Genomic DNA, 288358 nt, shown 5'->3' on the forward strand with positions numbered 1-288358 from the left:
CAATGCCCTGGGTACCTAGTGTACACTGGTACAGGGGCTCACAGGGTGATCCAGTTCCAATTGGTTATGCACCTAAAGGGCATAGTGTCAATTTAGTAGAGAGAACAGCAGGCTGGGGGTCTGATTAGCAGGCCCACAGCCTCAATATGTCAAAAAGCAGTGAAGCAAAAAGCAAACATTTGGGGTGACCATAGGATAGCAGACCCTACTCTCCTACATACACTTTCAAAGTTTAAAGACCATTCTAGGAGGACTTTGAGAGAACCCTTTGGAACTTAAGAGTTTAAAGAGCCACCCCACCCGAGGATACCGTAGTACCCGAGTTACCTATCCCAGAGTAGCCGGGTGCATAGGTCTGAAGTAGGGTCGGAAACTCTTGTGGCTCTCAATGGACGGCTGTGAAGAAGTACTGCTGCCATGAAGGTGAGAAGGGTCTGGAGGAATCCAAGCCTGGATTCTGGAAGGAAGGAACCTGAAAGCAGAGGGGACAGAGTCTGGGTCACTTCAGAGTGACCAGGGGCTCGGGAGACAAATGCCCACCGATGTCTGGTGCTTCAGGTGCGAAGAAGGGATGTTTGACTCTCCAGCCACGAGGACCAGGAGATGTCGAGGATGACCAGGAGCCGAAGGTGAGCTGTCCTACAAAGGATGGACAGATTCGGGGGACCCTCCTGGGGGAGGGGCAGGACAGAGGGATGGCTACACCCATGTCCTTTGTCCAGTTTTGCGCCAGATCAGGAGCCAATGGCTCCCAGAACTGGTTTGAGCTGGACTATGCACAGGGACACCTCCCTGTGACAGGATGCCTATTGTGCTGCCTTCCTCTGCTCGAGCTTGGCTCAGCATCAGGAGGGCAGAAATGTGTCTCTGGTCGGCAGCATTCATTTTGTGCTGTCCGGGTCGAGAAGGCTCACTGTTTAGACCAGTGACCTCACGAAGCTCGCTTCTGAAGGATGGAATCACACCTCCCACACCAGTTAGTGGTGTGGAGGTATGATTCCAAGGTGTTTGATACCAAGCATGATATGTTTCTATGCAGCCGTTTTCGAGATAGCATTTACGGCGAGGTTATAATGCATCTCTACCTATATGTCCGGCTTAGTCACAGACAACCCGGGAGAATGGTCTCCGAAGGCTACAGAAAGGCTCTGCTCATGCAGGTGCACCCTCTCACCTAAAACCCAGCACAATGCCTTTAGGATTGTTAAGGCTTGCTGTCGGGGTGACTTATAAGTTCTGAGTGTAGTGACCATTCGATATAGTGACCCTATATCTAAAGTAAGTGGTGCAAGCACCATCTTACCCAGGCTGCAGTAGCAGTCCTATAGTTCCTTTTTGCATGGCCTCTCATGGGTGGCATAATACATGCTTCAGGTCATGGGAGGCCTCTGGGGTACCTATGCCCTGGGTACCTGGGTACCATATACTAGGGACTTATAAGGGTACCCCAGTATCCAATCTGGAGTGTACCAAAGGACATGTATGTCAATTTAAGGGAGAAAGCAGATAGACTCTGTTCTGATTAGCAAGATCCCAGTCAGACTAGTCAAAAACCAGCAAAACACCAGGCAAAAAGTTGGGGTAACCATGCAGTCATATCCTACCTTCCTACACAGGTGGCAAAAATATATCAAAATGCATAATATTTCAGTCGTAAGCGTATAGCTCAGAGGTCAATCAGAATAAATACCCAATCAGCAAAATAGTCTAAGTCCGGAATGTGCAGCAAATCAAACAGCATCCCTTGAGAAAAGGCATTAGGGTCCCTCATACCCAAAATCATGAGTTTGATAGGAAATTTCACCACAAAAAAGCAATGGAAATCACACAGTCAGCATAAGCATGTTCACACAAAGCACAAAGGCAAGTTATACGGAGTGACATATCAATGATAAGGGAAAACAACACGGTTTATTTCTCAATGCAAAATGGATTTGAGGCCTTCTCAAGGCCTAGTTCGGCCTATACCAAGAAAACACAGTTCTATACCTCACAGCAGGTCCGGACTGGGAACCGAAAGCAGCCCTGGCAATTTTGTTTGACTAGGCCCCCTCTTCCCCCACCCCCCAGGGTGGGGTGGTGGTGCAAGTGTGAAGAACTGTTGCTTTTGTTACTGTGGGCCGATATAGCAACTTCCCTTGCAAAACCGGCCCCCAATGCTGAATAACCAGCCCCCACATCTTTCCACCCTCTCGGTAAAACGCGGATGTACGCTACGGCAGGTCTGGTCCTGCATCACAGCATTATTGTTGTAATTGGAAAATGTTCCTGTTACAAAGCACATATTATTCAAAATTTAAAATGGCACTAACAAGGCCATGAATCTAAGTGCGACCAGCGAGTTCCATTGAGTATTGCATTTTACTGCAGCTCCTTTTCTCATCTGCTTTCCCTGGCCAGGTCCCATGTTTCTTAAGGTAAACTGGGTAAGGTACCACGATTGCTTCTGATATGAGTAATGTTTCAAAATTAGCAATCTGACATATCATTTTCAGTGGGGGTTGAGCAATCTGTGATGACCGTCTTCAGAAATAGATCAAGCAGAGATCTCAATTACCATTAGATCTTAAGGGTCCTAGCCTATGGCATTTAAAGTTGGGATTCCATATCCACACTTGCTCTCTCTTAGCGTTCTTTTATAGCTGACAGTCCAAAGCAAGCTATTTCATACATACCGATTTGATCTCGTTCCATGCTTAAGAGAATTTGTAATTTCCGAGCTAAACAGGATTTTTATCTCCCTAATATGTGTTTACATCTCAACAGGGGCGTAAGGCCTCTTTATTCCAGGCCTATTAAATGCTAAAAAAATTGTCGCTGCAGTGATTTCAAAGAGGAGCCCGTGGCAGATTATTTACACGCCTATGTCACCGTCATCCAATCACTGTAAACCATCTGTGCTTAGAGTTCCAAGGTCATTTCATAATGAGATATAAATAAACTCCTTCTGCTCCCTGGAGAGCCGGCCAGCTTGCCTTGCCGTCATAAGTGAAACCAAGTACCTGGGAACTATGCAGAGAAAGAGCCATTTCGTAAGCTTCCGCAACTCTGGAGGAGAGGTGACTCTCGCTATTAAATAGTGCGCTTGGGTCGTGCGTTCACACCGCGCCATCTTTTCACTGGCATTTCAGAGCGTTGCGAGAATCAGAATGAACGGAATAACAGATGTTTAATTCAAACAGCCTATTTTTAGGGGTACGTTTTCAGAGATGACTGGTACAGACGAGATACATCCCGGAAAGATATATGTAAGTGAATTTCAGTGTTAAGCAGAGAAGTGTACACGACTAACCCGTCGACTTTGGTGAAGGCCTGAGTGAGGACCATGCTAATACTGAGTTACCAGGACATTGGCTAAGATCAACAAGTGGGTAAGAGCCGGAATCCTGAATGCGCTGCAGCATATTTTAAACCCCACTATTCACATGTTGCCGTTTTCCTTGTGTGTGTTTTTTAAGTAAGCCTTTCAGGTGTGCCAGGCATTTTACCATTACTTTTTATGAAAGTGACAAGAAGTAATTATCACCCAGTGAAGCACTCAAATTGTTGGCAGCAACAATGACGGAACATCACTTAAACACTTCAGAACAGCACCTTTAAACAAGCATTGGCAAAGCGAAAAGGTCTGAGCGCGCGCAGGTGCGTGATTTACAATCTCTCATCTGATGGATCTTTTCAAGTTAACTGAGACGCCAAGGGAGTTAGCAATAATAAAACAATTCAATCTTCGTGAAGCCCATTTGGGCACACAATACGGACCAAGAATTGGTGATCGAAGTTAAGAAATGTTATTTCCAGTTAATAGTCAATAAAAAATGTATTCATGTCAGAAAAATATTACAAAGATACAGGATTACAGCTGGCAAGCTGAAATATCGAAACCGGTTCAGTCTCAATAGGATAATATACAAATTATTCACAGCCACAGCAATACAGAAAGTGAGAATTAGATATAGATGTTCCTTTAAGATACTCAGATTCTCTCTCCTAAACATGAAACCTCGAAAACATACCTGCAAACGAAAGAACATGCTGGCCAAGCATAGTACATTTCAAAATCACAAGGCCTTTAGTTAGGTTAACTTTAACTAAAAATGTAATGTGCATTTCAAATACCTGGTTATACTTGTGCACATGTAACTCAAGAAAAAATGCAAATGTGAATAAGAGCATACATGATTACACTTTCAAATATGACTTGCAGAACATATGCAACTGTGACTGAAAGTATAAATGCAAACGTGAATACAGAATACATGTCTTCATGTCAAACTGAACATTTATACACTCTAGTTTCTACAGTAAATACATTTCATTAATACATTTAAATGTTCACGCACGTTAATTTTATTAAGGCACACAGTAGATATGATGTAAAAATATAAATGCAAATTGAGAAATGATGACATGTAAGGGATGGAATCTAAATTGCACTACTCTAATTCCCCTTCTTTTTTTCATGTCCTCATTCACCTCTGACCGCACTAACCGCTTCAAATGTCGGTACACATCGCGCCCTAGAAGCAGGTGTGGAAAAGATATAGAGTATTCCCCCCTGGGGGTACACCTGTGAATTGGAAGGCATTGCCTCGATAAAGGGAAAAGGTCAATCTCCAAATTTCGTCCAATATAAATCGGTGACTGTTTAGATGTGCCAAAATGGAGAAACGGGGACGGGGCCCATCACAGTCTAGCGAGATCCAGAGAGGTATAATCATAGGGCAAAGATTTGTCCATGCTTGGATGAGGAGCCCTATTTGGTTTACCTAGCATCTGAGTCCAGCCATCTTATTGGGAGTTCCAAAGGGCATTCTTTCTCTTTGATTGCCCCCCCCCCCCCTCAAATCAATCTTTGGTGTTGAGATTACTGATTCTAACCAGTCTAAGTGCTGGGGAGGAGAGCATTCCACCCATCTGCAACAGATTTCCCTTCTCGCTAGTAATATCGCATAAAAAAGAAAAGCTCTCGTAGGGCCTATAACTTGATTGGAAATTCCAAAGATAATTATAGAGAGGCTTACCTTGACTTGGGCCTCGAGACGGGCGGAGATAGTATTGCCGACCTTTGTCCAGAAGTCAAGAATTGCCGGACACTCCTGGAACATGTGGATGTCGGAAGCTCTCTCCAGTCCTCACTTCTTCCTTTTTACGGGAGGCCCCGTAAAAAGCTTTTGAGGAGTTAGGTAGACCCTGTGGACAGAAAACAAGTGATTCCTCCTTAACTAAGCTGGCTTAACAGTGAGGAACAGCGTATTCAGTGATACTTGCCAGAGGTCTTCCATGGATACTCCAGGGAGGCAGGCACCCCATAGTTTGTCAGCCAGTTTGAAGTCTCTGTCAATTGTTTCTTCAATTTTCCAATACCACCTGGAAACTTATTTTTTCCCAGGAGGTTTTGCTACCAAGTGTTCTTCTAAAGAGTTACCTGCACCTAATGAAAGCTTCTTCTGGGCCCAGCTTTTCAGCTGGATATATTTGAACCTGGAAATCTCTACCTCCAGAGTGGCCTGTAATGTTGACCAAGGTTGGATTGTGCCCTCCTGAGCAAGGTCTTCCCATACGCTGATCCCAGCATCCCCTATTGCCTGCGCTAGTTTGTCTTTTAGACAATCCGGTGTTGCGGGGAAGTCCCAGAGCGGGGGCGATACTGGAATAGTAGCTAAGTCCCGTCACTCTTCTGATACATGCCTATATTATGGCAGCATCCTATAGTACCTTTAATCTCACTTTTTTTTTTTACTTAGGGTCCCCATATTTAAACATGAAGCCCTATTTGCCCAATTTAGCCCCCTTCAACATAGCTGAAAAACTTGACCCTACACCAGAAGTATCAGGTGATTTTAACAGTATTCTGGAGTGAGTCAGTTGGAATGCCCATGCGTAATACTGTAGGTCTGGAAGGGATAGCCAGCCTTTCTCCCTCATGCGTCTCAACCTCTTCCAAGCAATTCTGGTTCATTTATACGCCAAAATAAAGAAATGTATGGCCTGTAGGAGTTTATCGATAAGGGGCTTATCAATATGTAGAGGGATAGCATTGAAAAAGAAGGTGAGTTTTGGTAGTATTTTCATCTTAATCAGGTTTACCCTCCCAAAATTGACAGTGAAAGCTGACCCCTACTCTTTATAAGCCAAAAGCACTATTTTGTGACATTAGACATGTTAACGGCAACAATTTTGTCTATCTCCTGTACTATTTTCACCTCCAAATATCTCATCTCTTTTGTGGTTTGGTGTTGAGTTGCCTCTTAATTCCATGTCATAACCTCTGTCTTTTCTGCGTTACCTCATACCCTGACACCTTCCCAAAATGTCCTGCTTGTTTTAAAACAGCTAGGAGGGTGGCAGCAAGATCTGATGAGAAAACCAATATATCTTCAGCATATAGGGCTATTGGAATGTTAGCCTCCGCTATGAGCTTCTGAGCGAATGGCTCAATGTAGAGGTTAAAGAGAATGGGGGATCGGGGACAACCCTGATCAGTACCCGGGGTAATTTCTGAAGATTTAGTTAAGTTGCCATTAACCAACATTTTTGCTATGGGGCTTTGATAGATCAACTCGATGGCTCTTCGGAAATTCATATAGACGTTGTAGAGCTAAGCTCTTGCAGTATCTTAAGGGCTCCCCAGCGCAAATAACTATCTTGCAAGAGGCCCATCTGATAAAAAACGAATGTAAAGCAATCTTAAAAATGTGAACTGGGTTAGTAAAGAAGCAAGCTAGGGCACATATAATTGATTCAATAGCGGACACCTGTGAAAGATGGGTTATTGCTCAAATATTACTCTCGGGAAATATCATTACCCTAGTAGGATATTATGGCCCAAACTGTGATGGCTTGGCACCTTTAAAATCAGTTTTTGTGAACTTACCAGATTATCCAGATCCTGTAATAATGGTAGGTGATTTTAATATTTTACTGAATCCCAAGTTAGATAAATCTCCAAATAGCAGAGCAGCGGTGACATCTAACTCACGCGCATTTCTACATTTAATGATGAAGCAGATGGGGTTGAGTGATATATGGAGAGACAGATCTGGCCTTCAGATGGGAGCATCCTACTATAACGGGAAATACCGTCATAAATCTAGAATAGACTATGTCCTAGTTAGCTTGAGTCTTAGGGAAAAAATCCAGGATATTGGGTACCTGACGGCTCATCTGTCAGACCACTCAGGAGTGTACCTAGACTTAAAAAGTAGGAGGGTTGAAAGAGTTTGGACTCTTGACCGGACACTTCTTCAGGGTGCTGAATAATAGAATTACATATCTCTTGAGCGAAAACAATTCTTAAGCCTTAACGTTGGGACCGGCTCTACCCCAGTAGTCTGGGATACCTTGAAGGCGTATCTGAGGGGGAAAACCTCTGGCAGATTATGCTTTAGAAATAGGAGTTACAGGGAGGAGGTTGCAAAAATAGAAACTGATATGAAGAGCGTCGAGGTGGATATGTGGCGTACTAAGGAAGAGGAGAAGAGGAAGGGGTACAGGGATAAATTGAAGGAATTGAAAGAACAGCTCGTCTCCATCTTACAAATGAGACTAGCCAAGAAATGGGAAGCGCATAAGATGACCCAATTTGAGTGTGGGGAAGGGGCAGGGAGATTGCTAGCCTGGAAAGCTAAAACAGATAAGACACGTAATGTGATCAGAGAAATTGAAGATGAAGTGAGTAAGGTCAAATTGACTACTGACGTAGAAATAAAGGGTTTCTTCTATGATTTTTTCCAAAAATTATACTCGGAAGATAGTATGGTGAACAAACATCAAATCAAGGAATGGCTGTGCCAGAATATGAATAAACCTCTGGGAGCATCGAACCAGTACATCTTGGAGCAGGAAATATCACAGGAAGAGGTTAAGGAAGTTATATTTTCAAGCAAGGGAGGGAAGGCGGCAGGCCCAGATGGACTGCCAAACGAGTTGTATAAAAACCTAGGCGAGGTTCTAATTCCAGCTATGACTTTTCTCTTCAATGATACCTTAGGTAAATGGGTAAAAATACCTGACTCCTGGGGCGAGGCTACAATTAGCTTAATATTAAAGCGAGGGAAAAACCCAGCCAAATGCGAGTCATACAGACCTATATCTCTGCTCAACGCAGACTATAAAATCTCCACTATAATCTTAGCGGACAGGTTGGGCAGAGTAGCAGGGGATATGCTACACTTCGACCAGTAGGGTTTTGTTAAAGGTAGAAGCTTGTATGAACTCACTCACATACGGTCTCATTGGGGCGATAGACCTAGGCTCAACATACTTGCTTCCTCTGGCAGTGATGACTCTGGACGCCACAAAGGCTTTTGATAGAGTTAACTGGGTGTATCTGACGGCTGTGCTGGAAAAATACATCGGTACGAATTTCTGCAAAGCTATCCAAGTTGATCTATCAAAACCCCACAGCAAAAATGTTGGTTAATGGCAACTTAACTAATTCCTCTTCTGCTGGCAATGTTAGCCATCACAATAACACACATATGAACCCTGCTCTGGTTATCAATATGGAAAAACCCTGAGTCTGCCCTAAGAAGAGGCATAAATAAAACTGAACTGTCTCTCCCTGAATAAAGGTTGGCAAATCACCTGGATTAGTTATATATGGGGCGTTTATAATCATATAGGGATGGTATCTTTTTTCCAGGCTCCCTCGACCTGCATTTCACTAAGCAAAAGGAGTGTGACAGAGGCTTTTTTCCAGCTCGAGGAGTCACAGCAGCACAGCAGTCTCCAGACATGTCCAACCGTCATAAGATATTCGGACTTACACGCCACCGATAACATCACTAATTATTTATGGACTGCTCTCAGCAGATGGGAATGTTCACTTTTACTTCGTTTTAGATTAGGCACTGTTATGTACCTGTTATGCTTTCCCCTGGGCTATACACAGCATCATGATTCTATATCTTGCCCGTGTGACGATGTTTCTAATCAGACTATGCTCCATTTTATCTTTTTCTGAAAATTTTACTCACAATATTCCAAGTTGTTTTAATTCCCATTTTAAAGAAGTATTGTTACAGCCTAAGTCAACACAGACCCGCTCCCAGATTCTTATTTATTTTACATAATGATGAAGTGTCTTTTAATGTGGGTGCATTAAAGGCTGCCACGCAGTCACGAACGTCAATGCACTGATGAAATATGTTGTTACAATTTGGTACTGTATGAGATATTTTATCCTTCTAGCTGAGGCATTTTATATATTGGTTAAATCTTAATTTAAAATGCTACTATGTAAAATGTTTTTATCATTTTATCATGTTCTGTTCGTGAATAACTTTTATGGCTGCCACAATGTTGCCAAATTAAGTTTTGAATTGAAGTGAAATCATCTCAAAACTTTTAAGTTTTTATCAACTTCCATCTAGTATTTTCCAGATGTTTCATGTCATCCTAAAATCTAAACTGACTTTCCTCCATTTCCACATCCTTTCTCTTTTTCTTTATTCCCCTCCTCTCTGGTACTTATCTTTTTGCTTTCATGTACTTGTATCTCTTAAAGATTTCAGAGATATTGCAGAAAGGGCAATTATCACAAGGGATCTCAAAATGGAATCAAGTATTCCACTCCCAAGGTTTCCAAACCATTTGCTTACTGCAGCAAATCCATTGACAATTGCTTCCCAAGTACCTCTAGCTTCTAACTCCTTCAAATTGGTTTTCAGATCCGTAATGTTCTTAATGTATTTATTTAAGTTCTCACTCTTGTCAGGAATATAGGTACAGCATTGCTGGACCTTTAACATCTTGCAGACTCTGGCTTCTTTCGCTAGAAGGATGTCTAACACAAGACGGTTCTGCGAAACCATGGATCTCATAGCTATCATTTCAGTATCTACAGCCAAAAAAGAACTTGTAGTACTAGTGGCCAATCTACCCATTATGGTGGACAACTTTCTAATCTTGAAATCATTCACGATTATACCTACAGATGGAATTGTTGCCCCAAAAATGTCTCCCACAACTTCAGCACCAGCACTACCTCGTTTAGTATTAGTTTTTGTTTGCCACACAAAGGATCATTCAAATGTTCCACATGAAAAATCTTTGAGAAAACTACACCTAAATAACATGTATCATACCATCCCATGGGCATTTTCAGAATGCATGCTCCCTACAAACAAAATAAACTCCAGGAATAACAGGATCGTGTCCTTCCAAGAACAGAAGCCAAACTCCTACATGCTCAAATATATGATTACAATCACTTTTACCCATGAACTTAGTGTTAAGAGTCAATTTATTTACTCACACAGAAGAAGAGGGGTAGGAGGATTTTGTCCTGCTTCGACCTCTTTCAACAACTATGTAACCACAACATAGAAGAGGGACTGTATATACGAATTGCTGTAAGTCAAAAGAGGGGGGGAAACACTCAAGTGTGTTAAAACTGCCCTCACACACAGCGAACTGTCATGCTTTATCATAGGACTGATAACACACCTCCGCGCAGACCAACGCTGGAGGTGGAGCAAGAGGGAGGGGGAAGACAATACAACAAATAAGTGATAATAAAGTGGGATCACAAGTGAAAAAAGGTGCAGGGATAATGATAAAATCTGGCCACGGGGGTCCATTTACCAATTTTAATGCTGGGTACCCTGTCCAGAGTAAAAGTGGTCACATCAGGACCAGTGGATGGTGATATGGAGAACTTATAATGAGTTAACAAGCCCTCCACTCTGCAAAAACTGTCAACATGCCAGCAAACTCTAATACCCCGGCTTTCATCAGGACTCACTATGAAATTATCCAAAGGTACTAACCCTACTTCCTCTAATCCAGGGGTGGAGGGAAGAAAACCTTTTCTGAGAGTACTTTCCCCTACATCCATCTGTTGGCACACAACCCATCTGTGGCACAATTCTTCAGTCACCAATCTAAATCCGGGATTAAACAAATGCTGTCTAAACAACATGACCATGGCATGCCTCCCAATATGAGCGGGTCAATGGAATTGTCTTGCCATTGGGGACAACACTCTGTCTAGTTACACTGGTCTGCCATCCACATAAACCCATATATAATTATCTTTCTTCACACATCCTGCTCGGATCCCACCCTGCTGTTCTGCCTCTGACACTTCCTCCTGCAATCTCTTCACATCCTCCCAAGTATCAGTTGTTGACAGTTGGTCTCACCTTTCGACTCATTCATGTATTCACCATTGAATGTTCGTGACTCATGAGCACAGTATCCGGCAACCTTATCAGAGTAACGGTTGCCTACTGTCACATAATCATCACCACTGCGTTGAGCGGGAAACTTCACAACTGCAAATTTATCAGGCAGCTGTAGAGTTTCTCATGACATGTTCCTGATTGCGGATCGGGGATCCAGATGGTGTCATAAATTCTCTTTGAAACCATCACTGTCTGAAATCATGAACAACACCAAAACCATACTGACTATCTGTAACTGCAGTCACTCTCAGCTGTTCAAAGACACAGCAAGACCTAGTAAGAGCTATCAATTCAGCCACTTGTGCAGAGAACACCCCTCAAAACATGGAGGCTTCGACTACCCCTGAGACTATGCAGACTGCATATACACCTCTAAAATTTCATTTGTTGTCTCATAAATATGACCCATCCATAAACAGTATGTGATCAGACTCCACCAGTGGTTCATCTCGTATAGCTGATCTTGGCTTGTTGCATAGTTCAGTGACATCAAAACAATCATGCACAACCTCACCCTCATCGTTTTCATTGTCCGGGAGAGGCACTAAGGTGGCAGGATTCAAGGTAGCACATCTCCTAAGGGTAACATTTTCCTCAGAAAGCATAATTTTTTCATATTTTGTCAAGTAACTGTTGGTTAAGTACTGTGTGCAGGTATGTGTCAACAAAATTTCAACTGAGTGGGGAACAAGAACAGTTAGGGTATGTCCCATCACAATACTTTCACACCGTTCTATGCTGATACCAACTGCTGCCACAGCTTTAAGGCACCCAGGCAGCCCTGTGGCTACAGGGTCAAGAGTAGAAGAAAAGTAATCCTCCGGTTGTCTCGCATTTCCGTGCATTTGTGTAAGCACTGAGAGGGCAGCCCTCCGTCTCACTTCAGAAAAGAGTTGAACCTTTATTGTAATCATGCATTCCCAGTGCCGGGGTACAACAGACTGTCTCTCAGCTGTAGGAAGGCAATCAAGCATTTATTATCCCATGCTATCGGATCAGGCACATCCTTGTGAGTCAGCCTCTTTAAAGGGTTGGCCACTAGGAAAATGGCTGGTATTCATTGGTGACAGTAGCCCACCATTCCCAAAAACTTCCTGACTTCAATCTGGGTGGTTGGCGGATTCATTTTAAGAATCCTCAAGATACTTTCTTGCAACACCTTCCTCGCTCCGTTCTCAATGCGATGTCCTAGATACAAGACTTCTTTCTGGCAATACTGGAACTTACTCGGGGACACTTTATGTCCATGCTCAGTTAAGTCGTTCAGCAATGCAATGATGTCTCGTTTGCAAGCTTCTTCATTATTTGACGCCACTAACATGTTGTCAATATAATGAATTAGGACAGAATTACAGTGCATGATCACAGCCTCAAGATTCTTTTTGAGGATCTAATTAAAAATTGAGGGGCTGTCTGTAATACCCTTGCTGGACTCAGCACCATACCAAAACACAGGTTTTGGAACCGGAAAGCAAATAGGTACTGGCTGTCCTCATGCAAAGGTATAGAAAAGAAGGCCTGATACAAATTGATGACAGTGAACCACTCAGCATCACATGGAATTTGAAACAAAATCAGAGCTGGACCATGGGACAACAGGGAACAACAATGCTGTTAATCATTCTAAGGTCCTGCACAATGCAGTACTTACTGCTAGATTTCTCATAATGAATGAATTACATGGACTCCCCCTTATCTCCTTCAAAATGCCTTGCTGTATCATTAACGCAATCACCAGAGTAATCCTGGCCATTATTTCAGGTGTCAGATTATACTGTGGGGTCTTGGGTAGTCAACATTGGGTTTTACTTTTATGCGAACAGGCTCAACTCCCTTTATGAGACCAATATCTTTTCCTGAACAGTCCCATACCTCAGGCTTTATCGTATCCTTAAGGTACGGTGGTAGGTCCTCATTTGTCATTACGGGATACAACCCAACTTCTGGCCACTGACTAATCAGTTTAAAGCCTACATTTTTATCATGGGTCAGACATTCTACTCCTTTCAAAGTACAATAGATAGTACAGTTTAATTTGCACAATAAGTCACGCCCGAGTAAGCTCACAGGACTTGAATCACACACCACAAACTGGTCAAAGGACCATATTTTAACAGGTACTTCTTCTGTTATGGGGTTTGCAATTTGCTTATTTGCGACTCCTACAACTTAGATTCTTTTTCCTGAGAGGGGTAGGTTAGGAACTTTCACTGTTCTAACAGTGGAGTGGGTAGCAGCAGTATCGATCAAGAATGGTACAGGGTGTTACTGGGGTGTGGGACAGATGTGAGGTCACCGTGATATGCATATATGCACCACCTCGAATGCAGTCCTTTACCTTGGCTAAGGTGGTGAATATTCTCCAAGAGACATCCTCATCTCTCCATGTGATGGGGAGACTTTAATGATGAAAGGCACACATCACTTGATCATTCTGAGACTCATGGAGGGTCTACGCACACTACTCTGTTGGCACGTTTTGCTAGCACACTAGGACTAACTGATTTATGACGCTACCAACATCCACATGATAGACAATATTTATAGTATTCAGGGGCCATAAAGTGTACTCCAGACTGGACAATGTATTTGTGCCCACGGTTGAGATGGGCGAGATAGGACAGGCCGACTACTTAGCAAGGGGCTTCTTAGATCACTACCCGCTCCTGTTACAATTGGGAACAAGGTCCGGTGGTCCAAATACAGGGTGGCAGCTTAATTCCTGGCACTTGATGGATGGAGAGGTTCTAAGAGGTCTTCAGGTCATTACAGAAATTTTCTTCATGGAAAATAAAGGCACAGTCTCCTCTGGGGTTATATTGTGGGAGGCCTATAAAACATTGTTCCACGACAAGGCTCAAAATTGAATAGCCCAGAAATAAAGGGGGTTGAGAAATTGGACCGATTAGCACATCAAATCCTTCACTTGAGGGGTAATCCATTGACATGTAGGACTCCTTGGTCACCCGACAGATAGAAGCCCTGCAACGAGACTATAGCGGCCTAGCACAGGACAACACCAGAAAGCAGAGACTGGCGACTCTACACCGACTATATGAAGTCGGAGACAAGGCTGGGAAACTTGCCTCGCTTAGCAAGAAAGAGATGGAGGCTAGATGGGTGCGGGGTCTTACTGATGACTTACAACACAAAGGGACAAATTACCAAGGTGTTTGTGGATTACTACAGAGCTTTTACGAGGCACGTACACTTAGCAGCTTCTCAGATATAGACCATTATCTGGCAGTCATTCAGACCCCAGTGCTTGGGGAAGAGGTGGTATAGGGGTTAGGAGAAGACCTAACATTAACAGAAGTGCAGGAAGCACTCGCTAAGCTACAACAGGGTAAACCTCCGGGCCCGAATGGCATACCCGTCAAATTATATAAACGCTGTATAGATCTACTGGGTCCCCACTTATTAAGCCTTTACCAAGATACATACAAAGACCGTACCCTTTTCCTAGACCTCCGGTCAGCCACGATGGTTATACATAAAGACGACAAACCCAAAGACAGATGCAACTTCAATCATCCCATTTCCTTATAAAAACACCGAATTTAAAATATTAGCTACAATTCTAGCAGCACGCCTATCAAAGTGAATCACATCCCTTATCCTCAGTGACCAGTCCGGGTTCATGCTGGGTCGTGGTACCCGGTTGAATCTCCGCAGAACACATAACTGGCTAATGGAGGTTAAAGAATGTGTAGCCCCACATGTTTACCTGACGTTAGATGCAGACAAAGCATTTGAAGCAGTGCATTGGCCATTCCTGGACTGTATATTACTTACATTTGGATTTGGGCCAAAATTTCAGAAATGGGTAGCACTAATATATAATACACCGATAGTAGTGGTAAAGGCGAATGGCACAATGTTTTCGGGCTTCCCCGTTGGATGTGGGAGTAGGCAGGGGTGCCTCCTATCCCCCCTCCTTTTTCCGCTCACTGTGGAATCGTTGGCATGTGCTATTCGAAAGCATTCAGGGCATACAGGGTTTTAGAATTATTCACAATGATGACATGGAGGAGAAGATTTCCATCTATGCAGTCGATATTCTCTTGTATGTGAGGGAACTTATGACAACTATACTCTTGCACACCTTAGAAAAATACAGGAGGCACTCAGGATATAAGATTAATTGGAAGAAGCCCACAATGTTGCCCTGGATTGATGCAAAACTGGCCTCGCCTACCCGGGGATTTAAAGAGGGCTACTGAGGGTTTTGACTATCTTGGTGCCTTTCTAAGGAGGTGTGTCAGCACTGCAATATTAGAAAGATAATATCCAACTTTAAAGAAGATGCAGAGAGATGGAAAGACCTCCCCCTCTCCTAATTGGTATGGGCAGCCATTTTTAAAAATGATTACTCTGCCCCAGCTCCTGTGCAATCTCCAAAACACATACCACCCACTCCATAAGAGAGTGTTTAATGACATTGTTAGAGGATTGAGATTCATAGATATGGCAGTGTGGACCCCCCAGGATAGTGCCAAAGACACTACATTGCAATCCCTACAATGAGGGATAGTATTGCCTGACATTGAGGCTTATTACTGGGCCACACATTTAATCCCTCTGAACGAATTGGTACATGCAGCGATAGATTATTCCACATATAGGTTAAAGAGGACGACACTGGAACCCCACATTCACCTGCATTATCTTTATGAGTGTAAAGGTACTCAAGTCGACTTCCAATGACGCAGGTCACCCTGGAAGTATGGGAACAGGTGACAAAATCAATAGGATGGGTCCGCAGAGTCACTAAAGCAATGCCACTATGGAAATGGACGTGGCTCATAGAATTTGTGCTGAATACATGCTCCACAGGCCCCAATTCATCAAGTATGCGCAATTGCGCCATGTGTGGTTAGCAGAAGGAATAGCGTGTGCTGAGCTACCAGAATATGCACCGTTTGAGGGGAGATTATTGCAGGAGAAGCTAATGAGCAAAGCTGTGTCCCTCACATATAAGACACTAAATAATAATAGGCCTGATAATCTTGGTAGAGTTTGGGAGAAGTGGGAGAGTGATACAGGGGACATGGAAGATATTGATTGGAAGGACACCCAAATGCACCACAGGGAGATAGATATTAAAGCTCGACTACGCCTCATTCAATATAAAATCTTGCTTCGAGCGTATTAGGATAGGGATAAACTGCACATGATGGGGAGGGCAGAGACTCTGACATGTGTTTAATGTTGGAATGCCAGTGGAGACACTCTGCATTCATTTTGGGGATGCCCTGTCATACAGGCCTACTGAAAGGTAATCATTGAGGAGCTTAGAGCGATCCTAGATGTGTCTCTCCCGGCACACCCCAAGTTTGTCCTTCTGGGTGTCCCAAATGATGCAGATGCTACTAGATCCAAACTACTCTTTAGTGCTCTGGGCCTAGTTCGGGCTAAGCGTGACGTGGCCAGAAGATGGGGGGCAACCAAGGTTCGCACAATCCCGGAATGGAGAAAGGAGATGGACCTCTATATGGCTGCAGAGAAGGTCACTTATAAAAGCAGGGGCTGCCCTTGGAAATGTCGAAAGGTCTAGGGTTGTTGGATGAGCTATTATGGGTTTAACCTACTGGAAGATACTCAAGAAACCCTATAGATGCAGGTGTGGGCACAACCATATCCTCGGAACATAATGGTCAATCAAGATTAGTATGGATCATTGTCGATGTACTTATGATGGTGTATTGAAATGGGAAGCACTGTGCCTTTTAATTGTCTTACTGACTATGTGGAATCACTAGTGCTGCTATAACAATGTATTTTGAGAATGACCTCTATGCGACGATTGTTACGGTTGTGATGACAGTGTGTTTGTTATATAAACTAAAAATAACAGAATATATTTGACAAACAAAAAGAATGAAATGGGGTGGCAATTCACCTTGTCTTCTACAAATGGACCACTCTGGTCTATCTCCACGACTACGCCAAGTACGCAATCTTCCTTCTCCCACAGGCACCATCATTGTGACTGATCAGAGCCGTAGCTCTCAAGAGTCTCAAACATAGGAAATTGCTGAAACGCATTCAGATTTTGGACGGAATTCTGATTAAAATTTGGGACTTGATTTGGATTAAATCAGGGACCATTTGCATTTTTGCTGCAGCTTCAGGGCTTGTGGAATCTGCATCACTGGAGCTTGGCACACATTAGAATTTTGCATTCTCGTCTCTGTACATTCTTTGACTGTACGGGGTTATTACTCTGGGGCTGTGTAAACCCTGAATTCTGAACCTGGTTCTCATGCATCACTCTCTTGGTATTAAGACAACATTCCCACTTCCAATGCCCTAACTTATTGCAATAGTGACAAGGATTCGATCTCTTCAAAGTTGCCACATCGATCCCAGTACTCGGATCAATTGGCACACCATGACCTCTACCTTGTTGCGGGAACCCATTTCCACTTTGCATCATAGGAGCTTCCTACTAATATACTCCATGCATAATAGGCATGCACTGATTATTTGGGCTCTTGAGTCGTCCTGTCAATTTTGACCCAATCAATGTCTTTAGCTGGTATTTTTCCTTTCAAAAAGATCATCACCTGTTAATACTTTTTCATCAGCCGTGATATGGCATGTGAAATCGGCATTCTCTGGGATTCCTTCTCTAGCCACTCTATAGCCACTTTACATTCTGCGAACAAAATCATTCGGTACCAGAGTGTAGAAAAAGGTGTTCAAATCCATCCAAAAGACTAGTGAAATCTTCACAAATACCTCAACCTGTGTATACCATTCCACTGGCTTTTCTCTCAACGTGGGGAAATCATTGGTGAATGACGTAACATCACTCCTACTCCAAGGCACATGGACATAACCTCCACCAGGCATTTCCCGCAATGAAAATTTTGAAGTGCCCACTCCATCCACTAAAGACAGAGATAGCTCTCCTTTTTTTTTCTTTTGATTTCTCTTCTTCACCCATCTGCCTTCCCACTTATCTAGCTCACTCCATTTTTGGATGCAACTAATTAATTCCTGAATTTGCGTTTTCATTCCTGGTGTACACATACGGCAAATGTCAGTCTCATCAAAATATACACAATCAACTTTTCTGCAATTCCAAGGTTCGGCTTAAATCTACATCATCAAGTTTGCGCCAGTTCATACAATTTATCATGAGCTTGTCATGTTCATTTAGTGACATTTTTACACATATGTACAAGTTTGTTCTCTTGTTAGGTATCTAATCGGGAAAGGTCAAGGGTTCCGAACATCATTTCATCCAGTTCTATCTTTAGTTTGACCACATTCACTGCATTTTCTTCACTTTCTCTTGGGGACTCATTTAGGAACCTAATAAAACCATCTAGTTTTCAGGAGTTATTACCATTCTGTACTACAGAGGTAATAGATGCTATCCTTTCTCTGGGATTACTATTGTTAACACTCTGAGGTGAATTCCAAATAGACAACTCAGAAGTTTGCGATCTTTGTTTGGACTCTCCTATAGGATCAAATCTTGTTTGATTCATGGTTGATGCTGTAGTGGCAACATAAGGGGTATTTATCTGAGTTGGGACCAACAAAGTACTTCCTATTCCTGGGACCAAAGGAGCATTGGGGTATGGGATTGGTGGCGTTAACATGGGCACTGATTTTCGAACTCTCTCCCATCAGGCTCTGACTCGTATTCACTCCTGTATTTACTGGTGCAGTAGCTACTCCAGACTATCCACCTTTTACTGCACCATTCATTTTTTCAGGTTGGGACACATTATATGCCGGTGGATGTTTTAATGACAACATATCTAGGAAATCATCACTAGAATCACTATCACTATGTTTCCCTACGCTCACTAGGTTTCCTGTCTTATCTTCCTTCTTCTTCTCCTTCTTTTCTTTCTTTTCTGGGGTTCTTCACTTGTCAATGCTGGGTATAGTCTAGTTACCTCTATTATATCAGTTCTCCATCATTGTTGTTCTGCATCCCATCTAGTATCGGCACAGCTACACACTGCCTTTCGGACTTTTCCCTGATATATTTCCCTTTGCATAACATGAGCTGCACGCTCCCAAGCATTAGGTGCTTCAAGCTGTGCGAGCCTAGAAGGTGGCTTCATTTCGTACAATACCCTTTTCAAACTTTCAATGATTCTCAAATGAAATGTGCCTTGGTATGGAAACATCAATGCTCCTTCTTTTTTAGCGACTGTATGCCATTGACTCAGCCAAATACATGTCGGAAGGCCCACATGTATGGCCATATAATGACCTTGTGTGTCATTGGTGGTGCCTTTTCCTCCTTTTGAACAGGTATTCTCACATATCCCCTAATCAGATTTCTTATAGCCTCATAGAATTTCATTTTCAAAAAATGTTAACAATCAAAAATAAAACGTTGTTTCAAACAGAAAAGAATTTCTTTTTTACCACAATTCTCGTCCGATGTTAACAACCGATAACAGCATGGCACTCTATGAAGTATCAACCAATAACAATGCTGCACTAACGCCAACGGTTCAATCTCAGCGCTGCACACTGTGACATTTTTCTCACTCCTCACTGCGACTCACCCTCATTTACAGTTTTTCACGAGTGTTGAAATACAAGCACAGTAAAAATGCAAAGCAAATTCAACAACTTTGTCTGCTCCACTAAATAATCAATAGTATTTAATCACACAAGAAATGGTCCGGAGCGACATTTTCCATCCTACTCTGATTCACACTCGAGTGAAACCTTGACCAGCGGGAAATCACCCAGATTAGTGTAGCTTCACCCCTGTGCAAAAGGATCCACCACATCAACCATACCTTACTTTTGAACAAAGGTATATGTCCCTATCTGAATTGTGCAATGATGACGTCTCATGACTAGCACCACTAACTTAAGCAGACAATTACAACACTGTGCTTTCTACAGTGATAACTTCTTACCATCCCGGGACATTAAGCTACGTCGAGCCTAATAACCACTTCAACTCCTTTGCATTAAGTGCTTCCACATCTGCACAACAACTTGAAAAAACACCGCATCACACCACACAATATCAGCAAAACACCGCAAGCTAGACATAAGCAATTGCAATGCACAACCCTATAAATACTCACTCCTCTGCTGTTACAACCTCATTCCTGGAATTGCTGGAATACCTCTGCTCCTCCAAATCGGGACATGGGCTTTGGGATCAAGACTGGTCTTGGGCAAATCTAGTGCTCTCACATAAATACAGTATCTCCCTCTATCTCAATAATAAACCATCTGACATGTTACCATCTGAGAGCGTGCAGGTGCATGATTTACAACTTCTCATCTGATAGATATTTTTAAATTGACTGAGACGCCAAAGGAATTAGCAAAAATAAAACAATTTATCCTTCATGAAGTCCATTATGGACCAAGGTTCTGTGATTGAAGTTGAGAAATTTTATTTTCAATTAATAGTCAATCCAATATATATGCATGTCAGAAGAATATATATTAAGAAGATACAGGATTACAGCTGGCAAGCAGAAAAATCAAAATTGGTTCAGTCTCAACAGGATAAGATACATATTAATCACAGTCACACCAATACAGAAACTGAGAATTAGAAATAGGTGTTACTTGAAGAAACTCTGATTCTCTCTCCTAAACATGAATACGTTCTAAAGTTAATCTAATCAAGATTCTAAGTTTATAATAAGGATGGTTCGTAGAATAGGGTCTCAAGGAAATTCAGAACTGCAAAAAGGTGTCCGCATAGTGAAGACTCCAGTAGAAGTCTTCCAGAATTGGGATAAGTGTTTAGCATGAGGCATGACATCCACGAATAAAGGAAGCAGAGAGGTCTGTACCCCTCAAAGTCGAAGGGAATCTGCTCTTTTCTAACAGTGTGAATACTAATTAAAAGTTCAACTAAAATCATGTCTTCCCACACCACCAGTTACCTATCATTTCACCATTGGTTTGTGCATTTGCAACATTACCAAGCTTTTCCATCCCACAGATCTTGGACAGTCACTGCAACCTTGAGCACTCCTCGTTCCTGATACGTGATGAATAGGAGGCTTCACCTGCTCATTAGGTCTTCACAATTCTTGCCAAGATTTCTCGTCTCAGGCCTTAGTATCAAGAAACTAATATAGACACCAATACCTCTTTCTCTAGTTAATGAAACCTTGAGAATGCACCTGAAAAAGAAAGAACACGCTGACCAAGCAAAGTACATTTCAAAATCACAAGGCCTTTAGTCAGGCTAACTTTTACTAAACATTTAATGTGCATTTCAAATACATGGTTATACTTGTGCACATGTAACTCAAGAACAAATGTAAACGTGAATAAAAGCATACTTGATTACACTTTCAAATATGAATTTCAGAATATATGCAACTGAGACTGAAAGTATAAATGCAAACGTGAATACAGAATACATGTCATCATGTTAAACTGAACATTAGTGTACATTTATAAAATTCTAGTTTCTACAGTAAATGCATTTCAATAATACGTTTAAATGTTCACACACGTTAATATTATTAAGGCATACAGTAGATTTAGTGTCAAAATATAAATGCAAATTGTGCAGTGATGACGTGTAAGGGATGGAGTCTAAATTGCGCTACTCCAGGTCTCACCCTTGGGACCTATTGGCTTTGCCAATTGTTTTTAGCCAAGCTGCACAGCATACCAGCTGCTCTGTAGCTTTGGTACAGAATACAAAAATAAAACTTAATGGTGGATGGTGGGTGGAAGCAACATGGAGGGCGTGGGTGGACAGGAAACAATGCGATGGGCATGGATGGGGTGGCGGAAGCAACACAGAGGGGCAGGTCGGTGCAGAAGCAACATGGGGGCATGAGTGGGGACAGAAACAACATGGAGGGTGCAGATAGGAAAAAAGCAAACAGGTGCGAGAAATCAACATAGAGTGCAGTGGGGGGGAGGGAAGTTGATGAGGGAGAACAGCTAGAAAGCACATGCACTCTTGTGGAGTGCTTATCCAAAACGAAAAATGTAGTGCTTGGAAAGCGAGCAGTGGAAGGGCACAAGTGGATGGTCCAAGCTCCAAGGGAGAGACAAACACAAGAACAGGAAGGAAAGCCTACAGAAGCTGACAAATAGGAAGCAAGCAAATAGAGTGACAATAAAGAAAACTAATGGTAAGTAATGGGCGGACACTAAGTCCACTGATAAGCTAACAATACGTCTCTCAACAGACCTTCCACATGCGGTCTACTAGACAAGACTTAAAAAAAGAGACAGCAAACAAATCACCATCAAACTGGGTGCCCAAATTGCAAGAGAATAATAAATATCAGTTTCTTTCAAAGATAATATACAAAAATGAAATAAACTAATAACAATAAAAACACATTGAAAAAACTTTGTTACTGAAGAGAAATGACTATTTTTAAGGAGAAGTGAGCAATAGGGCTATTCACAAACTGCACTTTGTTTTATATAATGTATTATATAATAGAACTACTCACGTACTACAAAATGCTAGTCATATATATACATAGCTTTATTCGGAGCCATGATTGAACGTCCATAAAAGCATTCACACACTTAAAAGCCATAGGCTTCAAATTCATATAACTACATTTCTAAAAAGGGTTAAAAACACTTCCATCATAAAAAACTTCTACTTAAAAAAAAATAATCATTATTATCAATCAAATTCATATATAAAAAGCTATGGTCACAGAGAAGACGGCCACTATGCGGAGTTCAATTATACAATCCTAAGTGCATTTACCCAACATTCTTCATTTCCTGCTTCTCATAGTTATTAATCCCGGGTACCTTATTGATCATGGTTCTTGGTATATGTTCCAATTGATATGCTCTATCTGGCATCAATAATCAGCTTCTTTCTAGCATAAAACACTGCCCAGAGGAAAGATGACATGCTGCAGCAAATCTCTAGTGATGGCAATGACTGTAAATACAGATAAGCTGGGCGGCATTGTTTGAAGTGTAGGTGCCTTATAATTGGAAGAATATACAGTTTCCTATACTTAGAATACAATTTACACAATAAAACCACATGCATCGTATTCTGGGGCAGTCTGCCATCACAGGGGCAATGTACCAAGTCTTGTGACCAGTCATTCATTTTGGGAAAGGTACACGTTCTATGAAAAATATCCAGCCTCAGGCGTGTGAGCACAAACCTGTGATATGTGGTTAAACCAGTTTTAAGGTATGGCTGCATATTAAAAGTGATCAATATCATTTGACTCTGTTGGACGGTAGGTTTTAGGATTTCAGTCGTCAGGCTAAGTTTTTCCAAGTGCGCCACTGCCTCTGTTTTCAAAGTTTTTCTACTTATGGAAACTAGTGTCTCTGGATTATAGAAATACTCTGGATGGGCCAGATCACCAAAAAACTTCTGGACATACGCCAACCATGGGATAGATTTATACGCACTTAATTTCAAATAGTCATTGATTATCGCTTGGTTGAAATCAGTGTGGTCTGACGTCCATATTTTATGCCACAGAAGAATTAGTTGTAATTTAATTAAATCACTGAGAAGTGGGGCTCCAAGTTCAGAATGTATTACATAAGATAAGGTGCTTTTTGGAGTAACTAAAATCTATCTAAAAAAGTTGTTTTCCATTACTTACAATCCCTTGCATCTCTTGTGCCCCCATATACTCGCCCCGTAAAGTGCGATATTAGTGCATTTTGCCTTATATATTTTCAGCATCATTTCAGGGGGTTAATTCCTAATCTACTTGCAAAGCCTCTAATCTCCCAGCATGCCCTACTAAACAATATATTTCTATTTTCAATTGCATTATTGCATGACCCATCCTTATCGAATAATACTCCAAGATAAGAGAAGGTATTTGCAGTCTCAATCTTTTTCCCATTTATCAATACATTTTTACATTTTACATTATTCTTTCCACACTTCATGATGAAGGTTTTTGATTGATTAACTTGAAATCCCAGATCACTCATATATTTAACAAAGTTTGAAAGCAGCGTCTGTAGCGCCCGAGGGGTGCGTGCCATTAGCACTGTGTCGTCGGCGTAGAGGAGGGCCGGGACTGGTCGTGAACCTATTTGGGGTAAATCTTTAGTAGTGACCACACGCTCCTCCCCCACGCTATTTTTTTAAAGTGTGAATAGGAAGGGGGCCAAGACACACCCCTGTCTTACCCCTCTCTCCACGTCGAAGGCCCTGGTGCACTCTCCTCCATCCCTGTACCTTATCTTGGCTCTGCATCCTGTATATAACTCCCTTAAAAACTGATGATTGATCCATCTACTCCCATTTCTTCCAGCTTTACCCACAGCCTTACATGTATCACACAGTCAAACATCGATGAAAGATCAACAAAAGCTAGGTATAAAAACCCCTTCTTAATTCTTACATATATCCCAATGAGCATATTCAAATTGAGACATTGCTCAATTGTACCAACCCCAGATCTAAACCCATATTGCATATCTGTAAGATTCCCCTCACCTTCCGCCCAGTTCTCCAATCTCTCTAGGATTATCCGTCCTGCTATTTTTACCAGGGAGTCAATCAAGGAGATCGGCCTGTAGCATGCCGGGTCCTGGCGGTCCCCTTTTTTATAAATCGGTACTATGAGTGACTCCCCCCAGGACACGAGGAAGCCTACTAGGCAAGAAGGACTCAGCACCTGCGTGATTAAGGGTCCCCAGAGATCTACATTATCCTTGTATAGATCACCGGGATTGAGTCTGGCCCTGGTGCTTTCCTACTCTTACTAGAATGGATTGCTCTAGTTACTTCCTCGTAGGAGAAGGGGGAAATAGTAGAAGTTAGGGGCTGTATTTCCTTATCCTTTGTCGTCAGTCCCTGTGTCACGAGACACCTGTGCACAAGGACTCGCTGTTATCCCCCGATATTGACGCTATGGTGCTTTGTGCGCAGGACCCGTACGGCCCCTTCAATTCTTCATGGAGAGAAGCTGAGCCGGGTCTGGATTTGTGATGTCACACGCAAGCCACCAATTACAGGAGAACACTTTCGAGGAAAAGGAGGAAGTGCCGGTTCTCAGCGCGAATGCCGGCGGAGAAGAAAACGGAGACAAGCCGGAGAGAGTAGAGAAGGAAGAAGCTGCCCCCGAAGATTGTATTGCTGCCTCGAATGTCCGGGGAGGAAGAACGCCAGGAGGCCAATGAGGACACTGGAGTGTGGCTGGAGCAGGTACGTCGCCGGATACGCGGGTTTTCAAAATCACTGGGTGGGAACGGGTTAAGCTTTGAGGGTGGTCACCACTGTCTGTACTTCACGGGGTTCTGGTGTTCGGTGCTCCCTCACGCTCCCTTCGCCTTCAACTCAGGACGTTGAACCACCCCACTGATACGTGGTTTGTTTTTCTTTGTTTTCCTGGTTTGCCATCTCGTGGAAGAGGCGGCACCTGTCAAGACTTCCCCAAGACAGTGGAGAGCTCGGAGTCCTGTGTGCTACGAACACTTTATTATTTGCCTTTTGTTATCCAAAAATAAAACGAACATCACGTTTACTCGGAACAGTCTCCTGCCTACTCATTAGGGGACCCCATCATACACCCCAGGGATACGTACCCCTGGGTCCGGTGACACCCTGATTTGAGGCTTTATTTCATCAGGTGCTGAGTAGATTCTAGCAAAGTGCTCAACCCATTCTTCCTCTAGACTTTTGTATATACTTTTGTATATAAGGACTTTATCTGCCTTATCAAATTTTAGTAGGAAATTTGGCAGACGCCCCCCGGTCAAATTGCTAAATATTTATAAAGCAAAATGCGTAACTGTTGCCTCCTATGGAGCTGGTATATGGGGGTATGCTGATGTGGGCCCCATTCAGGTAGCCGAAAACATATTTTTGCGATTCCTGTTGATGGTCCCAAACAGTACCTCCTCCTTCATATGCCTCACAGAACTAGGGTTGCAATAGCTAGAAGATATTATAAAAATTCAACCTGTTCTGTTGTGGCATAGGGTATGGACCACAGAGGAAACGCAGTTTAATCGTTGGATTTTAACGGATTGCATGGGCCTGGACGGGGTGAAGCAAGTTAGGTGGCTGTCATACGTGAAATCCTTTTTATATAATTTAGGCCACCAAGAATTTTATGACAATCCTTGTACTATGAATATGATATCCAGGAAAGACCTTAAAAATCATTGTCTGAATTTATTGAGCGAAAGGAGATTATGTATGGAAATGAACAAAATTACGGTGCAAGCACATAATCTCACACTAACAACATTCAGAATGCAGCCGTATTTATGTTTGATATCAAATGATTATGATAGATTTTTATTAATGCGTTTTCGCCTGGGTATTCTGCACAGATCATTAAGCTTTCCCGAGACAAACGACTGGTCAAGAGAGCTAGGTAAATGCCCGTGTGATGATGTATCGGTACAATCAACTATACATGTGGTATTGTTTTGCAAATTTTACTCTAAACAGAGAAAATTATGGATTGTTTCTGTCTTAAAAGTATATGGTATGAAGCAATGTCGCCCAGCGTTTGTGGCTCTACAACAGCTAGAGACAGAATTTGTAATAGCTTCTGTAACTGTCTTTTTAAAAAATATTTTTAATTGCAGAAAATCAATTATGATGTGAACACATGAACAATGAAATAAGGATTATGTACCCTGTCCACTACCTTATCTGCAAACATTATGAACTGCTTTTTAAATTTAAAATGTTATTATGTTTTTATGTACTTTTATGGCTATTGTTGTAACCGAATAAAGTGTTGTTGAATATTGCCATATATACTATGAGCGAAATGTAGTCACAAACCTACATACAGGGACCTCCACCTCTGTAGGTCACTCTATGCGAAGCTCACTGCGTTAGCTGCGGGTGTCTCCGCAAACATGGGTATGTTTTATCACTAAACATGGAATGAACCCGGGGTAGTAGCAGAAAAATGGGGAACTTTACTTTCAATTTGAGGGAATTAGCAAGAAACATGCAAATACAAACATCCACCAACAAAAGAGTAAGCTCAGCACTATTCACATACTGCACTTCTAAAATTACTATAGTCAAAAGGACCCAACATAGTTGTAAATGTACTCCAGGCTAGCATTGGAGTAAGCCCAGCACCATACAGGGACACTCACAGATACTGTAACACTCTCCCATAGAAAATAACGGCAGCAGTGACTTAATATAACACCCCATAGATGTTAAAATTAATATATAATTTATTTAATTCATATTTACATTTTTGTTTAAAGTTAAACAAACTTTTATACCTTTAACCCGTTCCGTGCTCGGTGCAGCGCACGACCGTTAGCCGATGCAGCCCCGCCCACCCTTTAGAACGCCTTTACTTCCGCTGTAGTAAACGAGTTAAAAAAACAAAATTAGTCAAACAAATATGTTTCAAGAAAATGTAATAAATAGTAACCACAATTAAAAGTTATACTCAGGGTGGGATTCTTTTAACAATTATAAAAATTACAATAATTATAAATGTAATTAGTGTATATGTCTTATCTATTCATTAAGCATTAATTTGATAAGTTTATCTGTTGTCATATTTAATGTTTGAAGTTATAGGTTAATAATTAATATTTTTAATTACCAATTTTTTTTAACTTAAAATATTTCTAATATTTTTAATAGTTATTAATCTTTATTATTTTTCCCTACCCTTTACCATTGGGGGATCTCTGCCCTGGTAGCAGAGACCTTTGCCTACTTGTGAAAAGTTACTAGAAGTCATTTGCACTCATAAATCCTGCTCCAGCAGGCTCCACCCACAGTTTTGAGGGGTAGAGGACATGCAAGTCTTCACCTTGCAAGAGTTTTACACTCAGAAATGTGAATAGTAAAAAAAGTGTAAAGTTACTATTAGCTACATTTACACATGAGCAGTTGTGCATGTGAAAAGGTACCTTCGTTAATAGGGCTCAATGTGCATATGCTTTTTGCAGTCAAAGTGAAGAGCTTAAGTGGGCTTGATCCATTGTCCCACTCTGTAAGCTGCTCTGGGCCAAAGCTAGGGTGGTAAGAAATGCCACAACAGTCATGATTCTAGGCGTATTTGTTTCTCTTGTAGCTTCTGACAGTTTAGCAATCTGTGTGTGTTCAGACCTCTCTGATCCACTAGATGAATCATCAGCCTCACTCAATTTTTAGGTCAGCAGTGTGGGGGACCAGAAAAATTACTGACTGCTTGTGGAGGGATGGAGATTGCCTTAAAAATAGAGGGTTGAGTAGATAAGCAGGGGCAGCTAGCAAGATCTGGAAATATTTTCACAATATTATGAGGGCAACCTAATTTCCCTGTTCGCATTGAACTCAAGTCCAAATTGCATTTATCTGTAATCACTCTTTTGTTTTCAATTACTTTCCATATCTTGTTTTTCAATTAATTTACAGAAGTTGGTGTCTTTTTCCATAAAGTTTTTTTTATTAAGTATCTAATTCCATCACACTTAAAACAGACCCAGCTAACGCGTTTTATCCCTTAAGGACTTAATTGGGGCAATTTAATTTATCCTCCTTCTCAAAATACTTCTTTTCCTTTCATTCCCTGTTCAAATGTCTGGGCTCCTTTCAAGCTGCCTTTTGGCGTGTGTGTCCAAATCCTATCAGATCGATCGGATAGGACTAGAACACACACGCCTTTATAAGTGCTTAGCCATGCAGCACATTATCCTGGGCAGGGCAGAAGGCGTAAACCTGAGCATTGGCTCTGCGAATGGACCCTGGCCAGGTGCTCAGACCCTTCTCTGGATGAGGCCCATGGGAGACAGGGCACCAGTCAACAGAAGCAGGAAGAGGATGGCAAACAGGAGCAGAAGGAACATCACCTCAATCCAGGACCAGAGCAGCCGGGTGATGACGAACAGCACAGCGATGCCCAGGACAGCCGCAATGCACCTGGGCTTTGGAACTGGGGTCCCAGACATAGCATGTGGGAGCCATAGTGAGGAGGGAGCTTCAGAGCTGACTGTGACACCGTGAGGAGAGGGCACTGATGGATAGATAGGGGTGAGAGCTGCACAAAATAGATAGACAGTGAGACAGAGAGGGATAGATAGTTTATGCAGGAAGTTCTGAATGAACTCCAGACAGAGAAGCAGAAAGAGTGTGGGGGAAAGAGAGTAAGAAGGGGAGAGCAGGCAACAGACCCATAAAGATGGAGTACCTGTGTACGCAGAAGACACCCCAAGAGGAGGAGGAGAACGTGGGAATGAGGGATGGAAACTCAAAAAGGCATGGGAAAGAACCTGTGCTAGAAGACCTGAAGTCAGTCACATGAGAGAGGTGGGAAGAGTGTGTGAAAGAGCAAGTGAGAGGGGTTAGAGAGAGTATGAGAGAGAGAGAGACTGGTTGTTATTCCCAAAGAAACCTTATTAACCTTAAAGTAAGGCAGGTGTTCAGAAAGGCAATGATCACCCACCAGATGACGGCGGGGCACTGAGGATGTGTACCCAACTGAGAGAGGTGTGTGAGGGGACAGAGGGAGCAAGGAAAGAGATGGGATATGCACATTTTCCAGTTTCCGAGTATAAGTGAGAGCCTCACTGAGATGAGTGGGAGGGGCACCTAGAGAGGAGGGGAGAGAGGTGGATGTGTGAGCAGGCAGTACAGAGAGGAGATAGGGACTGTGAGAGAGGGATGAGTAAACAACTAGAGCCCCTTCTACCAGCACTGAAAAAAGAAGCCTCGCACTGGAGACCCGCTGCACAACAGGGCTGTGGTTGAAGAAGTGACCGGTAGACGTGTAATGTGACACAGCATGGTGGAATCAAGTGGGACGTGAAGAAGGGAGAGGGGTGGGGAGGAAGTGCATTCATGTGATGCAAAACCAGAGCTCTGTTAGGCTGTGGGAAGAAGAAGCGATATGTGAATGAGATGACCTGGTGGCTGCACCACGGGCTCTCCCTTTCCCAAACACTAAACAAAGCCCCGTGCCTCTGCCAGCAGCCCCAGCACGTCAGCCCCATGGTGCCCTCTGATGTGTCATCAGTTTTCAGCTGCTGTGGATGCAGCTCAAGCACCGCAATAGAAAAACAAGCAGGTACATGCAGAAAATAAGAGAGGAGTGCAGTCCCCAAAGCTGCCTTCTTAACAATGGGGAGTGGGAGGGGCTGCAATGCTTATGCGCTGGACGGGAACAGTATTGGTATGAACATTTTCATAAAATGGGGTTGAGTTAACTCTGCTGCGACTGAAGCGTTGGAAAGCACTTACCTTTTAGTCAGAACATCCTGTACAGCCTCACGGGGAGCGATGAAGATGGGTGGGGGTGCTTGAGGGGTTGTGGAACGCCAGAGGGGCTGCTCTGGCACCAGTCCTAAACAAAGCCCCATGCCTCTGCCGGCAGCCCCAGCACACACCGGCCCTACTGTGTCCTCTGATATGATAAGGAAACAAGCGGGTACGTGCAGAAAATAAGAAAGGGGCAGAGCATCTCGAAGCTGCCGCCACTCTTAACAAGGGGGGGTGGGAGGGACTACAATGCCTCATGCACTCAACGGGAACAGTATTGCTAAGAAAATTTTGATAAACAGTAGCGGAATGACTAAAAACATGAGCGCTTGTGTTACAGCCAGAAATCAACTAAAAATATTGTGTGCCGACCTTAACACAAATGCCCAGAAGAGAAATAAGACATGTGAAAGGGCCAGTCGCCATGGATGGGAACAAAAACACAAAAGGCGGGACAATTGGGACGTATTCACCACCGAAAAGACCCTGATTCTAAAAGACACAAAAAGACACAAATGAAAAGCGAGGGGCATGATGAATGCCCATTTATTAGATACAGAATGTCTCGAAGAGACAACGCATGGGCTGCCTAGGCAAGACCTAAAAAGATAGCACTGCATCATTTTGTAGGTGCGCGCATGACTGGTGCACTCACCTACAAAATGAAACGGTGCTCGTGTCAAACCGTTTTTTTTGTTTTAATTTTAGTCATGCTGCACAACATCTGGGAACTATTTGGACTCCATCACTGATTGTCAATTTAATCTCCCGGAGGCACGCATGATTACTCCTTTCCGGGCTGTGTGAGTTCCAGCCCCTCCACAACCGCCTGACCATGCCTTGCTATCTCCCGGCTTGTTGTTTGTTCATGGCTCTTTATATTGCCTATGGCAAATACTTTAAGAGTGATCGTTGTTTGTTTTTTGAAGAATGTTATTTACCTGAGTTGGGTAAAGAATAGTGAAGATGCAAAACAAACATGCAGCAAAAATCAACTTACCCTGCACAGGCTGAGGCCTTCCAGCCGGCTATGTTGATTTTGTTGATTCCCCAGAGAAACCAGTGGAATGAATCCAAGCATCCAACACAGAAAGACAGCCTTGTCAAGTGATAGAATGAGATTATCTGTAGCGTCTAGCGCATACTTCTATTTCTGTTTGGATGCATCCAATCCATCACTGTCCTGATCTGTGAAATGCTTTTGCATTTGGTCTGGTACGCTGATCACTGTAAGTTTCACTATTTCTCACAAAGCATTAAAATATCTAACCAGGTTGCAGATGGCATAAGCCACGTGTAGTGCAAGGGTGCCAGAAGAAAACACTTTTCAGCTCATGGAATCAAGATTCTTTGACTTTATTGAGACACACCATATGGAAGGCATCCAGGTTAAGCTTCAAGAATGGCATTAGGGCCACTAGACATTCCAGTGATAGATGAGAGGGAAAAAAAGAAGTTGGAGTCACTTAGAGCAGGCTTATAGTTTCTGGCTATATGTCTGTAGACTACTGGCACTAAAAGGTTTCTCCCAAATAGCCAGGGTAGTATTCTAGAGACCCTCACATAATGGAAGTGAAGACACCACTACTGAGAAGGAGGGTTGTACTATATTTTTCCAAAATATCAGATTTCACCTCCAAAGATGGCAGAGTCAAATCTAATTAGCTGCTTTTCGGATGGTAGTTGCAAATGAAGAAAAATTGTCTGAAGCAGGGTCAGAGAGATATGAGATGTCCCCTCCTGACAAGTCACTTTCAATTTTAAGCCCCGATACAAAATAGTAGGGGTAGCAGGGCATTATCATCCTCCGAATCATCCTCCTCTTGAGGTCATGGTCCTTATCAGGAGTTGCGAGGTCATAGGAATCACAGCCAAACGTTTCCTCCATCTGCATGGGGTACTCTGCTGAGAGAATGTTATTGATTGTAGCCTTACATTTCTCTCTTGCTGTATGAATGATTTCCTCCAATGTTGATGGCTTTGAGAGTAGTGCTGTCATCAGCCCCAGGGGTGGCATCTGTGTTGGTGCTGAAAGAAATTCTGACTGACCAAGGGAATGCATCTTGCAAGACATCAACTTCTTCCAAGGTGTCAGAGCCCTTGAAGGCATGATATCAGTAGGGCATCAGGGTTGGAGCCGCAGGAGTTGCCAAGAGCAAATGAACGGCTCCCCTTTGGAGGAGGTGGGGGGTGGTAGCCCATAGAGTACCGGAGCCATCCTGAACAGATTCAACATAGCCTGCCGGGAGGCCTCAACCTGAGCAGGGTAAGCTGATGTGTTTAAAGTATTTTAGTGGTATTTTAAATGTACCATACTTCTAAAACTGGACAAACACATCAATTATATAAATAGTCAAAACCTAGGGGTACTCATGAATCAACAATCTTGTGCCAGTGAATATACATAATAGTACACACATCTTGTGATGCAAAAAAATAAAACAACTCTCCCGTTGTAAATGATTTCTGAAACATTTTATAGAAATAGAAAAAAAAGTAAGAATAACAGCATGGAAAAATGGAAGATAAAGAAGGCGAAGAATAACGATAGAATAAGAAAAATCTTGACATCCAAATATCAATGTGAAGTGAGAGAAGAAAGTCAGATCCATATATTTTGAGTGTACCCAAACCATTTTGTGGTGTACGGTAGACATCCAACGTTATTAGTGGGGAATATATTAAATAAGGAAAGGGAATCAAGGAGGTTTAATATTTTTTATGTCGATACATCTAGTTTATCCCATAAATAGGCAATCTCTTCTGCGCCCGTCCTGGTCCGGACAGGGCAAAGGGCCAGAGACCCTGGTCCTCATCCACAGGGGTGTCTAAGCTACTCCCTGATGCAGCTGAAAGAACTCAACATGATTATTTGTGTTCCTCTGTCAGATCTGACAGCATTGTCGCCTACATGTAAAGTCTGCTTTTATGCACCTACGTGCTCAACAGGTTCTAAGGCCGTTATTAAAAACAGCAAACAAAAAATAAAAGAGCAATGAAAAATAAAGAGGCAGTAAAATTACAAATATAGAGAGAAAAGAAAAAAAACATAACATTTCAAATCATCTGCACAACATATCCCTGTAGTACAGGTATCACTCTAATATAAAGAAAGGGGACAGTGGGGAGAAAATAATAATGAGTAGCAGGACCTTCAGGGTAAATACAAGGAAAGTACATTATCCCAGGAAATGTATAAAGATACATAGTAGAAATACAAGCTATTCACCATCCACACATGAGCCTTGAGGAGCAGGAGAGGCTACCATATGCTCGCCAACATCTGAGGTTGAGGGTGATAAATAGTCTCTGAGTGGTTGACATACTGTTGTCAAAGCTCCTACAGTAAGGCCACACGCTCTCATTACTGCTCGCACCAAACTATTTTAACCTCGTATATTTTAAAAAGTTGAGAGGACTGTCAATGCCTTTTAGACTGTTTTGCACTTTTGCCTAAGTTTGCACAACTGCCCTTACCTCTTCTGGCTTCCCCAGTACACCGTGACTTTACGCTGATTATTTGCGAAGGTAAGTCTTTGCTTTACTCACTTCCAAGCACACGCTTCCGGCAAGGGTCAGCGCTCTAGTTCCCAGCAGCACCTATTTAGGTGGATGCTGGAGCGGGCGCTCAGCGGATCAGACATACCGCTGTCATAGCTCCCACAGTAAGGCCACACACTCTCATTACTGCTTGCACCAAAATATTTTAACCTTGTATATTTTAAAAAGTTGATAGGACTGTTTATGCTTTTTAACCTTTCAGACTGTTTTGCACTTTTGCCAAAGTTTGCACAACTGCCCTTACCTCTTCTGGCTTCCCTGGTCTGCCGCGGCTTCACGCCGATTGTTTGCGGAGGAAAGTCTTTGCTTTACTCACTTCTGGCACACGCTTCTGGCAAGGGTCAGCGCTCTAGTTCCCAGCAGCACCTATTTAGGTAGATGCAGGAGCGGGCGCACAGCGGATCAGACATACCGCTGTCATAGCTGCCACAGTAAGGCCACACGCTCTCATTACTGCTCGCACCAAACTATTTTAGCCTCGTATATTTTAAAAAGTTGATAGGACTGGTTATGCTTTTTAACCTTTCAGACTGTTTTGCACTTTTGCCAAAGTTTGCACAACTGCCCTTACCTCTTCTGGCTTCCCTGGTCTGCCGCGGCTTCACGCCGATTGTTTGCGGAGGAAAGTCTTTGCTTTACTCACTTCTGGCACACGCTTCTGGCAAGGGTCAGCGCTCTAGTTCCCAGCAGCACCTATTTAGGTAGATGCAGGAGCGGGCGCACAGCGGATCAGACATACCGCTGTCATAGCTGCCACAGTAAGGCCACACGCTCTCATTACTGCTCGCACCAAACTATTTTAGCCTCGTATATTTTAAAAAGTTGATAGGACTGTTTATGCTTTTTATCCTTTTATACTGTTTTGCACTTTTGCTTAGGTTTGCACAACTGCCCTTACCTCTTCTGGCTTCCCCGGTCAGCCGCGGCTTCACGCCGATTGTTTGCAGAGGGAAGTCTTTACTTTACTCACTTCTGGGGACACGCTTCCGGCAAGGGTCAGCCCTCTAGTTCCCAGCAGCACCTATTAGGTGGATGCTGGAGTGGACGTGCGCAGCAGGCACGACGCTGCCGCGCCAAAGGCGAGCCTAAGGCAAGCCCGTCTGCGCCCGTCCGCGCCTGGACCGGGCCTATGGCCAGAGATTCTGGTCCTTTTCCAAGAGAAAAAAACCCCAATTCCAATACACCAGTGGAGTCCCCCGGTACACCATACATGCACTAAACTTAATATCTATGAAATAACAACGTTAAAAAACACCTAATATGCATGTTGCAAGGTAACAATCCCTATGGTTCCACTCAGGATGAAAGGTGACACCACTAAGCCCTCTGAGTCCTTTATGACACACAGTGAGCTTCAACTTGCCCTTATCAATGCAAGATCATTAGCAGAGGCAACCAATACCTATTTTAATATAGCAGTGCCTCAAGTGTTTGAAATCTTTAAACTTGATAGATCACTAAAAAGAGGTGGAGGTCTGGCTTTAATCCACCGCAGTGAGTTAAGTACTCATAGCTCAGTGGTCCCCTCCTCAGAATGTGTGAAGCCTTTCTTCTTAAAGTTACACCTCTTAAGCAAGAAACGTTGAGAGGAATACTAATCTATTGTCCACCTGGTCCTAAAAACTAATTTCTAACTAGCTTTCTTTCACTGTTAGAAATAGGTCTCCAATCCAAATATTTTACCATTTTAGGAGATGTAAACTTTCATCTACAATCTATGATAGATAAAGACACTTCAGACCTTCTTGAAATGACATCAGAACTAGGACTTAAACAATTGATATAATATCCTACACATTCAGCAGATCACACGCAGGATGGCCTCTTTACTAATAATCCTGCCATCTCTAATCCCTCTACACTTCCCCATGTGTGGTCGGATCATCGCGCAGTATTATTCAGCCATAAGCTATCTCCATCTAAAACTGCGATCATACCAGACACTAAGTTACTTAGTAGACCTTGGCATAAAATGTATCCTATAGCATTAGCAACTCAGCTGACACAAAACCAACCTGACCTTGAAGTGGAAGTCGATTCCTCGGCCATAAACTACACCACATGGCTTGAATCTAATCTTGCTAAATTAGCCCCCACCACCTCAGTGAAAAAATATAGAGGGACACCATCGTCTCCTTGGTTTTCGGATGCCTTAAGATTAGAAAAACAAGCATGTAGGAGGCAAGAAAGGAAATGGCGCAAAAACTATGACAAACTCAAAAAGCATTGTTATACAGCTATTCTTGCAAACTATAAAAAGAAGCTCATCAAAGCGAAAAGTCAGTATTACAGGCAACAAATTGAAAATGCTGCCAACTGTAGTAAAGAACTGTTTCAGGTCATAAATAAACTTACCTCAGTCACAAAAAACAACCCTTCTAGTCATAACCAAAATTTCTGTAACTTGCTTGCTCAGACATTCAAAGATAAGGTTAATCAAATTTTTGATCTTTTTGACAAAAATAAGGTTAATACCAATTATAAAGAAGGAAACAACCTGTGAGACGTTGCTTTTAGAATTCACTCCAACATCCATAACCCAAATAGCTACGCTTCTCTCTGCTACTAAATTTGGATCTCCACATGACCCTTGCCCCCCTAAGAGTCTACAAATCACAAGTCAGTACATCAGCCCCTACTTGTCATTAGTATTTAACGAAATGCTGATGCAAGGATCATTTCCTAGCATTTGGAAACAGACCTGCATCCTCCCCCTTATTAAAAAGCCAAATCTGGACACTAGCGATCCTGTTATCTACTGTCATATATCAAGGCTTCCACTTTCAGCAAAAATCATAGAGAAAATAATAAATGTGGAACTCTCTAACTTTATTTCAGAAAATCAGCTCTAAGACCATAGTCAGTTTGGTTTCAGAGCAAATCATAGCACCGAGACCACTTTGATAAAAATTACAGAAGAAATACGCATGAGATTAGACAGCGGAGGGTCAGCGGCTCCTATTTTGCTGGACCTGTCCGCAGCGTTCGATACGGTGGACCATGGCTTATTGGTCCACTGTTTGAACACTATAGAGATAAGAGGAAAGGCCCTTACTCTTCTAGCATCCTTTTTATCAGGGAGATCCTAAATGGTTCATTTAGGTCAGTTTAAGTCCTCACCATTTACCCTGCCTTGTGGGGTTCCTCAGGGCTCTTCGTTAAGCCCTACGCTTTTTAATATTTATGTCTCTGAACTCGCCCCACTGATTAGAATTTTCAACCTGAACCCAACATCCTACGCTGACGACACCCAGCTGGTGATTTTGGCGGTAGATAAGGATGTTAATTATTCTCTAAAACTACATGACTGCATTATAGCCCTTAGAAGCTGGATGATCAGGTACTGTTTGAAACTGAATTCAAGCAAACCAGAGGTGGTAGTGTTTGGTACCCTCTCTCCACCTTGGTCTCCTGCCTGGTGGCCAGATAACCTGGGTCCACCTCCTATACCAGTAACAAAAGCCAAGAACCCTGGCTTTGTCATGGATGAGAAACTTAACTTTAAGACCCAGGTGTCTAAGGTGGTGTCCTCCTCTTTTCTCACCATCAAAACTCTTAGAAAAATCCTCCCCTTTATTCCTAGAAACACCAGAAAAATTGTTGTGTCCTCGCTGCTTTTGTCCTATCTGGACTATTGTAAAGGCCTATATATGAATGTTCAGGCCAGATTACTTAGAAAGCTGCAGGCGGTACAGAATTATGCCGCCAGATTGATCCTGGAAGTTCCCAAATATCAATCAATAGCAACTGGCATCCAAGAGCTTCACTGTCTCAGTTTGCCAACAAGTCAAATTTAAAGAACTCAGCATTGCTCTCAAGGTTCTGCACAGAGAAGGTCCAACATTTCCCCGGAATATTTTCAGTTGGCACTCTCCAAATAGATCTCTTCTATCATCCAATGCAAGCTTGGTGACCACTGTTAGAATTAGAAAGGCGAGCTGGGGTGGTAGGAGTTTCAGTCACAGTACAACCAAGCTGTGGAACTCTCTTCCTCTATACCTTAGGACCATACCCACCCTCCTCGCTTTCAGAAAACAACTCAAGACTTGGCTTTTTAGAAATTAGCTTTACCTCAGCGTAGTATATTTATGATCCTGAAAGCACCAAGACACCTACGGTTATATGCACGCTATATAAGTTATATAACATAACATATCATAACATAACATTATATAACATATATCCTTAGGTCGTGATGTGGGGTGATAGAGAGAGGTATACACTCCACTCATAACATCACAGAAAGTTAAGTATCGTATCCATGCTGCCTGAGTAAGGTAAGAAACATTGCACCAATGCAAAGCGACTTGCTTCTTGGCAAACAACAATGCAACAGCAGTAAAACGATGAACATTTTTCAGTATGGGCTTAACATACCCCAATAAGGTATTGAGAGGCTCTGTATTGCACCTGCTACTCAAATGATTATACCGATACTATGCACTGACAATGGTTGTACACCTGATGTGTTTGTGTTAAAACCCATAAATTAGGTTAACAAAAAAACAACAAAAAACAGACCCCAATAAAGCCAATAATGGGGTTGAAGTGAGTGTCTGCCCCGTCATATGGGCTAATGTGGAATGAACTGTCTCCAAGAATTGAAACATAGGACAGCAGTTCAAGCCAAGTGGCCAAAATCAGCATATTCTGCCTAACATCTAGGGCAGTGATGTGATTGGTTGGGTCAAGTTTAGTGAGAAACCTGGGCGCGGCATTTGACCGATGCAGGCATTTAAAATTCAATAGTTTATGGTAATGGTTATTGGAAATCAACCCAGTTTGTTCACAACAGTAGTACCACATCTTGTCAGGTAGAGGTAACCCCAAATCTCTCTCCTATGCAGCCCTCGCTCTCTCCACCCCTATAGGCTTTAATCGCATGGAAGCATGATATAGGCAGGGCAGTAGATGGACATTATCGGGGGCTGTGATGATCATACTGAGTGGGGAGTCACTTGGCTCCACAGGGAATGACGGAAGGTTACTACGTAGAGTGCAATGGAGTCGGTGCAAACCAAACCTATCCATAGGCGTTTTCCTTCATTGAGGAGGATATTGTGGGTAATTTGAAATGTGGTTGGGGGTCATTGGCCGGATGGCCTTGCCCGCACCTGCCCCGGTGCCACGCCCAGAGTCCAGACCCCCATAAGTCCCAGGCTGCGGCAATCAGCCCCAGCGAGTGCAACCACGTTCCCTACGATATCATCACTGCACACCCAGGCTAGATAGCAAAACATGGAGTGGCATACTTGGCCTAATCCATGACACACTTGAACACTAATGGCCCAAATGACCTTGATTACATTCCTCACCTGGAACATATAAAGGGCTTAACGACCACAGGAAAACACAGCTTACCCACTCGTACTAACTTAGGCACAAGAAAGACATCTCTTTCGTGCAAGAAACACATCCCAAGAACACTTCAGATTCCAAATTGCATAATAGGCACTGGGGGGAAGTGTACTCTTCGGCATACTCTTATTACGCCAGAGGCGTAGCTGTATTGATACGCCATGGCCTCGGCTGGACCATTTCTCATGCCATCATTGACCCCAAAGGTAGATACGTCATTATGGACGGAATATTGGAACAACTCCAATTACCCTGGTGGTGATCCATGGGCCCAGTGTTGGCGACTCCAGATTCTTCAACACTATCTGGTCGAAGAACACCTTGATGGGATGTGACACAATAATATGGGGCGGTGACTTCAACACCATATTAGCCGACATACTTGACCACTCGGGCTCCTCCCGCCGTCTGCACCCCAGGGTCGAGTCAGAAAGTGACATCCATCACTCAGGAACAGGGGTCAATAGATATCTGGAGGAAATGGCACCAATAGGCAAAGGAGGGCAGTTGCATTTCGCCACATCACAATGCCTGGTCCAGACTGGACTTCTGGTTGGTGTCCGGAGATGTGGCGGCATGGACCATAGATACCCGACACTTGTCACGAAAACTATCCGACCAGGCTCCTGTCATCCTCAGGTGGTCAATACCCCAAGCAGTCCTCCGGCATTTAGCTGGCGACCACCCCCAAATGCCCTACTAAACATGTCCTTTAGGGAAGAGATCCGCAATGAGATACTTTAGTTTTCTCACTTAACAAGGGTTCAGCATCATCCACCCTGGTGCTCTGGAAAGCCTTTAAAGCTGTGATTAGAGGATCATGCTGTCAGGATTCCTTCCCGGTTACGCGCTAGCTGTACCGCTAGCGCGAACCAGGAAGTAAAGAACTAAAAAACTACAGATCCCGGCATGCTCCGCGATTCACGCCCCACGTGACCGCGAGGCAACGTCGGGAATAGCGTAAAGGTCCGGGAAGAGGACGCTGCCGATGATTCAGGTTGTTTGCGGACATCAGCCTTCACCTGAGGACTGCATGACAAGGCGGTAAGAGTGCTGTAAAGCACGTTCCATGTACCGCTTTCCCCGAGTTCTTGAAGCCACGAGAGTGGGGGCTTCACTTCCTTGTTAGGCCCTCCTCCTCTGTTGGAAGAGTCCTGGGCTGGGCTCGTGCAGAGGAGGCATTAAGCACCCTCAACAAGGGACCTTGCCACGGGTTGTTGTGTTTGGGGAACGAGACCAGTACGCGACGGTCTTTTGGATGTGAAACCCTGCTCATGGTCATTTTGATGAACTATTGCGATACAATCCTACGTCTTGTCTGTCGGCAGCAATCAGGCAGGTTTGGCAGTGCCCGGACAGACAATTCGTTTAAAGTACCTCATTGCCAGAGTTGTGGAGCAGGACGCCTGATTGGTGAACCCCTTCCCTGACACTCAGGCCGCTATTTTATGCATCACAGGGGTTGTATTGGTGCCAAGTCTTTTAAGGTGCATGTTCTTCTGCCACAGGGCATTGAGGAGTATCAATGTTCTGGGCTGCTTACTTATCCTATAGACTGTGAATGCACTGCTACCCTTCAGGATACTCAGCAATTTGGTTGTCCTGTATTTGTTCCTTTTTTCTTTATCCAGAAGAGAGAGAGAGAGCATAGGGCGAAGCCCGCAGTATTCGCCTAAAGCCATACCAGCCTATCCCTGTGGTACGTGTTGCATGGGTTTCTGTGAAGTGGACGATCCACTGAGGGGTTTGGGGAACAGGGTGTCACTCAATGTATTTGTTCTTCTTTGTCATCCCTAGTGCCAGGCAGATGAATACACAAACGCCCTACTCTCTTCTGGTGTTCATGGTTCTGGTTATTTTCCTTTACAGGTAGGGGGAGGCGAATTGCTCTAGAGTCATTTTACAATCGCATCTGTTTTGAATCTGGGCAGGGAGGTTGTGAAACGCCTACTGATATTATTTTCCTGTGTCATTTCCAAGTCTCCCTCCCTGCTGTACCTACCCTTTCCTTCCCCCGCTTGATAACTCCAACAGTCTGTGAGTATTACATTCTGGACTTGGTGTTATCGGGAGGTGGGCCCCATAGAGCATCGACACCACTCCGAGGATTTGGGAAGGAAGTGCCTGACACATGCATAGCCAAGCAGGCAGGGGTGCTGAAGTCGACAGACCTTATCACAGTTAGAATAAGACATCTGAGACACCAAACTGATATACTGTCACACTGGTAGGTTCGAACACTTAGCCACCCTCCGAGGGAAAATCACAGAGTATGAGGAGGAAGCTCACAGGGAAACTGGGGGCATGGCGAGGCTACTGACCAAGATGGCCATGTAGCACTGAAGCTCCACCATTTGTCGCAACATCCTGATGCCATCCGCACAAGCTAAGCGCTCATCCAGTCATTAAAGCAGCAGACCTGCATGATGGAGGCCCCCCGCACGAACTGTGGCAATCCGATGGCTGGAGAGGCCATGGGGACCCGGCACGGAGGAAACGACGCTCGTCGGCCATTTGGGCCTGCCCAGATTATTCCCAGATCGAGATTCGAGAGCGCTCTCCGGCAACATCGGGAGATCTTCCTCACAATCTGCAGAGACTGAAAGGCAGACTGCTGGGATCGAGAGAGGCCTTCGGCGGAATCCCGAAAACACTGTCACCTGGTCCCGGACCTGCAGGTAAGCCGGCCTGCATGCTCCCGGAGGCCCTGCAGCCACAGGGGCCGTGGGTGAGCCTGGGAGCCAGTCGTGCGACTAGCAGGTCCATTCTGCGCAGACTGGGAGTGGGCCTGAGCGTAAGTCCAGGCGCGTGGGTGTGGCGCAAGTGGAAGGCTGCGGACCCAGAGAGCATGGGGCCTAATTTGCATCAGACTCACACGCTACTCCTGACGGTGTGTGTACGGCCCCATGCACGCTGCAGGCTCCCTTAAACATCCACCATTCTAACTCCCGATTCAATTGAACAACGTGTCTGTGGGTGGGACCGCGCTGTTTCTGGACTAGACAGAGTGAGGCTGCCCCAGGGAAAACCACAACCCGTAAAATCGCCTAGAGGTGAATATAGCCCGGGGACACAATAGCAGCGCACCCCCAGCCAGCGCAGCGAGAGCTAAGGCCTCCACATACACCAACAGTGGTGTGCTCCAAGTCATGGTACGGAAGGACCCTAAGCAAAAGGTCCCTCAACTCACCAATCAAACCGGAGCATTGACAGAGCCCAACACAGGCATGGCAGAGGGTGGTTCAGAGACAGCCCGACCGGAAAGCAGGCCCCCTGGCCCCCATAACCCGATGCTGGAATTGAGAGCTGGCTTCAAGGCGCTAGATGGGCACTTTGACAATCTTGAGAAGCGCCTGGACTCTGTGGGGGTCAAGCTGGACGAGCATGAGAAGCGCTTGAACACAGTGGAAGGCAGGGTATCTGACCTGGAAGACGTGGTGGCACAGTCTGTGATGCGCCTGGAGCGACTAGAGAGAATCCTTAAAAATATCGCCATGAAGAATGAGGATTTGGAGACGCGAAGTAGGCGAAACAACGTGCAAATCCTTGGGGTTCCTGAGACCACCAACACTGGCCGTATGCACACATTTGTGGAAATGCTCTTCTCGGAACTATTCGGCAGAGAGCCCTTTACCTCCTCATTTTTAGTAGAGCGGGTGCACCGCATGGTTGGTCCTCGCCCTGTCCCTGGTGCCCTGTCAAGGCCAATATTGACTTGTCTATTAAACTTTTGAGATAGAGACATGGAGCTGCGGCTAGCACGGGAGCAAGACGCCCTGACCTGGCAGGGTGCCACCATTACGCTGCTTCTGGATTTCACGGCTGTGGTACAGGAGGCATGAAGGAAGTTCACCGGCGTGAAAGCAACACTCCGGAATATCGGGCTGAAATATGGAATGATCTATCCGGCTCGTTTAAGAGTGGACATGGAAGGGAAGACTAAAATATTTGACACCCCCTCAGAAGTCCAGGAGTTTTGCCGCAGATACAAGGAAACCGGCAGATCCCAGCAGAAATTCCCACATGGAGCACCCCCCCCCAGCGGGTTGGCAGCCAGTGTGGAACTGTTCTCATCAGAATGAAGTGACACTACGGCCCACCTTTTTGGTCGGTACTGGGTCTGTCGTGGCGTTTTAACAACGCAGAACACTGATATGGTGGTAACAATATCCTTTTTTGGGATCCATTCAAAGTTGGGAGGGACAGCGTGGCGTTGCCCACTCTCAGTGTGTATCAAGTTAGTTTTGACTTTAGCACCTTGACTTTAGCACCTTGAGTGTATGATGTTTGTTTTAACTCCTTTGTACGTATGGGGAAATCCACATTGCACTCTACAAATTAAGCAACAAGGGGTTTCCCTGCATGTTGGGGAGCAGGGATGGGAGGGGGGGTTATGTCTGTTTATACTGTTTAACACTATTTTCCGGATCGATACTCAATGTGGCAATTGAATGGTCTTCACAACTGTTGTAGCAGTCCGCGCTCCACGGCCAGGGCATGGCTGCTGGGGGTAAATTGTCCACTTTCTCTGATTTAATACTGTGCACCGGGAACTTTAAGGGCTTAAACAACCCCAGAAAGGGCAAGCAAGTTATTATTATTATTATTATTAGTCTTTATTTCGACCAAATTGATCATAAAAGACACAAATATTTACAACATCACATAGATAAAATCCATTTTTCATTGGGGACTATAATAGTACATATTAAAAAAACATATTAAAAAAAACCAGCGAGTATCCACTAAATAGCTGTCCAATATAAACCCCTATTAAAAATATTTTAAAAGCACAGACTAAAAAGAAACATTTCTTGGAGTGGACAGTACCAGCAAGCCCCTGTGCAGATATACAGATATAAAACATTTATAAATATATATAAACCATATTTAACAGTACCAAAAAAAAAACTAAGCAGAAGACAGAGCATTCGAAATCACTGTCGCAGTCTGCTTTTTTTCGAACTGTTGCCTTATTCTCCAAGCCCATCCCAGAAACTTCGCTATGGCTATTACAATTGCCTCTTGGGTACTGGACTTTAATATTCTTAACGCAACCACACTTGACCTAGTACCAAGGTTCAAACAAACTGGTTTGAGCCATTTTCTCCGAGGAGAACAGTATGCCTGGCACACAAAAAGTATATGGGAGATCGTTTCATCCATACTTTGACAAAATAAACATTTACTATCTTGAGACGGGTGCCATGATTTAGTAAAGACTTTGGTAGGCAATGATCCAACCCTAAACTGGAAATAGCATTTTCTATCCAGTGGCTTAACTATAGTGTCCCAGAATTCTTCATAAAGAGGATCCAGTTTATGATCCAATAAGGCACTGGTCAACGATTTAGACCCGTAATGATTCGAAATTCATAGACCAGTACGCATCCATGAATTCTTTTTTGGAAGGAAATATATTGTGAGCTGGATCATCCCATAGATGCCTCATGACCATATCCACCAGGGATCTTTTAACCTGCTGTAACCAACTGATCTTATGGGACATATCGTTTCCTCTTATGTCCATAAGGGCTGAGGCATAATGGGCTAGTTCCGGAGTAGACCAGAGCCTTCTCCAGTAAGCCAATGGTTTGAACCTTGCGACCTCTGTTAGCTGATGACACCCCATGTCAAAATATAGAGGAACAAGAGGGGTGCTCTGGGGGAGACCAACCAGACCTCTCAAAAAACGTTTTTGAGCCTGAGCTAATAGGAAGAAATTTTCGAACCCCCATAGTTCTGCCCCATATAAAATAGACGCCATAACTTTAGCGTGGTAGATCTTAAGTGCGGGACCAACGGGCTTAGCTTGAGATAGCCTGTGTTCTTTCAAAATCACCCTGCTATTTGTGAATGTTTAAGCGCCATTACTTCTATTTATAAATTTTATCAATAACAAAAACAGGGTTGGGGCCAGCACACATCCTTGTCGTACCCCTTTAGAGATTGGAAATTTGTTTGTAGTATTCCCTTGGCCACCCCATCGGACCTGCGCATAGGTTGATTCATGCAATTTAATCACCAGCTGCAAAAGCTCAGATGGAATTCCTAGGTCTCTCAATACAGACCAAAGCTTACTCCTTGGTACAGTATCAAAAGCTGCTTTGAGATCTACGAAAGTAGCGGAGATTGTTCCACCCGCCAGCAGTACAACACGCCAGTAGATTAATACAAAATAAAAGACTTGGTCTATCGTGCTTACGTAAGCCCTAAAACCAGCTTGGAAGGGGTATAGTATGTTATTCTCCGCAATCCATGATTGTATTCTATTCAGAACCAATCTGGCCATGATCTTTTGCGTAGAATCAATCAGGCTGATAGGCCTATAATTGTTGGGGCTCGAACGATCCCCCTTCTTGTAAATGGGGAGGATTTCCGCCCCACGCCAGGAGTCAGGTATAGATGTTCTGTTAGCAATTGCATTTACAAGAAACAATATGTACCTAAACCAATTTTCTTTATCGGACAAGAATAAATCCACTGGGACACAGTCAGGACCTGGTGCCCTACCTATAGGAGCCGAGGTCACAGCTATTTCGACTTCCCTTAGAGCATTTCCTTGGCCTCCTTGTCCCCATTTAATAAGCTGCTAGAATGATTGAGGGTTTTTCCTTTGCTTGCTAGCAGAAGATCCTTCCATCTTTGTTCATCCCAGGCCCTTTTTGCAGATTGTTGTGTAGATTTATACTGCTTACGGGCTAATCTTATCAAATTTATATCTTTTGATTTTATAGCCCAGGACAGCTGTTTGTATGCTATCCTGCATGTCTTATTGCACCAATGTACAATATCTTTGGGGTTTCATAAGGTTTAGTTAAAAAAACTCCTGATATTTTCAAACAAGGACTCATGTAAATTTATAATATTTTGATTAATTTCGTCCTGATTTGAATATTGTTCAAGGAGATCTAATGTCTTTTTCACCTCAGCATTCATACTTGCGATGGAACTTTCATTTTCAATTACCCGAGACCACTTAACCCTCCTCATATCGTTACTAATTACAACATTAGCGGTCTCAGTTATCTCTATTGGAGACGAGGGTCCTACTTGGACTAAGCCTTTAACGTCTAGCAGTAATGGGTTATGATCTCTTTCGACCCTAGTACTAATCTTCATATCTACTACTGAAGACCAATACTCTACGTTGATAAAAATATAATCTATACGGCTACTTCTCAGACCGTTATTGTAAGTGTGGGATCCTGAGCGGTCTGATGGAGTATGGCCATTTACTGCTCGCACACCCCTCTCCAAACTAAGGTCTTTCAACTTGAGGGCTGCCTCGGTCCATTTTTTGATTGGTGAAATTTCCAGTTGGGGGATACCCCATTGAGCGTCTTCATCTGTGCTTAGTTGGCTATCCATGTGGTCTAATGGCTCAAAAGTAGTATTAAAATCACCAGCAATAATTATATTGTACCCTTCACCTTTGCTGACTAAAAAACTGTTAAGATCTGTAATAGTCTTTGAGGACCTGCCACCTACCAAACCCCGAGCATAGACGTTAACTATAAGTGTTTTGGGTGGATTTTTAGTACAAATGAGTAGCGCCAAAATATCCATATTGTCGGTCAAAAGTTCTGTTATCTTAAAAGCGGTGGACTGCCTTACCCAAATTATTAGGCCTCCAGAGGGCCTTCCCTTATGTCCGCCCACTGCAGCTTTGTGGAAAGTTAGGTAGCCATGGTGGAAGACCGGCGCCATCGCCCAAGTCTCCTGAAACGCTACAATATCCAGTCGGATGATTTAATCTTACTGGTCAACCCTGCTATATTCCACGATGCTAATCTCAGTAGGGATGGATCGCAGTTCTCCAAATTATTGCCTGAGCTAGCCATAGATGGTACACTTATTGCAGGAATGGCTAAGACTGGAGAGTGCTTTACTTTAGGGTTTAGATTTCCCAATTTAGTATGGTCTGCTCTCAGTGTTCTCAAATAAGTCAATGGCAAATCATCTTCAGAATCCACCCCTGTTGAACCAGTACCAGAGGGACGGCCCGTACAAGAGCTTACAATACCGTTCCTAGTGCTGGCCATCAGGGATCCTCCCTGTAAATTCGTACCAATTAATGGTCAGTCAATATTTTGTAGGGATGAATCCCAGTTTAGCATTCTTTCAAGGGTATTGAATGGTAAATGATTAGCAAAATCTGGAGGGTTCAATTTCAATCTAATATTTGTATGGATAAGATGTGAAGTTCTCAGCTCAAAAATCAACAAGTTCTCTACCAGCAATGGAGAGACGAGAGTAAGGCACACGTAATCGGTGTCTCCATCCTTTGAACAATATCTTATAGCAGAGGATATATCCTCCCTAATTAGTGATCTGCACTTACGAACATGTCGTAGCCACTGAATACTCTTGTTAATCAGGGACTGTTTGGGAGGCATTTAAGGCCTACATTCGGAGGATTTGAATCTCCAAGCATGCCGAAGTATTAAGGGACCTCAGACACACACAAGCGAACATTGAACAGCAGTTGAAGGTGCTCGATCAAGATCAGGCCGACGGAGATGTTCAGGTTTCGCAAGGTCGACGACTAATATTATTCACTGAGTTTAGAGAGACTGCAGAGCGAGAGGCTCACTCCCTAAGTAAGTATGCAACTGCACTCTGATATGGGGAAGGGGAGAGAACAAGCTGTACATTAGTGAGGCTTCTGAAGCCCCCCACGGGGCAATTATACATTGCCTGTCTTCACTCCAAACAGGGGAAAGTACTAACTGGCACCCTGGAAATTTGCGACAAACTCCTAGATTACTATACAAATTTGTACACGTCACGCACAACACACAGCGACGAGGATCACAAGGCATACTTTGAGGAAATTGTGTTGGTATGTTGGAGAAAGCAATGCAACAATTCTTAGCTGAGCCTTTTTCCAAAGAGGAGATAATCAGTGCCATCGATGCTGTGAACGGGTCCACAGCCCCAGGACTCAATGGCTTCACAGGAAATTTGTACAAGGCATATGAAGAGACGTTAGTGTCTTAACTTTTAGAGGTTTAGAATGAGGCCTGTGAGCTACGAGTACTCCCCCCCCACACTGCGAGAGGCTGTGATAGTCTTACTACCCAAGCCCGGGAAAGACCCACACCTTTGTGGGTCGTATAGACCATTATCCTTGTTAAATCTTGACTACAAGATCTTGGCCAAAATGCTAGCATTACGACTGGAATTATTGCTGGGCAAAATTATATCACCGGCGCAGTCGGGGTTTGTCCCGCTCAGATCAACAGCCTTAAATCTTCGGACGCTGTTCGCAGTCATACATAGGATAGCCCCGGATGTTCCAGCGGCGGCCGTACTGCTTAATGCAGAGAAGGCCTTCTACTCCTTAGAATGGTCTTTCTTTCTCGCGGTTATGCGCCGGATGGGCATACCGAAGGGATTTCTCAACCAAGTTGCATTGCTATACACTTCACCAACAGCGAGACTCAGGATTAATGGCACTCTCTCTTCCCAATTCTACCTCTCCTGAGCACCAGGCAAGGCTGCCCGCTGTCGCCATTGCTTTTCATTATAGCACTTGACCCCCTGATCCACCATTTCCAGGAAAGACACCTACACAGAGGTCTCCAATTTAATACAGGACCTCTACTCATTTCACTCCATACGGACAACACCATACTGTATGTCCGCCACCTGCAGGTGAATCTGGAGCCTGTTATCGGAGAAGTGATTTGCTTCGGGGGATTCTCGGGTTTAAACATCAATTAGGAAAAATCGGAAATCTTCCTGCTGACACCTGGTACTGTTCGATGGGAATGTGAATTCCCCTTGCGTGGTGTGATGGAACCACCAGGTATTTGGGAATACAAATCCACAAGGAAATTGACCAAATTATTTTACGTAACTACGGCCCGGTGCTCTACACATTGGAAAAATAGGTAGAAAGCTGGATCAAACTTCCCCTCTCCCTAGCCGGCAGGGTAGCCATTATCAAAATGGCAGTGCTCTCCAAATTGTTGTATTTGTTTCAGAATATTCCCATCCCGCTCCCGAACAGCTTTCTCTGTAAGATTAGATCCCATTTGATTAGACTGGTATGGGTGGTGGTGGAGTCAGGGTAAGTTGGGATACACTGACCCTGCCGTGCGAGAGGGGTGGACTGGGAGTCCCAAATTTCCAAGTGTATTATTTAGTAGCGCAGTGTAGCTTTGCGCACTCCTGGAATCAACCTGATGCAAGACTACCTTACTCTAAGCCAGAGGCGGGTCTGGTCCTACCTTCCCCACTTAGAACTATATTGCCAAAGGGAATCCCTAGAGACCCCCTTGACATACAAACGGTGTCAACCACTAGTTGGGCATGGAGAAAACTAGCATGAGTGACCAGAAGCCACACATTATACTCCTCGGCCATACCAGTAGATAACAATCCATGGTTACCCATCACTGAAGAAAAGTTAGTGAGACGCACACTTAGCAAATATTCTCTAGACATGATGGGGGACCTATTCCCAGGGAGACATGTTTTATCCAGCACAGAAGAGGATAGGTTCCGTGAGGCACTCTTCATGGATCACTTCGTACTTAATAGACTCCGCAGTGCACTAAGAGCTAGGGTAACTGAATTTTCTCTAGAACCAGAGTGTTTTGCACTATTGACCCTGCTAATCACACATAAAGAGGGAGGTCAGCTCATTTCTAAATTATACACAGCCTTGATGACACTAGTTCCCAGTAGGGATACCAAAATACGTGAGGCTTGGGAACCGGATCTAGGCCATCCCAAGGAGGATGAACATTGGATTTTCTGTTGCACCCAAATTAAAGATGTTTCCCTAAACAGCAAACACAAATTATTGCACTTTACATTTTTACGGAGAGTGTATATGTCCCCGGCCAAGCTTAATTCCATAGATCCACCGCGACCCCACACATGCCCGGAATGTGGCACACAACAGTCAGACTTTGCCCACATGACTTGGAATTGTGCAAAAATAGGGGAATATTGGAGGAAAGTTTACACTGTACTGGCACGAATGATAACACTTGACATCAGCCCCTTGCTAGAAGTAGCCCTACTGGGATATGTATGCAATTTTCCAAAACAGGTGCGCAGGTTTGTCACGATTGCCCTCTTATTAGCCAAGACAGAAATTGAGCTGCGCTGGGGCAATAAGATCGTCCCAACAACTAAAGCCTGGCTTAATAGTCTTATTTATTGTAATGCACATAGTTTTATTTGCGACTACATTGCCTCTGACATCGAGGCCCAAGGATATCTGGAGACCATTAAAGAACTATTTATTGGCAGCGGAAGCAGCGCCCACATCACAGGCCCCTGCAGGGATTGTCCCCACCCGGGTGAGATTAACCTCAAGTTGACATAAATGCTTATTGTTCAGATGAATATATATAACATTAATATGTGAAATGTCAAACTGTAAAGTTGCGGGCAGCCCAAAATGGTCAGTGATTGGGACTCAACGGAGAATATAGACCTCGGCCCATTGGTATGATAAGATTGATGCACTTGTACAGCCACAACAGGTACTTGTTACATATGTTTGTTTACTGCAAAATGGAAAATGGTAAATAAAGTTTTTTTTAAATGCACACAGGGAAACTTCTTTTTGAGGCAAATATGCCTGAGCTAGACGCTATGGCAAGGGAGATCACCCTGGTAGAACCCTGGCCACAATACTTAGACACTTACGGGCTTCATTATATATCACTGAGCTCCTAGATGAAAATTCTAGTCCTGTGAGAGGAGAATGAGCCACACTTGTTCTCCTTGCAGACTTTTATGCCACTCTTTATACCTCCACCAACGACAACTTGAAAGCAGGTCTGCTTGAATATTTGGACTCGATTGAAGCTGTTGTGGCTGGAGGAGGCACATCGTACTTACCTTGACGAGCCTTTTACCACTGAAGATATTATTCAGACCATACACAGCATGCCAGGTGACAAAGCCCCGAGACTGATGGGCTGACAGTTTCCTTCTACAAAACATATGGAGCAGAGCTAGCACCCCACCTTCTCGCAGTATACCAAGAATCATTGGATGTGGGGACTTTATTCCCATTCATGCGACAAGCTGAAATAATATCACTTCTAAAGCCGGGCAAGTCTGTGCATCTTCGAGACTCGTACTGCACACTGTCCCTCATAAACATAGATAATAAAATGTTCTTGCTACTAGGCTTCAACCTCTCCTCTCACTCATCACCAGACCAGACTAATCGGGGTTCATTCCGGGACGCTCCACGGCACACAACTTACGCACTTTCTTTGCAACACTTCATATCCTAGATCCTAAAGTACCGGCACTCGCTGCCTTCCTTAATGCCACAAAGGCATTAGGTTGGCCAAACTTTTTCACCATCCTATCCAGAATGGGCTTTAGGACAAAAATTATGAAATTAATCCGCTTACTCTGCACAAACCCCACTGCAAGGCTGAAAACAAACAACCTAATCTCGGATCCATTTCCAATTACCCATGGCACTTAACAGGGCTGCCCTCTTTCCCCTCTCTTCTTCGCCATAGCTATGGAACCTCTGGCAGTAAGATTGCGCTAGCACCATACAATTTAAGGATTGGGAGTCACATCTAGAGGACTGATTGTCTTACTTTACGCAGACGACATTACCCTTTACATACACAAGCCAGAGGAAAACCTCAAAACTGTGTTGAGGGAAATCACACAGTTTGGAGGACTATCCGGAGTGAACATAAATTGGTCCAAATACGTCCTTTTTCCTCTATCCGATGCCACACTCCCCTTTGTACTATAATATTCCTTAACTTGGGCTACAGGCCTGATCAAATACCTGGGAATTTGGCTCAGCCGCGATATGCATGAACTCTGGAGCATGAATTACAGCCGCGCTGTAGAGTGGCTCGAAGGGAAGATCTCGACCTGGTCTAGGCTGCTGTTGTCATTAGCCTGTAGAATTGCCATAGCGGAAGTCCGAAGCTACTACGATAATAGGGCAGAGTCAGAGTATGCCAGCTAATTCTATGATGCTTGCCCGCCCAGATCAGTCATGTGAACATGCTATGCAAAGTATCACAGAAGCTTTTCATTAACACTATCGGGATGTTGAGGAAGAAGTATAAAAAACAGAGAAGAACTACTATTTTGATTATGGATATTCTTCCTGCTACCGACAGGGGTAGCCGAATCCAGAGTTCGATGTGGGTAGAGAGCTGATCGATTGAGGCAAACAACCTCTGAACTGTCTCTATGTAGGTAGATGCCAAGGTATTTAGGAGAGCTCGAGTATCATTGCAGGGGAAATTCGATAGTGCAAGGAGCAGTCGCATCCGTAATGGGGAAAATCTTAGGTTTACTCCAGTTGCTGGAGAGGCCAGAGAAAATTCCAAAGCAAATCACTTCGTGAATCAATGGGGAGGGATCCGTTTCAGGGTCCCGGATGAACAATAATATGTCATTAAGATGCCAGTAAAGGGCCTCATTGAAAACGCAATCCGCATTCCAAATGGCGCTCCTGAAAGTGTTGAACTAGGGGATCCATAGCGATAACGAACAGTAGAGGTTAGAGGGGCATCAATTTCAGGTCCCCCGAGTCAATGTGAATTGGTCCGTCAGACCACCATTTAGTTTGAGACGTGCTAGTGGGGTTGTATAGAGTAATTTTACCAAGTCCTGAAAACCCTTGGGGATGCCTAGCTTCAGCAGTGTAGCATATAGAAAGAGTCACTCTACAGAATCAAACGCTTTCTCTGCGTCCAGCAATAGAGCGGCAGCCAAGATCTCATAGGAAATCTGATTAAGAACAGCACACACCTTGCGGAGATTCACTGATGTTGACCGATTCGGGATGAAGCCCGATTGCCAAGGAGATATTATGCTATCCATTAACTAGGAGAGGCGAGTAGCAATAACTTTTGCTAATATTTTGTTATCATGATTAAGTATTGACAGGGGACTACAGGAGGCGCAATGCTGTGGGGGCTTGCCTGGTTTAAGCAGGATTGTTATTTAATCGCTTCACACATCGTGGGAGGAAGAACGCCCTGTTTAAGAGATTCAGCATGGACCTCAAGTAAATGTGGGACCAATATAGGTTTGTAAGGCTTATAAAAGTCGCCCAGTAAGCCAACTGAGCTCCACTTAGGCATCAATGGCCTGTGATATTTCTTCACAGGAAATGAGAGCTGCCAAAAATTGCTGATGACTCCTCTCTAGCCAAACCATCGCTACCTCTGACAGATATTCTGCCATTACATCGGCTGTGGCAGTACCACAAGATGTGTATAAACGTTTGCAACATGAAATAAATTAAGTGAGGATGATAGCATTATCGGTGACCATAGAGCCATCATCATGTTGTATAGTAGTAATATATGTGGCTTGACAAACAGGGTGAAGCAGTCTGGCCAATGTGCGCCTCGGCCTCTCCCCCTCTCCATAAACACGCCCCTGGCATATTTACCCGAATACAACACTTCACTGGCAGACAAGTCACGAAATTCTTGCAGGAGGAGAGATAGTGTATGGAGTGACGTGGGGGACACAGACGTCATGGTATGCAAATCAATATCCCACAGCTTCCCCTTAACTCCAGCCAACTCATGTCTGATGGAACTGAGCTTACTCGTATGTTTAGATAAGCAGACTCCTCTAATATATGCCTTGAAGGCCTCCCATAATGTTGAGTGTTTTGAAACCAATCCCGTATTCAGGGTAACATTTTCAATAATTGCATTGCGGATCTCAGCACGGAATGCGTCATCATATAATGCGTTAATTGGAAATCGCCACAAAGCAGTAGATGGGACAGAGTAGGGGACTCACAGAGAATCCATCACTGGGGAGTGGTCAGACAGTGTTTGTGGATGGTGGATAACAACTGTAAGCCACAAGAGAACGTGTATAGACTTTGCCATGTGGGTGTCGGGATCTCCAGGCATCCGTTAGATGGACGGAATCCAGGCGATTGCAAATAACATGTAGGGCCCATGGCTTGGCTACATGAGAGGAGCCAGTGAGTGGAGTCAAGAAGAGGAAAAGGAACCAGATTAAAATCCCCATCCATAAGGACATGTTCACCATGCAGACGGGTCACATGAGTGGAAAGTTTGTGAATGAAATCGGAGTGTCCACATTCGGGGCATAAACATTGACCAACAAAAAGGATCTAGCTGCAATCATACCAGATACCAAGAGATAGCATCCCTCGGGGTCAGCAATTGTCCCCCACACAACAAAGCGGACACTTTTATGGACTCAGATACAAACCCGCCTGGAATAGGAGCTGTAGCTAGCAAAGAAACGATTAACTCCCTAAGCAGACGCATAAGGATTCGTAGAACTTGGTGTACAGTGTATCTCCTGGAGAAAGGCCAGCTGAACGCCATGCCTGGTCAAATAGGAAAGTGTCAGCATCCCATTCTGAGGATTATTCAACCCCCTGATGTTCCATGTCATGCACGCAAGGGCCAGATATACGACGGCCTAAATAGCACCTCGCAAATTGCGAGTCTTTTGCGACTCGTAATTTTCGAGGCGCTATTTAGGATGTACAACAGATAGTAACACACTGTTAGCAATTCCCAATGGGGTCGCAAATAGAGACGCTCATGAATATTAATGAGCCTCTCGCAATTTGCGACCCCATTGGGAATGGCAGGCCCTCCCAGGTATGCTCAGCTCAGCAAACCACCATTTCTGGGACTGCTTTTAAATAAAGCAGTTTTTTTTCCAAATGCAGCCCGTTTTCGTTAAAGTAAAACGGGATGCATTTTATTCCCTGTGACCACTGCCTGCCCTTAAAAAATATTTTCCCCCGCGTTTGCAAAGGGGAAGGCATCCCCTGGGCACCGCTTCCCTTTTGTGACCCCATTACCACCCACTTGAAGAGGGTGGTAATTTGCAAGTGTTTTTTGCGCCCGCAATTGCGGACGCAAAACATCTGTACATAGGGTTGTGCACGCTATTAGGAAAGGAACGCCCCTTCCTAATAGCAAGTCACAAATCCCTATTTTGCGAGTCACAAAAAATTGCGAGTCGCAAAATAGGGTTTGTACATACCCCATGCTGTTTTTGCATGCGCAAACGGGTTTGCAAACCCGTTTGCGCATACAAAAACCATTGTACTTCTGGCCCATAGTCCCTACACACTTAATCAGCGGGCCCAGACATAGTATAGTGTGCGCTGGACTGGATATATCTGTAAAAGTTAACCCATGCCATGGTATACATAATAACATAGCCTTTGTTAGAAAAAATTGAAAATTATACTGCATAACAACGAAACAACACACCACCACCCCCACCCACACTGAAGGGACAAACAAGAAACCCCGGTGACACCCATAAATACCCAGATTTTTTTTAAAAGGAAAGAGAAAGAGAACAGCAAAACAAATCCAGCGGATGGCAACGCTCATAAGGAGGAATGCTGTGGTATGATAATAATATGAAACAAACAAAAATATATCAGTCTGTCAGGAGATTAAGAAAGGACCTAAAATGAAAAGATTGTACATAGTGCCTTACTACCACACATGAGGGGGGGAGAAAAAGTTGTAGCCAGCAATTTTATAAAGTCTACATGCTTTCAGGATGATGAAGTAGGATGCAGGACCTTGGACTGCAGCTCCTGTGAGCGGGCAGAGTGATGGTCATCTGCTGTCTTAGACCCAAGTCCCTGTTGCTTGCAGAAAAGGGTGGCATAGGCTGGTAAATCAAAAATATGTTGTCGACCATCGAGGTGAATTCGCAGGCGAGCAGGGTATGACACTGCATAGCGTATATTGCATTTCTGAAGCATGCGTTTGATATCAGTATATTTACGGCGCTCCTCCTGCACAAGTGGTGTAAAGTCAAGGTATAATGACACAGTCATACCTTGAAAATGTAACGGACCTTTCTCACTGGCAAGGCGAAGAGCAATATATCAGTCTCAGTAGAGGAGGAGCCTGGCTCACAAGGTGTTCTCCCGGTACCAGCCAGGGTACGAAAAACGTATGTGCCCTCTCAACCGCAAATGTAGCTGTGAAGGAGTCCCTCCACTAGAAGAGTCTCAACAACAGTATCCATGCGTCAGGTGTTGGTGGTCTCAGCAACCCCCGCAATACAAATGTTATTCTGGTGGGATCGTGCCTCCAAATCTTCAGTCTTGGCGACCATCAACTTGAGAGTCTGCTCCATCTTCTGAACACATTTATTTACTGAAGTGACGCCATCTTCAATGTCGGAGATTCCCTGCTCGACTGCGTCTAATCTGGTTTCATGACTTTCCATACACTCATGCATACAATCAAGTGGCATGGAGAGAGCGTCAAAGCAAGAGTCTATAGCATTGGAACCTGATTTAAGCTCAGTCATTGTTGCAGCAGTTCCTTCAAGGGGAGTAGCACAGGGTGTGGAGGAACCAGGCACCGCTCTCACAATGGCACAGGAGAAGGCAGATTACGATGCACACAGGATTGCTCACCACACAATGAGTCAAGGGCGCACTTATAGGGAGAAAAGAAAGGAGCCGACCCCCAATCGGGCAAATGGAGGGTAGGTATGGTAAGGAAGACAGGGCACACATGAATGATCCCACGTGGAAGGACCCCAAACAACAGTCACAGTCAGGTATTAGCCTCACCAGGGTCCAGGCAGCCGGTACAACTTGCAGTGGATCTTGGGCGACAAGCCACCAGAAAGAGAACAAGGCTGCTGCCTCAGGCGGTGTCTTACGTGCACTGAAAGGGTCTGCATCAGTGCATGCGGGGCCCATGGAATGACTGATGAAGACAGGGCAATTCAACACAAGCCTTCAATCCAGTCATCAGGCTCCAGCCACTTGGGTAGTATCTATAATAGGGCCAAGTGCCCAAATGTAGTCCACCTGGGTAGAAAGTGGGGAGGGCCAGGAGGATGTACATCAGGGTAGCTCCCCGTTGGCCTCTGAGGGGTTGCCAAGCTGGGCTGCAGCAAAGGCTATAATTTAGGCCCCGGCTCACCCCACTCGGAGGTCGCCACATCTCTCTCCTGGGCTGGAGCAGCTCACCAGAGTAGGCAGGGAGTAAAAGAAAGCCAGGCCCAACAGCAGAGGAGGACAGCAGCGTCCAATGGAGTTTCTCTCGGTATGGAACTGGCCTAACAGGCAGAAGGGTCACCCCACCATCAGGCTCGCCCGCGGCCCTTATCCCTGCGGAGCCTACGAGGGCTGCGTCAGGTTTCAACTGCCAGGCGAGTGTCAATTGATCCCGCAGGCCATCTTAGTGTCATCTTGCGAGCGTGGTGGAAGCTCCCCACTCAGACCGGCAATGTCACTGAGGTACGGGGTGAGTAGGGCACCAGCACATGTTGACAGGCGGCGTGATCGCGGAAGGTCTGCCAGTGCTCCAGAGTTGAGCGGCCATCTTGGTCCGTGGCTCGGTCACGACCCCCCATTCTTTAGCATGGCATAAAATACACTCCTTTTCATTTATAGAGGAAAAACAACCTGACATGGCATTTTTTAGAGAAACCTGGCTGCAAGAAAGTTCGATGCCAGATGTGGTGCAGGTGGTTTCTTGAGGGTAAAATATTGTAAGAAAAGACCGCGAGAGAAAAATAGGTGGTGGGACTGCCATTGTTTTTAAGTCTTACGTACAATGTTTATTATCAATATAAGAAGTCCTTGATTGTAATAGAATGATTCTTCATTGAATATCCTGTCTCTTTCACACTCTCTGGTGCTTTGTTTCATCAGCCCCTAGGATCCCCGGTACAATTTCTAGAAAAGTTACCGGAGATGATTGGAATTCAAGCTCTTTAAAGAGTCTATTTTATTCTCCTATGGTGACTTGAACATTTATTTAGCTAATTTAAATTGCATTAAAACATACACTTTATTTTATGATCTGAAGGATCTGCAGCTGACTCAGTTGGTAAAGTCCTACAAACATGAGAAAGGTCATCTTTTGGACCCAGTATCCTCAAATCTTCCAAATGTGATTGCCAACCAGATATTTTCAGTGATCTGGTCTGACCACCTCTGTATCCCTATCTCACTTTCTGTCATTCCCCATTCTAGTAAACTAATGAAAGTAAATAGGTAGAAAGACTTTGGTCCACATTGGATAGGGAAGAATTTGAGCATGAGTTCTTAAACACCAGGCCTAACCTTGAGGTCAATATGGTATAGTTGAATAGCAAGTTGTACGCCTGGATTACCTCAGGTTTAACCAGACAGTACCTTTAAGGAAAGTAATTGTTAACACAAATAAAAAGACAGCACCTTGGTTTAACACTCAGTTAAAAGAATTAAAGAAAATTTGTAAAAGACTAGAAAGAAATTTGAGGAAATTTTATGAAGTGAGTGCTAAAAAGGTCTACAGCAAAGCTATTAATCATTATCATTACATTATAAAAACCTACTCAGGCCGACTACTTTGCACAAAGAATTGGATGCGCAGCTAATTCGGCCAAGGGGGTGTTCTCTATAGTAAAAGCTATGATGAACCCCTCAGACTTGAATCCTGTGGTAGCAGTGTGGGAAATAAGTGCAAATGGCCTAGCGAGCTTCTTTTCACATGAAATCTCCACCATCTATGCATCATTTCATCGTCAAGAAGCTGGGTCTCATTAGGAGATCCCTGCCACCTAGGGACCTAATTTATAAACCTCCACTCTCTTCCTTCTCAGGCGTACAAGATGAGAATGTGCTTGAATTAATGACCAAGGTAAATTCTAGATCCCCTTTGGACCTTGTCCCTCCTTGCATTCTTCAAAAGACAACAGGGATCATTCTTCCTGTCAGAGAAATCTTAAACCACCCGTTGGTTAGTAGTCAGGTCCCAAATTATTGGAAGCATGTGGCAAGAGCCATGGTCTACTGACATCATAGATCTTGACGGTTACTCAACATATCATTTATCTGTCAACAAACAACAAAAGGGCAGACCCACAGGGTGCTTGACCACTTGGATAAGAGCATCATTGGTAGCAAATGCTCAAATAAACCCATCCCATAATGAACAAGAATATATAAATCATCGATTTAAGAAGCAAGGTGTGGTCACTTGAGATTATGTAAGTTTATTTTCATCCAGGTGAATGGGTTCTGGCCAAGTCCAATGTCCTGCTCTTCAGAGATCAGCTCTTGGCGAACAGATTGGAAGAGGTGCCAAAGTTGCAATCCGAAAGCATGCACGCAGGACTCACTTGCACTAAAAACAATTGTAAATTGGTATGTGGCGACATTAACTAAAAAATGCAGCCTCTAATGCTGGATCAGTGGATAATTGGCAAAGATAGCACATGGAATATCCTCTTACCATCCAAAGAGCAATGCATGAGCACAAAGAAGGGTGAATTTATCTTGGAAGCTCTAGTCAAGGGAGGCATGCGCCCACTGAACCGCCGTACACCATCAGACAACCATCCAAAACCCACTTTTAGAGCTGGTCATAGGCAAAGTACCATTGATTATATGGCGATAAATATCAATGCATGGCACTTTGTCGATGACATGAGAGTTAATGGTAGGATTAAAAGTGATCATGACCCACTACTCTTGATCATAGAGCATCCAAATTGGACCCTACCTGTACCTATTTCAAACAAACATGCAATTGCCGAAATGTTGTCCTGAAATCAAACAGGAAGAATATTGTCGACATCAACAACAAATGCGAGATAAAGATTTATTTACACTACTAGCCATAAATGGATGACCCTGCAAACTTCGATCTCAATTCCAGATATGGAAGAGGGAGAACAACAGCTGGAAACATTCGAAGAACTGCTGGCTCTTATATTGGGAACTGTGATTTGTTGATTTTGTGTATTAATACGTTGTTTTATTCATTCATGTATATGAAAGATACGGTGCCTGTGTGTAAAAAGAGAAGATGAAAGAAAAAAATGAGAAATTAACTATATAATATAGACACACAGGATTAAAGTACTATTTGGTGTCCTTGTATTGATTTGATCAATAGCAATTGATTTTTATTTGCTGTTTCACAATGGGTATAGTGCAACCTGATCTGTGCTGATGCTCTGTGCCCAGTAGCCCTGGTCGAATTACAAACTGGGGTAGCTCATTTCCACTTGTTGCCTTGTTGCCACTTGTTGCCTGCCTGCCACCGGATCTATTCCCGGTCCCACGAGGGGGGAAAACTACAACACCCAGCTGCCTTAGCGGCACTCTTGCCACCAACGAACATGCCAGGAGGCGCTCAAATAGAGGTCAGGGCTCCCGCAACGCGGGAGCTCATTTCCACTTGTTGCCACTTGTTGCCTGCCTGCCACCGGATCTATTCCCGGTCACACGAGGGGGGAAAACTTCAACACCCAGCTGCCTTAGCGGCGCTCTTGCCGCCAACGAACATGCCAGGAGGTGCTCAGATAGAGACCAGGGCTCCCGCAGCGCGGGAGCTCATTTCCACTTGTTGCCTGCCTGCCACCGGATCTATTCCCGGTCCTGCAGGGGGGAAAACTACAACACCCAGCTGCCTTAGCTGCGAGTTCTCCGCCAACATCAATGAACGTGCCAGGAGGCGCTCAAATAGAGGCCAGGGCTCCCACAGCGTGGGATGGCGCAGGCGCGCCCGAGCAAAGCCCAGGCCAAGGACAGGCCCATCTGCGCCCATCCGCAGTAGGACGAAGCTGGGCTGGGCCACCCCCCTTTGATTTTCTGAAGGACTCTATCAAAGATATTGGTAAGGAGAATCAACTTTTTGCCTTGTAACCATTTGTGAGCTCACCTTCGCTGGAGAATGGGCAAGAGGAAACTACCGCCCTTTGTAGGGAGGTGGCATACAAACTGTCAGGCTCTTCCTTCCGGAATCCTCGGGATGGTGTCGATGCTCTATAGGGGCCCACCTCTCGATAACACCAAGTCCGGACTGGAATACTCACGGACTGTTGGAGTGATCAAGCGGGGGGAAGGAAAGGGTAGGGACAGCAGGAAGGGAGACCTGAAAAGACACGAAACAAGAACACTATCAGTAGGCGTTTTGCAACCACCCAACCCTGCTGTAACCGACTTCTAGTGACACACTCCAAACAACGTTTCTCCCCCCGTACCTGTAATGGAAAATACCCCAGGCCTTGACCATCAGAAGAGAGCAGAGCGTATGATATTCGTTTGCCTGACACTATGGAAAACAAAGAGGTACTTTTATGTTGAGGAAAGACAGTCGGTTTTGTAGCCCCCCAACCCCTCAATGTATCACTCTCTGCAGAGACTTTATACCACACGTACCACAGCAGGTGCAGGTATGACGTTAAACGAATAGGGAGAACCTCTCTTGATACTCGCTCTCTCTTCTGGATAAGGGAAAGAAAAAGGTGACAGGCACAGAATAACCACTTTTGCTGCTTATCCTGCCTGTAATATTAATGTCACAGTCTTTGGAAATCAACATGAACAGCCGTGAACACTGATGCTCCTCAATGATCTTAGGCTCACCACACGCACATTTGGTTCGATAGTTAAACCCCCCGGGCCCTCCAGGGAAATCAGGCCGAGAGTCACGGAGGGGCAACCAGGCAGGCGTCCGCCTCTCCACACTATGCGAGTAAACAAACGAGCGTTTAATATCATGCTCAATTCGCCTGCTTACGGTCGCGCTGCACACGTTGTTGTACCTCTCAAAGGTTCATTAGAGAATCACACAATGTCATAGGTTTTCTCGTCTGACATACACCCAACTGTTTGGAAACCCGGTTCCCCCTGAACGAGCCCTGCTCCTGGCTCTCTGTCAGGTGTATGCGCCTTAGGATACGGAAGCGGAGCCCCGCTTCTCGTTTTCTCACGGGTCTGGATACACAACCTTCAATCCCTGAAACGTACCACAACGGCACTCTTACCGCCTCAAATACCGGGATCTCTGGAAACACTGGAATCGTTGACGACAGCTTACGACTGCGGTCTCTGGAATCATTGGCAGCGCCCTCTTCCCGGGCCGCTGCCTTTACGCGTCTTCCGACGTCGTCTCGCGGTCACGTGAGACGTGACTCGCGGAGGACGCCGGGACTTCTAGTTTTGCTCCGTTTACTTCCGGGTTCGCGCTAGCGTTGCTGCCAGCGTGCAACCGGGAAGAAGTCGTGACAGAACATCCCTCCTTCGGAATGCGCTGGAAGACCGAGGGTTTGTCAGGGTGCTGGCGATGGAACCGTGCAGTTAACCGTGGGGCGTGCACCGCTCGGGACGGCTCCCACGTGTTCTCCTCGGGACCATACCCTTTCCAGGCAATCAAATACCACAGCTGTCCCCGTACCCTCTTGGCATCCAAGATTGATTTCACTTCGTACTCTTGCTCTTGGCGCACCAAAATGGGGTCCGGTAGGGGTCGTACGGGGCAGTGTGAGGGCTTCAATAGGGAAACATGGAACACAGAATGGATCCGGAAATGGGCTGGCAACAGTAGTTTCACCGCCACAGGGTTGACGCAGGGTTGACGTGTCTAACCACCCGGTAGGGACCAATATATTATGGGTTAAATACACTGTACCTCCGAAAGCGGATGTATTTGGTTGATAGCCACACCCTATCCCCCTTATTGTATCGCGGACTCGTTCTTCTGTGTTTGTCGGCTTGTGCCTTATACACCCTCTTTGCTTTCAGCAAATTGGAACGAGTCGCAAGAAGTATCTTGCAGATGCGAGCTAGTCTCACCCCTACTTCAGGTATTTTGTGCCTCTTGCTGGGTAGTAGGAAGGGGTGGAATCTAGGATGAAAGCCATAGTTGCTGAGGAAAGGAGAGTGTTTTGTGGAGGAATGTGTGGTGTTGTTGTATGCTATTTGTGCCGCCCATAACCACTCCACCCAGGCTTCTGTGTTGTTTCGTACATAACATCTCAGGTATTGTTTGAGGGTTTGATTAAGCCTTTCAGTCTGCCCGTCTGTCTGAGGGTGGTAGCTGGTGGAAAGGGAGGAGGATATGTGTAGCTCGGAACACCAGGTTTTCCAAAAAAGGGCGGTGAACTGGGCCCCCCTGTCTGACACTATAACCTTGGGAAGGCCGTGTAGTCTGACTATGTGTGTCAGCAAGATGCGGGCCAATTTTCCAGCAGAGGGTACTTGCTTGCAAGCGATAAAGTGTCCCATCTTGGTAAGGGAATCCACGACCACGACAATCCGGTGTTGCCTTGGTCCCATGGTAACCCGACTATAAAATCAACGAAGAAACAGTCCCACGGTACTTCGGGCGTAGGCAATGGCTGTAACAACCCTTGAGGTCGTTGGTGATTCGTTTTCATCTGAGCGCAGATGGTGCATTCTCGGACCCACTGCAGAATATCGGGACGGACGGTGGGCCACCAGCAGTGTCTCAATACCTTCTCCAAGGTTTTGCGTCCACCGGCGTGTCCAGTGCAAGGAATGTTATGGCACCAAGAGAACACCAACTTACGGAGTTGTAGGGAAGGAATCAGTAGCTGTGCGCCTTTCATGGGGAGTCCTTGTTTCACTCGCCATTCGGGGTGATACTTAAGCCAAGTTCTCCAGAGGGAGGTCTGTATTCCTTTGCGTATTTTCTGCAGGAAACTGTCCGTCTGTACCACGCAGAGCACCTGGCTTGATTCGATGATGGGTTTCTCAGGAAGCGAAGCGGGGAGCTCTTGTGTATCTTGTCGTGATAAGGCCTCCGCCTTTTTATTATCCGCGCCTGGCCGAAAGGTGACAATGAAGTGGAACTCCGCAAAAAACAAGGACCACCGGAGTTGACGAGGCGTGAGATGCCGCGCAGCTCTCATGTATTGAAGGTTCCTGTGGTCAGAATACACTGTCACCTGGTGGACCGCCCCCATCAACCAGTGCCTCCATTCCAAAAAGGCGTCTCGTATCGCCAGCAGTTCCTTTTCGGCAATGGTGTAGTTTTGTTCAGCTGTGTTTAGTTTTCGGGACATGTAGGCTATTGGATGTAAGTACCCAGTAGTTTCGTGCCTTTGTGACAATACTGCCCCCACAGCCACGTCAGAGGCGTCTGCTTCCACTATGAACGGCAACCGGGGATTGGCGTGGATCAGCACGGGTGCCGATGAAAATGCTTCTTTTAAGCGATCAAACGCTTCTTGCGTTTTCGAGGTCCAGAGAAACGGGGTGTTCTTTCGTGTTAAGCGAGTCAAAGGTGCCACAAGGTCGGAGAAATGATGTATGAACCTCCTATAGAAGTTGGCAAAACCCAACAGGCTTTGTATTTCCTTGACGGTTGCCGTACGAGGCCATTCGATGATCGCTCGAATCTTCCTTTCCGCCATAAGTTGTCCTGAGGGTGAAAGCATGACCCCTAAGAATTCAACCGAGGTGATGTGGAATTCACACTTGGTGATTTTACAGAACAACGAATGGTGTTTGAGAGCCTGTAGCACCTGCCTTACATGGACGACGTGTTCTTCCTCCGTAGATGAATATATCAAAATGTCGTCTATATATACTACGACAAAACGATCTAGAAATTCCCTGAGAACTTCGTTGAGGAAGAACTGGAACACCGCCGGGGCATTGCAGAGACCGAAGGGCATCACAAGATATTCGAAAAGGCCATACCGCGTTTTAAAGGCGGTTTTCCATTCGTCTCCGTGGCGCATTCGTACGAGGTGATATGCCCCTCTGAGGTCCAACTTCGTGTAGATGCCGGCAGCTCTCACCTGCTCCAACAACACGGGAATCAACGGGAGCGGGTAACGATTTTTTACGGTGATCGCGTTCAAGGCTCGATAATCAATACAACAACGCAGATCACCGTTGGCCTTGGGAATGAAAAAAAGAGGTGATGCAGCCGGGGACCTGGAGGGGCGTATGAAACCCAGTGCAAGGTGGGTGTCTAGATAACTGCGGAGGTATGCATTTTCAGGCAGTGTAAGAGCGTACAACCGCCCGCTAGGAACCACCGCTCTGGGGACCAGGTCGATCCTGCAATCATATTCTCTATGCGGCGGGAGTACCGCCGCTTGCGTATCGCTGAACACACCGCAATATTGTTCGTAGCATGCCGGTAACTCCACGTTCTTTTCCACAGCTGTAACGATATGATGTTGTCCGGCTAGTGTTTCAGAGGGTCTTTGTAAGGGGTGTTGGCAATGGCCCCGACAGTAGGGAGAATTGAAATACAAAGACTTCGTGGATCAATTTATGGTCGGTTCGTGCTTCTGTAACCAGGGGAGGCCCAGGATGACCCCGTATTGTGGAGCCTGAATAATGTTAAACGAGAGCCATTCATGATGGGATCCCTCCACCGTAACCACATACTCAGTTGTGCTGTATCGGATGGGTCCTGCATCGAGCTCCTTGCCATCCACTGCATATACCGGTTCGGGTTCGGGTTCGGGTTTGCTCACCAGGCATAACCCTAATCGGTGAGCTTCGTCTCGGTCCATAAAACATCCCGTGGCGCCAGAGTCCACCATGGCCTTGGTTTCCCTTTGTTCTTGACTGACACACACGCTTATGGGCAAAAAAAAGTGTTCGGCTTCAGATACGGCAAAGACGTTTACTGAAGGGATAAAACACAAGCTTGAGGCTATCCCTTCTAGTTTCCTCAAGCGGTGCGGTTTTCCGTCCCCTGTTCCGCTGTGGCTGCTGCTACTTGGCTGACCCGTGGGCCGTTGTACTTGGGTTTCACAGGGCAGTCGCGAAGGAAGTGCCCCTTTTTCCTGCAATATAAGCACAACCCTTGCTTGCGTCGGTAATCCCTCTCGCTCAGCGTTAACGACGCCCTTACCGCCCCAATCTCCATAGGTTCGGGTTTTCCAGGGGCCTTTTCCGGGGTGAATCCTCGATCCGTTAGGGGTCTTTCTCTTCTTCGGTGATCTCCCTTTCTTTCCCCTAGTCGATGGTCTAAACGCAAGGTGAGTTCCACTAACGCAGCACAAGTACTGGGTTGGGGATCGATTTGAGCGAGGACGTCTTTTAATTAGTCGGTGAGACCTTGGTAAAAGATAGCTGACTGTTTGGCTTCGGGCCAGTCTGTTTCTGCTATCAGCCTACGGAAATTGTTCAGGTAGGTAACCAGATCCGAGGTGCCTTGTCTTAACTCTAGAAGGTCTCTATCCGCGGAGAAGGTCTCTGCTCTTCTATCGAATGTCTTCTCGAACTGGACCCTGAATTCCTCCCAGTCATAAAGCAAGGGGTCGTCCCTACGGACTATGGGAACCGCCCACTGCGCTGCCTCACCCCCTAGATAGGAAATTAGGAAAGCCACCCGCGCCTGGTTGGAAGTGAACATTTTTGGTTTACATGTGAAATGCAAAAGTACTTGAGTCATAAAGACTTGTACCTTTTTTACGTCCCCATGAAACCGCTCTGGGGGGGCTAAAGGTATTTGCGATGGTACTTCCACAACCACCGGTGTCGGGTGTGTGGTCCCGGCATCAAATGGATTCCTCTGCATTCTATCTAGTCTATGCTGCAACGCAGCCGTTTCTTGACGTGAGGCCGCGAGCTCGGTTTGGACTAACACAAGAGCAGCCATCACGTCTTCTAGTGTGGCCATTTCTAGCTTTGACACCACCAGGAGGATATGCTATTCGTGGGCCAATGATTCTGTCAGGCTCTTCCTTCCGGAATCCTCGGGATGGTGTCAATGCTCTATAGGGGCCCACCTCTCGATAACACCAAGTCCGGACTGGAATACTCACGGACTGTTGGAGTGATCAAGCAGGGGGAAGGAAAGGGTAGGGACAGCAGGGAGGGAGACCTGAAAAGACACGGAACAAGAACACTATCAGTAGGCGTTTTGCAACCACCCAACCCTGCTGTAACCGACTTCTAGTGACACACTCCAAACAACGTTTCTCCCCCCGTACCTGTAAAGGAAAATACCCCGGGCCTTGACCATCAGAAGAGAGCAGAGCGTATGATATTCGTTTGCCTGACACTATGGAAGACAAAGAGGTACTTTTATGTTGAGGAAAGACAGTCGGTTTTGTAGCCCCCCAACACCTCAATGTATCACTCTCTGCAGAGACTTTATACCACACGTACCACAGCAGGTGCAGGTATGACGTTAAACGAATAGGGAGAACCTCTCTTGATACTCGCTCTCTCTTCTGGATAAGGGAAAGAAAAAGGTGACAGGCACAGAATAACCACTTTTGCTGCTTATCCTGCCTGTAATATTAATGTCACAGTCTTTGGAAATCAACATGAACAGCCGTGAACACTGATGCTCCTCAATGCTCTTAGGCTCACCACACGCACATTTGGTTCGATAGTTAAACCCCCCGGGCCCTCCAGGGAAATCAGGCCGAGAGTCACGGAGGGGCAACCAGGTAGGCGTCCGCCTCTCCACACTATGCGAGTAAACAAACGAGCGTGTAATGTCTTGCTCAATTCGCCTGCTTACGGTCGCGCTGCACACGTTGTTGTACCTCTCAAAGGTTCATTAGAGAATCACACAATGTCACAGGTTTTCTCGTCTGACATACACCCAACTGTTTGGAAACCCGGTTCCCCCTGAACGAGCCCTGCTCCTGGCTCTCCGTCAGGTGTATGCGCCTTACGATACGGAAGCGGAGCCCCGGTTCTCGTTTTCTCACGGGTCTGGATACACAACCTTGAATCCCTGAAACGTGCCACAACGGCACTCTTACCGCCTCAAATACCGGGATCTCTGGATCTCTGGAAACACTGGAATCGTTGACGACAGCTTACGACTGCGGTCTCCGGAATCATTGGCAGCGCCCTCTTCCCGGGCCGCTGCCTTTACGCGTCTTCCGACGTCGTCTCGCGGTCACGTGAGGCGTGACTCGCGGAGGACCCCGGGACTTGTAGTTTTGCTCCGTATACTTCCGGGTTCGCGCTAGCGTTGCTGCCAGCGCGCAACCGGGAAGAAGTCGTGACACAAGCAATGCACCCTTTACTAAGTACTTAAAAACTGCTGTGGGGATGATTGATAGCGAGATTGTCCTTGTTGAGGAACAACTGGTAGCTACTAAAAACCGCACTAGACGCTGTACTGAAGGAATCTGTACCAGAGGGCGGGTGTGACCCCTTAACTCTTGTGTGCAATGGAAAAGATAAGGTTTTAGAGGCAGAGTTATCTAGTAATAATGCAACTAATAAGGACACAGTTCCGAGTACTATCTAACAACACAGACTTAGTCTCACCACCAGCAAAAAAAGCAAAACAATTACCCCAAGTGAAGAATGGCCTCAAGTAAATTATCAGGTAGTGAAGCCTAAATTAAAGCAAAAGGCAAAAAATGGAGGGATAAAATGTCGGGGCGTCAAAGGGGGAGAGCAACTTAACAGATAACGTACAAAGGTCACAACATTTTGAAATACTATTTAAAAAGTTACATTCTAAACTGGACAGCATCGAACAATGATTAATGTCAGAAATAAAATTAGTTCAAAAAGACGTGACCTTTCTAACAGACTTGGTTTCGGGAATAATATCTTCAATAAATGCCAATAAGTCTATTACGATCGATAACCCACCAATAAGGCCAAAGGAAGATTCTGATACCCCTATAGCCGTTGGTGAATTTAAACGAAGAATGACTTCCTCCATGCCACCTTCAAGGGATTGCACAAATTTACAAACTTCCCTAGATCAAAGGCCTGTTAAGGAACATAAAGTCCCTTCTCTAAGACCAGTAGAAACCAACAAGGCTGATTAAATCGAGGAGGACTATGCAACCTGGTAACAATACAGAGGAGCCATTACATCTCCCCCCCCCCCCCCCAGGTGACGCCATATGTTATTGTTCTTAAAAATGTGCTTAGATTGGCAGATAAAAACTATGAATCATATGAGACATTACAAAATCAAGTGATACATTGAATCGCTGTAAAAACTAACTTTGATATTGATGTATTACAACAAAATATAATAATGTTAAGGAGAGTGAACCGGGTGGGTAGCTCCAGGAAACAATGCCCAGGAGACTGTGTAGTGGTGAATTTCCGCAGCAGGGAGTTGGTAGGGAACCTGATGGAGGTATTCCTAAATAACCCCACAGCGACAAATCTTAACAAGAATGATTACATAACTGCTGTTCCTCTAGGTTTTTTTTATAGGCCAAGCTATAGAAATGTAAACACTTTCAACATGTATAAATCTATTCCAATTGTTCCCACCTATACTAGGTTTGAATTACCGAGAAGATGTAGTGCGATCGATAGACTCAGGGAGGATGCGGGCAGATTATCTGATAGAACCGTGGGGAGTATTTCTACTGCTAATAAGTTAGATGGGGGATCCCTGCAACAACCCCTAGGGAGGCCAAACGCGAACCACTGGTTAACAATAAGGACAACAGCTTCAACAGCTTTACCAGAATTGATGGAAGCCGTATTAAGTACACAAACCCACGATTCTTTAAATATTATGTCCTGGAATGTGGCAGAAACTAAAAACAAGATACATAATGAAGAATGGCTAAAAACGATAGAGGGGTGTGCATTAATCATGCTTCAGGAAACTTGGAATAGTGAGACCTTTTTTATTAATGGTTTTCAGACAATTTGTACTAATGCTAGCCCCTCTAGAATGGGGAGAGCAAAAGGAGGTCTAGCAACTTTAATTGCCATTACCTCGCCTTTAATATTAAGGAAAGTTAATATCACGTCACAGTATTATCAGCTGTTACACCTATATTCGGAGGGGAAACAGACTATAGTTCTGATACATTTTTATAATAATACTTTTAATAGCACAAGATCCAAGATTATCAAGGCATCAGAAGAAGACCTGGACCATTTTATAAAGGAAGTGGGAGGGGAGTACATACTCAAATGGGCGGGAGATTTTAACTGTGAAATTTGCGATACTGTAGCAGGAGAACAATGTCGATACTGTGATTGTTTTAGTGACCGAATTTCCCACTTTTCACACGATTCTTATGGAGAAGCAATTAATAACACTATTTACAAGTATAACCTAGCAGTCATGGAACCAGATAACTCAGATGGAGAGACAGCTATACATACCTATGTAGGGGTGAGGTCATCCTCGAATATTGACCATTTCATTGTATGAGCAAAATGCAAGGGTCTAGTGGAAAAACTCTTAATTTGTGCAAACCTGTTCAGTGACCATCATCCACTAACCCTGTCTCTGATGCTTAGCCTGACCCAACAAGTCAGGGGTAAGGCAGCCGACACAGATATAAAGCCACAAGGAAACAATGGAGTTTCCATTAAATGGTCAGGTGTAAACCCAACAACTTTATGGATAACCTGAAAGGGGAAAAACAAACTGATATTAACATTTGTATGGATAATTCCTCTATAGATTCAGCAATTATAAATGCTTTTTGTAATATTATAACTGAAATAGTGGGAGACTTTACATATAAAAAGAGGAAAACTGTCCGTGATCATAACCCTAGATGATTTAACCGGGAATGCTCAGGGCTAAATAGGGAATTAAAAACAGCCCTTAAAGCAAAAACAAGGGATAGTGTTAGAATTAGCACCCTGAGGAAAGACTATAAAAAATTCTGAATAAAAGGAAAAGTGACATTCGTGAGGATGCTTGGGATAGTTTAGTGCAGGCTACAGAGACAAGAGATGCAGCCTTATTCTGGAAGACAATCGAATATCCTTTTTTTAAAAGAAATCACAACAGTGAAAATCGAAAACGCTGTACCTCCGTAAGATTGGATTACGCATTTTGAGCGTATTTTTAATCCAGAAGCTGTTAAAGTCACCAAATCTAAAAATAGTAATTTTATACTAGTTGAACCCGTAAAATCTCTACCAATTGCGCCAGATGAAATTAAATCCGCCCTTCAAAAAAGCGCTAATGGGAAAGCCACTGGTCCGGATGGGGTACCCATTGACTTTTTAAATGTAATATTGATTTTTGGACCCCTATCTTATAAAACGTTTTTAATGCTGCTTTAGGAGGGGTGATGCTTGCATCCTAGGCAGAAAGTATTATCGTACCCATCTTTAAAAAAGAGGACAAAGGGAAGGCGAATTGCTACCGTCCCATATCCCTTCTTGATTCAACCTCCAAATTGATGGGTAGAATCCTGCTGGGGAGGTTAGAACACTGGGCCAATGAGAATAACGTTCTCTCAGAAGCCCAGTATGGCTTTAGAAGGGGTATTGGAATAGTGGAATAGAGTCTAAATTTGGAGCTATTAATAGGGAAATATACCCTAGCTAAGGAAGGGGTTTTACATCTTTGTTTCGTAGATCTCACTAGTGCATTTGATCTTGTTAACGATGCCAAATTATGGCAAACCTTGAAAGAGCTAGGAGCACCAACTGATATCATTATATATTTATCCCAGATTTACACTCTTTAACCTCCAGAGTACGGTTTGGAACGATGGGTGAATGTACCCAGGACTTTAGGGTTACACGGGGAATACGACAAGGATGCGTATTGGCGCCCCTCCATTTTTCTTTATACATTAACAATGTGGAACGTTTTTAGAAAAGCAAATTGTAGATGTCCAAAAAGTTGGAACACGCCGCACCCCAGTAGTTCTCTACGCAGACGATGCCGTCCTATTATCAAGGACAGCGAATGGACTACAATGTCTAATATAAAAATTGGCACTGTACATGTCAGAAAAAGATCTTCAGTTGAATCTCACTAAAACATTTATGTCATGAGGGAGCAATGAGCTGAAGCATAGACAACATCATGTGGGTGCAGCAGTTATAAGTAGAGTCCCAACTTTTTCATATTTGGGTCTACTTTTTAATGGAAAAGGTACCTGGAACACACATATTGAATCTTGTAATTTGAAATTTTTAAGAATTATTGAGGGTATTTTTAGATTTTCCACTAAAATGGAAAATAAACCAGTAAGGGAAATCCTTGCTCTGTATAGAAGTAAGTGTGTTACGGGCGCCTGTTATGGGGCAGCCATATGGGGGAGGGCAAACATCGCGTCCTTAGAAATTCAAGAAAAACATTTTTAAAAAGAGTGTTGGCAGTTCCAAATTCCACAGCCAATTACATAGTGCACAAAGAATATTCTGTATTGTATCTAAGTGATCTCATACGTACAGCAGGACTTTCTTTTTGGTGAGGGATATGGGTGAAAGAAGAGGCCAAATCTACTAAGGATCTAATCATGAATTGCTTGGACCTCGACCACAGTAGAAAAATCCCCTGGCTAGAGCATATCCATAACCTGCTAACAAGTTGTAAGATAGACCTTGATAGAATGAATCCTGCGCTTATTCAGGATTAGAGTAAAAGTGATCTGAAGCTAAGATATACTACTGCCAGGGAATATGAAAGAGTGGTTGATGCAAGACAAAAACAAAGTGTTATTACCTATTGTGAATTCCCTCCTGTGATGGGCACACAAACATATTTAACTTTGGTAAGAGACACTCAGCATAGATTTTATTTAACAAGGCTTAGACTTGGTATACTACATTATATAACAACATTCCTCAGCATGGAAAAGTGGTCTCATAATCTTCCAAACGGATAGTGTGATGGAAAGACCCCTCAGTCCACGTTGCATTTTATACTTTTTTGTAGTTTTTATATTGATATCCGGAAAACAGTTTTAAAACCACTTTTCTTAACCAATTTGCTTTTTCATTATAAACATGCTTTTAACTTTTTATGCAGCCTGGATAATATAAAAACTACGAATTCTGTTATTCATTTTATACAAAGGGTAATCAGGAAAAGAAAGGATTTGTCACATTTGGATGCATTAACATATGAAAAATCTGATGACTGCATTTAGCTATGTCATTAATATGTTATTCAGATATAAATTAGCGCTTTGATTTTAAGTACTTTTCATCATACACCTTATTTTATGTAAACCCATTGCACTTTATGTGATATTTACCCTTTTTCTCTCATATATGAAATCATTTTTCACATTATGTATCTGTATGCATATAGGCTATTTTTGCACCCAAAAGCATTGTAAAATTGAATATTTTATAATGATGTATAGAATGATATGAAATATTGGTACTTTTTAAATCTGCATGGATTTGAAAAAAAAATTAATATGAATATTGTTATATAGCAAAGAACAAATGCACAATTGTACTTCCTGTTTAGTATGCTTTTATGGTTCTACATTTTACACCGAATAAAGGTGATTTGAATTGAATTACAAACTGAACACTGGCATTATGCGTGGCGTTTTTCATATCCATTAGATCTCTTTTTAATAAGGATATATAAACGCCTCTGCTGAGGCATGTCAAAATAAATTGAACTTATTTTTGTGAGTTTCTAAAATAGCAGATCTTCCTAAACCCTTTGTTGATTCGTGTCTGCTTCCCAGTGCATCTTTTAGCACCACTACCATTCCTTCTTCTTCGTGGCCCTCCCTCCCAGATCTAGAATCCTGAAGCCGGGACTGCGTTGCGGCCCTACGTACTGATTGGTACGAGTGGACAGAAGCATTTTAGGGAAAATAGAAAAACAGTTACCTCTCATTCATTGGTAATGCCTTGCAGGGGAATGTGAAAGAGATAAGTAAAATCGAAAGTCCAGCGTACACTGATTGAAACGCATTTATATAAAATAGTAATGCTTGGGCTGAACGGATTATCACGGAAAAGGAAGCATTACTCTGACCAGGGTGAACTGAAAATAACATGTTCGCCCCCACCATCTGACTGTTCCACGACCGTATCTGTTAAAAAGCAAGTGCTAAAAACAAAGTAAATTACATGGAATTGATGTTATCCTGTTTAATGTAACCTATGAACCCATTTTCAAATTGTAAATTTTTTCAACATAGGGCGAATTAAACTCTTTAAGAAATACACATTAAAGGCATTCAACATTGTTTTAGACAAATTGTGCTTTAACATTGCCATTGTGGTGTTTCTTTCTCTGCAGGAAAACTTCCCGGAGAATAGACTAGCTGTGCCAATGACTATAAAGTACTGCCAAAAGACAGAATAACATTTTAGCTTCATCAAGTATTGGAAAAGTAATAAACTCCAGCGCCTGCGAATATCTCATGCAAGTTACTCTAGCGCCCTCTTGTGGCTAAGAGAATTAACTGACAGATTGCTCCAATTTACTTTACTGTCGCATGAAAGACATGAACCAAAAACACAAAATTAATGAGGTATCTTTTTAAGGGACACGAGTTTGTAGGCATTAATAGCATAACAGAACAATTTAACGACAAGATTACACTGCGTTAGTCATGAAAAGTGTTGCAGCGCTGCGACGAGACAGCTATTCAACACTTCTCACTACGCCCTTCTTGCGACAGCAGGGATTTGCTGTATTCACTGGACAACGCTCCATGATGCAAGTTGACAGAATCCTGACGTATCTGTCTGCGCTAAAGTCACACATTGCTGCAGTAGTGTCACAACCATGACGTAACTCCAGCAATGCAAGGGGCCAGCCTATCCCTGTGGCACTGCGTTACCCTAACGCCTCCCATTAGGCAGGTGGAAGGTACTGACGCAGTGCCGTTCATGAGGGGTGCCCAAATGTCGTCGCTGTTGGAGATCCATCAGTGGTGGTTGCGTGCTGCGTTGTCATCATTTGGAAGCATTGGTGGAGTGTTGGTGCAGAGGGAGTTGACAAGATGTTCTTTGGTGGCCTTGATCCAGCTGCGAGGAGGTGCGATGATGGCGGTGGCGTCCGGTGGGCAAGGTGAAGACGTGATGTTACCAATGATAGTTGGTCCAGGAGAGTCCGGTGTTGTGGCTGTAGTTGAAGTTCCCGCTGGCGGAGATGACGTGCTCGACCGTGTGTCCTGCTATGTGGCTTGTTGAGGTGAGTTGCTGCTTGTGTCTGATGTAGGGGATCTTCCCCAGAAGGGGGTGGTGTGCTGGTCACTGGGGTGGTGCAGGTGGAACTTGAGTTCACAGAATAGGATGTCGTTGGTGGATGGGAGACCCTGGGCTGCAATGAGGTCTACAATGGTATTGGAGAATAGGGGACCATGGCCCGGGAACCCTGCACATGAGGGTGCCAGCGAGGATGTGCTTGGGCTTGGTCTAGATCTGGAATTTGAGGTGGTCCATGGTCACCCTTGGATCATTAGAGTGCGTGGTCAGTCGGAGTGTGCTTCTTTAGGTGATGGCAATGCCTCCTCCTTGATGGTCTGGGTGCTCCTTGTTGGTGATAATGCAGCCGTCAGTGATGGCGATGGCGATGTCCGGTCCGGAGCAGAGGTTGGTCCTGGCAGGCGAGGTGGCGTCCAGGGTTGATGGTGAGGAGGGTGCTGGTGTCGTAGCGGTGGAGTGTCCAAGAGGAAGGCTCCTTGGTGCTGAGCGCGGTCCAGGGGCAGACAGACGCAAACGGCGTAGTCTATGTGTTGCCTTTGGCATGGGAGATGACCATTACAACGCAGGCAGTACAACCTTAACAACGCAACTCCGACAACGCAGGTGCCTTTACATCGCATTTGATTACAACGCATTGTGAGGTCAGTAATGGGGTCATTTAGGGTTTTTCGGGTGGTATGGGTTTCGGATGTAAAATATGAAAATTGGTGTATGTTTTGGGGTAAAATATGGAAATTAGGGTGTGCATTGGGGTAAAATATGTCAATTGCGGTGTGTTTTGGGATAAAATATAGAAATTGGGGTGTGAATTTGGGTCAGATTTTATTTTTGGGTGTGTTATGGGGGTAAAAAAAAGAATTCTAGGGTTCACAGTTGGGTTTGGGGTGAAAAGGTTAGTTTTGGGTTGCACTCACTGAAGTGGGAATAGTGATATTAATGTCTCCGCTATGCAACACCTACTCTACTGTTGCAATGTGCCTTGTATTAGTATGCATTGGAATGGAATGCGATGTTATGGCAGTGGAGTGGTACGTCCGCTGTGCATGGGCGCACAGAGGTCGCCATTGAGAAGTGTTGGGGTGGCCAGACAGCTGTGAGGTGGTAAACGCTGGAAAGAACACTGGATGGGACGTGGACGCGGGGATGTGGGTGTGAGCGGGTGTTGTAAATATTTTAATAAGGGAAGTCTTACCTCGAAGCCGGGTCCCATGTCTTCGTTGCTCCTGCTCTCCTGCGTCTGCTTCCAGGAACAGGAAGTAGGCAGCCAGGCTCCCTCCCCTGGGCCAATCAGAACGCTTCGATGCAGTGGTGGGATTAGTAATTGGCAACGAGACAAGACATGCAGCCAGGGGATGGAGGGGTGGACCTGTTCTCCATGCAAGCTGTAATGCAGCCTGCATTACAAACAGGGAAGTGCGCATAACTACTTTGGGCGGCCTGAGTGGGCCGACCAAACAGTCACTGCGCACTTGAGTGAGCATGCCAATCCGCCCATGCCTTGCCCCGTGCTTGAAGCAGTCCTACCCACCCTCCCACCAGCAAAGGAAACCTAGCACGGTTACATCAGTAAGTTATCATCATGTGAGGATTTTTCCTCTTCTGCACTACTTGAAAGCAGTGGGGCGATGCTCTACCACCACAGCGGATTAGCCGCCACAGGGGGTGCGTCATCTACGTGTGCTGGGCCTAGGCGACTCGACCCCCAGGCATCCTGCGCTACGCGTCCCACCTTCTCCTTACCTGGACATTGAAACCGTGGCGCAATCCGCTGCACTCTCTCCAAATCTGTGACTAAGCCAGCAGGAGCCTCAGCCAGGTGGGATTTCACTAGCCTGAGTACAGCAGTCGCCGCCAAGTCCACTGGTGAACCCCCCGATGCTGTTGATGCAGCAGGGCCCCCTTAGGCGTGAAGTTGCATGCTCTGGCCACACAAATTCGGCGCAGCTCAGGGGCCTAACCCTCCACAGCGTCCGGCCAGCCCAACATCATCCAGCCTGTGATGCAAGGAGGCGGCACCCACCATTGGTAATCCCCTCCGTGCAACCCGGTGTAGTGGTGGATCGTAGAATGCAATGCAGACCTCCCTACATTGGAGTGCAGGAGCGCCTCTACTAGTAACAGCTCCAAGTAGTGCAAGGCGGTCTTCTTACGCAGGTCAGCAACTTGTCTCCATGCGACCTGCCAGACTTCACCACCAGGTACGGGCGATCATCGCGCCTCAATGTCTACCACCATGGCTCATCTACTCCACAGCTCCTTCGCATCCCACTCCAGGTGCAGGTCCAGCGAGGCATCCAGGCTCTAGACGCAGGTCCAGCGAGGCATCCAGGGTTCAGACGCAGGTCTCTCATCCTGCTCACCCTGGATGTTGGGTGGCTTGCAGGGGTTGTTGACGTGTGCTGCAATTGGCCCAGGCTGCTCCATTCAGCATTTTTGGGGTTGTTATGCCTATATTCTATTGAATGTTGACAGATAGGCTATTTTTTGCATTAGAGGCAAAAAGAACTCACGTTGGGCTGACTAACGTGAGTTTTTTGCCGCTAATGGGCCTATCGGGAGTTTTCGCCCCCTAACGCTGGATTTCCTATCGCCTTGATGTTAGCGGCAATTATCACTGCCGTTCCCTGATACTATTGCCATGTAGCGACGGCTTGTTAATATGCCGTTAACATGGCGATAGTTTTCAGGGTTAGGCGGCGATAAAAAACTGACACTAACTGGCGCTTGCTATAGGTATTGCGTCCTTGAGAATATCCCCTTAGGTATCCTTAGCACTAGTTTTTGGGGATCAGGACTTACTTTTCATCATCAGACTTTGACCCACAGAAAGCGGTGTAGAGAGGACAAAAAATAGAGATAGAAGGAGGAAGAGAAAGATAGGAAAATAGTGACATAGGTAGATTGTATCAGGGATGAAAAAGAAACCATCCAGAATGAGAAAAAGAGACAGGAGTTGTAGGATGTCAGAAATAAGAAGTATGAAGTTGAATTTCTAAACTAGGCAAACTTAGTAATTGACAACCCCAGCATTTGGTATTGGCGGGCACCAAAAGAACTTTAGGCTAGTGTACTTTTTAAAATAAAACTACTTAACTACTGGGTGCAGGTGACTGACAACGAGAAGCAAGTTCCTTTTACCTGCTAGAGGTGACTGTTGTTTTTCTTGTAAAATTATTTGAGTGCCCTATACCAGGGGTCTTTCGAATCCCATGAGTGAGTGCTGTGTGGCCGAATGGTTGTATGGGTAATGCCCTGTTTGTGGACACATCTCATTCAGCAATAGATGGAGGATCCATGCAACAAGTTTAAAGTTGTATCAGTTTCTATTGTCTTAGAGAGTCACATGGGCCTGTACCTCCGACAACTTCTAAAGCTTCACGTCTGTCTAGTTTCTCAGGTGCAATCCACATTCAAAACAGGCACCTGCCCAGGAACAGGATGCGGCTAAAGCCGGTTTGGCTACCTGTGCACTTCAATCAACTTACCTGCTCAGCACCAGTTCAATTCTCCTTCGCCTGTCTGGAATATGGCTAATCTCGTTCTTCCTCTTTCATTGCCCATTCCTTCCAGTGTACCAAGACAGGCCAAATATCTACTGATAACCCCCCTTCCATTAGCTGGAAGGGGACTTTGGACCTGAAGACAGTCTACTTTATGACTAGTCCATGCTTCACGTCAGTGCTGTGATCTTGCTTCGTGCCTCACACACAGTGGTCTTCCAGAATTCCCGAGCTGGCCTGAAGTGTTCACCTCCACTTCATTCTGAAGCTCTACAGAGCACAAGCTGCAGGTACTGCACTCTGTATTGTCACTCTCCTTAAGGCTCGACTGAAGCTTAGGAAACAAGGAGGAGGCCTTTCTGCTCTGTGCTGCTCTGATGATAAGTAGCTGCCGGGCAAGAAGTGTTGCGCTGATTTCGAGGACAAACACAAGGCCCAGCTGGAGGCCTGTGTCTAGGATAACTCAACAACCAGCCTGTCAGGGAACTAGAAACATCTGCAGGCCAGCACATCTTGATCAAACCTGACAGACACCAAGAACAATATTTTCATCCCAAGGGAATGCCAGAGATATGCCTTCCATTTACATGTATGGTAGTAGGGTAGGGTGACCACCTGGCATGGAAGCAAATTCAGGATGGGGCTGTAAAAAATTCAGGACCGAGGGTCAAAATGTAGGACAAAAGTAGGCTGCGGCCATAACCCACTGGTTTATTCAATGCCTTTATTTACTATTTTTTATATTACACTATGTATTCACTGTGCTGTGGATAAGATTGCCTCTAGGTATGCTACATTCAGATGGTGCATTATGTCCTTCTTCAACAGTAAATTGATGCTCTTGAGCACAGTGTCAAGGCAGGGTATAACTCCAACCAGCCGCAGCCCGTGGAGGGAGTTCCATGGGGCGCTGATTTCGAGGACAAACACAAGGCCCAGCTGGAGGCCTGTGTCTAGGATAACTCAACAACCAGCCTGTCAGGGAACTAGAAACATCTGCAGGCCAGCACATCTTGATCAAACCTGACAGACACCAAGAACAATATTTTCATCCCAAGGGAATGCCAGAGATATGCCTTCCATTTACATGTATGGTAGTAGGGTAGGGTGACCACCTGGCATGGAAGCAAATTCAGGATGGGGCTGTAAAAAATTCAGGACCGAGGGTCAAAATGTAGGACAAAAGTAGGCTGCGGCCATAACCCACTGGTTTATTCAATGCCTTTATTTACTATTTTTTATATTACACTATGTATTCACTGTGCTGTGGATAAGATTGCCTCTAGGTATGCTACATTCAGATGGTGCATTATGTCCTTCTTCAACAGTAAATTGATGCTCTTGAGCACAGTGTCAAGGCAGGGTATAACTCCAACCAGCCGCAGCCCGTGGAGGGAGTTCCATGGGGCGCTGATTTCGAGGACAAACACAAGGCCCAGCTGGAGGCCTGTGTCTAGGATAACTCAACAACCAGCCTGTCAGGGAACTAGAAACATCTGCAGGCCAGCACATCTTGATCAAACCTGACAGACACCAAGAACAATATTTTCATCCCAAGGGAATGCCAGAGATATGCCTTCCATTTACATGTATGGTAGTAGGGTAGGGTGACCACCTGGCATGGAAGCAAATTCAGGATGGGGCTGTAAAAAATTCAGGACCGAGGGTCAAAATGTAGGACAAAAGTAGGCTGCGGCCATAACCCACTGGTTTATTCAATGCCTTTATTTACTATTTTTTATATTACACTATGTATTCACTGTGCTGTGGATAAGATTGCCTCTAGGTATGCTACATTCAGATGGTGCATTATGTCCTTCTTCAACAGTAAATTGATGCTCTTGAGCACAGTGTCAAGGCAGGGTATAACTCCAACCAGCCGCAGCCCGTGGAGGGAGTTCCATGGGGCGCTGATTTCGAGGACAAACACAAGGCCCAGCTGGAGGCCTGTGTCTAGGATAACTCAACAACCAGCCTGTCAGGGAACTAGAAACATCTGCAGGCCAGCACATCTTGATCAAACCTGACAGACACCAAGAACAATATTTTCATCCCAAGGGAATGCCAGAGATATGCCTTCCATTTACATGTATGGTAGTAGGGTAGGGTGACCACCTGGCATGGAAGCAAATTCAGGATGGGGCTGTAAAAAATTCAGGACCGAGGGTCAAAATGTAGGACAAAAGTAGGCTGCGGCCATAACCCACTGGTTTATTCAATGCCTTTATTTACTATTTTTTATATTACACTATGTATTCACTGTACTGTGGATAAGATTGCCTCTAGGTATGCTACATTCAGATGGTGCATTATGTCCTTCTTCAACAGTAAATTGATGCTCTTGAGCATAGTGTCAAGGCAGGGTATAACTCCAACCAGCCGCAGCCCGTGGAGGGAGTTCCATGGGGCGCTGATTTCGAGGACAAACACAAGGCCCAGTTGGAGGCCTGTGTCTAGGATAACTCAACAACCAGCCTGTCAGGGAACTAGAAACATCTGCAGGCCAGCACATCTTGATCAAACCTGACAGACACCAAGAACAATATTTTCATCCCAAGGGAATGCCAGAGATAAGCCTTCCATTTACATGTATGGTAGTAGGGTAGGGTGACCACCTGGCATGGAAGCAAATTCAGGATGGGGCTGTAAAAAATTCAGGACCGAGGGTCAAAATGTAGGACAAAAGTAGGCTGCGGCCATAACCCACTGGTTTATTCAATGCCTTTATTTACTATTTTTTATATTACACTATGTATTCACTGTACTGTGGATAAGATTGCCTCTAGGTATGCTACATTCAGATGGTGCATTATGTCCTTCAACAGTAAATTGATGCTCTTGAGCACAGTGTCAAGGCAGGGTATAACTCCAACCAGCCGCAGCCCGTGGAGGGAGTTCCATGGGGCGGTAAGGCGGGGCGGGGCAGGGTGGGGGGGTTCGGATAATTGCAGGTAAGTAAACAATTAAATAAATCAAACGAATTTCGTAGCGCGCGCTGCATCGCATTTTGCGATGCAGCGCGCGTTACGAAATTCGTTTTATTTATTTAATTGTTTACTTACCTGCAATTATCCATATTCCGGTTTTTAGAACCCCCCCACCCTGGATCTCCCCCGCCCCCCCCTTACCGCCCCACAGAACTCCCTCCACGGGCCGCGGCTGACTCCAACCCATATATACTTATATTTTCCTGGAGAGAAAGCAACATCAACATTTTGATGATGTTTCTAAACATTTCAATACACGTGGCAAACAGCTTAGGAAACATTAAGGCAATCTTAAACAAGTTGAAAAAAACAAATCTGGCTCACTTGGCTCTCCTCTAAACGTCAAGCCTAAAAAGAAGAATGAGGCAGATCAGATGGCATGGGTGACAGTCTCATACCAAATGTCAGCATGTGAGATACCTACAACTTGTCTGTAGTCTCCCAGAACCAAAAAAGCCTGACTACTGCATTAGAGTGTGTGTCAGGGACTCCATATTTATCTCAGAACTGGGAGACGACCCGCAGGCAGAGAATTAAAGAGCAGGATGACGTCAAGATCAGATGGGACATCCACAGCAACAGATTGAAAGGGTCATTGCTAAGAATCAAACAAATACGAAAGAGAAAAACAAGCCGGGGCGATTCCTAAAATCATATAGACCCTCCAAAGAGTACAGGAAAGTTTTACGTACCTGGAGAGTAGTCTCAGCAAAGAGGCCAGAAATAGAAAATACACTGTCAAGTGGTTCAATAAGCAACACCCTCCCACCCTGGTAAAAACTGCTGGTGTGAAAGTCCATATGTAGTGCTTGTGGAGGGCAGGTTGGGGCCGGACCCCTTAAAATGTTGGGCTCTGGGCAGTTGGTCACACTGGCCATGTCTTAAAATGGCTCTGTTGTCGAGCCAAGCCAGAACCAGTGGTCTGGCTCATCCCTAAGTGCAAAAGAGCATACAGAACCTTCAAAATATTTGGAATACAAATTACACTATAAACAAAATATAAGAACATGATAAAGGCTTTAAAATGTAGAATGCGTTTCTTTAACACATGGAATTGTTTCAATTTAGTATATTAGATCACAACATTGTATTGACATTTAGAGGCCGATTACGATGTCAGTTAGGGTTGCCACCGACTGACACCGTCGACGTTTTGGGACTGACCAACTTCTGGTCGGCAGTTCTGACGGCCTGATTACGATGCGACCGAACACTGTGCAGTCGCATGCTCCCATGTCTCTATGGGAGCTTGTGGTACGGCTGTAAACCAGCCGTAACACATGCTCCCGTAAAGAAATGGGGGAGTGTGTAAAACCCTGCACCTTGTGGCAGGCACCCCATGGTGTCTGCCACACAGTTCAGAGATTTAGAGGGGGGCACCCTAGGTACCTCCTCAGCCACCAACCGTAGGCCTTTGGGCAAGGGGCCCTGCTAGGGGACCCCAAAGTCGCTTTCTGACAGCCTTTCCATGTCGGAAAGGCCAGCCTGGAATGGCTGTCGGAAAACGTCATCATAATCCCAATGACAGAAACTCTGTCCATCGGGGATTATGGTGCGGTTCCTACCGGCCAGAAGACTACAAGATCCAGTTGTAACCGCATCTGAATGACCGGCTGTTTACACTCAGACCGCCGACATCGTAATTCAGCGGTCAGACCGCAAACCAACCATGTCGGTTGGAAAGCCTCCGACCGCGGTCGGACAACTTCAGACTAACGGTCGGAGTCTTTCTGACTGACATCGTAATCAACCCCTTAATTGAATTGGATGATTCTAGACCTGAACTTTAAAACATTTATTAACCCTCCCTCCACACAAAGCCATGAGAGAACAAAGCGTACAAAATTACCATGTGTCCCTTATGACATGGCCAAAATTATTTTTATGGATAGAGGAACATTAATACAAGTGATGTTCTTACACAGGAATCATCTTGAACTGAATTACTTGAAAGTGCTCTCAAATGCCACTATTAGGTAAACTAGATGCATGAAGTAACTTGATTTGACTTAAATCACACAATTTAGGCATATGGGTAAGCCAGGATTTGAACTCGGGTTTCCTGGTCACACATATTGCAATTAATCAACTGACTAGATCACTTTTTTTCACAATCCACTTTAGCACCAGAGGACAGTGTTTCTGTACAATTTTGTCAGATGAATAGTACACTGTGTTAAGTAAATATAGATCACTGGTTAATTTGACACAATGTCAAAAAAAGTAAATAGTAAGGTGAAGAACTGTGAGACAACATGTGCTAACATCACTGGCTTACACAGTGGTCGAAGGGCATTAATAAAAATATGGTTACTGTGATTCTGAGTGGAATGGGGATGTGGTCAGTAAGCGTGGAGCAGAATCAAAGGAGTAGCTAAAAATAACAAAATATTCTGTGACTATTTTTTGATTTTCACCATCAGGTAACTGCATATAAAATAATGCGCACCTTAAAAGAAACATCAATGCAATAAAAAGAAACTGTGGGAAATACACTATAAGATAGGCTGCCCCCAAATGTGGATATAAATATAGGTTAAAAACAAGAGAGTGTTTTCAAAGTGTAGATTTCAGTAATATGGACATTGTACCTAATGCAAACAATTTTACAACTGTCCATTAATAGCATGCATTCCCCAAATCTGCATGGACTACCCCTACAATACCTTCCAAAAATAATAAGTCGTTGTCTTCAGAAAGCTTAAAGTGTCTCCATCAATTAACGCCACCTTCATTGGTTCCTAAGCAGCCTTTACATTACCAGATTAACCAACTGCACAGAGCTACATTTCTTTTCAGGTAGCTGGCACCCTGGCGAGAAGGCTTGAATCGTGATTATGTGTCTACCCCTCCCTCGGGATCACAACACAGGAGACCTTCCACTTCAGATGATGCATTTAAACTGGAACATAGGTCTTTTAGCACAAAGGATAAAATTACAGACAAATGCCATCCGTTGAAACCTCCATCACGCACAACGGACATTAGGGTTAATTCACGGATAGTAAGTAAAAATTACAGACGGGCAGTTACCCTATAGTAGGGTAGTTACCTCAACCAAAACTCAAAAAAAAATACCAAACACCCACCTTCTATGGTCCACAAGAAGTATCCAACTGGTAACGCCCTAAACCAGCACTAAAAGCAGAGGTGACAAGTGCCAATTTGTTGTAGTGGCACTTAATTACTGGAATGCTCTGTCTCTCATATTGTTCATACACACATTTAATGTATGCTCAGACGTGAGTCCCTTGCTCTCCATGCCACTGGAATCAGGCTATCCTGGCTGATGAGGGCTGAAAGCCCGAAACCGGTCCTAGGATGCTTGTTTCCAGTCCAGGGAGGACCTGGATTGGCAGTTCGGGCTGGACTGTTCCCATGGGGCACAGGGTCAAGACTGATTTGCATATGGCTGGGTTCAAACTGGAATGGCATGGTGAGCAAAAAAACGATGGATTTAGGCCCAGATCTCTGTACTGGGGTGAATGTATGACATTGTTCTGCATTCTGTCCATCAATTGTTATTTTTGCATACACACATTTAAAACATTAGCTCATACCTCAAACACTGGCATTCCCACACAAGCAATGCCATCCTACAGCCGCAATTTGGGGATAGGGCTCCTATCCACTGCTTTTTATCTGTGACTAAAGTTGGCAAACTCTGAACCCACAGATACTGCTGTGCCAGGAGTTTATTAACCATGCATTCCTATACATATGAAATGCTGCTTCTCAGTATATTTGTAACGGCTGTACTATCTTTAAGAGGGCTGTCCAAGGCTTGGGACACAACAGGCTAGGCCTCCTAGTGTTCTAATGATGTGTACACTCAGAATCACATGTTTAAGCTGTTTTTCCCAGATGTTCAGCACTATGTAAAACATTGTTTCTTTGTACAGATTATATTCTCCAAGTGCCTGCTTGCTCAGAAAGCCTTCACCCAATATACTCCTAAATCCTGCATGGAAAACTGCCTGATTCATCTCCTTTCTTCAGAGTTTCCCTCTTCTTACCTTCCATTCTCTCTATCGACCTTCTATTTCTGAGACTAGCTCCTGTCAGTTTCATGACTGCCTGCCCCAATCCTTCCTATTGAAAATTCTGCAATTGGCTGATACCTCATTTCATAGATTACAAACTCTTATTAAACCTCTCTAAAACGCTATCCCTGTATTCTAACATCGCCTAAACTTACATACTCACTTAAACAAAAAAAACGCATCTCCACCGGCCTATCTAGCTCACCAACCCTTCACCTGAAACCACATAGCCCCCACTAATGACTACACCTACCTGGTATTAATATGTCACAAATTAACTGGAGTAAATGCATTCAATTTGGCTAGAGAGCACATGAATAAACGCAATATCAAACAATAACTACTGGATTAACCACTAGCCTTGGGCTCCAGAGTAGTGTGCTGCTTGCTGTAAAGCCCTTCAACACCTCATCAGGGGTAGTAAGTGCTTTATAAATTCAATTGCAATTACATTTACAAATATTCTCATCAGATTCTCTTTGTACAACATCATTCTTCCTGCTTTTCCTTTGGGGCACAAGGGCCAATCACTGTAACCTCAAGCCCCAAACTCTATCCTTGCTGGCAGCTATCTGAAGCAACTAAAAAACAATGAAGTTATGCAGTATGTGCTATACAGCTCAAATCAAGGGGGGGAGGGAAAGGAAAGTTGAAGTCCATTCGGTTTCCATGGAGTTATATCAATATCAAGAGGGAGAGTGAACCACTTGTACCTGTGTAACCAGGGTCATTAGGTTTGCGAATGTTCCTTAAAAAACCCTCATATACGTACACAAATTATGGGCGGTATATCTTGGTTCTCCACCTGTCAGTGACGTGGCAGCATCATCATTGGGTTTTTAGCATAGGTATGCTGACCTCCTGTATTCATTATTCCACACAGGTAACAATGCATTATACCAGAGCTTGTCTGACTTGAGTCTACTCCCTTCTTCTTTAAGTGTAGCTTTGCCAATAACTCAATAACTGATTAGTAGTACAATGCTATGAGCAGCTAACATCTTGGGATTCTTAATAATGTTTATATACGTAATGAAGAAAATAAGACGAATGCATTCTTTTTCTTTTTGATTACAGGTACAGGTACTATTGACCTGACCTGCATGTACTAAATGGGTAAGTCCATAAATCACTTACCGTAGTTGCCTCAACGTGCATCTATCCCCTTTTTTAGTCCTGAAGAAAGCCCCTAGATCCTACTGGACAATGAGGCTGAAACATTTCGACCACTGATGAACCTAAGAGTGCATAAGATTGGTAACTTGATCTATACACGCACCAGCACTGTTTTTACGTTTTTTCACACCTCCATACCGTAAAGAGTCATCCTAAATGGTGGTGTAGAGAATTTTAACCCACCTCACATGAGCACTGCACCCACTTTTTTCATTCCTGGGCACTACTGTAATACCAGTTGATCTTCCTCCAGGTGGAGGTCAGCATACCTATGCTAAAAACCTATTGACCCTGGTTACACAGGTACAAGTTGTTCATTCTTCCTCTTGATATTGATGTATGTGCTATACAAACAAAAAAGTAGAAATAAAATGGAAAGCAGAGCTTGACAGTCTGAATCTAGGGAAGTCGTCCCAACTCGATGGTCACTGGTATAAATGGTGAACAATCACAATAGTTTATTTGAGCCCCCTTTGAAGGAATACATTAGGCTAAATGTGTACCTCCATTCAAAGACTCCACTGGTGAACATGTGTGTGTGTAAACGCCCAAGTCTGAAGGAACTAGGAATTTAGATAGCAGTGTGGAGGGCTATGAGATCTTGAACGGCAAAGCCATGCTTGAGCATTGGAAAAGAAGAGGCAACCTGCATAACAAGCTCTCTTGTGGATGTTAGGATGCTGAGAGTGGCTCAGAAAATGTCACACAAATTTCGAGGCGGTGATTTTAAGGTTTATAACCTGCAGAGAGACTCAGGACCAACAGATAACCTAAAGTAGGAAAGGGCATTGCTTAAATGTGAAATTTCAAGGTACTCGACCTTTAAACGTCAAACCACCTCATTGACCGCAACTAGAAAGACACGTGCCCCTGGAGACAAAGTTACCGACCTGAAGGGCTTTTCGAAAGTATAAGTCCACCAGGCCCAGGAGAGCTACTCTCGGCAAGAGAGGACCATTCTCTTGGGCGGTCCTGCTAAGCTGCTGATTATCTTTTCCCCAAAAGACTTAAGTTGAGTTGCAGGACTAAAACATGTGTCAGTCTCGCACAAACTACACTTTGGGCTCTTCCCAGGCACTGAAGGGAACATTTTATTCTGAGCCGTGATCAAATACAGAGCATCCACGCGTTGAAAAGGTCACACGCTGGAACTTCACAACCCTAAAGCAGCTGTAGCTCAAGCTGAAATACCTCTCATAATGCTGGTCACTTACATCAATCCTTGTGGGCTGGGTCCATTTATTTCTCGCCGCTTCTACTAACTGCACAGTGTTGGGGCTCAGGGCCTGGTGCCAAATCCTAAGAGAGATTGACTTCCAACCTCCCTAAACAGATCCTTTGCTATCTTCCTGGAAGACTCAATGTTGACCCCATAAATATGACCAAGGATCACTGTTATTTGAACATACATAAAATAAAAGTGCTGGCAATGGAGTGCTTTGTCCGAAATCAACATCTGTGAGATAAATATATATATATAAATTGGCTCACGGATAAGTCTGAGCAAATTAAGCAAGTCTTCTTCCATTATTACTCCACCTTCTAACAGGGTGATAAGGTTGGTGAGGCAGAGGGGGTCACAGAGCAAACAATAAGAGGACTTCCTGACAGGCTTGAATTTGCCCCCTTTGACATCTGAAGTTAATAAACACAATTTTAAATAAGGGTACTAGAGGTAATAGGACAGTTTGGCAGTGGCAAGGCTTCGGGGGAAGATGGTCTGGGCCTGGAGTTATACAAGGCTTTTTCAGCAGTCCTCTCAAGACCTGCTCAAGGTACCCTGTTTAATTGTTTCCTGGTAGGAAGGTGAGTACCAGACTCTTTCTTTAGAGGGGTTTTGATCAACATTCCTAACAAAGAGAAACACTTTATTAAATACAGATTATAAGCAGGGCCGGACAGGCCATAGCGGGCACTGGGCGTTTCCCCAGTGGGACGCCAGGGTGGGGGCCGGTTTTGGGCCCCTGGGGGGCCGTTTTTGTTTCCGGGGGCCAGCTATATCGCCCCCTATAACAAGATCGGCCAAAGCTGGCCCTAGAAAACAGCTCGGCTGCACCCACAGGGGGGCCGGCCAAGTTTGCCAGGGCCAGTTTCGGTTGCCAGTTCTGCCCTGATTGTAAGCTATATACTAAAGATTTAGCTAATTGGATCATTATTGTGGGCCCAAGCTCTGATCTCTTCGGATCACACAAGGTTTTTAAGAGGTCAAAACCAGTCCACAAATACTTTAGGGCTGGTTTAACTAATCTTCTGTGATCAGACTCTGTCCCTGCGGCTATAATCCTATTGGACGCAGAAAAATCATTTGACCTCATGAGCTGGAACAGTCTATTCTATACTAAGGGTGTGTTCAGAGTACCATCTCATCTCATGAGGGGAATACAAGCCCTCAGGGTGTGAGGGCTCAATTGGTTATCAACAATGCAGAGGCAGGGGAAATAGTGTTGGAGGAGGGCACCCGGAAATGGTGTCCCCTCTCCCCACTATTATTCTTTTTTTTTTTATAGAGCCACTGTATGGAATGTGTGTATATATATATATATATATATTTTTTTTTTTTACAAAGTTTTATATAGCGCGAACATGACTGAAGGTATCTATCTGGAATCAGAGTGCTTTACATGGCACCAGTTGCGTTATATGAGGACACATTCATTTTCTTTTTTTTATTGTTAGGCACGGGGAGATTAAGTGATTTGCCCAGGATCACAGGATGTTCAGCTTCATTGCTGAGACTCAAACCCAGTTCCCCTGATTTGAGGTCCACCGCCCGTTAGGCCAACTCCTCTCCCCAGAATGTATGATGGTACTATGCATACTGATACCATGCGTGCCATTACAATGCGGGTATTACTAATCTAGTACCCCTACAACGACCTACCATTACAACGCATTCTTTTACCACGCATATGCCTTTACCACGCATGCCATTACAAGCAAAGGTATGGATGGTAAAGACATACACTTGGTAAAAGTGTCTAAGGTAAGTTACACTACCTTGCTCTAACCTAAACCCTAAATCAGTACCCCTGCACAACTCCCGAGCCCCAATCCTTTCCCGGCCCTAAACTCTAAATCACTACCACTGCACGTCCCTCCCCCGACCCCCAGTCCTTTCCCTACCCTAAACCCTAAAACACTACGCCTGCATGACCCTCCCCCAACCCCAGTCCTCTCCCTACCCTGAAACACTATGCCGGTAAGTACCTCCCCTGACCCCCACTCCTCTCCCTACCTTAAAACACTACCCTGCACGACCCCCGACCCTACCCTAACCCTAAAACACTAACCCTGCACGACCCTCCCTGACCCTTTCACTACCCTAAACCCTACATCACTATCCCTGCATGACCCCTAATCCTTTCTCTACCCTAAATCACTACCTCTGCACCACCCCTGAGCCCCAATCCTCTCCCTACCCTAAACCCTAAAACACTACCCCTGAACAACCCTCCCCGACCCCCAGTCCTCTCCCTACCTTAAAACACTACTCTGCACGACCCCCAGGACCCTACCCTAAACCATAAAACACTACCCCTGCACAACCATCCCCCTGACACCCAATCCGTTCCCTATCCTAAACCCTAAAACACTACCCCTGCACGACCCTTCCCCAACCCCCAGTCCTCTCCCTACCTTAAAACACTACCCTGCATAACCCTCCCGAAGCTAACCTAAATCCTAAAACACTACCTCTGCACGACCCGACCCCCCAGTCCTCTCCCTACCCTAAAACACTACCCCTACATGACCCGACCCCCAGTCCTCTCCCTACCCTAAAACACTACCCTGCATGAACCCACGACCCTCTTTTACCCTAAAATAGTAACCCGCACTCCAGGACCAATCCCCCGTACCTGTCTCTCCTCGTGGTTCCTCTCTCTCCTCGTGGTTCCTTGTTCCTGCCGTCTGTCATTGTGAGGAAGTGGAAGAACCTCTGTTTCCTCACAACAACGTAGACCGGCTATATTTATTTACAATGTACGTACTTTTACTATACATACCTTTACAACGAAATTCATTGCAAAGGCATGCATGGTAAAAGCACATGCCTTGTAAAAAAAAACTGTAGCTTGTAAAAAAATCTGTAGCAAGGACTACACGTTGTTACAACGCATGTGTAGTGTTGCCAAAGGTTTGGGCGAGCCCACTACTTCTGACGGCCCAGGGGGAAGCGACCGCGACCCCATGTGCGTCACGCAAATGGTAGGAGCTGGCGTATGCCACAGGAGCGTGGAGATAGTTAATAAAAAACCCGGGGCTCTGGTCGTAGTTCAGTTTATCTGACTACCACACTAATAGTGAGTTTGTGTGGTTGTTTCAGCAGACAAGGTAGGCCTGGGTCACCAACACCACAATGGTGACGTGGTGGTCACGACCCCCACCGTGTGCCCCTCCACCCTTGTCTAAAGCAGCTCCAGTGTGTCCCCACTCACCGCCACCACGGCTACTGCACCTCCGCTGCCTCGCTTCTGCTTCCCTGCCGGTGCGTGAGTGTATGCGGCCCTCAGCCAGCCCGCTACCGGAACAGCAATGGCCACGAACCTGCTGGGCGGAGTCACTGCAGCCACAGACATCGCCAGCTGCCAGCTGCCTCTCGCTCTGGTGCTCCACAGGGACGGCGCACCTCTCCCGTCAGCCACAATGTGCTTAGCTAAAGCTGCACCACCTCTCCGACGCACCCGCGTGCAGCACGGCGCCCGACAGCTCCAGCGCCACGTGCAGCCTCTGCCTCCTGCAAGGGCTCCCTGGGCATCAACAAGTGTACCGCACGCCCCCAGGAAGGGAGCAGAAGACTCCACCAGGCCACAGTGCCAGCATCCCAGAGATACTGCCTCAAGCTGGTAGGACTCAAAGTGAGCCACCTACCCAGCACAATTCAGCCGCACCCACCTGGAAAAAGGAAAAAAAACAATTTAATTAAAGGAAAAAATTAAACATTGCACAACCAAATGAAAAAAATACAGCGCTCATCACACGAGGTCCAGCCAGAACTCCCTTAGGGGCCCCCACAGCTGCTGCTGTCCCTGCTGCACACCAAGGAAAGTTCCACAGCCCCTTACAGCCTCTCCCACCATCAGCGCCTCAATATCACTGTGCTCCAGTGGGTTACCAACCACTCTCGCCCTCATGGCTTCGATCCCGCCACTGGAGCACTTCACCATCACTGGGCCACCGCCCATTCAGGCGTCACGGTGGAAGGCGTGGGTAAAAAGACTTGAGACCTATTTTGAAGCCCCCATAATCCCAGCGGAACGCAGACACCCCATGTTTCTTCATATGAGAGGAGCCGACATCCACAAACATTCCAGGACAGTGCGGGAGGCAGGTCCCACGTGAAATTACGCCACCATGCCGGATGCCATCAAAGCGACTTCGAGTCATACACCAACCCGGACTAATATTGGTTCCTCCTCTGCCAAGCAGCTCAGCAGCTGCCAGAAGAGTCGGTGGACGTCTTCTATGGACGGCTGGGAGGGCTAGCCAGCATGTGTACACTCCCGGACGAAGATGATGAAGTCCAGGCCCAGTTCATCCAAGGGTGCGCCTCTTCCAAATTACGCGAGCCTATCCTTCAAGAACACATATGCCCATGCAAGACATCCTAATGCTTGAACGGTTCAAAGAACTATCCAAGGCCCGAGCGGCCCCCATGCCTCAGCCCCCATCAAAAAAGAGCCAGTCAATATCATACAGACCGAGCAGCGAGGAGATAAGCTAAAGTCCACCAAAACACCTCCCAGACACAGCAAGGAAGGCCCACAGAACCGCATGTGCAGGGTGGTGCGGAGGCCCATACCCCCACAACAGAACCTGTTCCACGAGCGGCAAGACGTGCAGTGCATGTGGTAAAAAGAATAATTTCTCCAAAGTATGCCGCTCCTCACAAAGATGAAGATCCAGGGTCCCACAGAAGTTGGTACACGCGGCGGAACAACACCAGGACGAGTCGTTGGGGAGCAACATGGATGAAGATGAAACAGCCACCGTCCATGTGGTAAGAACACTTGACACGTTCAAAGCTGCCCAGCAGGCGATTCCAATGTTCAAAATAAGAGTACAAGATCACCCAATCAGCACGCTCATAGACACAGGAGCTACCATTTACCTCATGGCCGAAAACATCAATAATTGCCTGCCTAACCCGCCAGCACTTCGGAGCCCCAGTGTGCAAGTCTACGCATTTGGCAACCACTCACCATTACGAATGCGTGGCGTATTTCAAGCGGCTCTCTCTCATGATGCCACCGGTCAACGCGCAAAAGTCTACATTTCGCATGAAGGGTCAGGGTTCCTACTCAGCTTCCGCACCGCCCAGGATCTCAACCTAATACATTTCACATTCGACGTGCACATCCATGACCTTGACCGCCTGCTACAGGATTCTGCACCATTGTTCAATGGCATTGGGTGTCTAAAAGGACCTGTCATCCGGTTGCATATCGACAAGTCAGTTGCCCCAATGGCCCTCAGGCACAGATGGATCGCTTTTCATCTCCGGCTCAAAGTGGAAGCTGAATTTCGACTCCTTGAAGAAGCTGGCATCATCGAACGGGTACAAGGACTGACACCATGGGTGTCCCCCATTATGGTGGCAAAGAAACCCAAACAGCCTGACGCAGTGTGCATCTGTGTGGACATGAGAATCCCAAACCTAGCCATCAAGTGGGAACGCCACCTCACACCAACAGTAGACGACACCATGGGCAAGTTAGCAGGCTCGAAATGGCTCTCCAAAAGGGATCTTTGGACTGGCTACCACCAGATACCGTTGCAATGGAGTCCAGCCCCATTACCACCTTTTCGACTCACGCTGGGCTGTGGAGGTACACAAAATTCAACTTTGGCGTATCCAGTGCAGCCGAAGTTTTCCAGAACATTGTTAAGAACGTCCTCCATGGCCTGCAAGGGGTACTCAATGTGAGCGACGACATCCTGGTCCAAGCCCCCACTCTAGAAGAGCTTTTCATGTGCCTCCAGGCTGCCTTCTCACTTCTCAAAGAGAAAGGACTCACGCTACACCAGGAAAAGTGTGACTTCCTACGGACAGATATCAGTTTCTTCGGGTACCGCTTCTCCGACAAGGGCATCGGTCCTGACCCTGACCATGTCTATGAGATTCAAGAAGCTCCTGCCCCAGCGTCAGTGTCCGGAGTTCGCAGTTTCCTGGGCATGGTAACCTTCTGCTTTCGGTTTATCAAGAACTTTGTAGATCTCACCTGCACGCTCAGAGACCTGACCAAGCCTGTTAGGAAACCACTCACCTGAAAACCAGGTTGTTCCTTTGGGGAGACAAGATGCTGGCTCCCTATACCCTGAGACCCTACCTCCACCAAAGCGATTAAAAACACTTTGCACGAAGGAAGAATCCCAGGGGAAAGGGGAAAGGGGAATTGGATAAAAAAAAAAAAGAGAGATGAGAAACACAGTGATTTCTGATTTGTTTCACTTCTGATAACCTGACAAGCTTCTTCTTCCTTCAGCACTGTCTGGCACTATTAGTAGTGCTGTATGTTTATCTAAACAACAAATGATATACAACTATTCACTTAAATGTTCTAATTGCTATCATATTAAACAACACAATTGTTTATTTTCATCCAATGTCTATTATTTTTGTATACCTTTTGAAAACAGTCTACGACCCTTATTGACTGTTTCTGCTTTTCCATAAATTGCTGGGGTTATTCTTTAAATTGAATTTCTTAATTAACTCATGCACTGAAGAAAGAACCAAGACAATTAGCTTTAACACTAACAACCAGTTTGTTCAAATATACTAGCTATCACATGATTAAATATAGTGTGCTTACTGTCTTTAACCAATGTCCTGACTTAAATTAAATTTCTTTATCAAACACGACATGCGTTATATGCCAAAAGAATAGTTCTGATCCGTGGTTTAATGTTAATTGACAAAAGTTCTCTTGCGCATAAGATTAAAGTTAAAAGTACCTGATTCTATGTCAGGACCGGAGGCTCCGATTATGCTTCTCAATCTTTACTAGAAGCTCACAGCAGCCAATGAAAAACAGAGATAAAAGCATGTGACAACCATAGAGTCTCTTCTATATAAGGTCCCTGTCAGCACATAGAGTCCTCTTTCTTTGCTGCTCCGCAGCCAGTTAAGTACACTTAAATTTTCTCTTGATGAATGTATTGTTGCAGAGTTGCCTTATTGCTGGCGTCTATTGTTTACATCGCGCTGTCTTATGCGCTTGAATGCGACCTAGGCGTTTATAGCTTTCTATGAGGTTGTCGCTAGGTGATTTCTGTTGGTTGCGCTGCGAGCGCCTACCGGCATACCTGTATCGGTGTAACCGTTACCTTGTTTGCGTGTTACCTTGTTGCGTGTTTGCGTGTGTTGAGAGGGGTTTTCCCTCGCGCCGCCGGTACCAGTGGAGCGGGACGTTGAGGAGCGGAGATGCGCATCGGCTTGAAGCGCAGTCCCCTTTCACTTTTTACGAGCCTCGGCCAGCGCGCATGAGCGGCGGCCATCTTTGTCCGATATCGTATTTGGACTTGAATTGAACACCGGAGCAGCGTTTTTACATGCTTCTGACCCGAGTGTATGCCATTTGTGCAGGGAAAAGGCTTGTTTTTGCTCCTCAGACGCCCCTGATGTATATATATTCTGTGGGGCTGTACAATTGAGCATAGGCTTTGCCTAGAGTGGGTTTTTTGCAAGCCCTCCCTCCCTCCACATTCTAAAACTTTCACTGAGATTCACCTGTGGGTGACTGCTTAGGGCTTGCCTGGGGTTACCACTCCCCCTGACCTCCTTTTAGAATATCTCATTTAATTGTGGGCTGGACAAAGTCACACACGCTCCTCCAGGGTCAGTAAGTGCACTTTGTGCTGATATCATGTCTGAGTATTATGAGGAGGATTACTACTATTATGAGGAGGAACCCTCTGGGTCGATGGAGTATGACCTCGTTGAGGCACTGGACGCGGGTGTCCAACAGTCAGTAAACTCGGCTTTGGTGAGGGCGATTGCGCCCCTAAAATGCCACCTTTGCTCTTATGCAGAACAACAAGGTTGGCTGCCAGCGTCAGGCTCCCGTGCTAAATCTGGGGGTAAAGGAAGAGCGAATCCGCACGCTGCGGATTTCGCTAAATTGGCCAAGTCAATGGCGGACCAAGAACGCTCCGCTTCTAATACAGAAGCTACGATTACTGAAATATCCCAAGAGGATGATGGTCATGATACCTCCCCAGATCCTACTTCTGACGAAGAAGAAGCCCCTCGACCTGCCAAGAAAACACGGAAAGAAAAGCATGCCGACCCGTCCACGTCACCTAAGGTTCTCAATTTCGAGCCGGCGGACATTATCCATCCTAACTCTACATCCTGGCTTCCATCACAAGAAGTGGCGGACTATGTCCAGTCCCACTTACGCCAAGCATTTGACATGGACGTGCGGTCTCGGCTGAGGTCAGAATGTCCTAGGCCGGACCTGGCGGACAAGGTGGCGGCTACACCGGAGGTGGACCCGTCAATGGTAACGTATTTGAAAAAATATTCTAAAGATCCCAAGAAAGGCTTGGCTAGGTCCTGGCGGTCCTGCCAGGATAAGCTGCTGTACGTTATAGGTCCCCTGACAAAGATTCTCGAGATTGGCTTTCGGGCCAAAGAGTCGGCCCTCTTAATTAATCCGGATGAGCTGATTGGCTGGGCCCAACGGGCGGTGTGCCAACTGGGCAATGCTAATTGTGCGCTGTCGACTGAGCGGCGCCGGTCCATCCTCCTGAAACTAGATCCCAGGTTGGCCGAATTGGCCACATCGGAATCAGGCCCACTGGCCCAGGGCCTTCTGTTTGGTCAACCTTTTCTTAAAGAATTAACGAAGTTCGTGGCCACTTTCAGTGGGCTGGACAAGGCCCAAGGTTCTTTGAAATGGGCTTTCCACCCGGTTTTCGGCAGGGCCGGACGCTTTCGTGGGCGCTCGTTCGGCCGGGGCTACAATCAAGGCGCCCAGCGTGGCCAACAAAGAGGAGGTTACCAGGAGGACTCTGCCAATACCTCCAATTTCTACCCCTCTCGCCGTTCAAGAAACAGATTCCGCAAAGGTGGCAGATTTGGAGGAAACTCCAACAACCAGCATGATGCCGCAAACTCAGGTGAGCCTGGTTCCTTTTTCAGAAGTGACATTGGGGAGCAGAGTGGCATTTTTTCTAGATAAATGGCGCGAAATTTCGCAAGATGCATGGGTGTTGCAGACTGTACAGGGGTACAGGTTAGAGATGTACAGCTCCCCTTCGCAAGAGTTCCGCCCACTCCCGCTGTCTTTTCCCCAACAAGATCGAACTTTCATCATGGAAGAAATCAACTCCTTTTTACAGAAAGGCGCAATTGCGCCTTCCGTGATACACCCTCATGGCTTTCTGAGCGATGTCTTTCTAGTAGAAAAGAAAGGGGGCGGCTAAAGGTTAGTGCTGAACCTCAAAGAGTTCAACTCGTGGATTGTTTACAGGCATTTCAAGATGGAAGGCATCCATCTACTACGCGATCTCCTCCAGAAAGGAGATTGGATGGTCCGGTGGGACCTCAAAGACGCATATCTATCCATCCCCATTATTCCCCCCCACAGGAGGTTTCTTCAGTTTATCTGGGAGACAGTATGTTACGAGAACAAGGTCCTTCCATTCGGTCTCTCGTCAGCACCATGGTGCTTCACGAAGCTTCTGAGACCGGTAGTGGAGTCTCTCAGGGCTCGAGGAGTCCGCCTCATAATATATCTGGACGACATAATAATTTTGGCGTCCTCTCCTCAGACAGTCCAAACACACCTCAACTGGGCGATACATCTACTGCAGAGTTTGGGGTTCATCGTCAACCCGCAAAAGTCGATGTTAGTTCCCTCGCAATCCATCGAATTTCTAGGGTTCTTGATAAATTCTCTAACATGTCAGCTCTTGCTGCCAATGACAAAGATCAGGTCGATCAAGAAAGAATTGCGAGCTGTCCTTCACAAGCAAACAATATCCCTGAGATCGTTAGCCCGCGTTGTGGGATTGCTGTCTTCTTCCATCCAGGCAATCTTCCCGGGTCCCCTTCACTATCGGGCACTCCAGCGGCTCAAGATCCGCCATCTCCGGAAAGGTCTCGGTTACTCAGAACAGATTCCTCTCTCAAAAGAGGCGAGGCTGGAGATGGAATGGTGGTTAAACCACATGGAGGCCTGGAACGGCCGAGCGTTATTCGGAGTGGCACCGGATGTGATAATCGAATCGGATGCCAGCCGATGGGGTTGGGGAGCCCGTTGCGACACATTGACCACGGGAGGTCGCTGGTCTTCGGAGGAATTACGCTTACATATCAATTGCCTGGAACTATTGGCCGGTTCCTTTGCGATCCGATGCCTTTCGCCACAGAAGGCAGATTGTTGTATCCTCCTCCGGATGGACAACATATCGGCAGTTCGTTATGTCAACAAGTTGGGTGGTACCAAGTCGAGAATGCTGGGGGAGATCGCCAAAGATTTTTGGCACTTCTGTCTGCAGAACAGAATTTCGGTGGTTGCAGAATACCTCCCCGGCTCCAGCAACCAGGTGGCAGATTGGAACTCCCGCCACCTGCAAGACTCCAGCGATTGGAGGTTGTTACCCACGGTGTTGCGGCGCCTGACCCAGCTTTGGGGTCCTTGCCTGATAGACTTATTTGCATCTCGACTGAACAAGCAAGTTCCCCAATTCTTCAGTTGGAGGCCGGATCCGGAGGCGATAGCCACGGATGCATTCCTGCAGGAATGGCCGAAAACTCTCTGCTATGCATTTCCCCCGTTTCTCATGATTCCCAGAGTTCTGGCGCAGGCCAGAACTTTTCGCGCGGAACTCATATTGATCACCCCTTTATGGAGGGCTTAAGCATGGTTTCCGGTATTGTTATCCATGAGTTGTGCGATCCCGATTCTTCTTCCCCGGTTACAGAACCTATTGCTGGACCCTCTTCAAAATCCTCATCCCTTGGTGACATCGGGCCAGCTCCCTCTCGTTGCTTGGCGGGTTTCAGGGACAGATGGAGTGTCCCGGGCCTTTCAGGCGAAGCTAACAACTTCATCAAGGAAGCCTGGTCGGCCAACACCCATTAAAGATATTCCTCATCTTGGAGGAGATGGTGTGATTGGTGCGCTCAATGGGACGTGGATCCCGCTAAGGCACATGTCTCTTTAGTGGTCAATTTCTTAGCCTCCATGGCTTCCTCCGGTTTAGCGTACAGGACGGTCAAAAACTTCTGGTCCGCGATATCGGCAGGACATTTACCTTTGGAAGGTAAACCCATAGGAGAACACCCTCTGGTATGTAAGTTGCTTAGAGGGGTCAGGATGGTGAAGCCTCCTTGCCCAAAATATTCTCATCTCTGGGATGTCTCTATTGTCCTTAAATTTCTTGAGGCCTGGCCTTCCAACAGATTCTTATCTCGGAAGCAACTTTCGGCCAAGTTAACTATGCTCCTATGTCTGGTTTCTTGCAAATGGGTGGCTGACGTACGGGCGCTAGATTTGGCAGGGCGTAGATTTACCCCGGAAGGTGTGCATTTCATTTTATCCAGGAGAACCAAGTGTAACACCACTTCAGTCACGTACCCGAGTTTTCCTAATAATCCTAAACTGTGCGTGGTGCAATGTATTAAAGATTACAAGGTAAGTACTGAAGAATTTCGTACTAATATGCAAGGACAGTTGCTTATTGCTCTGCAGAAACCATTTCGCCCAGTGACTCCAGCTACTTTGTCTAGATGGATGCGTTGGCTCATGGGCGAAGCGGGAATTGACATCTCCAAATTTGGAGCGCATTCTGCACGCGGAGCCATGGCTTCGAAAGGATATTCGACAGGTGTCAGCCTGGCAGATATCATGAATACAGCTGACTGGTCTAATGAAAGCACTTTTAAAACGTTCTACTATAAACCTATTGCGAATGTTGCGTCAATGGTGGTGGCTCAGCTTTGAACAAGCATAATCGGAGCCTCCGGTCCTGACATAGAATTAAAAATTTGCGAACATTCGTGACAAGAATTTTCAATTCTATTAAGGACTATGGAGGCGAGGATTATCCCACCCAGAAGTACACATTGTTTGATGTAATGCTTTTCATTCATCATGTTTTTCACATGGTATGTTATGATGCTTATATTTCATCATGTTATGTTGTTGCTTATGCTATGGATTTGCATTTCTCTGTGTAATGTTCCCCCCCTGTTTTCTCATGCTGTAACGCTGCTTTACCAGGCAATCTGGGACAGCTTTTACGGGGTGTTTCCTTTCCTTTCTTTCAGGTACTGACAGCAAGTAAACTGGTTTATGGTTTATCGGTGATTGGATGAGTACAGTTCACAGTTTGCCTGGACCGGGATCCAGTGAGAGGTTCGGCCCCGTTGGGCTTGCAGTTCATTGGTTGGAGAAGGCCCTGGCTATCGGTGATCCTCGAGAGCAGCTCGTGCATGGACTTAACTACTGTTACAAAGAAAGAGGACTCTATGTGCTGACAGGGACCTTATATAGAAGAGACTCTATGGTTGTCACATGGTTTTATCTCTGTTTTTCATTGGCTGCTGTGAGCTTCTAGTAAAGATTGAGAAGCATAATCCTCGCCTCCGTAGTCCTTAATAGAATTGAAAATTCTTGTCACGAATGTTCGCAAATTTTTAATTGTTCTTGAGACTGCATCAGCAAGACGCGAACGCAGTAAAAATACCTTGGTTTAACTTTGTCCTTTTTATATTTCCTTACAGCTCTCAAGGGAAACCGGAAGTAATGCGGGACTCCGGAAGGTTGTCCAGGCAACCGAATTCAGAGAATGCAGGAACATCTAGACGTCTGGGCAAGGAAGGCGAAGCCAGGAACTGAAGCCGGTGAAGACAGAAGCCGAAGACCTTCACGTGCAGAAATGCAGGTAAGAGGAAGAAACAACGAGGCCAAGCGCTTCTGTTGTTGAAGCAATTCTATTTATAGTTCTGGGATGGGTGGGGTTCTACATGTGCAGATTGTGCATGAATCATCGCTAATCGGTATGACTCATTGCTAACTGGCAACGTGTATCACATGGAAAAAACAGTTTGCAGCACACAAGGGGAAAAGTTTGAATATTCCACTTCCAAGTTGTGCCCATAAACAATTTGTATATTTGTACATAATGTCTACAGTTGTTTAACATTACCCAGTCTTTCGAACATAGAATAAATACAATAAAACAAGACAAGAATGTCACTATGTCCCTATTCAAACTTGTATGTGCATGAACATAAACCTGCCCCATTGTACCCTAATGGTTCAAGCATTGGTCAGAATTGCGCAATTCCAAACAAAGGCAACCAGCCCGTGGGGACCCAAGCAAGAAAACTATTTTTGACGGACCAAGGCTGCTATATCTGCAGATACCACCCTGGTATACTTTGATGCCCAGAGAGAGTTGCAACTCATAGTAGATGCCAACCCCACGGGCCTGGGCGCAGTCTTAGCTCAGCAGCAGGAATGTGGTGAATGGGCCCCAGTGGCTTACGCTAGCCGCACGCTCACACCAACAGTGTAGCGGTACTCGCAAATAGAGCGTGAAGCAATGTCGATCCTAAAGGGCTGTTGCTACTTCTATATTTACTTATATGGACACCCGTTCACCGTCATCACAGATCACAAGCCTCTGGTCCCACTATTCCACGACCTCCCCAAGGATTTAGAAGTGTGTCTTGCAACTGCAGGAGTTCCAATTCATGGTTGAATGCCGACCTGGCACCCGAAACCCTGTCGATTTCCTGTCCAGGCATGCCCGGCCAGTCACGCTGCCTGAAGCCGCTGAAGCTGTTGCCACCGAAGACTACGTAAGGCTGATCTTTGAAAGATCCAGGCCCCTTCCAATCTCTTTGAAGGATGTCATTGCAGCCACACAGCGCGACAACTGTTTACAGATCAATATTCGAACGGTCACCTCAGGAGATTGGCAAGAGCTGCAAAGTCCAACACCACCCCGCACAGAGGACTCCCAGTCGATCCTAAAAGCTCTGTACCAAGTACGCCACGAACTGTCAGTGACCGACAAAGGCTGTCTCCTTAGGGGCCCGCGTCTAGTGCTGCCGGAAGACCTGGCGAAAAAAGCTGCGCTCCTTGCGCATGGAGCCCACCAAGGAATCGTCAAATCCAAGAGCCGACTCCGGAGTAAAGTCTGGTTTCCAGGCCGAGACCAGAAGGTAGAAATGGTTGTGTGCAGTTGTCCTGTCTGCCTAGCCACTGGCCCACCAGACCGGCCAGCGCCAATCATCACCGAAGCAGCACCAATGTCCAGTGGAAGTGAGTGAGCGCTGATTTCGGCAGCATTTCCGGAGGAAGGCAGATGCTAGTCGTGGTGGATGACTACTCGTGCTACCCAGAGGTAGAACTAGTTCCAACGACCTCTGCCATGAAATTGAGCCATAACATAGAAAAACTCATTGCAACTCATGGGCAGTTTGAAGACATTTGTACCGACAATGGACCCCCATTCAACAGCTCTGAGTTAGAGGACTACCTAGCCTCCCACAACATCAAGCACTGCTGGATCACCCCTCGCTGGCCGCAAGCCAATGTAGAAGTAGAACACCTAATGAGAACCCTCAACAAAATAATACAGATTGCAGTAGCAGAGAAACGCAACCTGGAGCAGGCATTGTACCAGTTTTGAGGGAGTGCCGGCTCACGCCTCACTGCAACACCGGCATCGCCCCGAGCAAGCTGTGTTTCGGCAGATTGGTGACTGACACCATCCCACATCACCCAGTGTGGGAAGAAGCACCCAGCCCTCCAAACCAGTCGGACGCTCGGAGAATCCGCACCAATGAAGACGGTTCCAGGAAAAGACGTGCTAGAGATCGCCTTCTCCTTGTGGGTTACCAAGTACTAGTACAAGACCGCCACCCTGGAGGAAAGGTCAGGCTGCCGTTTGAACTGGATCCCTGGGTAGTCGTAGAAGTCAAAGGCACAAAAGTGACAGCGACGAGAGGTCTGGAAAAAGTGACACGGAACGTTTCCCAATACAAGAGAGTCTCAGAGGGCAGCATAGAGGAGTTTCCCGTGGTATGCCGGCCAGGAGGTACCGCTGTGACCAGCCCCCAAAACACCCTCCAGAGAAGGGGCCTATCAGCGGATTCGGACAGTCCCTCTGATGACTTAAGCAAAACAACACCTTTCGGAGCCACCCAAGATTTCGAGCCCATACTCCCAACTCCCAGCTACGAGAATTCTGGGGCCAAGGAACTAGAGCCATGGGGAGTGACTCCATCCATGACCCCAGTGAGGATAAGCCAAGGACGCTATGGTCTGCGGGCACATCTGAAACCGTCCCAGAGATATAGAGACTTTGTGTCCGACTGACTGGAAGCGGCTGGCGAACCTGCAACTGTGAACCAGAACCAAGATACCGGAAGGTCAAGTAAGAGTATGATGTAACCGTTGTGTCTGAAACAAGACTGCCATGTATGCATCAAAGTTTTGTTAAGTTTCTGTTCTCCCCGTTGGGTTGTTTGTTTTGGCATTTCCTGGTAAAGGAGGAATGTAGCCCACTATTTGTGACGGCGCACAGGCGCATCGGGAAGCGGCTGCGACCTCCATGGGTGTCACCCAAGTGGTAGGAGCTGGCATACGCCATGGAAGCGTAGAGATAGTTAATAAAAAGCCCGGAGCTTCAGGCGTAGTTCAGTATATCTGGCTACCACACTAATAGTGAGTCTGTGTGGTTATTTCAGCAGACGAGGCAGTGCTGGGTCACCAACACCACAGCATGCGTGGTAACCCTTGCATTGTAAGAGCATGCAGGGTAACAGCCGCAAAGCAATGGCTGTTACCCACCCAAGCCCTGCGTCAAAGTAGACGTGTCCTATAATTAGGCTATACGCAGGCAATGTGGTGTTGTATTTAACCCCCACATTAGATATAAATATGGTCTTACAAATAAATTATGGTTTTCACTGCTTTGTATGAGGAGGCCAAGACAGAATGCTTGCTTTTCAATGTCTCCCCAGAAGTTCTCCTTCTGTTCTGAAAGGAGCTATAGATTGGTCGCAAAGAGATACAGAGGGATAGCTTGTAAGTGAGGCGTTGTGTTCCTCCTTGTCGAATCAGACTGTATGACAGAAAAAGATATTTTCTTGAACTTTTTTGTCACTTGAAAAATAGACATCTGACTGCGATGGGGATTTTTTTTTTTTTTTTAACTCTAGAGGAATATAGTCCCCCAGAGTTGAGTCCCTCTAAAATAGGCCTATTATTCTTTTCTCTCTTACAAGACTTTTAAGTTGGGGCTAAGCAAGGCATTCTCGGAAATCTTAATAAGATTAGGCAAGAGCATGCTCCCTCCTTTGTATGTGGAATGTTCTAGCGGGGGTGTGCTACTCCTCAAACGTTTTCTGTTTTGCACTGATAGGACCGGATTATTGCCTACCTGGTTATCTCCAAGAATCCTCTCAGGTCGCCAGGATCTTTTTATCTGCTAAATAGTGCAGAGCGGAGAAAATTGAAATCTCAATACATAATTAACAAAATCAAATCTCATTCAGGAAGGACCACTGAATCTAAAATGTATATGATTTTATTGAAACCAAAAATAACTGCACATACAGACACCTTAGCACAAGGTGAAGAAGATAAATGGGCACTAAAACAAACGCAAGTCTACGTAAGAGTCTCATACGACTCAAAACAAAAAGAATAACAAGCTCTAGAAGCATAAGAAATGCAATAGTAAGACCAATGTCTACATTAGGAATCATTATTCTAGAAGAAAATCAGTTAGTCTTTCCCTACTCTATCTCTAAGGTGACATCCCTACTTAGCATTTCCCTTCCCCAGGCAAGAGAATAAAAAGGTGGCAGAAGTGAAGACTTCCTAAGAAGTACATTCACTTAGTCAGAGCTCGTTCTAAGATGCTCCTTCTAGCTTCCCATCTGAACCTCAACTGCTCAACCCACTGGGCACTGTCCCTAATACAAAATCCCAAAACCGTAAAACACGCCCTTCGGCACACCTCTTCAGCCAGGTCTTCTTCCAGTACTTTTCCAATGCAACTTGTAATTCATCCAACGACGGTTAGCTTGACCTTGGGTGCCAGGCACCTTCCCTGCTGAAAGTATCATTTGCACATTCCAATGTACTCCCCTGTTGGCTTCTCGTACCAGCCTAACTCCTAAAACAAAGACCTAGTCTCACTAACAAGCTAAATGTCCTGTAACCCAAAGCCTTTACCAAGGGAAATCATTTTTGGTCTACAACGTTTAGCTAACATAAGAAAATTAACGAGCCTTTCTCTTTCAACGTATATGCGATCAGGCCTTTACACTGTTAAACACATTACTAAATCACACTCTAAGCATTAGTTCATTACTCTTTATGCGTAAATAAGCAAATTTGCACGTGCAACTTTAACATGGCACACGTTTAAACTAACACATTGCATTACGTGAAAATCAAACATTATGCATTTACTAAAATACATTTACAATCATCTACAGCATTACTTGTCATGAAAGCATGGTTACATTTCTAATCACACCTATGTTAAACGATTCTAGTAATACATTTCTATGACACACTTAACCTACATCGATTAATATGTGGGTGCTGACTAACGGTGAATATGATGCACCCCTACGAATTTCAGAATAACGTGACGCTCTATCAGTTCCCCCCTTTGGTGACAAATGTCATCACACCATCACACAATCACATAATTAATTCCCTTGGAGAAAGAACCGACCTAAACAGTACTTGTTGCCATCCTCCCCTGTCGGAACCTCTCCATATTCTTGATATTCTGATATTGACTGTCCTGCAGTCTGGCCATTCGCATTTCACTCGCTCTGAGAGCTCTTTCAATTCTGTTTCCTCTGTACCACTTGTAAGCTCTGAGACCCCACAAGCAGATTACACAAACCACAACAATAATGAGGGGTTTTAGCACAAACCCAAGGAACCCTTTTCCCAAATTCGCAAACCATCTTCCCACACGACTAAATCCTTTACCAACCTTTTCCCACACACCTTCTTCAGTCAAATCTTCAATCTCTTGATGAATCGTGGTAATGTTGTCTATATATGTCTCCAGATCCTTGCTATTGTCTGGAATATACGTACAACATTCCTGAACTTTCAATAATTTACAGACTCCGCCCTCTTTTGCCAACAATACGTCTAAAGCAAGGCGATTCTGCAAAACCATTGTCCTTATCGACAACATCTCTCCACCCACCAATATCAAAGACCTTGCTGTATTCATCGACAACTCCTCAACCACAGTTGCCAACCATCTTATCTTCACATCATTCAGAACCACACCCAAACTCGGTATCATTGCTCCAAAAATATCACCAATCACTGCTCCCGCACTCACAGCTCTCTTTACTTTAGAATGATGTCCAGTCTCCAAAAGCTCCAAATCTTCTGCATGATAGATTTTCAGAAAAATAATGGCCAAATAACATGTACCATACCAATTCGCAGGCAACCTCACATAGGCATTCCTTCCACACACATAATAAACGGTTGGAATCACTTGCACCTAGCCTTGCAAAAAGTTCGTAGCTGAATCTTCCATTGTAAAGATATGATCACACGTACTTTGTTCTACCGAAACTTTTTCATAGTAGGTCTGAGGACGTCTCACACACAGCTTCCCCTTTTGCACCTGGTCCAATGCTATGGGTCCATAACTCCCCTTAGATCTGTGTAATCTCTCCTCATCGATCCAATCTACTGGACTATCTCCTGTATTTCGTGTCTGGGTTAGTTTTCTATATCTATCTTCTACTTGACCGTCAAACTTCTTCTCTGTATCTGATAATGAACATGTCAAATGATGTCGGTGAGCATAAGCCGTATCCAGTTCCAAAGACGGTATGAAATACTTCCGAAGTCTGTCCTCTGACTTGTAATAATCGTATTTATTCAAATGCTTGTAAGCTGGAACTTCAGGAAGTGCTGCATCGTAATTGGAAAAGAAATACTCAAACTGACCTCTTTCGTAGAAAATACTAAGCAACAAACTACAAGAAATACCATATGTTACTGGAAGGTGATGGTATCTAATACCCTCATCTACAGAAGAAGGTAACTGCATGCACACATAGCAGTTTTTCGCATCCACATATTCGTACAACAGCTTTGCATACGCATTAAGCTTAAAATCACTTCTAGATATATCTATGTGAAATCTGCGGCTCTCTTCGATTAGTAAAGCTCTTTTAGCTCCTATAGTGACCTCCTTTTGGCTAGAAGTGGTAGGTGTAGGTGTTCCCTGTACCTCCCCCTCCTGCTCATGTGAAACGAGATATGAGGCTACAACTATTACAACTATAGAAACTATCACCAACCCTATAAGTGCACCTATCACTAATTTAGCCCTACGGTGAGTATTTCCAGCATCTGCCATCTTTCAAAGTTCTCAAAGTTCTCAGCTTGACAGCAACAATTAAGAGTCTCTTTCTCCTCCAGATATCACTTGTCAACCAGTTCAAACGACACTTCAAAAGCTGGAAATCCCCTTGCAACTTTCAGTTCCTTATTTACACTTCCCTAGCCCTCTTTTGTCGTCTTTGACGGAAAGTCCCTAAATGTATTCTTCTTCCACTCGGGCCTAGGTTATCTTCCTTAGACTTTTATGTACAACAAAGTTCATCTTCAGTCCAAAAGAAGATCAGCTCCCAAGATTTCTAAAACACGTTGCATAAGTTCAAGACGAAGCACCACTAATTCTTGATGCGGTGGTACAAAACCAAACATTGGGAGAACCAGCGTCTACAGAATCAATTCACGAATCTTGCTCAGAAGTGGTGGCTTCGGAATATTGAGAGTCAGTATTCCTTCGATTTCCACCCCTGGAACCAATAACAGCACGTCTATTTTCAGATTCGGAGAATCGCTGACCAGCGTCAAGGACCTCCGCCTCCCCGTGCTCAATACACCTGGCATCAGTCACCGAGTATGTCCACTCTGGTGAGGCGTGCTTTTGACATGGCACTCTTGTTCTCCTGGATCTTCTCAGACTAGCTCGAGCCTCCTCTTCGTCACTTTGCTCAGATTCAGACGTTTCAGAAACTGGGGCAAGATCTCTTTCAGGTGCCAATCTCAAGTTCAGCCGTCTCTGACTCACGGGCCAAACTCTTTCTGCTTCTGTGGCACTTCTGCTCTTCCTTCGGGTTCCTTATGCACTACTTCCTTCTTCAGCAGAATTTGACTCTACTCCACACACAGCAACACTCTCTTCGTCTGAGTCAAATTCGGGGCTTCGATTTGCACAACCCCTTTTAGCTCGATCTAGTGCACAACCAACTGCATCAGCAACCCTCACAGCTTGACTTGCCCTCTCAGATGGCCCTGCCACCTCAGCTGGATTTTCATTTATGAGAGGGGCTGTATCTTCCAAGGGTGCTGGAACTCTGCAGGTATGGGAGGCATGCACCCAGTTCGGCAGTCCCCCACACTTCACTGCCGTGACCAGTATTAGCTTGTACGGACTACGCCAACGAACATCCAGGCAACTCTTCCTCACGTGTTTACGCACAAGCACCCAGTCTCCCGGGCACAAGTCGTGGCACAGGTCACTTGCGGCTGGGACAGTTGCTGCTTGCACCTGCTGGGACACAGAACGCACTACGTCAGCCAGTCCCTTACAGTAGTCGAGAATCAAGTCATCTGTGATGTTAATCAAAGCAGTAGCAGGTATCGCTGGTAATCGCATTGCCCTCCCCATCAGGATCTCGTGTGGTGGCAACCCCGTTCTCCTATCTGGAACACTACGAAGGCTCATAAGGACCAAGGGCAGTGCGTCAGGCCATTTCAGGGATGTCGAAGAACACACTTTCGCCATCCGCGCTTTCAAAGTCCCATTAACTTGTTCCACAATCCTAGAAGCCTCTGGTCGATAACTGCAATACAATCTCTGATCCACATTCAAGGCAGCACAGAGCAATTTCATGATCTCACTATGGCAGTGTGTCCCTCTGTCCCACTCCAAAGAGGTCGGAAAACCGAACCTAGGGATAAGTTCCCTCAACAACAGCTTGGCTACAGTGAGTGTGTCGCACCTACGTGTTGGGTAAGCCTCCACCCACCTTGAAAAGACACATACCACAACTAAGATGTACCTCAATCCATTACACTTCGGCATCTCAATAAAGTCCATCTGCATCCTATTGAAAGGCCCTCCTGACCTCCCAATGTGACTCAAAGTTACAGCAGTTCTCTTTCCTGCATTCATCTGCTGACATGTAACACATATCTGACATACAGCTTCAGCAACTGCACGAAACTTCGGATTGTACCATGTCTGTCTGAACACTCGCACCATCGCATCTCTGCCAAGATGTACTGCACCATGTATCAATCTTGCCATTGGGTTCAACAGACATTCGGGTAACACAGCTTGTCCATCACTTGAAACCCACACATCCACATCTCCCTTCTCACATCCTGCTCGTATCCAGCTATCTCGTTCTTGATCAGTAACCTCATCCTGCAATCGCTTTAGCTCCTCCCATGTATCAGCCATGGCTAACATCATGCTGAGATCGGTTCTTTCTTGGCTTTCTCCAGTGTACCCTCCAGCAAATATGCACCCTTGTTCGGCACAAAACCGGGCAACCTCATCAGCGTAGTTATTTCCTAGAGACACAAAATCACTCCCTTTGGAGTGGGCAGAACATTTGACAACTGCAATCTCTTTCGGACATTGTAATGCTTCCAACAGCTGTCTCACATATTCCCCATTTCTGATTGGTGAACCTGAAGATGTCATGAAACCTCTCTGTGACCATAACTGTCCGAAGTCATGAACAACACCAAACCTATACTGACTGTTGGTATAAATCGTTATCTGAATCTGATCAGCAGGCAAACAGGCATGGGTCAAAGCAATGATTTCAGCTACCTGTGCGATGTTGTGTTCAAATAATTATTCCAAGGGCCACACTTACCATTGACCCGCAATATCCATTAAATAAGGAGCAGTTGGCAGCGTGGAAGGTTCAAACGTTTATTATCATCATAGATCTCTATATAGAGGAGCCTCGTCGATCCTCACCCATCAGGTGCACCGAGGAAGACTGCTGGCTCCTTGACAGTAACACACTTTTATACATTATCAGCACAGCATACAAAACCTTATATGTGGAAAAGTACCAGTTAGTCCCGGCGCCCCTAATGAGCTCATGCCTATTTCTAGTTTCGGTTACACATACAAAGGGTTACTATCTTTACAGAGAAGGTCGGAAGGGTGACTCCCTTCTCGTCCCAGGTCTAGAGGAATTCGCTTGATACTCCCTTTTAGCAGATGGGACCTTGCTTCTCAGCAACTCTGTCTGTCTCCTAACTATTACCGTGAAAAGGGAAGGCAGATGGTGTGTAAGAGGACCACGTGACTCCTAAGAGCAAGAGCCGCAATCCAAGATGGGGGCAGTTTGGTTCTCGGCCCTTTTGTCATGCTAAACGTAACGGGGGTTTCGATCCTTCCAATGCACCATGGCTAAGTATACCGTCATTAGATATACTGCGCTAATCATACCATAATGACCTGAATACCTCAGAACGGCCCTTTTAGTGCAGTATAACTAATAACGAAGTCAGTCTTCGAAAATACCCTCATCAATCTGCATTAAATCATGCGTCTCCTTCTGATTCCGCTGAGCATCGATCCTGGTTTGGTTGGACGTGGGCTTAGGGATGGATCGGCGAACCTGAGTAGCACAATATGCACAACAGGCCGGCCCGCATTGTAGACAAATGCAACAGGTCAAAAGGAATCCTACCACCCCCAAGAGAATCATAAATAACTTCCATCCCCAGGCGGTCACCAAATCCCAGAACCACCCGGACAAGGACCAAGTACCAGTGTCAGTATGAATTTCAGAGGCTAGTCGATGCAGTTTCTGGATAGCTAGATGGACGGAAGGGGCGGAGTCAGGTATATATATACACAACAGGAACTGCCGATAACCCTACAGGCTCCACCACGATCAGCTAGGATAACGTCTAAAACAAGACGATTTTGAAGGGTCACGAGCCGGGTCGCCTGGAGCTCTACTGTGATATTAGTTAATATCCCTGCAGTGGTATTAATTACCCCTTCCACCACTCTGGATAACCTCCTAACTTCCTTACTATTGAGGATGGGTCCCCATATGGGCAACGCCCCTTTTATAATATCAACAAAATGTTGTGCTGGAGTGTCAGTTTGATCAGTGGCGTCATTACGGGCGACTTCAGCTGTTAGGCTCCGCCGATTTAAGGAATGAGACTTATGATAATCAGAAGGAGCTATGTACACCGGTGGGTAAAGGAAAGACAAGTAACACCTACCCATCCACCCTCTGGGTAACCAGGTGTAGGCGTTTTCACCGCACACAAAATAAACATTGGGAGGGGTGAGTGTAGGGGGGCTACTGTATGTCTGCAATCTATAAGTGTAATTACATCTGCTATATCCTACGAACAAATGCCCCATCCCCTGCACACAGAAAGAGGAGGATGTATTCAACACCGGGACCGGAATGATTTTTTCATTTGAGACATTTCGCTCTTGGAAGTATTTGAAATATTCAGTAAAGTTAAAAGTCATGAAATCCAGTATTTCATCCCTCAGCCAGGTATCATTTTCATGATCAGTATATACATTCATGCAGGCGGTGGGGTCAAGGGTACCATCCGTTCCCTCAGCATTAGGGGTGATACCTTGGTGTGTCTCTATATATGCTAAAATCAAGGCGTAATCCTTCTCTGAGAATCGACGTTCATCTATAGTGTAGTGTTCGTACAACATGGATAACATCTTAAACCAAGCTTCACAACTGCCTAAGTAAGACAAAGGCACTGATATAAACAAATCTTGCTTATGCATCACTGAAGGGAGAAGCCCACAAACCCAACAATCAGTAGCGTTTGTGGAACTATGAGTCTGGTGCAGCATTTCGATAAAAGCATTATGTACATATGTCTGTCGATGTCTTTCTTTATGAGGAGCAAAAGTCTGGAAATGATGTTCCTTAGGGGCAGGAGTAGACATTATCAGGGTGTGCACAGGATGACGAAACTCTAAATATATGAACAAACCTAAGCATAGTACAAATGATACCATCAGTATAAAAATGAAAACAACTTTAACACGCAAGCTCCATGAAGAGAACATTGGCAAATGCAGGGGAACAGCACGGGGTACTATGGGACGCCCGTCCTCAGGGACAAAACGAGCAAAAGGGTACATTTTTCCTCACTAAAAGTCCAATATAATCTCGGGCAAAAAGGGTCTACAAGCAGGCCGACCTGCCGGAGGGTGCTTCTTTCCTGTGTCCGTTTAGAGCCTCACAGGCAGACTCCTATTGTTCAGAAAAAACAAAAAAGAAGAAGGTAAAACTTCTCGCGTGGGAGTCACACTTGACGCAACTCGTGTTGAAAAGAGACCTCCACCTGGGCCCCTCCGTTTGTCTGATCAATGTCTCTATCTTCGTTCTGAACAGAGCTTTACTCAAAGTTCCATGCTCTCAACGAGTTCAGTCCAGTGTTCTGACAATCCTCAGGTCTCTGCGGCTGCCTCCAGCTGCACTTGCCGGGGCTAGACCTGGGATTTGTCTATTTCCGGGGCCGCAAGTGATATCGATCCCGACCAGGAGTTTCAGGATTCGTGAACAAGGTGGGCACAGTGGGGTCAGATGAGGAGCTAGGCTCCCGACCAGATGCTTCACTTTGGACGATTGGGTGGCGACAAAGGGGTTTCAACGCCCTCAGCACTCTCCCCTTGCCTGTCAACCTCTCTGTGGGTGTCCGGGGAAAGTGACTCTTCCGTGCTGGGCTCACCTTGAGTCGGCTGACCTTCCTCCTGGTCCAATTGCTCCCTTGGCAATGGGAGGGGAACTCGCTTAAGATGGGAGATATGGATCCAGTGCTGCTTCCCTTCGACTTTCACCGCTGTTCGCGTGGCCAGGAGCACCTGGTATGGCCGGGACCAGCGCGGATCCAAACTCGATTTCCGTTGGTAGTTTCGGACCAGGACCCACTGTCCTGGTTCTACGCCGTGTCCAGGACCCTCCGGCAGGGGCTGCAGTGCGGCAGATATCTGTTGATGAATGGAACGAAGATCTTTAGTCAGAGCATACAAATAATCAGTCAACATAGGATATTCAATGTCCCTGAAGGATTTGGGCCGGGGTACTCCCCATACGTTGGCAGGTCTGCCGAAAATGAATTCGTAAGGGGAGATACCGCTCCGTGAATGGGGAGTAGTTCTTACAGACAACAGGGCCAGGGGGAGGAGATCGGGCCATTTTAATCCCGTCGTGTCCTGAAGCTTAGCCAATCGTAGTTTTAAGATTCCATTATATTTTTCAACTAGACCCGCTGACTGGGGGTGTCTAGCTGCATGAAACTTCTGCCGGATGGACAGGCCCTTGCATACATACTTAAGTAAGTTAGCATTAAAATGGGTCCCATTGTCACTCCAAATTACCCGTGGCAACCCATATCGAGGAAAGAACTCTTTTACTAGGGCTTTCGCAGTTGCCAAGGCAGTGTTCTCTTTCGTGGGGTACGCCTCTACCCATTTGCTAAAGGTACAAATCACCACCAGCACGTATTTCAGATTGTTAACTCGCTCTAGCTGTATGTAATCCATTTGGAGTACTTCGAAAGGCAAGGTGGGTGGTGCAAAACTCCCTGCTAGGACGGGGATACTAACCCCAGGATTATGCTGGAGACAAATTATACAATGCTGGACCAAGTTCCTAGCTGTCTTGGGGATATTGACATTATACCAAACAGAATCCAATATGGCACAGATGGCCTGAACTCCTACATGCGAAGGTCCGTGTGCCATAGTTACCACCGCATTCACAAAGGCGTTCGGCAGCAACCATCTACACCTCTCTGACAGATCGGTCCAACACCCATTCTCATCAAGCCTCCCCACTTGCTCCTGCCAGTATGTCAGTTCTTCCGGGGTCACCTCTTTCTGCAGTTCTTTCACGCTATCTATGGTGTTATTAAAAACCTCTGCTTCTATCATTCTTGTCACTACAAGCATGGAAGTGGTGTCAGACCGGGCCGTTTCCTTCGCGATCTGGTCTGCAAAGAAATTTCCCCTCCCCACGTCATCAGTGATAACTTTGTGCGCACTACATTTGACTATAGCCAGGGTCTTGGGCAATGTTAATGCGGCTAGTAACCGTTCAACTAGTGGCCCATTCTTTATTCTCTCACCATGGGATGTCAAGAATCCTCTCTCCGCCCACAACCTCCCAAAGCTGTGCGCTACACCGAACGCGTACTGGCTGTCGGTGTAGACGTTCAGCCTGATGCCTTTTCCTAGTTCGCAAGCCCTGAATAATGCAACCAATTTGGCTGCCTGGGCTGACCGGTATGGTATCTTCGCCGCCTCAACTACCGTTTGTAGAGTAGTGATCGCATAGGCCGCAGCTGTCTTACCATCCGGTAATCTGAAGCATGACCCATCTAGATACAATTCCCCTTGGGCATCAGATAGTGGGGTGTCAGTTAGGTCTATCCGACCCTTGGTTTCTTCTTCAGTTCGAAAGATACAATCATGCATGTCTTGTCCACCGCCCTCCGAAGGGAGGGGTAACAACGTGGCAGGATTCAAATAAACACATCTTTTGATCGTTATGTGGGGTGCAAACAGGGTCAATTCGTACCCTGTAAGACGCGCACTAGTTAAGTGCTGCGTCTGTGTCCTGTTTAACAATACGTCCACAGCATGAGGCACCATCACTGTCAGATCCGTATTCAGGACTAGCCCTTCCGATTGTCTGATAGCTATGGCAACTGCCGCTACAGCCCTCAGGCAACTGGGAAGTGCTCTGGCGACGTTGTCCAAAACCGCCGAGAAATATGCACAAGGCCTTTGCTTACCACCAAAGTCTTGTGTCAACACTGAAAGAGAACAACCGTCCACCTCATGCACGTAGAGCACAAAAGGTTTCCGGTAGTCAGGGGTACCAAGCACGGGAGCAGAGCAAAGAGCAGTTTTCAGAGCGGAAAAAGCGGTTTGGCATTCATCAGTCCAAGGTAAAGGTTCATGCACATCCTTCGTAGTTAGATACAGGAAAGGTTTAGTCAAGAGAGAATAGTTAGCAATCCATTGGCGACAGTAGGAGGTTATGCCAAGCAAAGCGCGGACATCACGGTGCGTGCGAGGAACAGGCATGTTCAATACAGTTAACCGTCTACCCTCCTTCGACAGGAGATGACCGAGATAGGTCACCTCCGGTCGACAATATTGAAATTTAGAGAGCGACACCTTGTTACCGTGAGTGGCCAGATGTCGTAGCAGGGTAACCGTGGCATCACGGCAACCCTGTTCTGTATCAGAAGCCACAAGGAGGTCATCAACATACTGCAAGAGGACATTACCTGGGGGCAGTTGCAAAGAGTCCAATACCCTCTTCAGGGCTTGGCTATAAATGCTAGGACTTTCGGTGTACCCCTGGGGAGCGCGACAGAATCTAAAACTGCGGCCTCCTAATGAGAAATCGAACAAATGTCTACTATCTGGATGAATGGGAATACTAAAGAACGCATTCTTTAAATCAATCACCGAGAAAAATGTGGCAGTGGGAGGAATCATCGTTAAGATAGAATTAATGTCCGGCACCACAGGATACTGGGGTACCACAATTTTATTGATTTCTCGTAGGTCAATCACAAATCGATAGGTATTAGCATAATCAGGGGACTGGGGTACAGGGGCTCGTTTAAGAATCGGGAGAATCGGACTGTTGCAGGTATTGGACGCCGTTTCTTCCACCACCCCTGTTTTAATCAGGTCGGAAATAATGGCCAGTAAGGCACGTTCACCTTCGGGGGCTATTTTGTATTGCGGAATCCTTGGCAATTGAGCATTCTGTTTTAAAGTGATGGACACCGGTGGAATTGGTAAGTACCCCACATCAGTGTCCCCCAGGGCCCAAAGGTCCCTCGGGAGCGTCGCAAGCTCAGGGGGTAAGGAGTCAGTTTTTGCAAAACATTGGATGGAGGGGACGGAGGGATTCCTAATGGTTAGGTAAACTCCATCGGGGGAGCAAAAGATGCGTGCATGTAATCTTTTTAGTATATCCATACCCAGAAGATTTTCCCCACACTGGGAGGTGAGGAGGAAAGGTGATTCAATCGTTACTGGTCCCACAGTAAGGGAAAGTGGTTTTGAAATGGGGCTTACCACCGGAGTTCCAGAGAACCCCACGGACACATTAGTCTGGCCAGACAGAGCAGCCCCCGGGACCAAGGCACGTGAAACAGAACTGTTCATAGCCCCTGTGTCAACCAAAAACTTACCTGATGCCTCCAGCAATTGCGCATGGACATAAGGTCCAGCCTGATCTATCGGGATTGACACATGCCCCTTACTCTGCCCTTGGCTATCCTATGCTTGAGTGTACCCAATGTCTCCCTCCGTCACACGTCCGTCATGGTAGTATTGTTTACCCTGACTCTGATCGAAATAATTCTGACTGTTCTCACCTCGTACCGCCTGTTCTTGTCTCGTGTATCCACCTCGATGTCCACTTACTCTACCCCGTCCCCGTCCCCTAGAAGCAGCGTTCTGCTCATGCAATAACGGGCATTGAGCTCTCCAATGCCCCTCCTCCTTGCAGAAAGCACATTGATTTATGCCGAGATCCGTTCGCCCAGTCGGGTGCACGGGCCCCGCCCCTCTCGTAACGAAATTCTGTACCCCTCTCCCCCTTCCCCTGCCCCTCTCCACCTGCTGTAACAATACTCGTGTTTTCAGATCCTTTGACTTTCTTTCTGTCTTATCCTTGCTCTCATTTTCCCGATGTTCATAATACTGGGCCATGCTTAATATCGTGGAAGGCGTGGTGGTCGTCCAGGTACTCTCGGCTGCCTGTAGCCGAGCCGATACCTCGGGTAGCAAATTTGTTACAAATCGATTAACAAATAAACGTACACCCCCCTCCGTAGCCAGGTCCTGCCCGCTGAAATCAATGAATACTCCCTCAAACCTTGTGAAGAAATCAGATACACTCTCATCCTTCTTTTGTTTACAGGCCGTCAGCTTGTCCCAATCTACCTTTCTGGGCGGGATCAATGAATGCATATATGTTATTATTCTTTCAGGTAGAGCCAATATCTCAGGTCGGGGCTTACTCCCCGGCTTGCGATCTCTATCCCAGTTTCTCAGTTGGTCCCATGTCCCACCAAACTCCGTGACATGGTCCTGGTCATGTACCTGGCGCCAAATATCCACCGGTACTAGTAGGGCGAAGAATAGTTCAATATCCGCCAACGTCATCACTGCTGACGAGGCGGCTTCGGGCAGTTCTTTATAATAGGCAGTGGGGTTTTTCCTAGGATCGGGCAACTGGCTTTTCAAGGATAATACCTCACTCCGCTTCCAAGGGGTATAGACCCATTGTTCCTGGAACCGGGCATCTATTCCCGGACGGGTAATGACACCGTGGTCATCCACCACTGCGGCAACTTCCGGATGGAAGATAGGGTGCACCTCCCGCATAGGGAATTGGGAGGATCCAGCGGGAAGGGCGGACTGCAAACGAGTTCTATAAGAGACCAAAGTCTGCACCTTCCCATACATGTCTTCAGGTGTCAATCGGGATTTGTGAATCTGATCAAGAATATCATACAATATGGCCGGAGCCTTCCCTTCCTGGTGTACCTGTTCCCATACAGAGATGAGACGGTTAGCCATATGTTCCAGGGCATGCTGTTGCATTACCGGTTCGTAGTCCCTCATGGTACTCCAGATATCAGCAAGGGTATAAATAGAATGTCGCATCCACTGGGATGCTTGTGTGGCAATAGCTGCCCTTTCTTCTGTTCCCAAGGCAGAACGAGTGAACAACCTCCTCCCCTCCGCTAGACTGGTCGGATGTACCGGAGTAGTCACAGCTGCTACTGGTGTTATGCTAGCGGAGGAGGAGGGTAGAACAGAAGGGGAAGACATTGACCCCGTCGGTAGCTGAGGGGTCCCGGCTGCAGCTGTCGAAAATAAATTAGGTAACAGGGCTATAACGTCGGACACAGATGCCGACAACTGGGAGAGGTTTGGCAGGGAGGGAGAGGTAGTAGTGGCCGGGGGAGCCGAGGCCGAGGCCCCCAGGGACGTATCTGGGGTCGGGGCTGAGGCCCTTGACACCTCGGGTATAGTCTCTGGGGCACATAAGGGGGCGGTGGCCTGGTGTCCAGCAGATCCTCTATTTCATCTTCCGCATTTGGGCGGGTCACATAACTTTTATCAACTTTTAGTCTGAAATCGCGATTCATGCAATCCAATCCTTTCTCTACTCTTTCTCGGTCATAGGCCATAGCCTTCTGAGTAACATTCTGTCCTGCCTTGGCTCTAGCTACTTTCTCTTCCCTTATTCGCCGTTGTTTGGCCTCCTTCTGCCATGCAATTAGAGCATCGAACATGGCTTGCCTACTTCGCCTAGAAAACAATTGTTCCTGCAGGAACGCAATTTTCTTTTCATCAAACGAACCAGTCTTGGGCCACCGTAATTCTTCATTACCCTTGGTATACTTATGCCACAGAGTGCAAAACAATAAAGGAGAGATTCCATGCTTGACATACATAAAATGGCTCGGACTGCCTTCCGGTGGGGCGGGTTGGCTCTCAGCTAACCTGGAGTCACTTGTGCGGCAGCAGCAGCCAAAACAATTCAATTTACGGAAACAGGACATCTTGGTTAGTTTTTAGACATGTACACATAAACAACAATCGGACACAACATACAATCAATATCAGAGAACCAAGCCCGTCGACTCTGGTTCACGGTCCAGGCTTCAGACTGCACGCGGGGATTCCGGTCACCCTCCTGGCTCACCACTATGACCAACCCCCCCCCCCAAACAAGGACTTGCCTCGCCGGGAGTATGGCCTGTGGCTACCCAGTCCAGGTCGCAGGTCCTTCCACGTGCAATCCGCCTATATTCCTCCAGCGCGCTATTTCTAATCAAACCAATATCATCTGTACGTACTTCGAGTCAAATCACTGTAATGCGAACCTAATTAAACAAGACACCACTCCCCGGTGCGTGTCTTCGAGTCAACGAACCGCTGTCCAGCGCGAGCTTCAAACAAATGCAACCAGTGTTCAAGTCAAGACAAATGCATCGTTCTCAACGAATGCTTTCAAATCGATCAAATAGCACACCGTCCTCGACGCGTGCTTCAAAAAAAAACATAATGCACCGTTTACAACGCGTGCGTCAAATCAAATCAATCTATACTCACCGGGTGCACCCAGATACGAATGTTCATTCTCCGCTGCCAACTCCTCCTGACCAACTTAGTCCATTTTCTGGGTTAAGCCCGTAGGACCCCGTTGAAGGGTGACTAGCAGCAGGGGACGTACCGAAAAGTCGCGCAGGGTGGGAGAAATCCTCAGGCTCCTTCTCCCGTCGACCGGTCAGGACGCCCCCAATCCCACCACCCGAATACGGGGGGGGGGGGGGGGTTGACCCTGTCACGGGGTCCCTTCGTGGTCGCCAACTGTTGAGTTCAAATAATTATTCCAAGGGCCACACTTACCATTGACCCGCAATATCCATTAAATAAGGAGCAGTTGGCAACGTGGAAGGTTCAAACGTTTATTATCATCATAGATCTCTATATAGAGGAGCCTCGTCGATCCTCACCCATCAGGTGCACCGAGGAAGACTGCTGGCTCCTTGACAGTAACACACTTTTATACATTATCAGCACAGCATACAAAACCTTATATGTGGAAAAGTACCAGTTAGTCCCGGCGCCCCTAATGAGCTCATGCCTATTTCTAGTTTCGGTTACACATACAAAGGGTTACTATCTTTACAGAGAAGGTCGGAAGGGTGACTCCCTTCTCGTCCCAGGTCTAGAGGAATTCGCTTGATACTCCCTTTTAGCAGATGTGACCTTGCTTCTCAGGAACTCTGTCTGTCTCCTAATTATTACCGTGAAAAGGGAAGGCAGATGGTGTGTAAGAGGACCACGTGACTCCTAAGAGCAAGAGCCGCAATCCAAGATGGGGGCAGTTTGGTTCTCGGCCCTTTTGTCATGCTAAACGTAACTGGGGTTTCGATCCTTCCAATGCACCATGGCTAAGTATACCGTCATTAGATATACTGCGCTAATCATAACATAATGACCTGAATACCTCAGCGGAGTGTACTCCCTCTAAACAAGCAGCTTCAACCACTCCTGTGATGGTACATACAGCAAACGCTGCTCTCAATCGACCAACATCGTCTCTTAGACAGGAACCGTCCACAAAGAAAATTTCATCAGGGTCAGGAAGCGGTTCATCAACAATGTCTGGTCTCGGTTTGGTGCATAGTTCAGTCACATCGAGACAATCGTGATCCTCACAATCGTCACCATCTGCATTTGGAATAGGCATCAATGTTGCCGGATTTAAAACAGAACACCTCTTCAACGTTACATTTCCTGCAGCAAGTATAACTTGCTCATAACGTGTCAACCTGTTGTTCGTGAGGTGCTGTGTTTTAGTCCTTGTCATCAACAGTTCAACAGAATGTGGCACATAAAGTAGATGTCCCATTACAATACTCTTGCATCTTTCAATACTAACACTTGTTGCAGCAACGGATTTAAGACATCCAGGCAACGCAGAAGCTACTGGATCTAAAGTAGCTGAAAAGTAGGCAACTGGTCTACGGACACCTCCATGATTCTGAGTCAGGACTGACAATGCACACCCTTCTCTCTCGCAACAGAACAATGTGAATTCCTTGTTATAATCGGGCATCCCCACAGCTGGAGCGCGACACAGGGCTTCTCTCAGTCTTAAAAATGACATCAAACAGTCATTGTCCCATGGTACCGGATCACTCACATCCTTGTGCCTCAGCCGTTGCAAAGGCTTCGCTTCAAAGGAGAAGTTGGGAATCCATTGGCGACAATAGCCAACCATCCCCAGGAACATTCTGACTTCTTTCTGAGTGGTGGGCACAGGCATCTTCATAATAGCCTCAATACGATCTTGTGACACCTTTCCCCCGCCTTTCTCAATTCTGTGACCCAAATACTGCACTTTACTCAGACAGAACTGCAATTTATTCGGGGACACCTTGTGTCCATTCTCTGCCAAATGATTCAATAAAGCGTGGTATCAATTCTGCAAGCGTTTTCAGTTTCTAAAGCAACGGGCAAATCGTCAATGTATTGTACCAGAACAGAGTTCTGCGGCAACACAAGACTTTCAAGATTCTTCTTCAGGATATGATTAAAGATCGATGGACTCTCTGTGTACCCCTGTGGAATACCATACCATGTTAACACATGGTTCTCCAGCCGGAAAGCAAAAAGAAATTGGCTTTCCTCATGGAGCGGTATCGAGAAGAATGCTTGACACAGATCAATCACTGAAAACCACTCAGCTTCACATGGGATTTGAAACAGGATCACAGATGGATTCGGTACCACCGGACAACATGGAACAACTATCTCATTGATTTTTCGCAGATCTAGCACAATCCTGGATTTCCCACTCGGTTTCTGTAGTCCCATGATAGGTGAATTGCATGGGCTACCCATGATCTCTTTCAGAATCCCTTGCTTGATCATAGACTCAAAAACAGGTTTGATCCCTGCAATCGTCTCAGGTGATAAATTGTACTGGGGTGTCCTAGGGAATTTTACATTCGGCTTGACCTGAATCTTCACTGGCTCTACACCTTTGACCAATCCGATCTCTTCTCCACTGAGGTCCCACACATCAATTGACACAGAATCCCTGAAGTCAAGTTGAAGCTCCTCCACTGTCAGTGCTGGGTACATTTCTATACACACGCGCTGATTTGCAACCTTAAAGGTCGCATCATCATCCTTTGTTTGCACTTCAACTCCCTTTGGTGTGCAATAGATGGTGCAATTCAGCTTGCACAACAGATCTCTTCCTAACAGGCAAACTGGACTTGAGTCACACACCACAAACTGGTGTCGATCTCTGAATGTTCCTATTCTCACAGGAATTGGCTTTGTCAATGGGCTAGTCAATTTCTTGTTTGCTACGCCAACAACTTGGATCGATTGTCCCGAGAGGGGTAGGTTAGGGACTACTGCTGATCTTACAGTAGACCGGGTAGCACCAGTGTCAACCAAAAAGGTGGTAGGGTGACCATCAATATCTGCCTCTACAAATGGTCCACTCTGCTCTACCTCCTAAGACTGCTCAAAGCGTGCAGTCTTCCTCCCCTCTCAGGCACCGTCATGCCAACGGGTCTGGACCGAACTCCTCACTTTCTTCGAACAAGGGCATCTGTTCATACGTTCGAACCCCTTGATGAACATTTTGGACCCTAGGTGGCTGAGGAACTTGCTCCTGCGGACTATTAGTCCCCCCTTTCACCATCCTTGGTCTAGTCACTGTGGGAACTATTTCAGGTACAGGTACCTGAACTATCTCTACTTCTTGCTGCACCTGATTAATTGGATTCAAGGGACACTCGCGTTTCCAGTGTCCAACCTGGTGACAAAGATGACACGCAGTGGTCTTTTTCAATGTCGCCACATCCATCCCTGTCTTGGGATCAACTGACTTTGGTCTTCCCTGACCTTGGACATTCTGATTTCTTCCTTGATTATTTGCCTGCTTCCTTCCTAACGTCCCTCCACTAGGCTGTCCCTGAGCCGTTTGCATCTGAACAAGCATCAATTTGTCCTTCAACTTCCTGTGCTTCGATTCTATCTCATCACTACAGTACCTGGCATACCGCAAAATCTCATCCACCGGCTTATTCTGCCAACCAATCAAATGCTGCTGTATCATGAGACTAACATCTGGCCTCAATCCCAACACAAACTTTGAAACAAACTGTCCCATGTCCTTTGTATCCAATACATCTAATCCACTGTACTGTTTAAAGGCCTGCAAGAGCCTTTCATAAAACTCATGCACTGTCTCCTTTGGCTCCTGCACTGTCCGATCTATTTTGACCCAATCAATATCCTGAGGTGAAATGTTTGACTTTAGCAATGTAATCACTTGTTCGAACTTCTTCATGACTATGGGTGACGGACCATTTGAAACAGGATCCCTGTCAGGCTCTGAAGTTGGCCATTCAACAGCGATCTTACATGCCGACCATAAATCGCTCGGAACCACAATGTCAAACAGCGTCTTCAAATCAATCCACAACACCTTCGAGATCTTGACAACCGATCAACCTGCTTGTACCACTCGACAGGCTTTTCCCGCAAGCGGGGAAAATTGTTTGTAAATGCAGCCAAATCACCCCTACTCCAAGGCACATGCACATATCCTCCATTCTGTACCTCTCGTAAAGGGAAATTTCCTACATCTATCATCCCCCCACCTGGAGGTGGCGTCTCTCCTATTGTCCTTTTAGAACTCTTCTTCTTAGACCACCTTTCTTCCCATTTGTCAAGCATGATCCATGCATGCATTGCTATAATCAAATCTTTGATATGGGTCCTTAATCCCATGACCCTCTTCTCTTCCAATTCTTAGTCACTATACTGCAATCTATGGCTCCCCTGCAATGATTTCGTTTTAGACAGGTCTACGTCATACTTTTTAGCCAATTCTGACAATTTCCCATGCACAGTCCTTTCCTTGCGAGTCACATCCTTCGCTACAAAAAGTAACTCATCTTGCTCTTACATGTATGTCCTTTCAAGAGGCAAATTTCCACTTATTATTTCATCTACTTCTGCTTTCAACCTTACAATATCTAGCATTCTCCCTTTCAAGGCTCCCTTCAGTACTTCTCGACATACTGCCCCATTCCGTTCATTATACTCGCATTCCTGCTCTTGAGGTCTAATCCCTTCTGCCATACTCCTAGAAACGGAACGATTTCCTAAATTGCCTTGCTCACTTTCTACAGTTCTCTCACTCTGATTTTGATTCCTCACCGGCGGTACCCACATCTGCAAATCTGATCTTGCCTCGACCAAGGACCTCGGTCTCACTGACCTCGCATCCACCTGTCCCCTAGAGGAGTCTGCTGTAGCTGGTAATGGCGTACTCCATTCGATAGGTTTTGGAGTCTGCTCCATCCCGCTCACTATTCCATTTCCCTCTACCACACTCCCCGATCCTACAGCTGACTGTACTGAACTCCCAATCTTCTCTTGATCTGGGTCGTAAACTGAAACAATAGGTCCAATGGTAACTGGTACCTTTAGAGCATCTGGTAACCTCACACCTCTCCCAACCTCTGTGTTTACTACGGGCTGATTTTTCGTGCCCTCAGTTCCTGTCGTGATTTTCACTTCTACTCTCACCTCTGACTGAGTTTGTAATCCACTAGTCCCTTCTGCTTGAGCCGACTTCCCTTCATAGGAATCTGGATTGTACGGAGGTGGTCTCTCAGACAGTAACCTCTCTACTAGATTGTCATCTGTATCACTATCGTCGTCATCTGCACTCTTTGACTTAGCACTGTCTGTCTTCTCCAGTAACGGGTACAACCTGTCTCCCTCTATCGTTTGTACTCTCCACCTCTTCTCTTGTGCATCCCACCTCGCATCCTGGAATGCCTTAATTGACTTCTTCACCCTTTCTTGACTTCGGTCTCTTTGCCTGTTATGTGCTGCTCTAATCCATGCGTGCAATGCCTCAAACTGAGTTGGTCTCCGGAAAGGTCACAACAAGGACATTACAGATTTCAACTGATACAACACTTCCAACCTGAAGGAGCCATATCGCGGGAAAGCCAATTCTTCCTCGCCGTGGGTCATTTTATGCCAATTTTCAAGCCAAATTATAGTATGCAACCCCACATTTCTTGCCATTTAATGCGCCGGAGTATCTGTAGTGGGTTGGCCCCACGTGTGCAGGATGTACAAGTAGACGCTGTAGACGTGGCCAGGTAGGAGTAGATGAAGTTTATTGAGATCTTAGGTGTAGAAGTAGTAAACCCAGAACAGGCTCCACAATAGGCCCCAACATAGGCCCCAGCATTAGCCCCACCAGGAGCAGCCTCCTAGCTGCTCAGCCCATCTTCCCAACTGTCTCAGTCCCACACAGTATCTAAGCATTCCACCCACACTAACATTCTACGCGGAACACTGACACTGGCTGAGCAGCTAGGTACAGAATGAAGGGAACATAATAACATGACCTGAGGATACTACACATCCTCTTCCTTTACACTGAAAATTAATAAAACCTAAAATAAACCCAAACTACTAATAAGCAAACAAATAAATACAGAAATGTACACAAGATATGAATAGTCCATAAACCCAGGAATGCATGTAGAAATACATCACGAGAGGGAAAACAGACACACTAAAGAAAAAGGAAAGATGCAAGCATAGATCAACACACTAACACCATCCCCTTCCCTTAATACTGAACAAAGAAAATTTTTAGAAGTGAAATAAGAGCTCACATACGACAAATGAATATGATATGATACCCAGAGTAGAATCCTACGGGTATAAATGTCTATGGGTAGAACAACACCCAAGAAAGTACTTCTCAAGCGAGAAAACTGTGACGACAACTCAAAACGCCACCCCTCATGTAAGGGACACTATGGGACTAAAACCCACGTGTTTGGGACTAACACCCAAATGCAAATAATACGTCACATGGGACTGAAACCCACTGACACGTGAAGCATGTAAAACCGACACGCAGCACAGTGTGGCATCAAAAGATGACTACACACACAGAAGACAGCGAAAACGTAAATGAAAGGACTGATACCAAACATACACGTAAAGGTGGGACTAAAACCCCCTTTAAACTTAGTAAATAGGACTGGTACCACTACTAATGACATAGGTGGGACTCTAACCCCCTATAAAAAAGTAAATGGGACTGACACCCAAACTCAAAGGTGGGACTAAAATCCCCTTTAAAAAATGGGGCTAAAACCCATTCCCATATAAATTTCTGTGAACGTGGGGTGATGGGACTAAAAACCCACTCCCATCCCTAGACCTTAGGCAGGCAGGGATAAAACATTTTATATAAAGGTCATGGGACTAAAAACCCACCCCTATCCCTTAGACAGGGATATAATTTTTGTAACCAGAAACTGCGTAAATTAGAGACATGGGACTAGTACCCACTCCCATGCCAACAAAACAAGATGTTGTACATAGCGATTAAACAACGTTGGCATACAACAAATCATAAGACATCGTAGAAAGACATAAACATTTTTGCGATAAATTAACACTCTTATGAAACATTCTTTTTTTTTTTTGCATTAAATTCTTCGACTTATGAAAAAAAAAACATTTTGCGTGAAATCTCTAAAACAATGTACCACAAACTTGTATTTCAAAAGTCAATGGTGTGCCTGTCACCGCGACAGGCGTTTCAAAAAAAACAATTTGAGCACTTCAAATAAATGTAGAGGCACACGCATTTTTGAAACTGAAATACACTGTTTTTTTTTTTTAAATCACTCGTGCTCCGATAAGACTTCCAAGTATGAATTTCCCATTAGAATCCTCGAAACTTCAAAGAGCAAAGCAGAAACCAAAAGAGCATAAAAACTCTGTCGTTGACAAGGAGGAAGTAACGAAAAGTACCTGGAGCAACTGGTATTCAGAAGACAGCTCCGACGTATCTATGAAAACAGGAGTGCGACGCTGCTGCTAAAATAAAACTTTACTGAAGCTGAACAACACGAATGGCAAAGCGGGCACAGACCTTGTAGACACGCCAATTCCAAAATGGCAGCACGCTGTTACGCTGGTGCCGGATGGCTTACGGTGAATGTGTGCACCTCATGATGCAGCATAATCATACATCGTCGTGAAATGGAAGCGGCACGTCACGGCTGGCACAGAGGTACGTCTCATCGCGCACAGACAAAGACACGCGCATCATTTTTAAATCAAAGTACAGCGGTTGAACTGCCCATAGTCACAATGCCATCCCAGTGCAAATCAATTATAAATTTAAATACTCACAAAAAGTCTCACATTAGTCAGCGTAGATGAATAACCATCGGATATACACCTGTAAAGGTTTGATACTCCCAAGAGAATAAAGTTGAAGGCTACTTTTCCAATATCTGTGAAAATGTCCTTTTATACGGCACAATAAAAAAAAACATAATCCACTTGAAATTTCCTCTGCAGTTTCCTCTGCAGGGCTTGCTTCTTCAGACAGTCGACAATTGTTGCCACTGTAGTTGAATCTCGTGGCACAAGTGACATAGGCTCAGCGCTATCACGAGGGAGCAAAAATCCAACATCATATGTAGAGCAGAGTCTAAAACATTTCACTTGTTGAAAAATACCGGCAGTCACCAATTACCTTGTTTACTTGGCAACCTTGAATTTGCTTGTTACACCATGTAGTTTTTTGATAAGTAGGTTCTTCTGACAAACGTAGACAGGTTTGATGTTGAATTTCTGGTTGTTGAAGACACTGATATGAGATGACAGCACGCCTGGGATTGGGCTGTCCGGTGTATTGGACACTGGTGGGGCAGGCATGCGTGCTTGACAGCTTCTTTGGCTTTAAACGCGTCGCTAAACAGGTTTCTTTTCTTTTCTTTAAATTTCTTGATGCTTGTTTCTCTTTTTCCATTTCTCTTGACATAGGTTCTTTTCTACACGTTCTCTTGGTCCACTCCTCTTTCTTGGTTGGCTTCAAGTTACCTTTTGCGTGAGGTCTTCTCCAGATCGTCGCCATAAATGTAGTGGGTTGGCCCCACGTGTGCAGGATGTACAAGTAGACGCTGTAGACGTGGCCAGGTAGGAGTAGATGAAGTTTATTGAGATCTTAGGTGTAGAAGTAGTAAACCCAGAACAGGCTCCACAATAGGCCCCAACATAGGCCCCAGCATTAGCCCCACCAGGAGCAGCCTCCTAGCTGCTCAGCCCATCTTCCCAACTGTCTCAGTCCCACACAGTATCTAAGCATTCCACCCACACTTACATTCTACGCGGAACACTGACACTGGCTGAGCAGCTAGGTACAGAATGAAGGGAACATAATAACATGACCTGAGGATACTACAGTATCCTTGGGAGGGGCTTCTTCACCGCCTCAAGTAACCACATGTTTGTCACCTCTACATAATTCTCGGAAAACCTTAAAACATTTAATGATGAACAATTTTCGATCGCACACAATGTTTCCGTTCACTTCCTGATATCAAATCCACCAATAGCAGCGCGACTCACACCAACCGACCCATCGCAGCGCGACACCTTCTGACGTCACTTTTCCTCCGCTCCCAGCAGTTTCCCTCCTTCACAATTCACGTCTCACCCTTGCATTCGTCCCATTCACACGCTGAAATAACCGTTTGTCCCAAACAAGTTACTTCTCTGACTGTCCGTCCACAGTCTCTCGAAGTTGAATGAATGAATGAATGAGTATTTATTGCTGGTTACTTAAAACCATAACATAAAACTTTAGCATAAAACAGAAAATATCAGCTAATAAAAGAAGACAATAGTTAAAAGTCCATGGGCATCAGGCAGGCTTGCAGTTGACTGAGGCTCCAAGTGGTGGAGTCGTCAGCAGGGTTCGAGTCTGTTGCATGAATTTGCCAAACGAGGCCATATCTTTTACTGTGTTCAATGTGTACAATTTATGAATCGCCTCCTTGGCTGTGCGGGTACCCAGTTGTAATAAAATTGGCTGTAGATAGAAACTGCGGGCTGTGCGCAAGGCGGGGCAGCAAAATAGGAGGTGAGCCAGTGACTCGTGTTTGTAATCGCAGAGCCGGCAGCCCTTGCTCATCAATGTTCTCAGTTTGGTGTTATATATTTCTTGAAGTGGCAGAGGATGTAATCTGGATGCTAAGATCCTGAGTAGGGCTGCTCTGCCCACGGCCTGCGTAAGGTGAGGTTTAGAGTTGAACCCTTTTTGTGGCAAGGTTTGGCTTTCGTGCAGGCCTTTTTTATCCAATTGATCCAGATCTAAGGCGCGAGAGTGAATACGAACTTGTTTTTTGAGTGTGCACTTGATGGCGGAGTACTTAATGATCTTGGGGTTCCAGGACTCCAGGGCGAGTTTAAGCTGGTCTGCTCCAGCTGCGAGTGCAGTTGACCATGGGTTCCCAGGTACACAGAAAATGTGTTTTAAAACCGCCTTCATAGATTTCTCTTGGGCCGCTGTTGTGAGAAAATAGTATTTACACAGAAAGGCCAGCTCTTCCAGTAGTTGGTGGTTCAAAGAGAATTCTAAGCGCACTAATGTGTTGCGGGTGCACGCAGGTAGATGGAACAGCCTTTTGTGGGCACTACAATGTATTTTTTCCAGTTCTTTCGATAGTTTTCCGGGAAATGCTAGTTGGGCGTAGGTTAGGGCGGGCATTAGTTTTGCACGTAAAACTCTCCGGATGGCCGTCGTGGTTGGGCTGTGCAAGGTGGCTTGTAGTTTGCAAAGAGCATAAATAATGCATTTCCCTTTCGTTTGGATTTTGTGCAATTGAGCAGATGGCCGCCCTGATTCTGTGAGCCAGACGCCCAAGTAGTTATATTTTTGTGCACTTTCCAATGTCAACTGGCCGAGGCTCCATCTAGCTAATTTCTTTTTTGGATAATGGCCGAAGATGACAACTTTGGATTTAGTTTGGTTGGCCACCAGCTTGTGGGCCACGTTGTAGGTTGCCAAAGCCGACAGGGCTTTTTGTAGACCTATTTTGGTATGATCTAGGAGTACCAAGTCGTCAGCGTATTGAATAAGCTGTATCTTTGTGTCCCCGATCCTTGGCGTAGCCAGTGCTGCTCCTGTCAAGGCTTGGCCCATATCAGCGGTATACAGGTTGAACAAGAGCGGAGCAAGCACGCACCCTTGTTTTAGACCCCGATCTGTATTTATTTTCTCTGTTGCTGCGGTGTTGGAGAGTTTAATTCTGACCCAAGTTTTAGAGTATAATGATTGTATTGCTTTCAGCAACCCGGGGTTGATGTTCCAAAGTGTCAGCTTCTTCCAAAGGATTGATCGGTCTACACCATCAAACGCAGCTGAGTAATCAATGAAGCAGGCGAAGAGAGGGAGACTTTTACGGTTGACTGCTTGGTGGACCAGATAAGAAAGGGCTATTATATTATCAATCGTCGATGCTCCTGATCTGAAACCGGTTTGAAAGAATGGTAGAAGGCCTTCGGAACTTGCCCAGTGGGTTAACTCTGCTAAGATGGAGCTGGCGTAGGCCTTGCCCTCGATGTCCAGGAGAGCAATCATGCGATAGTTGTTCGGGTTGGATTTGGGGCCTTTTTTATGAATCGGATGAAGGAGTGACCCTCTCCAGGAGTCTGGCACATCCCCCAGGAGGCGGCATTCTGCATAGAGGAACGTCAGAGTCTCGGACCAGAATTCTATATTTGCCCTGAACAGGGATCCGGGCAGGCCGTTAGGACCCGGAGCTCCGTTGTGTCTGATTTTTTTTAGAATTCTGGTAACTAAAGCGGTCTCAAGGTCGTCTTTTAATTTGGCAGAGAAGTCTGATTCGCCAGTCCCAGCGTGGTCGTGATTTGGGTTGGGGCTATGTTGGTCGTCTTGATATAATGTCTCTACGTGTCTGACCCAGGAACCTGCTTCAAGTGAGTTTTCTCTGTGGTTATGACCTTGGGCCAGGGTGTTTAAATAGGTCCAGAATTCTTGGGTTTTACAGGGTCTTAACAATTCAAAAATCTTCAGCCATTGGGCATCTGAGTGATCACGCTTAGCCGCCCACACCGTTTTTGAGTGATTTTTTGCGGCTGTTTTTAATCGCATTTTATCTTGATCAGAGCCGGTTTTTCTGTATGTTCTGCGTAGGGCATTTAATGATCGGGCGCTTTCTTTGATAGCCATATTGGTTCCTAGTTTATGGGGTACATATGATCGTGCACGGCCTGCTGGTTTGTCGCGAAGCACAAGGGCTAGGTCCGGAGCTAATCTGTCCCATTCTTTTATAACGCCCCCACAGTTGGGACTTAATGGCCAGCCTTCCCATGCTTGTTTCCAGGCCTCGAACTTGGTTGCCGGCACGGGCCCCCATTTGATTCGTCTCGGAAGATTGTACAGCTCTTCACCAGTGGAAGCCCCGAGGCAGTTCGTCCTAGGACGGGGTTCCGTTGTAAGGTTCAGGGTGATTGTTAGGGCGGCATGGTCGCTTTCATTGCGTGGGTGAACTGTATAATTTGACAGTAAGGGTTGAAGATGTTCACTTAAAATGATGTAGTCAATCGTTGTTTGATTGTTGAAAGTGGGGGCTACGGCTGCCATTGGATGAGTTTTTAAATAGACCACGTGAGCGGTAGCCAAGTTATAAGATTTAATTAAAGCATTGAAGGCGTTTGCTGCCCCAGGGAGATGCCTTTGGGTGGCCCCTATGTTGTGAGTATTAAAATCCCCAAGGATGATGGAGTCCAGTAAGGGGTAATGCAAAAGTAAGGCTTCTAACTGGCTTGTCAGCAGTGACCTGGAGTCCGTGGCCCCCTGCCCATGGGGGTTATAATAAACACTGATTAAGAGGATGGAGAGGGGACCTTTGGTCGTATGGAGCCCTTTCAGAATGCCAGCCAAGAATAAATGGGAAGTAAAAGGTGTTTCAGTAAATTCAATGCATAGCGAGTGCTTGATGTAAATCGTGATCCCTCCTGAGGGTCTTCCGAATAGGTTGGCTTTTATAGCTGGTTTACAAAATTCGGCGTACCCCCTTAGGGATATGGGTTTAACTACCCAAGTTTCTTGGGTGCAGATTATATCGGCTCCTTCAAGGAAATCCACTGCCGCTTGATTTTGTACTAATTTGGTTATCCCTGCGACATTCCAAGACATGATGTTTAAACTGCTGGTGGTTGATGGTCGTGTGGAATGTTTTATGGGAGGGCGTCTATTAGGTGCTGGGGTTTAAAGTGTGCGGCAACCAGGACCAATCTTGGCTGATGATTCCCGTTACACTGCATATGCGTTTGCCCTGACCCAAGTTGGTTGTGATTGTAATTGGGGTTTCATTGGCGGGGTTGGAGGTCGTCCCCCCTTTGGATCCAAGAAGGACGGAGGCTACTTGCAGAGCTGGTTTCCGTGCAGCGCTCATACACTCCAGCCGTCCAGTATTCCCCTCTGAAGAGACCAGACGAGTCTCCGAGCTGCAGGTTTTCAGTATCGATGGATATTTTTCTAGCAGTTGAGGCTTTATTTTTATGCCCCAACTATCCAGTAGCGTATGATGGTTTTTCATAATCTCTGCCGGAATTGGGCTAGTGAAGGTTAGCTCAGTGGTTTCGTTGGTCTCGTTAGGGCCTCGGGGTAGAAAAGATACGCTCTCAATGTCTGTTGTATTTATCTTTTCCAAACCGGGGATGTTTGCGCAGAGTTTTAAAAGATTACTGCGATTGAGGGTATCCCATTTGCCTTGTGAGGCATACTCTGGATATAACAAAATTTTTTGTTCTTGTTGTTTTATATGAGGCTGGGTCAGGGTCCCAGTTGCCAGTGTTGGGATAGTGGCCGGTATAAAGGAAGTAATTGGGCAGGCTGTCATGCCCTCGGTAGATCGTCCCCAGTGGGGCGTAACTGTTATTGTCCCGGCGGCAAGCCCTGGTGTTAACCTAGGTGGAACTGAGCTTATTTCCGTGGTGATAGCTTGATCGATTTTAGTTGGCGATAGTTGTGGTTGTCTGTTCATGCTTAAGATTGGTTGGTTTCTATGCAGAGGGTTCTTCTGCTCTGCTAAACAATCTCTAGAGGAACCCTGGATTGCTTCATTCGCCTGAACGGTATGTAGTGCTGTCAAGATCTGTTGAGGACCCGGGCCCAAAGGGACAGCCCAGCAAGGGGCAGAAGAAGCCGCTGGGCCCAGAATAGGATCGGAGGTAATCGTGCCAAGAGCGTCGTGACGTGCTGAATTTGTTGCTATTATAGTAGTTGCGGTTTGCAACATAGCCCACAGTCTCTCGAAGTTGTCGACCTCAACTGGTAACTGTCTGTCCGCGAAACGACCAGACAATCACCTCTCTGATAGGTTTCAAGCGCTCAAATTCCACATACAACAACCCACGACCAGCGTCGGTTACTCATGCACTCATACATTCGCACCCCCTATCTCGGTCCGGGTAATCGATGAAGTCTCGCAATCCCCTTTCGGTGGTCAACAAAATCTACCGCGAGTGTCTTCTACACCACAATCACTTAAGCTACTCGTCGAGCCTAAGATTTTCCCGGGTTGCGCGCGCTCACAGCCTGATCTCACAATCACTCAACACTCACTCCAACTCCGTAAGACATCACACAATCAAATCAACATCGCAATCTACAAACATCTCACCCTAATCATACTCACTCCTCCACGAACTGCTGCTTTCCGCAGCACCGCTACTCTCCATCAATCTCCATGAACTGCTGTCGTCCGCTGCTCGCCATCGGATGAGTCACCATCACTTGACTTCTATGGGCCTCTAGAATCTCTTATCTTAATCTAGATCTCTCCTCACTATCAGAGTTAACCATCCTACTCTGCTACCAACTGATAGGACCGGATTCTTGCCTACCTGGTTATCTCCAAGAATCCTCTCAGGTCGCCAGGATCTTTTTATCTGCTAAATAGTGTAGAGGGGAGAAAATTCAAATCTCAATACATAATTAACAAAATCAAATTTCATTCAGGAAGGACCACTGGCTCCGAATCTAAAATGTATACGATTTTATTACAACCAAAAATAACTGCACATACAGACACCTTAGCACAAGGTGAAGAAGATAAATGGGCACTAAAACAAACGCAAGTCTATGTAAGAGTCTCATACGACTCAAAACAAAAAGAATAACAAGCTCTAGAAGCATAAGAAATGCAATAGTCAGACCAATGTCTACATTAGGAATCATTAGTAAGCCTGGGCGTTGAAGTTTAGGCAACTTCGCGATTCGCGTAGAGCGCGAAGTTGCAGATTGCTACGCAATCTACCGCGTAGCGTAGTAGTTTTGCTTCCTTGCACGCTCAATATTCATTCTCGCGTGCGCGGTAACGTCTTACCGTGATCCTGCGTTCGCCAACTCGCTTTTCTGTCCGTTCGCGTGCGCCACGAGATTTGTAATATGGCTGCCCAAGCCCACGGGAGTGTGCGAATGCGAACATGTTATTCGGGCGCGCGAGCTGACTTGGTAAGATCGCGATCCCGAACATGCTAAAACTACAATCTGGTGAAGAATATCTCTCGAGCTTCATAAAACCTTCTCTAAAATGATCATTTTGCTCAGAAAAGCTCCTCAGATTGTGATTTTGCTGTAGTCTTTTGTGTAAGGAGTCCTTTAATTTTTTTAACTCTTTTTTTCAAGAGGAAGGAAGTGCCCTTGAGTCTCCAACTTCCTGTTCCTGTCCAGCAGGCTCCTCCCAGTGCTTTGTCCATGTGCTGTTCACTTTCATTTGGATTTGGAGCTGGAAGGATCACTTTTTGTATCTGTCTGCTGCATCATACCATTGGATTGGATTTATTTGAGGACTTTTTGATTTGAGATTTAATTTACTACAAGTAAGTTGGAGAATTGGTGTGTTTGTTTCATTAGGGCTTGTTTGTACCTACAGTTTTCTGGGATTTTAATTGTTTTTAAAAATTATTGTGTGGGTGGCCTGTACTTTCAATAGGGGCCTAGTTGTTTTTCTCTGCAATTTCAGCCAGTAGGGTACCCATGGGTCCATGTTTCGTGGTGTCTGTTGAATTTCAACATCATGTAGGGCATGGATGGCATAGGATTGAAATGCTAAATGTGGCTGTGGTGTATTTCACTGTTTGTGTGTGTGTGTGTGTGTGAAATACCTTTGTTGAATGTGTGTGCTTGATGTGTAACTTCTTTCCAATCCTTTCGTAGCCCTGTTGATTTTCATTTTTGTATTAAAGCTGTGTTGTTTAGCAGGCCTCCTTTGTCCGGTCATATATAGGCCTGCTTCACTTCATTGTTTTCCATGGCCTGTTGTGACCGTGAGTAGCCATGTGGCTTGTGGCAATTTTGTGGTGGTAGTTTAGTAGTGTGTGCTTCTTTTTCCATAAAGGACTGCATTTCTTTTCTTTGTTCCCCTTGGCTTATGCTTGTTGTTGTTGTGTCCTGGCCATGTGTGTGGCGGCCATTTTGTGAAGGCAGGCATTGTGCTTTTGCCATAGGCTTACATTGTCTGCCTTCCTTTTCTTGTTGTTGTGGGTGTGTAGCGGCCATTTTGTGGAGCCATTCAAGCAGTGTGCTTGCTTTTGCCATTCTGTTCCAAGCTTGTGGCCTAGTCTGCCAGTAGGCCCAGAGGTAGTCATCCTCAAATCTTTGGTGCATTAAAATGACAGTTTGTGTTGTCTGTTGAATTTTTTTTTACACCATCGATGGCTTTGGATTGAATTACAAAAGGTGTTTTTTGGGGTGGAATAGCAGTTTTTGGGTGTGTGTTAAATAAATAGGGCTTTTCAGCCAGCAGGTAACCCTAGGGATTCTGCTCGCTTACTTTCGGTAACTCTGCACAGCGCAACAACACGGACTTACAGTTTTTGTCATTCTCGCGCTCTCAATATGCGTGTTCGCGCACGCGATAAAGACTTTTTGTACACTTCGCGATCCCGAACACGCAGCATTTGCAATCTGGCAAACAATATCTCGCTAGCAACATAAATCCTTCTCGAAAACGCTGATTTTGTGCATTTTGCTCAAAAAACTCCTCAGGTTGTCATTCTGCTGTAGTTTTGGAGCACGGAGTCACTTTTATTTTAAAAAAAATATTTTTAGGAGAGGAAGTAAGTTTCACAGAGACTACAACTTCCTGTTCCTGTCCTTTGTAATCACTTTTTTGTTATTATTGTGGTGTGTGGCCTGAGCATGTGTGTGGCGGCCATTTTGTGAAGGCAGGCATTGTGCTTTTGCCATAGGCTTACATTGTCTGTCTTACATTTCTTGTTGTTGTGAGTGTGTAGCGACCATTTTGTGGAGCCATCCAAGCAGTGTGCTTGCTTTTGCCATTCTGTTCCAAGCTTGTGGCCTAGTCTGCCAGTAGGCCCAGAGGTAGTCATCCTCAAATCTTTGGTGCATTTAAATTATAGTTTGTGTTGTCTGTTGAATTTTTTTTTACACCACGGATGGCTTTGGATTGAATTACAAAAGGTGTTTTTTGGGGTGGAATAGCAGTTTTTGGGTGTGTGTTAAATAAATAGGGCTTTTCAGCCAGCAGGTAACCCTAGGGATTCTGCTCGCTTACTTTCGGTAACTCTGCACATCACAACAACACGGACTTACAGTTTTTGTCATTCTCGCGCTCTCAATATGCGTGTTCGCGCACGCGATAAAGACTTTTTGTACACTTCGCGATCCCGAACACGCAGCATTTGCAATCTGGCAAACAATATCTCGCGAGCAACATAAATCCTTCTCGAAAACGCTGATTTTGTGCATTTTGCTCAAAAAACTCCTCAGGTTGTCATTCTGCTGTAGTTTTGGAGCACGGAGTCACATTTATTTAAAAAAATATATATTTTTAGGAGAGGAAGTAAGTTTCACAGAGACTACAACTTCCTGTTCCTGTCCTTTGTAATCACTTTTTTGTTATTATTGTGGTGTGTGGCCTGAGCATGTGTGTGGCGGCCATTTTGTGAAGGCAGGCATTGTGCTTTTGCCATAGGCTTACATTGTCTGTCTTACATTTCTTGTTGTTGTGAGTGTGTAGCGACCATTTTGTGGAGCCATCCAAGCAGTGTGCTTGCTTTTGCCATTCTGTTCCAAGCTTGTGGCCTAGTCTGCCAGTAGGCCCAGAGGTAGTCATCCTCCAATCTTTGGTGCATTTAAATTACAGTTTGTGTTGTCTGTTGAATTTTTTTTACACCATGGATCGCTTTGGATTGAATTGCAAAAGGTGTTTTTTGGGGTGGAATAGCAGTTTTTGGGTGTGTGTTAAATAAATAGGGCTTTTCAGCCAGCAGGTAACCCTAGGGATTCAGCTCGCGTACTTTCGGTAACTCTGCACAGCGCGACAACGCGGACTTACAGTTTTTGTCATTCTCGCGCTCTCAATATCCGTGTTCGCGCACGCGATAAAGACTTTTTGTACAGTTCGCGATCCCGAAGCATTTGCAATCTGGCAAACAATATCTCGCGAGCAACATAAATCCTTCTCGAAAATGCTGATTTTGTGCATTTTGCTCAAAAAAACTCCTCAGGTTGTCATTCTGCTGTAGTTTTGGAGCACGGAGTCACTTTTATTTAAAAAAAAATATTTTTAGGAGAGGAAGTAAGTTCCACAGAGACTACAACTTCCTGTTCCTGTCCTGTGTAATCACTTTTTTGTTATTATTGTGGTGGGTGGCCTGAGCATGTGTGTGGCGGCCATTTTGTGGAGGCAGGCATTGTGCTTTTGCAATAGGCCTGCATTGTTTGTCTTGTATTCCTGACCTTTTCTTGTTTTTGTGGGACCAGCCACTGTGCTTTTTCCATAGGCCTCCAAGCTTGTGGCCTAGTCGGACAGTAGGCCCAGGGGTACTACTCATCAATCATCACGGGTGCATGGAAGTTAAACAACTGTTTTTGTGTTGTGCGTTAAATTTCAACATCATTTATGGCTTTGGATTGAATTGTAAAATGTGGGCTTTACTTTTTTTCGGGGGTATATTTCACTTTTTGGGTGTTGTAAATAAATGCCTTTAGTTTTTATGTGTATATGTTTGTTGTTGTTGCTCTCTAATGCTGCATCCATCCCATAAGATGCACACATTTTTATTTAGGGCAAACAGGCTACACTACATTTATGTTTTGTTCTTTGCTATTCTTCTTCCTGAGTGTACACAGTACAAGTACACCAGGAGCCCTGGCCTTGTCAGTCTCATAAATGGCTATACTGTTGTTGTTCACTGACTTCATAAAATTTTATAATTGTGACCACCCACCAGACACTAAGAAGTTATATATTATATTATTGATCTTTTGACTGATGTTCTTCTTGCTTTTTTGCTTTTAGGTGCACAAAAGACGGAGGAGGTGTGTCATCATCATCGACCGTTGTGGTGCCAGACCGACGTCCTGCTGCTGTACACGACGTGACGTGTGAGTGACCTGACCAGGCATCTCTGCAACTTGTGCAACTGAGTGCTGTTTTGACACCTGAAGAAGATGACCCCAAAGAAAGTTGCCATGGAGAAGAAGTAACAGAAGAAGAAGGAAGTGTCACTTAAGTCTGGTGTGCCTCCCAAAACCTTTTTTGGGACACCAAAAATGACGCCTGCAGCAGCGGTGTCCGGGGGCCAAGCTGGGGGCAGCACCTCCGCATCAGTGGGCCCAACCCACCAACCCAGGCCCAAGCAGATGAGTGTGGAAGAGGTAGCCAGCCTTATGGTGGAAAGCAGTGATGCTGAGCCTGAACTAAACTTATCACTATCTCAAAGTAGTACACAATCAACGCAGGAGGGTACACAGCAGATAAGTGGCCAACAGCCGCAACCACCGCCCGCAATAGTAGCTGTAGTTCCTCCCGAAGTAGGGGCAGTTCAGGAAATTGAGCGTCATGCAGAGGAAGAAGAGGAAGCCACACCTTCAGAAGTTCCATTGTCTTCCAAATCCCCAGCAAGGAAAAGGAGGGTTAGTACATCAAGTTCTTTGCCAAGCCCCCCTTCTGATGATCTAGATGCCACTTGGAAGCCACAAACTGAGTCTGAGAGGGAGACACGTCACAAGAGCAGGCATGGGAAAAGGAAGGTTCCAGAAAGCCTTACACTTATGGAGGTTGATTTAGAAGAGCAGGATGATGATGATGATGATGAGCCAGTCATCACGAACATCACTCCCGGGCCTGAGTAGATAGAGACCAACATTTTCACACTATCCAAAATGGCTGCGAGGGATGTAGCACGCATACCTCCAACACAGGTAACACCAACACGACCTCCAGCTTCCATATTTACATTAGCAAAGGGCCGGCAGCGTCCTACATCCAGCACAAGCACCACCTCAGCAGAAGTAGGTAGTAGTACTGCACAGAGTCAAATTCAACACACACCCTCCAGTTCATCCGGCATTGGAAGTGGCACCTCCAGCAGGAGACAAAAGTTAAGCTCCCCAGTGTGGGACTTCTTTACGGTTAGCGGAAAGGAGGAGAACATTGCTATATGCTCCGTTTGTCATACCTCTGTTAGTCGTGGTAAGCTAGTTACAAACTTTGGTACCGGAGGCCAAATGACCCATCTGAAAAAACACCACGCATTCCAGTGGGAGGAGCACCTTAGTCGCATAAAAACTGGAACCATTGCTGTTGGGGATAAACGAGTAGAAAGTCCACTTACGGTGGAACAGGAAGAAGAGGGAGACATTCTCTGTGGTAGTGGTACACAAATGAGCCCTGTCCCCAGGACTGCAGTGGTAACGCCCACATCCTCAGCCACATCTTAGTGGCACAAGAGTAAGAGTCAGCCTGAGACTCCAAGGAGTACTGCTTTAAAAAAAGTGCGATGTTGAGCACAGGAAGGAATACCACGCAGCCTACCATTCTTAGCATGGTTACTAGGCCGGAGGTGCAGTACGAACGCAACCACCCAATAGCACGTTTGTACAATGCGAAGCTGGCTAAAATGTTAGCACTGGACATTCTCCCTTTTTCTTTTGTTGAAGGGGTGGGTTTTCTTGAATTTGTGACCACCATCTGCCCAACATGGAAGGTTCCCAACCGCTACTATTTCGCAAGAGTTGCTGTTCCAGCACTACATCACGACGTGCTGGAATTGCTTGGAAAAGCCTTAAAACAGAGTGCTGTTCAGAGTATCCACCTGACAACAGACATGTGGACCAGTTGCCAAGCCACTGATTACATGTGCATCACTGCACACTGGGTCTCTTTTTCGGGTGTTAAAGATAAGATATCTGATGGTGTTGTTGACACCGCTGAGATTTTTAAAGACACTCGCAAACATGCAACTGTAGCCATGTTTGCTATGGAGAAATCTCATACTGCTACAAACATTTTGGATGAGTTTAACAGCAAGGTGTTTGAGTGGCTGTGACCAAGAGGGCTTACCATTGGTTTTGTTGCCACGGACAATGGCAGTAATGTAGTTAGGGCCATGAAAGATGGTGGCTATTTCAGGGTCCCGTGTTTGGCACACTGCATTAACATTGTTGTTCAAGACTTTCTGAAAAATTAACCCCTTCGGTGCTCATGACGGAACGGTTCCGTCATGAGCCACGGTTGAGCTGTGCTCATGACGGAACCGTTCCGTCATGACCACGCCCGCGCAAGATTCCGTCAGCACAGCGGCGGAATCTGCGCAGCATGGAAGGGGTTAAAGCAAAGTCGGCAGCTTACTGACCACCTGCAGAAGAATATGCACACATTTCAACCATTCTTTTAAAGCCCGAGGCAGCTGAGGGTCATTCAACGTGAGCATGAAATGCCAGTCAAAGCACTCATCCAGGAGGTGCCAACACGTTGGAACTCAACTTATTACATGCTTGAGCGTCTGTTTGAGCAGTACATACCACTCAATGCTTATGTCATGAAAAGGTCAGGAGATCCTACTGTGAAAGGCATGACCATTGAGATGGCCCAATGGGACCTCGTTAAATGCCTGACAGATGCTACTTCCTTTTGAGGTCTTCACACGTGAAGTCAGCAGGGACGACTGTACTATGGGCCAAGCTATCCCATTGTTGTACATGCTAGAGCAAGAGCTGAAGGAGGTGTCAGAAATGTACGCAGGTGTGGATGACAAAGTAGACACATATTATTTGGCGGACACCTTAGCCGCTCGCGTATCTGACAATACAAGGATTCAAAATAACATTGTGTCACATCGACTGTTGGAAGGCGGACCCCGAGGAGTCGGTGAGACCACCAAGGGGGGCCCTCGCACTGCACGAAGTAGCCGAGCGCTGCCGAGAAGCCTCCTGAGAGGTCCTTCTCCTATCACGTACTAGCACAGTAACACCACCACACCGGACTCAAGGAGGTTGTCTCAAGACAAGCAATTCTTTATCATCAATAAAAGGTTACGAGTTCAATATTTACATGAAGGGATCGAGGGATCCACCAGAAGTCTCAATGTCTCTTTGGAAGGGTAGAGGTAGCGGGACAGTCTTTGGCAGGAATGTGGTACGAGGGTACCTGGGGCCCAGTTCTTATCCTCAAGCTGGAGGACCTCCGCTCTTGGAGGGGTCGAGCCGCGACGGCGTCAGCAGGGCTCTGGCGTACAGTTCGTGGAGAGCCGCGATTCAATCAGCAGGGCTCTCAAGATGGTTTCTGCTCAGCTCGAGCCGCGACGTCGTCAGCAGGGCTCCGAGGAAGGTTTCAGCGAGGTTGGGCCGCGACAGCGTCTGCAGGGCTCCGATGTTCCAGGTGGTTCAGAAAGGGTTCACAAGAGGAAGCCGCGACGCAGTCAGCAGGGCTCGTGATGTTTCCGACAAGAGTTCTTCTCCGTAGGGTCAGCCGCGATTCGATCAGCAGGGCTCTCGACTCCGGGATACAACTGCCGAGCTGTGGTGGGGTCGCCCCAGATATAGGTCTGGAGCCCTTTGATGTCCGGACCTATGCGCCCGAGGGGGCGGAGTGGCCGGGTGGAGGTGGCCAGACGCCCAGCAGGAGAGGCGCCAGGCCCAAGGGAGTTGCAGGGCGATCACACCTCGAGAGGGGAGGACAGTTGGGGGTCCCATCGATACCGTCCTCCGCCGGGGGCGATGAATGGTTCCTGCGGCACCCCCTGGCCAGTCCGTGGTGCCTCGAGGTCGGGGCTTCGCTGGGGTCGAGGCCGGGTTGAGCGGGGTCGCGCCGGCTGGTGCACGGGGTGACGTGGATGCCAACAAGATGGCGGAGCCATGAGGAGCATGCGACCATGTGCAGTTCCGGGTGAAGGGCCTTGGTGCAGTTCAGACGGGTGGCCCGTGAAGGCCGGGGCGGGGAACGGCCACAATCCAGGGGGTTAAGGACCACGCCACGAGGCCGGGTCCAACATCGACATTACATTACTGCCGCAATTTTGGATCCACGTTACAAATTATTGCTGAGCAGCAATGAAGTAATTCCTTTTTCAGAAGTGGATGTTGCCAAGTACAAAACTTTGATAGCTGATGAAGCCACTGACTTTGAAAATGAACGGATCTTAATTAGAGGCCCGCCACCCCAGGGCAGAAAAAGTGCTATAGAGCACCCAGAGTCAAGTTCTACTTCAGAGGCCGAGAGCAGTGCGTTTGCCTCCCAGCAGTCAACAACACTGCCAGCAATAACATCAACAGCACCGACAGGATCATCAGCCACATTTAAAAAAATGGCAGGTGATTGGTTTCTACGGAAAGGGTTTTGTACGTCCATGACTGATGCAAAGGCAGAAGAGGCCAAGCAAATCGGAGCACCCCTGAACATTGAGCGGATGGTTCAGGCCTATCTAGATGACACAACAGAGGTCTTCATGGAGGAAAGCTCATTGGTGTATTGGTATGGGAAAAGAAGCCAATGGCCAGTGCTCAGCAGGCTGGCGATAAAGTATGTGGCTTGCCCTGTTGCAAGTGTCTCTTCAGAGCGTGTTTTCAGTGCTGCTGATGCCATTGTTACTGTGAAAAAAACCAGTCTCTCGCCCAAAAGCGTGGAGAGGTTAACCATGATCAAAATGAATCAGCACTTTATACCACCGGAGTACAAAATACGTGAATCACAGTAGTGGGTTGTTACATGACGTACTTCTGTCCGAACCACCAGAGTTTGAGGACGAGCTCCTCTTCCCTGACAACTAGGCTTTCAAATTGTTCTCCCTTCCTTTATTTGTGTGTGACTGTGTATATGTTTTTCTGGTTCAAAATCTAATCACAACAAATCCATCAACAGTCTCCTCTTTTTATTTCCCTAGTGGAGTTGCACGGCTGTGCATAACTGTCCACTCCACTCCTCAGAGTCCTGCTCCATCTTCCTTACTCTCCCTAAATACATTTCAAGCAAGCCAGACATTGGATGTAGATGGAGAATAGTACAATACATGGTGCCTCTAACAGTCCCTCCATAAGAAGTGAAACGTGACTCCAGCTATATTCCGTTTTGTTTCCAAGCCGAAAGAAACTCATCACTGACTGTCAGAAGGCTAGGCAGGCATCAGACCTGACAGCCAAAGAGAACAGCAAGACAGGTAATGAGTGATTATTGTGAATGATGGCATGCATTGCATTGGATGCTTGCTGACTACGAGTGAATGTGCATGTCGAACTATACTAGTTTATCTACAAAGTAAAAGTGACTCAGGTCAGGTGACAATCAATATTTCCTTGTTGTTTAATAACCACATTGTACTCCTACCACTGCAGGTGCCGCCCAATATCCGTTGCAATTTTGTAATATGGAATATATTATAAACTTAATCAGTCACTACAGACTGAGTTGGTGTTGGAGAACACGTACCACACGGTCATGATGCTGCTGAGCATACTATATTTGCACACAGTCAGTCAGTTGGATCGGAGATAATTGATGAAATAACTGCATTTCATGGACTGCCTTAAGGTAAACAGCTTCAACAAGAACCACAGCAGACCTAGGCTACATGTCCGTGTAGTGGTGTGGACTGGAGTAGAGTGTAGTGGTATGAGGGACAGTAGTGCATTGATTTAGTCCCTTCATTTTGAAAATGCGAGGTTGCTGCATTGCTAATGCCCTTTGTCTGGCTCGGTCAAAAGTTAAGGTAAATGGGGGTAGGGTGCCTGGCCTGTGCCGCGGTTGGCCTGTTCTGTGGCTGTGCAGTGTGCTGGCTCCTGTCCCGTTGTTGTTGTAGCTTAATGCTGTAGAGTAGACACTATGTATCCTATCTAAGCTGCCTCAGTCTGAAAGTGTTCTCTCAAGAGTCTTGTCTTCTCTTCTTGCACTCTTTTTTTTAATTCAGTTATTTTTTAATACCCCTTTTGTTTTTCCATCTACACTTACAGGCCAGCCTTTAACCTGAGCTATAGTGGGAGAAACAACTCACACTTACCTTACCAAGCCGCATCAGGCAGGCAGTGGTACCCAAGATTGATGTGCGGAGTGTCCATGGAAGGGAGGACCAAGAGGAATGACGAGAATGATGCAACTCCACATTTGGACCAGGATAATACAGTAACTTTAGTATCATTCATCATTCGTCTTTAAATGTATTTGATTCCTTTTTTCTCTTCAATCATTACGACTGTGTGTTGTGGTTTGTTTGGTAATTGAACCCTACAACTATTTTTTCATTTCCTTTGCTAGCTTGAAAAATAAAAGTAAGCCCGGTACAGCATGTAATTTGGTTCAGTCTGAGGGCGGCAGACAGGCAAGGCAAATTTCCTGTTAATAATTTCTGCCCTGTACTGTCTAATTGTGTAGTAGTAGTTAGTAAGTACAACTCATTATCATTAACCATCAAGTTCTCTTCCTCGGCATGCATGCATTTCCTTATTCTCACTTTATACTTTGATTTCTTTGATAATGGATCATGGTCGTCTTACAAGATTGTGTTTTACTTTTGTTGTGTCCATGCATACTGTGTGTTTTTCTTTCTCAAACCTTTCCCAAAACCCCCCTTCCCATCCATTCATCAATCCCTAACCCTCTTCCCCTGGGCTGTGTGATTTATATTGAGGTGTGATGTGACTACATTAAATGTACACCAACAATTGATCACACGCTTGCTGGGGCAGATGTGGTGAAAGCAACACCAATTGTATTTTAACTAAGGCAGGGCAATCATCTTCTGCTTGCCCACCCATGCTGTAGTTTTCTTTGTTCTACTACTCCTCCCACAGTCTCTCAGTCAAGTGACTTTCTCTTTCTTTTTTCAAATGCTATTGCCAGTGTCTACTACTACCACCACAATAATGGCATCTTCTCCATTCATTTGGGAAAACAACCATGCAGCCATCAGTGTGCCGAACTTCATCATCATCAATCAAAGGTAAGATATGTTTGGTGGGAGGTATAATGGACTAGGAGGAGAGACTGACAGTACTAGTATGACAGTTAAAAATAACTCAGTGAGGGGTACCGCATCTATCTGTTTGTGTGTTACAAAATCGGCAGATCTTTTAAATCAAACACTGGCTGCGGGCATGCAGCAGCAAGGAAAGAAAGTAACAAACCATGTAACTAACATTGAATTCGGAAAACAGTAACCCACCACAAAACATTAACATCGTATGTTTAAGTAAATAATATAAAATTTAATATACCGTAACAAAAATAAACTATCCCACTCTGACATAACCCACCCCCCTCTCTAACCCCAACCAATGTCCAAAACGAAAGTCCAAGTCCCAATATCCGAAAGTGAAACCCCAACACCCAAAAACTCACCCACCAACAAAAGGAATTAAAAAAGGGGCAAATGACAAGGTCCTCTATAGTCGGCGGGCCTCAGGTGTTTATCCACCAGGATTTTTACCCGCTCCTCTAGGTTCTCCTCCAAGCGGGCCATCCGGCGGATCAGCTGGCGGCGAAATGCCCTGAAGTTACATGCAGGGTGGGGGGCAGCAGTGGTAGAGATGGATGCGCGGCAGCGGGCGGCTGCCGGACCACGGCGCCGTAAAACTGGAGGTAGGGCCTGACTGGGGCCCAGGGCATTGGAGGAGGCTGCAGCTGCAGCCGCCTCCTCCTCCTCCGCCTGAGCCACCAGCCGGCGATATTCATCGCAAATGGCCTCCAGTTTACAGCGCCGGGCCCTGGTGGCCACCTCCTTCCTCGATGGTTTTGGTGTGGAAGAAGTATCTATATCAAGAAAGAAAAAGAACATGTGGTAACCAATACTCCTAGCAAAACAGAAACACTAAAATCATTCAACACATAGTGTCACAGTATCACTAGCAAGCACAGTAAATAACATTTGTGATTTGCTGATAAGTATCTATACTCCTACTTCCTCGGACTCTAACATTTATGGGAGTTTCCGACATTATACTCGTACTGTGTACTCCGGTACACCAGTCGTGTTGTTGTTATCTCTAGTTTAGCACAATTACATAACCTTGTTGTAGCCGGCATGCCAGTTCAGTCAGCTAAGCTTGCACCCAAGAGAAACAGATATGAGTCACATGATGCAGACTCAAGTTAGTTTTATTTACTACTACTGTCTGCAGGTGGGGAAGCTCATAATTTTGTAAGAGGGCCGGTGGCACTGGCCATACTCTGTCTGTTACATGAGGGCAAATGATCAATTTCACTTACACCCTGCCCTGGGTACTACAAAAAGGATGATTATTTATCTGATCCAATGATAATTGCTTATATTTATATTATAGATGGAAATACGACATCAGGTCAATAGCAGTCGGTGGTGGGAGTGCTGCCGGGCGGTGACCGGGGAAGGTGCAGGGTGGGGGTAGTAAACTATGGATTACGGACAATCACAGGTAATTAAACAATACATATAAAAAAAAAAAAATTGCATCGCATTCGGAGGTGCAGTGCGCACAACGAAAATCATTTTATGTTGATTACCTGTATTTGGCTGTAATACATAGTTTACTTGCCACCCACCCTGCCCCTCCCCATGTCACCGCTCGCCAGCACTCCCACCCCCAACCGCTACTGCATAGGCTACTTTGCTTTCATTGATTGTGTAACCATAATCAACAGATAGTCCACCCTTTGCAGGCTGGCTGACCCAATCGAAAACACATTAACATAGGTAGGGAGTGGTCCCCTGAGTCGGAGGAAGGCGCTTCGGCTTGATAATATACAATATATATATATATATATATATATATATATATATATATAGATATATATCAACTCCTCCTTTCGCAACACCAGCCGGTGTTGCTACAAGACACGGACACAAATGCGCTGGTACAGGTATTTAGCTCAGTTTATTTCCACGCAAACTTCAATCCGGTTCTGACGCGTTTCGACCGACACAGCGGTCTTGATCACATGGTTTACACGAACAAAACGTAGTGCTTTTAAATCAAATGTGAGACACCTTACTAATAGACATAAACAAAATACTTGGCGTATAGGCATAGAAAAAATACTATCGCTTTGTTAAGATTCTCTCACATATGCACATAACAGGATAAATCCTGTACTCTATTACAGACGACATTTTCCAGAAATGTAATATTACAATGAATACATCCATATACAATGAAAACAGACAAAATCAGATTGTTGCTCAAATGCGCAAAATTAGTTGGTACAATAAGATAAATGAGGAGATCGACATATGAAAAACTACAATTACCAATGATGTGCAAAATACGCAATATATGTGCAAAATACGCTAAATGGAAGTATATGTGCAAATACAGCAAGATGTGCAAATCCGCAAACGAAAATGTGCAAATCTGGCAATATGTATATTTGAATGTGCAAATACAGCTCGATATACACAACCCCCATATAATGTGGAAAATATGCGAAGCATACATTGTAAACCAACTTATTGTCCTAAATACATTGTACATGGCACAATTATAAAATAAGTCTGGAAAGAAAGAAACAAAAACCCTATACTCTTATATATGTGGTCTACTAGAGTCACAAAAAAGATGGCACACTGACAATATGAACAAAGCACGACTAAAAAACACATAATGTGTAACTATATGAAGGCCACCAGGAAGCAGATAGATAAAATACCCAAAGTGTATACTCATGAAACTAAACTCAAGTGCACGGGAAAGATATGAAATGTCAAAGTAGCTATTCTCACATCTTCATGACTATAGAGAATTCATAATGATGTAACTATGCACACAAATATTGGTAGACCAGAGGAAAACAGAAAGAGGACCCATATGTACACATTATACTGATGAACCCACTAATATGTAGTACTCAAGAACTCTCATAAAAAATGGTGCAGATCTTCCCCATTGTTAAGACCTCCTGGTATGCGGGTATCTAACTCCAGTATGTATTTACATTCCAATTGCTTAAGGATTTTTTCACGGTTGCCCCCTTTCTTTTGCTTAGGTACCGAATCTATGACAAAGTAGCTCAGACAGCTCAGATTGTTGTTATGACAGGCTTTAAAATGTCTGGCTACCGGGTACGCAGGATCGGAGTTTACTATAGCCCGTAAGTGCTGCAGGATTCTAATGTGTGCTTGTAGCTTTGTACTGCCGACATATTGAAGTTTGCATGTACATTGCAGTATATAAACCACATGATCAGTTCGACAGGTATAATGACCCTTCAAATGTTTGGGCTTGTCGCTGAAAGGTGTCATATAGTGGTAGGTGTTGGTTCCAAACTTACAAGCTCTGCACGAGGAGCATTTAAAAAATCCTTTAGTGGGAGTAAGCCAGGTCCCACCTGATGATACTTCCGGACTACTGGAGACCAGCTCGTCCCTCATATATATATTGTGCTCCAGCTGAATTCTTCAGTAACGAAAAATAGAGACAGCAACCACGGACTCTTGAGATTAAATGCGCTTGTTTATTTAGCAACAGATGGCCACTCTACGCGTTTCGGGAAAAAATCCCTTGTTCACGAGTGTGGTAGTTAAAGATAAATGTTGTTTAAATAAAGTCATGTGATTACAAAAAAAACATACATAAACATAGAGATCGGACTACACATTTGAGAGTTACTTCACTCTCGTTTTCATAGAACAAAACTGATCAGCTATCTTAAAATGGTTCGAGTGCAGGGTAAACATAGTTTGTTCAGCATCTCACACTGTTTCCAATGCGACTATAAATGTAAATATGGCGAAACAGAAGCATTTCCTTCGCTAAAAATTCTCAACTCATGATTATAATTTCAAGATTATATTATCGATCACAATATATGTGAGAGTCCCGGTCACCCAATAGGTTTGTGGAACCCAGAATAGCGCTAACTGTTGAACCCCAGTGGGTCAACAACGAAACAAAGCATTTCATTTGCTATAAATCTTACTCGTTTGGTTACCAATCAAAATATCTCTCAATCTTCGGTGTTGATAAACATCATATTTGCCTAAAAGGCTCACGAATGCTAACACAAGTGCTTACTATTCAACCCAAGTGGGTCAACACAGTGTTCTAATCCTGAACTTAATAATAAACGACAATACTATTCATGTTACTATATCTTCTTAGATGGAAACAGTCTACAGATACTTTGGCTTAATTGCGTTTCTTCAATGCTGAATCGGATCTCTATGGAGACAAAAAGAAAAATCATTACCTTACAATTGTGTTCTTACATTACAACATACATAATACCACAAAAATAGACACTTTCAGAAATTCATACAAAATTTTAAAATTGTCCTATAGCATTAAGACAGAATGAAAGAAACAACAGTGACCTTCTCTCTACAATTTCCCAACTCAACTGAGATGATGCAATACGTGTAAAAACATGTCAGGGATGGTGCACTTTCCTATCCCAGATGGACTTCCATTTCCTCATCACAATTGTGCCCATTGGGAACTAAGGTCTTGTACTATATAATCAGTGTTGACTCTAGGCGTCTAAGATCTTGCACTCTGTTCCCACCTCTTTCGTTGAGTCTCACTGAATCAAGTACACAAAAGTTGAGCAATTAATTGTTTTGCCCATGTTGGCTTTGAAAGTGTCTTGCCATGGGATACTGCTTGTCACCATTCTTGATTGCACGTAAGTGCTCTAATACCCTTTTCTTTGCTTTATGGATCGTGCTTCCAATATATGCTTTTCTACATGGACAGAAAAGGGCATATACTGCAAATTCAGTATTGCAAGATGTATGTTTTGTGATTTTAAAGGGTTTACACTCTGCTGACAAACTGCATTCTTTCATATGGCGACTGTTTCTACATGCCTTACAGTTACGGCACGGATAAAACCCTTGGATCCCAAGACTTCTCACCTCTACTGGTTCTACTGCTCTACAAAGAGTATCCCTGAGAGGTCTGGCCTTTCGAAAAGTAATCTGGGGAAATGGTCCTATGTTACTAGTGAGATCTTTGTCAGTATGTAACACCGGCCAAAATTTGGTGATACTTCTCCTTACCTCGTGTGCCTGTTTACTGTAGGTAGTAATAAATCTGATTTTAGGATCATCTGCGATCTCATGTTTTTCTTTTTCTATCAGTAATGAGGCTCTCGTTCTCTCCGTAACTTTGGCTCTTGCTTTATTGATCACTGTTTTAGAATAGCCTCTCTCAAGGAATCTCTGTATCATAATGCCTTCCTCCTTTTCGAAGCTCTCAACCGTGCTGCAATTACGTTTAGCACGGAGGAGTTCTCCTAGGAGAATGCTGTTGATCAGAGATTGTGGGTGACAACTCTTGGCATGAAGTACACTGTTCCCTGCCGTGATTTTTCTAAAAAGAGAACTCTCTAATTTGTTGTTGTGTACAGTTAATGTTAAGTCAAGGAATTCCAACTCTGTGTTTGACCATTGACTGGTAAATTGTAGATTGAAGTCATTAGTGTTAAGAACTTCAACAAAATCTTTAGCCTCTCCTTCATTTCCCTTCCAAATACAGAAAATGTCGTCGATGTAACGAACCCAAAGTGCCACTTTGTCATTGAAAAATTCTGATTTCCTCACAACAAGTTCCTCCCAGTACCCCAGATAGAGACCCGCAAAGCATGGAGCAAAGCAGGTCCCCATCGAAGTACCGAGGGTCTGCCTGTAAATTTTGTTATCAAAAATAAAAAAAATTGTTTGAGACAAGTAGACATAATCTCAATGATCATTTCAGTGTGACAAAAATATGAGACTGATCTCTCATTAAGGAAAAACCTGCACGCCTGGAGCCCCAGTTCGTGCGGTATGCATGTATACAGGCTCATCACGTCCAGAGACAGCAATGAGAAATCATCTTGCCATGTAAAGTTATCCAATCATTTCAAAAAATCCCCCGTATCTTTGACGTACGAGGGAAGTGTTTTAACAAACGGCTGGAGAAAAAAATCTACGTATCTGGATGCATTCTCCATGCAACTTCCTCTGGATGAAACAATTGGCCTCCCAGGGGGATTTTGCATGTTTTTATGAACCTTAGGGAGTAGATATAACGCCGGGAGTTTGGGATATTTACAAAGAAGAAAGTAATATTCTCCTTGGTCTAGGAGTTCTTTCTCTCTCCATTCCAAGAGACGTTTGTGAAATGCTTTGACTGAATTCTCATACTCCATTCTATTACTTCTCTCATAGCTGTCCTTATCAGCCAATTGTCTAATCCCTTCATCAATGTACTTTTGTTTAGATAGTATCATTACATTTCCTCCCTTATCAGATTTTTTAATGACAATCGTGTTGTCTTTTTTAAGATTCTCAATCGCCATCATTTGCTCTTTGGAGATGTTTCTCCACCCACAATGTTTCTTTTTGGATAACTTAGATAATTCCTGAATGACTCCCTTCTCAAAAACATTGATCGCCTCATTCTTAATTTGTGGTAAGAAGATCGACTTTGGCTTGAAACTAGTTTTAGCACTCAGATTTAAAGGAACATTGTTGTACATTAAACTTGCAAAGGGATCAACATCAGTCTGACTTTCATCTGCCAACACTTGCATCGTATGTAAAGTTTCAACATCAGACATAGTGGTTAAGCTAGGGAACTCACTCTCTCCTTCTTTGTTGCCTGTGATCTTAGTGGCATACCATTTTTTATGCGTAATTTACGCGTAAAATAAAACAAATCAATCCTGCTCTGTGTGTAATTAAAATCATTAACGGGACAGAAAGTTAATCCTAATGATAATATATCTACCTCCGTTGAGCTCAATGTCCTTTCAGACAGATTGATGACTGTTTTTTCTTTCATTACTTCTTCTTGATCTGTCCCCTTGTTCTGCTTCACACTGGGCTTTCGAATTCTGTCGTTGCTGTTGCGTTTGGCTTTCTTCCGCCTCTGCTTCCTCTTCCATGACCGCGAAACTCAAATTGTTTGTTGATTGGATTTCTCCCTTTGGCCATTAGGCTGAACTCCGTTAAAATGCTGTTTTTTACTGAGGTATTGTCTGATACCCTTGAGGATCCACTTCCACTAATTGAGCTTTCTTCGGTTAACTCATCATTGCTTGATTGATCAATGAGAGCATTTCTTAAACCTAGTTGACTTTTTTCATTTTTTTCATTTGATGCTGTTTTTGGACGAAGATGATCATATTTCTTCCCAAAGGTTAATATTTGACCTTTTCGATAATCCACTAAATCGCGTTGGAATTTGCGCTGTTTTTTGATCTTTATGTCTTTTTCGATTTTTTCGAGACCTTTATCAATCTTCTCCATTTCTTTGTCAAATTCTTCCTGCTCACATAAGGTCTTTAGTTGTTGTATCGTATCCTCGATAATTACACTCTGCTTTTCCACATCTTTATTTGCAAATTTCACCAGCATTTTTAGCATGTTGACTGAGCATTGATGATTATTATCAGCCATTTCACTGACAAGTTCGGGATCGGGGTCATTGAATGTAGGTGTTATGAAGATACGCAACCCTCTTGGTATTCTACCAACTTCCACATATTTTTGCAGTGTAGTTGCCTCCCACCACTTATTCTGTTCAATTTTGGATGATTTCCAAAGTCTGTCCCATAGAATCTTTTTATTGTTAGGTGCCGCGTTTCCATCGTCGTTCTCAACTCTCGCTTCAGGTGTTTCATTCAGGACACATTCCTCAAACATTCTGCTTGCTGCTTCCGAACGTTTGCCATTACGTGTCAAAGCCATTTTTTGCTGCATTAACTATTACGATACTGTAGGTATTGCTGCATTTAATCGCGTAAGCGTGTTTCTGTCTCACCACACTCACGTTTGCCATTTGCTGAACATAGTTATAATAAAGACTGTGAGCGGTACCTGTAGTGGACGGCTGCCAACCTCCGGGGAGTGAATATCCTCGTATTTTGTCAGGAAAAACTCTCCTATGGACAGACGTCTCCCGCACAGCAACTTCAGCGGGCAGGGGTGTTGAAAAACTCAATCCTTAACTTCGGTGCTCACCGCTACCGAAAATCGCCTTTTCCCTGCCTCTTGCAATGGCGGTCCGTGGAGAGGAAGCGAACCTCTCAACAATTGGGCTCCAGCTGAATTCTTCAGTAACGAAAAATAGAGACAGCAACCACGGACTCTTGAGATTAAATGTGCTTGTTTATTTAGCAACAGATGGCCACTCTACGCGTTTCGGGAAAAAATCCCTTGTTCACGAGTGTGGTAGTTAAAGATAAATGTTGTTTAAATAAAGTCATGTGATTACAAAAAAAACATACATAAACATAGAGATCGGACTACACATTTGAGAGTTACTTCACTCAGCCATCTTAAAATGGTTCGAGTGCAGGGTAAACATAGTTTGTTCAGCATCTCACACTGTTTCCAATGTGACTATAAATGTAAATATGGCGAAACAGAAGCATTTCCTTCGCTAAAAATTCTCAACTCATGATTATAATTTCAAGATTGTATTATCGATCACAATATATGTGAGAGTCCCGGTCACCCAATAGGTTCGTGGAACCCAGAATAGCGCTAACTGTTGAACCCCAGTGGGTCAACAACGAAACAAAGCATTTCATTTGCTATAAATCTTACTCGTTATGTTAAGGATTGATATATATGTGTATATATATATATATATATATATATATATATATATATATATATATATACACATATATTATCTACTGGCGGTCGCCAGTAGATAGTTATAGTTACAACCTAGTTTCCATAGGAAATCTCAAAATTCTATTTTGAATAACTTTGGCGCCGGTTGACGAATCCTCGCGAAATTTTCAAAACAAATGGGGTGCTCCGTTCAGCTCCTACCCTGAAAGTCTCGAGGTGATTCGTCAAGCGGGGGCTGAGAAAAAGGGGGGGTCCCAAAACGCGTTTTCCCCATGCATTTTTCCATAGGACCTTTAGTCGCAGCTACAGCCCGAACGGCTGAACAGAATTACGTGAAATTTGGCAGAGAGGTAGCCATAAGGTCAAGGAAGTGCCTTTTGCAGGTCTGGTGTAAATCAGTTCAGTATTTCCTGAGAAAATAGCATTTAAAGGCATATCAATATCTATACGCGTGCACTGTGCGCGCACTGTGCGCGCACCCTGCCGTGCGCGAGCGCAATTCTGATTGGTTGTTAGATGTCGGTAAACATTCGAATCGGTCGAAACCAGGAAGTGTCGGCCGCCATTTTGTCTCTCACAGTCTGCGGGGGTGAAAAAAAAAGGTGGAGAACATGAAAAGGGGGCAGAGTGGACAGTTCCTGACCCCCTAGCCTTGGTCAGGGGGTCACAGAAGGACCCCCAAGGGAGAAAAAAACTTTTTTACGACACGCGCACGGCACGCGCACGGCACGCACTGCGAACTGTGGGTGCTCGGTGCGCGAAGCGCACCGAGCGCCCACAGCACGCGCACAAAGCGCGCACGGTGAAAAACCTGAAAAAAAATAATTAATAAATACATAACTTAGCATTTAAAAAAACGTACAAATTCACTGAAAAAACCATAGGTTTCACACACGTTATAGTTACGAATTAGCATTTAAAAAACCTTGCTAATTCACTTCAACTATAACTCACGCGACCGCAATCCTCTGCTGATGACTTCAGATATTACATCACTGATGACATATGTGTCTTTATGAAAAATAAATATTTGTAAGATATGTATAGCTAAAGATTAATGGAAGAAGACATGGGTAAATAAGTGTCTAAATACAGTGATGTAATATCTGACGTCATCAGCAGAGGATTGCGGTCGCGTGAGTTATAGTTGCCTGCACTAACTATAACGGGGGACTTTCATTGGTTTTTTACGAGTGAAATGTCCAGCTAACTATAACATGTGTGAAATCTATGGTTTTTTAAGTGAATATATATACATATATATCTACATCTATATATATATATATATATATATATATATATATACAAAACCAAAGTGTCCCCACTAAGGAAGTCACACTTGAAGGGGTTGACAGCACCACCACCCCTGGTCGTGGCAGTGAGCAAAGTTCTCAGCTTCCAACTTGCACAAAGAACCAGACGCGTTTCAAGCCGTAGCCCTTCTTCGGTGGCATGCAAGAAAAGGGAACAGAGGCATCTAAGCATTTTTGGAGCGTTTTATTAAGTTACTCAGTCCCGCCCCAATGGGCGTATGCAGGCTTGGCATTATGGGTGTTGTAGTCCGTATGCCTGCTCCTGACGTTCCATCTACCCAAGTGGGTCTCGATGCCTCGGCAGTACTCGACCCAGTGGTCATATACTTTTAAAATTTAAATCCAGATGGATGAAAGTTGCAGAACAGTGCTGGCCGCTCACTCTGTAACATCCAAAGGCGAGGCATGACCAGGGGTGGTAGTGCTGTCAACCCCTTCAAGTGTGACTTCCTTAGTGGGGACACTTTGGTTTTGTTTGTATAGCGGCTTGTCCAGCCGCAAGGAAGTCCCGCCGCTTAATCAGCGGATCTGTGTGCTTGCAACCGCCAGCACTCTCGGAGTGGAGGGGGCCTCGCCTTTGGATGTTACAGAGTGAGCGGCCAGCACTGTTCTGCAACTTTCATCCATCTGGATTTCAATTTTAAAAGTATATGACCACTGGGTCGAGTACTGCCGAGGCATCGAGACCCACTTGGGTAGATGGAACGTCAGGAGCAGGCATACGGACTACAACACCCATAATGCCAAGCCTGCATACGCCCATTGGGGTGGGACTGAGTAACTTAATAAAACGCTCCAAAAATGCTTAGATGCCTCGGTTCCCTTTTCTTGCATGCCACCGAAGAAGGGCTACGGCTTGAAATGCGTCTGGTTCTTTGTGCAAGTTGGAAGCTGAGAACTTTGCTCACTGCCACGACCAGGGGTGGTAGTGCTGTCAACCCCTTCAAGTGTGACTTCCTTAGTGGGGACACTTTGGTTTTGTTTGTATAGCGGCTTGTCCAGCCGCAAGGAAGTCCCGCTGCTTAATCAGCGGATCTGTGTGCTTGCAACCGCCAGCACTCTCGGGGTGGAGGGGGCCTCGCCTTTGGATGTTACAGAGTGAGCGGCCAGCACTGTTCTGCAACTTTCATCCATCTGGATTTAAATTTTAAAAGTATATGACCACTGGGTCGAGTACTGCCGAGGCATCGAGACCCACTTGGGTAGATGGAACGTCAGGAGCAGGCATACGGACTACAACACCCATAATGCCAAGCCTGCATACGCCCATTGGGGCGGGACTGAGTAACTTAATAAAGCGCTCCAAAAATGCTTAGATGCCTCTGTTCCCTTTTCTTGCATGCCACCGAAGAAGGGCTACGGCTTGAAACGCGTCTGGTTCTTTGTGCAAGTTGGAAGCTGAGAACTTTGCTCACTGCCACGACCAGGGGTGGTAGTGCTGTCAACCCCTTCAAGTGTGACTTCCTTAGTGGGGACACTTTGGTTTTGTTTGTATAGCGGCTTGTCCAGCCGCAAGGAAGTCCCGCCGCTTAATCAGCGGATCTGTGTGCTTGCAACCGCCAGCACTCTCGGAGTGGAGGGGGCCTCGCCTTTGGATGTTACAGAGTGAGCGGCCAGCACTGTTCTGCAACTTTCATCCATCTGGATTTAAATTTTAAAAGTATATGACCACTGGGTCGAGTACTGCCGAGGCATCGAGACCCACTTGGGTAGATGGAACGTCAGGAGCAGGCATACGGACTACAACACCCATAATGCCAAGCCTGCATACGCCCATTGGGGCGGGACTGAGTAACTTAATAAAACGCTCCAAAAATGCTTAGATGCCTCTGTTCCCTTTTCTTGCATGCCACCGAAGAAGGGCTACGGCTTGAAACGCGTCTGGTTCTTTGTGCAAGTTGGAAGCTGAGAACTTTGCTCACTGCCACGACCAGGGGTGGTAGTGCTGTCAACCCCTTCAAGTGTGACTTCCTTAGTGGGGACACTTTGGTTTTGTTTGTATAGCGGCTTGTCCAGCCGCAAGGAAGTCCCGCCGCTTAATCAGCGGATCTGTGTGCTTGCAACCGCCAGCACTCTCGGAGTGGAGGGGGCCTCGCCTTTGGATGTTACAGAGTGAGCGGCCAGCACTGTTCTGCAACTTTCATCCATCTGGATTTAAATTTTAAAAGTATATGACCACTGGGTCGAGTACTGCCGAGGCATCGAGACCCACTTGGGTATATGGAACGTCAGGAGCAGGCATACGGACTACAACACCCATAATGCCAAGCCTGCATACGCCCATTGGGGCGGGACTGAGTAACTTAATAAAGCGCTCCAAAAATGCTTAGATGCCTCTGTTCCCTTTTCTTGCATGCCACCGAAGAAGGGCTACGGCTTGAAACGCGTCTGGTTCTTTGTGCAAGTTGGAAGCTGAGAACTTTGCTCACTGCCACGACCAGGGGTGGTAGTGCTGTCAACCCCTTCAAGTGTGACTTCCTTAGTGGGGACACTTTGGTTTTGTTTGTATAGCGACTTGTCCAGCCGTAGGGAAGTCCCGCCGCTTAATCAGCGGATCTGTGTGCTTGCAACCACCAGCACTCTCGGAGTGGAAGGGGCCTCGCCTTTGGATGTTACAGAGTGAGCGGCCAGCACTGTTCTGCAACTTTCATCCATCTGGATTTAAATTTTAAAAGTATATGACCACTGGGTCGAGTACTGCCGAGGCATCGAGACCCACTTGGGTAGATGGAACGTCAGGAGCAGGCATACGGACTACAACACCCATAATGCCAAGCCTGCATACGCCCATTGGGGCGGGACTGAGTAACTTAATAAAACGCTCCAAAAATGCTTAGATGCCTCTGTTCCCTTTTCTTGCATGCCACCGAAGAAGGGCTACGGCTTGAAACTCGTCTGGTTCTTTGTGCAAGTTGGAAGCTGAGAACTTTGCTCACTGCCACGACCAGGGGTGGTAGTGCTGTCAACCCCTTCAAGTGTGACTTCCTTAGTGGGGACACTTTGGTTTTGTTTGTATAGCGGCTTGTCCAGCCGCAAGGAAGTCCCGCCGCTTAATCAGCGGATCTCTGTGCTTGCAACCGCCAGCACTCTCGGAGTGGAGGGGGCCTCGCCTTTGGATGTTACAGAGTGAGCGGCCAGCACTGTTCTGCAACTTTCATCCATCTGGATTTAAATTTTAAAAGTATATGACCACTGGGTCGAGTACTGCTGAGGCATCGAGACCCACTTGGGTAGATGGAACGTCAGGAGCAGGCATACGGACTACAACACCCATAATGCCAAGCCTGCATACGCCCATTGGGGCGGGACTGAGTAACTTAATAAAACGCTCCAAAAATGCTTAGATGCCTCTGTTCCCTTTTCTTGCATGCCACCGAAGAAGGGCTACGGCTTGAAACGCGTCTGGTTCTTTGTGCAAGTTGGAAGCTGAGAACTTTGCTCACTGCCACGACCAGGGGTGGTAGTGCTGTCAACCCCTTCAAGTGTGACTTCCTTAGTAGGGGACACTTTGGTTTTGTTTGTATAGCGGCTTGTCCAGCCACAAGGAAGTCCCGCCGCTTAATCAGCGGATCTGTGTGCTTGCAACCGCCAGCACTCTCGGAGTGGAGGGGGCCTCGCCTTTGGATGTTACAGAGTGAGCGGCCAGCACTGTTCTGCAACTTTAATCCATCTGGATTTAAATTTTAAAAGTATATGACCACTGGGTCGAGTACTGCCGAGGCATCGAGACCCACTTGGGTAGATGGAACGTCAGGAGCAGGCATACGGACTACAACACCCATAATGCCAAGCCTGCATACGCCCATTGGGGTGGGACTGAGTAACCTAATAAAACGCTCCAAAAATGCTTAGATGCCTCTGTTCCCTTTTCTTGCATGCCACCAAAGAAGGGCTACGGCTTGAAACGCGTCTGGTTCTTTGTGCAAGTTGGAAGCTGAGAACTTTGCTCACTGCCACGACCAGGGGTGGTAGTGCTGTCAACCCCTTCAAGTGTGACTTCCTTAGTGGGGACACTTTGGTTTTGTGTATATATATATATATATATTCACTGAAAAAACCATAGGTTTCACACACGTTATAGTTAGGAATTAGCATTTAAAAAACCTTGCAAATTCACTTAAAAAACCATAGGTTTCACACAAGTTATAGTTAGCTGTACATTTCACTCGTAAAAAACCAATGAAATTCCACGTTATAGTTAGATCAGGTAACTATAACTTGCGCGCCCACAATAAACTGCTGATGACGTCACATATTACATCACTTATGACATGGTCAGTGACATCACTCATGACATCAATGATGACATCTGAAATGACACATTGTGCATTGCGGTCGCGCAAGTTATAGTTACCTGCTCTAACTATAACGTGGAATTTCATTGGTTTTTTACGAGTGAAATGTACAGCTAACTATAACTTGTGTGAAACCTATTATTTTTTTAAGTGAATTTGCAAGGTTGTTTAAATGCTAATTCCTAACTATAACGTGTGTGAAACCTATGGTTTTTTCAGTGAATTTGTACGGTTTTTTAAATGCTACGTTATGTATTTATTTTTAATTTTTGCGCTTATCGTACGCGCACTCCGCGATTTTTAAAAAAAATTATTAAATTCAGTTTTCATACTTTTTGGTCCTTCGTGAACCCCCTGACGAACGCTAGGGGGTCTGCAACTCTCTTCGTTGCCCCCTTTTCATGTTATCAACCTTTGTTTTTCAGTGCGAGAGACAGAAAATGGCGGCCGATACTTTCTGATTTCGACCGATTCGAATGTTTACAGTCATGTAACCACCAATCAGAATTGAGCTCGCGCACGGCACCGTACGCGTACGGTAAGCTTACTGTAAGCGCACGGAGCGCGCTTACAGATATATATATTGATTTAAATGCTATTTTCTCAGGACCTACTGAACAGATTTACACCAGACCTGCAAAAGGCACATCCCTGACCTGAGGACTACCTCTCTGCCCAATTTCAAGTAATTCTGTTCAGCCGTTCGGGCTGTAGCTCGGACTAAAGGTCCTATGGGAAAATGCATGGGGAAAACGCGTTTTGGGACCCCCCTTTTTTCTCAGCCCCCGCTTGACGAATCCCCACGAGACTTTCAGGGTAGGAGCGGAGCGTAGCGCCCCATTAGTTTTATATGTATTACCTACTGGCAGTCGCCAGTAGGTGGTTATAGTTAGGACCTAGTTTCCATAGGAAATCCGCAACATTCTATTTAGAATAACGTTGGCGCCGATTGACGAATCTTCGCGAAATTTTCCAAACTTTTGGCCAGCTCCAGTCTGCTCCTATCCTGAACATTTTACGGTGATTCCTCAAGCGGGGGCCGAGAAAAAGGGGTCCTGAACGGAATTACACCAAATTTGGCAAAGAGGTAGTCCTCAGTTCAGACTTGTGCCTTTTGCTTAAATGGTGAAAATCCGTTCAGTAGTTCCTGAGAAAATTAGAGTTAAAAAGATAGATATATCTGGGTGGAGCCTAACCACACATCTCATCGTGAGATCTGATTGGCTGTCAGTACTTCATCCAAGAAGTGTTGGCAGCCATCTTGGGACCAATATACATGATAGCACCTCATTAAAAAGTATTGCAGTTAATAGAAGGTTTAAAGACTTTAGTTACATTATAAATCATTTGTTGATGGTACCATACTCATTTTAGGAATTGTGGTATGTTCTAAGGTTATTTTACCATGGGAAAGAGCCTTCTGCTGGGATATCATGAATCATGTTTGAGAGAACTATTTTCTCATGCTTTTCCCACAGAGGTTTGGAAGGTGATCTATAAGCTAAACAGGGCATATTTTCTGTAAATTCACATTATCTTTCTCAGTCATGTGAGAATGAAGTCTGACATTCTCAGTAAAACCTGTACATCCAACAAGGGAAGAGACTGTCAGTTGATTCCTTTGTGTTCTACTGCAGCTTCCCAGAGTGTTCTAAAGAACAACTAGAGCGCTAACAGTCCTACTTATGACAAACGCATTGCACACCTGAAGCCATCTTGATTGGAATAAAGTGGTAACTCTTAAAACATTTAATTTAAAAAGGAACAAAATGAGGGGGTTCATTTTGCCATAGAAAGTATGATTAGTGCTGCAGAAAGAAAAATTAGGGCACATTTTGAGTGACTTCTCAAATCCTCTTCTATTGCATTAAAAAATTCTGACATGCAGACTGAAACATGCACTTTCAATACCAGCAGCAGACTTCCCTGGTGAGCAGTAGCTTTACTACAGTGATCTAATAAGCAACTAGAGTGCTAACATTCTGAATTTATGGCAAATGTGTGACACATCTGAATGCCTTCTTGATGGAATCAAAGTAAAAAACAGAAAGTATTTCCTACTGAGGAGACTGCAGTAAATGAGGAAATTAGGAAACTTCATAACAAATAAGTCTCCCAAAATGGCCACCAGAGATAAAAGAGCCCAAATGTAGCCCAAATATCACCCAGATGTAGCCCAAGTATAGCCCAATGACAGAATGTCCCAGAGTGTTCTTAAGAACAACTAGAGCGCTTACTGTCTTACTTATGACAAAAGTATGGCACACCTGAAGCCATCTTTATTGGAATAAAGTGGTAACACTTAAAACATTTAATTTACAAAGGAACAAAATGAGGAGGTTAATTTTGCCATAGAAATTATGATTAGTGCTGAAGAAAGAAAAATTAGGGCACATTTTGAGTGACTTCTCAAATCCTCTTCTATTTCATAAACATTTCTGACATACAGACTGAAACATGCACTTTTAATACCAGCAGCAGAGTTCCGTGGTGAGCAGTGGCTTTACTACAGTGATCTAATGAGCAACTAGAGTGCTAACATTCAGAATTTATGGCAAATGTGTGACATATCTGAATACCTTCTTGATGGAATCAAAGTAAAAAACCTGAAAGCATTTCCTACTGAGGAGACTGCAGTAAATGAGGAAATTAGGAAACTTCATAACAAATAGATATCCCAAGATGGCCACCAGAGACAAAAGTGCCCAAATGCAGCACAAATATCACCCAGATGTAGCCCACATGTAGCCCAATGACAGAAGTGTGCAAAATACTTATTTTTTGTGTATTTGCAGTTTTATATGGTGCAGACTTGTCAGGTATTGGAGTGCTTTACATGAGCATTGGTTACATCACACAAGATCAAATTCATTTTGGTTGTAGACATGGGGAGATTAAGTGATTTGACCAGAATCACAGAATGTTGAGCTGAAGCAGAAACTCCAACCTGGTTACCCAGTTGCAAAGTCTGCAGCTCTGGAAGTAACACCACATCCTCTCCCCTAGGTGCAACATTTAATCAAGTGGTCAACTGGATAAAAAAACATAAAGATCACAAATAATTTAAACGTTCTTTGTCGCTATTTGAAAACTCAGAAAATATGTCCTCATTTTAGATTTTTAGAGCACTAACCATAATTTTGATGCAAATAAGACCCTCTCATATATGTAATCACTAAAGGAAATGCTCTAGGTATTACAGTTTGGATTGGGGAACAACCTTTACAACGCAACTTTTACAACGCATAATCTATTACAACGCATGACATTACAACGCATGACACTACAACGCATTTTTAAAAACTACCTTTACAACGCATTCCATTACAACGCATACTACCATTACAACGCATACCATTACAACGCATAATATTACACTACACTATCCAACACTTACCCTACTGTTGCACCCCCTGGAGTTAGAATAGTAATTTTTACCCCTATACTATCCAACACTTACCCTACTGTTGCACCCCCTGGAGTTAGAATAGTAATTTTTACCCCTATACTATCCAACACTTACCCTACTGTTGCACCCCCTGGAGTTAGAATAGTAATTTTTACCCCTATACTATCCAACACTTACCCCACTGTTACACCCCCTGGAGTTAGAATAGTAATTTTTACCCCTATACTATCCAACACTTACCCTACTGTTGCACCCCCTGGAGTTAGAATAGTAATTTTTACCCCTATACTATCCAACACTTACCCTACTGTTGCACCCCCTGGAGTTAGAATAGTAATTTTTACCCCTATACTATCCAACACTTACCCCACTGTTGCACCCCCTGGAGTTAGAATAGTAATTTTAACCCCTATACTATCCAACACTTACCCTACTGTTGCACCCCCTGGAGTTAGAATAGTAATTTTTACCCCTATACTATCCAACACTTACCCTACTGTTGCACCCCCTGGAGTTAGAATAGTAATTTTTACCCCTATACTATCCAACACTTATCCTACTGTTGCACCCCCTGGAGTTAGAATAGTAATTTTTACCCCTATACTATCCAACACTTACCCTACTGTTGCACCCCTTGGAGTTAGAAAAGTAACTTTTACCCCTATACTATCTAATACTTACCTTAAATGCAATTTCATATTATGCGTTGTAATGGTATGCGTTGTAAAGGTAGTATGCGTTGTAATGGAAATGCGTTGTAAAGGTTGTTTTTAAAAATGCGTTGTAGTGTCATGCGTTGTAATGTCATGCGTTGTAATGGATTATGCGTTGTAAAAAATGCGTTGTAAGTGCATGCGTTGTAAAAGTGTGCGTTGTAACGACATACATCCGTTTGGATTACATCAAGATGACGTCAGGCGTTCCACACTTTTGTAATAAATATAGAATGTTAGCAATCTAGTTGTTCATTGGGATACTGTTTTAGAGGCAGCGGTCAGGGGCACGGACTCTGAAAATTGAAGGCAGGTAGGAGAGTGCAGAGGCAACGATTTGACCACACTGGGCAGGCAGGAAGGGCAGTGGCAGCACAACAGACTATGGAGGGCAGTGGAAAGGGGGGCAGGGGCAATAAACCAACAATACAGGACTGGCAAGAGAGGCTGTGGCAATATAATAGACCATTGTGGGCAGAAGGAAGAGGCAGTGGTAGTACAACCATACATGCCAACAGACCCGTTTCAGCCAGGAAACGTCCAATGTTTTTAAGCTCAAATGGGCTTTATTTGATCTGTCTCCTGTCTACAATCTCCTCTTTTTCAATGTAACTCAAAGGGGAAAATCAATACCCCAGTTTTTTTTCAAAATCTCCCTCTTACCAAGTTCAAAATGGTCACAAGAATGGTACATTGGATCATGGTAGGCAGGAGGAATTGGGGTAAGGACATGGACTTGGATAACAGAGGACAGGAGGGACAAGGAGAGGTGCACCACACTGACCCTACAGGGCAGGCATCAGGGTTTGCAGCAGCACAATACACCACACAGGGCATGCGGGGCGGGAGTGCAGCACAACAATCCATAGAAAGCAATAGGGAGGGGACAGGACCATGTACATGGACAACAGAGAACAGAGAGGAAAGGGGCAATGGTAGCTAGCTGACCATAATGAACAGACAGGAGAGAAAGCTGCAGCATAACAGACCATAAAGGGCAGGAGGGACGGATCAGGGGCATTACAATGGAACAGACAAGCCAGGAGGGAGGGAATAGGGGTCTGCACATGGAAACAGAGGGCTGGGGGCAAGGGGGCAGGGCAGGAGCAGCAAGTTGACCATGGAGGTCAGGCAGGACGGGCACTAGAAACAAGACACACCATGGAGAGCAACAATGAGACTATGATGGCATACACACAGACCATGGAGGGGGCAGCTAGCTGACCACACAGGAAAGGTAGGAGGGGCCATGGCAGCACAGAAGACCGTGCATGGCAAGCGGGAGGGTTAGTGGCAGCACAATGGCTATGATAGGCAAGAAGGAGGGTGCAGGGGCAGGCACAAAGGACCATGGAGGATAGAAGGGAGGGTCAGGACCTGGGCACAGACAAGAGAGTTCAGAGGAAGGGGCCTCACAACAGACCGCGCGGGGCAGGCAGGAGGAGCAGTTGCAGCACAACAGACCAGGGAGGGCAGAAGGGTGTGGCAGTAAAATGGACCATGGAGGACAGGAGGAAGGGGATAGGGGCATGGCATGTGGACAGGCAGGGTGGAGGTGGCAGGGACAGGTTACAGTCATCTGACAATGCTAGGCAGGTGGGAGGGGAGTGGCAGCTCAACAGAACACTCAGAGTAGATAGGAGTGGCAGGTCCATGGAAAATGGTGGGCAAAAAGGATGAAGCACGGGCATGCACAAAGACATCGGAGGGCAGGGTGAAGGAGAATAGGGGACGCAAGCTAAGCACAGAGGCTAAGCAGGAGGTCAATGATGGGCCATAGAATTGGGCAATGGAGGGCAGGAGGAGTGGACTGGTACATCATGCTAAATGGAGGGCAGTGGCAGCACATCAGACCATGCATGGCAGGAGGGAGGAGGCTAGTCCATGGATTCAGACATCAGAGGATAGGGAGGAGATGGATGGGGCAGCAAGCTAACTGTTCAGAGAAGGTGGGTATTAGGAACTTTATTGTTTTTAAAATGTGTATCTGTGCGAACTACTTAAAATATGAACAAGTATGCAGCATAATCTCACTTTTCTTCAGGAAGAAGAGGACGTTTGTGACTGTGACTCCGGGCTCACTTGGCAGAAACACCCCCTGACCCTCCACCCCCATCGCAAAATGTAATGCCCGTGAAAAGGGTAGGTAGACGCAGTGTTATATAGAACATAGTCCTGAGAGCACGATTGAAAAGGAAAACTAGATATAGTATATGGTATAAACTATGCACCAAAAAGTGTGATATAAGATGAACCGGGGCGTGAAATATAATATGCAATACATTGTGCACAATGACAGATTCATTGGAGAGCACGAGATAGCACAGGCACTAGCGCGTGCTATGCGATATGCGCCTTGGAGTGTAATGTGCACAGGGCAGTGTTGTGTAACCTAACTAGTCTCTAAAGTTGTAATATAAAATATGTGCTGGGGAGTGTAACGTTGCATATGCACTGTGACAAAGATATGGATCCCAGATTGTAATATGTATGGCATAGTGCTGTGCATTATAAAATAGGTATCGAGGAAGGCAAGTTAGATGGGGCAATATAACCCGTGCGAAGGTAAGTGTGGCATGACATATTCACGGGTGGTGTTACAGTGCACATGGGCTAGAGAGTGTCATAGCATACGCACTAGCTGGTGGAATACAACACAGAGGTGTGTGGCACTCGGCGGGCACTGGTGGGTGTAACACAGCATTGGGCTCAGCCAGGAGCACGCTGTGACTCTCAAGTGAGGTTCGTCTCCTTTCCAGAGAATAAAATAAAAAGTATTACACATCCGGCGGTGGATGTGTGTTTTATTAACCGTGAGGGGGGTTTCTTGCATAGTTTGGTCGAATGTTTGTCGAATCCCCTTTGAATGGCTTGGTGTGCGTGTGTATTAAATGTGCCCGTCAATAGCTACCCATGTTTGTTAAAATAAACAACAAGGGTGTCTACTTGGAGAGTACCCACCGGCGAGGGCGCCGGGATTAGGCACGGTAGGCCGTCAGACACGTCAGAGCTTCACTAGCGGTGTAAATACATTCCACGTGGATTCATTTTATGCATAGTCGCCTTTTAATGAATATCACGCGAATCGTCATGGTGATAGGTACATACGGTTTGTCCAGCATGTCCTAGGTGTTTCTATAAATATATATATTTTTTTAAATAATAAAAAACAAAGGCCGGCCCCGGGGGATGGGGTGCCCGGGCCATAAGTGGCCTGAGGAGGGGGGCAATGCAGCCCCCCTCCTAAAGAATAACAACAACAAAAATGCCATGACCCGGGGGTTGGGGTCCCTGGGGCCGATTAACGCCTTGGGAGGGCCAAATTAATTTTTTTCAACAAAAAAACTTAGGGTGCAGGCCCTGGGGGATGGGGTCCCCAGGGCCAATAAATTAGAAAAAGAAGGGGGGCCACACAGCCCTCCTTCTTAAAAAAATAAAACAAATAAAAGACCGGCATCGCGCTGCAAACGCGCCCCCTGGCCAGTTGTAAGTTGGGGAATTAATTCCCCTTCAATACTGAGGGTCCCTGAGGGCCAACTAGCCCAACAGGTATCACCAGTATGCGCCAGGGAGCTGCGCTGCAGACAGTTGTTCTGAGGCCATGCCCCTTTTTACACCTCTATGCAACGCAGCTCTGTGGTGCTTACTGGAGGTACCTAGTGGGCTAGTTTGACTTTAGGGACCCTTAGGATTCAAGGGGACATAATCTCTCAACTTAGAACGGCCACAGGGCATGTTTACACAATGCTTCTTTCTGCATTTCTTTTTTTCTTTCTGTGCGTTTTTTCTTCTTTCTTCACATGTCCTATCTCTGTAGGCATAGTTAGAAATTAGCATTTAAAAAACCTTTGAAATTCACTGAAAAAACCCTAGGTTTCAGGCACGTTATAGTTAGGAATTAGCGTTTAAAAAACCTTAGAAATTCACTGAAAAAACCATAGGTTTCAGGGGCGTTATAGTTAGCTGGACTTTTCACTCGTACAACACCATTGAAATTCCCCCGTTATAGTTAGTTCAGCTAACTATAACTCATGCGCCCGCAATGCACTGCTGATGACATTACATATTACATCACTCATGACATGGTCAGTGACATCACTCATGACATCACTGATGACATCTCAAATGAAATCACTGATGACATCATCCTTGTGATAGAGTGGCAGACCTCCTCTCCCCCTAATATAACATTTGATACACACATTCAAAAATAGAAACTAAAATTTTCAAAACAATGGACATACCAATATCAGTTACAACAACCTATTCAGTAATTCTAAGATCCACATACACATCCACTCATTCACTAACAGTCCTATACAGTCACTCATACATGTACTCACTCATCATATGTATTCATACACCTATACATCCTGTTACACAACGCCACTCATCCATAGAGTTACTCACACACATAGTCACTCATGCTAATAAAGAATCAAACATCCATTTACTTGCATATACAGTTATACACACACCACCACACTTACTTCTACAGAAACGTACACATACTTAGTCTTTTAAACAATCACTTATAGAAACACATACTTATTCATACAGGAACTGTTTCAATCTCTCACTCTCTCATATACTCACTTATATACACCAATAGTCACATATACTAGTTTAGAACATATGTAGTTACTCATAAAGACACTATTGAGACAGTCATTCACTCACTAACACACCCATGCACACACTCATCCACCCATACAGTCCGGCACACATGCTGTCTTCAACACATACAAACAGTGAGTCACTCATTCATGCACCTATGCACTACGTAATACCCCCACCGAACCATACAGACACTCAGTCGCGCTGTGCCCATGACAAGTCCAGCTCGTCATGAGGCATTCCCTGGGGAATCCCTCTGGAGGGATTCCCTTTTAGTGAAAATAGCCTCGGGAGCTGGGGAAGAGCTTCCCCAGCTCCCGAGGCCCCCCCCCCCCCTGCTTTCAGTGTAATGACGATCGGCGCGCACGTCGCGCCGACGTCATTGCACTGAAAGTGAAACTGAAATGAGCCAAGAGGCTCATTTCTGTTTCTCTTTCTACGTGCTCAGGGGGCTATCTCAGCCCCCTGAGCACGTAGAAAGATGAGAGAGGTATCGTTTGAAAGGGGAGAATCTCCCATTTCCAATGGTACCCCTCCCCAGTGGATCCCTGCTTGGTGATCGCCACAGGAGGGCGATCCCCAAGCAGGGATCCACCCACTAGACACCAGGGAGGGGGGAGCGGCCCCTTGGGCAAGGGCCTTTGCTCCCCCCCAAATAATTTTGGCCACATTTAGTCTTTTTGCCCCCCCTGGGGGGCAGATGGGGGCAGTAGCCCCCAATCTGCTCCCCCCGGGGGGGCAAAAAGCCCACTAGACACCAGGGAATTAAAAAAAAAAAAATAGGGGTGGGCACCCCCTATTTTCACCCCCCAATTATCACAGTCTTTCTGCCCCCCCGGGGGGCAGATGGGGCATTGGCCCCTAATCTGCCCCTTCGGGGGGGGCAGAAAGCCCACTATACACCAGGGATTTCTTTTCATTTTTTTTTAGGGTGGGGGCTGCCCGAAACGGGCACGCCAATGCCCCCACCCACCCGCCACCATTACAGTCTTTCTGCCCCCCCTGGAGGGCAGATGGGGCATTGGCCCCCAATCTGCCCCCCCCGGGGGGGGCAAAAAGACCACCCACCCCACCCCCCAATTATTACAGTCTTTCTGCCCCCCCGGGGGGCAGATGGGGCATTGACCCCTAATCTGCCCCTTCGGGGGGGGGGGGCAGAAAGCCCACTAAACACCAGGGATTTTTTTTGCGCAATTGTTTTTAGGGTGTGGGCTGCCCGAAACGGGCACGCCAATGCCCCCACCCTCCCCCCCACAAAAATGACAGTCTTTCTGCCCCCCAGGAGGCAGATGGGAGCTGTAGCCCCCAATTTGGCCCCCCTGGGGGCGCAGAATGCCCACTAGAAACCATGTTTTTTTTGTTTTATTAGTGTAGGGGTAGGGGCTCCCCAAAATGGGCATGACAATACCCCACCCCACCCCCAGAGAAATGCCAGTCTTTCTGCCCCCCCCCCCGGGAGGGCTGATGGTGGCAGTGGCCCCTGATCTGCCCCCTGGGGGGCAGAAAGCCCACTAGGCGCCAGCGAGTACACAGGCTTTTTTATGCGTGGGGGTGGGGGCTGCCCAAAATGGTCATACCAATGCCCACACCCCCACAAAAAATAGCCACAGTGTTTCTGCCCCTTTAGGGGCATATCAGGATGAAACCCCCTTCCCCGATTCCCCCCCAGGGCGGCAGAAAGCCCACTGGGCTCCGAATTGTTTTTAGTAATGTGCATACCTGTGGATTTTGGACCCTAGCGCAGTTGGCACGTAGGCAAACCTAGCAAACCTGTACATTTTTTTAAACTAGACACCGAGGGGAATCCTGGATGGGGTGACTTCACTGGCTCTCACCAGGTTCTGTTACCCAGAATCCATTGCAAACCTAAAAATGTGTCCAAAATAACACATTTTCCTCGCATTTCTCTGGTGGAAAGTTCTGGAATCTGCGTGGGTCCACAAAATTCCACCCACCCTGTGTTCCCCAAAGTCTTCAGAGAAAAATGGTACCTCACTTGCGTGGGTAGGCCTAGTGCCCGCGTCAGGCAAGGGCCCAAAACCTATTGAGGAGACATCAAAAATTACCTATCACAAAACAACCTGGTTTTGCAAAGGAGGTCCCATGAGTTTTTGGCCCCGGGCTTGGCGGCCATCTAGGGGAACCTACTAAACCCACACATTTCTGAAAACTAGACATCCGGGGGATTCCAGGGAGGTATGGCTTGCATGGATCCCCCAACGTTTCCTTACCCAGAATGCCCTGCAAACCTCAAATTTAGCTGAAAAAATCACATTTTTCACACATTTTTGTGTGGGAAAGTTGTGGCATCACCGGGCTGACACAAATTTCCTACCACCCAGCGTTCCCCCGGGTCTCCCGATAAAAACGGAGCCTCACTTGTGTGGGAGGCCCAAGTACCCACGACAGGCAAGGGTCCAAAACGTAGTACGCCTCAACAGGCAAGGGTCCTAAACGTAGTGCACCTCACTACGTTTTGGGCCCTTGCCCGTGGCGGGTCCTTAGGCCTCCCACACAATTGAGGCTCCGTTTTTATTGGGAGACCGCGTGTACTAAGGTAGTACATGTATGGGTACGCACTAGTAGTACACGTATGGTGCATGCACTAGTAGTACAGTGCGTACACGTACGTGTATGCACTAGTAGTACACGTACCCATACGTGTACTACCTTAGTACACGTACCTATACGCACTAGTAGTACACGTACGGGTACGTGTACTACTAGTGCGTACACATACGTGTACTAAGGTAGTACACGTACGGGTACGCACTTGTAGTACACGTACGGTGCATGCACTAGTAGTACAGTGCGTACACGTACGTGTATGCACTAGTAGTACACGTACGGGTACGTGTACTACTAGTGCGTCCACGTACGTGTACGCACTAGTAGTACACGTACCTGTCAAACGCACTGTACAACTGGTGCCATAGGGGTACGTGTGAAAAGCACCGTACACCCGCTATCATCGCGTGTGCACGCTTCGTTTCACCATTGTACTTGTGCCATAGGGGTATGTGTGAAACGCACCGTACACCCGCTATCATCGCGTGTGTACGCTTCGTTTCACCATTGCACTTGTGCCATAGGAGTACGTGTGAAACGCACCGTACACCCGCTATCATCGCGTGTGTACACTTCGTTTCACCATTGTACTTGTGCCATAGGGGTACGTGTGAAACGCACCGTACCTGTGTGTGGATTTAAAAATTACATAGGGGACACATAAGGGACAAGTATTAGGCCCTAAATGCATGCTAGTTGTCATGAAGACAGAGTTTTCAGTTGGAAAGTGTCGATCATGTGTCCTGGAACAGTCAGTTGGCCACAAAATACAATGTTGCAAAGTGGTTGTTGACTTGACATGATGCTCAAAATTTGAACGATGCGAATGCTGTCATTGGTGTATGTTTAAAGTCATTGGTGTATGTTTAAAGGGATTGGAGTAAACGTAGGATGCTAATGAGTCTGACCAATCACTATGTACTCCTCTAAATGAATGCCCCTCAGCAAGACAGATATAAGGCAGCCAGAACCCATGAGAGGGCACTTGCCTGCACAACTTTCCAGTCGACAACATTGCTGCTGTCTCTGCTTCCTCTGGACCATGTCGCGTACTGTGGAGAGGGCACAGCCATTCACCCAGGAGGAGAATCAGGCCTTGATGGACGCCCTCCTCCCACAGTACCCCAAGCTGTATGGGAGACCAGGGGAGCAGGTGAGTGCTGAGTCCACTACCTTTGCCTAGGCACCTGTTGTGTGACTGTCAATATTGTGTCCAGGTGGGACAGACATGCCATGTTGTTTAGAGTGGGTCCCAGGGTGGGGGACAAGCTGATGTCTCTCATGCAGAGCCTGATGTAGTTCCTGTGTGCACTCCTAACTTGCATTGTGCTTACTGTGACTTTCACTGCTTAGTGCATGACACATTCAGCCTGTGAAATCCTTGGTGGCTTTTTTTCCTATTGTCCTGAGGTGATTCAGTGCTCCCCCCGGTGTGACAGGTGACTGTACCCACAGATGTGTATGAGTTGAGTGGACCTGTGTTGAGAGTGTCCAAATGATGTGTACGACCTCATGGACATTGATGTGTGTCAATCTTTCTTGACATGTGGGTGAGTGTCTATGTGAAGTGTTGCGCCACACCTGCATGGAGGTGGCAACATATCTACCCATCTGATGTGACAAGTAAGCCGTGCTGTGTGTCTGACTTGCATAGCTAGCATGACACCTGTGACACCCCACTGGCAAGTGGCACATGTGCAGAGTGAGGGTTGTATCTGCTGTTGTCAGTGACAGGCGAGTGATCTGTGCTTGGGTGTGTCTGTCTAGTATGCTGAGGGTGCGTCAGTGGAGTGGGACATGTGACTGCTTGGCACGTGCTGGCCATCAGCCTGCTGTTGCATGTGCTGCACAGTGTGTGGCATGATCAGTGAGTGTGTCGTAACCCTCATGCCAACCGGTTGACTTTCAATGCCATGTAGTGCATTGGGGCTTGCACACAGGCCAATTTCTTATTGTGTATTATGTAATTCCTGTCTGCATCCTATGCCCTGTTCAACATTTCTAAGAGGTTCAAATGTGTGTCTCGGGGACATGGAGCAGGTATATTGATGGTGTGTCACTTTGTCATCCTGACAGGTAACTGCCTACGAGAAGGGGGTGATTTGGAACCATATCGTCAGGGCCGTGAGATCTGAGTGGGAGCGTCGTCGCCAGCTGCCACAGGTCCGCAAGAGGTGGCAGGACATGCGGTGCCAGGAGGGGGTAGGTACATGGCTGTTTGTCGTGTTATCTGTCGCATGCTTTTGTAAGTGCTCTGTAGCCTGGATACACTCCCAGAGTTGATATGTGCAGTGCATTTTCTGTTCCCCCCAATGTCACCTGTTGCTCTTTTTCATCCCTTCCCCTCCTTGACATGTGTCCCCTGGTCTGTGTGTATTCACATTTGCACATGGTCATCTAGGGTGCCAGTAAATCTAAGTGCACATTGCTTTCTGTATCATGTGGGAGGACGGTCTGTGACTTGTGTTGGTACCTTGCCTGTGCCATGACCTGTTCACTATGTTGGGGGTCCATAGTTGTTGTCACTAATGCTGATTCTCCACATAGGACTGTGAGCTTTCAACTGGACACCCTTGCAGCATGCATGACCAATGTTGTGGCCTCAGACATGATGTGCATGAGTGTGAGATATGCATAGTGCCATGACGGTTGAACATGGTACAGTCAGCTCATTCCAGGACCACGGAGCAGTGTGCCCACTACAGTCCCCTGAGACACCCTGGCCTCCTAATCATGTGTGTCATCCAACACTGTGCACTTTCTCTGTGTGTTCTGCATAGGTCTGCCTCTGTGGCATTGTTCCCTGGCCTAGTTTGTATTTTGCTAATGTGTGCTACCTGTGTCCACTGGACAGGGATACACCATTTTGCTTGTGCATACTCACACTGGGCAGTGCCTGTGTGGCAATTCACAACATTCTGTTGATGGTTTTTTAGAACAAATATGTGTTTGCAGCCCCACGAGGTGATGTTGTGTAAATGAAGCTATTTTTCAAGCACAGTTGTTGTAACCCAGAATAAGAGGTGTCAGTTATTGATCAGTATCAATCACATTGACTCAGGTATTTGGGGGGGGGGGGTGCAGGAGAGGCATACATGTGCAACCCTGATTTTTCATTGCCAGGTCTGACTTGTGTGTGAGAATTGCCTGTACAAAAATACACTGTGCAGTGCCCCTGTGATGGTGGCCAGTGCTCAATGTTCGTGATTTGCAGCCTGTGCCATTTTTTTAAAAACATGAATCCTGATCATACTTTTTTTGCAACTGTGTGTGGTTCTGATGTAACGCATTTTGGACTTTGTGTGCTGACATCTGTGTGTACATTCTGGCTTGCCATGAGGGTGTCCCCACAGTACAGCTGGGCTTTTTTACCCCCAATTGCAGGCCCATTAGCTTATGCATTGTCCTGGGTGTGGACATGTGTGCCACTCCAGATGACAGGCATTAGGTCATATGTGTAGCCAACTGTGTAATCAGGTGACGGATGGCCTGGTGACAACTGACATAATTAAAGTTGTTACTCTTACAAAATTGTACCTTGGCACTCACAGCACTTGTCAACAGTTGTTCACGTTTTAAATGTGGAAATTGGAGGATTTGTGTTAAGTACACTGATGTGCCTGCATGAAAAAAGTCTACCAAGGAAGCGCACACCAAACGACATTTCAACATTCATGGAACCCACTGGCACCTATTCAAAGAAGCCACTGTTCAAATTAAATGGTGTTACAGATTCTCCATATATATGTTCCCACAGTGGTCTTGATTTTGCGAGACTCCTTTGTTGTTGGTGATACAAACTAAGGAGTCTCAAGACATCAAGACCTCCGTGGGCCCATGTATATGTACTTTCTGCAACACCATTTATTTCTAACAGTGGCTTCTCAGAGAGGTGCCAGCTTCTTCAATGACACTGTACATGTACTTTTGTGTGCACTTCCTTGTGCGACATATTGCATGCAGCCACATGAGTGTTCTTTTCACGAAATGGCCAATTGGCACATTCAAAACATGTAGATTGTGTAAAGTATTGTGAGTCCCAAGGTACCAACATTTGTTCGTTTTGTCTTCCAAAGGACTTACAGGTCTCTGAGTGTGGTGACACCTTGAGTATTGAGGTGTGTTAGTTTACCTTGAGTGCATCACTACTGTTTCTTTCAGGTAAACAAGAGGTGTCATTACTTCATTGTATTGCTGTGCTCACCGGTTCACAGACACTAGCGTCTCAGTGTATTTCTCATTCAAGTTGTGGCCTTTTGTGTATGTATTTTCCAGGTGTCAAAGTGGCATGGTGGGTCTAACAACTAGGCAGTACAGGGCTTACATATGTGCGGAGTAATCTAGCTGTTACTCATGATGCATTTCCTGATATGCACTGTGACCAATTGTTCTTGTGCTCATGTGTCAGATGTATACAGGTGACTGATGCATTTTGGTTTCTTCTCCTTGCCCACAGCATCATCATCCGCAAGCGAGGGAGACACCTGCATGGACCTTGAGGAGGGACCCAGCGACAGTGCCGCCAGTGCTGTGGAGTCAGCAGGAGCCAGTGGCACGGAGGGCGAGGGGAGTCAGTCGGAGGACCTGTCTGGATGCGAGAGCATCTACGACACCGACGGGTCGGAGGCTGAACTCCCTGAGGAGGCAAAGGATGCACCAACAACTGGCAGCATCCCACCATCTGTACCCGCCTCCTCCATTGACATCTCCGCCCTCCCAGTTGCCCCGTCCCTTCTGTCCGTGCAGGGTCCCACTGTGTCTCCTTCGGACCAGGCACTGCACCCCTGCCCCTGTCAACCCTGCTGCCCTCAGTGAAGAGTCTGTGGACACACTGCGCCAGTTGCAGGTCGGTCAGGCATCAGTGCTGCATGTCCTCCATGGACACACTAAACTGCTCACACAGTTGGTGTCGTTCGTGGAGGGCATGTCATCAATGATGCCTGAGCAACGCAGGATTCTGCGGTCCATGGACTCTTCACTGACGGAAGCAGTTTCTCTCCTGCGGTGCTCGGTCCCCCCCTACCCAGGACCCATCCACACTGCCCTCTCCCATGCCTGCCCAATGCACACACAGACAGTCACGGTCACGCACCCCAACAGACACATCCAGCACACCCCCAAGTAAGGCACAGCGCAGACCTCTTGGCACGCACACTCAGGGGAAGTAGGCACACCCACAGGGTCTGGGGGCAAATGACAGACACGCAGCCACAGTCAGAGTCCGCAGTCCTCACAACCCAGTCCCTCCAAAACCACTCCCCTTAGCTCCCCTGCCAAACTGTCACCCAAAGAGCTCTACATGGGTGAGCTGGCCCTCACCCCCACTGTGACACGACCCCGCAAGCGGGCAAGGAAGTCCCCTGGCAGGGGAGTTGAGTCAACCCCCATGTCCACCCCCTCCCCCAAGATCACTGCACCCCATCCCTCGGCCACCCCCCCTCCGTTGGCCCTGGGGTATCTTCAGGTGCAGGGGTTACTCTGGACGCCCTGGCAGCAGTGTGCAGCGCTGAGCTCACCTCCACCTTTGGCGCTGCCCCACCCCCTGTGGTGGAGACGTCCAGCCCTGCACCCACCACACCTACCCAACCCCCTCCTGTCCCTGCGGTGCCTGGTCCTGCCACAGATGATCCCCCCCCCTGGTCGACAAACCTTAAGGTTACTTTGTGCAGGCAAGGTAGGGGTGGACACGGTCCCCTACGTCCACCCTTGGACTATAACAAAGGACTGGCCATTGGTCTTTGTACATAGTGTCTTCTTAATTTATAATTTGTGTGTGCTGAATAAAGCCTTTTCTTTTACTTTCAACACTATTGCATTTCAGGTACTTGATGTTGGTGATGAGGCTCCTGGAGTTGTTGTTCTGGTAATGTGTTAGGGTTCTGAGAAATGTTTTTGTATGATGGTCATGAGGTGGACCATGGTATCTGTGTGCCATCACAATGTCTCTGCAAAGAATCATTGGTAGTGTGTGTTCCTTTTCTTTGGAGACATTGTCCCAAGGAGTGTTCCTTCCACTGTGGCACCTGACATCTTCCCTGCAAACAGTTGCACAATTGTTGTGCTGACCTGTGTCAACATTTCCTTTGTTGGTGACGGATCCCTTCAACAATGGCCATGCCTGCTCACTAATGTCTCCTGCTGAATCATCTGTGCCATCCTTGCTAGTCACTGTACTTGTGTTTTGGGTATGTAGGAATGCCTTCAGGGACAAATTGTCCCTTTTCAGCACTATGCATGTGTGTAATCACGGCCTACCACACAAATGGTACTTGTTATGCAGCGTATTTGGGCACCTGACTCACAATTGTGGGCATTGTATCTGGTGGAATTGAACCCTATTCCTTCCATGAGAGACAACATCTTGGTGGCTAGACCAGCACCTGGACATTCCTATCAGTCCTGGGATGTGCGTGACAGTGTGTGTTCCCTTTGGCTATCTTAGTTTTGTATGCAGTTACATGACTATACAGTCTGTTGGCATGAAATCAGGGTGTGTATTGTGCTGCATCCGCCATGGGTGGGTATGCATGTGTTATATGTCCTCACACCCACATGTGGTGTGTCATGCAGTGTGTGAAAGACATCCATCCTCCTGGGAGTGGGACATTGCTGGGAGTCCTCTGCACCCACCCCTCATATGTCTGGACGCTGCTGGTAGTGATATGCACCCACCCCGCATATGTCTGTCCACTGCTGGGAGTTCTCTGCACCCACCCCTCATATGTCTGTCCACTGCTGGTAGTGATATGCACCCACCCCTCATATGTCTGGACGCTGCTGGTAGTGATATGCACCCACCCCGCATGTGTCTGTCCACTGCTGGGAGTCCTCTGCACCCACCCCTCATATGTCTGTCCACTGCTGGTAGTGATATGCACCCACCCCTCATATGTCTGGACGCTGCTGGGAGTCATATGCACCCCCCTCATATGTCTGTCCACTGCTGGGAGTCCTCTGCCCCCACCCCTCATATGTCTGTCCACTGCTGGTAGTGATATGCACCCACCCCTCATATGTCTGGATGCTACTGGTAGTTATATGCACCCACCCCGGATATGTCTGTCCCCTGCTGGGAGTCTCTCTGCACCCACCCCTCATATGTCTGTCCACTGCTGGTAGTGATATGCACCCACCCCTCATATGTCTGGACGCTGCTGGGAGTCATATGCACCCACCGGGGAACAACCTTTACAACGCAACTTTTACAACGCACTACCATTACAACGCATTTTTTACAACGCATAATCCATTACAACGCATGACATTACAACGCATGACACTACAACGCATTTTTAAAAACTACCTTTACAACGCATTCCATTACAACGCATACTACCATTACAACGCATACCATTACAACGCATAATATTACACTATACTATCCAACACTTACCCTACTGATGCACCCCCTGGAGTTAGAATAGTAATTTTTACCCCTATACTATCCAACACTTACCCTACTGATGCACCCCCTGGAGTTAGAATAGTAATTTTTACCCCTATACTATCCAACACTTACCCTACTGATGCACCCCCTGGAGTTAGAATAGTAATTTTTACCCCTATACTATCCAACACTTACCCTACTGATGCACCCCCTGGAGTTAGAATAGTAATTTTTACCCCTATACTATCCAACACTTACCCTACTGATGCACCCCCTGGAGTTAGAATAGTAATTTTTACCCCTATACTATCCAACACTTACCCTACTGATGCACCCCCTGGAGTTAGAATAGTAATTTTTACCCCTATACTATCCAACACTTACCCTACTGTTGCACCCCCTGGAGTTAGAATAGTAATTTTTACCCCTATACTATCCAACACTTACCCTACTGATGCACCCCCTGGAGTTAGAATAGTAATTTTTACCCCTATACCATCCAACACTTACCCTACTGTTGCACCCCCTGGAGTTAGAATAGTAATTTTTACCCCTATACCATCCAACACTTACCCTACTGTTGCACCCCCTGGAGTTAGAATAGTAATTTTTACCCCTATACTATCTAATACTTACCTTAAATGTAATTTAATATTATGCGTTGTAATGGTATGCGTTGTAAAGGTAGTATGCGTTGTAATGGTAATGCGTTGTAAAGGTATTTTTTAAAAATGCGTTGTAGTGTCATGCGTTGTAATGTCATGCGTTGTAATGGATTATGCGTTGTAAAAAATGCGTTGTAAGTGCATGCGTTGTAAAAGTGTGCGTTGTAACGTCATACATCCGCACCCACCCCTCATATGTCTGTCCACTGCTGGGAGCGATATGCACCCACCCCTCATATGTCTGGACGCTGCTGGTAGTGATATGCACCCACCACGCTAATGTCTGTCCACTGCTGGGAATCCTCTGCACCCACCCCTCATATGTCTGTCCACTGCTGGTAGTGATATGCACCTACCCCTCATATGTCTGTCCACTGCTGGTAGTGATATGCACCCACCCCTCATATGTCTGGATGCTGCTGGGAGTCATATGCACCCACCCACGCACCCCCTTGGTGCTGTACATTGCTGGCCTGGACCTACACACACACCAATATGAAGGTAACATGCTGGGCCAGTCGTCTAGGCCCACATTCCTGGCGTGTGTACGCATCCTATCCCAAATTTACTGCTGCCGTAACGGGGTACGTGTGGTACGCACCGTACCCACGCATTCATGCGTGGGTACGGTCCGTACCTGAGTTGTAATGGTGCCGTAGGGGTACGTGTGGTACGCACTGTACCCAGGGTAGGGTCCGTACCTGAGTTGTCATGGTGCCGTAGGGGTACGTGTGGTACGCACCGTACCCACGCATTCATGCGTGGGTACTGTCCGTACCTGAGTTGTCATGGTGCCGTAGGGGTACGTGTGGTACGCACCGTACACGTTCACTTCCATTGTTGCGGTGCGCAGGGGTTGCTGGACACGCCCCCCAAAGTGACCAGACCCTGGTGGTAATGTATGGCCTCCATATTATAGGTTTGGGTTTGAGTATGGGGTATGTTTCGTGCCCCACACCACCCCCCCTGGCCCCTGGGTGTTGTTCTCACCTTCTGCGGCATGTGCGTCGGGTGCGGTGCACCAGGTCGTAGGCTAAGAGGACCGGGATGACACGTATGATGGGGTTCATGGCGTGTACATAGCGTACCGGGGCTCTGTTGCATAGCGGTTCGTGTCGAACTCTGCTTTTCCGGCTGTGTTTGACTCCCGTAAAAAAAGAGCCGTAGGAGTGACGAAGGGACAAATCGTACTTGCTGGGCCGGAAACTGCTGCCTGAATACGTCCTGACGTCGCGTACAAGCTGTTCCGGATCAGAATCGTAGGTATTTTTTCCACGTACGGTCTTTTGTACGATTCATACGGAAATAGGCTTTCTGTACGAATCGTACTTCCTAGGTTGTAGGGACAGTTAACCGGGTGCGAGTCGTACGGAGAAAACGCTCCGTACGACGATTCGTAGGGTCTTTTTACAGGATCAGAATCTGCCCCTATATGTTCACTAGAGGCGATCGAGTGCCTTTTGTCAGCATAGTAAACGTAAAGTCTGATGCTCTCTTTTGATGCTAAACCATTTCATGTTGTCTCCAGCAAAGGACACTTGGTGACTGTCCAACATCCTGGAAAGTCCATTATGCAAGATTCCTTGCATTTCCAACATGTGGCTCATCACTCGTCAGGCACTGATGTCAATGTAGAGACTGAATCTGGAAGGACAAGTGAAGACCCCCTGACTGCTGGTGTTTCTACATCACCAACACTGGTCATGGACACTTTTACTGCCTGTCCTACGTTTCCATTGACACGGTGAAAACAAAATTCGACCCCACATCAACCATGGAAAGTTCAATTGCTGTGGATCAAGATCTAGAAATATAAGGAAACTCAACCCTCACTTTGGACAGAATGCAGCACTTTAACCTCCTTTGTCTGATGGAAGTGATTATATTGCTTTATGTACAACAGCAAGGGAGGCTCAACTTGATTTCTTCATATGGTATCCTCCGAGTTAGGGGAGGAGGGGTCTCTCTGGTTCAGATCTTTTCCCTCCTCCCCACAACAGAATGGTTTGTCCGCGCACCTTCCTGATGTGGTTAGAATGTTGGTGTACGCCAGGGTTCTATGCGAGGCTCCTGCGTGAGTCTGACGAGTACACTGGCGGTAACAGCTGTGGCTGAGGCGCTATCATGTTCATTTAATAAAACCCATCTTCCTCCTACCTTCGTCTCCTGTGGTCTACCAACACTTTGCTAATGCCAGCTAAAACTTTGAGGTGTCTTCACTCAAACCAGGGGGTGAAAACAAAGTTAGACCCCACATCAACCATGTAAAGTTCAATTGTTGTTGATCAAGATCTAGAAATTTAAAGGAACTCAAGCCTCCCTTTGGACAAAATGCAGCACTTGATGCAGCGCGGATATTATAAATAACACCGAAACACACATCCACTCAGTTTTCTGGATCAGTGATAAGTAAATAAGCTGAAAGACAAAAGGGGGTACCTTGTTAATATTTTTACCTAAATAATAACTATATACATTGATTCTGGAATTGTCGGTTCTAAACGTCAAGGTACTCCGCTATTTAGGTTAATGGACCAACTAGTAGGAATCAGTTGATGGCGATTAAGTCCAGCTCAATCACAATTAAAACCCTTTTTAACAATTATTGATCATAACTTTAATTCTAATAACCACAGACTCAGTTTGAGTTAGAATGACATTTTATCTAGATTCATTGAATAATTTGAATAATTAAAGTTTTATTAGACAAATATTCTAGACATTATTTTCATAAGCATTTAAGTAAAGATTAGAATAGAAATGGAAAATACTCATTACCCTTGGCCTTAGGGCGATGATGAGAATGGTTCACCAGAACATAAACCGAAGATCACAGGATAGGTTCCCAATACTGACTCATCAACAACAATGGAGCCAAGGGGGTCACAAGGCAGGTCGCCCCCCACTCATAACCTTATAAACAACAAGACCTGCCTAAAACAAAAGTATTTTGGCTTTTATAAGCACAGTGAGCAACTCCTGATCAAGAACCCTGGCACTTGCACAAACTGTTGCATTTTGGACCGTCTCCGCGGCACTATTTGCCAATCGCCAAAGGGGTCTAGTGTCACTGGCTCTAAAAGTTCCTAAATATTTAGGTGTGTTTAAGAAAGTGTTTCCCTAGTGATCTATTTCCCCAATGGTAAGTGTGGGAAAGAAAAAGGAAAGGAAGGAAGAAAAAGCAAACTCAAACCCAACAGAACCATCAAGTGTGGTGCCTGTTCCAATGCCTCAAAGGGAGGAGTCCACTTACAATTGGGGAAATAGATCACTAGGGAAACACTTTCTTAAACACACCTAAATATTTAGGAACTTTTAGAGCCAGTGACACTAGACCCCTTTGGCGATTGGCAAATAGTGCCGCGGAGACGGTCCAAAATGCAACAGTTTGTGCAAGTGCCAGGGTTCTTGATCAGGAGTTGCTCACTGTGCTCCCAATACTGACTGACTGTCCCTCTAACCTCCTCGGACGTATTCCCTCCCAGGATAGAATCCCGCGACGGTCTCGTTCCTTTTCCCCATCAAAGTTCAAATTTGTCAAAGGCTTTTCAGCATCAGAAGAAAAAATCTTCTCAACAGACAGCGTGTCGTGTTTAATAGATTAATGTAGAATAACGAGTGACACATGTCATTGTAAGCACAACTCTTTTATACCCTTTCACTAACTTGCTACACCCAAAATTGAAAAATTTTTAGGGGCTACATTCATTCTGATTGGTCCATTGGAGGGGTGGTAATGGTCACCTCATTGTCCTCCTTGCCTGGACCGGTTCTGCAAATAATCCATTCATACAAAATTCTCATGATTCATCAAGTCCAAATGTTCTTTAACTTTGTTAATATATTTGCAACATTATTCGATAGTTATGAATTGGTTCATCTCCTGGAGTTCAAGTCTCCCAACCGTTCCCAGGCATTCACGGAGACATTTTGGCACAACTCTTGTCTTAGGTTAGACTAGCCTTGACATCTCTCACTCTGGGCATAGGCCACACACTTGTGACTGGAACTTCCACTCTGCTCATGCGCGGGGGCCATCTTTATTCTGCGCACGCAATCACGTCTCTCGACAGCGGCCATTTTCCCAGCGAGGCCTAGCAGGCCCGAACGGAACTAATATGAAAACAACATAGCAGAAATTAGGCATAGAAAATAAGCCCTTCTGTTTACCACCCACCATTCTAATGACCTGTGTTAGGTTTTACCTAGCATAAACAACATTTAAAGCCATTTTACTTACCATCTGCATTCTTTGCCACAATATAATTTACTACAAACTAAATACATGCAATTTACTTCTACTTTCTACACTAATCACAAACCTATGTTAATTTAATTCCACATTTGTAAATAAATTAGATTTTTGCAATGCCAGTTAGTTTCCTGTGTGTAGTGTCTAATTAAAGGTGCATTTATTGATTTAATTCATGCATTCAAACAGTTAGTGTTTTTAAAGTTATGAGGTCATTAGCTTCGAAGGGGGTACAAAGAATTTTGTATTTTCCCCTGCTCCATCAATTCCCCCCTACAAATGTATCTGAAATCACGTTTCTTGTCCTTTTTCATTTGTTAGCTCAAACAATTGTATTCTTCACATTCTGTCTCTTAGACTTGTTGTACACTTTTTCTTTAAATTCTTCTAATTCAATCTCTCCCATTTCTCGTTCTCTTTGTTTATTTTTCTCATTTTGCCTTTTTATCTTATTTTCTCTTTTTCTTTTTCTAATACATACACATGCTAATCTCAACATCAATGTCATTAATATTACTATTGTCACTGGTATTAATATTTTCCCAACTAATGAACTACCTATTTCTGCAAACCATTTCTTTACTGAGGAAAAACTCTTATCAATCTTCTCCCAAACACCATCAACCTCCAGTGGAGTAACTTTTTCATGCAATTTAGTAATATTCTTTAAATACCTTTGTATATTCTGACTTTTATCTGGAATTTAAGTGTAACAATGTTGTACCTTCAGCATTCCACAGACTCCTCCTTCTTTTGCCAAAAGAATATCAAGGGCAAGTCGATTTTGCTTCACCATAGCTCTCATGGCAACCATCTCGCTATTTACCATCAAGAACCCTCCAGCAGTGTTCGTTGATGACCGATCTACATTGTTGACAATTTCCAAATCTTATATGCATTAAAAGATATACCGACTGCTGGTATCAATACCCCAAAAATGTCACCTTCTTCTAAGTGTTAGTGGTTTACTTATCTCGTGAGTTCCTTTAGTTCCCCTATCTACATAAAATATCTTTGGAAAGACCAGGCCTAGATAACATGTTCAGTACCAATGGTCCGGCAACTTATAATAAGCTTTGTTCCCACAAATAAAATGGATCCCTGGGAATACTGGATCTTTTCGTCCTTTGAATCACCATCCCCCTATAATTCTGTATGTATCTCGGCATTCACTAGCACCCACGAAATAGTTGTCATATATAGTGTTATCTCTACGAATGCACAATTTCCCTGTTGAGGCAAATCTAACCCTATTGCTACATTAGTTTCACTCTTATCATAACTTCCTTCCTCAAAACCCAGAGGTGGTGTTTTCATCTTTTCTCCTGTTACTTTTCTTTGAAACTTAACTCTTCTATCCTCTACCATGTCCTAAAATACTTTTTTTTCTTTCCTTAATCTACAAGTAAGGTTATGTGTAAATGCGAATTCTAATGTTAATTCTTTTGTTTCTAAGAAAAATTCTCTCAAATCTTTACCAGGCTTCACTTTGTTTAGTTCAGCAACTACAGAAACGTTAGCAAAAACAGCATCCATATCAGTATAATAATATTCTAATTTGCCTGTCTTATAAAATAAACTAGCCAACACACTGCAAGTTATTCCATACGTCAAAGGAAGGTGATGATATGTTACACCCTCTGTCACAGACGCAGGTAACTGCATGCAGACATAACAATCTCTAACGTCCATTGTCTCTACATATTCATATAAAAGCTTTGTAAAAACATTCTTAGAAAAATCATTTATTGACCTGTCTCTTTGAAACTCAGTATTATCTATCAGTGTTGCAGTATCCTTTGTGTTATGTGCCTTATCACTATTTGTTTTATTGTTCATCCCAGAAGTATTCTCTGCAGTTAATCTAAATGGAATAATTATTGCTAAAATGAACCAAATAAGCATCAGTAAACCTGTACAGTAAAAACACATTCTACACCATCTATGTAGAAAACTACACCTAGATCTTCTATTTTCATTCTCTGCCATGGTAAACTATAATCTAAGATATGTACAGAAAAATGTATCTCTCCACACTAAAAAATATGGCCTTCGAACGAACTGCCCTTGGCGTACTGTTTGGTTCTTCAAATTTTCTTTAATTTCATCAGTTTGTCTTTATTCTGGCTTCTTCAGTCTTTTCTTCGATGTCAGGCAGTGCTATGTAAGTCCATTCAGGTGATTTGTATTTCAAATTTGGTCTTTTTACTCTTTTCGGTCTCTGCAATTGTCCTTTATTCAAATTTATTTGATTTCTTTGACTCGTTATTTCATTCACCTGTTCTTCCTTGCCTTTGTTTAAATTTATTATTTTATATCTCAGTCTTTTACATTCGTTGGGCCAATTGTCTCCTTTTCTTGGCCTTTTTAGTCCAATCTCTGTTTCTTCTCGTTTCACTTTCCAAGCTCTCTTTCTTGGTCCTCTCTTTTGTCTTATTTCTTCTTCACTCTCTTCCGATTCTGTTTCAGATCTTACTTCATCTTCTTTAACTTTGAACATTATGATCTCTAATTCGCCATCTGATTTTACATTTTCTTCTGTTGTTTCAATTACTTCTGAAGGGATTTTCTCAAAACTTGTACTTGGTTGTTCGACATCACTGAGAATTATTTATGTCTCTCCTGTTTCAATATCAATGGTCTGTCTTTCAAAGTCCTCTGTTTGCTTTTCAATGTCCTCTGTTTGTTTTTCATCAACTTCAGATTGTTCTGCTTCAGATGTCGAACTGGTGTCTGATATTTCCAAATGTCGACTTACAGGTCGATCTTCAGGATCTGGAACTCTGACTGCTTCAGTTTCTGTTTCAGATGCCGAACTTGTGTCTGATATTTCCAGATGTCGACTTACAGCTCGATCTTCAGGATCTGGAACTTTGATTGTATGACTGGCATGAAACCAATTTTTCACACCTGCACACTTTACTGCTGTGGTAGTCACCAAGATCACCTGACGTGGTTTATCCCAGCGAGGAACCAGGCAATTCCTTCTTCAGTGGATTTCTATGCGAACCCAATCTCCCGGACTCAGATCATGAGCTGGGTTTCTCTCAAGAGTGCTCACATCCGGTCCAACCTGATGAAACGCAGAATGCACCACATCAGCCAATCCTTTGCAATAGTCCAGAATAAGATCATCAGTTATAGTCAGCAGTTTGTTGACAGGTACGAATGCTTGTCTCATTACTCGTCCCATTATTATTTCATGAGGACTCAAACCTGTTTTTCTGTCTGGTACGCTCCTCATGCTCATGAGCACAAGAGGTAGGGCATCTGGCCATTTGAGTCCTGTGGCTAAACACATTTTCCCTAGCCTATTCTTGAGTGTGCCATTTGCTTGCTCAACCACCCCAGAAGACTCTGGTCTGTAGGCACAATGCAGCTTTTGTTGAATGTCTAATGCTTCACATATCAGCTGGATAATCTAATTTTAGAAATGACTTCCTCTATCTGTTTCTATCGTTACTGGAAAACCATATCTAGGAAGGAATTCTTTCAGCAGGAGTTTTGCTACAGTAACTCCATCATTCCTTCTTGTCGGATATGCTTCCACCCAACGAGAAAACAAACAGACAACCACCAAGACATACCTTAGTCTGTTGCTCGGGGGCATTTCAATGAAATCTAGTTGCATTCTGGTAAAAAGACCACCTTCTTGTCCTATTGTTCCAAAACTCACTACTGTTTTCCTTCCAGGATTTAACTGTTGACGTATAAGACATCTTTGACAAAGGCTTTCAGCTATAACCCTAAATTTTGGGTTGTACCAAGTCTGTTTAAAAAGTCTGATCATTGCATATTTGAATCTCTACCTATGTGTGCCTGTCCATGGTACATCTGTGCCATGTTAGAGATCATGCTATCAGGCATAACTGATCTTTCGTTCCTGTAAACCCAGACTCCATCTTCCTCTATTGGGGGCTGATTCACAGAACTAACTTAAGACAAAATCCTAAACTTACTACTTTTGGTATTCACAGAAGTTAGGATTTTGTCTTAAGTTTAAGACAAACTTAAGACAGACTTAAGACAGACTTAAGACAGACTTAAGACAGACTTAAGACAGACTTAAGACAGACTTAAGACAGACTTGAGACAAATTTAAGACAAAATCCTAACTTCTGTGAATACCAAAGGTAGTAAGATTAGGATTTTGTCTTAAGTTAGTTCTGTGAATCGGGCCCTTCGTCTACAGCCTGATTTTATCCATATATCTTTTTCCTCATCACTTGTTTCTTCCTGCAATTATCTCACTTCGTCCCACGTTTCACCTGTGTTAGTAAACATCAAAGGACATGAAACATGTTCTTGTTCCCTTCTCCGATTCATTGAGGTCATATGTCTGGCACAATATTGAGCTATTTCATCAGCAAATTTATTTCCCTCTGTAATGTAGTCATCACCATTCTTGTGTGCAGCACACTTGACTACTGCAATCTGTTTAGGCAGCTGTATCGCCTCAAGCAACATTTTCACAAACTCATCATTCCTAATTGGAGATTCTGAAGAAGTCATGAATCCCCTATGGGACCAGATCTGTCCAAAATCATGTACCACTCCGAAGCCATACTGGCTGTCCGTGATCACAGTGATTCGGAAATTTCTTCCCAGTTTACAAGCTCGAATCAGAGGAATCAGCTCAGCAACTTGGGCTGAACGTATTCCTCTTCAATAAGATGCTTCCATTATGTCTGCCACCAAATATACAGCATACGCAGCACTTAAAATTCCTTCTTTTGTTCTCAAGCATGATCCATCCACAAACATCACATAATCTGATTCTTCTAGAGGTTCATCTCTGATGTCATGGCGGGGCTTTGTGCAGAATTCAAGTATATCCAAGCAATTGTGATCAACGTCATCTTTGACCTCCACATTTATTGCATCAGGCAATAAAGTGGAAGGATTAACACTTATGCATCTCACAATCGTTACATTGTCTGCACCCAGAATCACCTTCTCATATCTGGTTAATCGACTGTGTGTCATGAATTGGGTCTTTGTTCTGGTGAGAAGGATTTCAACTGAATGTGGGACATACACCTTTAAGAGATATCCCATCACAATGCCTTCACTCTGTTCCAGACTCACACAAGTGGCTGCTACTGCTTTTAGACATCCAGGCAATGCTTTTGCTACTGGGTCCAAAACAGATGAAAAATATACTATCGGCCGTCTCATTCTTCCATGCCTTTGTACTAGTACTGAAAGTGCACATCTGTCTCTTTCACTACAGTACAACTCATATTCTTTCTCATAATCTGGCATTCCCAATGCTGGGGCTTCACACAACCTGTTTCTCAGTTGCTCGAAAGCTTCCATCTCTTCCTCATTCAACACAATTGGATCTTTTACATCACTTTTTGTTAATCGCTGTAAAGGTTTTGCAATCAATGAAAATCCATTTATCCACTGTTGGCAGTAACCAACCATTCAGAGAAACATTCTCACCTCTCTCTGTGTCATTCCTTTGATAATCCTGATTTTTTCTGTTGTTACTTTTCTCATCCCTTTTTCAATCTTTTGACCTAAATACTGTACTTCTTGTTGACAGAACTGCAGTTTAGATGGGGACACCTTATGTTCTCCTTCTGCCAAATGATTCAATAATGCAATTGTGTCAGTAATACATGCCTCTTTGGTTCTTGATGCCACCAATAGGTCATCAATATATTGGACCATAACAGATTTCCCAGGCATTTTCAAACTTTCAAGAGATTTCTTCAAAAATCTGAAAAATGGAAGGACTTTTAGTATACCCTTGAGGAATTCGGCACCATGCCAAAATACACTCGCCAAACCGGAAGGCAAATAATGGTTGGCTATCAGGGTGTAATGGAATTGAGAAAAATGCATGGCACAAATCAATAACTGTGTACCATTCTGCATCATGAGGAATTTGATACAGTATTACAGCAGGGTTTGGTACAATTGGACAACAGGGAACAACAATTTTATTCACCTTTCTCAGATCCTGTACTATCCTATAGGTTCCATTAGGCTTTTTCAATCCCATTATAGGCGAATTACATGGGCTACTCATTATTTCTCTCTGAATCCCTTGTTCAATCATCTTATCAATCACTGGTGTTATTCCTGCAATAATTTCTGGCGTTAATTTGTACTGTGGAGTATTCAGGTAAATTGCTTCTTCTTTTACAGTAATTTTTACAGGATCAATTCTTTTCATTAGACCTATATCTTCACCCGTAAAATCCCATACATCAGTCCTCACTGTTCCTTTCAGTTCAGTAGGGATTTTCTCTGCATCAAACACAGGAAATGTATCACACTTTTCTGGTTCAAGTGCTGTCTTAGTCACTTTATACAGAACATCATCATCTGATGTCTGGAAAGCAAAACCATCTGGGGTACAGTAGATGGTGCAGTTCATTTTACAAAGGATATCACGTCCATGCAAATTTACAGGACTGCAATCGCACACTACAAAATGGTGCATATCTTTAAAGGGACCAATTTCCACCTCTACTGGTTTAGTAAGAGGGGCTTTAATTTGTCTGTTGGAGACACCTACGACTTGGATGAATTCTCCTGAGAGAGAAAGGTTTGGAATTTCAACTGATCTTACAGTAGAACGGGTAGCACCAGTGTCCACAAGGAAAGTAACATTTACACCATTCACCTTTCCATCCACAAATGGACCTGATTGATCTACCTCTAGAGTTGCACCAAGCACGCACTCCTCTTCCTCTCCTAGGCACTGTCATAAGCTTTCATCTGATTCATTTCCATCCGGTCGTAGCCAATACTGTGAAACAGCAGATGCGCGTGGCAATTTCGTTACCTGCTCTCCATCGTAGAATCCTGTCTCTGCACTGTATCTTTGAAGATTTACACTCTTTGGGAGAGGTGGCTGCGGCACCTGACTCTGTTGAGTAACTACCTTTTGCTGTAGCGGTTGTTATTACCCCTCCTCCTTCTGAACCTGTGGATTTAATGATTTATTCTCGGTATTAACTTTTGGAGGTAATTTACACTTGTTTTTCCAATGGCCTAATTTTCCGCAATTATGACATGGCCATTTCTTTTTAGCTTCTTCTATATTCATCTGGCCTTTTCCTTTACCAATATTTGGTTTCATTTTTGTCTGTCCTGCGTCATTAATCTGGTTAATTATCTGGGCTTCTTGCTGTTCTGCAACCTTCACCTGTGCCCACATTGCCTTTTCTTTAAGCTTACGTTGTCTGGCCTCAATGTCATCACTACAATATATTGCATACATTAGTACCTCATCCACTGTACTAGACTTCCAACACAACATGTGCTGTTTAATCATTTCACTTATCTCAGGTCTCAGACCATACACAAATCGATATACAAAGTGACTCATGTCTTTTTCACTCAAACTCTCATATCCACTATACTGTTTAAAAACTAGAAGCAACCTTTCATAATAAGCGTGCACAGACTCCTTAGGTTCCTGAGTTGTTCTATCGATCTTCACCCAATCTGTTTCTCTTGGAGGAATCTTATTTTTCAGAAATGTGATTACTTGCTCATATTTTCTCATTACTTCTGGACCTGGAGCTCCTGTTTTTGCGTCTCTAGGATATTCTTCCTTTGGCCAATCAATAGTGATTTTACATTCTGTCCATAAATCAGCAGGTAAAACAATCTCAAACAATCCATCCAAATCTTCCCACAATACCTTTGAAACCTTTACAAACCTTTCCACTTGTCTATACCATTCTACAGGCTTTTCTCTTAATCTTGGAAAATCATTTGTGAATGACAATATATCCTGTCTGGACCATGGGACATGTACATAACCTCCTCCTGGAATTTCTCTCATTGGACATTCCACTACTATTGATTATTTTTCATTTACTGGGAAAGCCAATGTACCTTCTTTTCTCCTTATCCACCTACTTCTCCATCTGTCTACATCTCCCCATCTTCTCAGTAACACAATTAGTTCTTTTATCTGTGGTAATCGTCCTGAAGTGTTCAGATTTTCTATATCTTTCTCAATAAAATCTACTCTGTAAGGTTTCTGTAATCCTCTAACTTTCGCAAAATCTATTCCCAATTCATTTGCTGTTTCTTCCAATTTTTCATGCAAATTCTCAGCTCTCCAAGTAATACTTTTACTCATAAACATTAATTCATCGTCTTTATATGTTTTTAACCGATCTGTACCAATAGTCCCTAGAATCAATTCTTCCATGTCTATTTTTATTTTAACTACATCCAAAGGTTGTGGTTCTGTATCTCTCTTCTGTAAATTCCTGACCCATTCATTTAATTCTTCCGCAGTTGAACCACAGGGGTCGTATTTAAATCTACTCTATTCACACTTTTCTCTGATGTTTCAGTTGCTGACTCAGCTCCCATAGGGATTTTATTTATTGGACTCTGATTTATAGTCAAATCCATAGGTGGAGTTAATCTGACTGAATCTTTTGTCTCCCGAATTTCAGGATAAATCTTTTCTCATACTTTTTGCATACTGGAATGTTCATCTATCTTTTGATGTTCAAATACTGGTATCACTGGACCTATAGTTACTGGCACAGTTACAGTTTCTACATTCTTTGTCAATTCTTTTATCTTTTCAGCCAATTCTTTTGTCGTTCTTGCTAGTTCAGATGCATTATGATTATCAGGTTCTACAGTCTGTGGTATTTTCTGTCTATTAAATGGACTATTTATTTCAGAACATTGTTCTAGATTTTGGTTCACCACTGTTTCCATTGGCGGTGCATTCGGTGTCACTACCGCAGAAGCCTGTTGATATGGAGGGGGTCTTTTATTCAATATGTCCTCCAGCAACTCATCATCAGTATCTCTGGCTCCATATCTACACCTTTCTGGTACTGTATGCTTCTTTTTTTGTACACTTTTTCCCTGTTCCCTCCTTAATTGTTCTAGCAGGAAACATACCATCCGTCATATTAGCGTACTGCCATCGTCTCTTTCTATCTTCATGACTCAAACCCATACTCTTTCATGAACATAACTATCATCCCTTGTTCCTCTGTGCCTGTCTATTTCATACATCTCATCCTCCCCTTCACCTAGGACTTTAAACTGAGTCGGTCTAGGTCTCGGTTCAAGTTTCATCATTTTGTTTCTCAAATTTTGTAGTATAGCTGTGCTAAACGAACCAATTTCTGGAAACGCCAATACTCCATCATTTTGAGTATATTTTGCCCAATTTTCCAGCCAAATACAAGTATGATAATCATATTTTGCCATCATGTAAGATGCTGGTGTTTTCGGTGGAGGAAGCACTTCTCCCTCTCTCATTACAATCATTTTATCCATTTAAAAAAGGTTCTCGAATTTCGTAAACCATGAAGGTTTCTCGATCTCTCGTCCATCATAATAAGCCATTTTTCACAATTATGTGCCGAAGCGAACTTCACACAACTCTCCTTTAATCTGCTTAACTATTCTGTCCTATCCCAGCGCGAATCACACTAACACACCAATCAGAAAGCCTTACGTCACTCTCACACTGACCTATTCCAGCACGAATCACACTAATGCACCAATCAGAAAGCTCCTCGTACTTCCGTGACTGACCAATCCCAGCGCAACTCACACTAACGTACCAATCAGAAAGCTCTTCGTACTTCCACAACTGACCAATTCCAGCGCGGTTCTTTGCTGACGTCAGCCTTACTCCTGCTTCTGCTGACCCCTCCTTTACAAAAATTATCGGCACTGTTTTATAACTCGCTGATTTGACAAAATTGGTTAATTACGACATAAACATGTTTCCATTGTCCATTTCTCTAAACAAAAGATAGTTTATTCAAACATTCAAGAATACTGTTTCATTAGATAAGTGTAGCACTTCCCTCTACCTTACCATTCTCTCAAGCAAGAGGTAAACCTGTTTCTCTGGGGATAAAACACATGTGGAGACTATACTGCTCCTGAGAATTAAGGCCAGAGTTTCACAAGAAAACCTGTTGCTATTCCACTCAAAGTAATTCACACATGAATTTCTCAAACATAACACAGTCCTGTGCTATCACCAAATTGAAATCAGACAATGCACAATTCCATGTGACTTCTCTTGTCACAAAAATCCACTTCCTACTTCCCGGAAGCTTCAAAATTCCGACTTCATATAACGTAACACAAACTCAACATGGAGTGTTAAACATAGAAAATTAATAACCGATAATCAATAATCCCCTAAACTGACCTATAGAAACCATAACTCTGCTACCAAGAAAACTGATGCAGTGATTATAAAACTTTCCTTATGACACCAACCCAGAAAAACCCTTACACCACTCGTTCATCAGTGGGGCCCATAACACCGAAACACACATCCACTCAGTTTTCTGGATCAGTGATAAGTAAACAAGCTGCAAGGCATACGGGGTACCTTCTTAATATTTTTACCTAAATAATAACTATATACATTATATAAATTTGATTCTGGAATTGTCGGTTCTAAACATCAAGGTACTCCGCTATTTAGGTTGATGGACCAACTAGTAGGAATCAGTTGATGGCGATTAAGTCCAGCTCAATCACAATTAAAACCCTTTTTAACAATTATTGATCATAACTTTAATTCTAATAACCACAGACTCAGTTTGAATTAGAATGAAATTTTATCTAGATTCATGGAATAATTTGAATAATTAAAGTTTTAATAGACAAATATTCTAGACATTATTTTCATAAGCATTTAAGTAAAGATTAGAATAGAAATGGAAAATACTCATTACCCTTGGCCTTAGGGCGATGACGAGAATGGTTCACCAGAACATGAACCGAAGATCACAGGATAGGTTCCCAATACTGACTGACTGTCCCTCTAACCTCCTCGGACATATTCCCTCCCAGGATAGAATCTCGCGACGGTCTCGTTCCTTTTCCCCATCAATGTTCAAAGTTCAAATTTGTCAAAGCCTTTTCAGCATCAGAAGAAAAAATCGTCTCAACAGACAGTGTGTCGTGTTGAATAGATCAATGTAGAATAACAAGTGACACACGTAATTGTAAGCACAACTCTTTTAAACCATTTCACTAACTTCCTATACCCAAAATTGAAACCTTTTTAGGGGCTACATTCATTCTGATTGGTCCATTGGAGGGGTAGTGATGGTCACCTCATTGTCCTCCTTGCCTGACCCGGTTCTGCAAATAATCCATTCATACAAAATTCTCATGTTTCATCAAGGCCAAATGTTCTTTAATTTTGTTAATATATTTGCAACAATATTCGATAGTTATGAATTGGTTAATCTCCTGGAGTTTAAGTCTCCCATCCGTTCCCAGGCATTCACGCAGACGTTTTGGCACAACTCTTGTCTTAGGTCAGACTGGCCTTGACATCTCTCACTCCGGGCATAGTCCACACACTCGTGACTGGAACTTCCACTCTGCTCATGCGTGGGGGGGCCATATTTATTCTGCGCACGCAATCACGTCTCTCGACAGCGGCCATTTTCCCAGCGAGGTCTAGCAGGCCTGAACGGAAGTAATATGAAAACAACATAGCAAAAATTAGGCATAGAAAATAAATAAGCCCTTCAGTTTACCACCCACCATTCTAATGACCCGTGTTAGGTGTTACCTAGCATAAGCAACATTTATAGCCATTTTACTTACCATCTTCATTCTTTGCCAAGATATAATTTACTACAAACGAAATACATGCAATTTACTTCTACTTTCTACACTAATCACAAACCTATGTTAATTTAATTCCACATTTGTAAATAAATTAGATTTTTGCAATGCCAGTTAGTTTCCAGCGTGTAGGGTCTAATTAAAGGTGCATTTATTGAATAATTCATGCATTCAAACGGTTAGTGTTTTTAAAGTTATGAGGTCATTAACTTAGAAGGGGGTACAAAAATGTTTGTATTTTCCCCTGCTCCATCACACTTCAACCTACTTTGCCTGATGGAAGTGATGATATTGCTTCAGGTACAACGGCAAGGGAGGCTCCACCGGATTCCTTCACTTCACTCATCTCTGTAAATATTTGTTATCAAACACTTTAAATCAACTACTGCCTTCAAGAAAGTACTTATTGAACAGCTCACATCTGAGAAAGTGGACTTTTCCGCTTTTAAGCCCCAAGCACCGGAGCCACGTCCCATACAATCAACTTATGGCCCTGCGGTGCTATCCAGTGGTCCAACAACATTAGACGGGAGGGTAGATAGGGCCAGTCCATTGTGGCCTTAACCCCTTCCCTCCCATCTCCGGTCATCTTCCTGGGAATAGGTCAGGGAACTTCACTGAGCCGCAAAAGGAACCAAATGAGTTAATTGATAACTCTCTCATGAACCTCTCTTTCAACCTTGCGGATGGGCATGGACCTCGCCCTTCCTCGACTAAGGGCAGGGGAGGTTGACAGTCAGGGAGAATCTAGAGAGGCTAGACTCTCCTTTTGTCTGATCCACAATCAACTTCTGGCCACCTGCCTTTGTCTCCAGTAATCAATCCTCTAAACGGTGAAGCAACACAATTTTCTAACCATTGGCAGATTACATTTTCATGGTCAGGTACAGCAGTCCAGGGAGGGACAACTGAACTCTTGCTGCTCAATATGCTCTCCCTAATGCAAACAACATTCCAAGGTATGCTGACGACCCTGGTCTGGACCACCTCACAAAAAGCCAAACAGATTGCCTTGTTAGAAAGTATAAAGGTGGACACTTCTGCAAAAGAGCCCAAAAACGCTGCAGAGGGCCCAGACTTTTCTGTTGGAGTTACTGTCTGTCCTCAGCACCCTGAGTCCGATTTAGAAGTCTAGAATGTTATTGTTTCTCGTTTTCCTTCACTAGTTTTTAAAACCAGAGACAGTTATGCAAGGAAAAGGGTCTATACCGACAGAGTATCGCAGTAAGGCGAAGGCCTAATTGTAAATCTAAAACTGTGCAGCCAAGTCGTTGTAAAAAGTCAGAACTGAGTTCATTGAAGTGATGTCCCAGTTCCTCAAAGTTGAGTGGTGAACCCAGAAGTCTTTTAAAATCAAATAAAGAACGTAATCTTGATCCAAAAACAAGTAAGAAGAAAATAGAAATACCTACTACAAAAATATCAGGATCCGTGCTTTGCTTCTAGATTCTTTGGTAGGACAACATTTATCTGTAAAAAGCTGCAAACTCAGAAAAATGATTCAAATAAATCATTAAATTGGAAACAACTTCTTCCAAACAAAGCATGCGAATCACTGACACATTCTACTTCAAAACTTTAAAAAAGAGAGGAAAGAAAAATAAAGCTCTGCCCCTTAACCGTTCGCACCTTCTTGAAATTTTCTAACTTGTACCCAAGTCTAAAAGTCCTATCCTCAACCGATTTGCTCGTGGTGGGCTTTTTATGTTCGAACGAATCAAAGTGACTTGAGTTAAATTTCAATCCCAAACTTTCCCCACGCCTTATTCAAGAAGCAGAGCAGGAACTCCGCGCCGAAGGTGCTGAAATTCTTGCTGCCTTGGTTAGAAGAGGTCAAAAACCAAAGGAAATGATGGACGGAGTGTTGAACATTGCAAGCACTCACCCCCAGTCAAATGATCTGGGTTTAATCTATCACCGTTCTTTAGCCCACTCTGCCACCCCAATTCAGACATGGCCATATACAAATCAGTCTGACCCTATGCCTCATGGGAACAGTCCAGTCCGAACTGCCAAGCCATGTCTTCCCTGGACCGGAAACAAGCTTCCTAGGACCGGTTTCTGGCATTTCAGCCGTCTTCAGCCAGGATTGCTTGAATCCAGTGGCAAAGTGAGCAAGGGACTCACGTCTGAGCATACCCTGCCAACTTATGGCGAACAAAGCAAAAACCAAAGGAAATGATGGAGGGTATGCTCAGACGTGAGTCCCTTGCTCACTTTGCCACTGGATTCAAGCAAGCCTGGCTGAAGATGGCTGAAAGGCCAGAAACCGGTCCTAGGAAGCTTGTTTCCGGTCCAGGGAAGGCATGGCTTGGCAGTTCGGGCTGGACTGTTCCCATAAGGCACAGGGTCAGACTGATTTGCATATGGCCATGTCTGAACTGGGGTGGCAGAGTGGGCTAAAGAACGGTGATGGATCAAACCCAGATCTGTTGACTGGGTGTGAGTGTTTGATTGGTTCTGATGCTCCGCCCATCACCACCCCCTTTTGTACCGCTTTGTTCGCCATAAGTTGGCAGGGTATGCTCAGACGTGATTCCCTTGCTCACTTTGCCACTGGATTCAAGCAAGCCTGGCTGAAGACGGCTGAAAGGCCACAAACCGGTCCTAGGAAGCTTATTTCCGGGCCAGGGAAGGCATGGCTTGGCAGTTCGGGCTGGACTGTTCCCATGAGGCACAGGGTCAGACTGATTTGCATATGGCCATGTCTGAACTGGGGTGGCAGAGTGGGCTAAAGAACGGTGATGGATCAAACCCAGATCTGTTGACTGGGTGTGAGTGTTTGATTGGTTTTGATGCTCCGTCCATCACCACCCCCTTTTGTACCGCTTGGTTAGAAGAGGTGGCACATTTGTCCCAAACATGGGTTCTGACTCGGCACAGAGAGTTGTTGGCTAATTGTTAATTGAGTGGAACTTTCCCATGTGTCTTTCACTAGTTCTAATCACAGCAAACGTCGTAAGCAAGGAGTCTGCGACCCCATGTGTACGGTCATTACAGTATCGATTCCTAATGATCTATTCCAGTGGTTCCCAAACTGGGGTCTGGGGACCCCCAGGGGTCCGTGACACATTCCCAGGGGGTCCGCAGGGAGCAGTTTTAAAAGCACTGCAAAGTTCCTTGCATAATCAGTAGTTTTTGGGCAGCAATAAAAGTGTCAAGATAACTCAGGTGATTAATGAATTTGCTGGAGAGAGATGGGGGTTTTGCCCAGTGGCAGCTTTGACGCATATTAGGAAGCCCAGATGGTTAACATGCCTGCTGCAAAGAATGTCTACCATGCATAAAAAAAATTTAAAAAACAGTATTTTGTTTTGTGCATAGCTCAGTGCGTTCCTGCTTTTGCCACAGAGACTCTTTTGTTATTGTGCAGTTCGTAAGTTCACTGCCATCAAAGAGCTGCATGCAAACTGCATGGTACAAATTAGTAAGTTATGCTTTTTCCCAGTCTTTCATTATCCCGATGCTGCTAAAAAGGTTGGTTTGGGGAGAAATAAATCCTTATTATCAAAGTCAATGCTAACCCCTGTGTTATTTTCTGAATCCTGAGTTTGTGCTTCTCCAGACCAAGCACTCTTACAAAATGCCTACCAGTATGGATGACTTGTGAATCCTACACCTTGTTGTACCCTTTGCCTTATGTAACATTTTCTATTCACTGATTTACACATGCATGATTAATTGTCTCTGTATGTGTGTGATGGAAAGTGCTCTGACACCCTACAGTGGTATGAGATGTGCTATAAAACAAATTAAATACATGTGACAGTGGGGCTATGGAGAGATGAGAGGCACTGTTGGAGGGCAGAAGTGAGGGAATCATTGAAGATTGTCAATCATTAAAGATTGACAAAAGATTGTTGTATCCTGGTGCATAGTAAGGTCATTATTTACTATGCTTTGAAAGCTAAAACAATTCAATATATAATGACAAATGTGTTGTAAAAACACAATTTTACCCCAAATTTTCTTGGTGGAGAGGCCCCCAAAACCTCCTTTGTACGGGTCAGGCTCACTCGCTGTGCACTGTGCGGGGACAGGTCTGACAACATTTGCCAGAGCAGCTTTAAGATTCCAGTCCAGCCTAGGCAGGAGTAGGAGCCTTGGGATGCAAAATAAAACCAAACAATGTAAAGGTAGTTGCGAGACGCAGCACCAAACTTCCTACTAGGATTTTTCGTTTTTTGCAAATATTTTTAATATAAAAAATACTAAAATCTTTAGTAATTCAAGTCTAGTCTTTGTTTGATGTGCACACATGTGCAGGTTTTTTTTCTTCAAATTACAGTTTTAATATTTGACATTTAAATCATACAAATTGCCTGGGGGTCCCCGGCTTCTAGTAGTGACTCAATGGGGGTCCTCGGGAGTGAAAAGTTTGGGAACCACTGATCTATTCAACCACAAATCTTTAGGCTCATCATCTTTGCTTCCCTCACAACAAAGTACCTCAAGAACCCTAAGCACCTCGTGTTTTACGAGAAACAGTTTACAGGTCACACAGCAGCCTGTTTTAACCAAGTTCCTTGTATGGAACATTCATGGTTAGAAGAACTTTTTAAATCATTTCAATTTCATAGATCGAAAGACCGAAACTATTTGATATTCATTCTTCATGAATCTTAGTTACAGGAGAGTCTACATTGTAATGTTTTTCTTAGTTGTGCAAAATCTGCTTACTCTAATGTGCATGGTTGCCCATTAGGGACCTGCTCATTTTAGTTTCCATCCAATAAGGAAAGGATGTGGCAACTGTTAACACCACAGGTGATTGGATGCTGGCTTGGTGCATTGATCTTCTATCTCCTTAAAGCTTTCTTAGTTCCTTGGTCTGTATTAATGGTTATATTTCCCCAAATGCCCCTGCATTAGCAGGAAACTTAAGCAAGCTCCATAATGACTTGCACAACTTGTGAGTTAATTTTCCATCCTCTTGTTTTATAATTGCAGGCGATTTTAATGTTAAAATGTCCTTACATTCTCTAGACAAATTGCATGATGTTTTATTGAACTTGTACCAAATCCCGTTTGTAGCATCTGGAGAAGGCAAAACAACTGGATGAGCATGACCGGTAATGGAAATTTTCCTTAGAGGTCAATTGTAGGAAGAAGATGTCATTCCCTTCAACCTAAGTCCGAGTCACAATCACAAACGTAGAGTTACAATCTCAGTTGGAAATCTGCAAGATGTAAAGCTCAATAGTTTGCTCCAATTGAAGATGCTCTGAGTAATTTAAAATTATATAGTATTTTTTTTTAAGTGTTGTGCCGGCTGAAGGCCCGTTTCACACCATGTCCCACTAAAAACTGGTAAACAGAAAGGCATTGATCAGGCTCGTTTGAATCTGAATGCTGGCTGGTGAGGGAGGCGCTCAATGAGATGCGCCATATCTCAATAAAACATGATAGTGGCAAATTAAATCATGAGTTGACAGTGCTGAAAAAGTACTACACCTTGATAATGGCAAAGAAGCGCCAGTATTATGACCAACTAAGGGAGCTAATGAATTTTGCATTTACGCTAGGGAAGTCCAAATCCTTTTGGTGACTGAGTAATTCAGAATAACAGTCTCCCCATGCACTTTAGAGGCTCAGGCTAGAGAGTCACAATGAGTGTAGCTACATTTTTGAATACATACATGTTCACCTGAGTTAAGAAACCCCATGATAGGAGTTAAATTAACGGCATCCTTTCTGTTGACAACAACTCAAGATGTCGAGGTTGTTGCAGGCATAATAGACAAAATGAAACTATCCCTTGCAGGTGCGCGCGATACTCTGATGGCTGTAATTTTTAAGGCCAACTCCACATGGTGGAAATTTCTTTCTCAGTCCATTTCTTAAATGGGCTTCAATACAGGTCAAATCCCAGGTTCCTAGAGAGGAGCTATGATGGAAATTGGGTTATTAGTTGTGCGGCCAGCACAAGTAATAGTTCCTCAATTATCCTCAGTGGGAACCAAACACCCCATCATTTCAATTGACTCTCACAGGGTAGCGAGGCGGAGCAGTCTAAGTCCTACTCAAGGGAGGTGGTTTGGGCTAGTAATCACCAATCCCTGGCATGCAATAATTACATTCAATAAATGATTGAACAGTCAGTACTTTCTCTTTAGAAAAAGTAGAAGTATATTTATCATGCACAGACTGCTAAAAACTACACAATCATTTACAAATATACATTGGCAGATGGAATATACCATAGATGACATTGTGTATCAGGTGAGTTTCAACAGTCATTGGATAATATCTATACATGAGAGCACTTACAAATGCAAGTAAAAGTAGGGAAGGTGAGGATTTTGCCCCCTCTCAACTTAGGGTGATGACACACAAAATGAACCGAGGCGCAAGAACACGTTGTGCTGAACAATTTGATGTTGGTCTCATCGTCCTAAGACCTCCAAAAGTGAAGATATGGATTTGATTTGAGGATTTATGAAGTGCACACCTGCCCATAGGCGTCTAGGCGCTAAATACCAGGAAGTACAGCAAGGTTGCCAATGAGACTGAGTGTGAAAGGTTAGTTGATGAAGAGCCAGGTTTTTAGTGCTTTCCTGAAAGCTAGAAGTGTTGGGCTCTTTTTTATACCTGCTGGGAGCATGTTCCAGGTTTTAACAGTCCCTACCAGGAGACTTCTTCCACCCCAACGGGCTTTCTTAAACCTGGGTGATTGTAGAGGTTTGCAGTGAGCAGATCTTAGATTTCTAGGCGGCATGTACCAATTCAGTTGGTTCTTCAGATAGTGAGGACCAGACCCGTGCAGTGCCTTAAACGCTAGGCATTTGGATTTGAATGTGACCCTCTTGTCCACTGGGAGTCAGTGCAAGGATCTCAACTTGGTCGAGACTGGCTGAAATTTCGAGATATCCAGCAACAGTCTGGCTGCCACATTTTAAAGACGTTGCAGCTTTTTAAAGTGCTGAGTTTGGATGCCTACATACAGCGCATTACCGTAGACCAATCTGGACAAGGCCAGTGCTGTCACCAGGATTTTTAAGGTGTTCGGTGGAATGAAGGGGCGAACTTTCCTGATAATCTTTAGGATGAAGAAAATTGATGAGGTGAAGGAGCTAATCTGGTTTTTGAAGGTCAGTTTATCATCAAAGATAAAGCCTAGAATTTTTGCCTTGTGCACAGGGACTGGAAGGTCTCCCAGACTGGATGGCCACCATCTAGGTGACCAAAGTGAGGTTTCTGTGTCCAACAGGAGAGCCTACTTCTTTCCACCATTCAACTTCAGGCAGTTCGAACTCATCCACTGATTGACCTGGGTCATGCAGAGATTGAAACGATCCGCTGTCTCCTTAATGTTGCAGGATACTGACACTACTAGCTGGGCATCATCAGCGTAGGAGACCACTGAGAAGCCAAATTGCCTGATGATTTTAGCCAGAGGGGAAATGTATAGATTAAACATATGGGGCTCCAGGCCGAGCCCTGCGGCACCCCACAAGGGAGCGTAAACTGTTTGGATAAGAAGGCTCCAGCTTCTGCTGATTGAACCCTATCGGAAAGGAAGGAGAACAGCAGTTTAAGAGCTGTACCTCTGATACCTAATTCTGACAGCCTGTTGACTAAGATTACATGGCTCACTGTGTCAAAGGCCGTCGAAAGATCTAGTACAATTAAGGCGGCCGTCCACCCTGCGTCCAAAATTGATCTCAGTTCTTCAGAAGCCATAACCAGAGCTATCTCTGTGCTATGCCCCTCCATGGAAGCACATTATCTGCCGCGAAGTAGCGAGTTATTCGCTCCGTGTAACCGCTGTCCAAGCTGATTCTGCTTTGACCGTCTCGTTGACCCGTACGCCTTGACGCTGTGCACCTCGTACCTCCGGCTGGGAGGAATTTGTTTCCCCTTCGTCTTCTTTGAGGACAAAAAACCCCCGTTTGTTCGGATTTCCCGGCGACGATACCTCCCCACGCCTGCATCTGTATTTGCATTTGGACCGTTGCTTAGACCGATTACGGAAGCACCAATATCCCAGGCGCTTTCTAATTACTGGAACCCTGTTCATCTTTTGAGAACCTCTACTGCTGCTGAGAGCCATTTTTTGAGAGGTGTGTTCGTCCCACCTCACATGCCCTCCCTCGCCCTGATGAAGGTGTTGCCCCCATCTGGTCGTGACACCGAAACGCGCGTTGGCGTTTGTAAGCCCATTGGGCTCTCGAGATCGTATTTACCGGTGTTCTTTAGCCTATTGGGCTGCTGAAATTACCTCTAAGGAATTTGAATTACAGAATTTCCCTTCAATTACCCATTGTTTTTATTTTATGTGTACTGATATGACTCGAGGTTTGATGTTGCTGTTGAATGTGTAGTAGTATGACTGTGTTGTTTTGAGGGAGTGTGTGGGATGATTATCTGTTTTATATGTGAAACTTGCTAGGTTCCTCACTTTCAACCTTATCGGGTGTAATTTATCAATACGTCTAAAGTAAAAAAAATTGTGTGTGTATATCCATGTATAATTTCAAGTAAATCAATTCAAAAAAACAAAAAAATAAAAAATGATTTAATAAATTCTGTGACACACTTTTTCGGAGTTGCCCCTTGTCCTGGTTTGCCTTTTGGTCTTGAGCATCTATCCTTTTGGACCCTGCACTGGGCCTTGTTTTATCATATAGCTGTTGGCAGGTTACTTTCCTTCGTATAGGTTCCTATGCCCCTCCTGGAAACCATATTGTGATGGGTCCAGAAGTTCAGTGGAGGAGATAAATGTTGTAAGTTGCGTGTTTGGTATTTTCTCCAGCACCTTTGCTGGGAAGGGTAATCTTGAGATGGCTCTTTAGCTGCTGGGGTCGGCTGGATCGAGATCCGGCTTCTTCAGGAGTGGCAGAATTGACGCTATTTTCCAGGCATCAGGAAAGATGCCTGAGCAAATGATCTCTGAAAATGACCCTCAGTTGTTCACTGACAATATCAGAAACAAGGTGCAGTATTTTCGGAGGGCAAGGATCTAGTGGAGCCACAGATTTGGAAGTCTTAACCACCTGGATGATCTGCTCGATGGGAGGTGAGGAAAAGGAATTCAGCAGGTTTGATGGAGAGGGTGCTGGGTCTGCTGGAGGCTTCTCGATTATGGTATTGCCATAATCCCTAAGTGCTTTGTACACTGCCTCCACTTTGTCCCTAAAAAAAAACTGTGCCAATAAGTTACAGAACTCAGCGCTACTTTCCATCCTAGGGGGCTCCGGTAGTTTAGCTAGGCTTTTACCTGTTGAAAACAGCTCCTTACTTGAGTTCTTTGCCTGTAAAATTTTAGTTGTAAAGTATTTGCTTTTTTCTTCCAAAATCAATTTCTTATAGTCGGCTAAAGATTGCGCATATTGTGTTTTATCTATTGGGTCATAGGTCATTCTCCACCGCCTCTCATTTCTTCTACAGATTTGTTTCTGGGTTCTTAGTTTGTCGGAGAAACAGGGTTCTGAGGGTTTTTCCACCTATTGGAAAAGGTCTTTATTGGGGCAAGTGGGTCCAGTGCGTCTTTAATCCAGAATGAGAACCTGTGAGCAGCAGTGTTAGCATCTGTGGTGAGGTCTAGCTGTGTTCTCGAGAGGGACGCTTGTAAGGAGGGGCATCAATGATTCTCCAGTCCAGCCCTTTGACTGTGACACAAGGACTGTAAGGTCTTGTGGAGTGCTGATTGATACTCACGGAGAGCATATGGGAACAATGCTTTTCAAATAAATTACCCTGCAAAGCATTAACGGGCAAGTCTCCGAGATGCAATGAATATCATAGTATCAGCTCTCCTGCTGAGACGGGGAGAGCCGCAGTGATGTTTTCATTGCTGATATCCAAGTTTGGCACCTCATGCCGCACTTTTCCTTTTAATCCTGGCCCATGATGTATCTCTGCAAAATAATTGTTGTCCAGAGATTTTCATTTTTGATTTGTGTTTTTGGATCATTTAGGAAGTAGTTTAGCTTGGGTATACATTGCTGATCGGGTCAAATTTTTCTGGATTACATTTTTGAAAATGGCGGATATGTTGCAGTGATGTAATATTTCAGGAACCACAAGACCTATATACTTCATGTTGGTGTCAAAACATAGGTTTAGGGGTCAAGTAGTTCTATAGAGACACAAAATAACTCCTCAGAGCAAGCTTCCACCAATTTCCAAAATGACGGCTATAATAGAGGAAGAAGAGACATATTGTGAGAGGCTGGCCTGGTATATAATGTGCACTTATGTAAGTGCACCCTGCACCAATCCAGACAACACTTATTTTGATGTAGGAGGTCTTAGATAACCTTAAAAAGCTCTCTAAGTGGTAGCTGTGGAGAGCAGCCTACAGGCTTACTCCAGAAGGCGTGTAAAGCAGCCTGTTTTACCAGAACACAATCTTATATGTATAGATTAAGTGAGAAAGATTATTATATAATACTCTCTAACACTCTCTAACACATAAACATATCTCTTACCCAGAGATATGCACAATGCACACAATACTTTACATAGAAATAAAGTAAATAGCATGAAATACACAGTCGACCCGGGGTGGGGGACCAAACCAGATAATAAGAACGTGGTATAAGAACCACGACTCGGGTCAAGACAATGTAGAGAGGATGTAGAAGTGCTGGGGACCCAAGGAACCACCCAAGGTAAGTGACTAGGAACCCCCACGGAGAGCAGGTGCAGTGTGGGAACACGACCACGTGCTCCGTACAAATCAACTTGTAAGTCACGGTTGGAGTTTTAAAGATTAAGGACCCTTCCCAGTGGACCCTGAAGAAACCAGGTGGAAGACAGAAGGTTGGAGACCCACCCCACCCGTGGATACAATGGTAGTTGCAGAAGAGTTGATGAGGACCTTGACTCTACAGCTTTGAGGACCAACCGACGTTGAAGAAGACCAGAAGCTGTGCACGAGCTGTCCCACCTCGGATGTTGAGTGCTGAGGAGTCAGTGTCGGTCGGGAGCACCAACAAGCCATGCAGAAGTCCAAGAAGGTGCAATGTCAGGACCAGCAAGTTCCAGGGGACTCACCTCAAGCAGGGGAGTAAGGGAAGGCCCGAGCAATCAGTGGAGCCCAAAAGAAATAAAGATGACCCTCAACAGGACCCACAGGCCGGAGGCACTGGTGCCACAAGAGGACCTTGAGCACCTCACCAAAAGATGCAGGCCACGATGCAAGCAATGTGGTGTGGACAAGGATTTTGGTCACTGGAGATGCTTGAGGTTGGGGCTACTTGGAGCCAGAAGATCTTGATGAAAGGAAGCCAACAAACCTTGGCAACGGCAAGTTGAGGCGGTGCACAAGGGTTTGGTTCCTGCAGCTCCCACAAGGGATACTGACCTCAAACTTGGTGAGAGGGCAGACCTCGAGAGCTGTGGGGAACCACCACCTGTGTTGTTGAACCTTTCGGAGTTCGTTGGAGCTCAAGATCAGCAGACCGGTCAGCTTGGATGTGGTGCCGGTGAATGCAGGGAAGGGACTCCTTCACTTCAAGGGAGATTCCTTCAAGTGTCTTGGATGCCCACAGGTTCCTGTATGGTGCACAGGCACAGACGATGCAGCAGACAGACAGGGGGATGAAGTCGAGCCCAAACAAAGTCCAGCGTAGTCCGGAGTGCCCAGACGGTAGAAGTTGAAGTGGTTTCTGAATTGAATCGTGTCCCACGATCAAGCTAGAGACCCTCCTACAGGTAAGCCCTTAAGTACCCTAAGGATAGGGTTGGGATGATTCAGGGGACCCTCCCAGTGGCTGGGTCTGGACAATGAGGAGGTGACTCTCATGTCCTTAGTCCAGTTTCGCACCAGAGCAGTAGCGAACGGCTCCCAGAGCTGGTTTGAACTGGACTATGCATGGGAACACCAAATGTGTCCCTCATGCAGACTGAGTGGCGCTGGCAAGCGCACCCACCCTGCCCCAATACACTAAATCCTGTCTAGGAGGTGTTCACACCTCCCTAAGACAGGTTTCCTATTGTTTTGCCTTCCCCTGCTCGAGCTTGGCTCAGCAGCAGGAGGGCAGAGTTGCAGGAGGGCAGAATTGTGTCACCCTTAACAATTGGAAATTCAGTGTTCACTGAAGCATCTGCAATGTTTTGGCGAGTTAACATCTCCAAGTTCATCTTGTTCGATGTTGATGACCAGAATTTATCAAGTTGCACAGGTATAGGTGTCAAACGTCTGCTGCAGGCAAGGGCAATTGTTCCACTTGTAGACATTTGACTGATTCTCTCACATTCTTTGACAGATAATTCAAGATATATCTCAAAGACATATAGTCCACAACAACAGTAGTTTTCAATGAGGACACCTTTTCAAATTGAAATTCTTCAGATGAAAGTTTTTTTTTTTAGCTCCTGTAAGAGTTAGTGCTTGACTGGTTTAGTTGCAGCATCGCCATCAAATAATGTGTTTGTTGGAAGAAGATCATGCAGCAGAACGTCCTTGATAAATTCACCCCTTTCTTTTGCTACATCCATCTCTCTATGAGCTTGCGAAAGTTGTTTTTTTGTAACCTGTTGTGTGGTGGTTGGTTGGACAAAATTCTTACTAAGGCAATTAAAGTGTGGAAGTTTAGCTTTATGAATATATCAACCAGCTTTTTCTCTTTCAATACAAATTTCTCCTGTTTCAGTTCTGCATATCGTTTCGATCCATGTTCCAGGACATGTAGTACACGTGTCTTTATATTGTTATCCACATACTGTTTGGTCACAAAGTTGTGTAGTCGCACAGGCTCAGTCATTTCAAAGGGGTTTTCTTGCTGCTGCATGAAGTGTAGAAAGCTTTCAATGTGTGTATTAAAATGTTCCCCTCTCTTTCCCACATGTTCGTGGTGAGGAACAGTTTCACGATGGTCCATTAATTTTGAATTTGTCATCTCTCTGCAAACATTGCAAATAGAAAGGACTTTATAGCTGCCATTGAGCAACATATTCACTTTTCCATGTCTGACCAACAAATTCCTTGGAGCTTTTCTGTGATCTGTGGATCGTCTGTTCCACTTTCATATCTGGAGCCACAGCATTGAACCCTCCTTCTCTGTCTTTCACCACAAAATGTCTTTTGATTAATTTTCTGTAGAAGTATGTTTTTTCCACCTCTAGCTTCTACACTCTTTCCAAATACCAGGACCCATATCTTAGGAAGTTTATGCAATCAATTTTGTGAAACACAGTAATCAGTAACCTCACAGTCTTCATGTGCAGCTCCCAATCACCTTCCCAATCAGCATGTAGCAAGTTTTTCACTAGAGCTATGATGTGTAAAACATTTCCTCAGTGTTTGCAAAGTTCTGATTTTTCTTAACATTCTTTGACAAACCCTACACACTTGGTTGTCCGGTTTTTAGATTTTTAACTGAGTGTATTGAACATTGCATGGCTTTGCATTATGTCTTTTGAATGAACTGCACCCTGTGGATTGTTCACTTCTGAGATAAGATATACAAAACCTAATTTTTCATTCTTGCTCCAGAAAGCATTCCAACGCAATGTTTCTATAGCCTCAGATATGATGAGCATACTTTGTAACGAAAGAACATAATGAGTTCAGCTCAACACTAAGGGGATAGTTTTGCCTCCAAAGTTTCAGCCTCAATAAGTGCATTGTCTATGCCACAACCACAGAGATAACTTCCTGCATACTTCAACACAGCTGTTGTCATGTGGAAAATGCCCATCAGTGGATAAAGATCATCAAATTCTACTGGATTGCCCATAAAAATGGCAGATACAATATGGACAACACCTCTATAGCAGAAAATTGGCAGGATAGACTGCTCTTTAAGCTTAGCACAAACATTTTGGAAATTCTTTAGAGCTGTGTAACAGTTGCGTAGTTTGTGCCTGGAGATGGTATTATACATTAAAAAAAATCTTTTTCAGTGGGGTAGTGTTCTGTGAGATCAGAGCATGAAGTCCAGCCCATGGAGGAACTTTGTTTTCTTCATCCTTCACTCCGCACCAAATAAGCGATATGATAAATTCAGCTAAATCAGCTTTGCAGACAACAGCATCAGGTAGAAGAAGATCCATGTCCTCAGACTCTTTAACAGTGTTACTTTGCTGATATTAAACAATGATGTAAAAAATGTTAAGACAACATCAGGCAGTCTTGTTGACTCCCATGATTTGGGGAGCTCGGGGGCATCGCAAAATTTGTCATTAAGTCCAAAATAAAAATCTTTCAGGGCATTTCTTTAAATGGTTCCTGCAGATTTTACTGCATCCTGTGATCTTATTTTGGCAGCAAGAACTTCAGGAGTGAAATCAGCTGAGAATACCATAAGTGGCTCATTCTTTTTGTTAGACTGACAAAAACGAATTCTGTCATTGTACATTCCCACCAGAAAAATATTTATTTCATTATTATGGATCAATACAGTTTCATTAATATTGACCATTATTCTTTGATCTCACTTAGTGTGAACCCATAGCCAGCACTCAAGAGTGGCTTTAAAACGTAATTTGCTTTTTCAAAGAGTACAAACTTAAATGAAGGGTGGCGGTTACGTTGCTGCTGGGAGCTCATTGTACATTCGTATTTTCGAACATATGCACGCACGCAGTTCGGGTGGGCATAAAAATCTGTTGCAAATACATTCACCTCACTGTTTAGATCAGCTACTCGGCTGAAAACATCATCTTGGAAGAAACTGGCTGAAGATAAAAACATGTTTGCCCTTTGAGACTCACATACTCTGTTCTTTCGTCAATCCCTTTGGCCCTTGTTCAGGCTAAACCACAGATAACATGTTGAAGATCCTCTGCTTTCTTATCAGTTGTGGCATTTTTTCCAGGCTTTTTTTCCATTGTATATGACTTGTAGCACTTGTTGCTACAATGAAAAAATATTTGATCCTCTTCAGACATCAGTTTCAATCTTTTGTGTAGTTCTTCTTGATGTATTTCTGCAGCATCTCAAACTCTTTTCTGTCAACTAAAGTTGGTGTTAGCTTTTCTTTTGGATTAATTTGGCATATGACATATTTTTCTTTGTTGAAGGAATCCTAAGAATTTACAGTTAGCAACACTGTCAGGAGGGTAATGATCCTCTGCTACCAGTTGCTTCTCTCATGTTTATGAATTTAAATCAATAGAAAATCTGACACAAAAACAAAATAAATAAAATTACCAATATGATGCCTCAACCACATCATGATAGTGACGCCATTTTTGAAAATGGCAGAAGGGTTGTTCTGAGTCATTTTCTATCTCTATAAGACTACTTGACCTCTTGATAACAAAATGAAACATATAGGTTTCATGGTTCCTAAAATATCACTTGAATACATCCGCCTTTTTTTAAAATGTCGTCCAGAAAAATCTGGTCTGGATTAGCAATGTCTACCCAAGCTAAATTACTTTTCTAATGATACAAAAACACAAATCAAAAATGAAAAGTTCTGTACAACAATTTTTTTATGGAGGTATATCAAGGGGCCAGGACTTTTTCAGATGGGGGTGCCCTGTCCTACTCAGGCACCCCAGAGTGGTAGCCATTGGAGGGCAACGGGGGAGCCCACCATGGCTGCCCTTGCTGGCTCACTGCACGGCCAGTACTCCTGCATGCGTCTACAGGAGCAGGCAGGAGACTTTGTGGAGTGTGGTTGCGGCCCCCTCCCTCTGTATACCGGGACCCAAGGATTGAGATTCTGGGCCCCTCCTGCCTACTCCCAGGAGAAGTGCGATGGCGATCCCCCATAAGTAAAACATACATGTCAACTCTCCTGATTCAGACGGGAGACTACCGATTTCAAGGCTAGTCTAACGCCTCCAGATTCCTTCATTCAAAAACCTGATTTCTCGGCAGGCTTCAGGTGATAGGGACTTGTCTTGTGTGACTCAGTATGTGCACTGCCGGTAACCTGCTCCTTTGTCACACTCTCTCTGCCTGCTATAACGCTTTAGCTGTGCTTCTAACAGGCAAGGGAAATAAATGTATATTTGCATATGCAATATCCGATCATGCAGCATTATTTTTTGTAAATCTCCCACTCTCCTCTTCTAAAATGTTGGCATTTATGTTAGAAGTAAACGGGGGTCAGGGTTGGGGTTCTGGCCCCTACAATATGAATGCGCCCGGGCATAGGGTACCTGGGAGCAGGGCTGGCTTTAGCACTGGTGGAGCCCTATGCGACAGTGTTTGTTGGCACCCCCCAATGACCACATCTACGACGGATTCCCTCTCAATCGCCATTTAAAAGTGCTCCTCAATTCTTTATAACCACTCTCTCAGACTGATTTAGTTTTATAGCGCTTCCCATAGCAGAGTAGGGTGTCAGAGCACTTTAAATCACACACACATTGGCACAGAGACAATCATATGTGTGTATGTCAGTGTATTGGGAATGTTACATAAGGCAGAGGACTACAAGGTGTAGGAGTCACATGTCATGTATACTGGTAGGCAGTATAGTTTTAGTCCTTGGTCTGGAAAAGCACAAATTCAGAATTTAAAACATATCATCATTGTTAGGGGTTTTCTTTAATAATAAAAATTAATTTCTTCTACCCAAATGAACCCTTTTTGCAAGTTTAGGATAATGAAAGACAGGGCAAAAACACTTATAGCACTAATATATATCTTGTAGTTTGCATGCAGCTCTTTAATGACAGTTAATAGGTCACTATGCTATATTAGGATGTTAACTTATAAACTGAAAGTAACAAAGGATCCCTGGGACACAAGCAGTAACCCACTGACCTGTTTACATTATATTTACTTTGTGATCTGCATGGTACACATTCATTGCAAGAGGCATATTAAACCACTGCACCACCTTACAATGAGTCAAAACTTCCACTACACAAACCTCCGATCTCTCTCCAGCAGGAACATTAATCACTGGAGTGATCTTGACATTTTTATTGATGCCTGAAAATTGCTGGAAGCAAGGAACGCAGCAGCAGGTGCTTTTAAAATAAAAATATACTTGCAAACAGGGCACCCCACCCCAAGTCAGGACCCGGAGCGGTGGCACCAATCGCACTGCCCTAGAGTCGGTCCTGCCTGGGAGAGATAGTAACCCAGGGAGGGGGACCCACGCACCCCCTTTACCGCAATAATGTAAATACCACCTTCTTGCGCCCTCGAACTATAGACAGCGTAGCCCCACGCTTTCGGAGGTAAGGAAGGTCAAAGGTCACCTTATGTAAAAATGCCGTAACTCCGGCCCGTCTGCCTGATTTGCATGATCTTGGGCTCTTTTTTACTCCTGGTGATGAGCTCTAGCTCTATCCACCAGGGACAGTTGCAGCAACCCCTCTCACTTCTTAAGCGGTGCAGTCCTCAAAAAGCTGGTCCTTCTGGCTCCTTGTGCCAGTTCTCCTTTGTGGCTTTGTTACTGGGTGCAGAAAAGTCCAGGGCTTCCCCCAACTGGTCCTTAGGGGGAATAAGCTGGCCAGCCTCACTGGCCCTTGGGGAGAACCACTGGTCCTGGCAGGGGCGCAACTAGACCTGAACTTCGGGGGGGGCTCAGACTCCCAGCCAGAGCCAGGTCGTGCGCTGGTGGCAGCCGTTACAACTGTCTTTTTTGGGGGGCTCTCCTCCTCCATAACCTCCTGCTCCATAAACTGCCTCATTATCACTCTCCAACAGTGCACCTCATCTCTCTGTAGCCTCTCTCTGATGTGCATTTAATGTTTTTATAGTGCTACTCATAGTTCACTCACACTCAGTTCTGTGATCTACATTGTCCAAGTCCTTTAAAGCAGTCATTTTAACGCTCTGCACTACTTTACAATGAGCCAAATCTCCCACTAGACAAAATTCCGAACTCTCACTAGTAGGAACATTAATAACCAGAGTTATTGACATTTTTTTATTGTTGCCTGAATACTGCCTGAAGAACAAGGAAGTTCATGTGCTTTTAGTCCAAAACTTATTTTTTAAACTCTGAGCCCCCCACCAAAATCAACGCCAGGTGCAGCTGCACCAGTCGCACCGCCCTAAAGCCAGTCCTGCTCCCAGAAATAGAGCAGGACAAACATTTCCAGAAATGGAGTCAGATCTAGCCTCATAGCCATTATATAAGGAAAAAGGCCTATGTGAGTGGTGAGGTGTGATACTTCCCCCAAATTCCAGAAAGCAAAACAAGTAACATATTTCTTGTAGATGGTTTAAGGGAGAGTAGACTTCTCCCCTGAACATTCTTTGGGATGCATTTCTAAAACGCCACAGACCCTTATAGGGCATAAAGGAAATACTCTAGTACTTTCATGGTGCACCAGGAAAGACTGGTCTTTCCTAGGAGTAGATCTAATTTTTTTCAAATGTCTTAAGTCAGAAATTACTTCCACTACACCAAGGTCATCATTTTTTAATCGGTGAGCCCCTTATGCTAAGGAGTACATTCAATATGACAGTGCTAGACATTTACAATGGATACTTCAGCCATAATCATGGGGTATCTAAAAAATTCCCTCCAGTATACAAGGGTCAGCATTTTGCCATTGACACCCCTAGAAAATGAGTACAGGAAATCTTATGATAAGAGTTACCCCAAATGTCAGTTTCAACATTTTGCTATTGATCCACCCCATATGCAAAGAATTACGCAAATCATGTCGGGGCCTGCGGCCAAGTATGGTGGTGTGTGTTCTGTGTCCCTGTCCCATGGTATGGCTGGGTTAGCGGCTTTCACAGTTAGACAATTCGAGTCCCACACCCAATGATGGTGTCTTCATAGAATCATGTGAAGGCCTGCAGTTTGCTATAGGAAATAGCTCCCATCCATATGCCATTATTGTGCTTGTCCATAAGGCAAGAACAACCTCCAGCATGCCAGACTAGCATCACACTTGCACGCATAACACACATACACTCACACACACACATTCTCTCACACACACATTCTCACTCTATCTCTTGCACACTTTTGTACTCACACACAGACATACTGCCACTCACACTTCCATTAGTCAATCTGTTTTTATTGTGTTGCCCTGCTGTTTCTACTATACCTTACTTGCCTTTTAGTGAAACTTAATAAAAACATATCCTCTGTACGCTATAAAAAAATAATTATATATTGTCTTGTCAATGTTTGTTACAAGTTTGATGTGAATGAAAAGTGCACTTCCTTAAAATAGCCTTACTGGCTTATATTTGGTGTCACGTGAGGGTCGAGCCATTACAGTATTGGGAATTAGCTAATCCACATTCCAACATGTAATATCACAGCATCCAGCTGATCTTATGAAATGCTCGACTTCATCAGCAACCATGAATTTCATCCAGTAACACTCTGCATTTTGAGACCTAACTTACAATGTAAAAAAATATATATATATATGTCCTAGAATAAGCATTGTGGTGAATGGAAAGCCAAGAATGACTGAAGGTGTCACACAATCCTCAATCTAGCACCTTATCCCAAAGCCTCAGCCCTAGGAGGAATCGCCATCGTCCACAAGAAATCTATCCGCATCTCAACCAGCTCTGACGTCAATCTCGCCAACTCCGAACATCTTCACTTCCAGATCCACATCGACCCCAAAACAACACTCAGAGGCACTCTCCTCTACAGACCACCAGGACCCCGCGCAAAATTCAGTGAAGACATCACGGACTTCATCACCCCACACCCCACCAACTGATCCGAAAAGCCAAGAAAACAGCTTTCAAGGATCGACTTGACAACAACGCCCACAACAGCAAGGAACTTTTCAACATCGTCAAGGAATTTTCCAATCCCTCGGCCAACTCCAACGACATCACCCCCTCTCAAACCCTCTGCGACTCCCTAGCCTCTTTTTTCCACAACAAGATTGCAGACATCCACAACAGCTTTGACAACCAACCCGGAAACCAACCCACCCTACCATCTGCTGACCACCTTCCCCCCGTGAACACCCTTAACGCTTGGAACCCAATCTCCACTGAGGACACCATCCGCCTGATGAATTCCATCCACTCAGGATCCCCCACAGACCCATGCCCTCACCACATCTTCAACAAAGCAGACTCCGTCATAGCACCGCACCTCCGAGACGTCATCAACTGCTCCTTCAACTCCGCTACCTTCCCAGAAGACTGGAAACACGCCGAACTCACTGCCCTTCTGAAAAAACCAACAGCGGACCCCACCGAACTCAAAAATTACCGCCCCATCTCGCTTCTTCCATTCCCGGCAAAAGTCATCGAGAAAGCCGTCAACAACCAGCTCGCCGCTTTCCTCGAAGCCAACAAATCCCTCGACTCCTCACAGTCCGGCTTCCGAGCCAAACACAGCACTGAGACCGCCCTCATCGCAGCAACAGACGACATTCGAACTCTACTGGACAACGGAGACACAGTCGCCCTCATCCTCCTCGACCTCTCTGCAGCATTCGATACAGTCTGCCACAGCACCCTTCTACAACGCCTCAATAACATCGGAATCCAAGGAAAAGCACTTGAATGGATCACCTCGTTCCTCACCGGAAGAACCCAGAGAGTCCGCCTTCCTCCATTCAAGTCCGAGGCCTCTGAAGTCATCTGCGGCGTCCCTCAAGGATCCTCACTCAGTCCCACCCTCTTCAACGTATACATGAGCCCCCTCGCGGCCATCGCACGCCGACACAACCTCAACATCATCTCCTACGCGGACGACACTCAACTAATCCTTTCTCTCACCAATGACCCTAGCACCGCCAAAACCAACCTACACGAAGGAATGAAAGAAGTTGCCGAATGGATGAAACAAAGCCGTCTGAAACTGAACTCAGACAAAACTGAAGTCCTCATCTTAGGTACATCCCCCTCTGCATGGGACGATTCCTGGTGGCCTGAAGCCCTCGGAAAAGCACCCATCCCGACAGACCACGCACGGAACCTAGGCGTCATCCTGGATTCTTCACTCTCAATGAACAGACAAGTCAGCGCCGTATCCTCTTCCTGCTTCAACATTCTTCGCATGCTCAGAAAAACATTTCGCTGGATCCCCCTCGAAACAAGGAAAACAGTTACCCACGCTCTAGTCACGAGCCGACTGGACTACGGAAACACCCTCTACGCGGGTACTACCGCAAAGCTCCAGAAGAAACTCCAACGAATCCAAAACGCATCAGCCAGGCTCATATTAGACATCCCTCGCAACGAACACATCTCTGATCACCTTAAAGACCTCCACTGGCTACCCGTCAATAAGAGGATCACCTTCCGACTGCTTACCCACGCACACAAATCACTCTACGACATCGGACCAGATTGCCTCAACTCTCGACTGTCCTTCTACACCCCCTCCCGCCAACTACGATCTTCCAGCCAAGCCCTCGCCACTATACCTCGCATCAACAAGACCACCATGGGAGGCAGATCCTTTGCATACCTGGCTGCTAAAACATGGAACTCACTCCCCGCCTACCTTCGCCTCACCCAGAACCACCTAGCGTTCAGAAAGCAGCTTAAAACGTGGATATTTGACAAATAATCCTCCTCCCCTTCCTAAGCGCCTTGAAACCCTCTGGGTACGTAGTGCGCTATACAAATCTTATGACTTGACTTGACTTGACTAGTCTCCCTCCTTGTGCATCCCACATTCTCAGTCTACTCTCCCCTCTTGCACCTGCCCCGTTGTTGAAGATGTAAGTAAGTAGGCATCTAGTACCACAGAAAGAGCAGGTATTCTGTTGGTGCTTTTGCAGAAAAGTGTATTCATGGGAGTTGTATAATTGTTATATGTGCAGAGTAAGAGGTGTGCTCATGTAAATGATAGGGACTAGTGTGAGTGAGTGCAGCATGAGCAATGCGAGTGTAAGGTGAAAAAGGTGGCTATGTGAGTGATAGGTGAGCTACATGAATGCAATGTGAGATGAGAGCCCATGTGAGTGTCGGATGAGAGGAGTGCATGCAGAGTGAGAGGAGTGAGTGCAGGGTGGTGGGAGCGACGTAAATGCAGGGTGGGTGGTGTGTCTGTGTGTTGTGCAGGATGAGCGGCGAGAGTGATGGGCAAATTGGGAAAGTAACTGGTGAGCGCATGGTGAGAGTAGTTAGTGCAGGGTGAGTGGTGTGTCCCTATAAATTCCAGAAGACTATTGTCTCTGTGGGTAGGCAGGATGAACATAGTGCCTTTATGAATGCAGGCTGAGAGGTTTGTCTGTGCGAGTGCAGAGTGAGAGGAAGAAGCGCAGGGTGAGTGGTATGACTCTAGAGTGAGATCTGTGCTTGTTTGCATGGTGTGAGTGCTGTGCCCCTGTCAGTGAAGGGTGGGTTTTGTGAGTGACAGGAGTGCCTATATGATAGCAAAGTAAGCGATGTGACCATGTGAGAGTAGGATGAGAGGAGTGACTGCAGGGTGTGATGTGACATACGAGTTTGGGTGTGGGTAAAAGTGAAGAGTAGGAGGAATTAATGCTTGGTGAGTGGTGCGCTTGTTTGTTTGAGTGCATGGTGAAAAGCCTGAGTGCTTGGTGAAAAGCGTGAGCGCATGGTGAGTGGTGTGAGTACAGTGTGATCACTGTGAGTGCAGGGGGAGCGGTGTGCTCATGTGACCGTAGCGTAAGTGGAGGGAGAACTGCATGAGTTCATGGCGAGGGACATGAGTGCAGTGTGGCTGCTGTGAATCCAAGGTGAGCGGTGTGCTTGTGTGAGCGCAGGGTAAGAGGAGGATGAACGGTGTGAGTGTAGGGTTAACAACATGAGTGCACTGTGATCGGTGTGAGTATAGGGTGAGCGGTGTAAGTGACAAGTGAGAGGAGTGACATGTCCGTTTTAGGGTGATCGATGTGCTCATGTGATTGTAGGGTAGGAGCAGGGTGACTGGCATGAGTGCATGATGAGCAATGCGAGTGCATGAATGCAGGGTGAGCATGTAAGTGAAGGCTGAGTGTTAGAAATGGGAGTCTCTAGTTGGCAAGGGTTTGCACCTTTGTCCAAGTAGGGACCCTTCCTTCTAGTCAGGATAAGGGAGTTACCCTCCTAAAATAACCCCTGCTCACCCCCTTGGTTGCTTGGCATGAGCAGTCAGGCTTATTTTAGAGGCAGTGTGTAAAGCATTTGCACATAACCAACAGTAACACAGTGAAAACACTACAAAAGGACACCACACCAGTTTAGAAAAATATCCAATATTTTTATATACTTAAGACAAGACCAAAAACGATAAAAATCCACAATATAGTACTTACAAATCTTCAGTTATCAAAATAAACTTGAAATACAGTTCCTTAAAGTCAATAACTCCATCTGGGGCTACCATGGCATCGTGAACAACAAATTCGAACAGTTCTGGATGACCGCGGTGCTGCGGGCCAGAGGGTGTCGGGAAGAGCCGCAAAACAGTACCTTTTAGAAACGCAGGGCATCAGCGACCTCTCATTGAGCACCGAAGGCATGGCGTCTGCAGGCGTTGGCTTCGGAGGTCGGTGCAGGAGTTGTCGGTCCCATGAAGTCACACGAATTGCATATAGAACTCCTCGCGGTTGAAGTCAGGGGCGCCGGCAGGCATCGGGTGCTGCAGTGCGAAGAACAGCGATGCAGAGTGCGGTGCCCTCAGGTCGCGGTACAGGCAGCGGTTTGGTGAAGGTCATCCAGCGGTATTGGTGAGACCAGGGCTGCAGGTGCGAAGTGATGCAATGCTCGTCGTGGTGCTGGCAGATCATGGTAAAAGCAGTGACGTCGTCGTTGCTGAAGCGCTGTCGTCGGCTGACGAATTGGAGTCGATGGCGTCGGCAGGTCAAGGCTGCGGTGTGGGATGAGGGTGGTGAGTCGTGTAACTTATGAGCGGTGCCCTCGAACCACGGTGCAAGCAGCGTTGTCGATGTTGGCGTGAAGCGCCGTCATTGGGAATACCAGGGTAGCATTGTGAAGCGAGGTGGTGCGAAGTGCGGTGCCCACAGGTCACGGTGCATGAAGCGGCTCGGAGGCGGCGTCAGATTACGGTGTTGGTGAAACCAGGGTTGTGGTTCGGTGGTGCCCTCTGCGGTGCCTTCGGGACACGGAGTCGGCAGCGGCGTCATAGACGGCATCGGGTTGCTTTTTCTTCTGTTGCAGCACAAATACACAGTCCCCAGTGCTGAGGGCAGAATAACTTGAAGTCTTTGCTGTTCCTGAGACTTCTTGAACAGGGGGCAAGCTCTACCTCAAGCCCTGGGGGAAACTCACAAAAATAGATTGCAGAAAGTTCAAGTGCAGTCCTTTCACTGCCCAAGACAGAAGCAGCCACTGCAGGTCAACTCAGCAAAGCACATAGCAAAGTGGTAGTTCCTCCTCACAGCTTCTCCAGCTCTTCTTCTTGGCTGTCTTCTTGATCCAAAAGAGTTCTAAAGTTCTGTGGTCTGGGCCCCAATACTTATACCATCAAATCCTTTGTTCTCTGAAGGCAGAGAGTGTCTGTACCCATTCCAAACCAGTTCTGTCCTCACTGGTGCAGCTTCCTGGCAGGGGGTGGAGACGACATTGTGCAAGGCAGACCAGGCCCATTCAGGTGCAAGGAAATCTCCTCCCACTATTCTAAATGCAGCCCAGGTCTATTCAGCCCGGCCCTGACCCATCAGGCTCTCTGGAGCCACTGCCCCTCTCCAGCTCCTGTCATCCCAAAGCCAGAAAGTCAATCCACAACCCCAGCAGAGGCACACAGGATGGCTAAGCAAGAAAATACCTACTTTCTAGAAGTGGTATTTTCGAACACAGAATGTGAAAATCATCTTCACTAAAACATGTATTTCAACATTCTGAGTCCCGGCATAATGAACTTATTTTTCTACCTTGTTCCCAGGGGCAGTTATGCTTATAAGATGGTATAAACAAACTCCCTATTCTGTCCTATGGGAACAGGCAGCCTTGCAATGGTGAAAAACAAAATACACTGTAACTCACCACCAGGACATGTCACACACATCAGTATATGTCCTACCTTTAACATGCACAGCACCCTGTACACCTTGGGCCTACCTTAGGGGTGACCGACATGTACAAAAAGGGAAGGTTGAGGCCTGGCAAGTGGGTGCATGTGCCAGGTCGACATGGCAGTTGCAAACTGGGCACAGACTCTGTGGTGGCAGGTCTGAGTTACCTTTTCAGGGCTACTTCTGTGGGCGGCACAACCAGTGCTGCAAGCCCACTAGTAGCATTTGGTTTACCAGCCCTGGCACTCTCAGTGCACTTTACTAGGGCCTCACCAGTAAATCAAATATGCCAATCATGAAAACACCAATCCATAACATAATTTATAACAGGAGCACTTGCACTTTAACACTGAGTGAGAAAATGCGCAGAGACACTAAACCAGCAAAAAAGAGAGTCAAAACTGGGAGGTCATAAAGCAAAAAGACAGGGGAAACACGGCAAAAGATGCCAAGACTAACACTGAGTGATGAGAATGAGGAGTGAATTGTATGAATGCAGGATGTATACCCAAACACCTGGAGTAAATCAGCATTGTATTGAGGGTCGGCGTAGGGTTTCAAATATGTTAAACTATTGCTATTATGGCATCCATCAGGGATGGAGGGTGGAGGAAAAAAATAATAATGTGCTATTCCTGCAACAAATTTTCAGTCTTCTGATTAGGGTTACCAGCTGATCGGATTTCTACCGGCGCCATCAGTATTTTGATGTCCCAGTCAGTACAAAAAAAACAAAATCACCTAAACCCGGTATTTTTAGCACTTATCTGTGCATTTTTTAAACAGCAAATACAAATATAAATTACTTTTAAATATGTTCTAGGGCTGCATTAATGATTAGTGCATACCATTTTATGGTATTTTTTCAACATTTACTTCTGTATTGATCCATATTTATTTTTTACCCATCTTATTGGTATTTACCAATATTTATTTTGTATTTTAAGAACAAATCAAGTGATAAAATGGTAAATTTTCAAAAATGTTTAACTGATAAACATGCAGTCATACTTTGATGCCTGTTGCATTTCAGCAAATTAAGCAGCCAATATAGCAAAACACTACACCCAAGGCTAAATATTAGCACTATATACAAATATATGTGTTTAAATATGCCTGTATTTAAGAAACCTCATCCTGTTTTTCAACTCCCCATGCTGTCTATCTGCATAGCTGTTGGCCTGGAATTCATGAAAGGGCAGCATGAAAAGTCATTCACAAGGAGCACAATTTTCTGTATTTTTCTACTTTAAAAAATAAATACAGACACATTGTTTTCTGACTGTATTTATCTGTAAAAATGGAAAGCTGGAAGCCCTATTAATGATCCATGACTAAAAATTAAAGTTTAAGTGTAATTAAACTAAAGATAACAAAGACAGGAAAGTCATGCTACAAATGAATAAATAATATTTTATTTACAGCACTATTTACTTTCGAGGTGAACCATTTGCAGACTCTTTAAACAACAACAAATGGCCGGCATTTTTCTTTTGGAAAGGTGTTATCCTACTCGTGACATGCCTTTTCACTAAATGCATTCTCCCTTTGTAGCAGTAAAAGTAAAATCCAAGTGTAAGGAATAGGCACAGTACGGACCCAGGGGGTACTGGAACGAGTGGGAAAAAAAGCCTTGTTAACCAGTTCCATAGGGATGTAAATGGTCTTTTAAAAACCTGTGAAAAACTCAGATGTGCCGGGGATAAGACTACAGACACTGCCCAGCTGATGCCACAGCAGCTCAAACTGCAGAAGCTGGGCTGAGAAACACGACTGGGTGATGCACGCCTGGGTCCTGGGGTCAACTGGACAGAGTCCTGGGTCCTGAGTGGGGGTCAGGGGGTGTCTCCTTCCAGTTCTCCATGGCACTTCCAGGATCCAGCAGCGCAGTAGGTAGAAAATCCAAAGGCAAGAAAGACTTCCCCTTGTGCCAGAGTTTATAAAGGGGAGAGCAAGGTTCTAGAAGACAGGCACCCTAGCCAATCCTGGGGTACCACATCACCTATCCAACCCTGTACCAACCATCTGTCACAGCATGTTGGAATAATTCCAAATGGTGTCATCCAGGAGCCGCTGTTCACATCAGCTCCTGGGGCCTCAGCTCCACCCCTCACTGACATCACTGCCAGGGACTTGCCCACTAGAATTTCGAAGGAAGCCGCCCTCTGGGTTGGCTTCAGTTGTCTGGGCACTCTCCTTTGTTCAGTGAGCTTGGGCAGGTCCATCCTCGGTACATCGTGACAGCTGAGTAATTGATGGAGATCATTCTGCCCCACCCCTTCCCTCCTCAGGAGCTGGGAGAAGTACTGCTAATTGGTCCTTTTGTGTTGGGTGGACTTTGTTCCTGCTGTGTTGGGTGGACTTTGTTCCTGCTGCTGGGTAAATGTAATTAACTGGACACAGCAGGGTGACAAAAGGCCTGAGCTCTGATCCTGAGCTGAGTCTAGGAAATATGGAAAGTCTGAATGACCCATCAGATGTACAGCTATCATTTTGGAAGTTACGCATTTAGTTTTCTCACACAGCTTACACTCCAATTCAAGACGCCACTGGTCGCTGTAGGCCAAGGTGAAGTGAAACTACATTCTAAGGAAGTTCCCTCCCTGTGTGTATAATGGAGTGTCAATATAGTTAAAACAGTAAAGCACACTGCATTTCCCTAATAGTGTACACTCATCTCATGAGGCCTATCCCAGGTGAATACCTAGTCAAGCAGAGTCCCACTGCTCCAGGCTAGCTGTGCGCTGTTACCAGGCTGTGCACGACAGTTGTCTCCCATGTGCAACCCACACACATGTTCACGTGTAACCAGTCAAGTGCCCATTACCCTTGCTGCTCTACAGTAGCCTTATCTTAAAATGTGGACACTGATGGTAAACACATGTAGTCCGTTTACCATGTTATTACCGTGGGTGACACATCAGTAAGTGAGGCTTACCCACAGTATAATGTCCAAAAACCAGGTGATCAGAAAAGCAAGAAATTCAGCAGTCCTGCTGGGGCAGAACCCAGTGCAGCAAGCTACTATTAAGCCAATTTATTAGAAGGGTGAAAGATCCGATCCTGGAAGTTATCGGCTTAGCTCTCTATTAGACACTGCATCTAAGATCTATTTTAAAACTTTGTAACTCCATCTTGAAAGCTGGACCTTTGAAGCAAGCATCATCCTTAGAGAACAGGGAGGTTTTAGAGAAAATGAGTCAGTGATCAACCACTACTTTGCCTACTGGGCGGTGGCCTGGCAGGGAGTAAATACAGTTGTCAAACTGTGTTGTGGCTTTGTCGACTTTTCATCTGCGTTTGATCTGGTTGACCAGAAGGTACTGTAGAAAAAACTTGAAGAAAACAGTATAACCATTGACCTCTTGTAACTGATCCAACAACTCCACCTGCAAAACTGGCTTCATGTCGACTTAGACAGAAAAGGCATCCCTGTGTCAAGAATGCTTTATAGCCCCCCTTTTTAGTCTTTTTATTTCAGATCTCTAGGTAACCTCTACTTGTTTTGCCCAAAGATTGGAAGCAATCATGTCCAGTGCCTTATGGACTATACTTAAATTGGCCTGCAGCAAAAACGTAACACTCGCAACGCATATTGTGAGAGCAATAAGTTCAGGAGCAACATAGATAAAACAAAGACTCCAATGTTTTCTAAAAGACTTCAGATGCGTGCATGGTTTCTCAAGGGTGTTCCTTTGGGACAGGTCAGGGTATATAAGTACCTGGGACTTTATTTCTCTGACAATCTGAGGTGGGACAAGCATTTTAGTATGCTAAAAACTTTCTCAATTGCAACTACTAAAAAGGTTTGATGCCCAGTATGGTAGACTATCAGCAGACCCATTGAAAAAAGCTACAAAGGGCAAACTGGTCCCACGAGCCATATATGGGGCAGAGGTGCTGTGTCTTGACAAAAGAGTAAGTTGGACTCTGTGGAAAGGGCATGTCTGAAAAAGTTATTCTTTATCCCCCAAAATTAAGTGATTCAAGCTTTACGCCTCGATCTAGGCATGAGCTCTTGGCACTCATTAGCGAAATCTCATGTCCTGAGGTTTTTATTTTCCCTTTTAAAGAATGAGACTAACCCAAAAAAGTTCTTCTCAAGTGATTAGGGGTGTTCAATCCCACTCTGATCCTCTTGTCTGACAAATTATTAAAGAGGCTACAAATTCTCAGTTTAAATTTGATGTGTACAATCTCGAGACTCAGATGAAAATACGAAAGGTAAAAATACTACTTGCAGAAATGGCTAGAGTACTTAGCTTAACGGCAGATAGGAATTAACTGTGGTCTAAAAAAGCTGTAAACTATTCTATTGAAAATTTGGGAGACACAGGGGTATTCATATTTCTCACAAAACTCATTTTGCGAATTCATATTGGTGTAAATCCTTAATAGAGAATGCCATCCTACTGGAAGAGAATCCACCTAAGATAAGGTTGCTGCTCATGCACTCTTGGTGTGAAACATAGTAGTATTCATCTACTTCTTGACTGTTTATATTTTAAATAGAAGAAAACAGATCCTTCGCCCAATTTTTAAAAGGTATGGAGCCTTTAGAAGGATGAAAGTACCGCACACTTTTTTTAAAGTGAAGGCTTTTGTTATTGTGATTGCAGTAGCAAGATTTATTAATGCTGATCAGAAAAATGCAGCCGATAACAGAATGATACCATGCACAGAGATCATAATGCCTTAAGATTTGCAGTTGCATTATTACTATTATAGAGGTTTGTAGAGTGTGTAGCTACCCAGAAGGTTTCCCAGCTCTGAGGACAGGAACAGACAAGAGAATGAAAGCCTAGAGAGTTGGAACTAGAACAACTAGGTTTTAAGCTCTTTACGTAAAGTAAATAAGGAGGGACAGCACCTCATCGGCTCAGGGAGACTGTCCCAGAGTTTAGGGCCCAGGAAGGAGAAAGAGCAGCCAAACCCATCCAAGTGTGTTGGATTCTGGGAACTGTGAAAGGAGAATGGTTACTCGAACACAGTGGGCCAGGAGGATGGTAGGGTACCATCAGACCTTGCAGGTAGCATGGTGCAGCGCAAGAGTTGATCTTATGTATCAAGGCAAATTGCCTTGAAATTAATGCGTTTATCAATTGTGAGTCAATGAAGGTCACGGATGTGACCGGATAGAGAGGAGTATTTGGGAAGCCGAAATAGGAGCCTTGCGGCTGCATTCTGGACCACTTGATGTCATCTAATCATGGCCTGATCTGCCCCCAGGTACAGTATGTTACTGTAATCGAGCCTTGAGAGAATCAAGGCTTGGATCACTATCCCTTGGGCTGATTGAGGAAGCATCCTGCTGTTACAGAGAGCACCCGGTCCAGGAGGACCACAACGTCCAGCCTGCCTCTCTCCCTTGGTGCCAACTACCGCGTCACGCAGCAGCGCCTGGAGGCGCTTGACATCGGGTTGCAGGCTCCCGCAGTGCGAGTCCCGCTGTTACAGAGAGCATCCGGTCCAGGAAGGACCGCAACGTCCAGCCTGCCTCTCCCCCTTGGCGCCACCTACCACGTCACACAGCAGCGCCTGGAGGCACTTGAAATCTGGTTGCGGGCTCCCGCAGCTCGGGACGCGCGCGTGCGTGCCCGGGCACAGCCCGGGCAAAGCCCAGGCCAAGGGCGGGCCCGTCTGCGCCCGTCAGAGTCCGTTGGAGGCTGGGCAGGGCCACCCCTCTGACAAGTGCCATTCCTCAAAGCTCATCGCGGTGTGTCAGTTATTTTTACCATCTTGCACGTGTATAGGAGCAATACGTTATGGGGAAACGCACCACTTTGCAAAGTTCTTGTACCTCTACTGCCATAGACAGTATGTTAGAATGGGCTGTGAACATTGTGGCTACTGAGATCGAGTTAACTGAGAGGCGTCTGTCACTGGGACTCACAACTCCCCGGATTGCTTCCCTTACTGAGGACAGTGATCGTATCAGCCCGCCCCAGACACTGAGTTTGCCATCTACCTCTATTAGGGACACACAAGCCTTGGAACCTACCCACAATGATGAAAGGAATGGGGACAGCGAGGCCACTGGGAGTGTTGTTGACGGGGACGCCTCTAGAGCGATAAATTATAATGATATTTTACCAGATATGAATGTTTCCCCAAATTCAGTAGTCACTGGGGCCAAAAGAAAAAGGAAGCTGAGTAAACCCGTGAGCTCCAAAAGAAAACAACCTCCTCGTTGAAATAAACAACGCACTGCCCTGAGTTCATGGATTCAAGGTACAGTGGCTCCTGCGGCTCTGAGCTCAACCAACGCCAATGCTACTATTGATTTAACAGCACCTGCAGTATCAAACCCATCTAACTACACCCAGACTGAGTCCGTGACAAGCCCCTTATCTTGCTTCAAAGTCGGCGATACTGCAAATGATATCATACCAGACTCTGTGTATGACCGCATTAAAACACTTGTTGACAAGAATTTTATAGCTCTTTTAAAATGCCTAGATCGCTTAAATTCTTTAGTGAACAAATTAGGCACACACAACAACACTCACAAGCAGGTTTTACAGCAAGGTGAGATTCTTAAGCCACAGTTCCCTGGTACATCTAGTGCAACTAGCTCTGATAATCAACAGCAAAACTTGACGCCCGCTCAATCTTCCTATATTAGTACCTCTAGTGCTTGTGTTACCTGTTGTAAAATAAGGAAATGTTTAACACCTGAACCCACCGCCACACAGAATAAACCATCAATGTCAGGTGTTATTAATAACGTTTATCAACCAGCCCACCCAACCACTATAGTTGCCGCCAAGAATCGTCCATACAACACCACTCTAGTTAGCAATTCCCAGAGTGTGAAATCTCCCACTGTAACAAATGCAAATGCTCATGACATTGTGACGGCTAACAAAGTAAACCTTAGCCTACCTCCGGCTGCCTGCCCTTATGTCTTAGTCCTCGCAGGTGTACCACCCTTAAGGAAAAATCAGATCGAGTCATGGGAACAACTGCGAAACAAAAGTGCTGACTAGCTAATAAAACATAAAAGCTTTAGGCGGCAAATGTAAATGACATCATAATGGTACGCAGGGTAGGGTGGGTTGGCCCCTCAGCAAAAAACATAGAGGGAGATTGCGTTGTTATTAATTTCCGCCGCCCAGCGTTAGTGAGATCTATACTAATGACACAGGAACTCAACAACCTTACCCCGACCATTGTTTGGTCATTACCCTTGTTTTTTTTTTATAAACCTACCCCAGGCCCAAACACAACTGCCACTGCCTTGCTCACAGAGTCTCCTTTGTCTGGCTTATATAGCTTGGATTGACTATAGCCTAAAAAGACTCTCCATGAAGCTAAAAATATTTTTTTGTCTACAGCCCTGGCGGCTAGTACAATTAAAGTGGGAGAAGTTCCTGGCTCAGAGATTAGGGATATTTTAGACCAAAGAATGCCTGGTAATCACACACAGTCCGAGCAACCTAGTTCTAAATTAGGCCATCAAACAGAATTGGTCGGTGGTTTATAGTTCCCTAAAAAAGCAAGAGTCCTATTCTGGAACATAGAAGGTTTGCGTAATAAAGTAAACAATCCAGCATGGCTGGAGTTCATTGGTAAATTTGATATCCTATGTTTACAAAAGACCTGGGTGACAGAGGAAGTCCATTTAAATGGTTTCAAAACCTACCACACTTCTGCAATTAAATCAATACACGGGAGGCCTAAAGGAGGGTTATGCGTGTACATTTCAAATTTACTGAATGTATCAAAGATCGAATTGATAACATCTGTCACCTTTTTTCAAATAATAATGATCTGTATAGACTCTCGCCATATTTTGGCTGTTGTTAACTTTTACAACAATGCTGAAAAGGGGGAACTGGGGCCTATTTTAAAACAACTAAGTGAGGACCTAGGGAACCTAAGGGCAAACAAGGGTACTGAAATTATTATTGTTTGGGGAGGGGATTTTAATGTTAATCTATGTAAGCATGCTGGGGTGAGCATCTGTGGGATGGAGGTAGAAGAGGATGTATTTCCGACTCACTTTGAGCATACCTACAAGGGCGAAATGCTTAATGAAATGTTGTTATTATATGATCTTGTGTTCGCCATTTGCTTGTGTACCCCAAATTGGAGTTTGATTACACTTTCATCAGTAGGGGACTTCGAGCGACAATTGACTATATAATTGCTCCTAACCATCACGCTAATATTTTTGCAGAGTATAAAATACATTCTAATGTACTGAATGACCAACTGCCCCTGAGTATCAACATTTGTTTGCCTATTGATGTTGAATTACATCCAAATAATTAATTGGTATGGACTAAAGACATCTCCCTTGGCAGTTTAAATGGTTACACCTTACGTTGGTCCAGCCACAACCCTGCTGAACTAAATAAGCAAATCATAACAAAGGCCTATGATTTAATTTTAACCTGTTTGGGGGAAACTACCTCCCATGAAAATATTTTGCGGGCTTTTTCTGAAATCACCAGGATCATTAAAAACCAATTAATTGTGGAAACAAAGGGTACACGATACAGTAAAAATGGATGGTTTGACACGCATTGTACTAAAACTTATACTCGGCTCAAAGAGGCTTTACATAGGACTGTAAAAGATCATGTAGAAATCCGAGACTGCAGAAGGAAGTATAATTTGGCTAGAAAATCAAGAAAAGGGAGCTAAAAGACCTAGCCTGGCATGCCCTTCATGAAGCATCTTTGAGCAAAGATAGCTCATCATTTTGGAGGGCAGATAATGCTCCGTTTTTTACCAAGACTGACGTTGCGACATTAGCGGTCGCAATTGACGAAAAAACTTGGATAGATTTTTTTTCACACGTGTATAAATCACAGGCTAGTGTAGACAGTATCATGGGCACTGTGAACAGTCAGGGATGAGACCCTCTAACTTCTATGCCAAATGAACTCCATTTCAATCATGAAGAGGTCATTGGGGCGATTAACGCAAGTAAGGGCAGCACGGCTTCCGGCCCTGACGGGGTCCCTATTGATCTTTTTAAATTTACACCTTCTTTATGGTCCCCATTGATACCAAGGGTTCTCCAAGCTTGCTGTAAGAATGGCTTCATCAAAACTTGGTCCGAATCCATAATAGTACCAATTGTTAAAAAAGGGGACATGGAAAACCCGGCATGTTATTGCCCGATATCCTTACTCGACTCCCTGATGAAGGTAGTGGGCAGGATAGTCTTAGCCAGATTGCAGACCTGGGCAGAGGAGAATAACATTTTAAGGGACGTCCAGTATGGTTTTAGAGAAGGCCTCGGCACTAAAGAACAGGTTTTAAATGTAAGCATTTTAATAGGAAAATACACCCATGCAAAGGCAGGGAAGTTTTATGTAGTATTTGTGGACCTTGCAGCCGTCTTTGACTGTGTTATACACAGCAAATTAAGGGACATTTTGGCGGACTTGGGGCCACCACCAAGGTCCGCTATGGCCCCAAAGGGGAGTGTACTGCGCCGTTTAAAGTAGAGAGGGGAGTGAGACAAGGCTGTGTCCCGGCGCTGTTCCTGTTCACTTTATATACAATCTCTTTGGAACAGGAACTGGCAGGCAAGGCTAGAGACCCGCCATGTGTGAACAAACGTCCGATTGCCTCCCTTCTCTACGCAGATGACTCAGTACTCATGGTCCGCACGCAGCTTGGTCTACAGAAGGCCCTCGCATCGTATACCAGTTTTATGGACAATCTAGGACTTAAACTAAATGCCCCAAAAACTTTTATTATGTCCTGTGGGCGGGGGAGGAAAAAATTTAGCAGTCTCCCTTTGGGAGACAGTAGGGTTGCCTCCACTAACATCTTCACGTACCCTGGTTTCATGTTTGAGCAGTCAGGATCATGGGGGCCAGCAGGGAAGGCAAGGACCCTTCTTTTCATGAAGTCGACTGTGGCCCTGGTAAATTTTTCAAGGAAAATGGGCAAAAGACCTCCGGGGATTCTCTTAAAGATTTATCAAGCTAAATGCATGAGCATAGCGACATTCGGGCGGGAGTATGGGGCTTTTATGATGTATCTTCTATTCAACAAGTGGAAAATGCTTTTTTAAGGTATATATTAGTGGTACCCGTGAGTTCCCCAGTTTTTAACTGTCATAGTGAGTTAGGTATCTCCTACATCACAGATGTGATTAAAATTCAACCGGTGCTTTTATGGCACCGAGTCTGGACCTCCAGTTTTACTGGTTTAAACAGGGAAATTATCAAGGATTCAATGAATTTGGATCATGCAAGTAAGATCACCTGGTTTAAATATGGTAAGAAGTTTGTATTTGATTTGGGGCATCAAGAATATTATATTTCTCCGGAGTCAATGAACTCTATATCAAGGAAGGATCTCAAAGCAATTTGCATGTCCCATCTCGAGTTGGTAAGGATGACTGCCGAGATGAATAAGTGTATGGTAGTTCAACACCAATTGACCTTGATTACTTATGATATTCAACCATATCTTCTATGCTGTACTGGGGGTTATGACAGATACCTTTTAACGCGTTTTAGGTTTGGCATTTTTCACCATCTGATCAGTTACCCAAGGATGAATGACTGGTCTAGTAACCTCAGCCCATGCCCTTGTGACAACACTTCTCCTCAAACCACTATCCATGTGATTTTATTCTGCAAACAGTACAGTAAGGAAAGATCTAGATGGGTTATGCCCTTACTGAAGGAGGGGGGATGGAGACAATGCCATCCTGCTTTTTTATTTATATTTGCAGTTGCTGGACAGCGTGTATTGTATTGGTGTTATGACTGGTTTTTTAAAGAACATCTTGAAAGCAAACAAAAGAATAAGTAGCTAAAATTTATATCAATCAATCAATCAAGCTTTATTTCGACATGTAATGTCATAAAAGCACAGTACTTTTAAAAAACACGAATACGTAAGAAAACAGTACATTTAAAACATGTCGTAAAAGAGATCTAAAATACATTGTGAACAATAAATATTTTTTTTTAAAAATTAAACTTAACAGCTTTGGTATAAAAAGAGAAATTATCTGGGACAAGTCAACCTCTGCCTAATCAACCATGCCCATCCTAAGAATTTTGCCACTCCACAAATTATAGTGGTATTCGTTGTAGAATTGAGAATTCTCAGGGCAATAGAGCTGTCCCTAGTCCCAAGCAACAGGCAGACAGGCCTAAGCCACTTCGTTCTTGGGGATGCATAGGCTGGACAGACAAAGAGAAAGTGAGAGGTATTTTCGGCAACACCTAAACAGGAAGGGCAATCGGGGAGCGTTTTGTGCGGAGGATTCCACTTGCTGGTACAATCGCGGAGGGGAAGGGTCCCGAATCTAAACTGGATAAAGAGCGTCCTGTCTCTGGGCTTAGAAATAAAGTCCAGATATGGTTCTAAGAAAGGAAGAAGCTTATGTTGATAAAATGCCTCTGTAAGCCTACCATGATTAGGGTCGCTGAGAATCCGGGCATCGATCCACGCCCAATATGCTTTCTTAACTGTATCCTTAGACAACGGTATCCCCGGAACAAAGTCAGATGCGAGACCTATTGCGACCAGGAGCTTCTTGATTTTTGTCAGCCACTCGATCTTGTAGGCTCCCGGTAGGTTCATGACCTCCCTGAGACCATCAGCGTAATTAGAGAGCTCAGGGGTACGCCACAACCGCGCTCAGTGTAACAAAGGACGAAGGGTGGCTAGGTCTCTGATGGAGCGCCTTCCGAGATCACTTAATAGAGGACCAGTCGGTGTGCCCCTCGGGAGTGATAGAAGGTCTCTAAAAAATTTGTTCTCGTTGGATACTAGGGTGTCTACGCAGCAAAAGCCCCATAGTTCTGCGCCGTATAGGGCGCTACCTATCGCCTTTGCAGCATAGATATCCAAAGCTGGTGCGATGGGTTTGGTGGTAGAGGCACGAAATTCCTTCCCCAGGCTACCTGTGACCCACCTATGATTAAGTGTCATTTTGTCAATATGGGGCTGCCACTTAAGCCTATCAGTAATCCTAATCCCCAAGTAGTCAAACTCCTTTACTCGCTCAAGTGGTTTGCCATCTAGGGTAAGGGTAGACCGGAAGGATCTGGTAGGGTTGAAGTAGAGGAGTTTGGTTTTGGAGGTGTTGATGACAAGGCCTCTTAGCTCACAGAACATAAGGAAGCGATCTAAAAGCTTCTGTAGTCCTGCAGGTGTTTTTGAAATTAGAAGAGTGTCGTCCGCAAAAAGAAGGGCAGGGACTTTGACACCCGCCAATGTGGGGACGTCAGCTTCAATTTCGAGCAAATAAGAGACTACGCCATTCACAAAAAGGGTGAAGAGCGTAGGGGCCAACACACAACCTTGGCGAACCCCTCTATTAACCGGGATTTTATCGGTTTTCTGGTCCTGAGTTCCCCATCGAATGCGTGGATAATTGTTGGTATGCATCCGGATGAGAAGATTCAGGATGTAAGGGGGGATTCCCAATTCCTCCAGAATCAGCCACAAGCGATCACGAGGGACCAAGTCAAATGCGGTCTTGAGATCTATAAATGCCAAATATAAGGCGCCCTTCCCAATAGTGACCACCTTCCAATATAATAGCACCAGCCTAAACACTTGATCAATTGTGCTAGTACAGGCCCTAAAGCCTGCTTGGAACTGCGTCATAATGCCTTTTTCATCTACCCAGGAGTGGATTCTCTCCAGGAGGACCCTCCAGTCCAGCTTCTGTCCAGTATCTATTAAGCTGATTGGGCGATAGTTCGCTGGATCACTCCTTGAGCCCTTTTTAAAGATGGGAATTACTTCCGCCCCCTTCCAAGAATAGGGCACTGGGGAGCCGTCCAGGAGATTGTTAATAAAGATTGCAAAATACGTAGCCCATCCGTCAGTATTTGCCTTAAAAAGGTCACCCGGAATGCCATCTGGCCCTGGGGCCTTTCCAGAAACAATTTTGTTAATGGCAGTCACTACCTCTTTCTTCTTGATCCTATCAAATGGAGATTGTTCAGTGGGAGAGGCTATGGACCTCTGATAGGTGCCCTGCTCCTCCTCAGGTCCCGCCCCTACATAGAGGTTCCTAAAGTGGTCAAACCATTCCCTGTCCGTAATATGGTTGGGGATTTTATCCTGGTCATACATGGAAGATTTTCTCAAGGTGGACCAGAAGAGCTCGCCGTTTTTAGAATGGCTTGCAGATTTTAGGGCATCCCAACGCTGGTCATCCCAGTCTTTTCTCGCAGTAACAAGTGCCTGTCTATAAGACTGCCTTGCTTCCCTGACCGCATCTGGAATATTAGATTTAATTGCAGCGATCAGGGTATTTTTTTTAAGTCTGCAGTCCTTGTTGAACCATTCATTTTCTGACTTAGGAACAGGTGTTTTATTTTTCCTATGGTCAAGGAACAAGGTACCAATCGAAGCGATGGTATCCTCGAAGATTTTGGTATAGCCAGGCATATCAATCGAAGCCATGGAGAGCCTGGCAGTATATTCAACAAGGATTCTACTCAGGGCAGCAAGTTTTGTATTAGACAGGACAAATTTAGACCATCTTAGGAATCTGTTGCAGTTAGAGGGATAGAGCATCTTAGTAATCATCTGCGATCCATGTGGAGGAGTTTGCTCTTGACTAAGGCAAAACTCTCTCATGCTGAGCGACAACGGGTTGTGATCGCTACAGGTTGAGGGAGTTATTATCATATCAGCAACAGATTTCCAGCCTCTTCTATCAATCAGAATGTAGTCGATTCTGCTTTGGCAGGCGACCCTATTAAAGGTGTTAGCACCCCCCAGGTCGGAGGCTGTACGCCCATTTGCAGCTCTTAGACCAAATTCTAAGGCCAATGCATTTAGCTGAATCACGACCGGGGACCATCTCTTTACAGGGTTGAGCGATAATAAAGGAATGCCCCATCTAGCACCTCGTCGTGAGTTCCCAAAATATCATCAATGGCCAGTGGTTCAAAAGAACAGTTGAGATCACCAGCCACTAATAAGAGAGAATCAGGAGGGCAGGTAGAGAGCATACCTGAAAGTGATGTGATAATGGGGGACTTAGCACCCCCATGTGTACCACGAGCATAGACATTAAAGACTTCCCACGAATGGCCATTCTTTAGACCCTTGATGGAGAGTCTCATTATGTCTGACGTGGAACAACTATTGTGTGTAATCTTAAGATTAAGGTGTGCCCTAACCCAAACCGTGAGTCCTCCGGAAGGACGGCCTCGCCCAAGTGTGGTAGCTGGCTCAAAAAAGCAACAATACCCTGTCTTATACAGTGGCTCCACACTCCAAGTTTCCTGGAATATGCATATATCATGTTCCTCAATTAGGTCATTCCAATCTGGAAGGGTAAGCTTGTTACGCAAGCCTGCCACGTTCCAGGAAAGAAGCTTAGCATATCCAAGAGATTTTTCCTGGGTGGTAGAAGTACTTGGGAGGTGGTCTAGGTGGCTGGGGGTATGCCTCCTTGGTAGATCCGTTACAATAGATGGGACGTTGGCTGAAAATGCTAATGGAGTAATGGGACCTGGTACAGGAGAGCCGGGGCGACTCAGGGGAGTAGATGGAATATCTCCATTGCCCTGCAGTCAGTCAACAGCCTCTAAACAGCCATACCGATTTTCCATGGAGACAGGATCTAACATCGGTGGGCGTAAAGGCTTGCTCAACTGAGAGGTACCTCTCCTGGTCCGCTGGACATGTGTCCATTCGTCCAAAAAGTGACCAGGGGGATAAAAATAGGTCAGAGGTAAGGCTCTAATGAGTGAACCTGTGCTAGGGTATCTCCAATTACAAATGTAGTCAACGATTTGAGGGTCATTAAAGTTAATTAGAATGCAGTCCCCCTTTATGTTTTTTGCCAGGTGACCCACCCATGGGACCCTTCTCACTGTAAGTATTCTGCTGCTTTTAAACAATGGCAACGGTCTATTTCTGTTGAGCCAGTGTATCACCCTATTCCTAAGGGTTGTGGGAGACTCAGATTCGTTTTCACCCTGTTCTGGAACCCCTGCCAGAATAACAACATATGGAGCAGTTTCAGGTGGTAAATTGGGGATATTTGCCCTATTTGGAGACCTGGGTAGTGAGGTCCTAGGAGCCTCTTTTGGGTAGGTAGTACTAGGGTGTCTAGGATTTCTATGGGCAGTAACCGAAAAGGACTCTTTGACAGCAGGAACTGGTTGACTTTGTTCGGGGACTGAGGGGTGAGTTTGGGGGGCCACCATGTCTTTATCTACTCTAGTGTTAGCCGGGGCATTCGGTGCCCCTGTTCTGAGACTAACATTGTGAATATTGGGCAGGGACCCAAGACTGCATTCAATTCTGGAGAGCTGCTGTTCGATTTTAAGAATTCTATTCTCCACAGGATGAAGCAGGAGTCTGATAGCCTCAACAATTTCGTGAATGTTTGGTAGATCTGGGGACCCTCTCTTGTCTGTTTCACTTGGCCCTCCCGTGACATCCTGATGCAAAGGAGTGTTAGATAAGGAGCATAAATGAAGCTTATCCAGCGAAGCCGACTGGGAGGGCAAGTCGGAAATGACTAGAGACTTATTCGGTGGGCCAAGATGATTTGTTGTTTTATTGGTGTTTTTTGAAAGCTTGCCCTTCCCACCCTTAGAGAAAGTACGCCCAGGTTTGGTTTTAGGAATTGCCCCAGAGTTTCTTGTGCGAAGCTGTCTAGTGTCTTGCTCTGGAACAGAACTAGTAGAAGGTGGTAACAATCGGGGGGAGGCCAGCAAAGAGTCAAGGGGCAAGGACTGTTCCTCCATGGAGTCAATAGCGACTAAACCGCTAGGTGGTAGGCCCTGGGTGATAACATCCACATCAGATCGATCAGTAGAGACAAGGTCAAGATTGTGCTGGACAGGAGAACGGGCATTGGCAAGGTAGCCCATAGAGGACCTCCTAGCCAAAGCAAGGTCCTGCGAAACACGACGTTCCAAGTGCATAATTTCATTATCAATGACAGAATTGACCTTGGTAACAAATTGGTCCATTGTTCCCGAGAAATGTTCGTTGGCCATTCTGTTATTACGAGCTTTAGGTGGCATAGCGAGGATCAAAGGGGCAAATTAGCAGAGAGAGGCCAGGCGCCGCAGTGAACAACAGTAGTCAATGGGGGGTACTGGGTTAGGAACAAAAATAATGCAATCAACCCGTTATAAGGACAAAGACCACAGTACCTTAGGATGAATGGTAATGTTATTGCAGGTTCAAGGGGGGGAGGCCCCGCCCCATCAGATCCGGTCAGTGACGGGCAAGGACAGAACCGCCCTTGGCCCGGGCTTCGCCCGGGCGCTGCCCGCGCGCGTCCCGCGCAGCGGGAGGCGTTCCGGCCAGATAAGGCCCACCAACAAGGTCACGTGGTACGTGGCGGCGTCAAATGCGCTATGGCTCCTGGGAAGTGTAGTTGGAGCCTCGCGCTGCCGTTCCCCTCACGGCGTCTCTGGGCAAGATGATGAGCAGGTAAGTTAATCAGGGCAAAATCTGCATAGCAGCCGTTTCCCTCACGGCGGGTGTAGATTTGTGAAGGCGCGTCCCGTGCAGCGGGAGGCGTTCCGGCCAGATAAGGCCCACCAACAAGGTCACGTGGTACGTGGCGGCGTCAAATGCGCTATGGCTCCTGGGAAGTGTAGTTGGAGCCTCGCGCTGCCGTTCCCCTCACGGCGTCTCTGGGCAAGATGATGAGCAGGTAAGTTAATCAGGGCAAAATCTGCATAGCAGCCGTTTCCCTCACGGCGGGTGTAGATTTGTGAAGGCGCGTCCCCTTATATGTAAATGAATTTGCCCGCATTATTAGCTGTTCTTAAAGGTTTTAACATGCTCAGCTTTTGCACTGTTTTTTCTTTTTACTAAATGAACTGTGGAATTATTGTGTATATTTGTATTGTATCTGCCTGCTTTTATGATTTTTAATGGTTAAAATCGAATAAAGCATATTTTGACTTTGAGAAAGCATCTACAGAAGTTTTGTCCGCTTGTGCCTTCATGGAATCTAGCCAGAAGTCAAGGTTCTTCACTTTATTGGTGGGGTTGGGAAGTGCTCCTAGCAAGGTCAGCCAATACTGGGGACCCCAGAGCTAAGGGTTTTTACCCAGAACCATCACCCCGGTCTTTTGTAATGTCAGCTGGGGTGACTTTGTAATGTCAGCTGGGGTCACTGGCTCGGGACATGGGGTGATGATCGATAGGCTGTGTGAGACACTAATCATAGTGCTGAAAGCTGTGAAAGTTATATTTGTGCAGAGTGTGTCTGTGGCTGATGAAATGGGCTCGCTGTCCATGGAAGGAGGAACACAGGGTATCTGTGGGAGAAACCGATGAGGATGGTATCTATACCCAGTGCTTGAGATGGAAATATAGAAGTGCAGATACTCCTTGCCCCAGAGCACACGTTTGTTGCTGGGAAGTGCCAGTACTCTCCTATTAAAACTATAGAAGTGCTGAGAGGTGCCAGCACTGGCCCTTACAAATAAAAGTAGTGCAGGTGCTGGAGCAGGGTGTTCTATTGAAAATTTATTGAAATTTAAACTCCAGTTTATGTTTATATGTCATAATTAAAATTACTGATAATTAATTATTAAGTATTCATTTTGTTGAAGTTTCTGACTAATCAACCTTTACTGATGAAAGAATTACACGTGGGGATGCATTTGTGTTGCTTCATTAAAACATGAACTAAGTTGGTGAGCAAATTAATAGAATAAGTGTTGCTAAAGTGCTATTTGTTTCGTGTTTGCGCTTCCAAATAACGTGCTTTAATGCTTCTTTATGTCGCAGATGGCTAGATAATTACATACACATAAGGGTATTAGTGGGTATTAACACTGTATAATCATTATGATGTAGTAAAGTTGTTTTGTGTTTCTTTTAATTAAGATTGTCCATTCTGGCCTAGTCAAAGATGGCCGATATTTACAGCCTGCATTTGAGTTGCTGAAATACGAAGAGAGGCCTCGCTGAATATGGATGAAATCCTGACTTCGGCCTCTGTCTGTATTGAAAGTTTCCGTGAGGACAGCAGCTCTGGGCTTGTTGCCAGATGTCACCAGTTATCCTTGGAAAAGAAAGAAAGCCACAATGAACTTTGATAAACTTGCAGTGGCTTCACTATGATTCCGAGGAAGAGCATTCATGGATGTTTGTTACTTTTTAGTTTGAGCTTCCTTCTTCCGTGTTTTTATTTTTGTGATTTTCGAGAGCGGAGGTTTTTTCTAAATGTTGAGAGTCAACATCCTTTCCTGCTCGCTCTGCTCAACGGCTCAACGGACGTCCATAGTTTGTTTGTAACTTTTAATGTGTTACTTTCCCTATAAATGTTGTTAGACTAGAGAGGGTCTAAGGCCACTTCTTCCCGAACCTATGCTCGAGAGGATCGACGCTGATTGAGAGGACGGCGACTTGGGAGACTTTACTGAGAGACCTGTCCTGACCTAAATGACACTTAGCTAGAATAGGTAACTATGAGAATAATGTTTTTGCTATTGATTGACTTTTCATTTGAACTAATTTAGATAAAAATAACCTTTGTTTGAATTACAGTGTCGGGTGGTTATTTCTTTGTCATTTATTGAATTATCGAATTTGTTCTTATCATTTAAATCATGACTCAAGACATAACAATTAGGTCACATTGACCTCAGTTAGATGCAGATTGGTTTAGGAGTTCTCTCGTATATCCAGTGTGGATAGAGTAATAGAACGAATATTAGTGTGATGGGCCCTAGTGTATGATGAGTGTGTGTGCGTGTGACTGTGGAATTACTCTGTCCGTGGAAGTAGGGAGAATTTGTATGCTCTGATCTGCAGCACAGGTACTGAGTACCTGCCCACTTAAAGCACTCCCTATCTACACACTTTAAAGGGCGATGTGAGAGGACGTGGTCTAGGGAGCGATGTGAGAGGACGTGGTCTAGGGAGCCAGACTGCTGCATGCATCCCACTGAGAGTCGAAGAGACAGCCCAGGCATGGAGTGAGATGTGCAGACAGATGGGCACTCTCTTGCAGGAGGGGGAGATTGCAGACGCCCTAGGTATGGAGGAAGCTATGTGTGAGCAGTGTTGGAGAGAGCAGACGTCATTGAGAGGGAGAGAATTAAATCTTACACAGAGGATGTGAGAAGGGATGGAGTTTATGATGTTTAGAGAGAAAGGGAGAAGTACGTCTTATGGAGCGAGCTAATAAGAGCAGCCAGCCAGCTAGCCTAGAGTCAAGCACTGTATAGGGAGTCTAGGCAGAGACAAAACTAAGCATTGCATGAAAAGAGGAATGGGGGTACCGGCATTCTGAAAATAAAGAGAGCAGGAAAGTTCGGTCTCAAAAAGTGAAAGCGGGGTGTAGTCAACCAAGCAGGATGAATGGATACAAAATCATATTACCTAATGGGTGTCCAGTCAGCTCCGAGGAGCCCGAAACCCTAACAGCCTCTCTGAATCTTGCAGAAGCAATAAAAGTGGCTGGGCATAGCACAATTCTGTTGTTTCTACAAGGCAAATATGTACCCAAATTAAGTGTATACCAGTGCAACCAAACCTTCTGAAATCTAGCTACAAATGACTGACAGTAGCGACGTGTGTAAATGAAGTGCTTAAGTCTTAGATAATAGAAGGATTGACCATGAAGGTCATCTTCCGAGAATTAAATGCTTCAAGAACAGTATTCCCTGAATTCAGGAACCAGCGTGAAAAACACCACCATGCAGGAAAAAACTCTCCGTATAAGGGCAACATGCGCTTGGTCAGGCGAGACCAAAAAATAAAGGGTTTCACAAGCTGAAAAAGGAAGGCCCTCTGTTTTACGCTGGAAGGTGTCTTTAGGTCGAGCCTACAGCAGCGCATGCACTGTTGCTCGACTTTTGTAAGTGGGATTTAAAAGTGCTTCCCACCGGCATTTGCTGGCCTAATGCTTGCGTTCACGCTCGCGTGAACGTGCAATTCCTTTCACTTTGGGCGCTGCTGCGCGCGCACCACTCGCGTGATTGCCGGCGTGCGCGCGCCTCCGCCTCTCTCTCCGGCTGCAGCCCCCATCTTTGCATGCCCCGCGACCAATGCTTGTTTGTTTAGACATTCCTTCGTAAACTCTGTGTGCTTCTGTTTTAATTCGGTTTTTGTGTCTGCACAATATATTGAGCAGTGTTGAGTGGTCAAGGTGGGAGCGTGGAGCGTGCATGGGTGGCAGCGCGGAGCCTCCTGTCCTCTGCGAACAATGATAGTGTTCTTCCCATTGTTTTGAGTTAGGTTTTCTTGATATACGGGGCATTAAATGCCTCAGTTAGAGGGGGATTGACGCGGGCACACTAACAAGGGGGGGTGGGGGTAGAGAGGGTGTTGGGCGGGGGACTTAGGGGGAGTCAGGGAGAAAATGTTGAAGAACCGGTTTCTCCTGACATGTCCTATGATGGTTAGGTCTCTTGCAAGAGACTATTGTATGTAACATTGGATTTCTGGCACACTGGTTGGGAAAACTCAATAAAATTCCTTTAAAAAAAATAGTATTAATTCGGTTTTTGTGTCGTGGCTGTCCATTTTGCTACATGAGTACGTGTTTCATATGCAGTGGTTGGTGCAGCCAATGTCTGATTTGTTTTAGTCGAATCTTGTAGACCTATTTTTTCTAATTGTAACCTTTGAATGCATTTCTTTAACACAGTTTTCTCGCTTTCTCTTCAGTGTTTAATGGGTACAGCAAATCACCAAGGTAAAAATAATCCGCTCAGAAACACAAAAGTAAAGAAGTCACACCAGGGAAGGAGCGGAGTGCTGAACAGAGAGTTGAGAGGCGAAGAGAGCGGGCCGCTGCAGCTGCTAACCACACTCCTGCTCCACATACTGTCTCCGCCGCCAAAGGTCTCGCTGCTAGCCACCATACGCTTCACAGATCGGCTCAGGACTTAAGGAAAGAGGTAAACGGGGTGGCAATCCGCAGGGGCAATTCGGGCAGTGCTCCAGTTAGAATTTCAAACCATCTCACCAGTATAGTCTTGTTGTATTCTTACACAGCAGCAGTCAATGTGTGCGTAAATGTACTATGCCTAAGAGGTGTAAATTATTCTTAAAGTTTTCGATCAGGCATGTATGTTGGGCTGTGTGTTTTTGATGCTTTTAAAAATTACTTTGTGTGGTGTTTGAATTTAGGCTTACTTGCTGCCTATAAAATCCATGGAAAATGGCAAATTTGAATCAAATCTTTATTGAAAGTGCTCCTTAAATTACATAAACCTGCTTCAAAAACAAATTGTAAAATCAAACTTTTTTGACAAAAACACGTGGTCCAAATAAAAAAACAAAAAATCCTAAGTCAATCGGGATCATTTCTAATAATTTGCAAGAAAGCAATTTTCTTATGCGGCAGTCACTTAAATGCATTGGTCCAAAACACGTTTTGATACATGTAAAGGCCCGTTGCCTTGTACCTGAGGATATGCATTTAGAGTTCCCTGAAATTAACATGTCTGTTACTCTCGGAGTCTGTGGATATTTACTATCTTGCGGAATCTGTTATTGTCCGTAGTAGACTCCAGGGTATCTTTGACAACTCCCCTTTAGCCTTTGCCTCTTGTAAGGAACTGGTCAGTACCTGGCAACTGTTGCTATCAATATAAAGTACAGCAGCGTTAAACAAGATCGTATACAGAAATGTCTTAAGACCACAACAGAAGGTGTGTAAAGAAACGCGTACCTTGCCTGTATCACCACGCACTCACCTGCATATATCTGCATGCTTCAACTTCTGGGTTAACATTTAACATCTAGTTAAATTTTAAACAAGTTTTAATGTTTCGGGTATTTATTTATTTTCTTCAGTTCACATTCTCTATCACTTTTTTTTTACTTTGACTCTTCTATCTGGGAATAAAAAAGTGAACCTAGAAGGTGGCCATGTCTTAGAGTAGTTTTGTGCAAGTTTGTAATTAGAGGCTCATCTTTCAACATATTCAAAACGCTCAGCAAAGGTACATAAATCTAATGATTGAAAACTGCTTGCTCACCAGATCACTAATGAATAGACACTGTAGACTTCTCTTTACAGAAGATAAATGAGTTATTTTGCCTGACGTAGTCATGCTTAGTGAGTGGCCAAATGCTACAGTTATTTTGCCTGCCCCTTCCACCTCTGACCAAGAGACCTAGGTTTGTGGCTGGTATAGCTCCTTGAGTATATTGGTTATTGGTCTGTAGTACTGACTTGAGAAAATTGCAGTTCTTCGAGTTCACACCTTCCTAGCAGTAATTACTTCAGCTCCGCCCTCTTCCAGATACTGTCTGCTTCAGTAAACTCCTTAGTGACTTATTACTTGGCCTTGCCAACTGGGTTCCCTGTTATTGAATTAGACTGTTGTGGAAGTTTTGTTGATTTCCTCTCATTGGTTTCATTTGACAGAGTAAACTGCAGTCTTATTCCTACTTAGTTACCACCAAGTTCTGCATTATATTAGACAGTCACAAATGCCCTCAACATGGTTGTTACACTAAAGGGACAGTAAGCAGAGCTTTGCTGACCCAAACATCTTACTGGTGTGAGAAAATAGGTTGCTCTCAAAGAATAAAGTGTAATATCTAGTAGTCTGTCTAAAACAAAATTTGTGTTTAGATTTTTATTTTGAATGCCTGCACAGCTGGAATCCTAGGGTCTGCCTCATACAGTGACCAGTTGGTTATTCCTACAAGATACGACCAGTTTGGTGATTGATCCCTCCATTCACAAGATTGTTACTTTATATCCACCTCCCCTTGGCTAGAAAGCCGGCTTCAGGGAAGTGTCAGAAAGGGCAAAGCTTTCTTCTTGTGACAAGTTTTAATGTTGTTCACCAGCTAACTCTTTTGTTTATCACTGTGCAATTGATCAGAAACAACTTTGATGAAGGGGAGCCCCTATACAACATAAAACATATACAATTTCTGTTTGCTACTATCAAGTACAGTTTTCAAAAGTTGAAAGTTCTACCACATCTTCCCACATGCAGTTTCAGGAAATTGTAGTGTGGTCTATTTTCATTTGTCTCCCGATTCTCAGAAGACGACTCATTTTGGCTTAACTTTGACTTAACTACGGTGGTACATATATAAAATAAAGATGCGATGGGAGCAACTCCTGGAATACCAGATTTTTTCCAAGGACTGTTTGGCAAAAAGAATGTGCGTTTTCTGGGATTGCGTGTTTGGCACACCTTCCTTACGGGCATTGTGTGGTCTTTCATCTTGCCACAGCCTCTTTTGCCTGTACTGCATGATTGGTTTGCTGCCCTTGCCCCACTTTCCTCTGCCCTCTATGGTCTGTTGTGCTTCCCACTGCCCCCCGACCCCCGCCTGCCCAGCGTGGTCAACTTATTGCCTCTGCACTCTTCTCCATGAGAGTCTTATTCCCAGAGAAAGTATAGTTAGTGCCCTAAACAACTAAAATGAGGACATATTTTTTGAATTCTCAAATAGTGACAAAGCATTTTTAAATAATTTGCTATCTTTGTTTTCTTATATAGTTGATCACTTGATTATTTGTTACACTTAAGGGAGAGGATGTGGCGTTAAGGCCAGAGCTGCAGACTTTGCAAATGGGGAACCAGGTTCGAGTTTTGGTGTCAGCTCAACATCCTGGACAAATCACTCAATCTCTCCATGCCTAAAAAACAAAATGAATGGGTCCTTGAGTAATGCTCATGTAATGTTCTTCAAAACTTCAACAAAACAAAAATAAGTGTTTTGCAAACTTCTGGCATTGGGCTATACTTGTGATACACTTGGGTGATATTTGTGCTATATTTGGGCTCTTTTTAGGTCTCGCCTGACCCAGCGAATTCGCTGGTCTGGCGAGACTTTTTGTGAGGGCTCAAAAAAGTGCTACCACTGTAGCCTAGAGCTACAGTGCCTGTGCGCGGGCGCGCGCGCGCCTCACTTTCGCGGCCACACGGCCGCTTTGATGTTTGATAGCGATCACATTCACGGCCTTTGATGTTCTCCATGAGCCATTTTTCTTTGTTCCTGTTTATTACTTCTATGTAGTAATGGTGGCACCCGTGCGCCGTCATTACTTCAGAGCAGTAATAAACAGAAACAAGCATTGGCATAGCCAATAGGTCTCGCTTTTGGGACCTTATAAGTATTTAGTTATGCAACTGTTGCATGGCTAAACACTTATAAGGTCCCAAAAGCGAGACCTATTGGCTATGCCAATGCTTGTTATAAAAATTGGCAATAGCACCTCCAGTCTCATATTTGCAGTTCCTTCTGGCAATGCAGTAGTTGTTTGGTAATGCAACTATGACGTCAGGTAAGGAAGGATGCCTCATGAAGCCATGTTTCCGTTAAAACACAGAGCATCTGGAGCTCTGTCTGCCAAAAAGTCATAGATGTGCTGTTGGTGACTTAACCAGGGAGCAACAATTTATGCTGTTAAAGCAAAAGCCATCGTGCCCAGACCTCTGTAGATCCTTCTATGCTTTTGCCATTCATCGAGTAAATACTCCCTGAATTATTTGTACCAGTAATGTGACCCATGGCGGAACAGGAGAAATTGCAGCTGAGTCCACAAGTTAGTGGGTTGATTGATGACCGGCACCGCTCTGAACATGGCGGACGCAGCGCCTTTAACCGATCTTGGGAGAAGACCTTCCTGTCTAGAGTGGGAGGAGAGCGTCAAAATGCCTTTCAGCTGTGCACGGACCATCCAAGATGGCTGCTGTCAGGGCACAGTCGAAACAAGGAGACATGCAGCCCAGCTCCCTCTGCTGAAACGCAGGAACCGTGGCAGACCGGGGAGCTGGAACCGATTCTAAAATGAGTAGGTGAGCTGGAAACGAAGTGCAGTGTGCACTAAGGATTTTAAAGCAAATTATAAGGCAAAGTATTTCGCCACATCTCCCCCAGTTCGTAATTAGCAGGTAGCGTTGGAAGAACAGTAATGTACTACAACTTTAAAAGAGAAAAGATTAGAAAAAGATTTTAACAGCTTAGATGGAGCAACTGTGTTATGGAGCTTAAATTACCCAAGGTTGCTAGACAACGGGCTGCCTGTCCGCTGCGCATCAGCGCCAGGCTGCCCTTTTATAGTTGGGAGCATCAAAATGCCTTTCAGCTGTGCACGGACCGTCCAAGATGGCGGCCGTCCGGGCACAGCTGAAATAAGGAGATATATATGCAGGCCAGCTCCCTCTACTCAAACGGAGGAACCGCGGCAGAACGGGTAGCTGGAACTGGTTCTAAAATAAGTTCATTGCACCAAGGCTCTGGCTGATGTTGGTCTGGACTGGAGGACATCTAGCTGGTGTGCAGGAGAAGTTAGAACTGCTAGGACATATTAACTAAACACTGAAACTTTCTTGTGAGCAAATATCGCTCAAGTATTTCTCATTTGTCTAGAAAAACTCCCTGGAGACCTATAATAGTCACTGGTGCAGTTCCAGTCACAAGTTCCATGACTGTTTTTTAATGATGCTTTTGGAGATCAATGTCGGCTTAAATGATTTGCGTGGTTTGGCTTTTGCAAGGCAAGAGGAAAACTGAGCCTACTCACTTCAGGGTGCTATCGGTGGAGATACGGGGTACAGGTTTCCACTGGTTGTCAAAAGTAAAGCTAATGTCATTAAATGTTGAATACTAAAACTGGAGCTCTCATTGTGCCAACAGTGATGTTTTCTGGTCAGAACTTGTTGTAACCATGAACGGGACTTTAAAAGGCAATATCAATTATAGTTAAACGAAGTACACTGCTTAAGCTAATCAAAATCTTCACACACGCTGAAGCAGGGGTCTCCAACATTTCCTTTACTAGGAGCTACTTATGTATGTGTCCCACAGTACTAATACAATTAGTGTTGTAACAGGGACCACATCAGATATGATTACATTAGTGGCCACCCCAGGCAAGATTACCAGCAGTGATCCTCCCAGTGCATCAGGAAGGACTGCCAGCAGGAATGTAAAACAGGCTTTATCAATTTAGAATGCCTTTGCATGGGTAATTTATCCCAGCCATAGTTGCAATGCTCCAGGCACAAGGCTAAGTGTATTAGTAATACATTTTTCCCATCCTGCACAATTTATCACCCCAAATATCAACATTAAATATATTTAACAAATTCAGCCATTTTTCACCAAACAGCAGAAAATGAGTTCTGAAAATACATACATTTTTGTCACACACACAATTTTGGTATACATATAGTAATTCAATTACGCAAAACCTTCTAAATTAGTAGGCTGGACTGCACGCATGAATGCTACATAAAGGCAGCTGGATAGCTACCAGTAGCTCACGAGCTACTCGTTGGAGAAGCCTGCCCTGAACTAAGAGGGCTGCGTACCTCACAGGTCCAAGACAATGTACAACTAGGGATGACATATGGCTTGCAGTGGATATAATCCTACACAAAAGTTCCAGCAAGACTGCAGGGTGGGTCGAAATGTACTAGGGCCTGACTGTCTTCTTATTAAGGATCTCAAAAGTAAAAAGAATTTTAGCGCGAGGAGGGGGTTGATCCAACTTCTATTACCTTCAATATCAGACGTGCTGTCTACGACAAGAGGGGCTACATATTCACTTCTGCATCTGCACTGTCTGTTTTTCCCAATTTAACACAATTGAGGGTCACGGATTTTCTAATATCAGCGATCCTCTATTCACCCTTTCTAAGCTGCCTTTAAAGCTCTGTCCGATTTGTTTTAGGGTCTTTTTTCAGGGCAGAATCGTCTCCTGTTGTCAATACACCACCATCTCCTCTCTGTGAGGACAAGACAGGACCACCCAAATAATTCAGATGGACGAAGCGTGGAACACCTGTGATCTGAAGCAATACTTTGATAGTTTGTGGCAAAATGAAACAAACGCTAGGGAAACCTCACTTTCTGCTTTTACAATATTTTTATTAATAAAATAGAACCAGGGCTACTTTAGGGTTAACAGAGGTGCCCCCATGACGCTTCAAATATAGATACATTTAAGAAAATATTTAAGTCAGATAGAAGGAATATAGGGAAATGGAGAAGAGACTATAGATGGAGATGATTAGCAAAACCTAATTTAAAGACAGGAGTGCGTAAAAAGAAGAAAACCCGCAACTATAAAGAAGAAAGTTAGTGTATGGCTGAACTATACATTCATTATTTTAACGCAGAGCATGCCCGTGCACTTGCATTCAAAGTTGTGCCGCTTTCCAAAATGGGGTCAGTAAAGGTGGAAGGTGGCACAACAAGTTGAAAGGTTCACAGCTGCCATGAGCCCGCATGTCGGCGTGAGTCCCATTGCCGGTTATGGCCTTGAAGCCACAATGCTGCCTAGTGAGACTTGTAGTTTTAACACTTTAAGTCTGAGCGGCAAGAAGAGAACTCGTTATGCAGAGCGCTGATGTCTTCAAAGCAATAATGGTTTAAGGTGTCGCATTCTATGGGGACACTGGGCAGCTGTAAGGTCGTTTCATACCACACGCAGAGACTACCAATATTTTGCATTTATTTCATTTTCTTGCAATGCACTAATAACAACGCCGCGGTAAACTTAGGGCCCTTTTTTGTAATCAGGGTGGGATCTGAACGTTACATTGTCAATCGATTTTATTAACTTTTTTATTGCGCGGCCTGAAGAAAATATTACTTTTTATTTTTTTAAAAAAAAAGGTTTTTCGGGGACACCAAACAGCTTCTTAATTCCTAGAAAAAGTAAATCAATCTACTTCAAGTCTGTTATTTCACCAAGCATATTCTAGTTTCAAAATGCAGAAATGTTCTTGACTCAGCCCCTTCACCCATCTGTTTCTGATAATTAGAATACAGATATTCCTTTCAAGTTGCGAGGTAAATATAAGCTTTCACATGCTGCAGAAGCTAGGTGCAGTTGGATGTTGGTTTAAAAATGAAACGGTTGCAGATTTAATTTAGAATAGGACCACTGATCGCAAAATGTTTCATGAGCTCACTCGCACAGGGGGTTGTTGTACTGTGCGTATTGCTCAGACTCCGGCTTGCTGGGTATGTTCTGCTTCTTGCCCGGAGTTTCGGTGCAATGTCGGTGCAAGGATAAGTCTGCAGCTTGTGCAGCTCCTGTGGAAGCTTGCCCATCACACAGGTTTGAGCATCGCTTGGACATGCATCTACCCAGGCTGCAAGGAGAGAAACAAGCAAAAGCGAAAGGAGGAGCGTGCGCCATCTCCTGTCCTGAAACGCTGAAAGAGGAGATGCCATGCCGTGCGCGCACATGGATTGGGAGATTAAGGAGGGAGTGGGGGGGCAAGCCGACACCAGACCACTTTATTGTGTGTGAAAAAGGCTGCTTTATTGAAACAGGTGCATATCACAATTTAACTCCTTGGCCACTGCCTTACAAAACTAACACCTCGTTATACAATAACTTCCTGACCCCTTGTGTCTTCCCCCCACCCCTACGATCCCCACATCATTTCCCCCATCCCTCAAAATACAACATAACATTCCATAACTAACATATAACCCAAACCTACACCATGTAGCCTTTCCCAACTCCCAAACTCCCCTGACCGTAACCCCTACCTGCCTTCTGTGCAACTGTAACTATCCAACCTTTAATCTAAACTTATCCAACCTGTATACCCTTTACCTGTCCCTGGACCCAAATTATCAAACCTATAACAACAAACTCTAGCCAATCCTGGCCAACTGTCCACCACCCCGCCACCCAGAAAAAAGGTGGAAGTGTCGGCGGCTACGCCTCTTCCTCCCTTTTTTCTGCCCCCCCCCCACCCCGCCGCCACGCATGAAAACTTAACGCCTGCAAACTCCCAACAGCCGTGCCAAAACTTCCCGCAACTCCGAGAGATACAGGTCCATCCCCATCCGTGACAAGTGCACCCCATCGTCCCTGAACATTTCCTGCGCGTCATAGCGAATGTCCCTATGTGCCAAGCGGCCTATCCCCAAGGGTCGACCAAACCTCACCATCTCCGTGTTAAGCTTTCTCCGCGCCTTGTCCACTGTACCCAGGTTGACCGCCCCCCTCCAACTCCTCCGGGGGACAAATTCCGTCCATACAACAGAACAACCTGCCCATTTTTCCTTAATCAAAACCAAGTCCTTTTTCATTGCCCGCATCAGCGCCAAACCCGTCTCCCTAACCATGTCGTTCTCTCCCAAATGGAGCACCAACACATCTGGGCACCGTCCTGCCCTCAAAATCCCGTTCAACACCGGTACCAACTCCTTCCAGCGCATACCTGCTCTACCCCTCCATCCCACAGAGAACAAATCTTTATTAAACCCCAAACTTTCCCCAAAATAGCTCTCCTGCGCCTGGATTTGCGCCCTCCTCACAAACGAATGCCCCACAATCCAAATGGACATTTCTCTGGCGAGGGGTCCCATGACCGAACCTGAAACGAAAAACAAGAATGAAAACCAAGCAAAAACCCCCACTGAAATCTACTTCATTCTGCTTTCCCCCTTTTTATTTTTATTTTTTTAAAGTACCCCGCCCCCTGTCTCGCTGCGCACATAACGCCGATAGCAATTCGATGACCACCTCCCCAACTTCATGATGTCCCCACTGTCCCAACCCCTCGCATGCGCCTCCGACGCTGCCCCAATTCGGAAAGAATGCGTGCCAAAACCCTTCTCCTCAACCCCCAATCTCCTAAGTGCTTTACGCAGCACTGACAGCAATTGCGAAGCTTTAACGCCCCGCCCCTGCCTATGGGCAAAAACCAATTCCCCCAGCCCTCCAGAGCATGATTTCCACCGCCGACCCCACCGAAAAGGACAAACCGTCGGAGAGCGCCCTCTCTTCAGAGCAACCCATTTCCCCCGACCTTTTTGGTCTGTTTTTGCCTTCCGAAGCCAAATACTCACTACCTGCTCCCCGAATGAGACCTCACCCCAAGTCAGACCCCGCTCTCCTTTGGACCCCAGCAATTCCGACACCCGAAAGGCCCCGAAAAACATCCAAGACATGAGCGTGGCGAACAGCGCGGCCTCCCCTACATCCCAGCACACCTCGGGCAGGACCCCCAGCACCCTGTCTAACAGCTCCCAAGACAGTGGTTTCCTCACCCGGGCCCGTCTCCCACATTCCCGCGCCCAGCCTTCCAAAATCCGAGCCCCCAGCTCCACCGCAGATGGCGCATAGCCCCACAACAACTTCCCGACGAACGCAACCCCTGCCAACTTGCCCACTATCGTCACCTTCGTCAGCCCTTTTTCCACCAGGTCCAGTATGAATTGCACGACGTCCTCCCGTCTCTCCACCCCGGAAGCCCGCCACCTCGCCCCAGAACGGACAAACTCTTCCCACGCCGCCCGATATGCAAGCCTCGTCGACTGCGCTAAAGAGCCTAGAACCAATTGTAGCATCCTGTGTTGCCTACTCCCCATAGTTGTTTCGGCATTCTGGTCGGGTTCACGTCCGCGTCCTTGGCGAGCCCACGGAATCTCCCCCACTGTGAACGAGACAAGGCATCCGCAATGTCATTGTCCACTCCTGGCACATGCACCGCGCGAAACGCAATATCATGTCTCAAACACCCCAGCACAAAGACCCTCAACAGCTTGAGCACCTGCGCATCCTGCGCCGACTGCCTGTTAACCACCTGCACCACTGCCATGTTGTCGATCCTGAACGTGACCTTCTTGTGGGCTAACAACACCCCCCACAGCGTGACCGCCACCACTAAGGGGAAGAATTCCAAGAACGCAATGCTCCTGCCGCCCTCCAACCATTCCGCGGGCCAGGGCTCTGCACACCACCTCCCCTGCCAATAGAGTCCAAACCCCTTGCTCCCCGCTGCATCCGAGAAAATCTGCACGTCCCACACCATGTCCACCTCTCTCATCAAAGGCACCCCGTTCAACTGGTGCAGGAAAAACTGCCACATCCGCAAGTCCTCCCTCACCCCGGCCGACAGCCGCACATGATGGTGTGGAGGCCTCTGCCCCTCCAACGCAAAAGTCCGCCCTACTCTGACCACCCTACAGGCAAAATTGAGATGTCCTAGCAACACTTGGATGTCACTGACCGTCACCTTCTGTCGTGCCAACACACTTGTCAGCAGACCCAACATGTTTTGCTTTTTATCTGCCGGGAGGCGCGCCTCCATCAGGACGGAATCCAGTTCAATACCTAGAAAAGCCAATGCCGTACTGGGACCCTGTGTTTTCTCCGGGGCCAGTGGCACGCCCATGTCCCACATGATCTCATGGAAACTGTCCAGCGCCTTCTGGCAGTCCGCGGAGTCTGAGGTGCCGACAAAAAAGAAGTCATCCAAGTAATGCGTCACGCCTTGGTGACCCGTCCGTTCCGTAAACAACCATTGTAGGAACGTGCTGAAACATTCAAAAAGTGCGCAAGACATTGAGCAGCCCATCGGCAATGCCTTGTCCACATACCAGTGACCGCCGAATTGTATGCCCAACAAGTCCCAGTCATCTGGATGAACTGGCAGCAGCCGGAAAGCCGACTTTATGTCGCACTTTGCCATCTGCGCCGTTGCGCCCGCGGTCACCACCAGTGACATAGCCACGTCAATGGATGAGTAAGAGACAGTGGCCGCACTTTCAGCAATAAAGTCATTGACCGACCCACCTTCTGGCCACGACAAATGCTGTATCAGGCGAAACTGACCCACCTCTTTCTTGGGCACCACTCCAATGGGTGACACAATCAAATTAGGCAGCGGCCAATCCTGAAAGGGTCCCACCATGCGGCCTTCCTGCACCTCCTTGTCCAGTTTCGCTTGTACCACCTGTGGGTGTTCCCGTGCCGATCTCAAATTGTCAGCCCACCTCCAGACCCTCGGACCCTCGTACCCCAACCTGAATCCGTCCAGAAACCCCAAATGCAGCTGCTTCGCCGCCTCCCTGTCCGGATAACCCCCGAGAGCCCCTACCAACTTCTCCACTCTAACCGGAGTATGAGCCCTTTGGCCCAGGCCCCTTAGCCCCCCTCCCGCCTGCTGTGACTGCTGCTGGGCCCCAGCCTTAGGGGCTCCGGACTGCCACTGCTGACTGGTGTGCGCCTGGCCTTGGGCCCCCCAACACTTGACCAACGGATGTCGCTTGCCGCAGCCCGAGCATTCGTGCCTAAACTTGCAATAATCCCTCGTGCATAGTCCTTTGTTATAATCCCAGCAAGTCTCCTTGTCTCCTGTCGCCCCCTTGCCGGCTCCCCCCAACCCCCCTCGGGTGGGACCCCCTCGAAAGGGCTGATAAACGAGCGGTAGCCCGCTGGCCGTAAAAATAGTCTTCCCCGACCCGGCAAGTCCCATGGTATGCTGCCGCAGATCCGTGTCCAGCTCTCCCCACTTCGCTTCCGTGTCCCATGCCATGCACGCCCGGAATTCCTCATCATACTGAGCCCAGGCATATCCACCCCCTGTAATCTGCGCTTTCTGAATGACGTCCATGTATTTAAACATGTCCACTGACCTCTCCGGAAACGTCTCACAGTACACACTGGCATATATAAGAAAAGCCGCTGTCCAGTTCTCTATTGTCAGAGGTACCTTAGGCCTCTTTGCCAGCTCGAATTCCTCCTCCTTAGAGCCCTCCTTCGCCCTGACCTCCCTGTGCAAGAGTTTGAGCATCTCCACATACTCCCCTTTCCAAATCCTTTCCTTTGTTGCCAACATCAAGTGCGCCCCCAAGGGCTTGGTTACCCCCATATACGGTAACCGTTTGATCTTTAATTCCTTACTCTCCAATTTGGTCTCCCCTGCCTTTGAGTCACCTGTCACTTTCTCGTCCGTCACCTCCTTATTGGCCTTACCTCTTTCCCCCTTCTCCGTGTCTTCCGTGCCCACTGCCACATCCACCACGTACGCACCCTTGCGCAACCGTTCTCCTACCCCCCCCTCCTCCCCAGCCCCCCCCACTCCTCTTGAAACCATCACTGGGCGCCCAAGCAAATGTTTGTTACCTGGCGCCAGTGTCTCCGTCCGTCGCTCCTCCTGGTGTCCTGTCCTGGAGGCCGAGCTGCTTTCCCACCTTGATGTCCGACCCGTGGGCTGCGCCTGGCGTCGTGACACCTGCAAGAAACTAGCCACAACATTACTCGGCCACCCGTCCCTACCGTCCTCACGCAACTCCCCTTCCTCCATACTGTCTTCCTCATAGTCCAATTCCTCCTGCCCTGCATCCCCAGCGCTTTCCGCTGGTGGTGCCACCTGCTTCCGCGGTAAAACAACATTCTCCCCTATGGTGCTCCTCTGTCGATGCCCCCCGGGGCGCTGTGACCCCGTGGGTGTTGGGGCTGGCGAGCCCGTCACGGGCCTACTTGTGCCAGCCGGGCCGGGATCCCTCGCTGGTACCGGGCACGCCGCCCAAGGCTCCACCCTCCCTTCTCCTTGGCGTCGTCGGGCCGCTCCCAGCCCTGCCAAGTCCGGCACCCCGCGATGTTCCCGCTGTCGCTCCGCTACCTGAAAAGAAAAGGAATGGTCTGGTGTGCTGGGCCTACCTCCTTTCCTACTACCATCCCATCCCCGCTTACCGGCCCCCAACGCCCCCACGACCCACGCCTTTCCCACCGCGCTCAAATCCCCGACGTCCTCTTCCCCACCATCTCCGTCGTCCCCGTCGCTCTACTCCCACTCCCCGCCCCCCCACCCCTTGTCCGCTCGCCCCAACCCCTTCCGCGCTCCCCTCCCATCCCCCCTACCCTCCGCCGCCTCTACGCTCCCCGCGCCGCCCCACCCCTGCGCTGTCCCCCCCGCCCCTACGCCACCTTCTCTATCCCCCGACGCCCCCCCAAACCCTCCGCCCAGGACTCAAATATGTCCAGGCCGTCCCAGTCTCTCTCACTACCTTCCGACTCAAACAGCACCTGGGATTCCTCCCCTGCTGCTCCCTCTCCAATACCTCCTTCTGCCTGGCCCCTCCCACCTCCGCCGGGCACCGCCAACCCCATGGCCCCTTCGTCCCTCCCCGTTCCGCCCGCACTGCGCCCCCCCACCCCTCCCCGTCGCTTCCCTGGGCGCCTCTTGCCCAAACGCGATCGACCCCCCCGCTGCCGTCTGACTATGCTTCACCTCCCGCCTTGCTCCCCGCTCCGACCCGCCCGCCCCCGCGTCCCGAGGCCCCTGTCCCCCCACCCCCCCTTCTTTCTCCAGACAGCGAGGCAGCGCGGCTCCGCCCCGTGCCGCCCCGAGATACATCCGCCGGCAATACTCCCAACACGTGCACTGCCCCGAGACCCCCTCCTGCTGCTCCGCCCCCCCCCGGCGCTCCCCGCATCAGTCCCCGATCCGAGGCCCGGCCCTCCCAAGAGCGTCCCCTCGCCCCCGCCGTTGCTGTGACGACAGCCGCTCCCCGGCCTGAGGAGCGGCCCGGGTAAGATCTAGGCCTCTGCAAGGAGGCGCCCGACGCTCTCCCCCGCCGCGTAGCTCGTCCCCGCCCCCTCACCGCCTCCATGCCCGCCGCGCCCTCCCCCGCCGACACCGCCGACCCAGGGGCAGCGCTCCTGGCATACGCCCGCCCCTGCCACTCACCGCTCTGCTTAACGACCTCCCTGGGGGCAAACACGCCGAGACGGCGGCCGCCACCTCCGCGGACGCGCGCCTCGCCGGGCGCTTCGTCCAATTCGGGGCCTGGATCAGAAGATTCATCCTCCCCGCCTCGCTCAACAAACGGATGGCCTCCAAAACCCGGTAATCGCCGCCTGCCTTCTCGTCAGGTACGCCTTCCCTCTCCACAAATCAAGGCCTACACCTACAAACTTTTTAACTAGCGCTCCCAGCCACCAGGTCACCAAGCCTAAAATGGTGGCTGATTACTGGCCTCCTTTGGTGATTTCATGACATCCCTAGATCTTAAAATTAACATCCAAAAGTCAGGTCATGATCACCGGTCAGGCCAGTAGGAAAAGGAAATCCAAATCATTTTATTGCCTTGGTCACGAGGTAAAAAGGGCCCCCATTTTTACTTATTTAGGGGTTATTTTTGACGAAAAAGGAACATGGGGTCCGCAACATAAACAAAAAGGCAATTCTGTGGCAAGATCGGCCGCAGCAATACTTGGATTTGCCAAACGGTTGGGAGCTCGCCCCTTGGAGGCTATTTTGAAAGTTTATAAAGCCAAATCTTTGGCCATAGCCGCCTATGGTTCTGCCATTTGGGGCTACACTAACACCGATATTATTCAGAGGGTGGAGAACATGTTTTTAAGAACTTTGCTGTCCGTCCCTCAGTCCACACCCACTTTTACAATACATTCAGAGTTGGGTGTGGGGCATGTTGCAGACCTAATTAAAGTGGCACCCGTCATTTGTTGGTTAAAAACCTGGCTTAACCAGGAAATTTCTTTAACCCACTTGATTCTTAAGGATTGTCTTGCCTTGGACAGAGCCCATAGAATCCCCTGGCTGGCATATGTTAAAAAGATGCTGGCAATAGCGGGCAGACCAGAGTTATTTAATTCCCCTGATTGTATTAACAAGAAGGATGTTATGGGGATTAAGACCGCTCTTGTTATTCGACTTACGGCTGAGAGGGAGGACCTGGAACTAAAAAAGCCATTAGTTAGAAAGAACTATGCGCTTATAACTGTTCCTGGCCTTGAACCCTACCTGACCTTTGTAACCAGTCCATTTCACAGGTCTCTCCTAATCAAATTCCGCTTAAATTTGATACATTTTGTGCTTGGTTTTTATCCCACATGGGCTACCCCTGAAAATGCCACCCCATGTGATTGTGATAATTTTTCTACTCAGGACACATTACATTTTATTATGTTCTGCGAGCACTATGTACAGATTAGGGAAAAATACCTGTTACCTGTTCTTAAAGGGGCTGGTTTTTTACAAGTACGGCCAGCTCTCTTGTTCCTGCAACTTTTACCTAGCATCACTATTGCTTTTTATGTAGCAAGTTTTTTAGTTGCGGCTGTCCGCATAAACAAGAAGCGTGTCAGTGCACGGCCAAGACCCAATATGATAGATTTGGTATGAAGGGTTAGTGGTTCCTATTTATGATGTTTCAATTCCTGTTAGATTTTTTAGTGAATTTACATTATTGTATTTTATTTATTTCTCTTTTAACTTTGAAATGAACTTATGAAATATGTTCACTTCAATCCTTTTTAATCTTGACAATGTCATTATTATTGTAACTGATGAACTTTTTGCCCTGTATTTTATGTGATTATCTGTTTGTAATGTCTTTTTTTGATTTTTATTAATCGAATAAAAGTACTTGACTGACTGACTGACTGTGTGGTTTTAAAATGATGATTATTTCTTTAACATACAATTTAGGAAATTCATGATATACGTATTAATGCAGTTTTTTTTTTAAATATCTTTATTAAAGCTTTTATGTCCAGTTTTCTTCCGAAAACCTAACCCACCCCCCACCCTACCCCACACAGTGATATTACATTCATGAAAAAAAACAGGGCTCCATTGGCAATCATTTCAATTATACATTTAAAAACAGGTCTAAAAGAGGAATAAATACATACACTTTTCAATAAATTAACATCAGCTTCTACAGCTAATTAATTAGATAATAACTTAATCAGCTCAACCAGCTCTATAAAGTGCATGTGTAATTTATACATTATTTAGCTCTACCCAAATAGTAAAGTGCATTAACATTTTTCAACCTTTTTTCCTTGCCCTAAGGTGCTTTCGAGCATATATGGATTTTTCCAAACTATATGCTGCTAACAGTTGGGCCAGCCATTGCTGAGAAGAAGAGGGGGGTCTGGATCTAGCCATGCTGAGGAAATGCATAACCTGAATATAGCCATTGCAATACTGAACAAATCCCCTCCATCCTCAGTACTACCATTCTCTTGTATTCCCAGTAAGATTAAGGCAGGGGTCACAACTATTTTCAAAAGCAGCTTGTTTCTTAAAAACTCATCAAATTGGTCCATTACCAGAGAAAGAGAATTGCAGCTTGCAAACATATGTTCTATATCTGCCCTGTAAAAGGCACAGCGTGGGCATTGTGTCCCCTTCCCTTCACCCCACCTTGATATAGTGTATAATATAAAAAGAAACAAGTTTTATAGAACTGGACCTGTAGTTTGTCTGGCATCAGAACACCCAGCGCCTCTAAAAAGGCTTGCTGAAACACTCTGTCAGGAATATCCAGCTTAGTTTTCCACTTTTCAGAATATTTCTCCATATCATCCTTCATTAAGTTATTCAAATAGTGGTATATAATGCCTATATGGGGGGGATTTACATTTGTTAATTTCTTTATATGTTCATTTTTAACCATCCTCCTTAGCCCTCCCCCTTTTTCAGTAAAAAAATTCCTTATTTGAAGAAATTAAAAAAATTCACTGTAGGTGAGATTACTCTTTTGTTTAAAGTTCATCATAAGAAACAAAGCCAGAAGATGAATAAAAGTTAGTTGTTGGACTGCTGACGAACTGCTGATGCACCACGCTCTACGCACCTGTGGAGACAGAGCCTGCTCGTGCTGTGCTGCGCGGCGTACCCTGTGAGCCGCAGCCCGCCCGCCCGCCGAGACTGCCCGCTAAGACTGCTACCGGGCCGGCCGACGGTCGGTGAGAGTGCAGACTCCCTGCTGAGCCAGCGCCGGTCCCTGAGGGTGACGAAGGCCAGCGTGTGGTGGGCGGCTTGCCATTCTAGGCGAAGCAAGGCTGAAATGGCCCATCGTGATTTTCAATTTCCGAGAGTGCAGTCTGACGGCGTAACGGGGACCTGCAGAGCGGAGTGGCAGCGAAGGCGAACGGCGGGACAGAAGCTGAGCGGTGAGGTGGATAGAGAGGTGGAGGGGGGAGGACGTGCCCGGGCAGGCGCAGGGCATAGGTGTAATCGAGGAGGACCTGCAGAGCTTGCCACCCCACCCCCCTTCTTGCGGCTCGGCTCTGTTCTCCTCTGCTTCAAGCCGCTAAGCCACCAAGACCCTGCCAGGGATCCTGCGTAACCCTACCACAGCCTCGCCAAGACCCCGTTAAAACCACAACCGCAAATCTGTCCTCAGCCGTCCAGCCTGAAGAGAGAAAGACCTGTTGAAGGTTTGCCGGAGACAGAGGGTGCCTGCAGTGCCTGTAGTGATTATTGGAGACAAGCGTGGCTGCCCGTCAGCGCCCTTGGAGTCTTGCGGAGGCGGTCTGTAACACAGCCTTGTGAGCTTTGGGAACCCCCCTCTCCAAGTCCTCATCCCTGCTTCAGCCTTTCACCATCTTACCATAGAACTTAACATCCACCATTTTCCCAGCTGTATTTCAATTTCCATTGCCACTGACACGGACCTAGTCCAGTTTTGACTATGCTGTCTTACAGCCCATAGCCTATGATTGCCAGCATCTTACAGCCCATAGCCTATGATTGCCAGCACTAATGTTCTATTCCTGTCCGAGCCCGTGAGACTGGGAGCGAAGCTGTACGTTGGAGTGTGGAAGCTCGGTGCTCGGTGTTGCATGAGCGGCACACCGGCGCAATGGCACATTGGAGCTATACCTCTCTGTGTGTGCTGGCTGGCCCGGCAAGGGGTTTTTCTGCATGAGAGCTAAGATATGACCGCAAAGAAATTGCGCTCTGACAGATTGATGTATACAAGAGCATGCAAAAAAACTAGAGCTAATCCTTTAGGGAACAACTCACTACAAATAAACATCTTGAAAAGTTTCAATACCATCCCATCCTTCTTTCCAAAAAAAGAAATAAGCCTTAATTCAGCAGGGATGTTGGAGTCTACTCGAAAAGCTCATGTAGAGGCTAAAGTAGTCCCTGAAAAATCATTGCAAATAGTACCCTTTAAATTACCTCCCAAAATTGGGGGAACTTGGTCTAGAGATCCCCAACACTAGGAATCTAGGGTGGCTGACTCTTTGCTGGCAAACTTAACCATCCACTCCCTCGCAAATGGAGTATCCGAACTCGAAGGGGTATCGCACCTAATCTAGAGTCGTCCTGGATACAAATTCATTAATACTTCACTCTCCTCCAAGGAATGTCCTGTTAAAATGCAACTGTTCAGTAGTACACCCAGCGGAACAAGCAAATTAGACTCACGCGGCTCATCTACTTCTGATCTGTCCCCGAATTTTCTCCCCTTAATTAATAATCCAGAGTCAAAAATGCTGATGTCAGAATCATTACTTTGCCTGGATAGAGTGCTGTCTTCTATCTTAGCCTTAATGAAGAAATCAGTAAATAACTCCGACTTTATTCTGGATTCTCTTTTGGCCCTGACAAAGTTCATAGCCTCTGAGCAAAGACTATCGCCTGGTAAAGCCAGCCTACTTCCTTCCCGTAAGCCTAATCCAGGGAAGGGGTCCTCTCCTCCTCTATTTTTGGAGGATAACCCCAATCAGCTCTATCCTACTCAAACAGGCTCTCTTCCCCACACTAAAGGGCGGGACTTTGGCATTAAGGCTGGTAAGCCTTTTTCTAGTAGGAAAAACAAAATTAAATTGAAAGAAAATGAAGATATACTTGACAAATTACACTACTGCGCTCTATAGCAGCTCTTCGATCCCGAGACTTTAGCTACAGTGGCGATATCTACGTTCCACCTGCAAACTAAGAAGGAAAATACAAATTCAAGTACAATTCGAAAGGTTTTCGCCATCTTCCTAAAAACAGGTGTAAAATCTCCTGAGCATCCTATAGAGGATCGACTAAAAGTTGGTTGCTTACCCACTAATGAAAAGGATATTAAGAATAAAAGTAACAGCGTCTGTAAGAAGAAGAAGAAGGAAAAACGTCGAAGGATAAATAAAACAAGCATTGGCATAGCCAATAGGTCTCGCCTTTGGGACCTTATAAGTGTTTAGCCATGCAACAGTTGCATAACTAAATACTTATAAGGTCCTAACCCGCGCACATGCACTGTAGCTCTAGGCTGGCCTGGTAGCACTTTTTGGAGCCCTCTCAATAAGTCTCGCCAGACCAGCGCATGCGCTGGGTCAGGCGAGACCTAAAAATGATAAAATGGATACGCTTCGACCCTAACCTAATCCACAATATACCACCAATCCCCGAAGCAAACGTTTTGAAGAAGGAACATGGTCAAGCAGAATTCAATCTATCGGGACCTTGTTCTGTTTTTTAACCCTAGTGCCTCAATTCAATCCTCCCAAGATGCATTTGTATTAGCTATAAGCGTTCCCACTACTGCTCCGCGTATCTTGAACCCTAATGCTTCTTTTTTTGCTTCCTCCTTAGGTAATAATGTTATTTATAATCCTACTGAAAATATTCCTGAGGTAACCCGCCTAGTCAATCACTCACCGTTTGCCCCTTTCACCCTGAATTTTTCGTTTATTTTTTACCATGAATCATTTATGAATAGGACCTTTCTGTTGGGTTGCTTTGCTGAATTCCCAGGCCTTAAAATGATCGAAAGCAATGACATCGATCTGGTTGAGGTTCAAAAATATAATAATCTTAGGGGAGCAAGAGTAACGTTTGCATCCAAAGCTATCTCCCATCTGATAATGTCACACAGTGATAAATTACGTTGTTGTGGCATTGACGTTCTAATAGCCGAAGAGCGGCTAGCCATAGAAAAGTGGTTGAAAATAAGCAGTCTAACACCGATCTAGAAATCATCACAAGCGGCAAACCCTTCTCGGAGAGAGAAAGTATATTGCAGGTCTTCCTTGGTAAAAAAGGCAGGAGGGTCTCGCTTCTCACAGAGAAAAATACCCAGTATGTACTTTCTGCAGATGAGGAAGATAAGAAATGGAGTTGGATAGCAGGCGCTCTAAATACAAATAGATCCTTAGGCTTGAAATATGGGAAGTCATCCTAGCAACAATATTAATGTGATGTCTTGGAACGCAGCCTGTTTAAGCACTAACAAAAACAAACTCTTATTCTTGAAAGAGGAGAGTGCTGATATAATATGTCTACAAGAGACATGGATCACAAAGGACTGGTCCACTGAGGATTATATATTGCTGAGCCGGCCTGCCCTCCCTGTGAATAGAGGTCATGCTAAAGGAGGTATTGCTATTATGCTAAGTACAAGTCTTAGTTGGTCATATAAATAATTTTTTCATGCCTCTAACTTAATTCAGGCGATTAAGCTGGATCTCAAGGATGCCCAGGATCATTTGAATTCCCTGTTGGTCGTAAATGCATATTTACCTCCCGATGCATCTTACTCTTGCCTATTAAATGACCTATTTGTTTTTATCTCCTCTACCTTGGAAAGTGAAGACTGCAGGTTCCTAATGTTAGTTGGAGATTTGAACTCTAAAGTCTCTTCTCATAGTATAAGGGTATTCTCTAACACCACAAAAAACAAAGCCCTAAACATCCCCAATGCCCAATTTCCGAATAAAAGCAGGATAGACAAAAGAGTATCAATCAATCAATCATAGTACTTATAAAGCGCGCTATATACCCGTGAGGGTCTCAAGGCGCTGGGGAGGGGGGGGGGGAGGGGGGTGCTGCTACTGCTCGAAGAGCCAGGTCTTGAGGAGTCTTCTGAAGGTGAGCAGGTCTTGAGTCTGTCGTAGTTGGGTAGGGAGGGTGTTCCAAGTTTTGGCGGCGAGGAAGGAGAAGGATCTGCCACCGGAGGTCGTTCGTTGGATGCGGGGGACAGTGGCGAGGGAGAGGTGGGCGGAGCTGGTGGGTGGGGGTGTAGAAGCTAAGTCTGCTGTTGAGGTAGGCTGGTCCGGTGTTGTGGAGTGCTTTGTGAGCGTGGGTGAGCAACTTGAAGGTGATCCTCTTGTCGACGGGGAGCCAGTGAAGTTCTCTCAGGTGGGGGGTGATGTGGTTACAGCGGAGGACGTTGAGGATCAGTCGGGCGGAGGCGTTTTGAATGTGTTGCAGTCGTCGCAGGTGTTTGGCCGGGATTCCTGCGTAGAGTGCGTTGCCGTAGTCCAACCTGCTGCTGACGAGGGCCTGTGTCACTGTTCTTCTTGTCTCAGTGGGGATCCACTTGTAGATCCTGCGGAGCATGCGGAGGGTGTTGTAGCAGGAGGAGGAGAAGACGGCGTTGACCTGTTTCGACATGGAGAGGGAGGAGTCGAGGATGATTCCTAGGTTGCGTGCGTGGTCGGTGGGTGTCGGTGCTGTTCCCAGCGTGGTCGGCCACCAGGAGTCGTCCCGGCTGAGGGGGTGGATCCGAGGATGAGGACCTCCGTTTTGTCCGAGTTCAGCTTCAGTCGGCTGCCTCTCATCCATTCGGCGACGGCCTTCATTCCCTCGTGGAGGTTGGTTTTGGCGGTGTGCGGGTCCTTGGTGAGGGAGAGGATGAGCTGGGTGTCATCGGCGTAGGAGATGATGTTGAGGTCATGCTGGCGGGCGACGTGAGCGAGGGGGGCCATGTAGATGTTGAACAGCGTCGGGCTGAGGGATAATGTCGGTGGCTTCAGAGAGGAAGGATGTGGTCCAGTCCAGAGCCTTCTCTTGGATTCCGGCTTCTTGGAGGCGTGTCTTTAGTGTGCGGTGGCAGACCGTATCGAAGGCGGCTGACAGGTCCAGGAGGATGAAAGCTGATGTTTCGCCATTGTCTAGTTGGATCCTGATGTCGTCTGTGGCAGCGATGAGGGCTGTCTCAGTGCTGTGGTTTTTCGGAAACCGGACTGGGATGGGTCTAGAATGACGTTGTCCTCGAGGTAGCGTGTCAGTTGCGTGTTGACGATTTTTTCGATGACCTTCGCCGGGAACTGGAGCAGGGAGATGGGCCAGAAGTTTTTGAGGTCCGCCTTAGGCTTCTTGAGAAGGGCGTTGATTTTGGCGTGCTTCCAGCTTTCTGGGAAAGTGGCTGCTTCGAAGGAGATGTTGATTACTTTCCTTAGTTGGGGTGCGATGGCTGCGTCTGCTTTATTGAATATGTGGTGCGGGCAGGGGTCTGACGGTGATCCTGAGTGGATGGAGTTCATGGTCTTGCGTGTTTCGTCGTTGTTGACGTTGGTCCAGGTGGTCAGGCGGTTGATGAGGGTGGTGTTTGTAGGGGGGGTGGGGTCTGACGATGTCGGGGTGGTCGTGGTGGTGTTGAAGCTGTCGTGGATGTCAGTGATCTTGCAGTGGAAGAAGGTGGCCAGCGAGTCGCACAGTTCTTGTGAGGGTGGGATGTCGTTGGCGCTGGGGTTGGAGAGTTCCTTCACGATGCTGAAGAGCTCTTTTCTGTCGTGTGCGTTGTTGTCCAGGCGGGTTTTGAAGGAGGATCTCTTGGCTAATCTGATGAGCTGGTGATGTCTGCGGGTGGCGTCCTTGTGGGCTACGTGGCTGTCCGGTGTTCGTTCGTGGAGCCATTTCATCTCCATTTTCCGGCAGGCTCGTTTGGAAGTCTGGAGTTCTTCGGTAAACCAGGTGGCTTTCTTGCTGGAGTGGCTGTTGGAGGGTTTCTTGAGCGGGGCGAGGGTGTTGGTGCAGTCGTTGATCCACTGTCTGAGGTTGCGGGCGGCGGCGTCCAGGTTGGTGGGTTCGGTGGGTGGGTTCTGGGCGAGGGTGGTGGTTAGCTGGTCTTCTGTGATTTTGCTCCAGCATCGTCGGGGCAGCTGTTGGGTGTGGTGGTGCGTGGGGGGCTTCTTGTAGGTGAAATGGATGCAGCGGTGATCCGTCCAGTGGAGTTCGGTGGTGCGGTAGAGGGAGACGTGGGTGCTTGTGGAGAAGATGGGGTCAAGCGTTTGGCCAGCAGTGTGGGTGGGAGTAGTGACCAGTTGCCGGAGGCCGAGGTTGGCGAGGTTGTCGATCAGGGTGGTGGAGTTGGCGTCGTTGTTGTTCTGGAGGTGGAAGTTCAGGTCCCCAAGGAGGATGTAGTCCGTGGAGGTGAGTGTGTGGGTGCTGACGAGGTCGGCGATGGAGTCGCTGAATCGTGGTCGGGGTCCTGGGGGTCTGTAGACTAGTGTTCCTCTGAGGGCGGTGTTGGGGTCAGTGTAGATTCGGAAGTGCAGGTGTTCGGCGGTGCTGAGGGTGTCGTCTGAGTCGGTGGAGACCTTGAGGCTGGACTTGTGGACGATGGCTATTCGTCCTCCGGTTCCGTTGGTGCAGTCTCTGCGGGCGATCTTGTAGCCGTCCGGGATGGCGATGTCGGGGGCCGAGGAGTCGTTCCACCAGGTCTCGGTCAGGAAGGCAACGTCTGGGGTGGAGGTGTCGAGCAGGTCCCGACGGCGTGTTTGCATGCAGAGCGTGTGTTAAGGAGTATGCAGCGGAGGTGGTTGGGTCCGGTCCTTGGTGGTTTGGTGGCTCTGTTTCAGATGAAGCTGCAGGTGCGGCAGGAGAAGGGTCCGTGGGTGCGTTTCGGGGCGGCCTGGAAGCAGCTGCCGTCTCGGCCTGCGTTGAGTGCGTGGAGGGTGCTGGCGTCGTATCGGAGTCTGGCGTCATGGCGTTTGCGGGGGCCAGGGGTTCTGGTGCTGGGCGCGGTCCAGGCGCGGATGGGCGCACACGGCTTGCCTCTGGCACGCCTCCGGCGTGCCAGCATCGCGCCCGCTATGCGCGTGGAGAGGTGGGAGGGAGGTGCGGCTGTGAGGAGGGTTGGGGCAGCGAATGGGAGCGGGGGGCAGGGCCGCAGGGGAGGCAGCGGCAGGAAAGGCGAGGGAACAGAAGGCAAGGGGGCGGAGCTGCAGGGGAGGCAGCGGTGGGAGAAGGGACGGCGTAAAAGCGGGTCAGAGGAGAAGGGCAGGAAAAAGTACAAAAAAACAATACAGTGGCAAGGCAGACAATAATACAGGAACAGTTATACCACACAGTCAAGAGTGGGTACCAGAGATGAAGACACCAGGGGGGCCTCGAACACACGAGCAATCAGCAGCAACAGGCACAGGGGGCCGGCGCAGTCAGGTGGAGCTGCGCGGCAAGGGGAGCCTCATTACTCGAAGGTCTGAGAAGCTTAGATCTCATAATTGCTAATGGGAGGTGAGAAAAGGATATTCCATCAAATTATACTCATAAGGCGCCAACTGGGAGATCTATCATAGATTATCTGATTGTTTCTGCAGATTTCTTTTGTAAACTCATAAGCATGGAAGTTCTGGGAAAGGTTTTTAGCGACCATATGTTGATCTGTTCCAAATTTGAATTCACTTGTGCTAAGGTAGGCCCCTGGCACTTTAAAGGCAGTACAGTAGGGTTTAATGCAACAAATGGTAGAATTCATTGGAATACTCAAGCGACCGCTAAATTAAAAGCAACCTTAACGGCTCTGATAAGAGATCAGCAGCACTTAATAATGGCTGAGTGTGATTCTCCCCAATCTGATTTATTCTAAGCGTTTTCCCATAATGTAGGTTCTCTGGCTACATCATGTAAATCATCACATGCTCAAGCTAAACGGAGCTCACATTTTATTCCAATGCTTACTATAAATAGGGAAATAAATAAATTAGCCCAGTTCCTGAATTTGTCATTCAAACAAAGTAATTTAATAAACCTATTAAAGAGGAAAAGACAGAGGAAAAAAAGGCTCTCTAAAACAAATAAAGGAAGATGGCGTATGGGTGCAGTTAAAAGAGGCGGCCTCAAAAAATTATTCCAAAAGGTATTGGGAAATAATCGCTGACTGCTGTGGCACAAGAGTGAAATCTCTCCCCATCCCCATTAAAGAAGAGGAATGGAAAATTCAGCTGGTAGAACTCTACTCTGCTCATTTTAATTCCACCAGTTCTGTCACCGCTGCACCCGATCAGTTTAAAACCCCTGTATTCAACTATGTACACTCAATTGGTTACGTGGCTGGATCTATTAAAAAAATGAGTTCCTCAGGCGCAGTGGGTCCTGATGAAATCCCCATGACGGTAATTAAAAAGGAGCCACTTCGGTGGGCCACTTATCTAGCTCCACTGTTTAATTTTTTCCCTCTCTACAAAAAGGGCCCTAGAACACATCTGGGTAATTACCTGCAAATAGCCTTATTAGATGCGGCGGGGAAAATATTTGCATGTAGTATTCTCGATCACCTCACGGAATGGGTGATGGAGAAGAAGGTCCTCCCTTTAGAAAAAATCATTCCACCCTGGATAATGTCTCCATGTTGAAACTAATCGAGGAGAAATACACGATTTCTCGTAGGTCAAACGTATACATGGCCTTCATAGATTTTTCAACGGCCTTCGATAAGGTAGATCGACCATTACTATGGAGAAAATTGCAAAAAATGGGACTCCTTCTCCCCTGCTATCCTTAATTATCGCATTACATTCTCAAACTTGGTGCCAAGTATTAATGGGAGGAAATCAAGGATTATCAGCTGTGATCCCCACAGAAAATGGCTTGAAACAAGGTTGCTTATTAGCACCACTGCTATTCTCCTTATATATAGCAGATTTACCCGATTGCTTCTCTCAGTTAGAGGGAGATGCACCAAAGATAAGTAGCAGCCCTTTTGCATGTCTCCTATATGCAGACGATATAGTAGTGATGGACCTAACCCCTATTGGGCTGAATAAAAAGCTGATATCATTACAGAATTACACGGTGGCTAATTTCTTGAAGATAAACGTATTAAAAAGTAAAATCTTAATCATGAAATGTAACAAAAGTAGAAAATCAAATAATTTTAATGGCAAATTGGTCCTGAAAAGCTGGAGGTGGTAGATTCATACTTTACTTAGGGAAACTAATAGCGGGCAGTACGAAGAAAAAACTTCATATTGAACATAGTTCCTGTAAAGCTGCATCTCACGCTAATGGTTTGCGCATTTTCTATAGTGCTATGGGCAGAAGGCATTTTTTACATCTGCTGATGGACTTTAAAGCAAAAATCCCTCCAATCCTGCTTTATGCTATTGAATCAACCCCTGTTAAGGACTGGAGTTTTTTAGATAGGATTGAAGGTCAGATTTTACGTAAACTATGGAATTTTAACACTTTAGTTCCATCAGCTGCTATTAGATTGGAATTTGGCTTGATAAGCTCCTATATCCAAGGTTTATCAAGGGTTTTACGTTTGGGATATCAGTTAAAAAATAGAGAGGCTGATTCATTAAGAGGTTTCATGTGTCAAGAAATCTTCGGCGGTACGGCAGGGAAATACTCCTTCTATCGTGATTTCTCATTGGCACTGAAACTTTTTTGTATACAAGAAGAATCAGTGATTACCCTCCCGCCATTAGAACTTAAATCCTTTTTAAAAACCTTAAGTGGCAAGATTAGCTATAATAGAGATATTACATTTTGTAATTCTAAAGAGAGATTAAAGATAATAACCAGGACGAACTCACTGAAAATTTCTGAGAAATATCTATTCTGGAACTTAGAACATGGAACTCGACAATTGCTCACTTTGGGGCCGATTCCGATCCTGTAAAAAGGCTGTACGAATCGTTGTACGGAGTGTATATCCCGTACGACTCATACCCGGGAAACTTTCCGTACAACCTAGGAAGTACGATTCGTATAGAAAGCCTATTTCCGTACGTTTCGTAAAAAAGCTGTGGACAGAGATATGAGGGGTGGGTGCATATGACTACCAGCAGTGTCCAGACCTATGAGGGGTGGGTGCAGAGGACTCCCAGCAGTGGACAGAGATATGGGGGTGTACATCATCATCAGATGACCACACCTGCATGGTGGTATGGACGCATCCCTAACTTTGGACTATGATTTTAGTGCTATTACAACACATCACTGACAGCAGGGTCCCACTCCCAGGACGATGGATGTCTGTCACCCACTGCATGACACACCACATGTTGGTGTGAGGACATATAACACATGCATATGCACCCATGACGGATGCAGCACAATACACACCCTGATTTCATGTCAACAGACTGTATTGTCATGTAACTGTATACAAAACTAAGATAGCCAAAGTGAACACATACTGTCACGCACATCCCAGGAGCGTTAGGAATGTACAGGTGCTGGTCCAGCCACCAAGATGTTGTCTCTCCTGGAAGGAATAGGGTTCAATTCCACCAGATACAATGCCCACAATTGTGAGTCAGGTTCCCAAATACCCTACATAACAAGTACCATTTGTGTGGTAGGCCGTGATTACACACATGCATAGTGCTGAAAAGGGCCAATTTGTCCCTGAAGGCATTCCTACATAACCAAAACACAAGTACAGTGACTAGCAAGGATGGCACAGACGATTCAGCAGGACACATCGGTGAGCAGGCATGGCCATTGTTGAAGGGATCCGTCACCAACAAAGGAAATGTGAACACAGGTCAGCACAACAATTGTGCAACTGTTTGCAGGGAAGATGTCAGGTGCCACAGAGGAAGGAACACTCCTGGGTCCACCTCATGACCATCATACAAAAACATTTCTCTGAACTCTTATACATTACCAGAACACCAACTCCCGGAGCCTCATCACCAACATCAAGTACCTGAAATGCAATAGTGTTGAAAGTAAAAGAAAAGGCTTTATTCAGCACCAACAATAAATACATTTAAGATACTATGTACAAAGGCCAATGGCCAGTCCATTTCTCAAGTCCAAGGGTGGACGTAGGGGATCGCGTCCACCCCTACCTTGCCTGCACTAAGGAACCTCAAGGTTCGTCGACCGGGGGGCATCATCTGTGGCAGGACCAGGCACCGCAGGGACATGAGGGGGAGGGGTAGGTGTGGTGGGTGCAGGGGTGGACGTCTCCACCACAGGGGGTGGGGCAGCACCAAAGGTGGAGGGGAGCACGGCGCTGCACACTGCTGCTAGGGCCTCCATCCTAACCCCTGCACCTGAAGATACCCCAGGGCCAACGGAGGGTGTGGTGGGCGAGGGATGGGGTGCAGCGCTCTTGGGGGAGGGTGTGGACATGGTGGGCGACTCAACTCCCGTGCCCTGGGACTTCCTCGCCCGCTTGTGTGGTGGTGGCTCAGTGGGGCGAGGCCCAGCTCATCCATATAGGACTCCTTAGGTGAGAGTTTGGCAGGGGAGCTAAGTGGAGTGGTTTTGGAGGGCCAGGGTTGTGAGGACTGCGGACTGTGACTGTGGCTGCGTGTATGTCGTCTGCCCCCAGCCCCTGTGGGTGTGCCTACATCCCCCTGAGTGTGCGTGACAGGAGATGTGCGCTGTGCCTTACTTGAGGGTGTGCTGGATGTGTCTGGTGGGGTGCGTGCCCGTGACTGGCTGGGTGTGTGTTGGGCAGGCATGGGAGAGGGCAGTGTGGATGGGTCTGGGGTAGGGGGGGACGGAGCGCTGCAGGAGAGAAACTGCTGCCGTCAGGGAAGAGTCCATGGACCGCAGAAACCTGCGTTGGTCAGACATCGTTGCTGACATGCCCTCCATGAATGACACCATCTGTGTGAGCAGTTTAGTGTGTCCATGGATGACAGTCAGCACCGATGCCTGCCCAACCTGCAACTGCCGCAGTATGTCCACAGACTCTTCACTGAGGGCAGCAGGGGTGACCGGGGCAGGGGGTGCGGTGCCTGGGCCGAAGGAGACATGGTGGGACTCTGCACGGACAGAAGGGACAGGAGCAACTGGGAGGGCGGAGATGGTAATGGAGGAGGCGGGGACAGATGTGGGGATGCTGCCAGTTGGTGTTGCAGCCTCCGCCTCCTCAGGGAGGTCAGCCTCGGACCCGTCGGCATCATAGCTGCTCTCGCCTCCAGACAGGTCCTCCGACTGACTCCCCTCGCCCTCCATGCCACTGGCTCCTTCTGACTCCACAGCACTGGTTGCACTGTTGCTGGGTCCCTCCTCCAGGTCCATGCATGTTTCTCCCTCGGTTGAGGATGATGATGCTGTGGTCAAGGAGAAAAAACCGAAATGCATCAGTCACCTGTATACATCTGACACATGAGCACAAGAACAATTGGTCACAGTGCATATCAGGCAATGCATCATGAGTAACAGCTAGATAACTCCGCACATATGTAAGCCCTGTACTGCTCAGTTGGTAGACACACTATGCCACTTGGACACCAGAAAAAAAGAACACAAAAGGCCACAACTTGAATGAGAAATACACTGAGAAGCTAGTGTCTGTGAACCGGTGAGCACAACAATACAATGAAGTCATGCCACCTCTTGTTTAACCTGTAAGAAACAGTAGTGGTGCACACAATGTAAACTGATACACCTCAATACGCAAGGTGTCACCACACTCAGAGACCTGTAAGTACTTTGGAACACAAAACGAAAAAATGTTGCTACCTTGTGACTCACAATACTTTACACAGTCTACATGTTTTGAATGTGCCAATTCGCCATTTCGTGAAAAGAACACTCATGTGCCTGCATGAAATATGTCGCACAAGGCAGTGCACACAAAAGTACATTTCCACTGTCATTGAAGAAGCTGGCACCTTTTCTAAGAAGCCACTGTTAGAAATTAATGGTGTTGCAGAAAGTACATATACATGGGCCCACGGAGGTCTTGATGTCTTGAGACTCGTCAGTTTGTATCACCAACAACAAAGGAGTCTCACAAAATCAAGAGCACTGTGGGAACATGTATATGGAGAATCTGCAACACCATTTAATTCTAACAGTGGGTTCTTAGAAAATGTGCCAGTGTGTTCCATGAAAGTGGAAATGTCGTTTGATGTGCACTTCCTTGGGCGACTTTTTTCATGCAGGCACATCAGTGTTCTTAACACAAATCATCAAATTTCCACTTTTAAAACATGAAGAACTGTTGACAAGTGCTGTGAGTGCCAAGGTACAATTTTTTAAGAGTAACAACTTGAATTATGTCAGTTGTCACATGGCCATCCGTCACCTGATTACACAGTTGGCCACACATATGACCTACTACCTGTCATCTTGAGTGGCACACATGTCCACTCCCAGGAAAATGCATAAGCTAATGGGCCTGCAATTGGGTAGAAAAAAAGCCTAGCTGTACTGTGGGGACACCCTCATGGCAAGCCAGAATGTACACACAGATGTCAGCATACAAAGTCCAAATAGCGTTGCATCTGAACCACACACAGGTGCTAAAAATGTATGAGCAGGAATCATGTTTTTAAAAAACTGACACAGGCTGCAAAGCAGGTAAATTAAGCACTGGCCAGCATCACAGGGGCACTGCACGGTGATTCTTTGTACAGCCAAGTCTCACACACAAGTCAGACCTGGCAATGAAAAATCAGGGTTGCACATGTATGCCTCTCCCGCACACCCCACCCCATGCCTGAGTCAATGTGATTGATACAGATCAAGAAGTGACACCTCTTATTCAGGGTTACAATAACTGTGCTGGAAAAATATCTTCATTTACACAACATCACCTCGTGGGACTGGCAACACATATTGTGACAAACAACCATCAACAGATTGTTGTGAATAGCCACACAGGCACTGCCCAGTGTGAGTATGCACAAGCAAAATGGTGCATCCCTGTCCAGTGGACACATGTAGCCCACATTTGCAAAATACTAACTAGGCCAGGGAACAATGCCACAGAGGCAGACCTATGCTGAACACACAGAGAATGTGCACAGTATTGGATGACACACATGATTAGGAGGCCAGGGTGTCTCAGGGGACTGTAGTGGGCACACTGCTCCGTGGTCCTGGAATGAGCTGACTGTACCATGTTCAACCGTCATTGCAATATGCATATCTCCCACTCATGCACATCATGTCTGAGGCCACAACATTGGTCATACATGCTGCAAGGGTGTTCAGTTGAAAGCTCACACTCCTATGTTGAGAATCATCATCAGTGCCAACAAATATGGACCCCCAACATAGTGAACAGGTCATGGCACAGGCAAGGTACCAACACAAGTCACAGACCACCCTCCCACATGATGCCGAAAGCAATGTGCAATTCGATTTACTGGCACCCTAGATGACCATGTGCAAATGTGATCACACACAGACCAGGGCACACATGTCAAGGAGGGGAACGGATGAAAAAGAGCACCAGGTGACATTGGGGAACAGAAAATGCACTGCACATATTAACTCTGGGAGTGTATCCAGGCTACAGAGCACATCCAAAACCTGGCTACACATAACACGACAAACAGCCATGTACCTACCCCCTCCTTGCTGCAGTCTCTCCTGTAACTGCGTATCGAGCTCAGGGAATACCATCGCCAGAACACGTTCCATGTGGGGGGTCAGGTGTCGGCGGCCGCCGTGGGGGCGAGGACTGTCGAGCCCCAGCTGGACCCGGGCGATCCGCCGGGTCCAGCACCGGATGTCCTGCCACCTCTTGCGGACCTGTGGCAGCTGCCGACTACGCTCCCCCTCAGATCTCACGGCCCTGACGATGTCTTTCCAGATCACCCCCTTCTCGTAGGCAGTTACCTGTCAGGATGACAAAGTGACACAACATCAATACACCTGCTCCGTGTCCCAGAGACACACATTTGAACATCATTGAAATGTTGAACAGGGCATAGGATGCAGACAGGAATTACATCATACACAATACGAAATTGGCCTGTGTGCAAGCCCCAATGCACTACATGGCATTGAAAGTCAACAGGTTGGCATGAGGGGTGCGACACACTCACTGCTCATGCCACACACTGTGCAGCACATGCAACAGCAGGCTGAAGGCCAGCATGTGCAAAGCAGTCACATGTCCCACTCCACTGACGCACCATCAGCATACTAGACAGACACACCCAAGCACAGATCACTCGCCTGTCATTGACAACAGCAGATACAACCCTCACTCTGCACATGTGCCACTTGCCAGTGGGGTGTCACAGGTGTCATGCTAGCTCTGCAAGTCAGACACACAGCACGGCTTACTTGTCACATAAGATGGGTTGATCTGTTGCCTCCTCCATGCAGCTGTGGTGCAACACTTCACATAGACACTCACCCACATGACAAGGAACATTCACACACATCACTGTCCATGAGGTCGTACACATCATTTGGACACTCTCACCACAGGGCCACTCAACTCATCTGTAGGTACAGTCACCTGTCACACCAGGGGGACCACTGACTCACCTCAGGACAATAGGGAAAAAAAACACCAAGGATTTGCCAGGCTGAAAGTGTAATGCACTATGCAGTGAAAGTCACAGTAAGCACAATGCAAGTGAGGAGTGCACACAGGAACTACATCATGCTCTGCATGAGAGACATCAGCATGTCCCCCCCTGGGACCCACTCTAAACAACATTGCATGTCTGTCCCACCTGGACACAATATTGACAGTCACACAACGGGTGCATAGGCAAAGTTAGTGGACTCAGCACTCACCTGCTCCCCTGGTATCCCACACAGCTTGGTGTACTGTGGGAGGAGGACGTCCAGCAAGGCTTCATTCTCCTCCTGGGTGAATGGCTGGGCCCTCTCCACAGTACGTGACATGGTCCAGAGGAAGCAGAGACAGCAGCAGTGTGGTCGACTGGAAAGTTGTGCTGGCAAGTGCCCTCTCATGGGTTCTGGCTGCCTTATATCTGTCTTGCTGAGGGGCATTCATATAGAGGAGTACATAGTGATTGGTCTGACTCATTCGCATCCTACGTTTACTCCAATCCCTTTAAACATACACCAGTGACTTTAAACATACACCAATGACAGCATTCGCATCGTTCAAATTCTTAGCATCATGTCAAGTCAACAACCACTTTGCAACATTGTATTTTGTGGCCAACTGACTGTTCCAGGACACATGATCGACACTTTTCAACTGAAAACTCTGTCTCCATGAAAACAGGCATGCATTTAGGGCCTAATACTTGTCACTTATGTGTCCCCTATGTAATTTTGAAATCCACACACAGGTACGGTGCGTTTCACACGTACCCCTACGGCACAAGTACAATGGTGAAATGAAGCGTACACACGTGATGATAGCGGGTGTACGGTGCGTTGTACAATGGTGAAATGAAGCGTACACACGTGATGATAGCGGGTGTGCGGTGCGTTTCACACGTACCCCTACGGCACAAGTACAATGGTGAAACGAAGCATACACACGCGATGATAGCGGGTGTACGGTGCGTTAGACACCTACGGGTACACACTAGTTCACACGTACGGGTACGCACTAGTGTTACAGTGCGTTAGACATCTACGGGTACGCACTAGTTCACACATACGGGTACGCACTAATAGTACAGTGCGTTAGACACCTATGGGTATGCACTAGTTCACACGTATGGGTATGCACTAGTGTTACAGTGCGTTAGATACCTACGGGTATGCACTAGTTCACACGTACGGGTACGCACTAGTAGTACAGTGCGTTAGACATCTACGGGTACGCACTAGTTCAAACGTACGGGTACGCACTAGTAGTACAGTGCGTTAGACACCTACGGGTACGCACTAGTTCACACGTACGTGTACGCACTAGTAGTACAGTGCATTAGACACCTACGGGTATGCACTAGTTCACACATACAGGTACGCACTAGTAGTACAGTGCGTTAGACACCTACGGGTACGCATTTCACACGCTTACAATGGTAATACAGGCGCACACATGCCAGGAATGGAGGGCTACGAGTCACACAAGGATGTCCATCAAGTACTTGTCATTGCATACTGTTATGTGCAGGCCCTAGGTGTGGCAGCCAGTGATATTGCACAGGTCATCTCATCTAGTTGCACAATTGATGTGTGATGACCTGTGTACACATGTCATGTGTGATGGGGCACTATGTGGCACACATCACCTTGACACTTGCCACATGTGTGTCTGTAGTCCAACTGTGTCATGCACAGCAGCAGTGGGATGGCACAGTCATCACCACCCGCACCTGTCTGATGCCAGGGACAGGGACACTCAATCAATTGACATGTCACGATCTGCGTGCCCCTTTGTGACTATGTCAGGTGTGTGTCATGTGTTCCCATGAGCTTGATGTCAGTGTTCCGTCAACTGCATCTGCTGTTGGTGCATCCAACATGGGTCTGTGTGGAGATGGGCATGGGACACATCTGCGCACACCATGCCACATGTGGATTCCCACCGCTATAGGATCTGTGTGCATCGGACATCATATTTTCCCAGTCATACATGTCTGCGTTGTCTCAATGTCTGTGTCTTTCTCTTGTCACGTGTACCCCTTCATCGCAATGTGTTTGATATGTACATTTGACATTCCTTGTGACGTGTGCATGTGCCTTGCAGTCAGCTGTGTGGATGAGATGACATCCTTCCTATGCAGCTATGTGGTTGTGTGTCACTCCGGTGATATCTGTGGCTCTTCACTCAGACTGGCCACCAACTCATTTCAGGGCATGTCATGTAGACTTGACAATCAACAGATGTATCTTGCTTTTTGTAGGAGTGCCAGCCAGCTGGCATATGTGTCCTGGATGTATTGCACACACCCGACTCCATAGTTACCTGATGTGTATTAGCAGTGTAGCATGTGCTATGTTCATTGACATTGATATTGGCAGACTCTCAATCTTCATTCTTACAAACAATGTCTTGCAGGGCACCGCCTGTCCCAAGACCAATGCCAGACGTGGGTGCCATGAGGGAATGTGCCTGCATCCAACGTTACAGATTCACTCAACAGTTGATTGAGGACTTGACCGACAGGCTGGCACCACACCTCCAACCGCGACACAGGTATCCTACTGCGCTGACCCCAAAGATGAAGGTGATGGCAACCCTACATTTTTTTGCCACAGGTACGTTTCAATTCACCATAGCTGATGTTGGTGGCATGTCACAGACAATGTTCAGCCGTGTCCTGCGTGATGTTTTAGCAGCCATGTTGGAGCACCTTGATGAATTCATCACATTTCCTACTCCTGAGGAGTTGACAGATGTCAAGGGTGATTTCTATGCCCTGGGAGGGATGCCCCATGTCATTGGGTCCATTGATGGTACACATGTGGCTTTGGTACCACCACAGGCACAGGAACAAGCCTATCGCAATAGAAAACATTACCACTCGATAAATGCCCTTGTGGTGTGTCTTGCTAACATGCTGATTTCCCATGTCTGTCCACGTTTTCCAGGATCAGCACACGATGCCTACATCATGAGGCGTAGCAGGGTGCCACAAATGATGCTGCGGCTGCACAATGAACGAGCATGTCTTGTTGGTGGGTATACTCTGTTTGTGCTGTGTGTTGCGGTATCTTTGGCTCTTACGGCATCTCCTGCCCCACTTTTTTACATGATGTTTCCATGTAGGGGACTCTGGATATCCCAACATGCCATGGCTAATGACACCTCTCCGCATCCCAAGAACAGCTGCAGATCACAGGTACAACAATGCACACGGGCAGACCAGGCGAGTGATTGAGGGGACGTTTGGCCTCCTGAAGAGCCGATTCCGGTGCTGGACAAGACAGGCGGGCCCCTCCCTTATGCCCAGGAGAAGGTCTGCCGAATCTTCTTCGTGTGCTGCATGCTGCACATCATGGCAGTTGAGAAGGCAGTGCCACTCATCCTGGATCCGGATGAGCAGGAACATCCACCCGTGGAGGATCAAGGGCATGCTCACAAGGCTAGTGATGAGGAGGAGGAGGAGGATGATATCCGGAGTCGGCTCATACGCAACTTCTTCTCATAATGCTGATTCACTTGGTATGAGTGTGCAAGCTTGTAGCATTGAGTGGCATGTGTTGCAATGTGTGTGTCCAGCTGACTGAATGCAAAGTGACTTTGATGTGTGTTCTGATGTGTCAATCGAGTGATGATGTCATGCCACACAGTTTTGCGGAGAGACTTTCTTTGAAATTTACATGTGTCCAACATTGTTCATGTTTTGTAAATGTCCCTGTGTGCGGCGAGAATTCTTTTAGGTGACTTCTTGTGTGTCTGTCATTCCCAGGTTTTTGCGCCTGTTGTCTGCTCGTGTCATCTTTGTCCTCCTGCTATTCCTCATGAAGATTGCAACGTGTGCTGAATCAGCGTTCCATGCACGAACATGTGGAAATGTCAGTTTGGGTAAGGATAGCAGCAAGGCTTTTTGGTGGTGGTATGGGTTGGGAATGTGTGGGCCTGCTTCTGTGCATGTTGTGGTACCATGCATACATGTCTTCTCACCATGGAGCATATAACATGTAGCATCACTCCCATGACATGACAGTCACCCTTCTTGACTGTAATCTGTAGTGGAGTGTGGTGTCTGATGAAGGCATCAATGTGTGTAAACCTTGCCTCTGAAACATTGCGGATGCTACGGGTGGACATAGTGTGGGACATCACAAAAACAGGCTCTATGGGGAATTGCAGCCTCTCCGTGTGCATCAGGATTTGTTTGGCTCATCCCCTTGACTTGTGTGCCAGTTCATTCGGATTGACATCATCCGTGTCGTGAAGGGGGGGTCCAGCGAATGTCCCACATGTTCTGTCAACTGACCTGTGAGTCTGTTCACATGGATGCATTTCCCTTTGTGTGTGTATGTGGAATAAAGGTGTTCAGCACAATCCAAAGTGCCTCATCTCTGTCACTGCAGCTCTCTTGCCAGTTTGCATGCGTCATCTATGGCATACTTGTCAAATATTGAGCATATGTGTATGTCTACTTCGGCAACATGCATGCAGTTCTTCATGGTTAATAATATCTATTGTGCATGAAGTCCCTGGTTGTGTATGTATTTGTGCAGGTTGCTCCACACAACGGGACATGAACACATGCTGATGGTGTGTCTCCTGTGCGCAGCTCCGCATTTTGTTACCCTGTGACCGTCATTTTTGGTGATTGGTCATACATTTTCTCGTAGTGACCCATGAGTTACCTGACACTCCTTCCTTTACATACACCTGTTGCACTGTGCCTTTCTGACCTCCTTGTCTTTGTGTGCTACTTTTTGCCTAGTTTCTCACCCCTTCCGCCTGCTGCTGCCTCACCTGCGGCACCGCCCCGCCGAGTGCCATGATTCTGCAACCCACACACCTCCAAAATGCTCCTCCCTTCCCCCCTCCACCCATTCTTAATGCAGCCAGTAGCTTGTCTGTGCCACTGTTGCGCCAACGCCATGCCAAAGGCAGGACCGTGTGTGCCTGCAACGTGCACACTGCCCGAGCCTCTGGTCTTTGCATGACCCACGTCACACAACAGGCTCATGCTGCAGCCAACCTCCAAGCAATGTCCTCCACACAATCATCCGCCTGCTATCAGGCAACCCCTAAGCGCACACACGACACCTTCGCATGCTGAGTGTGCAACTCCAACTGCCTACACAGCGCGGCCCAGCCTACCAGACCCTGTCAGAACAACCAGGTCATGTGCCTCCTACTCCACACCCGCTCCGTCCACCAGCACGCCATTGGACTCTGTTACCTCCTCAGCACAACAGGGCCACACATCACCTTCATGACAGTAACCTGGACATAAGCATCCTCAGCACACGACTTCTTCATTGCCATCTCAGACGGATACAAGATCACCCGCAGGGACGGCACCAACAATCCCGGAGGATGAATTGCAATTGATTCACAAGTACACCCTCAGAGTCACAAATCCAGGTGTGCAGCAACTCCCTGGCAACCCTCAGAGTAACACTCATCTACAGATATCCAGGCCTACATCCACAATTGCACTAAGCCATCAACCCGTACATCTGCATGCACGCCCTCACCTCCACAAGCTATATGTGGCTGGGGGCCAGTAACTTCTGGCTGGAGGAGAACCACACCACCATCCATAATTGGTCCATCAACATTTTAATCGACGTTTCCGACAAGCAACACACTGCCCCACACTCTGCTAACTATCCCCCAAAGATGCTTGATGTAAGTCACCACAGACAAGCTGTGTGGGACACTCAAAACAACTCCAACGCAACACCCTGAAACCTCACGCACTGGATCAGCAACTGATCCAACAATCTTTCCACATTGACGGACTTTCCTGTGAAGCACAACAATAGTTAAGGCACCTGGGACAAGGCAGACCTACTGGACTCCTACAGACGTAGCCGCACTCTTGTGCACACCTTGTAACACAAAGAGCCATCATTTACTTTACAGGCCTGGAAAAGACCACACACAGCCATCACTATATCATCAGCAAGTGGAGATCCTTCCGATAGTGCTGAGACACCAAAACACACGACATCAAGGAGCTCATCAGCATTGTGAGTGAACTGACAGCAGATCTCCATCCAAGACACCCCACCCTTACAAGGCAGATCACACCCCTTGCAACTTTATACCACTGCTAGCTCATGGCCATATACAACAGCCTTGGCACACAGAGGCAGACAGCACTATTATCCGCAGGACAAACCCCCCTCAGGTTCTGGACTCCCGTCAGCAGCAAGTACACCACCTGGCTCCCTTTGCACCGCCAGGAGCTCAGCCAGTCTTGCCTCCATCTGTCCTTGGTGTTCTTGTTGACTGGCGTGTAGCTCGGCCTGCTGGTTCTTGATCTCTGTGAGGGACAGCACTACCTGGCTGAACTCCCTGGTGTCACGCCGGTATGCCTCCATGATATTGTGTGACATACCGGTCCCTTCAGCTGGCTGGTCAGGTTCTCGCCTCCGCCTGCCTCCACTCCCACCACCCCTGCCCACACGAGCCTGGCCTGCCGTTGTGGGCACATCGGGTCTACGGAGCCCCTGAGGGATGGCAGTGGCAGTGTTGTCTGCCTCCTCCTGGGTGCCCGGCGCTCCTTGTCCCTCCTGGTCAGACTGGCTCAGTTGTTCACTGCGGGCAGGGCTCTTCGGTGTCTCCTGGGATGTGGCAGGAATGGGGGTGGTGGTTGGCACAGATGGTCCTGAACCAGGTTCTACAGGGGCTTGGACACCAGAGGGTCCAGGTCTGTCTGGGTCATCCGCGGAATGTTGAGAGGCGTCGCTGCCAGTGGGATCAGGTTCCTCCCTGGCCAGGGACTGTGAATCTTCACCCCCATTGTTGGGGGTAGATTCATCACGTAGCCCTGTGTGTGAGAGACAGGCAATGTTAATGCTGTTTCCTGCAACATGCATGTATCATACACATTCAAGTTGGCACTGTTCCTCCAGGGAGTTGTATGTGCCTAGCATTCTCCTCAATGTTCACTTGTGGATGGGTATGTTGCGGGGGACAGATTGATATGTTCTCCTGAGTCTTTGACATGTAGATTTTTGGCTTCGATGCTTCTTTGGTTATGTATTGGTGTTGTTGTGTTACATGTCCATTGTGACAGTGTGTAAATCCATTGGCTGTCCCGGGGGTGTCTGCTTGTGTGAGGGGTGTGTGTGACAGGGCCTGCTGGTGGGTGTAGTGTGATTTGGCAGTGGGGCTCCCAGGTGATGTAGCTGTCCTCCCATGGAGCATGCTGCCATGACAGTGAGTGTGAGTTCCTGTCCTAGATATCTGACCTTGTTGTCTTGGTGTTTGTGTTTGCACTGGTCACAGGAGGGCCTTGTGCTGCCTGCACCCGGGCCGAGGGTGAGCTATCTTGTCAGTACTTTCCCAATCCCAGTGCATTGCGCATGGTGCATGGGTATGTACCTGGGCCATATGGGATGAGGGCAATTGTGTCTCAACAATTTGTTTTGTGCCACCCACCCTCCCAGCATACGGGACATCCATTCTTGGGTTGCTGCTTCATGTAGCATGGGACATAGCATGGCCTTGCTTTCTCAATGGAGCATACACATGTTAGTGGCATGAGCATTATTTTTTACTGTGGTTCTGGCCGGTGAGGGCTTGGGGGTAGTTGCGTGCATTTTGTGTAGTTGGGTTGTGGATGCCATTACCCCATGTTACATAAGTTGTTTGTGTACTCACCAGGCTCTGGCGGTCCTTGCAGTCCATGTACTCCCACCGGCAGAAGCAGGGCCATCACCTTCTCCTCCCAGGGATGGTAATGTACTGGTCTGCGGGGCGCACCACCCCCAGTGATGTTGCTCTGGGCATAGTCATCATTCATTTTGCGCTTGACCGCCCTCCGCAGATCGTACCACCTGGCTTGGCATTCATTCCTGGTCCTCCTGATGGGTGCAACAGCATTCACCCTATCGATGATCCTCTGCCACAGGCGTGATTTTTCAGCTATGCTGGTCTGTCTGACCAATGTTCCAAACAGCTGTGGCTCGACTCTGACGACTTCATTGACAAGGATCTCCAGCTCCTCCCTTGTGAACTTTGGATTCTTGTCTGTGGGCATGGTGTGGGGTGAGGGTGTGGATGGTTGTGGGTGTGTGGGTCTGAATGTGACGGTGTGGGTGTGAATGTGTAGAGGGGGTATGTGTGAAGGAGGTTGTGTGACGGTGTATATGTTAAGGTGGATGGGTGCAGTTGTTGGTGTGTGCTCTCTAGCTGCAGTGAGTCTGTTGCAAAGGCTCATGGTTCGTGTTTGTGGGCCCTTTTTATTGGTCCATTTGTGGGTGGGCCTCAGTTTGAATTTTTGGTGGGTGTGTTATAAGGGGTGGTTGAGAGTTTGCCCCTCTGTTTGCCTGTTTGGATGTGTCCAGGTCAGTCATTTCCATTTTTAGTGCACTGTAGACGTGTTTTGTGGTGTTATGCTAGTCGAATAGACCCTCCTTGTGCTGTTTTACAGTGTCCGTGCTTCAGTATGGTACAGGGGTACGAGTCGTACAGGCACACACCCCCCATGCGTTGTATATGTACGGTGCGTACACGGCCATTGCTATGTACGGTGCGTACACCGCCATTGCATATGTACGGTGCGTACACCGCCATTGCTATATACGGTGCGTACACCACCATTGCTTATGTACGGTGCGTACACCGCCATTGCTATGTACGGTGCGTACACCACCATTGCTAGGTACGGTGCATACACCGACATTGCGTATGTACGGTGCGTACACCGCCATTGCTATGTACGGTGCGTACACCGACATTGCGTATGTACGGTGCGTACACCGCCATTGCTATGCACGATGCGTACACCGACATTGCGTATGTACGGTGCGTACACCGATATTGCATTTGTACAAGTCATTCCCCGTGTACGGGACGTTTTCCGTACGAATCGTAAATCGGAAAGCCGGTCCGGATCGTACTTGTACACTCGGACTGTCTTTTTACGATTCGTACGGAAAAGTGTCCGGGTCCGTCTCATACAACTTTTCCTGCTACGATTCGTACGGATCGGGCCAATCCGTATGTACTTTTTCCCGTACGAATCGTACTTCACGGGTCGGACGTGACTTGTACGATTCGTACGGAAAAAAATACGGATACGAGTCGTACGGGAAAAAAAAATACAGAATCGGAATCGGCCCCTTTATGTCGTATGAATCATTTACCTTTAAACGACTTAACAGTAAACTGGTCCCAGAATATGAAAAATGGAAAAAATTGTAATTTCTGTGAGCTGAACATTCAGAACCTGGATCACGTCTTGTTTGTCTGTCCAGCATTGGTTTTGAGCCATCGCTGGCTTTGGCCGATGTTTTTACAAAATTGTGTTAAAGATGTAGCTATATCCCATGACTTTCTCTTTTGCCCGAAAAATGAAGCAGTCTGTGTAAATCTATTTTATTTGTTAAGGAGTTTATGTATATATTTTAAATCTTTTATATATTCTTTTAAATGGGCTGTTAACCCCTAGTCTGCCACCCTTTTATGGAGTAATACAATTTTCTACTTTTTCAGATTGTATTTTGCACATTTATTGGCTGCTATTTATTGCTCTCCCACTTTTTTGTTGCTAATTTCAAAACTCAATTGAAGCTGGATTTAGGATTGTATTTTGCACATGAACTGGCTGCTACTGAATTGCTTTCTGCACAGGTTAGGATATGCTCTGTTATTCATTTTCTCTTGCTGCTAATTTCAAACTGAACTTTCTGCCAAAGCTGGATTTTAGATTATATTTTGCACATGAACTGGCTGCTCCTTACTGCTTTTTGCACAATTTAGGATATGCTTTGTTACCTCAATCCTTCTGTTGCTAATCCCAAATTCTATTTTCTGTCGAAGGTCTTTTGGGTCTTTGTTTTTGCCTAGGAGCCAAATGGTATTATTGTTGAAAAACTTAGTTGTCTCGCTTATTAGGGTAAATGACAATATCAACTAATGTTATGTAAGAGAAAATCTAAGACCTGCTATGAAGCCTTCGATAATTTAAAATGGTCCGAGAAATGAGTTTTTCTTATGTTTTATTATATTTATATAATAATTTGTATGTACCTTTTATGTGGACCTCATTGGAGTTCCAAATCTTTAATAAATATTGAATTGAATTGAATTGAATAAAAGTACTCTATTTTGTCAATCCCACCCTTCAACCAGTTGGTCATATATAGGTCATTAAAAATCTTAGGTAAATTCCCATTATCCTGAAGAGGAGTATAAAAGTTGAGCCTACCTAAGCCTAGTAGTTGAGGAATAGAAAACCACGTTTTATAGGCGGTCATAAGAGTCTTAAACAGCACCCTTTTGTAGTACCCAAACTCTGACACCATAAACAAGCAAACTTTTTATTGGGTGATAGGGCCCCGTGTGGTGTTGGCGCTCACTCTTGGCGGTATTATCTCAATTTATTGACAGTTATTATGTTGCTCAAGGGAGGGGGAACCACCCAATCCTCCATGTATGACCCCTGGGGATCTACCTTACAAATAAGATTAAGCCAGAGCACACATATATCAGTTGGGAAACACCCTTTACCACAAAGTTAATACTTCCTAAACCATTTACCACGCATTTTTTATATCGTAAAGACTGCTGGCACGCAAGTCTTTACAACGCAAGTCTTTTCCAAATATCTTAGCAGTAGGTGGCAGTGTTGCACCGTATTCTTATAATGTATAATTTAATATGTAGAGTTTTCGTTCTTCGCGCCCCTTTCGGTAGAATGTCTCAACCATGAAAATGGCTTATTTCGGTGTTTCTTAGTTTCACACAATTGTAAGCTGCATGTTCATAGTTCAATTTTCTGTACTCATACCACTTTTCTTAGAGCCAGGATTACCTTTTTAGGGTAATTGTTGAAGACTCAAACTTTCCATTCATACATTCTTGTATCACATACCACAATTCCCTGATAATGAGAACACTTTCTACACTTATTCTCTTGCATTGTATGAACAGATCTTATTATTATTGGAGAGGTCTTATAAATAAGAGCGACTATAAGACTAAAGCACCCAGTAAAGTAACCTGAACCTGGCAAGTCTCCCTAGTACCAATCTCACTCAGCCAAATATCCTTCTGACATCATTAAAGAGTTCCTCTGTGTTCGGTGATAGGAACGCCTTTATTCTTAGTCATGCAAGCCCAAAAGTTGTGGCAGAAACAAAGCCTACAAAATAGCTCAGCAGATAAAACGTTTGTTGCTGAGAACTGTGTATGTCCTTCTGACACAGGTTTGAATTTCGCAGAGCCGAACTAAGCATTCATCATCTAGATTTTATATGCATATTTAAGTGTGAGTTCACTTACTCTGGGAGACATAGAGAATTGCAAAAGAATAGTCCTTTTTCGCTTTCGGTGAATAATATAGAATGTACGCAGTTGAACGCCTCTTTTTATAGAACATAGAGCTCTTTGGAGCAGGACGGACGATCGGAACAGAGAGTGCTGCATACAGGTAAGTTTCATTTACATTCTATAAAATATTCTGTAAATTGACAGCAAAGAGAGAGAAATGGTATGCGTGATGAAAGTGTGCGTGCTAGTTGTTTGCATGGCACGTGTACTTGTAATGTTAATGGATGTACAAGCGTGGTAATGGTATGCGTGCTTAAAAAAGCGATGTAAAGACTTGCGTGGTAAAACAACGCGTGATAATGTCATACAGCCATATCAGTTATCCTATTGCTAATTGCAACAAAAGTATTCCCAATACTATTCAGATCCTTGTGATTTTATTTTCTTCTTTTGTTTGTTCCAGCCAACACGTGTTTCGTCCTCCGGGAGTGTACCCACGACTTCCTCAGGGCTGCCTCGATGCAAAAAATCACGGTAAACCTCTGTGCCGGTTCCGTCCGGCCAGTAGGTGGTAGGGAAAATGTTTCTCAATATTGGTTCAAGTAGCACATGTAATAGTCCTTCTCAGGATCTGAAATCTAACATCCACGCCGTTCCGCGTAGTGTCTCAAGATGTGAGATTAGAAGGGCAGCCAGTATTTGCCGGTTATAACACTTTCTTGCACTGATGCCTTTCCACATCCACCACTGGCTCCAAATACGTCCGCCCTTCTAATCTCCTGCTTTTGGGAACCTGACCACTTTGATTCCTCAGGGTACAAAGATTGATTACATTTCTGAAGGTCCACTCGGATCTCGTTTGGGTCAGAGACCACACCATGAACCGGATCTCCCATATTAATGATCTTGTTCTGAATATATTCTTGACGTCTTCGTGTTGCCAGTTGATGTCCGAATTTTTTGCTGCACTCACATCTTTTCTCGATGGGCAGCAATTCTATCCGCAGATTTTTTCCACGAGGATTTCGCCAATTGCAGCTTTGGCTACTCCCACCTCAATTTGAGCATCTTCTACCCCTTTCCTTAGCTGAAGTGTCGCAACAAGTTTTTCCTCCATTCGTGCTAATCTCAGGTAGATATCATGCACCTTGTGTTTTTCGATCGTCCCCCCTATTTAAGGAGAATTGAATAGTTTCCCCCAAATACAGGCTTTAATAGAGTCCCAGACAGTAAATAAGGAAGCAGTTCCTATATTCACCTTCAGGAACTCCGGTATCCACTCTCTCATATGCTTCAAATATTCATCATCAAGCAAAAGAGCTCTCTCAAAGGTCCATAAAGTAGCTTTTTGTGCCATTCCCATCCCTACCAGTTCTAATACTAGTGGGTTATGCTCAGATAAAAATCTGGGGTATCTATCAATTTTACACTCTTGCTGCAGCGAAGACGGCACAAAAAAATAATCTAATCTTACGCTTTTTAGGTGTGGGGCAGAATAAAATGTAAAGCCATATTCTAATGGCCTTACCTTGGACCATACATCAATCAATCCATGTGTGCTGCATAGATTTAATATTGATTGGAATACTTTAGGTTTCCTCCCTGCATGCTTCGGATTCAAATCTCAGTTGTTTGGTAAATAAATGTTAAAATCCCCACAGAGAATGGGCAGTGGCCAATGTGCAAACTCATTAATCAGCCAAATAAAAAACCCTGGGTCACCCACTATACAACCATATACTAAGCAGAGTGGAAAAGTAGAGGAGCCCCTGAGGCTGCACCTGGTAATCACCCATTGCCCCATCCAGTCAGTTTGAGTTTGAGTAAACTGCAGTGTCTTATAACGAGCTAAAATAGCAACGCCTCGTGACCGTGTCCCTTGGGTTGTCCCCCTCACCAATCTGTAGCCTAGATTCTTTAAAAGGCCTGTTCTTGACTCTTCCATATGGGTTTCTTGCAGGCAGTAACTGCAGCCCCTAATAAACCTTTTGCCTTGTTTGACATAATTTAGCCCACAAATATTCAAGGGGTAATTCGCAATTTCCCCAACCCTGTCATCTGAGCAGTCATAGTATGTTTTGTCCTTTGCAAAAAACGTATCGCATGAAGCAACTTCTTGTCTGGACACACTCCCCAAGCAGCCAAGAATACCCTACACACCAAATCCAACACTTCTGTGTTATCCCACCACCCACACTCCCTCCCCCTCCAAAACAAGCAATCAGGCATAAAGCCCTTTTTTCCCCTCATTCTTATTGCCCTCTGTTGGTACCCATTCCAGTGATATATTAGCAATCACCATCCTAAAGATCATTTAACTTTACTACTGCTATTCCCCTTGTTAAGCACCGACAAATATTCTTGAGCTTGTATTTCAGAAGTGAAACTGCTGGTATGTCCTTTGAAAAGGATTTTTGGCCTAGCCGGATTTTGGAGGAAAAACTCTGTCCCAATTTTTTTAAAGGGATTTAACAACTGTCGGAGACACCATCTTCGCTCCACAGTAGCATGTGCAAAATTGTGTTTAGCAAAAAATGATACCCCTTAAAATGACTTCTTGAATTGCCTCACTAAAAAGTTGTTAAAGTAAACTAGCATTGCGTTGGGCCTTTCGGTCTAGCTCTGTTAGTGTTTTTTGGCCGTTAAGGGAAACCGGTGGGCACGTTGGATTTCTGAATCCTAATCCCATTTTGCTTGATCCGGAAAGGCACCTCTCAATAGGTTCACAATAAAGTCCCTGGGGTTACCTCCCTCCACCCCTTCAGGGATCCCCAAAAAGGGTAAGTTATTCTGCCATTGGTGATTTTCCTGGTCTTCCAACTTAAGCATAACATCGGATAAGGCTGCGCCCTGGGAAGCATTATGTACTTTCAGGGCTTCCACTTCCAGGGACTCTGTGTGGCCTTCCACTGTTGTTAGCCGGTCAGCAATCTCTCAACAGGTTTTGCTCAATTTCCATATCCCCCTTGCAGCTTCTTAGAGGAGATCCTAGCATGTCGGCTTTTGTTCCGATTTACTTCTTGCTTTTGCTTAAGAGATAGTAAAATAGCAGTAAGTGATGGCTCTTGGCTTGCTGCAGACATTCCCATGCCTGTATTATCATTATCACTTAGTCCAGGCTGTTGAAATGTTAATTGAGCATTAGAGTAGTCCCATTCCAATTATTGCCTACTGTTCCCAGAATTACTCTCTCTATTTTTCCTTTTTGATACCTTTTTCCTTTGTGTTAGCTGTAGGTCTTCCAACAAAATACTGCTGTTCCAGTCCGAGGTAACCTCGTTGCTTAATGATGTATTCTCTTGCTTGGAGGAATCAGAGCCATCTGTTAGTGATTAAAAAAGAATTCCCTCCCCCCCCCAGGCAGATCAGGGGATAGGGCTCCCAGCTGTCTATAGATTGCATTTCCTGGGCCTGTCCAAGTAGATGATTTAGAGTTCTACTTTTTTTAAAACTCTTTTTATTGAACACAACAACAAAAAGCTCATCGATATAATACAATCAGTAGTAAAACAGAAATCAAGTACATCACAGTTATTTGTTACAGTTAGATGATTTAGATTTTACTGTACTTGTGATACCCCTGTCCTTCTCTCCTCTAGATGCTCCTGGAATTGATGGAGCAGTGATGTCATCCACTGTTTCATTCGGGGTTACCCCATATTGGCCAGTTCCTATGGTGATTATTGACAGATGGATTTCACTATCTGTATCAGTATCTCTACAGCCTTGCCCTTTGTCTATTCCTTAAGGGGTTCCACGGATTATGTTACCCTCCTTCCCAGAAATAGAGGGGTCATTAACTGTTTCTAAGGGGAGATCACTTGTTTTTTTGCCTCCTCAACAAGGGTGGGCGCAAACAAAGACGCAACTGAGGGCTGCAATGACCCACCTTCCGAATGTCCTGAGCTGTGGTGAGTCTTTAATGATAGTTCTTTTCCTCCTCCGGTCTCCCGTCTAGGTTTGCCAGGGCTGGAAATTAGACCTGGAATTTATCACATGGGGATACTTGAGAGGTGGAATTGAGTTTATCTTCAGATTTCAATCAGCGAAGGAGACACTTCCAGCGGCAGGGAGGTCTGTCAAGATGAAACGGTGTACAACCCTACTATTCAACAATTCCTTGCAAAGTTCTTGCTCTTAAATGTTATATGTTAATGGATACACGATTCTAGTTTTCTAAGGGATTCACAGTTTGCATCTCTCAAATGGGGTCACCAGTATGCTGAGCACCGTTTGTAGGGCCGGACTGGCCGTAGCGGGCGCCAGACGTTTCCCAATGGGTTGGAAGGGTGGGCGCTGGTTTTTGACCAGTGGGGGGCGGTTTTTGTTACTGGGGGGGGGGGTCGGTTTTGCAGCAGTGCTGCAAAATTGGCCCGTGTAACAAACGCACGCAGCAGCAGTGTTCCAGCACCCCCTTCACAAGACCAAATTGCCGGGGCTGGTTTCCGATCCCAGTCCAGCACTGACCGTATGTATCACAAATGACAACTTTCCGATGTTAAGGTAAACTGGATTTATAGAGTGCACTGTTACCCTAAGGTGTCCTGGCGCTGTCTCCCTGTTAAAGGCTTAGTGGGTACTTATTGATGTCTCTGTCATCTAATTACTGAAGAGCCAGGGTTTCAAGGCCTTTCTAAAGGTCAGCAAGTTAGGGACAAAACGAATCTCTAAAGGAAGTTTACTGTGACTGCATAGCAAAGTAGCAGATGCTACTGAGCCACAAACACACCGAGCCTTGCAGATCCTGCTCACATTTGTGCGAGGTCGCATCTCGTCTCCTGGCTCTATAAATCTCTTCATGCGATGCCTAGCACCCCATTGACGGTACTGGGACTATGCTCAGACGGCACAATTGGGTGGTTACTTATGGGACAAGGAGTGGAAAGCCATTGTTGACCACTCCCGAGTTGTATCCAGGAACACTACATTCAGGTATACCCAGTTTAACTATTTAGACACCACTTACCTTGGAGTACAGGGTAAATGTCATCTGCCAAACTACAAACTTTGCAAGGTTTGCCATGGTTGACGTAAACTTCCTACACGTGACATGGACATGCCCCGGTATAGCAGGATTCTGGCAGGAGGTTACCACAAGCCAGAAGAGAATACTGGATGGGACTTTGTCTGTTCACAGCAGAGTCCTGCTCATCAGACCTATATGCCCGCCCGACTCTGAAGAGGGTTTATATGAGGTTCACAGACCTGGCTCTGGTACTGGCCCACTGTGCCATAGCAATGCATTGGAGCCCCATGCCCCCCTTGCAGGTGACAGGAAGTGGATGAAACACAGGCAGGAGCAGAGGGTACTACTTTGCTTACTGAGGAGCTTTGAGGGCTACGTAGGCACCCTATAGCTGACCTCTAGAATGGACTGGTAGACACTTTTACTGACCTGATACATAGGCTTCACTTTTTGAATCATCATGTTTTTCCTGGACATGGGGATCGGGGTGCCCACAACATCATATTACAATTCTGTCATGGACTGCTTATGGTTGGTGAAAGGAAGCCGTCGCATGTTAGATGGGTAGCTCCAATTGATAGTCCAGACGATGCTTAATATCTTCTACCGTTTATACAGTTTTAATGTTTCAGATGTTGCTTGCAGTGAAACCACTGACAGCTGAAAATCCATATGACCCACACTCTAGCTACCTACTGTACATTCCACATGCGGCAATGTAACAACGGTATGTTGGAAAAATGCTGAAAATGCATTTTCTGTAGATGATGACATTAAACTTAAAAGCAACAAATACAG

At 45.6% G+C, this 288358-nt stretch overlaps 1 long non-coding RNA gene across 1 annotated transcript; it reads left to right on the top strand.

The window, feature by feature from the left end:
- The first annotated feature begins 3261 nt into the window (after positions 1-3261).
- On the top strand, positions 3262-239850 carry LOC146798217 (uncharacterized). The gene is made up of 4 exons (XR_014969130.1): positions 3262-3371; positions 100362-100522; positions 144298-144397; positions 239248-239850. It is a non-coding gene; the product is annotated as an uncharacterized LOC146798217 (long non-coding RNA).
- Positions 239851-288358: the final 48508 nt, after the last annotated feature.

The sequence above is a fragment of the Triturus cristatus genome, chromosome 9, assembly GCF_964204655.1.
Source record: "Triturus cristatus chromosome 9, aTriCri1.1, whole genome shotgun sequence".
In the NCBI taxonomy this organism is placed as follows: Eukaryota; Metazoa; Chordata; class Amphibia; order Caudata; family Salamandridae; genus Triturus; species Triturus cristatus.